At 43.4% G+C, this 233,385-nt stretch overlaps 6 protein-coding genes across 13 annotated transcripts; 1 reads left to right on the top strand and 5 right to left on the bottom strand.

Annotated features, from left to right (window-relative positions):
* Positions 1 to 5,244: 5,244 nt before the first annotated feature.
* abi3b (ABI family, member 3b) lies at positions 5,245 to 15,258 on the top strand. Its single transcript, XM_075457961.1, has 5 exons — positions 5,245 to 5,614; positions 5,740 to 5,907; positions 10,719 to 10,898; positions 11,064 to 11,134; positions 11,301 to 15,258. The coding sequence occupies exons 1-5, from the start codon at positions 5,471 to 5,473 to the stop codon at positions 11,800 to 11,802; spliced, it is 1,065 nt and encodes a 354-aa protein (XP_075314076.1). The 5' UTR covers positions 5,245 to 5,470; the 3' UTR covers positions 11,803 to 15,258.
* A 6,468-nt stretch (positions 15,259 to 21,726) lies between these two features.
* On the bottom strand, positions 21,727 to 60,571 carry mpp2b (MAGUK p55 scaffold protein 2b). Of its 3 annotated transcripts, XM_075457543.1 has the most exons (13): positions 60,223 to 60,571; positions 50,981 to 51,059; positions 40,856 to 40,956; positions 31,728 to 31,880; positions 31,452 to 31,607; positions 30,525 to 30,752; positions 28,647 to 28,778; positions 28,452 to 28,554; positions 27,403 to 27,471; positions 27,141 to 27,302; positions 26,695 to 26,897; positions 26,341 to 26,469; positions 21,729 to 23,345 (listed from the first exon to the last, which is right to left on the bottom strand). In XM_075457543.1, exons 2-13 carry the CDS (start codon positions 51,009 to 51,011, stop codon positions 23,169 to 23,171), a joined length of 1,644 nt encoding a protein of 547 aa, XP_075313658.1. In that variant the 5' UTR covers positions 51,012 to 51,059; positions 60,223 to 60,571; the 3' UTR covers positions 21,729 to 23,168. The 3 variants fall into 3 exon arrangements, with proteins under 3 accessions (XP_075313657.1, XP_075313659.1, XP_075313658.1); XM_075457542.1 differs by lacking the exons at positions 50,981 to 51,059; positions 60,223 to 60,571 and adding an exon at positions 48,507 to 48,847 and having other exon boundaries at positions 21,727 to 23,345; XM_075457544.1 differs by lacking the exons at positions 50,981 to 51,059; positions 60,223 to 60,571 and adding an exon at positions 41,054 to 42,372 and having other exon boundaries at positions 21,728 to 23,345.
* A 148-nt stretch (positions 60,572 to 60,719) lies between these two features.
* pyyb (peptide YYb) lies at positions 60,720 to 63,077 on the bottom strand. Its single transcript, XM_075457120.1, has 4 exons — positions 62,968 to 63,077; positions 62,509 to 62,696; positions 61,414 to 61,494; positions 60,720 to 61,023 (listed from the first exon to the last, which is right to left on the bottom strand). Exons 2-4 carry the CDS (start codon positions 62,694 to 62,696, stop codon positions 60,999 to 61,001), a joined length of 294 nt encoding a protein of 97 aa, XP_075313235.1. The 5' UTR covers positions 62,968 to 63,077; the 3' UTR covers positions 60,720 to 60,998.
* A 6,440-nt stretch (positions 63,078 to 69,517) lies between these two features.
* tut1 (terminal uridylyl transferase 1, U6 snRNA-specific) lies at positions 69,518 to 79,425 on the bottom strand. The gene is made up of 10 exons (XM_075457944.1): positions 79,223 to 79,425; positions 76,632 to 76,822; positions 76,252 to 76,458; positions 75,996 to 76,110; positions 75,752 to 75,879; positions 75,397 to 75,623; positions 75,146 to 75,255; positions 74,122 to 74,244; positions 71,532 to 71,624; positions 69,518 to 71,403 (listed from the first exon to the last, which is right to left on the bottom strand). Exons 1-10 carry the CDS (start codon positions 79,290 to 79,292, stop codon positions 70,280 to 70,282), a joined length of 2,388 nt encoding a protein of 795 aa, XP_075314059.1. The 5' UTR covers positions 79,293 to 79,425; the 3' UTR covers positions 69,518 to 70,279.
* Positions 79,426 to 80,922: 1,497 nt separating this feature from the next.
* mki67 (marker of proliferation Ki-67) lies at positions 80,923 to 91,757 on the bottom strand. 3 transcript variants are annotated; one of them, XM_075457483.1, is made up of 16 exons: positions 91,604 to 91,757; positions 90,941 to 91,042; positions 90,413 to 90,494; positions 90,187 to 90,302; positions 88,870 to 88,939; positions 88,469 to 88,544; positions 87,705 to 88,352; positions 87,363 to 87,586; positions 86,602 to 87,280; positions 86,363 to 86,478; positions 85,982 to 86,156; positions 85,731 to 85,877; positions 83,942 to 84,861; positions 83,792 to 83,837; positions 83,095 to 83,679; positions 80,923 to 82,886 (listed from the first exon to the last, which is right to left on the bottom strand). In XM_075457483.1, the coding sequence occupies exons 2-16, from the start codon at positions 91,027 to 91,029 to the stop codon at positions 81,205 to 81,207; spliced, it is 5,655 nt and encodes a 1,884-aa protein (XP_075313598.1). In that variant the 5' UTR covers positions 91,030 to 91,042; positions 91,604 to 91,757; the 3' UTR covers positions 80,923 to 81,204. The 3 variants fall into 3 exon arrangements, with proteins under 3 accessions (XP_075313598.1, XP_075313597.1, XP_075313599.1); XM_075457482.1 differs by having other exon boundaries at positions 91,610 to 91,757; XM_075457484.1 differs by having other exon boundaries at positions 80,923 to 82,883; positions 91,610 to 91,757.
* Positions 91,758 to 93,238: 1,481 nt separating this feature from the next.
* On the bottom strand, positions 93,239 to 224,663 carry raraa (retinoic acid receptor, alpha a). Of its 4 annotated transcripts, XM_075456817.1 has the most exons (11): positions 224,393 to 224,663; positions 221,017 to 221,159; positions 207,545 to 207,614; positions 162,634 to 163,495; positions 106,657 to 106,805; positions 101,778 to 101,919; positions 96,959 to 97,119; positions 96,663 to 96,839; positions 96,336 to 96,540; positions 96,015 to 96,173; positions 93,239 to 95,846 (listed from the first exon to the last, which is right to left on the bottom strand). In XM_075456817.1, exons 4-11 carry the CDS (start codon positions 162,785 to 162,787, stop codon positions 95,650 to 95,652), a joined length of 1,344 nt encoding a protein of 447 aa, XP_075312932.1. In that variant the 5' UTR covers positions 162,788 to 163,495; positions 207,545 to 207,614; positions 221,017 to 221,159; positions 224,393 to 224,663; the 3' UTR covers positions 93,239 to 95,649. The 4 variants fall into 4 exon arrangements, with proteins under 4 accessions (XP_075312932.1, XP_075312931.1, XP_075312933.1 ...); XM_075456816.1 differs by lacking the exon at positions 221,017 to 221,159; XM_075456818.1 differs by lacking the exons at positions 207,545 to 207,614; positions 221,017 to 221,159.
* Positions 224,664 to 233,385: the final 8,722 nt, after the last annotated feature.

The raw sequence follows: 233,385 nt of genomic DNA, 5'->3' as shown, positions 1-233,385 counted from the left end.
AAGATGTGTGCTGGGGGGGGGGGGGGGGCTCCACTTATCAGCTTTGCTGAGGAAGGCCTCCTATCTTTGCTAGTTCTATCTTCTGTATGAACCTCGATTTACTGAACACAGAAGTCTTATATGACGTTATGATTTTAACTACACTGTGCTCATCTGGCAAAGATAGGAGGCGAACTACAGGAATGTGTCATTACCGCGTGTGGCTAATGATTTTGTAGTAGAAAGCATAAATAGCAGAATTATCATTTTGGAATGATGTCAGCTGTGTGTCAGCTTTGTGATATGTTGTGTAGACTTGTCTCCTTGGTGCAAGAGCCTCATTGGGAAAATTTTCTCAACATATGGCGTTGTAATGAAACAGCTGTGACACAAGTGTATTTTTACAGGCTTTCACCAACGTCAAACTTCCACTCATGTCTTCAGACGTTCAGACGGACGAAAACCGAACTTCAGTCAAAAACCCACAACAAGCTTTTATTTGCAGCGAAGAGTAAACAAAGAAAGACATGAAATATTCTATTTAAACCCGACTTCCACTCGACTGTGATCCCATGTGGAAGTGTGCCTATTGAAAGCCCTGACAGTTGATGGGATGGATTTTGATGATATTTGAGGGACACTGAGTGATTTAATGTAACCAGAGAACGTGTCCATTCCAAAGAGACAGTGCAAAGCCAGACAGTGACTCGATGGGTCTGCAAACACAAACATTTTCAAATACCTGAGTCTATATTTCGCATGGACTGGATGATAGATTTGAATTATTTACACTTGCAAAATAGAGAGGAGAAAATAAGAGTACTCCTAAGCCTTCTTTTTTTTGGGTTTGAATTAGATGCAAAGATGGCGCAAACCTTCCTATCCTAAATGTGATCTGATATTTTTTTGAGATATCGACAGTATCAGGATTTATAACAGTTATCGATATTCATGGCCACTTCAGGGCCTCTATCAGGTAAGTTGTTAGATATGGTTAATTATGTCTAACAGATCCCTGTCAGGGTTATCAGCCTATCATGTCACATGTAAAAGGGTGACTTTGGTGGTGCAATAATCATTCCCTCTGGATAAGATAAAGGTGTGATCTTACAATGCTGACATTTCATTATTGAGTCAACACAAGATAAATAAACACAAGAGTGCTTGGTGTAGCTTGTAGCCCGTTACAACTGAAGCTGACATTTGTTGGTAACGTGAGTGAATCATCGCTTATGAAATGACCGATTAAGACCAAATACTTGGTCGGATCAGAAGTGAGATTCAGTCTGTTGTCCAGTCAAGGCAGAGTGAGCCATCATCACCTTACAGTGAGACAGCCGCACGTTTGAGGGTCACAATGAGTTCAGCTTTGAATCACTGGTAAATCACATCATACCCACCTGCAGATGTGCTGAGTTCTGCCTCAATCTGGCCTCCAGAGGCCAACGTGCTTATCTAGAACGCCATGTAGCAGATATTGGATGCCTCATAAATAACTAATGCGATCACAGTCACACTTGTCGTCAGTTGAAACGTGTCACAAGTCCCACGGCCAACGTGTGCACCATCAAGGAAGTAGCGGGCTATTTATAGACAAAATGCATCCTCACTGGGCAGATCGAAAGGCGGCTCCCTGTGATGGACCGAACAGGCAGAGGTGAGCGTCTACGTGTCTGTGCCGAGAGACTTTTTTACTGCCACACGTGCGGCCGATGATGCACAGCCACGATAGAGTGAGCACTTGAAGAGGACAGAGTCATAAAAACCACAATCTAATTAAAGTGTAAAAAAAAAAACAGAAGAAAAAGATAAAGGTCCACGAGCAAGAGTAAAGGTATTACAGGCCTGTACTCAGTGTTTTGAAACCTGTGTCTCACCAATGAAATAAGTTTCAGAAAAGGGCTGCAGGTGTTTAAAGAATAATTGGAAATGAACTCGGAGAGAAAAAAAAAAACTGTCCAGAATGAGACTTCACTCCTGCCTCATTTTGTGTGTGTGTGTGTGTGTGTGTGTGTGTGTACCCATGTCCTGTAATTGTAGTTTTCCCACAGTTATTAGTGATATAATTGAATTTGGCTTTTCCTTTAATGGAAGTCTGTGAAGTGTGGAGAGACCGTGATAGGCCAGACCGGCCAGTCTCTTCAAATCGGCATTTGTTGCTCACTGTAGGACATGGATGCTGCAGGGGCTGTAGAATGTATTGTAAGATGGAAGATGATGTGTTCCCTCTACTGAACAGAACTGCAGCTTCTTCATCCAAAAGTTCAAATGACTTAAACCACATCCCCACATCTACTGTCATTTCATTTCAATTAACCTTGATCCCAGCATAACAACTGTTTTCTTTAGACGAGGTTGATCCATCCATCCACCCAGTTTATCTTGTCTTGGTTGCAGGAGGCTGGAGCTCGATTTGGCAAAGAGAGAGCCAGTCAATTACGTGAGTAACATGGAGACAGACAAACGTGCAATCCCATAAAGGCCATAGAGGCTCCCACAGAAAACCCACATGGGCAGCAACAGCTGGTGTACACATGCCGATAAATGCAGCAATGGACCAGAAAAGGTAAGGGACGAGAAGGAGAGTGCTGGCAGGCTAACATGAATGCAAACAATGCAGTATTTGAAATACTTAATGGGGAAAGAAATGAACTTAACATGCTTGTTAGTCCACAAAGGAAATGTACAAAAATGTTTTTTTAATGGCAAACAGTAGGTAAACAGAACAGTTGTACATTTGGTGTTTATTTCTATCAGGAGTAGCATGCATGCTACTCACACGCAGTGCCTCACACAGCTTTATTCTCAAGTGATTCGTCATTGTCTTTGTTTTTGCTACACTACTTACAAATCTTGTTACTTACTTATTTGGGCCACTAACGTAGGTGAAAGTCTCTCCAGCTGATAACAGTAGAAGCTGATCTGGTTGTTGTCTCTCTCCGCAGGTCCCTGCACCGGGTGCTTGGCTCGCCTATGTTTACCTTATATGTTCCATGTGAGGGCCTGCGCTGGTGTGTTGACCGTGCATGCTCAATCCGTCCCTCACCTTTCTCTTCATTTCCACTTGAGTGAGTAGCTGGTGGGTTGAATGCCAGGGATTGGCGTTGCTGTAATTAGCAAGCAGGACTCTTATAAGGTAGAGGTTCCTGAAAGGTCTGTGCCTTACTAAAGGTGGCTTTTTTAGGTCATGCGGATTTTTGCCCCATAAAAAAAAGTCTGATATTTATGTGTGTTGTCAAGCTTGCTGACGGCACAGGCACTGGTACCATGCTGATGGATGTGAGACTTTTTAAATCTGCCTCACTGCCACCTTGCTTGTCTATGATGTGAAGGCCTCCACCACTGTCCCAGTAAGTTTTATTGGCTCTACGTGTTCTGTTTCTTTATGTATTTGAGGACCACTTTGCTGCAAGACAGCGGTGAGCTTTCTCATCCTCTCCTACAACGTGTTGCTAGTTTCAAGACAACAGCCCTAAATCACTGTCAAAACCCAGCTATTCCTGCTTCTTGAGTGGTGTCCATTTAACGCTCTTCTGCCTCTCTTTTAGTGATCAGTCCCGGATAAGAAGAGCCTAACAGGTACATTTGTGTCATTTCAAAAGAGAGACAGATTGAAAGAAAAAAGGCGGTTTCAGACCAGGCTGCTTGTATTGCCTGAAACTTGCTGCTTCATATTGTTGTGAATGATAGAAAACGCTCTACCCGCACTCTTTCACGCCCTCTTTTGAGTAACAGTTTAACTTGAAGTGACAACAAGAATTTCCAAATCAACCTGCTGGTTTCACACTTGAGATAGTCCAGCTGTGTAAACAAAGCCATAAATGAGAGTGTGCTGTTAATGCTGCCCTGAACGATAAGAATGTTGAACTCGGATTAAACGACAAATAATCTACCATTTCTGGAAATCCAGTGATAATCTGTCTTATCATGTGGCACCGGATGAACCAAGATTTGTTTATTACGGGACACCTTTCACTTCTGGACTCTTTCAAGCACGGAGCTTTCAGAGGGCATGCAGAAAGTCATGCATAAAAATGAAAATAACACGTTACAAAGGACAACATTGAGCACAACCCTCAATATAACTCAAGATTGGGCTGAACATGGAAAAAAAGAAACATCCAATAAACACATAAAGTCATCCCTTATCTCCTGTTGTGTTCTGTGGAAGAAGCACGCAAAGGCCCGCCATATCTAACCTGGTGATCTGTCTTGAGTTCGTTTCAAAGGAGGGTCGAAGGAACAACGATCAGATCCTTAAAAGAACATGTCGTCATGATTTTCTTGCTATCGTTTCGGGGCTCGTTAAAGAGTACTCTCTTTGTTTTTTCGCTTCAAGAAGAAAATGACAGAAAAGGCACTGTGGAGAGAGGAGGAGACCGGGAGATAACAGCAAAGAGTTTAGTCTTTATCTTTCTTGCACGTCTTTTCGCAAGAATTGGACAGATAAAAGTTCTTCCTAACGTGGCCACGAGCATTTGTCAGAAAGTTCAGGTCAGCTCGTTCAACAGTTCAGTCAATGCTGCAAATTGTGAGTTTTGTGAGCGTAAGAGCAGCAGAAAGGGTGACTTTACAATCCTCAGTTTGTCCTCTGGGGGCTGTGAATGTGAACCAAACTTCAAAGTCATTAAGATATTTCAACTATGTCCGCCCTGTTGTGGCACAAGGGAGAATCATGGGGGGCTTTGGTGACACCAAGAAGAAACTAGAACATGTCCATTGGGTACTCTTATTGCTCCCCACTTCCCTCCTCCTAGTTTCTGATATTCTCCTGTGGAGCTGAAGCTAATTCACCCAACAAGTCTTCTGATGAAACAACACATGGCAAACGTGTGCACTTTGGGACCCATCCACTCACTGGAAGCTTGAGAAGCACCGCAGTGACAGAGGGCCTGTGAGCTCCTGTTCAGACTCAAACCCACAGGGGGATGTTGTGGGAGGATGCAAGCTGTATACAGGATGTTCCGAACAATGCCATGCGTCTTAATGAGGCTTCGCATACCGTTACAGTGCAACAATGTTCCACAACATCACTGGAGCTGCTGCGATGACCTTTATTCTAAAACTCACCAGACCAAGATCTACCTCTCTCTGAATCGCACTGACCTCTAGTGGATTTTCACAGATAATGCAAATGGGCGTCATTTATGCCCCCGAGATGCAGATTATTGGTCACCTTACATATTGTTTTCAATACGGATGATAGCATCTCCGGGGGGGGGGGGGGGGGTGCATGCGTAAAACCGCATGTCACAGTGTGTGTGTGAGACAGATGTCCCACCTTGTGCAGCCCTGCCCCGAGAGCAGCTGCTCGAAAAGGGAAAAAAAGTGTGCCCTGCGGTATTTTCCGCGTTCCCCGCCGTCCCCACACCTCTCTGCCTCGACACACTCCTGCCCGAAAGAAGAAGAAAAACAAAACCTTTCCATCCTCGCCTAACAGCGTCTGTTCGCCCCCACCTCCCCCCTCTCTTTGGTTCCGTTTGCAGCGGTCATGGGAGAGATGAAGGAGGAAAACACTGTCACCGAGGTTATTACTCAGATATTACAAGAGGCGCCAGCTGCCAGGAGGAACCTCGTTGACAACCACAGCAACCTCCTCCAAGTGGCAGACTACTGCGAAAGCAACTTTATCCAGGTGAGTGCAGCTCACACAAACTGATGACAACTTCACGGTAGTTCAAGACCACTTTGAGCTCTGGGAAGAACTCAGAGCGTTGTTCCTGTACCTAATTATTAGTTATTTATTTAATGATGGCACAGGCAGAGGATTCAACCAAGGCTGTCGAGGAGGCCAAGGCTTTGGCTACCCAGGCCTTGGCCAGTGTGACCTACCAGATCAACAGCGTGGCCACCACCCTGTTGAAGCTGCTGGACTCACAGGCCGTGCAGGTCAAAGCCATGGAGTCCTCCGTCAACCTGCTGTCACTGGTGAGAAGAGCACCGAACGGGCCGAACGGATGAAGGGAACCCTTATGGAGGGGGATGAAAATGAAAAAGCATGCTCACCTGTGCTGGTGGCTTCAGGTTGCAGGATGGTCACTGTGACACCCGGGAAATTAATTAGACTATTGACTTCGTTTTCATTTTATCCCAGCGGTTTTAACCAAATTAGCTTTAAATCAATCAGATGAATTGGTTATTTATTACTAAATGACTAAATAATAACAACGGGGCAGTTATCAATAAACACACTGTTGCGGGTGTTTTAGACAAAATATGTTTTTTCGGCTGCTTAGACGGAAACCATGAAAGTCCCCTTCCAACCCTCTCTTTGAGGAACCCTGTTTTCAAAGACTGCGGTCACGCCATCTGCGCTTCATAGTATCATTATCCAGAGGCACGGTCGCGCGATCTACACTTGAAAATCGAGTGCGCGTCTACATTGCGTCTTACGGTAAAGCGTTAGAGCCCAATGCACGATGTATGTGGCCAGATTAAAATATTCATAAAAAAAAAAAAAAACAATTGTTTTCTGCAAACTCCACCAGATTCTTTTTCTATATGTCCCCAGCTACCTCTGTGGTGATTTTGAAGTCATTTCACTGCATCATTGTTTAATAATCTGATGCTGAAATCATACCCAATGCATGACGTATATGGCTATATTAAAATATTCATAAAAAATACAAAAACTAATTGTTTTTTGCAAACTCCACCAGATTCTTGTTCTATATGTCCCCAGCTACCTCTGTGGTGATTTTGAAGTTATTTCACAGCATCATTGTTTAATAATCTGATGCTGAAATCATCAGTGACATCCCCCCATCTCTTTATATCACTCTTCTTCTTTCCTTTTTCATAATGTGGTTTCATTTCACCATTTTTGCCTTTTACTTGCTTGATGTCCTTGTATGTGTGTGTGTGTGTGTGTGTGTGTGTGTGTGTGTGAGTGACCATATTCCTTATTGGACATCCAGCCCTACCTGCACCAGCCCAAATCAACTGGTCATCTCTACCTTGTCTGCACCTCTCATCAGTGCACTACAGTCAAACAGGAAAGAGACAGAACTTAAATTATCACCACAACACCTCACAGTGAGCAGTTTAAAAAATAAGCAAGCTAACTCAAAACTGTGTATGAAGGAGGCCCAAGCAGACGTTGTGGAGCTTTAGCACCATGGACTGGCAATTCCAGAGCTCAGAGCAACAGTGGATGTGACAAATATATATGCAGCATGTAATCTACAACACATCTCCAGATACTCCTATCCTGGCTTTTATGTTGCTTTACCGCTGCATATTACTAAATATTGAGATTTCAAACACAAGGTTCACGGCTACTTCTGACATAGCTTTTAATTTTGCTTTACTGCATGAATTTCCTATAAAGACATGTTGGAATTAAAAAATACACTGTTAAATAAACAAAACAAATAATTTGTCCTTTTTTTAAGCTTTTGCCCAGATGTTCCTGTGTAATACCATGTATTTTATCGAGATGTGGTTTTATGGGGTTAAATATACCATATCTCTCCATTATTTATCTGCACTCCTTAATTTTTTTACTTATTTCCCTTTTTTAAGTTTCACATCTCCATGTTAAACTTAATTTTCCAGCTTTTAGAAAAAGTTTGCATTCATATGACACAGCAAATAAACTATTTCTTGATAGCAATTTCATGTTGTACACAGCTAGATAGATCACCTATATCCTTAAACCTATAGCCACACTATATCGACAGTTCAGTGTAGGCATTAGGATGTAAAATAAATTGTAGTTTTAGTTGTGTAACGGCTTAACTGTAATGTCCTCGTTATGTGATCTTCACTCATATATAGTTCTGTTAAATAATTTGTAAATATGTTGAGTTTTAAATATGTTAAATCTGATTGCTACATCAGATTTATCAATTTTAAGTTTCTTTGGGAATCTGAGAAGACATTTTATTAAAATTCTCAACAAAATCTTCCATGCAAGTGGCCACTATGATAGTGTGTATTTTTTAAACTACTCACTGTGAGGTGTTCTGGTGATGATTTCAGTTTGGTTCTGTCTCTTCCCTGTTTGGCTGTAGTGGACTGATGAGAGGTAATAATAATAATAATAATAACTTGGACTTATATAGCGCCTTTCAAGGTACCCAAGGTCGCTTAACAAAAGAAAAGAAGGGGGGAAGGGTAGGGCCGGAGGGGTGGGTTTAAGAAGAGTAGGACATGGAGAAGAGATGTGTTTTTAGATTCGTTTTGAACTGTAGTAGAGAGGGGGCAGAACGGATGTGAAGTGGCAGATTGTTCCATAGGGTAGGGGCAGTTGAACAGAAGGCCCTATCTCCATATGTTTTTAGTCTGGTGCGAGGAACGGAAAGTAGGTCCTTGTCTGAGGAGCGCAGAAGCCGCGACTGGGAGGAGGGGTGGAGGAGATCAGAGATGTACTTAGGTGCAAGTGAGTGGAGAGATTTGTAGGTCAACAGAAGGATCTTATAGGTGATCCGTGCTTTGACTGGGAGCCAGTGAAGTTGCTTTAGGATGGGTGTGATGTGCTGCCTGGGCTTGGTGTGAGTTAGCACCCTGGCAGCTGAGTTTTGGACATACTGCAACCTGTCAAGGGCCTTACTGGGTAGCCCAGACAGGACACCATTGCAGTAGTCCAGGCGGGAGGAGATAAATGAGTGGATGAGGGTCTCTGTTACTGAGTCGGATAATGAGGGCCGGAGTCTTGAAATGTTTCTGCGGTGAAAAAAGGCAGATTTGTTGCAGACATGGTAGAGATGACAAGTTGATTTGGTCTGGTGCTGTCACGCCCATGGACTCGTGTTTTAGTTTTATGTTATTGTGTTTCGGTTCATGTCTTGGTTTTTAGTTTTGCCATTGCTTTTCGTCAGCTGAGTGAAGCTGACACCCCACCTACGTGAAAAATTCAAGCAAATAGATTGATCGGTTAGTGCTCCGTTTGTGCCGTTAAAATTTTCGTTTGTGCTGCTTTGGTTTCTGAGATATTAAAGATTATTTTTTAGGTCATCCAAAGGTCACCATCCCCCCATATTACTCCAAAACAAACCAGAGTGGTCTACTTTTTTAGTGCTCCGTTTTTGCAGGTTTGTGCCGTTAAAACTGGCGTTTGTGCTGCTTTCGTCTCCGAGTTACGTTTTACTTTCAGTTGATCACATGATTTCACTATATTGATCAGGAGGCAATGAATTTCATCTGCTGCAGGTTGTAGTCGTTCTGTTTTGTTCCAGTAAGTTCTTTTCGCCAATTTAGTCAGTGGGAAGTTGTCGGATATGTTGCTAACGCAGGAGAGAACAGAATTAACACATATTACCCTTGAGTGACATTCAGTTACGGTAATGCACAAATTTTCCTTGCCAACCATCAATAAACTAAATAAAAAAATACTGACTCCGTAAAATACATATAACTTCATTATCAGGCTAATGTCACTGTTATTTGCAGAAAGGGATTTTAAAAAACAAACTTATCTTCTGTTCTCTCCTGCCTTAGCAAAATCCGACAACTTCCCGCTGACTAAATTGGCGAAAGGAACTTACTGGAACAAAACAGAACGACTACAACCTGCAGCAGATGAAATTCATTGCCTCCTGATCAATATAGTGAAGTCATGTGATCAACTGAATATAAAACGTAACTCGGAGACGAAAGCAGCACAAACGCCAATTTTAACGGCACAAACCTGCACAAATGGAGCACTAAAAATGTAGACCACTCTGGTTTGTTTTGGAGTAATATGGGGGGATGATGACGTCATCGGCCGAAATTATAATTCATAATATCTCAGAGACGAAAGCAGCACAAACGAAAATTTAAACGGCACAAACCTGCACAAACGGAGCACTAAAAAAGTAGACCACTCTGGTTTGTTTTGGAGCAAGATGGGGGGATGGTGACGTCATCGGCCGAAATTATAATTCATAATATCTCAGAGACGAAAGCAGCACAAACGAAAATTTTAACGGCACAAACCTGCACAAACGGAGCACTAAAAAAGTAGACCACTCTGGTTTGTTTTGGAGTAATATGGGGGGATGGTGACCTTTGGATGACCTAAAAAATAATCTTTAATATCTCAGAAACCAAAGCAGCACAAACGAAAATTTTAACGGCACAAACCAGCACAAACGGAGCACTAACCGATCATTCTATTTGCTTGAATTTTTCACGTGGGTGGGGTGTCAGCTTCACTCAGCTCTTTTAGTCTCATGTCACATACCAGTTCATTAGTTGATTCACTGCACCTGTTTATTCCCCACCAGCTGCACCTTGTGCCCAATCACTCACACTCCCTATTTAGTTCTCAGTCCTTTGTGAGATTCTTGCCTTACCTACCTGACCTGCTTCCCGTTGTTACTCATGTTCCCTGGCATCTTCTAGTTAAGTATTTATTGCCATGCCAAGTTCCTTGTTTATTTTTTCCACACTAGTTTTTTGAATCCGGCTAAGACTAGCTTTTTGTTTGTACTTTGTTTTTGTTAATAAACCCAGTTTTCTATTTTGAAGTCCGCATCCGTGTCCTACCTTCACCTCCCCTACACCACCTTGACAGGTGCAGGTAGGGCTGGATGTCCAATAAGGAATATGGTCACACACACATACACATACAAGGACATCAAGCATTTTTATGAATATTTTAATATAGCCATATACATCATGCATTGGGTATGATTTCAGCATCAGATTATTAAACAATGATGCAGTGAAATAACTTGAAAATCAACACAGCATTATCCAAAAACACGGAGGTCTGGTGTATTGTTCACTATTGTATTGTTGCCGGAGTCCAGGCTACAGCTATCCAGATTGAGAAGGTGGCCAGGAGGCAAATCGGTCACTTCACGACTCCCAAAAGCAAGACTCGTTCCAATCCGATGGCCCCACTGGCGTTAGGCACGGAACCAGAGAGAAGCTACGAGAGGGCCCCGATATCATATTCCATCTTGGACTCCATTGGACACTGTTTTCAGGTAAATTGGTTTGTGAATTGAAAGTGAAGTTTTAAATTCCTCCTTCAGCTCAGGCTGGGAGGAGAATTGCGGTCCATCTTCTCTGTGGTCAGGTCACAGTGGCTTGCGTGGAGGTGAGCTGCACTCTTCTTCTTTTTTTCACTTCCAGTCATCTTCTCTCCGCAGGTCACTGAGCAGCCGCCCAGAGAGAGGGCAGAGACCGCACACAGCCCACAGAGCGCTGAAGTGTTCTCAGTGTATGTGCACATGCTCATCCTCTGTCGTTCTGAGACCACCGTTCTGTACAGATGTTATCATGATAAGACCTTGCATTTTCTGTGCAGTTTATGATTACACCTCAGATTTATTTTCCAACGTCAGCATGCCATGATCGCTGAAAGTCTCCTTTTGTTCTGCTTAAAGATCCAGTCTCGGCATCGCCGTACCTCCACCCTCAGTCCCCACCTTGCCCACCAAACCAACAGACAGCAGCCTGCTTCCCCCTCCTCCTCCTTCTGCCAATTTGCCAATTTGGACCCCAACCTCCATGGACACTAGTCTCCCCCCTCCGCCCTCCTTTCCCTCACCCTCAGATCTGCCTCCACCTCCCCCTCCACCGACCATCAGTCTGTCGAACAACAACTACCCGCCTCCACCTCCTCCTCCTGTAGGCGATGGTGCCACTCTTCCTCCTCCACCTCCCCCTCCACCGACCATCAGTCTGTCGAACAACAACTACCTGCCTCCACCTCCTCCTCCTGTAGGCGATGGTGCCACTCTTCCTCCTCCACCTCCTCTTGCATCAGGAGCCGCACCGCTTCCCCCTCCACCAGCTGTCCACACCGGCACCTCTTCTGCTGTGCCACCACCCCCTCCACCACCACCACCACCTCCACCACCACCACCTCCAGCCCCTCACTCCTAGGCGTTAACACGGATACTGGCAGATTGTGGTCAAGTATGCTGCGTTGTGCCATGAGATTAATGTGTAAAACGTGTGTAGCGTGAGTAATACTCCACCTCCTGGTCAGTCATGACCTCGGCGGACAGAATAAAGAACGTTCAGAGGAGTGTGTACCGGGCTTTAACTTTGAATTTTTTTGTGTGTGTGAAATGGCCGACATGAGCCTGAAAATTCCATTTTTCTGGGAGAGAAAGTCTCTCCCTCAGTGTGAGTTGTGCTGTTGTAGAGAGCTGCTGCAAAGATTCTTCCAACAAGTCTCAACAACGCCTCGGCTGCATTCTTTAAAGACAAGCTGAAACAGGGATTCATGTGTTCCCGTCATCTTTGTTTTTCCCCTGCAATGTGATTTCCCTTCTCGATTATGGCCTTTCTCATTACAATGTCTCTGTCACCTTAATGGCCAGTGAGACAGTTGAAGAATACACACCTGAAAGAATCAAACCCTTCCTCCTGTATAAATGCATCGTATTTCCTTTGTCGGGGGTCTTTCTTCATCATGAACGCTGACTGGTGAGGACCGACCCTTCTGCAGGAGAAAAGAAACACGTGGCCGGCCGGCAAAAGCGTCAGAGATCTCTATATTTCATTTCTCATCAGAGGTATTAGAAAGCAAGGGAAGATTTTTCCACAATAAGACCAGCATTAACAGGTGTCAGTTTTCCATGTGGCGAGAGCAGCTTCAGCCGCAGATATAACTGGCCTCAACCCCGGTGAGATCTGTGTCTTTAAGCAGGTCACTGAGGCTGTAAATTGCCTTTTGCAAGTCAACACATTACTTAACTTCCACTACACGGCTGATAGTTGAAGGTAAGGTTCATTTGTAGCATGGAAACAGCCAATTAGTCAGGAACAGCTCAGCCAATCTTGTTAACTCGTCTTCTGGAAAAGGGCTGTTTGATTTATTTTGAGGACAGCGAGCCTGATGAAACAAAACCTGTTACATGTATTAATCTAAATCGAACAGGAAGTGTTCTGCTGTGAACGCGCTTTTCTCTGTACTTTCCTTTAATTGATCCAAAACCTCACAGCTTTCCTTAAAAACTTCAACTTTTGAATTCACTGTTTTACGTCAGCACACAATGACATTTTCTTTTGTACTGTACTTCAGTACAAATCCTTCAAAACCGAAACTGCGGAAGACTCGATTGTTCCCTCCATTAATCTGACAGCTTTAGTTACTAGTTAACTGAGAGACAGAGCAAAAATGCGAGGAGCTCTTTGAAAAGATGATGTCTGAATAAGGATATCAAACAGCTTGCACAAACACGGCTGAAATGAAGTCGGTCAGTTACTCAACTGAAAGAAAGAAGGCTGTTGTTATGATAATCGTTAAGAGCACGTGGAATTTGTAGCTATGTTCAGAATTTTCAGAAACCAAACAATCAACTTAGAGAAAGTTAACATGATATTTTAGGCTCAAAATGAGCTCCACCTCAAACTGCTCACAGAAATGCAGGAGTAATTCTGATCTAGTGGTCCCAAAGAGGGTGTTTATTTTAAATAAAGTGATCACACATTACTTGAGTAACCGCTTCAGTTACATTTGATGGTGGTATGATCACCTTTACACGAGCAAGGGACTTGGATGCGTCCTCCGCCACCGACAGACAATGTGGCCGCTCTGTGTGACTGACAGAAAAAGAGCAACAAGCTGGGTGAAGCTCTCACAGACAGTTGCACATATGCCCCGAAGACGTTCTGTTAATGTTGGTGTGTTTTCAGGGTATGAATGAGGAGATAAGGAGATACCTTTGAACTTTACACATGCATTACAAAAGTGATTGATCATTAAATCGAATGACAACCATTGCAATAGCCTTACACTTACACCCAAGGATTTGAAATGAGATCAGTGGGGGTCATTTGATCTTTTTTTTTTTTTTTTAATGACCAAGACTCTTTTCCCCCAGTCTTTACTCAGGTGTGAAAATAAAGCTGCCATGGTCATTAGTTATCTCTCACTAGAATTAGTATTCCCTCTGTTCTGCATGTTAAGATTCATTTGAGTAGCCGTACGCCTCACTTCACGCATGCCACACATATGACTGAGCTGTCCTTCATTTCGGAGTTGCCCTGTTGTGTATATGTATCATTCTGGGGGCTTTTTGTTGCCTTCTTGCAAAAAAACTAAGCGAAGCAGAGGGCAGGCCCGGCACCTCTCCATCTGTATACATCATCCCCATCTATGAGCAGGAGCATGAGGAAGACATATATGAAGCAAATGAACCTTCTTACAGGCCACCTCCTCCATATATGGTACATCACACAGCCACTCTTAAACAATTCCGGATTCTAGTGTTTATTGAATCAAATCCAGTCCTATAAATGTTTAAACTAAATCATTTGGAAGCAAACGAAACAATCTTCTTTGTAAATGTCTCCTCTTTTCAAGCTCGAACCACCATCCTATCCCGACCCACCGCCATCACACACAGACCCTCCAGCTTACTCAGAGCAACCATGATCCTGCTCATATGTTGATGAAGATTCTCAGTCATCCAGGTCATGGTAATCAGAAGCGCTTGCATAAGGGCAACTGGACTTCTTCTTGGATCTTGAAGACGTTTCACCTCTCATCCGAAAGGCTTCTTCAGTTCTGTTGATCCTGCTCATCTTCCTCCTCCTCCACTTCAGCACCTTTCTGAACCGGACATGCTGTGCTTTCTTTTGCAAAGTCACGTAATCAAGTACGGCTAGGCTGGATTTTGAGCCCGGCGAACGATTTGTCAAGATGCATGTTTGTGTTTTATCCTAAAAACCTGAATCAATCAGAAATTTTAGATGATGAACATATGGAGGGAACTATTGTTTCAAGGTCAAATGTCGTCAAAAGAAATGACATGAACTGGTAGGTCACACCAAGAAAAAAATATCTCCTTTGATATTCTACCTGATCATTAATTAACAAACTGTGTATACCGCACACATATGAGATGATTCTACCCCTTTGTGGCTGATTCTAAATGTAACTGTATGCACAATACGTCTGTTTTAATAAATGTACGAATATCTTTTGATGTTTTAAGAACAATACACAACAACATGGAAATGTGTGTTTCAACATGAAGTCATTTACAACCACGAAGGATTCAGTTTAGGAATGACAACTTTTCAAATTTGCACTCAGCGCTTTGTTTTGTTGAATCCATACAGTGGTCTGGTTGGAAGGTTTCGATGGTCTGTGTCGCTGCTTCAGAGAGTTTTGAGACCCTCTTCAGTTTTCACTCTTGTGTGGTGGAAGTTTGAATGAACAAATGTAACATTTTCACAAACTAATTGACCCTCAAAGACTTTTGACTGGCACTGTATGCACCTGTGTACCTAAGATCCTGTAGTGTGGACAGATGTTTTCTTCATCTCCAATGAAACATTCGACACACACAGTGACCAAATTATTGAATGAGTCCTGCTTTCTAAAACAGCTGTATACTGTAAATAAAATCAGTATAACTGCCATCTTGATGTGAGGTATGCTATTTTTGATGTTTTGCTACAATAACTACTAAAGTAAAATTTATTTCTGAGTGATTTCACTGCACCTTAAGCTAAAGTCTGCCAAACACGGAACACAACTCTGCGTACCTGTGTCTTTAAGCATGTCACTGATGCTGTAAAATCTCTTCACACTGTGCGCCTCCCTCAGTGACACATTATCCTTTGACAGCGACCCACAGGTCAGGATTATTTCTGTATGTTCTGGACTGGAAATAAGGTAAGGCCTATTACATTTAGAGTCCAGTTATCATACAACCCTCTCAGATCAGTGTTACGTGTTAAAATCGAGAGAATTCTATTCATTTTTACTTGCAGTCATAATGAGCGGCAGATTTTATAGGATGAAGGTCCAATGCGAGGTGAGAAAAGTGAAAACACTTGTGTCTTGTCGTATACGACAGCACAGCTTTTTAAAATGGCGTTGAAATTGCTGAAATGCCTTGGGGTCACTCCTGGTCATAACCTTTTAATTGGACAGTTAGCAGTCAAAGTCTCATTTAACTGCTCCACTGGGCAAACATCAGCTGATGTATATAAAAGCCAGCGGGCTATGACGTCACGCAACACGAGCTAACAATTTCTTGTCAGCTGTATGTCCAGACTTTATTCCAAAAAATGACTGTGTTTTGCATATTTAGCACGTCAGATTTAAGGAACTTGCTCGTATTTTTACGCTGCATTTTCTTAAAATTCCAAAGATATATTACATTTATTTCATGTTCTAGTTTTGTTGTGGATTAAAGCAGCATAAACTAGTCCTCCGTTTGTCAATAAAATCCTTTTCCCCCCCACACACACAGTAATGCCAGCAGGTTGGCATAACTCCAGCTATGCCTGCAGCAGCAAATATCGTTCAATACTTGTAAGTTATCAAATCAAACCAAGAAAGAATCTCTCTTAAGTGGAAGTTGACTGTCTGTATTAAATAAGTTTCTAAATTTGTTCCTAGATTGCCAATCCTGGTGATATCCATCGCTGTCATAGTCCTCTGCTTCTACCATCATTTGAAAAAGAAAACTGAAGCGCATGATGTCACCATACCGATGCAAGTAAATACAATTTCTTTGCCTGAGGATCGGGCCGAAGTGGCCACGCATTATGACAGATTCCCTCCTCGCTACAGCACAGTGGAGCTCCCACCGCCCTACTCACTGGTGCGTGATCAATTTCCATTCTCAGTTGATCATTGTCATTGGAATCCCTTCACACACAGATGTGTACACGGATTAATATCTAAAAAAGGTGACATAGGGAACAACTTTTACATGTTCTATCATGGGTTTGGAAAAGTTCTTATCTTTTTCAAGATCAGGCAAACATAATTAAACATCAACACAAAACTGGCGCTGGATTACGTGCATTGATATGCAAGCAATGACAATTAAATGACAGGTGATTTCATTTACTGGATTAATGCTAGTTTGAATCCAAGCTTTTTTTAATACTATATCATATTGTATTCAATACGATTCATTTTATCATGATAGGTTTTTAAAATCATAATCTGCTGTCAGGTAACAGCTTAAATATAAATTTGGTGTAATAAAGCATACATTTTCCTCTTATATATATATACAGTGAAGATGAAGAGATTAAAATACTCAAGCAAATTACAAATACCTCAAAATTATACATAAGTAGCCATAATTTGAATGGATTTATCTAAAAAGGCTGATTATAAAGACAGTTATAGATAAGTGATAAAACTTATCTATGTCAAAGTTCAAGCAGCCTTCACACCAAGAAATGCAGTTTAATTTCTACCGATTTATAGTTTTATTGGTTAACCGTGCAATACTTCAATTAAAGCTTTTTCAGTTTTAGGAAAAATTCAATAATCCAGTAGAAAAAAAGTTTTACTATTTTGTAAATTGTCACCATATATATATATATATATATATATATATATTTTCATTGTGAAATGTTCGGCAAACAATTTATATAGTTGGAAACAAAAACTCAACAGAAGGATCTTGGCATCTGATTTAAAAATCCTGACTTTATTTCTAGTTGAATGGTACAAAACATGCCCGCATCTTCATCGATCACATGCCAAATTACATATTCTGTTTCATTTCAAGACTTTGCCCTCTCAAAAAAACTTTGAAAATGTGTTTTTTTGATAATTTTTAAAACATGACAACCTTGTTTTAGACTATGAAATATCGAATTGTATGGCAGACAGTTTTTTTTTTCTTCTCACAAATATAGTCTCTCGGGTACAGTGGGGCAGAATGCGAGGTTCATGAGAACTCAGAATGTGAATAAGTCTGTTATTGATATATGATATGATTGATTTATACAATGTATTCTTTTAAACTGATTTAGGTCTTCTAGAGAGAATTTCTTGTCATGTCATCATCTGTAACAAAGACGTTCTAAAATGTAAACTGTCTATATAAACAAGTCTCTGCAGATCAGGACATTCTCTTCACTTGGTTTCACCAGTTGAACACCAAAGTACTGCAGCCTGACAGCTAACGATTCGTCCGATACATGACATTTTTCCACAGCTATGGCATTTGTTGGATCATTTCCAATTTCATCACCATGTCAAGAAGAGAAAGCCAAGCAAGCATGGTAAGACACTTGTATACATAAAATACATTTTATTCTTCTCTGCACACTTACACGTGGTCATATTGGAATATTTTCATTGAAAAGCATGAAGGCTTAGTGGTTTCCTGAAGACAATAGCAAGATTTATTTTGTTTTCTTTATAGGTTTATGTAGTCGTAATCTAATTCCGATGTTACTTTGCTCTAAGATAAGAAAGCATCCTCATCTTTTTCTGAAAAATTTCTGCAGGATTATATCAGAGGCCTCAATGATATGAAAAGACAAATGGAGGCCAAAAATAAAGGAGATTGATGGAAAGTTGAGGACAACAACCAAAAACTCTCAAGGAGTTCTCAAGGAAAGGAGTTATTGGATAAATCAAACACTTCAACTTTTTGAAGAAAACAAAGACCTGGGAAAAAAAGCTGTTGGTCACTGAGCAGCGAAAAAATGATCTGAAGGCCGATTTCGACAAAGCCAGCAAGGAGCTCAAGATCAGAGATGAGAAGATCAGCTCTCTTATCCGCCGTTTGTCTGCTCTGGAGGAATAGAAAGCTAAGCAGGTCGGATCGCCTCAGCAGAGCATCCTTACGCAGAGTCAGCAGGCTGAGAGGCTGAGAACCACTGCTGAGTCCAACAAGCTCAAGACCATCGAGAACAGTTGGCAGAGGAAAGCTCCTCAGTGAACCAACAGATAGGCAGGGCCATCACGAAGAAAAGAAGGCGCAAGGATGCTCATCTTGACACCTTGTTTCAGGTCAATAAGATGGTGGCAGGTCTGAAAGAGAGCCAACTGGCCTGCAAATATCTGCAAAGAAAATTTCCACAAGAGACTAGCAGAGAGAGAGGAGCACTGTCAGAGAGAGCTCAAACAGAAAGAGAAGACCTTCCAGATGGAGCTCTCAGCTGCTGCCCATAGCGTCAGAGAGGAGCTTTCCGGGACCTCAGAAAGTTGGGAGAAGAGGGCCCAGCAGCTGGAGAAAGAAAAAGGAAAAGTAGAGGAAATGCTGCTGGTGAAGGAATAAGCAAGAGTGGAGCTCTTCATGAAAATTCACGACTCCACGAAACAGCAATGGCAGTTTGTCTGTTGTTCATGCAGGGTATACAATCTGCTTCTTTCCTCCTACTTTAACCCTCTACTGACCTCTTTCCTTCAGCCCCACCTCTTTCTTGAAACTCCGCACTTAGAACCTACCCTATCTCCCATTTCACACTTTTTCAAACCTTACCATACCGTACCTCTTACCCTTTCCCCCCCTAATGCCTCCCCTCTGAACCCCCGCCTTACAGCCTACCTTAACTCTTCCATCCTTTCCTTCAACCCCTTTTCACACCCAACTTTAACCCTCTTCCTACCTCTTACATTGAAACCTTTTCAACCACCTATCTGAAATCTTTTTGTTTTTCAAGAATAAAAGAGAGATTTGACAAACATTTCCTCTGTGTTTGAACAGTTTCACTACTTACTTCAAAATACCACGAATCAACACCAACACTCAGACTTTTCTTTACATTTAAAATTACAGTATCAAAAGTATTTAACAAGATCAGTGATAGGATATAAATGTATTATTAACTAGACAACTTTACTTATTGTTGGCAAGTTATGTTTACGGTCTATCCAAGCAATGAGATCATCATTAAAGTCTTGACAATGTTTTTTAACTTTCTCATATTTCAAAAAGTTTTATCTTTTAACTATATCGAATATGATTAGGAAGGCTAGAGAGCATATTTTGGGTAATTTGGAACAGTCTCTTAACGTCTATAAATGTGGAAAACAAGTATGTGGAATGCACTTTAATAGAGTTATTACAGTCTAGTTGACCACTCAAAGCACTTTTACGCTACGGGCCACATTTACCCATTCACACACACATTCACACAGCACATTTTAGTCTGTACAGTGTTACAGGCTACACAGTGATTTTTCTCTGTTGCACACATCCACACACCATTGGTAGGCAACATGGGGTTGGGGGGGCTTCCGGGGAAGCCGGCAATCAAACATCAACGTTCTAATTTACAGAGGCTTGAACAGGTTATTGGGATGCTCACAAGCTCTGCATTATGGATCTGCTGGACACATTCCTTCAACCATCGTAATGTGGCCCTAACCTAACCCTCAGATCCTCAGGCTTGACCAACTTTCCTCAACTTTGAGAATGATCATCCTGCCTCACAAATTGGATTTATGGCAGGTGCCAACGCGTTACACATATGATGAAAATTAAATTAAATTTAAAAATATTTTATTATTCCCAAAGGAAAATGATAAATTACTATAAAAAAGATAACAGTTAGTGTTTTGGGGTTAGTTACATGTTCAAATCATCAACAGTTGATATTTTTGTGCTCTCTGGTGGTTGTCTTTAATTGTCATTAATTTTACATTAGAGATTCTGTAGCTCAGAAGCTCAGCAGGTCAAGCACCAGCAGCTTCATATACAATTTGCTTATTGGTGAGAGCATGAACTTTGAACATGGTAAAGCTCTTTCTTGAACCCAAACAAGGTTAAAAGACACTATTAGTGCAGACCATTTACAAGATAGCTCTTTAGGTTTAGGTAAAGATTCAGGAGCTACTTCCACGTTCCAGTTTCGAAATTTGAATTTCTGAAGTTCTTCACCAATCAAATTGGCAATTAAAAACACAAAAAACATACAGTGCATACATTTGCAAAATATGGTAAAAAATCTCCACACTAGTTTCTCATAGGTTCCTTTAACACCTTTTATTTATTTATTTAGTCATTTATTTCTTAATAGGTTAGTATTTCCTGGGTCAGGCAACAGTCCTGCAGCTCCTGTTGCCAGGCTAGCTGTTTTCACTGTTTTTGCTAAGCTAGGCTAACTAGCAGTTGCTTCAGAATTACCCAGGTGAAATCCCTAGAAGCAGTTGTGGTACAGATGTTAACTTATAATGCTAAATATTGATTATAATAATAAAGAAGCTGTAAACATCTGTAAAATTGGTGGAGTTTGTACCAGAAAAATGCTCCACACATAGTGTTGTGTATACCCTTTCACCTAAAAGCTAATTAAATGGTATATTGAATGTACTCGTAGAGCCGTTTTCTAGTCTAGTTTACCCTAGTTGTAGTGCTTTTACACTACAAGTCACATTCACATATACAGCTCTTAATCAATAGCGTTACAGGCTACGTAGGGCTTTTCTCTATCACAGACTTTCATGCACTATTGGTTTAGTGTCATTATTGGCACATACAATGCTGAGAGTTTTTAGACATTGTACATTTTTCCACATTTTTTATGTTTCAATTTAAATTAAAACAGATTCTGTCATGTCTGGATGACCCAGACCATTACTGTGTACTATTTCCCTGCTCTGTCTTCACACAATTTAATTTTCCAAGAGATAATCCCAGAAAACTGAATCGATTCTACGTTGAGTTGGAAACATAACAAAATACGAAACTTGGACACTATGAGCACAGGATGAGTAGGTGCATTCAAACTTTTGAGTGGTCCTGTAAGAGTCTAAAAACTTATCTTCTTCACTGTAAGGCTAATAACACAGGACTCCAAGCTCAGCCTTATTGTATAATTTGAAATATCCTCGATAAAAACACTTTGGCAAATCGAAATTGAATGTGAAAACACTAATTAACTTTGAACTTTTTTTTTTTCCTTGCAGTTTGACCCCAGGCTGACAAATGTTTGGTCAGGTGGCCCGCCTCCTGCTTACGAGATGTATCCGATAGCGCTGCCTCTCGCACCTTTTTAGTATCCACATCCGCCACATCCGGTCGACCTCACCCATCACCACAGCCACCCAAACCCCAAGAGGCCACACAGAGCGTCCATCAACTAAACTCCCCTTTAAATGTCAACAAAGGCACCACGTAGTGTTTCCTGTGTATTTTAAAAAATATTGTTTTTATTATTTAATGATGTCGTGACTTTAACTTAAAAATGAACTTAATCGTAAAAAGTGAAACAATACTTTATACTATTTCAATTTTAATACATTTTCTATATGAAGACCAAATAAACAGTGTAGTTGTTCAACTGCATCTACACACCAGCAGAATCATCGAGTGTTTCTTTATGTTATACTATACACACTTTATTACAATACAGTACTTACAGGTGCAAAGGAAGATTTAGTAAATAATAAATAAGTTGCCAGAGTCATTTTTTCTTTTTCTTAGAAGGAACACGTGCAGTGATAGAAGTTTAATGTTCCATTATGAAAAAAAAAAGAAGTGTTTCCTTGGCTTTTTAACCATATTAAGGCAAAAGTAAGCATGAATTAGAAGCCACTGGTAATTTGGTCTACGGTTTGTACATTTAAGTAACAAAAACAAAAACAAAAGAAAGGACTTCCATCAAGTGTCCAACTTGGAATATTAACCCACTCTGGTCTAGGCTACTTGTTTAGGTGTTTTCTTGTTCTATTTTTAGGTTTGAATGTTCTCTGTGCTACAAATAAAACTCCCAACGGAATCGAGCAGGTAGTTGTGAGTCACTGTGACCCGTTGGCTGGATTCCCTCCCTGTCAAACAAGACAGAGCATTTCCAGGACGGGACAGAAAACACTCACTGTAATAAACACTAAAAATGAAGTAGAACAAACCCGAGACTGCAGGAATGTCCCAGCAGAGGCATCGTTCACTGCACTCTTTGTGTTCTCTGAACATATCCGTGCGCGTGTGTCAGTAAATGTATTGCATGTCTATTCAAAATGACCTATTGCTGTTTAATTTTCCAAATCAGAGGAGACACACAGGATTAAGCACATTTCTGAACACATACAATCATACCATGTGATCAAATGGCAAAATATAGAGTATTCAATACAAACATGACATTTGGTATCTTTCGTCAATCTGTCCTACTGATCCAATGTAAACATTACACTACATAAAGTATTTAAGATTTGCAAAGGCTAAAAATGTCCTTCCACAAAAACCTCCAACCGAGCACTGTTACTTAAGAAACATATCCATTAATCTATATCCAACGTTTATGATAACGCACACACACTCACTCCCACTATTGCACTACACTGCATGATCAGCTCTAAATCCTTCCCAACAAACATCAATAGAATTATTCCAGTCCTAACAAATAAAATACAACTCAACATAGGGCTCAACAGAGGAACACTAAGTTTGTACAAAAAATGCTCTACATGAGGCTGGTCATTTGCACTGGTTTACGATGTTCAGCTCCTCTCCGGAGCTACTGGTGATAAATCCTCCTCCGACCTGTGGCTGACGATTTGGCGGGGGAGCTCTCGGCGACTCTCAAAACACCCAGCTGACAGGCACCCACTGGTGCTCTGTCGACAGTTTCTCCAGCGCCACCCGTAGACTTCGGAACGCTGCTTCTAGACCGTCGTTCACGATGCAAAGGTCAAAGTAATGTCCGTATGCTCTCTTGATGCGCTCGCTCTCGTCCACCGTCCTCTTTAGTTCAGAGTCCTGTGAGGAGGAGCATGCCAGAGCATTTCGAGGAAATAGTTAGTTCAACAGAACAAAATAAGCAGGTTAAATAAATGAACGGAGCAGCACGAGAGTAAACTGCGAAGCCTGCAAAACTATTCAAATCCGTCAGCTAACAGGATCTAAATGTTAAGAATAGAACTTTCTTATTGAATTGAGCAAATGAATAGTTATATTTGTTCTTCAAATTACTACAGCTGTTTCCCAAAAAGCTGAGAGTTTAAACATTTATGGATGCAGTGATGAACTGTATCTGATTGAGTTGATTTTACTGGGGTGTTCCTGAGCCCAGGCAGTGATTTCCACCATATAATCGTGTTTGTTTTTAATGCAGTCCTGATGGAAGACCCGAGTATCGTGACCGTTCAACGTGGATTTTCAGCCTCGTCCTCGAAGGACAGAAACTTTTCTGGCTGGATTCTCTGAATCCGTAGATCAGTGGTACTCACCTTTTTTATTTATTTATTTTTATAATCGCACCCCCAGAAATAATCTGGGGACCCCCATGGAAGTCCCAACTAAATTTATCTGCATGCATCTTTTCACGGGGTGATGAACTAAACCCCTTTGTTTTTTTACTTCTAAAAGACGCACCTGTTATCAATCAACCCAATTAGTTGTTCTATGCTCCATTATGTGTTTTTTTTTGTAGCATTACTTTTACTTTTCCAGTTTTGGGTTGCTACTACCCCCAACTTTTTTGAGATAGAGTGCAGATATCAAATAAAAATAAATGAATTATTCTTTAAAAAACAGAACTTATCTTAGTTTCAGCATTTGATGTGTTGTCTTTGTAGTATATTTAATTAAGAATATTGTTAATAAAGCTTCTTTTTAAGTTAAACTATTCTGCCCTGATTGGTAAACTCAAAATAATGATTAACAAATGGAAACTTCTTCCTCTCTCGTTAATTGGTCGTGTCAATATTGTCAAGATGGTAGTTCTCCCAAAATTTATGTATCTTTTCCAAAACGTACCCATATATCTCACAGCCTCTTTCTTCAAGTTGATAGATTCCATCATTATTCCCTTTATTTGGGCTGATAAGCCTTCTCGTATCTCTAAGGCTCACCTACAAAAACCCACAACCGAGGGAGGTCTCAGCCTCCCTGTCTTCCGCCATTACTATTGGGCCTGTAAAGCCAGAGCATTGGTTTTTTGGAGTCACCCTGCTACTGCTGCCGAGCAGAGAGATTCCCTCTGCCCCAGTTGGCCTGTAATAAAGACTCGGGCAGCTTCAGTGCACGCAGGTGCCTCCCTAGCGGCCATCCTATTCTCAAAACTAAATCTCCCTTTTAGATGTTTTAAGGATGATTTTGTAATGCGTAATACATTGAAGATTCTGAGACAGATAAAGGGTGTGTTAAATCTCCCCGGACTGTCTACCTACGCCCCTATTTGTCAGAACCCTTGTTTTAAACCAGGCACAATGGATGCTGCTTTTGTACAGTGGTCCAACAAAGGCTTGACTGCCATCATTCATCTTTACATTAACGACCACTTTGCGTCTTTTGCACAGTTGCAGGCAAAATTCGGTCTCCCTTCCAGCCATTTTTTCAGATATTTGCTAGTCAGAAATTTTGTTAGGCAGTCGATCCCTCACTTTGAAACCTTGCCTGAGCGACACATCTTTTATGACCTAATGTCCAAACCTCCCACCTCCAAATGCTTGATCTCTCAATTTGTTAACCTTTTTAGTTTGGCAGCCCCTTCCCTCCATATTAAAGAAGCCTGGGTATCAGACACCGGTGTTGAGATTTCTGATGCGCTCTGGGCCCAGGGATTGAATAGGATCAAATCTTGCTCTATCAATGCCAGACTTCAAGTTATTCAGTTTAAAGTCATTCGCCGGTTACATTTCTCTAAGACCAGACTGAACAGGATGTTTCCCTCTGTTTCTGCTATCTGTGATAAATGCAAATTAGATGATGGGACTCTGGGTCACCTTTTCTGGTCTTGCCCTAAGCTTCGGAGTTTTTGGGATGACATTTTCCACTTGTACAGTGTTGTATACAGTAAACAGTTGATCCCTGACACTCTTCTGATAATACTGGGCTGTTCCAACTTCTCTCTCACTCTTCCCTCATCATTACAGCAAGCGGTCATGTTCGGCATGGTCGTAGCAAAACGAGTCATTCTTAGAGAATGGAAATCAGTTACTCCTCCCTGTTATAAAAAATGGTTGAATGATATGGTTTCTTGTATTTATCTGGAAGAAATTCGATATACTCTGTCAGACATTCATCACAAGTTCCTTGAAGTCTTGGGACCCTTTATTGAGTATATTAGAAACGACAGGCATCATGCTCCGGACTAGCTACACTGGACACTATTACTCTGTCTCGTTCTTTTCTGTACTATCTGCATTGTGCAGCTAATAATCTCCTCTACCTAGGACTTTACCTGGTCCTGGCTCTCTGGACTCTTTCTCGGACTTTAAAATCCATCCCTGTTCCTTTGATTTGTGATTTGCACTGATATCCACAACTGTAACCTTTGCATGTCTATATTCCTGTGGGCTGACAGTTTATTTTTGTTTTGGTTTTTTTGTTGTTGTTTGTTTGTTTTTTATTGTATTTTTTTTGTGTGTTTTATATGTGGTTTATACCTGAAAAACTTTCTAAATAAAGTGTTTAAAAAAAAAAAAAAAAGAATAGAGTTAATATAATTGCATTCTGCTCATTCTGTCATGGCACATCCTATTCAAAATAAAGAACTGACCCTTAAAGCCCCTGGAATTGTTTAATTAAGCTTTATCAAGTTTAGATATTATAAATACTGCAGGTATAAACAAGTTGATATGAGTTTAAATAACAGAAATCAGGTTGATCCGCGACATTAAGACCATGTGAAAGTGCTCAAGTGACCCAAACATACACTCAACTGTTGAGACATTTTCTTTAAAAAAATCTTCATGTCGTACAAGTACAGTTGCCCATATCCAACTGTGGATCACCTCCAACGCGCACTCACCGTTAACTGTTTTGTGACTACTCCCGACTCGATTGCTGACCTATTCATAGCTTTGAGGACTTCAAAGTCTGTGGCTTCAATGAACACAACATAGGGCAGGAATTCAGACGTCCGCAGGACTTTAAGAGCCTTCGGAGACAAACACACACAATGAAGATGTTCACTTCAAAACAAACAGCTGATGAAAAAAATTCACCTCACTCAGTTTAATGTGTGTACATAAGATAGGCTGAGTGTTTCCAGCTGATTTTGGATAAATCTCGAGGGTGTGCAATCGCCTGAAAATGAATGAGTAAAAACAAGCTGAAGATCGTGTGTATAGGCGGTAAATATACTAAGGTGCTCTTCCTCTACCTGTGGGTTGACATCCAAGATGCAGATCTTTCCTGTTTCTATCACCTCGTGTATGGAGTTTATCTTTGTGCCGTACAGGTTCCCGTCATACTCGCCATGCTCCAAGAAACGACCGTTTTTGATGTCGCACTCCATTTCGCTTCGGGTCATGAAAGAGTACAGCTGACCATCTCTCTCATCCACCTTTGGCTTCCTGGAGGTGACTGTGTGATAAAAGACGAATGCAAAACACAGAAACTGATCCCACAAAGGTCACACTAATATATACCGACGAATGAATCCTACTCGTTTGCAGTCGCTGAATCGCAGAAATATGGCAAAATGCAAGGGGAAACCTGACAAACTACAATGAGAAAATGATGAGAAATTAATAAGACTAATAAGAAAAATTAGAAACCGAGAACAAAAACGGTGAGACTAAAATGTCAGTGAATGGCTGCACTTACAGGGGATGGTGGTGCCGTAGCGCTGGGGATCCGACACCAGCAGCTTGTTCTTCAGACTACGGCGACCGACCCCCTGCGCTCCAATCAAAACCAGCGTCTTCCTCCTGAAGGGCGGGACCTTTGCAACCTCCTCGTAGATCCGCAGCTCATGACGATCAAACTCTTGGAAACAGCAATTAGACACATGGACGGTATGAGCGATGAGGTGCTTTGTCTTTGAGTCCAAAGCTTCTGCAAAATGTGATGACACGGGCAGTTTTACCTGCATTCTTGGTGGTCAAATACATCATCTTTTTTTTCTTCTTACCACCCATCCCTGCACACAGAGGACCTGAGACAGAGACCACACCACACACCAAACTCAATCAAACATCCATTCCTGGTGCTTATCCCCACCAGACACGTCAACAAAGTCCTCGTTAAAATGAAAAACTATCTAAGTGAGGGCTGTGTTAGGTCACAAATTCAAAATCCTAAGAGTAGAATATGAAAACTCTACCACTAGATGGCACCGCGCATTAATACTGATGAGTGTGTGCAACCGCTCTGCTGCCAGAGAACACCTGTGACCAGGCGATCTGTTGACCGTCTGTTCGGCATGGCAGATCATTTTGTGGTCATGGAAACGTGAGCTCAGTTGTATTAAAGCAAGGGCTGCAAACAGTTTTCATTTTGCTCTCAACAGCTAAAAGCACAAAATATAAATAATTTCATCACGTTTGGATACATCCGTGTATCAACCATCATCAGATCTCCCCATCTAAAAGTATTCAATTCAGGTGTTTTATTCTAAACAGGCTCTGAGTTTGAGGAAAATGTGCTGGGAAACAGATGTGTCCTTTCCCCCGCTCCAAGGGCAGTACAGTTGGGCTGTCATCTTCCTCTCCTCCACAATTGAAGGGCATGCGGCTCCCTATGACTCACCACCTGTTTGGTTGCTGCTGAGGCCTCTGCACCTAGCAGATATATCTCAACACATAAAGCCCCCTTTCCCTCCAGGTCTCATATGAGGCGAGATCATTATTGATCAGGTTTTTGTTAACAGGGTTATATCGCCCCTCCTGAATCAATGCTCCTTCTCAGGGAGGGTGCTTTGTGACTGTCACACCCTGCAGCTTAATAACAAACTGATTGGATCGGGCCGCCACAGTCTCTCTGATGCTCATTATGAGGTGAGAGGAAGAGGAGCGGCCGGCGGCAGATGAAAAACTTGCATGATACTGAGAGGGAACAGATGTTGTCTTTGTTGCCGGGCTGTTTGTGCAGCGAGGAGCCTGTGTTTAAATCTGCATAATGAGACACGAGGGGTACCTGTGGTAGCGAGCTCCAGATCTCTCTTCACAAACGCTTTCCTCTTCTCCTCAAGGAGCTGGCTTGGAATCAGGCCCGCACTGCCTCCTTCTATGTGACAGGCCTGAGACGTGAACACGAGAGAACGGGTTAAAGAGCCAGAGGGTAAAAGTCAGCAGCCAGCTTATGGAGCCGAATAGAACTGACAGAACTGACCTGCCACCAGTTGAGGTCCTCCTGGTTAAAGATCTGCAGAATGTCTCCGCTGCTGAAGCTGAGGCCTGCCTCCTTGCAGGGAATCAGGTTGTCGTGGGTTGGGTCGTAATCAAAGTGACACTTCACAAAAGCCTAAAATGGATAAAGATGTTTACGCATGTCAAAGAGACTGAAGAGACACATTTTAAAGGAAGCCGTTGTGTAAGCTGGTCGAATTGCACACTTTTAAGGTCTCTGGTGCGGCGCGTGTGAACTGGGGTGGATGGACCGGGTGAGTAAGTGTCCGGCAAGATGGAACAGCCTTTTGCACTTAGGGCCCGCTCCATCTCTCAGCTCACTTTCCCGACATTTCAAGGCTGTGGGATTCAGCTCATGAACCGAAGCATCTACCCTCCCCAACCCACCCCACACACACACACACACACACACACACACACACACACACACACTGACAGGACACAGACTCTGAGAGGTAGACCGACAGAAACAGAGAGGAGAAGGATAGACAGAGAGAGAGAGACTAGATCTGCAGCCATGGCAACCATCCCCTCCCCCTACACTTGACGTTGTATTTTTTTTTTTTGCCTCCTACTGAACTGATGCGAGGAGGGGAAAAAAAAATAAAAAGAAGCCCAACAGCCCTCACTGTACCGTGGGTCTCACTCCTCTCATTCGCTCGGATACACAGTCAGTCCTTGAGCCAAAGTGAGCTGTCAGCTAAGTTTAGTCATCATGTAATGGTTCATGATCAAGGGCAGTCTGGACATACAGGCAGCTGGGATGCATTTCGAGGGAACTTTTGGGAACGGCACTAATAACCAGTCACTATGCGGCTCTTTAATGTGTGAGCGCTGCCAGTCATGCTTTAAGATCTCTCGCTGACAGCTTCTACTAAATCTTTACATCCTCTTTTATGCACATGAAGTGCACACTGATAATCCAAGAGGTCTTAACACGTGTACACACTCTTCTTCAACAACGGGAGATATATTGTAGACATTTCCTCCAATGAATGTGCATTCTATCCCCTGGAAATCACAGATATCTGTAACATATACTTCACCAACTTTTTGGCTGAGAGACGCTGAATTCTCATTTAGTGGAAAACTAACTTTTCACAACTGAATTTCATTCAGCTTTTCCTCCACCCAGCAGCCAAATATGCTTCAAATTCATGTATCAAGTCCATTACAATAATCCTCACACACAACACCAATCTGCATAATTTCTACTGGAGCTGGTAAGGAATTCATTCAGCATGGCCTCTTCAACCTCCTCTGTTCCCCTTTCTCGACCAATCGGTCACATTGTTATTTGGAATTCATCCTCACTTTTGGCAACACATAGGCAGACAATAAAACTGTTTTTCTTTTCCCTTCGGTATAAACTGGGTAACATCTTCAGTTTGACCAGACTCCGTCTCTAACGTTAAAAACCCTCCTTTGAGTAATACGCAACAGATGAAAGACATGAACGCTGAGAGCATATGAAAAAGGACAAATCACATGATATAAGGTAGCATCTTTAGAGTCATGACCTTTCGGTCGGATATTTTTCTAAATGCCTCAATTATTGAGCCACATAAAAGCTACAAAGCTAAAAAAAAAAAAGCTACCATGCATTTGCATAACTGACAAAACTGCAATGCAGGGTTTTTTTTATCTCCAAATATCCAGTGTGATTTAAAAAGCCGCGCTATAGAATAAGATAAATGACTCTTGGCTCGGTGCACAAGCTTACAGAAAGTCGAGCGGATGCCAGGGAGGACAGTAAGTGTTTCTTACTGATGGAAATGTTAGTGTCCTTTTAAGCAAATTGTAACTTACTTTTTTACATACTATATCGGCCTTGATGTATTCCTTTTGGATATAGGCTGACCTGTCTCGGTGTGTGGGGCTCCTGGTAGCTTGGCAGGATCTTCAGCACCACGCTGCCGCTCGCGTCCTTCAGCATCTCCTGGAGCACTTTGGGGTCGTTGCCCACCTCCTTGCCATTCACCTCCTTGATGATGTCGCCCACGTGGAGCAGGCCCTGCTGGTCAATCATGCCTCCGTGAAGGATCCTGGCAATCACCAGCTCGCCACTCTCCACTCTAAAAGTCACTCCCTATAAATAGATGTACAGCTGCAGCATTATAATCACGAGGGACCCGGGAGAACAGTCTGGAATTGTCCTCCAGAGCACATTTTTGGCAAATCTGAGTGACAAAGTGAGGGCCAAAATGATGCATAATTCAAGTAAAAAAATGTTCACAGTGTTTCTTATATGCTTGGACGGGAATGTTAACGCTACCAACGCTGGGAGTATTAGTGGCAGTCTGCACTGGTGGACTGTACACTTCTCACGTCGGATATTTCCAGATGTTTTCTTTAGTCATGTAACCAAAAGTCAGTATTGTTGTATTCTGTGTTGCCTTCTCAGCTCCTCTGAAGCTCACTCACCTGTGATAACATTCGGAGCAGCAGACCTAAAGTGTGACATGACCTGCAGCATCAATGACTTCAGACGGTCTGTCGAAGTTTACGAGTGGAACGCCAAGTAAGAGAGCACCTTGCAAAGTTATCGCTGGATTTTTTTGCCATTAATCGTGAACAAGTCCGCCCAATTCAGATAAATCAAGCCACCAGAAATATAAATCTGCCTCTTTTTTCTGTTGTTAAACATTGTTCAAAGGGATCTCATTATACTGAGTGCATGAGCACACTGTATATCAGGCCACTTGCTGAGGAATTGTATCTGTTTATAAGAAGGGTTCAGGCTTGCTGCGATAAGTACAGCGTGCATTGCCTAACTGAGCGGACTTACCAGGTGCTCACCGGACACCTTACGGATGCCCACCATCCTGACTGCATCCGGAGGAACTGGCTGATTGTTGAGGGCTGCGTCCATGAAGGAGCAGGGGCTGGGAGGAGGAGTCTCGTAGTTTTTGGAGGCCACAGAATCATGCGTCTCCAGAAGGGACTGCGAGACGAGTGATAAGTAAAAAAAAAAAAAAAAACTGTTAATAACATAGCAATGATGCGGCTACAATCGCGCTATGTGTTCGGCAATAATCGGGTAGTTATGTTCTGCTCTCCAAACCTGAAAGTGAGGTTCCTTCAGGATGCGGATGAGCTCGTCGGCTGCCTGGCTTCTGTGTGTGAGCGGGTTGAGCTCCTTCAGGATATCCTGGACCAGCTCCACGTTGTTCTCACTGACAGCCTCCAGCTTGGGTTCCTCAAAGTGCTCATGAGCCTTGGAATTAATAATTAGAACAGGGATGTTACTTTGGGCTACTTCTCTCATCCTACGCACATTACCTGGTGGAAGACTTCACTCATATGCCGTGCTTTCCACCGACTGTGTAGAAATACAGCCTCCTCCTCAGTGAGCAGTTAATGCTGCTCGCTGAGTTATAAAGAAACCTATTCTGCCTTCTGCAGGGGTTTTTGTTTTTATCAACTGAAGCAGTACAAAGCACAGTTACCTGAAAGCACGACCCTGCTGAAAACATCACTCAACCAGTTTTCGTAAAAACCTACATTGGCGTGTGCAAAAACCAAGAGAAGAAAGCACAAGCGTGCTAAACCCTGCACCCCTGTAGGCTTTCCAGCATGTAAGATGAGACATGAATATTTCAGGGAACTTTCCTTTTTCATCTTCTCCTCCATTATCACCAAGTGCAGAGGAGGACATGGCTGGATCCCTGGTCCACGGTCAAAGATCCAAGGGAGACAGCCAGATCTTCTTTTTTTTTTTTTCTTTGGGGGGGGGGGGGGGTTCTACTTTACTTTAGAGTTCAAATACAGTGCCATGCAAAACTGTCTGTCAATAGTTTACAGAGAAAACTGAGAAAGAAAATGTTACAGTGCTCAAGACAAAGCATTCATTTGTGGCGAATATTATTATAATATTTTTGGTTTTGTACCCAAGAGATTAGATCTCCTGATATAACTTCGACCCTGGACTCGGTTCCTTTTTGATGATCATATTTCCTAAGATTAAAAAGACAAGTCAAGGCCTCTGCTTGACTGCAAGGGACATTCAGGGAGATGCAGCAGTGAGGAGTAGTGGCATACTGCTCTACTGTGCGGGCACACCTGGATCTAAATGACCTTCATGGAGGAGTCAGAAGAAAAAGACCTTTCGTTGCGTCCTCAAATTCAACATCAGGAGTACAACGTTTTGGGCGAGTGAGTTGTGGTATGTTTGGGGGAAAAAAGGCAGAATGCAGAATTCCAGGAAAAGGATTGACCCAACAGCTGTTAAAACACAAGGGTGGGTGAATCGTGCTTTGGGCCTTTGTCGCTGCTGCCAGTGTAATATGTGACATTTCACTGGGAGATGGGAGAATGTATTAAACTGAGAGTGGATTAAACGAATCTACGGCTAATTATGGAAGCAAACATTACACCGTCTGTAAGAAAAAGCAAACGATGGAAAGAGGATTGCTTCTATAGCAGAATAATGATCCTGAACACACCTAAAAATTCACTGTAGTCCACTTCAACAGGTGCATACTGAAGGCTTTGCCATAACCCCCACAGTCACCAGCCTAAATTTGATGTGCATAGACCTCAGATAAGCAGCGTATTGTCTGTTAACCCTTTAGCCATTCACATGAACAGATTTTTCTAACAGATTGTGTATCGTTTTTTTTTTTTTTCTTGTAAAATTCATCCTTGTGTCACCACAGATTCTTCCAGAGCAGCGCGGCGTATCGTACTTCACTGCCTAAGCCAGTCAGTGATTGCAGAACTTAACTGCGTAAGACACGAGGCACGAAACACTTTCTCATAATCAAACGCAAATACAACAATTTACGGCAACACTGTTGTGCAACTGTACGTCGAGCAATGTGTTTGAAGATTCTTATTGTCAGGCAGTTCTGCAGAGGGCTTGCCTGGTGGGACTAACTAATAATCTGGCAGACATATTGTTTGTTTGCTGAGGAACAGGGGAAGAATCCCTGCCGGGAGGCAGGATGCAATGTCCATGCGCACCAATAAATACACTGATTCTCACACACGCTTGCAGTCCCACACACAAACCATCCTGTGTAATTAAGTGCACCGAACTGCATGTAGTGGGTACTTTCATAGCTCAAATACGCCCGTCATGGAATCCATGCCCATGTGGACTAAAGCGCACAGTGAGCTGCCTCTTTTAGGGACACAGCAGCAGAACCCTGGCAGGATAATTTAACGTGGAGCAAACTGTGATCAGTCGCAGGCACGACGAGCCTTCCTCCTCTCCACTGAGATGGTTCAGGAATGATGGCTTATTAGCACAGCTGCTCTGAGCGCAGAAAAATCTCACGATGAGAAACAATGCTGCAATTATATTTAGCATCTCCATGTGACAATTCAGATGGATTTATATTCCGGTAAACTGTCCTTCTTTAGAGGTTAGTCACCATAACTAAGAAGCCTACCCACGATCAGTGTAGTCTCAAAAGATTATTATGAAAACAGCTGGAAAAGGCATCAGATTCCTTAAAGCTAGACTATTAAACTTCTGAAATAACAAAAAAAAAACATGAAAATTCGAATCCCTGAACGCACAAAATCCCTCCCTTCCTTTGTGGCACTTGTAAGATGATATTGTATCTACTCACTAAAACCTCTATCTGTGCCTCTCCTTACTGCTACTGTACAAACTGTAGATACTTAGCTTTGAGTGGGATGCACAGAATCCTTAGAATCCATCTGTGCTTTTTGTTTTTTTACTCAGGTACCATCCCACCTGTTTTCCATGCAACAGCTCTCACATAAACGCAGTACGTCAGCACTCTGAAAATAACTCAAATGTCCTTCTGACTTAATGCATTGTGTTAGTGTGCTCTACAGTGTGAACAAAAGCACGACCTCCCTGCTTTCAACAAAATATCAACAGCTAGTGAGAAATAAATCAAATCAAATCAAATCAAATTTATTTGTATAGCACATTTCATGTACAAACAGTTCAAAGTGCTTTACATAAATAAAAGCATTGCAGCAGGGAGTGCAAGAAGCATTAAAAATACATAAAATAATATAAAGAGAAACAAATAAAATCTAAGGCGAAAATAAGGCGATAAATCACAGAGTTTGACCACTTGCCACATATTAACCCAATTGTTTTGCATGAGCTATTTTCAACAGAACCGCCCCCGTCGGAAAATGGTTACTTTTAAAACCTTTCAGGGTTTGTGACTGCAGTCGAAAAGCAAGAGTCAGGTAAATAAGCTGCCATAAGTGCATCAGATTGCTTTGTTCGAAATAGAGCCAGTGATAACTGCTGATAATGAAGCACCCGGAAGCCCTTTTGCAACTCAGCCTGTTTGGTCGATATCTACTCATTTTCTGCCCACTAATTATTCTGTTTCATTAAAGAACTGTGGGCTGTGCTAATTACATTATTCTATATCAATCAACACAACTCACTGTCAATGCAGTGCCGTGCCACACCAGGACCTCTGATTTGTTTCTGTATCCCTGTGTAAGCACCTTCTGTGCGCCCCAGCGCATCGAGTAAAAGCGTGATAAGTGTTAATAGAACCACAACGGGGTGGAGGGAAACTATAATCTTGGAAAGCCTTTTCATATCCTTCAGCAAGGCCGCATCAGCAGATGAATGTTTTATGAGAATCCTCATCAATACACCGGTACCACCAAGTACTCTGCCAGACATACAATACAAACACTACTGCTGCGCTCCAACATGCGCCTCCTCGCACACATGCGCCAGCAGTTTCCTGCAGGCAACAAATTCAATCAGTCTTTCGTGAAAGATACCAAAAGCTAGGAGAGATGAAGGGAGACCAGAGGAGAAATGAAGATGTAGGGGAGCAGAAGAGGCTTTGTTTTCAGCGATATAGCTGGCTTTTGATGCAGTGCTGCCTTCAACTACCTGTCAAAAGTCCATCCCAAAGTTTCCTGAGCAGAACTGCCTCTGGACGGCCAAATTATATTGCTCAGTTTTTTTTTTTTTTTCCATTTGTCACTGTGCAAGTTTCTGGCAAATGCATCATGGGTAAAAACAACTTCCACCTCAGCAGAAGTCGGCTAACACCCTGTCTGAGGGAATAAATGTGCTTCCAATCTCACGACTTTTGACTCACGACATTTATTCCCCCCGTGCACTCTGGCAGCGCACGGCAGTCGACTTCTTCCTGCGCTTGACGTGGCCGTGAAAAAGTCCACGTTTGTTTAAAGGCCACGAGGGATTGAGCTGTTGGCAAGACGTGGAAGGGGAAGACTTTGACATCAAAGAGAGAAACAGAAGATGTAGCGGGAAGAAACTCAGACAAGGCTGTCTCCCTCTACTAAGCTCTGCGACTCCTCTCCCTTAAACTTCAAAGAGCTATAGTGTGTGACAGTGGCACCGCGACCACTGAGGAAAATATGAAGAAACTAGTTCAGACCGATTCACATGAAGGACTTCACATGAGGAAAACGGAGAAACACAGTGAAATGTATTCCTCTTCACAGAAAGTGTAGAAAACTATCTGATACACAAGATGCACAAGAAGAATCAGCTTCTTTTACAATCCCTCAACATTCTTACTTTGTTAGATGTAACCTCAAAATTGTCGAAATCGCTGTAAATCGCTGCCTTTTCAGATCCATTTCAGGTCAATTGAACCAAAAGCAAACGCTATGACAGTTAGCTGCCTGTTGCACCTCCTCAGGCTTTTATGACCACTTGAATTCTTTGGCGCGTGGACCAGATACCAACTTTCCGTGTGCAGTGTTGGGAGTAACGGCGTTTAAGTGTAACGGCGTTTAAGTATAACGGCGTTACTAACAGCGTTATTTTTCCAGTAACGGAGTAATCTAATTAATTACTTTTCCCATCGTTACAACGCCGTTATCGTTACTGAGAATATAAAGTGGCGTGTTACTACAATTTGGTTGTAGGCTTTGGGCTACACATCAGCTGCCTGCTGCCTGGAGAGGGCAGGGGTGGGGATGATGACACCGTTGCAAATGCGATGATGATTGGCTGGGTGGGCGGATGACCTGCTCACGCTGTCTCACTGCACGCGCTGACGACTACTACTAAACACACACAAGACAGCGGCGATGAGCCAGGGAAGTTCAAAGGTAGCGTTCTCTAACTGGAAGTACCGGCACTACTTCTCACTCGTGGAGATAAAAGGCAAGAATGTGTATGTAACATGCACGCTATGCCCAGGGAAAAAAACTTTATCCACGTCTGCCTCAAGTAACTCAAATCTAATGAAGCACCATACATTAACCCATGCGAATATGAAACCACTTGTTGGTTCTGCAGCTGCTAACCCAACCCCAGGCCCAAATGCAGCTAGTGTGAGCCCCAGCGAAGGAGACCGAGCCACTCGAAAGCAAACAACACTCGATTTTTCGGGTGAGAAACACGTGACCACCATCACCATTTTATATTCAATATTTATGTTTTTATTTCTATGCATCATATGGCAGGCTGCAATCTATTGAGTTCAAATAAATACCGAATGTTCTAAATGACTGTATATAGTGTTTTTATTCTTCAATCAGTTAATATAAACATATTTGATGTTAAAGATGTTATAGAACGTAACAGTGTTATAGAACATAAAAAATAACGCCACAGTTACTTTGCTGAATAACTAATTACTTTTAGAATGTGGTAACTGAGTTACTAACTCAATTACTTTTTGAGAGCAGTAACTACTAACTGTAACTAATTACTTTTTTAAACTAACTTGACCAACACTGCCCGTGTGGCAGTCGACAGATCAGCATTGAAGGATACAGCGCCGTCGTGGAGAATTTCTTCTTTTTTCTTTTTCAATTTTCAACACAACTTTGAACTCGGACTGAGATCGGGACCGTTTGGTGGATATGAGTTATGTCCTTCCTGAGGGAAAAGTATTGTCAGGTTTCATTGGACCTGCAACCAACAAACGTTCCGGCATCACCTCCTTTCCCAATGCAGATTGGTTATTTATCACCGAATATCACTTTCATTCAATCATCCGCAGGCTGTGACAGCTTCTCTTTGGTCACGAACATTGACTCCAGTTTCTGCCCCTTTTGCTTTGTAACTTTTTGAACTTTTGCTGTGCATTTTCCATTTCAAGGCATACTACTTTGAGCTTTCTGCCTGGACCTTTTTGATGTCTTACTTTGTCGACCCATTTGACCACAAGCCCCAGTGCTTGCTTACAATTTTAGACCCAGCTGACTGAGAACAACCAACACCTTTTGAGACATTCCAAGTTCTTCTCCAAGAAGTTTCGTAATCCGTTCCATTGCTTCCACGGACAGCTTTCTTTGTTGGGGCCACTTATCTTTGTCCGATAAATAACACAGACGGTTACCAACTAATGAGGGGCACCGTAGAGTCAAATTTATCCTGACAGCTGTTCAAAATGAGCACATAGAAGCTGTTATGGGCGCCCCATTATCATTAATGCCCGACAAAGGGAAAAGAAAGGAGAAATCAAGAAAAAAGTAGTCAACTATACTTCTCCTCTTTTATCAGTGTCCCACACTGTCTGTGTAAGAACTCGGGAGTTAAATAAGCAGTTTTTTATCACTTTAGGTGTGTTCTAAAGCCCGAGAATCTGTTTCCAAAAACCAATGAAGAGTCACATGACTTCTTCCATTTAAAACTTGACTCTAAATCGTTTATTGATCGTATATAATGAAATGTGCCATCCTAATACGTGTTTTTATACTTTAATCCTACTAAATTGTAGCATTTCTGGCACAGCTACTACAATGCAACATCGATGGATTCAAGTTTGAACGCATTAGAATAAAGAAAAATGTAAAGTTCACTGTCATCGGTAATCGAATGTGCTATGAAAACCTGGAGAAACCTTGAGAACTACCAGGTATATCTGTATTTTCGATAATGCCACCTCGTCCTCGGAGTAACTTCAGAGACGAACCCCCATCAGGACAAGCTTTGATTCGGTCTGGGCAGCTGCCCAAGAGAGATCTGCACAAATGGAGCATGAAATTGAAAAACGTATCTTATGTCTTCATTCTTATCGCCTGGCAAAGAGCAATTAATCTGTACCAAGCATATTTATTCAGCATGACGCCCTTTTAATAAAGTTGTGATGAGCTTTGAGGCGCAGGTGATTCTGTGTGTTTTTGTCCTCCAATATCGAGGTTCACTGTGGTCTCTTCTCACTTTGTGCCCTATCAATGTTGCTGCACTCGCCTTAAAAATATCACTGTCTGTCTTCACGAGTAATAAGCAGACGAGTAGTCACTTGAGTACTTCTTGTAACCTGTTATATGCGATCTAGTCTCTAGTTAGCTGTGCCAGCAGAGATACATTCCCGCTACAGCACTTTTGACAATTCTGCGGAAAAGAGTTAATCAGAATATCAATAAAATCTCTAATCATGCCTGAAGCAGAGAAACTGATCAGAGTGAGCAAGTGAGCCAGAATCAAGGTCAAAGCATTCTCACAGGTTTGTTGGATTAACAGGAGTACAAACGAATGGCGGCCAATCATTCCTTCATTTCTCATCGATGGTTGAGGTCTCTGCTCCAGCTGCACTCGTCAACTTGTTAAACAAGGGAAGGATTAATGTGCTGTTCTGTGTTTGTTCTGGTTAGTTATAGAAATGTCACTTGGCCTTATTAAAGTGACTGACAGCTAAAAATAAAAAAAAATCAATGGAAATATTAACAGTCCTTCACTGACATTTGCTATACTCTGATAACTGCTGAGCTCCATCCAGCCTGGGCGATCACAGAGAGACTGCTGGTACTAGGCAACAAGAGCAGTGAGTTGAGCCAGAAATGTGAAATATCTGATTCCAAGTTTGTTCAAAAGCACAAACAACATGAGCCGCCGTCCGTGCTGTGTCTGTCAAATTCATGTTAACTGTTCAGCTTTACCTCAGATGCCAATCCCATCTTTTCTGTAAAGGTGACCTTTATTGGTCATCCTTTTACCTCCTCTGTCTACACGAAGTTCAAGCTTCAGAAACACAAGTCCCTCGAGATCTTTATGTGTATTCAAATTCCGCTTCAAACTCCTGAAACTACTTTTTTTTCCTCCAGGAGAAAATCCTACTGCAAACAAGAGGGATTTTTCTGCGAGCATGACGTTGAGTGAAGAGACGCCTCTTTAATTACCATTTTCAACTAACGAGGACACAATGAAGGGAGCGCAGTGAAATGAAAATGTCACTGAACTTGATCTAAGCTGTGGCAAGATGAAATTTCAATTTCAAAAGGAATGATGGCTGTGGAAGGTTTTGATTTTGCAGCGTCAATTTACTAAAGATCTTCAAATCTCAGTGAAAACATAATTTGTTCTGAATTATGTCTCAATGTAAATACAGCAAGGGTATGCAAACAGTGATACAGACATACAATGTTAATGTAAAGGCAAAGCTGCCAAGTGCAATACTAGACTGCTACAAATCTGCATCCAATATTCTTCATTTTGCAACAGACACTGGAATTGGCGTGTGGCTTTGGTGTTACCGAGATGTGTCCACACACACTCCTTCACCCCTTCTCCTCCAGAGAAATCAATCCAACGATTATCTTCAGCTTAACCGAGGTCAGGTGACGGTGGAAATGGGTCCAGGAGGGACACCCAGACATCCCTCCCCCCAGTGACACCATCCAGCTCCTCCTGGGGGATGCTGAGACGTTCCCAGGCCAGAACGAATATATAATCCCTCCAGCAAGTTCTGGGTCTGTCCCGGGGACTCCTCCCTACTGGATGTGCCTGGAAAACGTCCAAAGGGAGGCGGCCAGGAGGCGTCCTCATTAGATACCCAAATCCACTACTCCAAGTTTCCTCCGGATGTGTAACTCACTTAATGTCAAGGCTGAGCCCAGCCACTCTCCAAAGGAAACTCATTTCACCTGCTTGTGTGCTGGGTGAGGGTTGAAATGAAAATGGACCGGTAATTCGAAACCCCAATGGAAATGGCACTTCTAGTCAAGTGAATTGGTCAAGCAGCATGAAAAATTCATCTCAGTTCCATTTGATTACATTTACTTAGCACCAAATCACAACAAAAGTCATCTCAGTGCACATGCAGTTGTTTTTAATGTTGTGGCAGCAAACCTATCAAATCATTTCTGATTTAAAGTTTGTATTAAAGCATTAAAGCAGAGATCCCTTCTCACTGGCTTACCCAATCATTTGTCCAGATCATGTCCTATTAAAAGCTCAATATGTCCTTTCTGTATTTTAGCATAAAGCTATCAGTGCAAGATACAGAATAAAACTGTTCTCACCACAGGGCTCTCCATGATGCCTTTAAGGAAGATGAGATCCAGGTCATTGGCAGTTGTGGAGCTTGTGCTGTCACTCAGTGTGTCCAGGGCCTGATGCATGGCTAACACAGAAAAAAGAAGAGGAAAAAGTTCATTTGTTTTACGAGAATCTCCGCCCTGTCCAACCGCCGCTCGTCGGAAATATAATGGGAAGCTTACCTGGAAGAGAGAATAGAATAAGTGAGCCCATTAACAGCAGTGGTACACGAGAGAAGAGGAGGGGGAGACAAGATGGGATCGGCCTCACATCGTTTCCAAAGCAATTTCACCCCTGTCAGTCACTCTGCTCATAAGTCTGTCAGACGCGACAGTATCTTTCTCCCACAACTCCCAACTTCCTCCCTCTCTCCTACGTACGTGTTCATACACACACACATGTAACTGCGCTCCAACATAACAACAACACAGCTGCTCAAGTTGCTGAGAACAAACATTTTGACATCTTCCATTCTGCACGTTTGCACCAAACCACAGCACACTGTTTGGGAGCTGGATGAACCCAGTTTTCAACATCTCATAAGTCAGCAGTCAAACTTCGACATGCAAGCACCTTCCCCTGGATGAAGCAAAATCAGACGAGGCTCTTTACTAAAAAGGACGAACAATCAATCAGCAGATTCGTCGTCGACAATTCGATGACCATCAGAGAGGGTTCCATGTGGCTCCGGAGCGTCTCACCAGACTCAGAATATGAATCATTAAGCTAGCAAACAGACTGACATCAGCTACCAGAAAGCATTAATCACAGCACAGAGTGTGAGAATAGAAAAGAGTGGGCACCTTCATTCACAGGGAACATTTATCTGCTCTAATTTATTTAACAAACATTGAGGTCTTTGTTATCTAAGCTAAATATAAGACACCGGTTCTTGATGTTCACAACAGAAGCAGACTTGTGGTTCTCAGCAGACGCTGCACGACCAACTACAAAGGTCTCGCCTCCTTAAAAGGGCATATAGAGCATGTTACAGGTCCGATTAAAGGACTGCTGATCTATCTTGTGTAAAAAAACTCCCAACTGTTTTCTGTGAATGAATTCGAACCACATTTTAAACATTTGGATCTAAATGTGGGCTGCACGGTGGTGTGGTGGTTGGCACCGTCGTCCCACAGCAAGAGGGCTCCTGGTTCAAATCCTGGCTGGAGCCTTTCTGTGTGGAGTGTGCATGTGTATGTGTATGTGTAGGTTCTCTCCAGGTACTCTGGCTTCCTCCCACTGTCCAAAAACATGCATGTTAGGTTAATTAGTGACTCTAAATTGTTCCTAGAAGTGAGTGTGAGCATGCATGGCTGTTTTTTGTCTGTATGTGGCCTTGTGATGGACTGAAGACCTGTCCCGACAGCTGGGACAGGATCCAGCCCCTCTCCTGAATTGGATTAAGCGATGGACAAGTCTTCCACAGTGAGGTCTCGCTTTACAACACCAGCTCTGTAGGCTGGATCAGCACAAACTCCAATATGGTGCTTGTCTCAGCTTTGCCTTCGTCCTTGTATAGTCGCACATGTAAGCCTCAGTCGGACCTAACAATTCTAAAAAAATAAAAATAAAAAAAAATAAGCTGGCTTTACAAATAGCATCAAGGATAGAACACACGACATCTGGAGTTAAGAGGTGGGGCCTGCGTTTAGACAGGAGGAACAGGACTTGAGAGTAATATCCCCTCCAGAGCTGAGAATGGCTAAGGTCGATCCATTATTCATAGAGATCATCAAAAATCAAACTTGACCTTCCTCTCGGGTCTCGCTGGCTTTCCTCTTTGTACGAGTATCCATAAATGGTGTATTAAAGGTTACTGCTTTCGTTTTGCATTTTAAAAAAAACACCAGGATTGGGCACGCAGGCCACAAGTTCACGGAAGGTCACGCCAACGATATAAATGTCCAACAAAGACACGTTTGTTTCCTGTTAAACTGCAGTTTTGTTTTGCAAATAATTTCCTCTTTAGTATTCAGGTGGAATATTTCATCTTGTGTTACCGCCGCTGTCACAGCCTTGCAAAGACCTGCATAAACTTCCCATAAGGCTGCACAGCAAGAGTCAAAACGCATTCTCTTTTTATCACTAACAGTCTTTATCTTTCCTTTGCTCATGCTTGACATCAGCACCAAAGTTGTGTCTGTATAATAATATACTCGAGCTTTTTCATCCACTTTGCCTTTACAGGTGAGACGAAAGTCATTTTTCGCTTTGCTGGATCCAAATTGCTTAGACCACGCGGCGCAACTTGAAACCATTTGAGAACTTTCATTCAGCAGGTATGGGGCTTAAAAGGGCACAAAAAGGGGCCCAAGGGTGTGGACGGACTTAACCTGCGAGTCAGGCGCTTTACACAACCTCCTCTTGCAGGGAAATGTTGGAAAATGTAAAATTGTTCATACTTGAGGAGAAACAGGATCATGAGATGAGATAGTCCTTGAAAATTTGACATCTACAAATGGAAAACAGTTGGTGATGATTCCATTTAGAGAAAACCTTTGGGTATTACACTCACTAAGTTGTCAGCAGTGGGTCATTCATCTAAAACCGATAATCATGGTTGCTTTGCCACAATAAAGGCTTCCCTGACAGCAGCTGCCATGTATTCACAAGGAGGCCAAATTAAAGGTACTCTTGTCTGTTAAAGTCTAATTTAAGTGCCTGCTCACCCTGAAGGAGGGTTACAATTAAACTCAATGTCACGGCAGTAGACGAACAATATGGGCTGTTATTGTTTGTGGTTAGAGCACGGCGGGGTACACAAACCTTTTAGCTGGGCACTTAGTGAAGGTTGCTCTGTTGCTAAGGAACAGCCGTTAGGTAAACAAAGAGAAGATGCACAGATGAGCTAAGGGGGTGGGGGGTGTGAAGGAAGAGATGTGGGAGCAGCGGTCGTGTTGTTTCTCCGTATCAAATCCTCAGGGAGTCTTAAACACGGATGAGTGCAGTGTGCAGCTGACTCCCTGTGCCTCCAGTTTCTGGCTTATCAGAGCTGTGTGGTCTGCTGAAATGATATGAGATCAACAAAAAGGTTGTTTTTTTTTGTAATGCAGACTGAGTTAATGTGCCATCGCAGAGGAATAAAAACCAAGGCCCAATTAGCGGGAAATAATGATATGAGTATTACAGTCTTTGAGAGCAGAAGAAGCAGATCCAATGGCAAGAACTAATTCACACCTGACATTAGAATGCATCTCCACGTGCGTTTCCAGCCACTACTTTTGACTGGATCTCACTTCCTCATTCTGTATGCAAACAGAATACACTGCCAGCTACACAGACCACAAGCAGGACATCAATAGTATGTCTACTAATGTTTCTGCAAAATCCTAACTCAAGTTATCAGTCACCTGAACAACAATATCATAAATGAAGACAGAAACATGCCAGAGAGTCACATCAATAGCTGCATTTTGATTATTTTGAGGATTTGGTTATTCTTGTGGTTTACGTTATGAAACATATGGAACATGAGAGAGATAAATAGGTAGATGGATTTAACACGAAACTAAGGCTTTTAAACTTTTCAGATTCTTATATGGAACAGCGTATGTGCTGAAATTCTAAGGAAACACACTGCTTTGCTGGTTATAAAACCAACATTATTGGCTGATACATCTCTGAGGTTATCGTTTCTCGTAATCCGCGACGGCACATTCGCTCCTCCCTCCAACCACCAAGGTCGGGTGCCGTAGCATGAGCTTAAAACGTTGGTGTTGATGAGAAACGTGCGGGGCTTGGTTTCCGAAGCAGATCACCAAAGACCACGTGTGAACAGGACCTGTGTGTCTGTAGCACTGGTGAGATAATGACACGCGATATAGAAAAGACATTACAACTGCAGCACATGCAAACATTCAGAAGCAAAGAACTCCACGTCGACAACACCCAAAATCAACAATCACTCATCGTACAGCTCCACTTTTAAATAAATATGATGAAAAACTACTTTTTTCAGGCACCGGTCAATTCTTAGATCTTTTTTTACATGTTCATTTATTGAGGTAGTAGCATATTTAAACAAGAATGTAAGAAATGTTGTAATACACAAATCCATGGAAGCAGTTAACTGGAAACTTGCTTGGTGTTTACTCCAAAAACAAATAGCTCCATCATTTCCTCTCATCCTCTGAACCAGAAATCTTCTCCAAACTTTCCTATTTTATTTCCATCTACAATATTAATGTTGTTTTTTTTTTGTTTGTTTTTTTTACAGAGGGCTTTTGTTCGTACATTATTCATACTCTGATTTTCAGAAACCTTTATTGCTAAAAACAGGGTGTAAATTGATTTTAGGTCTGGCTGTTGACAACACTTTCTGATTTATGAAATGATAAAAAGAGCTATCCCGACTCCTCTCTTAAAAAACCTTCAGATCTAATATGTCAACAAGATTAAAAAAAACAAGATTTAACAGCTTTAACCAATGTTAAGATGGAGGATTAATGCAACTTAAGGCTTCGGACACACTACTCCAGACATCTTTTAAACAGGCACATTTCCTTCATCCACAGAAACATCACTGTCCAGACGTGAAGTTAATAACAACAAAACCATAATCAATTGAAGCATTGCACGTGCAGCGGAAGTTTCATGGTGACACTGAGTATTGAAACGTTTATCACTGGATGAACAGAACTCGTTTGGCCAGTCTGATATTGCTGAGGCATCCAACGAAGCACAGAGGGTGACGACTACAAATACTTCCAGAGAATACCTTAAGATGAACTGTTTGTTCCACATTTCGCCTTCATCAGAACCAAGACTGGCTTCTGAAGAGTGTTTTTTCCCCACAAATAAAGCGCTGATATTTCTTGGAAACATTGTTAAACATCACTGCAGCCTTACCGTGTGTCATCATCGTCAGCAAGGAGGAAGCTGGGTTTGACCCTAAGAATGTTTGAGAATGCTACAGTCGACACAATGTAACACCCCTGCACCTCAGCAGACATTATCAAATACTTCAAGGTTGTTCTCAGATTTCATTCTGTTCCAAGCTCTCCATCTAAAGATAATTACTATCAATCCCTCAGGTAGCAAAGGATGAATGTTTAAGATAGTGGAGAAGAATGATGCTGAATTGTTTTATTCCTCCGTGGTGTGCACTGATGAATCATTTACCACTAAAGTATATGACTAATGTGTCCTCAGGCTAGGTGATGCACAATTCTTTCCACCCTCGGCACTTACGTAGGTAATAAGGCCTCTTCACAACCTTCGACAATGTCGAGCATTCGGAGGACAACAGATTAAACGAACGCTCTGCTCTCGTATGCTACGTTCTGAGATATTAAATCAACATCCTCCTGATGAAGTGTCACTGACAACACAAACTGGCTTACCACGACAAGTGTGTGTATGTAACGTGCTTTGGGAGTGGCCACTCTGTCTGTGTGTGTTTGTTTGGGTGCTACTTGTACAGGCGTGTCCTCTAAGTAGATCTCATCCGGTTGAGCGTGAAGATATTTAGAATTAGAATTTAGAATTATTTCAAAGGATCTGCTGCACAAATGCACTTTTAGACGGATGACTTTTCAAATATCAGCAGTAGGGTTGTACAAATGCATGCTGACATTAAATTAAGGGTGTTTTGTACAAATAATGCTGCAGTCAAACAATGTAATTGTGACCTCCTTTGTGTGAGTCCTGGATAGGAGACCTTCTGCTGGAATAATCTGAAATCGAAATGTACGGGAGAATTTTGCAGTTTTGTTTGACGCCTGCCTGCTCCTACCCGCAGCACAAAAGCCAAAGCCAAATGAGCATATTTGATGCTGAGTGCTGTGGCAAACTTTTAAACTGTGTTTGAAACTGTGTTGCGGCGGATTCAGACAGATGTTGACTTTCGAGACATTGCAATGAGTGGGAATAAACAAGAGGGTTAGTATCCAAAAGCACAGGATCAAATCGCCCTTTGAATTGAGCTGTAGATCAAAGAGGAGACTGCTAACATTTTGCACGCATGTTAGAAATGTAACAGCGGGGGGAGAGGGTTTTTAAGGCTTGCTTCGGGGCAAAATCAGCGAACTTTTCCGAGTGACGAGACCTGCCTCTTGATGAAGGTCACCACTGGAGATAACGCTTGTGACATTTGTTGACATTTTGCGATCGGACAGCAGCTCCCATTACACCTCACCCTCGTGGCCACAGAAAGCTCGCACAAGTTAAACTGGCACAGACAAGTTGATCCACTGAAGTCGCTTTCAAGAAACACGCCATTTGAACTTTAACTATACACATGTTCTCTGTGCGGCGGTTAATGAAAGAGCAAAGGGAGATCATTGGGGTGCGATATGAACGAAACGACTGCCGGTGTCGCCACATTATCAAATACCCCGAGCCAGAACAAAATGAAATGGTCCCATTCTCTTGAAACCCGGTGATTATCTTTGACAGTCTAATCCCACCAACACATTGTGCTCAATGATCCATCATCTGTGTTTGAACACAGCTTCATTAGTCCAAAAGGCGCAGAGTATATTCCTCTGACAGCGTGAGTGTTTCAGGGGCAGACAGGTAGTGCGTGGTGCAGTGTGTACGTGGAGAAGGGCTGAAAGTAAGAAAGCCGGAGTTATCTGAAGGTTGCGAGTCTGACACTTCCAAGCGTGCCGTCTCTAATCAGAACACTGTTGCAAATGAATGACCCGCTGCTTACAATGCAGTGGAGGTCTGCCTCTCTGTATCTCTGTCCAACACAAACACACACACACACACACACACACACACACACACACACACACACACACACATGCACCCTGCACTGATATACAGAGCGCTTTGACAGAAAATGTGATTGATTATGGCTGTCACTGCTCTCCTGTCAAGCTACATTACAGAGGGGAGCATATCTCAACACAGTATAGTATGTGGCACACGTCGGGCTTGGCAGTGATGCCTCTAACCTTGTCTTGATTAGCATGACTCCATAAAAATAGTTGTTTTTGAATCTCGTTCCCTCACCTGGCACGCAGGAGTATTTCACGACATGGGTTTACCAAGACAGGCTGCCCGTGCGTGGGTCAGAGCACTCGTGTGAAATATTGAGGTATGCAACTCCATCCATTATTAATGAAATCCATCAATTATGAATGTGATGTACGGTGGTTCCCATGCTGTGAGAGCAAACATTATGCTGGCATTATGATTCAGGACAACAACTACAGGCTTGCTCTACAAACAATCTACCTCTACTAATCACTTCTCGTGTCTTTTTTTTTTCATTCTTACTCGTCTAAAGAGCACTCTTGTCTTTACTGTTCCCTGTTTGACAATCAGGCTTTTTGGTAAATGAAAAAAAGACTTAAACGGCAGGCTTTCCCTTTTGATTTATTGTCTTCTACTGAATATTGTGAGCTTTCCTTATTTCTACGTGTCCTTTCTCCGCAGTCTACTGCCTCAGATTCCTGCACATGACACACGGCCCTGGGCGCTAATCTGTCTCTGCCCGTCTTCATCACACTAGTACATCAGGTGCAGGTGCAATGAAAATGTAAAACAACAAGCAGCAAATAGATGAGCGTAGCGCTCCCTCCTAAGGTTCGTTTTAGCAATGACTTCAGCATATTTTTCCCAGGTTTTATCGTCAGTTTTAAAAACCATCAAAAGATTCCGCCCACATCCAGCAGGTGTTCTTACCTTCTCCCCCCAGCTTGATACCCAGGCCCTCCAAGGAGTTGGCTGAGTCCCCCTCCTCCAGAGACAGCCTTCCAAACAGGCTGCCAGCCATGCTGAACAACACCTCACTGTGGGGCACACACTCAGTAACACACCCAGGACTGTGTCAGAGGCACTCTCAGAGATCACCTCTCCCTATCTGTCACCGGTTTCTTTTCCCCTCTTTTCTGCCAAAACGGCTCCTCGTCCCCTCCTCCCTCTCCACCTGCTCTTAACGTGAATGTGTAGAAGCGACGCCTGGCTGAGCGTCTCCTCCTCTGCATGAATGAAAGGAGACGAGCGAGGTGCATGAGTGAAGAAAGGAGGTGGGGGAAGGATGAAAGGGAGGGAAGTATGATGCCTTCTCTAAGAGGAGGGAGAAAAGGAGGCAGGGAGGTTTTTTTTTTTCTTTCCTTCCACTGGGGAAGAAGCAGCAGAGGGTTGGCTTACGGGAAGGAGGTGTGGTCAAAAAGGTGAGCAGACTTGTATTAGTCACTGCTTTCCTTTCTACTGACACCAAAAGCCCCATTCACACAGGATCAAAATACTGTAACACTCACTAAAATTTAGATTAGGGGGTATATAATAAGGTTGAGCAGGCCAACTTGTATTTGTAACAAAAAGGATGACTGTGAACTTTAGGAGGACCAAGAGAAAGCCAAACGTTGTCTCCATCCTGGGAGAGGAGCCGGAGGTGGTTGAGGAATATAGATACCTGACACTGACACTGTCTTTAAGAAGGGACCGAACAGACCACACTTCTTATGGAAGCTTAGGCCCCTCAATGTCTGCCCCCCAACATGTTGCATATTTTCTGTCCGTCTGTGGTGGAGAGTGCACTCAGCTTTGCAGGAGCAGTAGCCTCAGAGCCGGTGACCCTGTGACTTAATAAATTGATAAAAAAGGAGAAAAAAAAAAAAGGCTGTCTCTGTGCCAGGGGCTGCTATTGAACCCCTTGAACTAACCATCGGGCAGCTGCCTAAACCTGGCAACAGACATGCAGACCTAACGCACTGCTTTTCAGGTGGACTGTACAGCTCTTTAAAAAACAGAATGAGCACATTAGCAATAGGTAAACAGCTGTGAATAAGAAGGAAAACAGTGAGCTGTGCCTGTTCCAGTGCTGATCAGAGCACTGAGGACAAAACGTAGACGTCACTGAGTTTTTGTTTGTTCACTTTAAAATAGGCTCAGTGCTTATTGGGAAATCTATATTTGAGCTTTTCAATCATGGGCTGAAAGAACATGAAAAAAAAAAAAAAAACAGAAACACCCAATATCAGTGCTGGAAATACTGCTTTTAAAATCAAAGCATGAATTGACGTGGAGAAATTGTTAACTGCGTAGTAATAAAAATGCCAGTCATCCTGTCTGAGTAAGCCCTCCGCTTAGTGTACAGATCAAAACTGACTGAATGACAGCAGACTCCACGCGTGCTTTAACTCTCCATGGAAGTCCATCTCTCCGACTTCCTGGAAGCTGACCGCTGGAATCTATTATCCCACCATCAAATAGTTTAAGGCTTTCAGTTCTAGATTTAGCACTCTGTTTGAAAAAAATAATACAAAAATATGCCGAGACTGCTTTCCCAGAGATCCTGTACGAGCCGTCTCCATCCCTTATATCTCTGTCCTCGACACTGAGTGAAGAGGGAATACAGAGACGGATTGGCCGTGTGCCAGCTTTTAGTTTAATGTGGGCAATAGAAAAAAGTCTGGCATTAATGCAAGAGCTATAATTCAACTGATCTCAAAATATCACAGTTTCAGGCTGATAATAATTTGATAGGAAACCAAGAGAATTTGACTTGGATTCCAGAAGTTTCACATGAATGTTGACACAGGATGTTATGTTTATGTTGCTGTTTTAGGTTGTCTTAGACCAAAAATAGGCACATGTGGCCGTCATGGGACCAGTTTTATAAAGTCTCAAAAGCCATAGGAGCACAGAAAAGTATTTTTTTATTTATCTCCAAAAACTTCTGAAATATTTGATAGAAAATGAACCTTTTTAAAAGTAAGTGTCAAATCCAGTAAAAGTGACTCCAAATCAATTATTTTTCCAATATTTTAGGCATTGATGATCATTGCAGATTTATCATGTGTTTGGGCACGAGTTGAGACCTGCAAAGTATGGGACATTAAATCCTTTGAGGCATGGCGGATCTAAGACTGCAGTTTTAGTGCTCCATTAGCCACCTCATTAAGTCACATTAGAAGTCAGGAGATGAGATACATGTTGTCTGTGAGAGAATAACCACGAACAATTCAGTATCTCTGACCGCTGGGATAAGCTCCAGCCCCCCCGCGACCCGACCGACGGATTCAGAGGTATAGAAAATGGATGGATGGAATTCAGTATCTCCTCCCTCTCTCTCTCTCTCTCTCTCTCTCTCTCTCTCTCTCACACACACACACACACAGATACTCTTATCGTAGTGAGACTGAAACACTTACCTGAGTCAGAGCTGGATGTTGCCACAGGCATTTTAAAGATTAGCTCCTCCCAGTATCCTCCAAAAACTCGCTAGGTCAACTGCAAAGAAAAGAGGAAGTGCTGACTGTGAATATAAATGCAAGAATCCTTAAAAAAAAATCAAACTACTGAGGTAGAATTCAAGCTGAAACAAAGGAATGACTCGTGTTGTTAGGTTCAGATACTAAACAGAGGGGTCAGTGAAAATCCTAATCCAGCCTAATCAAAGAATACAAATCCCCTTTTTCTATCCCAAGTACAGGACTGGACTGAGCAACACAGAGCATTCCAATTATATCTAAACCACCTCCCACACATGACAACTAACTTTATTAATCTCTAGAAATAGCCCGTTGCTCTGGTAACATCCGGTTTTAGCCATCACGTCCGCTCGGAGTACAATTAGCAACAGAAAGACTGAGTGAGCAGGTGAAACTCTAATTGATCCGTTTAACATCAGACAGCAGGAAACAGTAACAAGCTTCACAGACGGTTGGAATGAGAGAGGAAGAAGCTGTTGTCCTGGGATAAAAAACTGAAATATGTCACAGTCAAAAGCTTTCAAATGGTGGAGCGTGAACACAAACGTAAACGCAGCAATCAGTGGACATGAGGTTTGTGGAGAAACAAAGCGCAAAGCGTCAGCATGATGTGAAAGGTGAGACCGTTGTGAGGCGGGAAGGCTGTGGCTGCGTGGAAACACAGGGTGAGGGGGTCAGAGAGGCTATACCGAGACAGAAAAACAATGGTGAGGAGAATAAGAACACAGCTGATGAGAGAGAAAGAGAGAAAGAGAGAGAGAGAGAGAGAGAGAGAGAGAGAGAGAGAGAGACCACCGTATCCAAGGAAGCTAATTCCCAGTTGCTATGACAATGGCTGCTGAGGGTGAAACCAATGCTATGGTGGTCAAAACTAAGCAAAATCACAGGGTCAATGTGTTCAATATCATACATTTCTGTCTCAGCCTGCCCATCTGCTGCTGTGCTCCAACATCAGAGAACTTAAACAATCCAGACAAAGTAATGGGATGAACAATTACTGCATGCTTTCTGTCTGGCTTCTGTTAATAAACAGAAAAAAGTCAACCGCACGTCTTGCTCCGGATTGAATCGCATTCATATTTTACAACGGCTGAGCAAATGACCTTTCAAAAATGCCTTCTGGGCGATGTTTTCCATTAAAACAGATCCCTCTCTGAGTTCTTTTCCCTCCTCTCAGCGATCAGTGAGTACAAATAAAAAGATGTCTTCAAGCTCGGCTGCATGTCATTTTATTCATTTGATCGCCTGCGCTGACACAAAACCATTTGTTCAGATCTGCGTGCCTGCAATTTTGTGCCTGAGCATTTTATTAAGATGAAGATTAAGATGATCCTTTTGGATACTGTTAACTCGTGCCGGGCCCGTTAAAGAAAAGCAACCGTGGCTGTCTTTCCTTTTGAATGGGACAAACCCGCATGACATTTGTGTTTTGAAAAGTGTTGCTGCTCATCAACGCTAAACGCATGAAGTGAGCCAGAGAGGAGCAGAGCTCCTGCTCACCGAGGCAGCTGCTAAATAATCTCCCCCACCCTCGACCTTGCTTCGACATAACCACCAAGAACAAAGTTGTGCATGCTGAGTCACTCTTTCAACAATAGTGCCCACACTTCTCTGTAGTGTTTCCCATAGGATGGGAATTTACTTGTGATGCATGGTGTGCCGTTCCTGCAAGCTACCGACGATGCCTCAACACCTCACATGCTAGCAATCTGGAGCTTGGGGAGCATAACAAGCAAAAAATAACAGCTGAATTTGGTACTGCATCCCCGCCCTGCTTGACGCAGATTGGATGGACAATATGTAAACATCCCTGTATGCAGCGATCCCCTCACTTATAAGTGAAAACAATGTGGAAGTCCACCTGTTGTTTGAATGCAGATGCATGTTAAAAGATTGATAAAAGGCTATCACTCAGACGGAGTCACTTGTTTCGAAACAACTCCCACTCAAATGTGATTGGCCAGGAAACGGATTTCTCTTGTATAAACATTACCAGATGCGCAGGCGGTTAGCAATGATGAGATTGTAAACACCTCTTTAATAAATGTAGATCGACTGTAAATTCTTGTTTCCTCAGAGAAATGACCAGATCCGGCCATCGGATAGACACCTCCAAGTGACTAACTGCATGGCAGATCCTTAGGTGCATATAATTCTGTTCTCTGTGTTTTTACATGACGCAAAGTACTCTTACACTGGATCAGAGTTTTGCTTTTACTTTTAAGACGCAAAGTGTGCGCTGCATAAGTTTAGTTGCCTTTGGGACTCACTGGACCTCAGTCAATCTGGCCTTTTTCTGCCCTGAATCCACACTTTTCCTCTGATGTTGCATTGTGGGACTTTTATGTTGCACAACAGTGTTTTGAAACAGTTGCATGTAGCACACCAGGATGTCAGAGCGAATTTTTCATACTTAATCCACATTCTGTGTTTAAGTATGTGCCTTTAAATCAAGTGCGTTAATTTCACCCCATTTTACGACTTTTGTTGCATTGCATGATAGGTGGGGACAGCTGAAAGAGCTTTCACTGGTTCGTCATTGGAGCGCATTCCTCTAAGTAAATCGAAACGACCCCGGGCTTTAGTAAAACTAATGATCAACGTGGATTGGGTATTTAATACCGCAAACCGGTCCCCCTGTATTATCTGGGACTTTCCGCATTCACTCTATGAAACAAAAGAGCTTGTTAAAAGAATGCCGCGGCCAAACGGCAGCTAAGAAGTCAAAGCTGATTGCAGTGGAGCTTGGCTGAGCGATACAGCTGGGCTGACAGGGAGGGGAGTGAGTGCAAGGAACAGGATATTCTCAGCTTTTTAACCTTTTCACTCTCCTTTTATGACACTGATGTGTCATGACTGTGATAAAAATGGACAAGAGATAATGTTGGTGCAGTCGTAACTGGTGGTGGTATTTTGTTGGCGATCGGGGACATTTTCTGAGACCTTCATCGTTCAACCAGTGGACCAATTAGGTGTTCTAGAAATGTTCAAGAGGTTAAGGTTCAAGTTTAACTGTAGTTGTGCAACTTGTTGGTCAGTCTGTGCAGCAATGTAGTATCTCTTGTATCTAAACTGTCTATAAGTAATTTCCCCTCTGTCTCCATTAGGGAGCTAACACATGCACATGCATTCACACAAACCTCCATCCTCCTCATCAGATAGCAGGAAGAGAGCAGCTCAATAGCACAGCTGCCATGACATCACATTTGCAGACCTGCTATCATCTCTACACTGTCTATTAAACCGAGAGGGCAGCTGTGTTTTAAGTTCCTCTGTGCCATCTGTGTGCTAACCAGTCTATAATTCTATCCCTAGTCATTTTAAATGCACTCTACCGAATATTTCCAGTGCAACAACGTACTCAATTTTAATTCCTGCATCACCCAAATCTTATATTGCCAGTAATGAATGAAAAGGTCAAAGCTTTGGAGCTTTAAGAATAACCTTGAAATTCAGGGGAATAACTGTGTTACAGCCAGCGTTAAAGGGCTGCTAAATTATTCCATCATATAATTCTCCGTCAGCACGGATCTCGACAAATGAGATATGGGAATATCTATATCCTCAATGACAGCGCTTGCAGACATGAGAAACATACTAGTGCAAATAAAGCCTGCACCCAGCACATTTGTGTCCTGGAGCAACGACACAAGCAGTGGCTCAGGTGTTTGTGTGCCAAGTGTAAAACGCCTTGAGCTGTTCACACACTGAGGCCGCATTAAAGCCTGTAAACATGCTCATGCACACCAGCAAACGCGCAAGCAACCAAACAAGTCTTAATCCACACATGCATGGTGGCGTCAGGTCTAAAAATAACCCCGCGCTCCCACAGGTTCAGCTCCTGTCATTACTTTACAAGGGAAAACTGTCGTATCCAAGACAACCACGAGGAGCTCTTGGCCTTTTTCCCCGGCGCTTTGCCATGGCAACAAGGGAAAATGCGTAAAATAATAATAAGTTAGAGCTGAAACTGGGTCTGTTAAATGGTCTGAGCTACGAGTCGGTCTTTATCTGAGGAAACGTTTTCCATCAGCATCATATTCTACATCAACCGGATGAGAGGGGCACAGCTTAATCCAAATATGGTTTTTTTTATGCCGTGGCTAATTACAAAACACATGAAAATGAATGAGATTAAGATCTAAATTCAAATGTAAGGGTTCAGTCAACTCAAAAACACTCGCTCTCACTAGCAGTATGAAAATAAACTGCACTGTGGTTTCATGTCAGTAATTTCCCTGAAAGCTTTGGTGGCAAAACAAAGCAAACAAAGGTACTGACGTGTTATCATTTCCCTCCAAAAATCACATTTGCACTTTTCTAAGAAAACACAGCGCAAATTCTGCTCAGGGTTCATAAAACTGTGCAGGATTTTGGGGATCTGCCATCAAATGTCACGACAGAAAACATCAGTTTGTTCATTCACCTCCGCTGTCACTAAATACTAAACTGTCGCTTGACAAAAGAAACAGAAGCAACCCATTTCCTTTTTTTCCATCTAAGTCTCTACAAATGTCTGCACAGATCAGAGTGCAGAGACATTCCGAGGGAGAGGACGCGTTCAAAGAGCAGTTTAAAGTTTAAAGAATGCGGCGCGCTTGAATGACTTCGAAATGAAGGGGCTCTGCTTCACATGCATATTAATGCGCTGCGTGTTCGACCGGAGAAGAACACTAAAGAAACTTTACCTAAAAGGGGCTTTAACAAGCTAATGGTAAATGATTAACCATCAGCGAATAGCTTTTGAACACACGTTTTACTTCAGCCATGAGAAACTCAGACGATTCTGAAACGGGTGGAAATAAGGAGTCCCGTGTGTGTCATATCATTGAGAATATGTTTTCATCGTGCTGCCTTATTAAAAAAATCAAATCTACTAGTTCAAAAACAGCACGACAACAATTTGCCATCATCGCTGAATGTCAATTGAAAACGGGAATATTAATGTATCTCAATCACCTTGGCGACGCAGGTCATCCTTTTCTCTCTGCGGATACAGACTGTAATTAGAATTAAATGTCATGTCGCCTTCACCGAGAGGTGAAGGGACTGAGGCAATGAGCCGTGAGCTCATTGCCTCAGTGCTAATGCTGCCCCTTGCTCTAAGGGGCAGCATTAGGCGATCATCACCCTGCCTGCAGTTCCTTCAAGCATCTCCGTTCCTTTGTTTCTGATGACGCTGCTTTGACAGAATGAGGAATATAAATCTAAGAGTTTCAACATCACTCAGATCTCTCGAGAAAAATTTTAAAAAAGTTTTATGGTGTAAATATGACAAAGTAAAGGGGCACTTTCACATGACATGTTTAAGCAAAGCAGAATACATGAGGCCCGGGTTTGTACTTTTACTCATGAATACAAGTACGACTCCCAGTAAGTTCAAGTACAGCTGAGGTCGATGGAAATTAAAAGTCAGGCTTTCATCCAGTGGCAGATATGAATGTTTGTGCCAACCTTCATCCCAAACCCTTCGCGATGGACGAATCGCACACATCAGCCTCACCGTGGTGCCACGAAAACAAGTCAGGGGATCTGTAAAATCAAAATCAGGCATTTCCACCCGTGAGAGAATCCCCCTCCAACCCAGAATCTCCCGCTCTGAAGTGCACGTGCAACCAGAGGCGACGGGAAACGCCCGGGCTGAACTGTATGTTTATTCTCCATAGAATCTCCCGTGTTGTAAAGACAATTCAGGAAGGTTCCCATTTCATAAGGAACAATGTTTACCTTTTATAAGTGCCACATGAAAAGTCAGGTAACGACTAGAGACATAAAAGTTATTCTCTGTGGAACAAGGTGGCGTATTCCGGATTTAATCGTAATCCATCCAATTCTTGTCCAAATATCCCAGTCTGGAGGAGCAAACAGCGCTTTCTGAGGAACAATGTCAGTTGTTAGGCCAAATATAACAATAAAAAATTTGTGGATGAGTCCTGTCACTGAATCCATCCCATTAGCCGGCTCCAGTCGATTAGAAGTCCTGCTGGATGTGGTAATTAATCACTCAGCGCCTCAAAGCAGTGAAACTGAACAGTGGGGTTACATGTCACTGTAAAAATCGGATTAAGGGCCAAATTATAAGACTGAGTTATTAAAATCATGCATACACCTTAGTCTGACAAGAAATTGAATCGAATCGGATTAAGACCCTGGGATAACTCGGTTGAAAGTCACACTAAACGTGCTCGTAGACGGGTGAAGCACGTGGTGAATTGGACTTTGCGTTCTGCGCATGCTTATGATTTTTTCCCGGGGTCGTAAACCGGAAGTCAAAGGAGACAATATTACTGTTGTTGTCGCCGCCATCAGAAAGAAACAAACAACGCGATGGAGAATGTGCAATAAGCATGCTCACCACAAACGAAATGTAGAGAGACGTAGCTTCATCTTGCTCTTCGTTCGTCATTTCTTTCTCAAATGCCTGAGTTTGTTGTTGTTGTTGGTGATGAAGAGGTCAACCAGAAGTGGATCTATTAGCAATAGTAGAAATGGGTACAGCGCCACCTGTCGCACCGGGGTATGACATGCTTTGTGCCAATGATTCGATTCATTCACCGCCATATATCCAAGGATAATTACCCTTGCTAAGGAGCATAACCCAACCATAGCTATAATCAAATTAATCTCATCATGTAGACCCAGTGTCATGGTCAGGCATCAGGGAGAGTTTTCTTATTAAGAGAATTCTGAGTGTGACATCAAATAACTTCTAACAAGATCTGCTCAGGAGTCACAGGCTCAGGCTCTCGCTCTTTGAGTCTTTCTGCATGGGTGACCACTATCAAAAGGATTGTAATAAATTCAAAGTGCATTACTTTTTGGTTGAGGCCTGCTTTTTGTCAGCCTGACCTTCTGCTCGAACTCTTCTCTCGTTTGATCCCATTTAATGTGCCGTAGAAAACGCATTTCAGATCTTCAAGAGAGAGTCTCGAGTGAAGAGCATCATTTCAAAGCCTTGGCTCTTAAATTGTCAAAGAAGAACATTGACAGAAATGTTTCCGTCGAGGTAAAACCAAAGCAGCCAACCAAAACCGTCAAAAAGCGCTGAAATGGAGGGTAAAGCTCTCACATCCAAAAGAGAAACTGAGAAGAAGGAAAATGTTTCTTTAATCCCTCAGAGAGGCCGTTTGAATGAGAACTATTTGACTGTAGTTTCACATTTAAATAAATAAGTGGGAGTTTTGATTTTTGGTAAAACGATAACAAACTGTGGAGTTTTTAGACAAACTAATACGTTTTTAGAAGGCGGACGGTGTCAAAGGACTCTTTCAAAATAACAATATTCTTCTATGATCACATCAGTTAATCAGTGTCGGCGAGTGTGACAGAGAGAGTTAAGCTGGGCCAAAAACAATCTCCACAAATATCACATTCTTTGAATAAATTGATCAGATATTTGAGTTTGTTTGGTAACGTTGTTAGTTTTCTGCAACATGAAAATCAGATATCCAAATAACTCTCTGGATAATTGGTGAGATTTTTGAAGAAGATTGCAAAAAAAAAAAGTGAGGCTGGTGAAATTTTTAAAAACCTATCAGGAAGCTCTTCATACGCTTGATCCCGGAATCTAACATTTCTTTATGCTCGGGAACTGGGCCCATGGGCTTATGTCACGTGGATTTAATGCACTTCTCACTTTGACTCATGGCTGACGCTGACGTGTACAAGGTGCAGACGTGATGAAACCTGGTGAAAAGACTCAGAATCATCCCCAGTCAGCGTAAAACAATTACAGGATCTGTCGCCGACTCAAGAAGAAAAGAGGACAGAAAAAAACAAGAAACACGAAGCGGCTACACAGCTTCCCCGCTTCCCCACTTAGACATGGACTATTTCAGAAATTCAGAAATAGGTAACAGCCTAAGGTTTTGTATTGTGAAAGACATACATACATATTTTCCCCTCCACTTAAGTCATATACGTGAAGCAGATCCCTATTACCTACTGATAATTCAGCAACTTTGCTCTTGCTGCCTTTTTCTTTCCTCATCTCCACGAGCTATAATGTTCACTGTGTAATAGTTAAACATGAGGGAGACAACACCGTGGGCATATGAACACAAAGGATAAGAAAATAGCTCATACTCTTGTCTAAACTATTATGAATTCAACCAATTCTATCAGAACAGACATAGTAAAACAAGCATCGACATCCAGTCATATCAATGTTAACAGCAATCCAAAGGAACATGGTATATTATGAAGTGTATGACAGTAGAGAGATGTCCTGTGGTTGAAGTGAGCTAAGCATTACTTATGAACCAGTGGTATCGGGTCAACCTGCATCATTCTGACAAATCTATCAAACTATATACCTTAAAAGGGATGAAAAGCGCAGTTTTAATCATTATTCTCATTTTGAAGAGTGCATTTGAGTTGACCTGTTTTTGTTTGGACATTAGTAAGCCTGTAAATTGGCCACAAAAGATGGAGAATATTCAGGAAAATTTGAAGAAACCCCGATGTCTTCTTTTGTTTTCTCTTCTTTGCTTTTTCCCCTCAACAACATAAGGAGCTCTGATATTCTCCATTAATTAAAAATGACCAAAAAAACAAAACAATATCCGTCCACCTACCCAAGCACATTAGCACCGCTGATCCAGACGCATTCAAAACATCTGTGCACATCTTCCAGCGTGTGGGCATGCGCAAAGGCAACGCACAGGTGCATCTCGTGCACTCTTTTTTTATCCACATTTCACCATGAAAATGCAACCCAGGCGACATTAACTTTACGTCGGGTTGTCGACGCCGCAGTTGTGTTTACCTGTCACGACTGTTGCGCAGGTGCTAATGGCCCGCGGCCAGTATAGGCTAGCTTAATAAAAAAATAACAAAAAGCGCACGAGCTTGTGGTACAGGGAGTTCTCGCGTGCAGAATTACTGTAGGCTAACCTCGAGATACGAGGCTCTGATAATGAGTGTTTTCTAATGTAATTTAGGGTGGCAATATAGTTCCGTGTCTACGTTGCCTCTGTTAGACACGGAGCAACTGACTGAAACGGTAAACATATTTCGTTGGAGCAATAACTGGCTGTATGTGACAGTAGACACCTGGTGAGTAAAGGTGGAACGAAGCTGTGTCAAGGCTCGGCTTTATGACTGCATGCGTGCCATCAACTAACATGAATCAAACGCCCCCCATTCGCAATTGAGGAACAGCGAAATGTCGCGGCGCTCACCTGCCTGGTCACCTTTTCACCAGAACCAGATGCTTCTTCTCTCCTGGACGCAGTCCGAGGTGTCCACAGCGGTCGCCTCTCAGTTGCTTATTTCTGTGCACTCTCAGCCAACAGCAGCCCACACAAACAGCTATCTTTACCTCACCCAAAACGGCTCGCACGCGCTACTGCAAATTCCATTGATCAAAAAAGCCAGTTGGCTGGCTGCTGTGTGCACGCAGTGGTCCTCTTTCCCAAAAGACGTCCAAGAAGGGTCTGTGATGTCAAGCGCGTCTTTTTTTTTTTTTTTTTTTTTTTCCGTCTTCTGCCTTTGTGCGAAGTTGAAGCCTGTCTGCTGGCGGCGATGTGAACCCATAGAGGAGCAGCGAGGAGCGAGCCTAACTTGCACATGGGCGCAGTCTGGCAACACAGTGACATCTAGTGGCAGGACGCGTAGCTGCAGTTACTACAAATAAAATCTAATCAAATAAAAACACCAAAAACCGTGGATGTGTCTATCAGGTTTTTTTATTCCACTCAGATCTTTGTTGTAAAGAGATTGTTTTTGATACAAATTATTTACATTTTTTCCGGGGGGGGGGGGTTACATACAGTTACAGACAAAGAGCAGACAAACAGAAAAGGGGAGGAAGAGATTTGCATGCACATTAGGCTAATTAAATGTAGAGAGTAAGTTCAATATGCAGTGCAGGTTGTCTCTTGAGAATGGTGTTGATTGGTGATGAATTTTAGGACGGACATGTTGGAAAGGGTGGCGGGGTTAACACTGGGCTTGTTTACCACGGATCGACATAGTCAGAGCTGCAAGAAGAAGATAAAGAAAACGGGTGTAATTAACAGAAACGTAGCCTTGCATGCAAATATGTGGCGGATAAAAGGTCTGACAAATCAGCAGCTCAGGAGTTAAAACAACAGTGGTTTATTAGTTTTAGGTTCCCACTCACACCCATCCTATTCCCATCTAACTGGTTAACTGACGGGACTTTGCATTTAATAATGGATCAGTGGCCTGTGGTAACAGCAGTCTGTTTGCACACATTATGCGATCCTTCGAGGACATTTTCATCTTTAAAAAGTGTCATCGGTTTTCAGCTTGAAGAATACCGTCAGTGTTCATTTTTACAAAACATACATAGATATCAATGTCAGCCCACGGCCAGAACACAGGATATGTAGCTTAAGTTTTCTCACCGTGGCTCAGCGTCTTGGCTTGAATCTGCCCCGAACAGCAGCCAAGCCATCGCCTGCTCCGGGGATGATCTCTTCCCATACCTGCAGAAAATCAAACACCTGCATGTAATGACTGCCATCAAACATCGGTGAGAGTGTCCCTCCTCCGCTTCATCGAGTGCTCTGGTGTGACCCCATCAAACCCGCCATGAATTTCAACTGTGGGGAGTCTTTTCTTCGGGGGTCATCAAGCTGTCAACAAGGCAGGTTAACCTCAAACACCCCACTGAGTCTTTGTGCTTTTTTCCAAAACCCAAATCAAATGCGCAATTATTGGGGGGGGGGGGCCTTCAGGTTCACTGCCCGGTGGCCAGCACAGTAATCGCACCGGCCTGCTCTAAATTTGCTTTTTGAAAGGTTTACCTTTTTTTTTTTTTTTTTTTTCCTGAAGAATAAACCCTGCTGTGGGGCACGAGGGGCTGCGCTGGGAAGCACGCCGTCATTCGCGGGCAATGACAGATCCGGACAGTTTAATTAAAAATAGGTGAGTTCACATTGAGACTGACTCAACCACAGCTTGAGGGAGCTACCACCGTGTGAGTTTTACATATTCTTTTATTTCTTGTCTTTTCACCCAGCAAGAGGCAAAAAGAAATGTTTAATATGTCATAAAAGCAGGCTTCTGGTCCTAACAAGCACCAGAAATGTCTTCATTCAGGGTGTTCAACAGCCCTTATGAAGTTATGTGAAGTCATACCGCAACAGGAGGGTACTATACTCCATATGTCTATCTCTGCAAACTTGTCCTTGAGCCTCAGGCGTTAATCCCTCACATCAAGGGAGACGGACACCTCTCCGAGTTCAGAGCATGAAAATACACCAAGTTACTGCAAGTGTTTGTGTGCATTTATTGTCCTGTATTTCTCAGTTTTTCAAGGTGGCAAACTATTAGGGAAATGAATTAATCTTACAAATCTGACATAGTTCCAGGGTTGCTGGGAAAATAAATTGGGGGATCTATTCCAGACTTAATTGCAACATTGTTCTTGTCTCCACTTTCCAAATAAGATAAACAGGTTAAAATCAGAATGGATTATGGGAATCTTCCCGACTCACCTCTGTCTGGTTATGAGGTTGACATAATGCCTGACAGCTGCGTGGTATTTGGCCCAGTCCTCCGGTGAGGCGTTGCTCCCGGGGCTCTCCGGCTTGGGAGGATAGGCGTCCGCGAAAGTGCTCAAACACACCAGAAGGCAAAAAACGAGCGCCGCGAACATCACACATGATCTCAGCATTTTGGCCATCTGAGGAGAGAGGAGTAACACCACGGCTTGATTTCACACTGTGGGTTAACTTTCTTTTTTTTTTTTTTTAAATAAATAAGAAAAAAAAAAAATCAAAATACATCTTATTTTTTCCATTTGTAAGACAGTCTTCACATAAACGTCTTAGTGCACTATATGTGCAACAGATGAAGACACAACACATGAAGCTCAACATAACATTTTCCAACAGGTAAAAATATAAAGGAAACATCGACTTTCAACGGAGTAAAACAAAGTAAAGAGGACTTACAGTTTGAGTTGTTTCCCGATGCTTTCACCTCACTGGTGTCCTGCTACACTCCGCTCAGTTCACAGGATTATATAGTGTGGGATGGATACCTGATGCGCACTGAGTAACACTTAACCACACCCCTCTCTGTAGGAGCAGCGAGTAAACGGGCACTTACGTCTCCACACGTGCCCGTGGACACACTCAGACCTTCAACTTGAGTGATGTGGGTTGACGCTTTGACAGTTTTAACTGAGTTCTAAAGTTGATTTGGAATTTTTTTTTTTAAACAGATACAGATAAAAACAGATAAAACAGATATGGGCTCACTCAAATCAACATGATTTTGCTGTGTGTTGTGTACCTTTAATTAGACTTTAAAAAGGGGGGAAAACTGCGTTTCAGCACTACGGACAGCGCCCCGACAGTGAGCACGGAGCCGTCATTCAGCTCCTCCTGGGATCAGAGTTCCCCTGCAGTTTCACAGCAGCTGGTCACGGCTCGGTGTCTCCATAACATGGCAATCATCTATTACACGTAGACCTTTCACTCAGCAGGCTTCCAAGAGATCAGAGACGATACTATAAACAGGCCCTCATCTGAAATAGTGATCTTCAAAGCACTGTAAGAAACAACACAAAGAAATGAAATCTCAAGAGTGAAGAAAACACATTTAACAGCAGTCCGTTTTTGTTGTTTGTTTTATCTGTTACAAGGCATTTTATTATTTCGTTCTGCATTATGTCCAGAATGTTGAATCATGGAGCATATTACCATCACTTGAATATATCTACCACACGCTTAACACGCTTGAATGACTCGATCATTACTTTGGTTTATCAAAGATTAGTGGAAGTGAAGCTACATAAACCATCTCTAAAATTTGGTTCAATGAACACTTTCAACATTATGCTTTAATACTTTAAACTCCATGCACACATAACTTAAGTTGAAAAAACAAACTTTATCATTTTGCAGCCTAAAGATTAAACTAGATTCAATTAAGTGAATTGATTGATTAGTATGGAATGTGAGTGTGCGTGTATGTGCGTGTATGTGTGTGCGGTCATGTGGGGGTCGAGAGATTGATGACACTTGTTTGATATGAGCAGTCTAACAAAGACATTCTGTACCCAAATACCTCTCAGGTTTGAGGTGGACAGACTCACTTTAATGTAATTGGTCAGTTTTACGACCGTCGCAGTGGCTTCTGTTTATCTGGGCTCTTCACGGTCTGCTGTTCAGTTCATGACGCCTGAAAGCATCGCTTATCCAACAAGTGCAAGTGCAATCTCTTCTTTAGTGCGTGTGTGCAAACAGGACAGAGATATGCTGCTGACTTAATGTAGAAATGTAAAACTTCAATGGTCTTTTATTTTCCGTGTAGTTTCTATCATTTAACTGTTTTTTTTTCATTTATTTTTTATTTAATCCCCTTCATTTATTATTAAAAAGACCACGTGTAACCTGCCTCGCAGATCCCTCCAGGCCGGATGGATGGACATGAAAAAGCCTATCAGCATCATCTGTCTCGTCCCAGCGTGTTCATTGTAGCTTTAAACGATACCTGGTCCACCGCTGGCCCTGTGATAGACTGGCGACCTGTCTGTGGTGTAGAAACAAACCACAAGAATACAGGAATAATGTTCTTTTAACAGACAAGACCAAAGTGGAGATGTTGGGTCATAATACACAGCTGCACATTTAGTGAAAACCAAATTCAGCATATGAGGACAAACTAACTGTCAGGCACGGTGGTGGAGGCCTGATGATTTGGGCTTGTTTTGCAGCCACATTAACTGGACATCTTGGAGTATTCAACCGAATATTCAGTAGTCAACCGTGAACTCCTCTGTATACCAAAATATTCTACAGCTACAGCTTGGCTGAAATTGAGTCATGCAACAGGACAATGATCCCAAACGCAGCAGCAAGCCTACACCAGAAAAGTTAAAAAAGAAAAGGATCAAGGTGTTGCAATGGTCCAGTCCAAGTCCAGATCTGAACCTGATAGAACTGCTGTGGCGGGACCTTGAGAGGACTTTGGATGCACGGATGCCTACAAACCTCAGTGAACTAAGTCAGTGTTGTAAAGAAAAGTTGTCCAAAATGATGTAAGAGAGTAATGATATCATACAGAAAAGATTTCTTCAAGTTACTGCTGGTAAAAGGTAAAACTCCCTCTTTCACACACTGCTTGTGCTTTTTTTGTTTAATATTTGTTAGAATATACTGTGACACAGTGAGATATGGTATGTGCTGATGCTCATCTGGGGTTGTAGTGATGAAATGCAAAGTCTTGATGATTTTTAGAGTTGAAGGAGACTTTACTTTCTGTCTCACATGAGTGCAACTTGGTTTTAAGCTGTTTTGAATGTCTTCTTTAACTCGTTCAACCATTATTTCATTACATTTAGCTATCATGCTCTTCACATTTCCTCAGTAGCTGATAATCCAACTATTCAAACTGTCTGCTACAATTTTAGCCAAAAGTTCAACAGCTAACTGTATTGTTAGCACGGACCATGAATTGTTAGTCAACTATTCTAACTGTTTGCCAACTTAAAGGTACTTAAAGCCACCACAGAATAGATTTCTTTCAATCATTTATGCATTTATTTTAGTGCTCTTTCTACACTGTTCATGAATCAGTTTTGCTTAGCTGTGAACTTCTCTGCCTCCCAACTATTTAACATTATTATAATTTCTGCCTTTTACCTGATTAGTTGTGGGAATGTGTTTGCCTTCCACATGCACCCTGGTTATAAACAAGTTTATAGCTATGACTTCAAAGAAGATTCACGTTTGTAATTTACTAATATCAGTATTATTCATCACATTAGTGCTCATTCACCAAGGGGGGTTACAGGTGTACAGGTAGAGTTTACTACAGTCTATTTTATTGTGCTGTGGAGGTCGTACAACTGTGCAGTATGAGTGGAGTGCGTTGCGTTTACGCCTTACTGAACGAGCATCATCTCACTGACGCTTTTTATGACGATATAGTATATGTTCATTGGGCAAATCCTATCTTTTGGCTTTGTTTGGAGCAAATTTGAAGAGAAATGTGACAGAAATGTGCAATCAAGCTTTCTCTACAAAGTCAAAGTTTGCCACAGTGCTACGGGGACACTCAATAATATTGCCAACAGCCAGACCACCCTTTGAAAATGAAGACTATGGGATATTTTAGGGTTTACAGCATTAATCAGAGAAGCTGTCATGGTGGCAAAGAGCACGTCAGAGCACGGGCAAGTGTTGCCCCGCCAAACTCCCAAGGGAAGTCATGACAAGTCCTTTCACACGCTTTTTATAGAGTCGTAAAAAACAATGGTTTTGTCTTTGTCTGTCCCTAAGCCCTTGTCAAAAACACACCTTGATTTGAGCATAAATCCCCGCTGACAGTCTCTACGGAGCCGAGGACAAAAAAACAAGCAATTAAAGTGAATAGGAGAACGCCTTAAAGGCTGCAAGTGGATTGTGGTATTATAAATTGATTGGACTGACCATTTGTGAGTAATTGTTGTGTCATAATTCATACTGAAACATGGAGACACTTTTGTGTTTACGCCAAGTGATGTTCAAATGGCTGCAAAAGAGTGAAAATTGAATCTAAATTGGAAAATTGTGGCTTATAACAATAAGTAGGGGTTAGTTGGCGAAAAGCCACCAAATAATGGCTACATTGCCTCCCGTTCGAGGAAACCAGTATTTGTGCTCTTTGTGGTAATCACCCACAGATAACGGCGGCTATCCTGAACATTTAGTTAATTCTACTACAGCAATCAACCTCTCCGCACTCTTTCTGCAGCCAATAAAAGTCAATGGCAAGAAACAACAATATGCGCAAGACAAACTCATTAGCTCGCTCCAGCGTTTATAGGTAAACAGTGAAAACCTAACAGATAAGAGAAAGGGCAGGCGGGTTTAAGTTGTCACAGTCCAATAAACTCCAGCTAATGCACTCCTGAAGAGCCGTTTGGGCTACCACATGCAGGACAGAGTTCGACCTGCCATCAAGGCCACGATGATAAGACCAGTGGGAGGCCAGCGATTATCAGAACTTTTCCATCCTGTTCAGTTTTAGCAACTTTTCCTGGTGCCACCGATGTCTGTGACAGTGTTAGGTAACACGCAGAGGACTCACATAACAATATTACCAGATATAAGAGCCTCAACAAATCCTGATGTTAAAAAAAATCCACTTTCTGTCGGCATCTACCTGCGCCTCGTAAATGTAGCAAGCTTTAAAAGCTTTTCTTCAGGACTTCTGTTCTCACTTTAGATGAGAATCCATTTCCACTGGCATCACGCACGCTGTCGAATCCAAATAGAGAAAAGATTATGCACACACACATGCACAGACGTCCATTCGAGTGAAGGAGCAATCTCCCAGGAGAATGTCTGACTCCTTCCTGCCATCACAGACAGAAAGGGGGAAATGATTATGCACTTTTTATTCTGCCTTATCTCCAGTGGGGGAGCCACTAATATGAACAGAGTGCTTTTCATGCTGCCAGGTCTGTTTGCACAGAGCAGGACACAGAATGGGGGGTTGATTACGACCCACCACCACAGTGGGATAATTCATGAGCATATAAATGGCTTGAAAGGAGGCCATCGAGTGATGGTCAGATGACGAGTGACTTAACATGACCGTATGCACATATATCTTTCATGCTACAGACTTTCTCTTTCCAAGTGGCGGTTACACTAAAAACAGACACACCACAAGCGCTTAAGCCAGTTCTTATTGGCTTTGGAGAACTGCCAGCAGAAGCATCTTTTTTTTTCTTGTTCCTTTGGAAAGAAGAGCTGACCAATTACAGCAATATCTCACAAACTGATGTGTTTACGAGCGAGCTGGCAGTGGCCACCTCGGCTAACTCGGACGGATGACGTCACAGGGATGGAACGGCTCGGGAGAGGTGGATGATTTCATTCAGAGGATGTTCTCAAACATGCCACAAACTTCAGGGAAATCTGCATTCTCCCCTTAAAAGGTGTAATGCTCGGTGTCAGATTGCGCAGAGATGCTGCGCAGTATCCCGTTACAAAACATAGTGAGATCACACCAGATGTGACTCAGGGCAGATCGTAAACAGATCTTTTTCCCAGAAGCAGTGTAGATTTTAGGTCTCTCAGGGGGGGCTTAATTGGTCCGACAGTGGAGACCAAAATAAGCAGTCTAAATGAAGAATCGGCCACAATTCTCATTGTAATTTCTGCGATTGAGCAAGACATAATTGGTCGATCGTAAAAAACTAATGAAAAAAAACCTCCCATTGTTATTAATGAGCGCACGTTGCTGTCCCTTCTAATGAGCACTTTTCAACAGATTGCTTTACTTGGAGAGATGAAACTTGCGCCAAACACTTCGAGTGACCAGTTAAAGGTTTGTTTTCTTGCTCTTTTGGCCGACAGCAAACACAGCTCCACTTTTGACATCAATCACTTTCATTCCCAGGCTTAGAGGTGTGTGCGAGCGCTCGTATATCAGGCGCATGTCCGAAGACCAAGCGGATGGCGATATTGGAGTAAACTGGGAGTGTCAGTGAAAGATGGAGGCTGATGTTCAAGCGATGCGCCGTCGAAACCTCCGGGAAAAAAAAAACCAAAAAAAAAACGCAGCGAGTGATGAAAAACAGTCAGGGTTTCGGCAAAAATAGTCACAACACTAAAACTATTGTCGTTATTCTGTCAAAAAAAAATAGAAACATTTTTAGAATGTTTTCTATACATCTTTTTTATAGAAAAATTGTTTTTCCCCCAAAAAGTTGGGAAATACTAATGAAATGCAACAAAAACTCAAACCTGCAATTTTTTGGAAGCTTCATTTAAAAGACGAGTTCAAATTAAATGATGCGTCCACTGACCAACTTCACTGCACTAAGAGCCCGGCATCATCCTTTTAAAGGAAAGCCTGGCTCGCAGGAAAAGACCTCACATATATGCGAGTCACCTGCTCGCTGATCAAACCCACACCGATCACAGAACACGGATCCACCGTCTTTGCGTTAACACGCGATGAACGTGTGCCCAGAAAGATGCGCGGTGCTTCTGTGCAGAGTTCACACATGGCTTCCTCTTTGCTCAACGCAGCTTCAGGTTACATTTGCTGTTTGTGTTTTTTTTGTTTTTTCCAAGGTAGCTCCAGTTTCTAACAGTGCCGCCTGAGGTATTATGGTGGTGACGGTCACGCGTGTCCAGCGGGGGTTTCAGTGCTTGGCCTTTACAAAGTGAGATTTTCCCAGATTCCCTTCATCTATTCCGTGTGGAAAAAAAATCTGATATTTTGGTACTGAATCATCAACAAGTCCTTGCTTGGGAAAGACTTTGCCGCTGATGGATGCTCCTTTTATATCCAACCTCGACACCCTCACCAAATTAATCTGCTGCTGAATTCTCCATCTTTACTTATAAATCTTGCAAACCAGTGTTTCTTTGCCTCTCTTTTTCAGAATGTTATAGATTATAGATTTGTTTATCGTTTCTAAATGCAACGAAACATTAAGACACTGAAAATCATTTGCGTTGAACACAGACACCGTCATCAAGTTCTGGGGTAACAAACTGTTTCATCTTTAATTACACGACAACAAACACCCCGTCAGTAACGTGAAGCAGTGCCATATCAACATCTAGGAGGCCTCTCAAATCTCCTTGTCATCTCTTTCTCCTTAACAAGCGAGACGAATGGTGTTAATCAGCACACAGGAGCTCTGTGCATCACTCAGGTCCCACTTGTCCTGCTGTAATAAAGCAGCTGCCTGCCGGAGTAATTACAATCATCCGTCTCAGTCATACCAGCAGACACCCGACTTACTAAAGGCTTTTGGGAAAGCCTCCAAACAAGTTAAATTAAAGCACCAACCCATTTTTTTTATTTTGTGCAACATTAATAATAACGGACCTTTTAATAAAACCATTTCTTTCAAGAGGATGCTTGAATGAATGACATGTAAATATAGCCCCGACTCAGCGAAACTGCTCCACGAAGAAACACAAAGGCCTGCAGAAAACAGCAGATCATTTTTTATCATTTTTAAACAGAAATATAACAGAAAACAAGCCAGGTCGCAAACATAAAAGAAGGCTTAATCAGAACATGATAACACTGTAAAACGTGTTAGTAAAACTACACAGTATGAGTCTTTGAAAGAACAAGAAGGAGGGAAAAGTAAAAAAGAAAGAAAGGAAACTCAACATTCTGACAAAGCCAATATCTATAATAAACTCATGGGTGCTTGAATATAGAACAACAGCTCAATCTGTGCTCATTTACGGCAGGTTTGAAAAAGATGGGGACAGATATCTACAGTCGGTGTTAAGTTTAAGCACTGCCCGCTTCCTTCTCCAGCATCGTCTCTACCATCTTGGGTAAGAATGCCTCCAGAAAGTGAAAGAAGTCATGAAAAACTCCTGCCGTGTTACTGCTTGGCTCCAACTTGAGCACAGCCTTTGTGCTTTCCGTCCCACCCACCATCTGGGGCTGAACTTTAAACTCCAAAGGCTCCTTAAGTTCCGGCTCTTTTTCAAAGATTGAGGCGGTGACCTGGGACTCCAGCTCCACACAGCTGCCCTCTGGCCTCGAGTCTGCGTCTTTAACCAGCTCCCTCCTCACTTTTCTCCTGCCGGCCCACACCATGTGCTTCTGCACACAGATCCACGGGGGGAGTTCAGGCTTCCGCCTTTTTGGCAATCTGGGCTTTTTGTCTGGAGGCGACGCGGAAGCATCGCTGCCTGAGGACAGTGACCTCTTGGCGCCGACAACAACTGCGCCCAGTGGGCTGCTCTCCTTCTGAGATTCAACACTGTCATTCATCGATGAGTCCAGGGAAGCAGATGTGGTTTCCATTTCCTCAGCGGTAACATCTGAATCCTCACCAAACACGGCATCTGCGGAGGCAGCGAGGTGACACTTGAGAACCGTTTTCAACACTCCCTCCACGGCGGAACAAACTTTCTGGAACCACAGCAGCCGGAAGCCGTCTCCCGCCGTGTGCAGCTCGTCGCGCAGCACATCTGGCAGCGATGCCGACTTGAAGGGGATGCTGATGGTTAGATGCTCCGTTTTGGCGTGTGAGACCTCCCCATGTGGGGTAAACAAGCGCACCAGCCCCCATGACTTCCCTTTAGCGGACTTGCGCTGGTACTGCAGGCTGCGGCAGTACTTTTCGGCGTCCTGGCACTCCTTCTGGAAGCTGCGGTGAGAGCGCTCGTTCAGGTTTCCTGCCACGTTATGGGAGAGCTCAAAGGGGTCCAAGAGATTCAGGGGGCCCAGTTTGGGACCGTGGTGATGAGCCTTGGTGGGCTGTTCTTCCTGCATCACCTCATCCTCTTTATTGGGGCCGAGGAAATTTATGATTGGCAGTGCCCGACCCTCCCTAAGAGATATGACACTGCTGGCAAAATCGAAATTTGCATAAAAGGAGAAGAAGCCAGCGAGCAGCGAGCCTGGACAGAGAAAGCAGAAGACACAACATGCGGGTTTAAGAATAAGACATAGGCACAGCGTTTAGCTGTGTTTAACGAGGGGAATCGTAGTCAACACTTTCCCCCCTCCTTTTCTTTAAAACACTTACAGATGTCCTGTGTGTTCTTGCTCGGAGGCACAGCTATAGGCTGACTGGGAAAGGTGCAGTTCCAGCCTTCAATCACACACTCTTCCTCCTCACCTGACAAGAGATTAATAAAGAAATCACTGAGGGAAACAAACAATATGAAGCTGAACTTATGACATAAATGCAAATCCTTTCAATCTGGCTGCAAAAAGCCTTACAAACTAAAAAGGTAACACGTGGAACACTGAGCTACCAAGAGAAACCAGAAACCAGGCGTCCTGTTCCAGTGGGAAGTCGGATATTAAATGCTTTTGCCTGCATTGCCAATAAGAAATGTACACTCTCCCTGTTTAAAGTGTAGAGGTCTGCAATGAAAATACAATCACTAGGTCATATCAGATTGTTTTTTTTCTCTTTTATATCTTTTGTAAACTTGAAACCGACACACAGAAGGTGACAACTAATCAGAAAGTGTTAAAAAAAATAAAATCAAACACAGGCTGGATAATTCCTGCAGTAATACTTTCCTGAGGCACTTTTGGATTCTATAACGGGCCTTTTTCAGAGCATTGGTTCTCTCTCCCCTGATCTCATTTCCCAAACTGCAACCCCAACTATTTAATCAATTTGTTATAAAAGAGATATTTCATTTTAATTTGGGGCGCGGTGTAAGATAAATGTGCCACATCCCTTCATACGTCACAGGAAAAGAATACACCATCATATCCTGGTTTACAGCTCCTCAACAATACAATCCCCCCTCAGGGTGCATGTTTGGAATTAATTAACCTTACTGTACTTCTCGTTAAACCTAATTGACTTGGATCGTTAGCACCCTCCTCTTGATCGAAACCTCCCAATAATGTGATAACTTTCCCGCTCTTCCATCATTTTTACCCCCATCGATTGTTTCCAATTTGCCGTCAGCTGCTTTGGCGGACGGCACTCACACAAATAAAGCAGAAAATATCCGACTCGACTGACTCGATCTATATAGGCTTCATTTTTCAAAACACAAAAAGGCTCCATTCGCAGACGGGTTTGGAGACTTTATACGTCACCTTAGTTTGACGCACCGACCCTTCCTGTTATTTCCCCCTTTTGCTCGTTAAAACTACTGAAAGGGATATTTAGCTTTTCTCTTAAGTGCGGTTGTGTTAGGAACTTTTGAGTGTCTTAAATGCAGTAGACCGCAGTTGGAGTGCTCTCAGTTTAGAGAATCAGAAATTTTCTAAGCTCTTAGGACGGTATGGCTCTCGCTCAAAATGCTATGAGACGTTTTTAGGGTCGGCTTGCTTTATATGCATTCTGAATAGCTTTTAGCTTCAGCATGCCTCCGATTCTCAAAACAGCAATCATTCTAACTGCCGTCTTACTCCAGGGACGTGGCGGCTCCTCGTAAATCTGTTTGTAAAGTGAAACAAAGAAGAGTTGCTCTTCAAAGGAATGCAGAAGGGAGGCGCGTGTTAAAGAATCTGAGACTTCTTTTGTACGTCGAGTGGTCTAGATGGGTTAAAGAGGTTTTATTAATCTGCTTAAGTCAGATTAAATGTCATACTGTCAATATCCTGCTCAATGCATCATCGCTTTTTAGGTTTGGGGCAAAAAAAAGAAAAAAGTTGAATTCTTTGAAAACGTTTCCTCGACTGCTCGCCAATATTTCTTCAACCAAATCTCACAAATGTTAAGGTCCTGCAGGCTGGGACGAGTCATTCCTGAGCCGAGCGTTTGCCACTTTCTACACGTACAGTGCACAGTGAAAATGAGTACACCCCTGTTGAAAAGTAACATTTTGAACAATATTTTAATACACACACAAGTTATTCAAATTTGTTCATCTTGGTGTCATCAGATCACAGGACATGGTTCCAGCAATCCATATCCTTAGTTTGTTTGTCTCTGATGAGACAATGATAAACAAATTTGCTTTCGATGGTGTCAAGCCTGTGTGGTGGTAAAAAGTGATTTGTACAAAGAAAAGTGCCCCATGCTTAAAGTCAAGCATAGTAGTGGGAGTGACATGGTTTGGGGCTGTATGGATGCCATCAACAGTAGGAAGCTGAATTTCACCAAAAGAAACATGCTTGTCAACATGTACTGTGACTACTGAAGCAGATCATGATACTCTCCATAGGATTTCAGTCAAATCTCACACACGTCTCTTTTAGCCTGGTGCAGACTCAAAATGTAAAATTTCAATGTAAGGCAAGAATGAAACGCACAACGATGACCTCCCTTTTAATGCCTTTTCATTTCATGACATTTCGGGCCAACACGGCCCATTCTCAGGGAGTTTAACATAGGGGTGTACTCACTTTTGCACCAGCATAATTTCACAAAAAATGGACAAATATGTCATTTAAGTTATATTATTGACCTTTCTTTTCTGTTGTAAGCTGAACAGATGTTGTATTAAACTTACTCTATGCACGTTTTGGGAATAACTTGTGTGTGTATTAAAATATTGTTCAAAATGTTACTTTTCAACAGGGGTGTACTCATTTTCACTGTGCACTGTAAAAACCAGAAAAACTCGTAATTATGGGTTAGAAAAGGTCAAACGCACTCATCACGGTGCAGAGACACAAACTGGGACAAATGCAGCACTTACATGCCATGGCTCTAAGCTGGTCCACGGTGGGGAAAACAGGAGGATCGCAGTTTTGAAGGTAGAAGATGATCAGCAGTGTGAGAGCGTAGTTGTTGAGGAGCGGACCGGCACCGCTGGGATTACCTACGTGGGGGTGGGGGGGGGGGGGGGTGGGGGGGGGTGTCACAGGTTGATGACAGGAACAAGCTGTAATCAGAAAACGGCCACGCAGTTGTATTTGCAGATAACAGGTCGGTAATGGCGCAGAGGGAAGCTGAAGTCTGGCAACAGATGCACTGCACTGATGTTACAGGTGGCAAAACTTTTTTTTTTTTTTGTGTGTGTGTGTGTGTGTGTGTGTGTGTGTGTGTGTGTGTGTGTGTGTGCCAACGTGTCACCGGAGTCCTCTCAATGAATCCATGGACATGATGTAAACCCAAGAACACCCTTTGGCACCGACACGTTTATTGTGCTCTGTTTGATTTTGAAGATAGCAAACTTATTTCTGACGTACAACCATTTTCTGTTATTACTGGCGTCACTGATCAAAGCAATTGCTTCCGAGATCCTAGTTTGGATGAAAACGGCACCTTAACACGGCATTTATTCCGTCGTGCTTTCCTAACTCTGCCTTGATGAAAGGTGCAGTGGCAGCATCGAGACTATAGTTCAAAGGGAACAAGCGACACATGGCCCAGGAGTCGAGGTAATTGCTGTGCTCTTAACTGAAGAACACCCTTAATAAGGATTTCATGTGATATCAGGAATCACTGCCCATACACACAAAGGGCTGCAATTGTGATGTATTTATTTGGACCAAAGCTTTCAAAGCAAGGCACCAAAAAAAAAAAAAAAAAAGAATACAGTGATGTGTGTTCAGACAGTTTGATCAGAGGAAGTGAGCGTGGTTCTACTGACATCTGCTGACCAAAGGATGAAATTACTACCTAAATGCACAGATAACCATGACACACAAACTCTATGTTTAAAAATGCATCTAAATGCTTCAAAATAAATAAATAATTAACTAATTACTGCACCGTACCAGCAAGCTGCTTCTGTTTGGCCCAGTGGCGGATGGTGTACACCAGAGGTCTCAGCCTGTCTTCCATGCCTGAACACAGCTGGAGGAAGCGGGTGTTCCTCACTCCCAGTCTGTCGAGGGATACAGATCCAAGAAAAGCGTTCACTCACTGTGTTCACCGAACATATCTGAAGCATTTCTCACCAAGTCTGAAGACGTCTGATGCATTATCATAAGGCAGATGTCCCCCAAAAAGAAATCAATCTACTGACCTGTTGTTGATGGTGATGTCCCCCTGCAGGTTGAGCTGTCGGTGATGGAACTTGACGACAGGGAGACGGGCGGTGCTGACCACTTGGACCTTGTGCACGCCGGAAACGCAGCGTTTCAGGATGGTTGCCACAAGCTCCAGCACCTCCGCTGGAGATGCTTTGGAGAGGTCGATATCTGACAGGATGGAGTCCTCAGAACGGCCATCGTCTGACATTCCTTCGCTTGCCTGAAAAAGAGCGAGGGGACCAAATTCACTACAGAGCGAGCATCTGTTGAGGTCGCGTTGAGTGAGGTTTTAGCATGAAACGTGTGGATTGTAAATCCCTGGCAAATAACCTTTTACAAATGGCAGACCTGGTCTGTGGTGGTCTTGGCACAGGCTTGGAACACCTTGGTGTTTTCAAGGTCCAAGAACAGGTCCAAGTCACAGGAGTGGATGCCAAAAGTGTTGACGGATGAACCGAAGGGCAGAACCTGGCTGTCTGCGACGCATGGAAATGTGAGTCAAAAGTGAGGCAACTTTTTGCATTATTGTATTATTGTGTCTATCATCATGTGAGACACACTGTATTTCTAGTAGATATTACAAAGGGGTCACCTGGGAAAAATTCCACAAAAACCTCTTGAAGGAGCTGAACCAGCAAGCCTCGGGCCTTCTTTTCGTTTTCTCCAAGCTGAAATCGCTCAACTGTGTACTGCATCTGTGCCTCCACCTGCAGGAGAATTGTATCAGTATGTGTATGAGAGAGCAGACGAGATATATATATATATATATATATATATATATATATAAAAATAATTAAATAAATAAAAAACTTTTTTTTTTTTAAAAAAGCTGCTAAACCAATGCTTACAGATGCCAACTGACACAGCTCAGGTTTAAGGCGATCAAACACTCGTTGGAGGTTGTGGGGGTCGTTCTTATTCTTGGAAATCAACTTGAACTCCTTCTTCTCCCGCTGTTTGACACGCAGCTTTAGGCCTTTTATCTGGTGCTCTGAACAGGACAGAGTTCGCTGTACGCCTTCAGTCTCACCGAACTGCACGATGGCATACAACCCCTGTGAGAGCAAGCAGACATCATCAGCGGGTCGTCAGTAACTTTTCCCAAAGCTTAGACAGAGCACACTGTCAGCCATCTCAAAATGGATGCTACTTTGTTAGCAATAACACGGTAAGGCAGGGCATAGCGTTGAATAATAAAGATGCATCTCGTTGTATGCAGCCGTCTGACCTTGTCTTTATCCATGATAACATCTGCGACAGTCCCAAACTTATGGAAGTACTCAGTTATGTCAGTCTGAGAGATGTCAGGCTTAACGCCACTGACAAACACACTGTGCTCCTCTTGGGTCTTCCTGGTGGCTCGCACAGTGCTCAGCGTCTGATGCTTCCGCCCCTTCACGTGCTGATCCAAGCTCGGACCTGCAAGTCATTAAAAACAAAACAAAACGAAAACTAAAGTGCAGCAGCGATGAATGCGTTTCATCTGGCAACAACATATTAAACTCTTACTGATGCTGCGAGGAGCTTCTCTTTCTTTAAACAACCATGTTGGAAGACACACCCTGAGGTCATAAGATGAGATCGTAGGAGACAGGTCTTTATTAGTACCACAAGAGGATACATGCCAAATGTGAAAGCAGAGAACTGGAAAGACAGTCATTGAAAAAGCATAAACAGAGCTTAAAGGGATAGTTCGGGATATTTGACATGAGTCTGTATGGCATCACCATAACCAGTGTCGTGCATTCAAACTGACTTACCCCCGACAGTGTCCTGTGAGCCGAGTTCTTGTCCAGTGTTGGTCAAGGCGAAAGTAGTCCGGCTTGTTTGCTGGGGTCAAGAAATTAGCGCGTTTTTCTTCCCAAAACAGTACGTGTGCTAAAGAGTGATTTATTTCATCACAAAAACCGGAGCCGGCAAAAGTCACTCCTCGTTATCACTTGGGCCCTATACTGTCTCTCATTGTGTATCAGTGCGCACGTCATTCTGACCGCGAGCTGTGCGCACGAGTCTTTCTGTTCTTTGGCAGTGCTCAACACTTACTCTGCAGACAACTGGCCATCGGGTCCAGCTGGTCTGGGACGCCTCTTCCAGTTGATCTTGGGAACATGGAAAAAAGTTCTCAGACGCCTGCATTCAGGAGTGCAGGGAAGTCACCGTTATTTGTGATGCAGGCAGCAGCTGTCCCGCGGCCGCCGACATCCTCATCTATGGAAATGTTTTGTATCTGGGGCATAACTAAATCCCACTCGTGTCAGCAGTAACATTCCACCTCTGTCTGCATTACTTCGCACTTCAAACAAGTGCACCAGGATTTGTCGGCCACCCTGGGTATCGCAGCTCCAGCAGTGGCTCCAGCTTCTGTTTCCATCACTTCTCTGTCCACCCTCTCTCTTTCTGCCCGATCTAAGTCCATTTGGCGAACTTCCTCCTCAGTATAAACGGGTTCATAAAGATACCCCCTTGGCTCTGAACGGAAGTCAATATATTCCTCGTCGCTCTCGTTGTCAGACATCTTCCCGAGCAGTAAACAAAGTGAACTCGTGCGCACAGCTCGCGGTCAGAATGACGTGCGCACTGATACACAATGAGAGACAGTATAGGGCCCAAGTGATAACGAGGAGTGACTTTTGCCGGCTTCGGTTTTTGTGATGAAATAAATCACTCTTTAGCACACGTACTGTTTTGGGAAGAAAAACGCGCTAATTTCTTGACCCCAGCAAACAAGCCGGACTACTTTCGCCTTGACCAACACTGGACAAGAACTCGGCTCACAGGACACTGTCGGGGGTAAGTCAGTTTGAATGCACGACACTGGTTATGGTGATGCCATACAGATTCATGTCAAATATCCCGAACTATTCCTTTAAGAAAAATAACCGAAGCAAAAAAAAAAAAAAAAAAAAAAAAAAAAAAGTTGTAGAAACGGCGTCACTCGGTTTCAGATGGGTCAAATTGCTGGTCTGCATCAAGCAAACAAACAAACAAAAAAAAAAAACGAAGAGGAGCATGTTGAGACTAACAGAACTGTCAAACACAATGTAAAACCCCGGAAGGGTGGTGGTGAACTATCATCAAAATGTAAAAAGATCTCGCTCGCGTAAACATTTGGTAAAAGATAAAATTGAGGAAAAAGTCACAGCAGAACTCACAGAAATGTTTAAAAGGGAAAGTCAGAGCATGTTAGCGCACGCAAAGCAAAGATAATTCAAGATATTGGGACAAAGCACCCGTGTAGCCTTGAGGAAAACTTCTTAGTGTGCTACCCAATGTTGCTGGGGGTATGATCTGGGCTTACTTCAGTCAGTCAGCTCTACATTCAGCTAATTATGAGCCCCAAAATGATGTTAGTTGACACATCTTTATTTTAACATAAGGACTGATGGTCTCAGAGTCCAGACTTGAATCCCACTGAGAATCTCTGACACAGGCTGGAGAAGACCACACTCAATGGTCTGACAGTTCCAGGTTCTTGGTCAGAAAGTAACCCAGCGCATGGGTGCAAATTAATGTTGGTGCATTGCATAAGGTCATCCAAACAACGGCACGGCAAATGCATGCAGTGATCAAAACAACAAATGGCTTCTCTTTTTAGTCCAGGTAGTGTATAATGCGCTCAACTCTTCATCAGATTATACATGTGTATACGAGTATGGGTGAAGTAATGGAAGTAACACACAATATAAATAATTTATTTAACATGTTGTATGATTTCAGGGAACTAGAATTTCTCTTGGGAAACGAAGTTAGCAACCTGCCTTGAGCAAGTTTCTAACATCCACCATTCGTGTAAACTTGCGCGTGGCTGCGTTAGCTTACCGTTGGGTAAGTTGACGTTGCACAGGGTGCAGTGAAACCCCCTCGGTGTCGTTTTTATGTCTGATGACATGACGGTAAAATACAATATAAAACAAAACTATGATAATATGGGAGTGAAACCAAAGTTAAGTGTGAGGAAGGACGTCCTCCACGCGCCTCTCAAATCTCCCTCCAACGTTCGATCTGCGTTTTGTGTCCCGTCCGTCTCCGAACTCTGTCCGTGTTGTTCACGTGTCGCTCTCAAGAAGGTTCCCCGTGGTAGGTCAGACATGAACGTAGCTCTGTTTATTGAGGATATGTCGTTATATATATGAAGGTAATATTGGTCCCAACCGTTTTTCATACACGTGTTAAACATAAATCCCCATTTATGTTTAACCATGCTGTTTGTCGTTTATATGATAATTGAAATTTTAGCCTGAATGGGTGTTACAGTACTTCTTAAACAGGGACAATAACTTGTTAAACCTAGTCCTAGCTATTCAGATTTTATAAAAGTAAAGAAACAGTTTGGATTTTTCCTGCAGTAACAATCTCCTGCAAAGACATTTCAAATATATGAAACAGACAAAAGGGAACTTGTGTGAGCAATAGTGGCTATTTCAATTCATAGCATGAAAGGAATGTCAAGGTATATTCTTCAAGTCAAGTTTTTTTTTAGGGTGTAATCTAAGACCATGTGGAGAACTGCTACTTTGAGAGGTTCTTCATATGCAGCTATTGCTTCAGACTTTTTCCACTCCGGAGATTAACAATATTCGATAGGTTTTCATCAATGAACAAACAGGTGAATTCTCTTTGTTTTAAGGACCTTTGTGAAAGTGATGACGTTTCATGCAGAAAAGTGGCAAAACCGAAGGCTACAGGAAAAGTGCTCACCCATGACTGAACAAACTGCTCAACGGTGGCACCAAGAGAAGACATTAGGATACCCTTAGGACGGTCAATCTGTCAAAAATAATCATCAATTTTATAAGGAACACTTAAAAAAAAAAAAAAAAGATCAGGAAGATGTTAAAACTAAATATGCCGTACTAAAAAGCTAAATTTGTTATGTATATATTATGGAAACCAAAAAGCAGCTGTTTCAGTGACAAGTCTTTTATAGAATTTACCGTTTGATCATTGCGATTAGCTGTTCTGGAACAGATAGCCGAGTTTGATGAACATACCCCTAGTTTACTATATTCTACTTAAGAGTTCTAGTTTTTTTCCCCCCAGTGCTGAAGCTTAATATATTTCTGTCTTGAACTCTTTAGAACAGGCACATCCCTCTTTCAAAAAGTGCACAACTGTCTGTGGAGAACTCCACCTCGACAGCAGCTAAGAAAACTCCAGCTGAAACACCAAAATATGACCAGAAGAGCAGCAGGTTGTCACAGTCTGCACCAGAGGAGGAACAACCAAAGAAGTCTAAACAGCTGCAAGGATGCTAGTCAGGAGAGCATTTTGGTGGACCATTAAAGAATCAGAGAGGAGGTTTTCTCTAACACGTCGGTGCTGATCATCAATCTACAAAAATGTAACGTGAAATTACTAACCAATGACTTAGCTTTACTTTGAGATGCAAAAAGACCTGAATTAGTATAAAATGCCTCGAAGCCATCTGGTCAGTCATAAAAAGCCACCTTTTGTGCAGCCGTATCCAAGAAAAGCTGCCACAAGTGCTGATAAAGAAAACAATCGCACCCGTCTTTCCATTGTAGTACAAAAAAATTTAATAAACACTTTTTTCCCCCCACAACTATAAAATATTTGAAGATTTGATGAAGAATAACATACAACTTGTCAAAAAACAAAAACAAATTAAAGGCTTAAACAATAATCCCTGCTGTACTGGAGCAAAAAGCAGTGCTTCATTTTCAGTCGATAAAACTACTCACTACAATGCCTTAAAATCTAAAAAACAAAACAAAACAATGACAAGTACAAAAAGCCCGAGGAAAAACAGTAATTTTGATGAAGACTATATACAGACGCATCTACTTCTTAGCTGATCTTCCTCGCCGGGTTTTGGGCTGCGGCTCAGCTTCCACCTCTTTAGGGCCTCCCTTGCTCGTCACATCAGCAACTTTGGCTCCACGCCTGCCTCTCTTCACGGGCTGAGCTTCCGCAACTTCAGCTGAGAGATCATCCTCTTCAGTTTGGTTGGCATCCTTTGACATGGTTTTGCTTTCGGTGTCAACTTGGCTTGCAGCTTTCGACTTCCTACCCCGAGCGGCCTTAACCGGCGTTGCTTTTGGAACGTCGAAGACTTCCAGGTCCAGTTTCCACTTGACGGATCTTTTGGACACCTTCGGATCGTCGACAGAAGCTTTGCTTGAGTCTTCGGCCTGGTTGGCGGTGTCCTGGGCCTCGTCTGCTGAGGGCTTTGCAGCACCTCGTCTCCCCCTTTTTGCTGGCTCGACCGGTCCCGGGGTAGACTCTGACGCCAGCACTGCGGATTCTTCGCTGCTCTCCTCGAGAGGAGGAGCTGCACCTCGACGCGACCTCTTCGCTGGAATAGCTTGTGAAACCTCAGCTTTTGCTTTGGTTTTGACCCCCTTTGCCCTGCTGGATTTTAGGACTTGGATGCATGGCTCTGCGTTTTTCTCCTCTCCGAGCTGTTGCTCGAGCTCAGGATTTTCAGCATCGGCAGCTTCCTCAGTGACCGTGGTTTCTCTCCTCCCTCGTTTGGGTTGGTCTGTTGAGCCAACCTCTTTGAGCTCGGTGGACTCCACCGGACTTACACTCTCGGCGTCTGGTTTTGCTTTTCGCCCTCCTCTCCTGGGCTTTGTAGCCACACTAGCCTGTTCAGTTGTTTTTACATTAGCAAGTGGAGTTTCTGCCTTCTCTGGAGCAGCCATTTCTATGGTTTGGACGTCTTCTTTTGGTTCTACAGGGTCCCGCTCAGTCTTTCTTGTTCTCCTTAATTTTTGAGCAGGCTCTTGGGAGTTAGGAGCCTCCAGTGAAGGGGTTTTATCCTCCTCCTGTTTGGCATTTCTTCCCCTCTTTGCCCTGACTGGAGGCTGAGACGGCTGCTTGGTCTCCACGTTGACAACTGTGTCTTCCGCCACTTCATCTGGTTCGACAGCATCGGGTTTAGCCTTTCTGCCTCTCTTGGGTTTTCCGGCAGCGGGGGGAACGGGCTGTTCCTGTTCAACATTCTCTGTCTCGGAGGGTGTTGGTTTAGTCTTTCTCCCTCTGAGTGGCTTCGGGACGACTTCTTCTTCTGGGGTTACAGAGTCGTTGTTCTCTTGAATGGTGTCCATCAGAGGAGCCGGGGAACTGGCAACCTCGGTGGAAATCTCCGTTATCATTTGGGTTTCAACAGCTGAGTGATCGGACTTTGCATTTCTGGTTCTTGTCATCTGTTTAACAGCAGGGGGTGCTGCAGCTTCCATTTTCCTCCCTCTTCTTGCTCTGACTGGAGCAGGAACAACCGGCTCATTTGCACATGCTGCAGCCTCGTGTTGGTCCTCGTCTTCTTTAGGTTCCACCAGCTTTGCTCTTCGGCCTCGTGCAGGTTTCTTCTGAACCACGGCCGTCTCTGTGACTTTGCAAGCTGTTGTCTCCGTGTCGGGTAAATTCTCAGTTTCAGTTGCCTGGACAACAGTTGCCACGGCCTCGGATTGATTTTCATCAACTCCACCTGGCGGCTCACTGCCGGCTTTGCTTGCATCTGCTTTTAAAAACAATGAGAGCGAGGGAGAGAGTGAGTCACATTTACCCAACTCGAGCCTCCCATGTCTTACTTTTGATTAATGTCACGTACACAATAATGAACACTTTGAGGAATGCAAGACATTTACTGAAACCCCGCCGACTTCTGCATGTGGGGTCAAAATAGTTTTAATCACCCTTTGTTCAAACCAATATGAAAGATGACTTACCTTTTTGGATGTCGGCTGGTGGAACATCTTCAGTCTGCTGCTGTTCGGGGAGTTTAGCTTTTCTTCCTCTCCTGGGCTTCAGCTCGGCCTTCTCCGGTGGTGCGGGGGCCTCGTTAGCTTTGTGCTCGACGTCAGCCGACTGGCTCTGTTCGCTCTCGGGTTCTGGAGTCATTTCAGCCTCGGTGGCGACCTCTTGAACTTTTTTGGCATTTCTTCCTCTTTTAGGCTTAAGAGCAACTTCAGAAGGCTGCGGGGCCCCTTCTTCCACTGTGGGCTCAACGTCCTGGTTTTCAGGGGTGTCTGGATTTCCACCTCTTGTTCTGTGTCTGACAGCAGGTGGCGCCGCAGCCTCGGTTTTCTTTGCTCTTCTTCCTCTGACTGGAGCAGCGATGACTTCAGAAGGTTCCGGTGCCTCCGTTTTGTCCACAGCTTCGGTGGCTTTTGCCCTTCTTCCTCGAACAGATTTCTTCTGGGGGCTACCATCGGTGGCAGATGCCTCCACTGAGGGGGAAATCTCACCCCCCGCATCCACTTCGGGTTCCTGCTGCTGTATGGCTGAGACCGTCTCGGCACCTTCATTTGCGTCTGGTTTTACAATTAGGAGGGAGAAAAGAAGAAGAAGAAGAAAAAAATACACAAGTTTTTACCAAGTTAATTATTTCACTCATCAATTAATCTTATTTTCATCAAATCCAACCTTTTGTTTCTTGGACACCACATTCCATCATCATTAGATCTTCATTCTGTAAAAGAGAGAAAACAAAGAAAACAATCATTTGAGAGAAAAATAAATACTTCACCTCACTGAAGTATTTGAATATATAGATGCAAGCGTTTCAATTGTTACCTTGCTTGGCTCCAGTTGACCTGATGGGTCGGTTGGTGGCTCCTCCATGAGCTCTTGAAGTCCCTCAAAGTCTTCCACTGGAGGACAGCCCATCGGCCGGGGCGATTTCATCAGCCTCTTGAGCCCGAAGTTCTCCTCGACAGGCTCACTCTTCTGTTTGGGAGTTTTGGCGAGCCTCTTCGCGCCGACCACATCTTCAACCGGAGAACTCTTATCCTCGGGCGTCTTCATCTTTCCCACGACGCCGGCGAGACACACCGCCTGGGACTCCTTTGCGAGTGGCGTTTTCACATCTGTTATTTCAGACTGGCTGTCGGACTTCGGCACTGGTGTTGGTGTCTGAAGAAGCTCCTGAACACCATCCAAACTCACGTCACCGACCTCTTTGGGTTTCGGGGTCTTCAGAAGTTTTCCTCGAAGGTCCTCAAGGTGTTCAACCTTCTGTTTTGGGGTCTTAAAGAGTCTTTTGACTCCAGTTAGACACTCTTGTTGCTCAGACTTCTGTTTAGGGGTTTTCAGGAGTTTTCCTCTGATGTCCTCTAAAGGTTCAGCTTTCTGTCTTGGAGTCTTCATGATCCTCTTGACTCCCGTGAGACATTCTGGTTGTTCTGCTTTCTGCTTAGGAGTTTTCAGGATCTTCCCTCTGAGGTCCTCTAAAGGTTCAGCTTTCTGTCTTGGGCTCCTCTTGACTCCGGGGAGACACTCTGGTGGGTCTGGCTTCTGTTCGGGAGTAGATACAGAAGTCGTCTTCAAATCTGTGCGCTGCTGTCCAGGAGACTCTGACTGAACTTCCAAGGCGGGAGTGTCATCAGTGAAGCTAGATTCTTGATCTCCATCAAGGAGGCGTTGGACCGCCTCACTGTTGTATTTTCTACTCTTCACTGTGGATGCAACGCTCAGCGGAGACACCATCATCTCACCTGTAAGATAAGGCAAGTTTATTTGTATAGCACAATTCAACAACAAGGTGGTTCAAAGTGCTTTACAGATACATTAAAACGGTAGAAATAAAAAGCACGATTTAAATTCTAAACAAAAAAGAAAGAAATAGATGAAATCAGTAGTTAAAATGTGAGTAAGTTTTGAAACTCAAGCTTCAGATTTGGAGCTCTATTCAAATGAAGCTGAAAATAGGTGTGTCTTCAACCTGGATTTAAATACACCGAGTGTTTCTGCTGATCTGAGGCTTTCTGGGAGTTTGCTCCAGACATGTGGAGCATAGAAGCTGAATGCAGCTGACTCTGGGAACTGATAAAAGACCAAATCCAGATGACCTGAGGGGTCTGGAAGGTTCATACTGGGTCAGGAGGTCACTGATGTATTTTGTGTCCTAGACCATTCAGAGCTTTATAGAGCAGCATCAGAACTTTAAAGTCTATCCTCTGATGGACAGGCAGCCAGTGTAAAGACCTCAGAGCTGGACTGATGTGGTCTTGGTGACGACTCGAGCAGCAGAGTTCTGAATAAGCTGCAGTTGTCTAACTGACTTTTTAGGTAGACCTGTAAAGATGCTGTTACAGTAATCAAGCCTACTAAAGATGAAGGCATGGACTAGTTTTTCCAGGTCCTGCTGACACATCAGATCCTTTAACCTTGATATATTCTTAAGGTGATAGTAGGCTGACTTTGTTACTGCCTTAATGTGTTTTTTTTTTTAAATTTAGGTCTGAGTCCATCACTTATAAGTAGAAGAAAGAAGAAGCATGTAGATATATTTTCACCTAAGTCGTAGCAAGCTTATTCTGACAAATATTTCAAATTCTTGTCCACCCTTAATAACACAGGTTACCTGGCTCCTCTGGTGTGTTCAGCACCGACGGTTCAATCACGCACGAGCCCTGACCGCCCGCTGGCGTCTGTGTGGCACTGCCCTCACTGATGAAAGATCTCCCCCTCCTCCTCTCATTTGCAGGAGTTTTAAACATCTCAGAAATACCTGGAAAAAAAACAAACCAAAAACATAAGAAGCTACAAACTTAAGGCCGGAACGGGAGCGGAGCAACTGTCCCCGTTTGTTACGACGGATCAGAGGCAACTTACCAGTCAAATCCTCGTCCATTTTCATGTTCTGTGGGAAGAGTGCAGTATTGGTGACCACTCGTGGCGCCGCTCCGATTGGGTTCGCAACTCTTTTGTGAGCTCTGCCCACAACGATGGTGACGGGTGAATCTGCATGTCCGGTGCTCACGATACCCTTGAGTTTCCTGGCAGGAGTCTGACACGTTGAGAAAGAGAATTATTTTCAGTTTACAAATACGCAACCTTATTAGGGTCATGAGCACAGATCTCTTGTGGTGCCATGTATATCCAAACACTTCCTACAAGTATTGACTAATGATCACTGAGAGTTTAGTAAAAAAAAAAAAAAAAAAAAAAGGTCCCCAAACAAGTGAAGTTTAACCCAACGCTAGAAAAACTGACCTGTGGTTTGGACACGGCCTTCTTCGTTGTCTTTTGGGCGACCGTTTTCTTTGTGGGAGCCACGACTGGAGCCTTCGTTTGTCCAAATTTAACAATGTCTGCCCAGGAATTCAAGACTGGAAGGAGAGTTTTAAGAATCATGAACACACAAACAATGATTTACTGACATCGGAAACTTTTTTTTTTTTTACATTTTCAATTCGTAATACAATACGCTTTCAAGGCATCTTTTAAAATACCTCTCATGGACGCCCGTGAAATACCACTCCTTCTCTGCAGTAGCTTCACTGCACTCTTGGCGACACTTGGAGTCTTCCGCGAGGCGCTCTTCATGCTCTTCCTCTTCAGAGGTACTTTTGGGGTGACGGCGAGCAGAGGCTCCTGGTCAGCGATGGCACCGGCTTCTGCGGCCGGAGAGGGGGTGCTGATGCGGGACACAGAGAAGCGACCTTGCACCGTTGGGGTTTGGACTCCTGAATCCTCGGGGGTTTTAGCTGGTGTCACACCAATCGGGGAGGCATTTTTCACAGAGGCGGGACTTGAAGATCCCAGAGAGGACCTTCTTTTGTCAATGCGAGCAACTTTGGAAGCTGTGTGATCGGGAGTTTTAGGCTGTTTATCGACCTTAGGAGTTTCCACTTTGCTTGTAGAGGGAGATCTTCCCTTCGCGGGTGATGGACTCCTGGATTTTGGTGAATTCTCTGTAGGAGTTGCTGCCTTGGGAGAAGCAGACCCAGATTTGGGCGATTTACTTGCAGGAGATGCCGTCTTGGGCGACCTCTTCCCAGGGGATGCAGCTTTGGGAGAAGGAGACTTAGATTTGGGTAATTTGTTGCCAGTTGGAGTCTTGGGAGAAGCACTCCTGGCCCTGGGTGTCTTCTTAGGTGATGGAGTCTTTCTTTTTGCAGGACTTTGCTCCTATGAAAAGACAAAAGACACTTTTAATAAGAGGCCATGACATATGGCAATTAGACACGCAAGTGCAAGCAATCATTCTTACTTTGACCAAGCCAATCACAGAAGCTCGTCTAAGGAGAGATTGCCTGGATTTAAAGAGCGACAAGCTTCTCCGCGGAGCGGCTCCCTTGCGCAGCGGAGAGTCAGGAGGCAGCCGTTTGTCAAATAACTCCGGGCTCAGTTGACCTCCGAAGGAAACGCGCTTCCTTTTCATTGGCTGTGTTGGCACGTCTGCTCCAAGTTCTCCGCTCTTGCGCTTTTTGGACTCTGAGAAGGAAAAGTGAACTTATAAACATTTACTTAACAGTCATGTTTGAGTAATGGAATTCAAATTAACACACAAAAAAGAATACGAAAAAAAGAATAAACAATATTGTATTAAAACCTTTTTCTGCTTTCCCCGAGTTTCTTGGCGATGACCTCCGAGGAGTCTCTATGTTGGGAGACGTCTTGGCTTCCTCCCCTTGTTCCTCTGCCGCTGCAGGCTTAGCTGGTGGGGCTTCCTTGCTCCTTCTTCTCTGAGGCGACTTGGGTTTCTGAGCGGCGATTTGCCCAATGACCTCACACGCACCAAACTTTTGGGGAGTCGCGCCGTTTCTTCTCCGTGGTGAAGTTGCTTCAGACTTGTTCGCACGTCCAGCTTCTTCCGCTCTGGATCCGTCAGCAGAGGGAACCTTGAAGAGCTGCCCCTGCTTCTTAACAGACGGCGGGGTGCCGCTGACTTTACCCTCGGGACCAGCAACGACGGCGGCTTCGTCCTTTTTGGGAGCGACGGGTTTTTCATCGTTCTTCTTCCTGACAGAAGCAGGTTTGGGAGTGCAAAACCTCGAAGAAGGCGTCTGAACCATACTGACAGATAACTTGCGGGGGGTCTTGACATCCAGAGATTTCTTGATCATTTGATACAGATCGCCAAAGGGAGAGTTGGTCTTGCTTTGCAGCTGGCCACCATCATCCTTGGACTCCAACTCCAAAGTTTTCTCAAGGGATCGTTGGATGTTGTCATGGTTTGCTCCATCTTTGAGATGAGGGTCTAAAAAAAAACATTAAACATAAATATTGATTTGAAGAATGCACATATCTACAATATACTAATGCCATTCATTGTATACTGAGCTGTCTGCAGCAGACACACAACTTCTATCTCACCTGTGGATACTTCAGAGAGCCTCTTTTCTCCTTTCTCAGCAATACGGGTGTCACTCACGTGCTGATCCTGACGAACCTAGACATGAGATTATTCCATCAGCACATTTGTAGAGTCATCTCATTCATAATTAGTGCAAACTAATTCAAGGACTGGGGATAGAATAGAATAGAAAAATACTTTATTCATTGGGGAAATTCAAATTGGTCAAGTAGCTAAAAAAATTAGTAATATTTACAATGATTATATATTAATAACAATAATAATAATAATACCAATTCTAATAAAAATACAACTACCAACTCATAATAATAAATAACTAAATAAATATAGTTTATTTAGGATAGCAGAGGTAGTGATAAATAATAATAATAATAATAATAATAATAAGAGCAATTATTACTTTGAGGGTTTCAGCTTTGCCCCCAATAGATGATCTCTTCTTTGGTGTTGGTGCTGGTGGGTACTCAAACCTAAAAAAAATAAAAATAATTACAACTAATCATGAGATCTTGCTGGGATCCACCACGAAGAAAAAAAGACAGTGACCCCAATGCAATTCAGTGCAAACAGCTGTCTTTTTCCCCTGTGAGACTGGAAAAAATAAATAAATAAATAAATAAATGTTGTTCCCAGCAGTAACCGATACCGAAAAACGGCAGAATTAAATGTCCCAAAGCTGGACAAAGACTGGATCGTTCCTTAAAAATGTGCACATCTGGCATTAAAGTGATACTCCGGAGTAGATTCAACCTGGGGTCATTTGAACCGTGACATCCAGCCAAGTAGCCCACCCGCAGTTTTTTCGATATTGGCTGAACATCAGCTGAGTTACTGAGTTATCCCGAATAGCTTCGTACAAGGGTTAATGGATCCTGGCAGCATCTCCAAAATTACCACACTAAAATCACACGCCATGACACCAAACTTCTACAGTAGTACAAATATGGTCTGTACTCACAAAGCGATGCATTTGGAAGTTTGAAAATAGTCCAGGAGTTTATTATTATCAACACAAGCCTGATAGCTTTTCTGCTGCTAAAGCTGTGTCGACGTCACTTCTGGGAGCTGGGAGCTTCAAAGTAAGATGAGGGTTGATCTACTACTGTAGACAACAAAGTATATGCTATATTCTACATGTTTTTTAATGAATTTTTTATGTTGTAGAGTTGTGAAATTATTTTATCAATGGAGAAATTGAGCAGCCTTGCTTTGTTGTAGTAGTAGTAGATCAACCCTCATCTTACTTTGAAGCTCCCAGATCAAGGAAGTGACGTCGACGCAGCTTTAGCTGCAGAGAAGCTATCAGGCTTGTGTTGATAATAATAAACTCCTGGACTATTTTCAAATTTCCAAATGCATCGTTTGGTGAGTACAGACCATCTTTGTACTACTGTAGAAGTTTGGTGTCATGGCATGTGATTTTAGTGTGGTAATTTTGGAGATACGGACCAGGATCCATTAACCCTTGTACTAAGCTATTCGGGATAACTCAGTAACTCAGCTGATGTTCAGCCAATATCGAAAAAACTGCGGGTGGGCTACTTGGCTGGATGTCACGGTTCAAATGACCCTAGGGTGAATCTACTCCGGAGTATCACTTTAAGGTCTGGGAAAGGGGAAAATATCAAACCCTGAATAACAGCTGGGAATCATTTTTAATCATTTTGACATCGAGACAAGGAGAAAAGGTGCCAAGATGTTTCTTTTTCACGCTCACCTGAAAGAACGATCAATAATAGTTATCACATCTCCATGTTTCAAGCGCTCAGCCTGCTGCAGGTCCTTTCCATTGACTCGCGTTGGATTGGACGAGCTGAGATTGGTCAAAATGACCTGGGAGACACAGAATCACCTCGGAGTCAAAGTAGCTCAAAGCACAATATCACTGCGAGTTACACCGACTTCTGTCGGTTCACATGTACATGTTAAGTATGCTCCGTTACCTCTTTATTTTCATTCAAGTCAATCCTGCAGTGTTCTTTGGAGACATGAGGAAGCTGAATACGAATGTCACAGTCAGGCCTCCTGTGGGATCAAAGGGGAGCGCAGCTAAGGCAGTGGACATGTGGCAACATAATATGGCATGCAGCAGTGATTAAACAAAAGTTTGTGAAGCTTTACAAGTTGCAAAATTCAAGAGGGGGTGTGAATTGGAGGGTTAAAATGTGTAATACGAGTCTGTTATATTCGGACTTTATGTTAGAACAAGAGCACACATGTAAACTGAGGTCATCGACTCAAGGTCCTCCTCCATACTAAGAGCTTTAACACCACCTCTCAGGGCCAACATATAAACGAAAGACTGACATGTGTCGTCTGTTATTTATCTGAAATGTGCAGCACAGTTGCTGCGTTTGGGAATAAACAAGAGCCATATTTAGAAGATAAAAGAGGATTTTACCCAATTCTCCAAAGACATGACATACTTAAAAAGCCCAGAAAGCTGTTTTTTTTTTTGTTACAGTTCTCACCTTCCAAATACACATGTCGCAGTAAGAGGAAACTCAGTCCCGTCTCCTCCGCTCCTCTTAATCACGACTATTTTTCCATGCAGCGGCATTTTCCAACGTTACCTGAAAACACGACCAAGCAAAAGTTGGTCAAAACTCTCTCTTGAAAACTGAGAGGCAAACACACTCGATCGGTAAAAAGTATAGCATTTGTAATTTGTGAGGAATTTTAATTCACACATACACACACACACCAAAGACAAACTGAGACAGACAGAAAATAGATTAAAAATATATATATATATTAAAATATTCTGTACAGAACTTGTTAAGAATAAGTGACATTTGCATTCTCTGTAGTCAAGCTTAACGTAAAACTACGTTTCAATGCTGCAAACCAATAATAATAAATCGAGATTTAAACACTTATGACAAATCTGCGAAATCCCACGTGCAACGTCGCCTCCAAAGTAACATGATCATCTTGCCAAAAAAAATAGCATACAAATGAGCATCGTCGTTAACTGACAACGTATAAACCAATAATATTTTCTTTTCGGCAACACACAGAGCTCTGTAAGTAATTTAGCGACAGCATTATATCGTCAACGTAAATGCTTGACGCTGCGTCGCCAGGATAACGAGACAACGAAAAACGTAACGTTTAATTAGAATGATCAGTACCTTTACCTTAAAAATCCGTTCAAAGATATGTCAACTTCTGGCAATCCATAAACATCAACTGGGATGTTACAAAGTGGTATTTAACTACAATATCATATCAGACTTAAAAAACTGTAGCTACAGGCCGAACTAGCGACAAGGATCTAACGTAAACTACCGTGGACCGCGGTTCCTCGGAGCCAGTAGTCTCTTCCAGCAAGGTGTTGCGGTATTACTCCGCCAAACCATACACGTGCAGTAACTCCACAAAAATAATTGGTTTTACGAATGTTTTGGTGTGTGATATATGTATTGTATTGTGTCATAGTATTTCAAAGTTCGGTTTGACCGTCTGAATAAAATGTCTCTGGCTTTTCCATGAAAGGGACTATATTGTTTACAAAGTTGGCGGAGCAATCTCCTTTCAGTGAAGAAATCGTAATTTGAAAATGTTTGAAATTCCGCGCGAAGGCTTGTGATTGGCTGAACGTCACCCACTCGCTAAGAGGGCGGGGCACAGCACGGAAGCGGTAAAGCCAGAGTTTACAGCTCATTCAGATGCTTCACTTCAAGCTCGTGGATTTAAAATCGTATCTACATAAATATTATACGTTTATAGATGTAGACACAAACATGTTGTAGGGTTAACGTCAGAAGAGGCTCAAGGGATAGTGATAATATATGGATAACCGTCACCCCTAAATGGAATATTTGTATCCTTATTCTTAATTGATTTTAGGTGTTTTCTGTAATAACGACCCATCTTTTTAGAAATGTAAATTGACCCCTGATCACAGTTGATTACAAATAAGTACCTTAAAGCAAAATAATATTTTGTGAGGTGATTGCATCGTGTGAAGCGTTAAAAGGCAAGAGCACGATTGAATATCGAGCTTACAGCCCAACATGAGGTAACACTCTTTGATATTAATGTTACCTTCACCTTGACCTCAATTTTTCATATAAGAATTGCATATTCTGGTCATCAACAGATGGTGCGCCATGTAAATATAGTCAGAATAATATTTAATGCAAGCCTTTCTGCTAGGTTGAGAGTTGCTGTTGAATGCATCAAAAATGAAACCACACAACTTTTTTTTTTTTTTTTTTTTTTAAACCAAATCTATTAACCTCCAAACAGTAACCACAAGTCAAACTTGCTTCAGCCAGAGAAATTTTCTGAAACCGTCATACAAGAGTAAGCAAGCCATGTTAAGGTAAACAGCCATGCCTTTTTGAAGCATCACTTGCTGAACCACTGGTCAAACCAGCTTAGGTGAGGCTTAAGAGTAATGCCTTTTGAGAGGAGTGTATTTTATCACTATGAATACAGTTTTAAAGACTGGACACATACCATGTATAAATTAGAAGATTTCATCTTAATCTGGCCTTAATAATAATTAAATTATTATTATTGTTTAATAATAATTAATTTTTTTAAGGGCACAACATTCTAAGAAGCATATCCAGAAGGTGACTTAAAATGAAGAATTCTTAGCGATATATTATCAGTGTCTTCAAAGCCATGTTGGTACTACACAAGAACAGCGAGGGTTCTCCGAGGCTTCCTGGAACTGGCAAAAAAAAAAAAAAAAATGTAATCGCCTGGCAACTGCAAAAGCATCTAGAACAAACATGACACAGGAACACCATTCACATCCACACACACTTCATTATTAAATGTTGGTTTTATTTTTTCATCTTTTTTATTTGTTTTTTCTTTTCTTTTTTTTTTTCAAAGTTCTTTATAATCTTGACAAAATTGCAACATATTCCATACTTTTCATCTTTGACGGTGTGTCTCTTTGCTATTCCAGATTAGCTGTGGCGGGGAACATTGTGCACTGTTCTGGACAGGTTAAAACCTAAAAAGGATGAAAGCAGCCTTTTACCGTACAAATAAAAAAGTACACATGATTCAGAGAGACTCCACACACTGGCATCCTATGTCGCAACGCTTGAGCGCTCAGGGTCCGAGTCTCTCTGCACAAGTCCTGGTCTGCCAGACCTAACAAAAAGTGGGTGATTGGAGAAAAATTCAGGGGCTCAGTAGCAGAAGTGTGTACACATGTGCATTTGTGATTGGAGGCTTAGGGGTTGCATCACAGAACATAAACATAACAGGCCAAGCACACAAAAATGATTTCTTCCTGAGACATTGGTGCATTTACAGTAATGATGGTCCAGATGACGTGTATTAATGGTGTAGAAATGGTGAAGGCGTTTTGGTGTAAAGTGAGTCACAGGGCGCAGGGTTGCTCTGGATCCGGCGTAAAGTCACATGTTTGTTCCTACCACAGGCTGCCAGGGGGAGATTTGTGAGAGCTTTCATCACATTTGGGACCCTAACGTACCTGTCTTAACCCTGACAGAGCAGCGGGACCACTACAATCTAGTCTTCTCCCATCCCATTACAGTTTGATCCATTCAGAGAGTACCAAGAATGACAAGTGTTTAATACAGAGTTTATACACCGTTCCTTACGTTAGAACTCTCCGTGAAGCTGAGCTCACCAGGCTGCAGATGGCATCCAACTCACCATTTTCGGGTTATTTTTATTTTTCTGCTACATGTCCAAAAAAAGCTACGCCCCCGACAGGAGTCCTACCTTGTTTATCTACTGCACATGGAAAAACAAACAAAAAAAACAACAACTTTAAAATGAAAGGGGGGCAGAGATTTCAATTGTTTGTGAAAGCCACATTCTGAACAGCCAGTGATTGGTGAAAGGTCGGTCCGCTATTTAAGCTGGACACACGAAACATGAAAGAACTTCCTTCAGTAAAATGTGCTCAAAAATGTATTTTTCTTGATTCACAAACCTATAAACAAAAACACGTAAAAGGTATTAAAAAAAAAGAAAAAAAAAAAAACAACAATCAGGTGAAGCCTAAAACTCTTCATAGTTTTAAAGAAATGAATACAGCTTATATACACAAACTCAAAGGCTACTTAAAATACACCTTAATAATGAATCTTCATTAATTTGATTTCTTGAAAGGACCTGTGACCATATCATACAACAAAGTTCATACAATCAGTTTTTCATTCTCTTGGAAGAAAAAGAAAAAGGAAAAAGAAAAGAAAAGAAAAAAGGCAAACAAATCCAACCTGGAATAGTAGGTGATATTCATTGTTTTCTGTGCACGTTTGTGTGTTTGTGTTTGCATGTATAGACTTTTGAGAGAAATTTCAACATCTTTTGCGTTTTGTTAATTATAATAATATACAAACGTGAAACTTAAACGTCCCTCTCTTTACTTTTGATAGGTATGAAAAGATTCAAACGGTGAGGGAATACAACAATCTCTAATCTCAGCTCAGTGAACATGTCCTCATTTCAACCTGCATTGTGTTCAGGACATGCCAATCACAATAGTTCCTTAGTTTTTCTATATATATTCATATATCTTTTGTACGAAATCTGTTTTTTCTTCTTTTTTTTTTTTTTTTAAATTGAAAAAAGAGGAAAAGACCCAAAGTCTTTGAGGAGTGGGGTCTTAGCAAGTCCCAAAAGTTGCAGTCTGCCTCAGAATACAACAACAACAACAACAACAACAACAACAACAACAACAACAAAAAAAAGTGTCTGGTGTTCATCAAGTCAGTCTATATTTATTGTCCTCGTCCATTTATTTGTCCCATTGTGCCACACTCGTTCTTGGTTTCATTCAAAACTGGTCTCTGCCGCACCCAGATCTGTTTCCATCAGTCTTTTTTGAGAAAGGTGGAGAGGGGAGGAGCAGCAGTGGAGAGGAAAGTGGGGGGAGGTGGAGGAAGAGTCATCAGCAGTGTTTACGGTGTTGTATCTCAGAGGCATCCCCTTTCCCCGGCCTGCTCCGGCCTCACCTCCCCTCACGTCTGGACAGTCTTCCTTGGTGAGTGCTAGCGGGTCAGGTGGTGGGGACTTGTGTTGTAGGGGAGGAGGAGGTTGGCTCTGCCAGCCTGTGTTCAGCAGTTAGGGTCAAGGCCCTCCTCCTTTGCCCCCCCTCTTCAGAACAACAAAGGAGGAGACAGAGACCAACATGAAGATGGAAAACAAAAAAACCTTAAAACACGGGCCGCTACTACGGCGATTGCGTGGCTGGGCTGCTTTGGGCAGAGCTGGGGGAGAGACTGGGACTGCAGCTGCCTGGAGGGGCACCGCTGGGCCGACTGCCCGTGGCCCCGCTTTCCAGACCCTCCGAGTTCTCCAGCATCTCCTGGATGAGGGGCGGCATGGAGCCAGGGATCTCCATCTTCAGCGTGATGACACGCTCAGCTCCTGCAGGGAGTATTGGAAAGACAATACGATGTTAGCTACCAAAGGTATGGAGTCAATTCGTTGTTGAATTCTATTTCATTATGATATGAACTAAAGAAAAACAAGGAAGACTGTAAACTAAATGTCAATCATCAACTGTTCACATATCAGCACTGGCAGACAACTGACCTTTAGCACTGATGCTTCTGAGGTCAGTAATCTTCATCAGCATCTTGGGGAACATATGCGGTTTGTGGGGCCTCCTCTTCCTTACATAAATCTTCAGTGCCTCCAAAAGGGGCTCCTGTAGGATGTCCACCTTGTCTGCCTCCTCTAGGTCCTGTCGATCTGTGGAAAAACCCACAAAGTACAGAAAACCAATCAGTACCTTTAAACCGTCTTTGTTTCCAGGCCAGAGAAGGAAGGGGCTTAATAAGCCTAAGGCTTTGGAACCCCTTCCAACTCGTTTGCTGGACAATAGAAAGAATATTTTGAAAAGGTGTGTCATACCTCCACACAGCAAACAGATGGCGCTAAGCAGCCCTGTCTCTGCATCATCCATCTCCAGAGGAAGGAGCTGGTTGGCGAAAGCAAAAACCAGGTCAGTGAGGGGACCAAAGCCAGCATTGTGCATCTGGGTTCGGTTTAGCGTGAGTCCATCTGAGAACGTCATGGTGTCTTGCTCTGGTGTGTAGCGTGTGCAGATCCGCAGTATCTGTGGAAAGCCAAAAACAGTATTCAACGAGTTAGTTTGTTAAAAACGCTAATCTAGGATTTTGTATCGATGTGCGATTTTTGTTTTTTTTTTGTGAAGAAAAGCTGGGCCGCTGTTCGTACCAGAATGTCCAGACAGGCGGCTTTGAGCAGAGTGATCTGGTCGGCGATGGTAAGCGTTGTGAAGCCGGGCAGCTGCTTGGCGAACTCCACGGTCTTTATGATGCACTTGGTGGATAGCTCGCTGAATTTGTCCCACAGGTCTATGTCCAAGGACACACGTCGTTCTGAGCTGTTAGTCTGTAAAAAATTCAAACGTTTACAAAAATCAACTTTGTTATAGATGGAGGCGTCGGCGACAACTTAGAAAATGTGAGAGAACATAGGGACACGCGGGTGGCCGGTCTCATGCCACTGACCGTAGTGTATTTGCCCAGCTGGCAGAGGGAGGGGAAAGTCTCCTTGTGCGCCTTGCGAACCCTGTCGATCATCTGCTCTGTGTCAGGACTCAGCACGTAGCTCTCTGTACACTCCTGTTTCTTCTCATCCTTCTTCTTCTTGTTCCGATCGTTCCTCACCGCTACACAGAGCAAAGAAACACAAGAATTAGCTCTCGACAAAACTCCCACCTCAGCCGATATTCATTTATTTTAAGAAGAGTGGGTCACTTCATAACTAACGATCAAACAAAAACCAAAATATCTTCATCTATTGCAAATTGCTGTATAGCGCGGAGTCTATGCGGCTCTTAAAACACGTGAAGACGGCGCACAGTCTGCATGTTCTACGTTACATGCTGCCAACAAAACAGAGATGAAGATTTAAGGCAAAGTCATCTTGAGGAAGGGCTACTCTGTGTGCAGCCTGCAGCAACCCCAGTTTTTGTTATCAGACACTCAAAGATAAATTTTGTGAGACAGCTCCATCCAAGAAGGGTTATGGTAATGGGGAGCGTGAGGGAGGAAAGATTCTTTTTAAAAAGAAATTTGAAAAAAAAAAAAAGAGCTTGACATAATCCACTGCCATTTCCCTCTGGGCGATCCGGCTGAGAGTAGTGTGCTCACCCCAAATGATAAAAAACACTAGGTGGTGGTGGGGGTTGTTTAGCATTGGAATCCCATTACAAGCTCGATGCATTTCTCCCAGCCCGTCCACGCTGACTGTGACAAGGTTGTGTATGTGCGTGTTGAGGCTGGGGGTGGATTGGGTGAGATGGGGTTCTAGTTGATAAATAGCGCTGGGGGATGGAGCCATCCATAAGGCTGACAAATTGCCACAACTTTCATTAGGGGTCCCTGCTAATCTAATAACATAATATGACAAATATCCCACCTCTAATGGTTTTAAAAGGGCTCGACTGTGGAGCCCATAACCGAAAAAAGCCTCCAGCTTTCTCTCTTTCACTCTCGCATCCCTCCCTCGTTTGGTTATACAAGATGTTCACACTCTCCTTGGCATCCTCTCAGTTTGTTTCATTCTCCAGTGATGCACACGGTCTATTCTTTTCAAAACGGCATGTTTGGGCTTTAAATCATCCGTCGGTGCTGCACTCATCTCTATCAGCTCGTCCATCTTTATCTACACTCGAGGGGAACCTGCATTTTCCCCTCGCAGCTGACCCAAGATCAGAGTTTCCTTGTCTTAATCCAGACCTTCGCCGCTGAGGGTGAGAGCGCACGGGCTGATGGGAGATCAGCATCTCTGACAGAGAGGCCTGGACTGGGGCCAAGGAGGGAAAGCACTACTCTGTGCTGCTGCTCATTCATCAGCCCACAGACAGGCCTCCCTGCCAGGGAGAACATTAAGGGAAGGAGGAAGGCGGGGGCTGGAAGTCTGATCCTGCATTATGTTACTGCTAAGCACTGCTCGCCACAACAAGAAATAAAGGAGAGCCTGCTGCGATCATGGTAATGCATTACTTTGCAGTGCTTATCGACTCTTATGAGGCAGGCTAGTGTTGTCATCAAAACACTTTTTTAATGGACAGTCACGACACCGCGCGTCAAAATGCTTTTCACTTCCATTTACGCGAATGATGTAATTATGACTCGCTTAGTGAAAGAATGGCCTGTTTAACGACACTCTGCTTTGAAGCCCGGTTATGTAAAGCTGTAGTAAGCTGCTCAACACATCAGGCCAGCCCTGTTTGTGGGTCTGATTGGGAATCAGTGTTCTGTTTGCCACGAGGGGAGGGGCAGAGGGCTGCTTAACAGTCCATGTGCAATTAATTCACGAATAAAAGTGGGGCATCCCTAGTGCCCAGACATTACCCGCACTGACAAATTGGCAGCACAATCATAAGCCGCACAACACAATTTAATGAAGTCATTAAAGAACTATTAGGCACGACTGGCGATCTGTCATGGCGAATTGCCACATGCAATAACTTGAGGGGGGGAGTGCAAATGTAAGAAATACCGCCTTGATTTCTTATGGTACGCAAATGTGCATTTGATGGTTTTTTGTTTTTGTGTGTCAGCTTCAATAAATGAACTTTTAAAAAAACGTGTTGTGAATGCAAATGAGGGAAGCTGCGTTCTGGATTGTTTGTAGTTACTTGCTCATTGCATAAAAAACGATTGATAAGAACCAGTGTGTGATGTGTGCAAAATATCGTGACGGAACACATGCATGCATCACTCAATCATTCATTTTCAAAGACTATTTGAGCACCGCGCCATGTATGCAATTGTGTGAGTGCGTGTTTGCAGCTGCGTGCGAGACAGAGAGAGGTGGGTAGACGGGGATAATTCGCGTGAGGAAAATTAAAGCGCTGGCAGCTCGTCCATCACACAGATTACATTCAATGGAAAGATAAAAATGTCAATGTTCCCCCCTGCTCCTCGCAGCGCAGAGCCACTGTCGACAGTGATGAAACCCCCCCACCCCCCGACGCCTCAGCACCTCTCATTTCTCCAACCCCCCCCCCCCCCCCCAACTCTAGGTTTTCATTCGCGCTCACTCAGAGTTCAATACTCTTCCTGCTCGCAGCCTTCATCTTTCGCTATATACTGCCTCCTTTGCTGATGTTATCCTCACTCTGCCCTGTTCTTTATCATTCTTCATCTTATTTTACTTTTATTACTTTTTAACACCTTCCCCGCGGAAAATGTGGACGATAACTTTGTGAATTTAACAAAAAAAAAATAAAAAAAATAAATGGGGAGTGATATTCTGAGGGGTGGAGGATTGTCTGAACACTAACAAAACAGTAAAGTGGATTTGCATACACATATGTACACACACATAGAAAAATAAAGAGATCATAAGATCCCTTAAAAACGTAGCAGCCCCTCAGCTGCGAGTCACTGGATTTGGCTAACATTAAAGAAATAAATGTAATTTTTTAAACTGCATATAAATGAATCAATAGGTCCTGTAGCATTATCCATAAAAACATTTGATCATATTTCGTCTGCATTTTGGCTTATACTACACACTGTCAGGTTAATGGTAAAACAGGGTTATAGGCGTTTCCTTTGTAACCCTCCACTTGCTCCCAACACTCCCCCTCCCTCCGATGCTGCCATGCTTGGCGTTGCCACCTGGCAGAAGGCCTGGCACTGCCGTCTGGAGCTGTCTGCCAGCAAACACAAGGTCACCCAGACGTCCCGGCGCTGGCGGGGGGTCCACTTTCTGTAAGCATGTGTGCTTGACAGAGAGTTTAAGGTGTTCTAAGTGGTGCTGTCTGAGTGTGTTTCTGTTAAGGCATTTTTATTCATACCGCTCTGTGTTGTCACCTTGTACGCGCATAATTTGGACGCAAGCGAGTTATTATGCACTCTGATGAGCGTGTGCCGTCTCGTGTCAGTGTCGGAGGCAAAGAGAGCCCCTGCTGGCCCCAGATGGCGTGCCTCTCCCTCAACCCCGGCTCAGACCAGTTTCACTGGCCAAAGTCACTGTTGCGACTACGAGATGTGCAATCTGCGCACTCTACACGGCCTGAAAAATAAAGCATGGCTAATATTTCAAAAGCAGACCTGCAAACATTAGCAGAAATCTATAAATCTACCATAAAATCTGAAGGCAGGAGTTCATTCAGAAAACCATCTCTCCGGCTTGTTCTTGTGCAGTTCTACATTTTAACCACTAGGTGGCTCTCCAATTCCACCATAGCCTACTCCCTCATACAGTGTGTCTCAGTGTGTAAAAGAACTGGCTGCTGTGATCCTTCTAAACATGATTAATGGCCCCATTCAAAGGTAAGGAGCTCAGAGGATAACTTCTTTTACTATAAGCCACAGTGCTGCGGCACGGGGAGCGCTTCCTGCACTTGCTGTAGCAGAAAGATGAGGTAAATAGCTCTGGGAAGACGGGCGGCACAGAGAGATGGAGGCTGTATGCACGTGATGGGAAGCGAGGCAGCACGCCTTCTGTTTGGATCCGATATGACCATTTACATAGCATTTCTCCATAGCTATTAGAACAAATGTGTCCAATAAACACACTCTGATAACGTGTAAAAAGGTGGTGCACGTGGCTGTGTGAGTAACTGTGTGTCATGTGACAAAGTTGAGGTAAAACCCCTGCTGGCCTTTTAGCTCTCTGTGGTCACACCTCTACCAATTACTTTATCAAGTCTGACTGCCTGTGTGAGCGTGTATATGTGTGTGTATGTTCGCACAGCCCCCAGGGTGCAATGATGAGAGCAGACGCCTGCTCTTTCAGTCTCGGCAGGTGAGAACATATTCATCACAGAAGCCTGCCAAGCCTGGCGACACCCTGACTGTTCTTCCCGGTCTCCATCACGGCTGCCTTTTTCTCATTTTTTCCAAGCTCGAGTCTCGAAACAAAATAAACGTAAACAAAAAGCGTAGCCATCTCACAGATATCGGGGGAATCTCACAAACCATATTCCAAAATATCAATAAAAGAATCGTCCAAAGGGTGAAAGCAAATAGAATTGTCTCATGGAAGTCCCCCAAAAAAATAAAATAAATCATAATAACACCACACAGATTGGACTGGAATAAACCAAGCGTAGCCCAGGATTAATGATAAATGAAGCATGAACATTCACACTTGAAGCCAAAGCTGATACGTGTGGGTCCCAATACTGAATGCTTAAAAGCTGCTCGTTGAGGGGAAAAATGTCAACAAATGCTGAGACTTAAGGCCTCCTGCAACGGTAACGCGCCAAGCCCCTTTAGCATTAAAGAACCACAATGAGATCTCGTACTTGGCTCGGGAGGCCCTGTGCTGGCAAGACATTCTGGGAAACAGGAATTTTAGACTTACATTCTTTAGACATCCCAACTTCCAGGCACTTCTGTAACCGACAGTACTGGCAGCGATTGCGGGTGACTTTGTTGATGATGCAGTTCTTCTCCCGGTGACAAGTGTACACCATGTTCTTCTGGATGCTTCTCCGAAAGAAGCCCTGCGCGACAGAAAGACACAGAGACGAGGCGGTGAATAGGGAGTTTGTGGAAGGATGGGCAGAAAAGATACCATCTTTGCAAATAAAGAACTGGGCGTTTCCTGCCAGTATCGCACACACTCCCGTGGTGACACTTTTCATCCATTTCCCAACAAAAACAGATACACTTGCACTGTTCAAACAAGTAACATTAAAAAGAGGCGATGCATTACGGCCCTATACCATACAGATGCAATTTAAAGGCATCGAACCATCAAGCACTTAAGTCTGTAAAGGGCTTAATCTGTGACATATGGTGGTGTTGCATTTACCTCAGAAGCCGATGCAGCGAATGGCATCTCACCCAAGCCGACCTCGATCCAATTCAAATCAGAAAATCAGTGGGATTTGCTCACTGTCCAGAACAGCTACTGTATGGTAACAGAGCATGAAGCTGTATTTTGGATTGGGATTCTTAAATTGGTTTCGGTGTAGTTCTTCAGTCTTACTGACAGAAATGGCACAGGACTGCCCAGCTGCCTGGTAATGTACATTTGAGGCACACAAAGGGGCTACCAGGTGTCAGAGAACTGTGACCTAGTTTAGCCATCCTAAAATGAGTAATTATAAAGCCAGGCCAAGTGCATATAATCAGAGACCGCCATAAAAAGCCATACATCACAATTTATAGCCCATTGTGCAACTTATAAAAAGTTACTCTGTCTGATGAGTTAAAAAAAAAAAAAAAAAGCACAACAAGCAGGGCTCTGGACAAATGTGATACGTGTCAGTGTCAGGGTTGATCTAATGTAGTGGGTCATGTTTTTGGTGGGCAGGAGCGTGTTTGGGACCAGTTAAGGAGGGAGGGATCCAATGCAGAGGGATTAGCTTTGCTAGCCAACAGATGGCTGGTGGACATAAGCCCACAATTTGTCCTTCCCAGATCACCAGCCTCCTCTCACATCTCCCGTCCGTCACCACAGAGTGGAACTGAGTCAGACTTCTGATGAACTACAAAGAGGAAGCGTGCACGGTTTGTCATGCGTTTCATCTGTTTGAGCAAGGCACCACCACCGTGGGTGTCAATTGTCTCACGCCAGTGTGTCAGACAGTTCCACAAAAAAAAAAAAAAAACTAAATAAACAAATCGTGCACTCACAATTTTCATTAAATATAGCTTTCCTTGAAACATTTCAAGCACAGACACAAATGGTTAACCACCTCTGGCAGACAGAGTAACACTCGCCGGAAACGCTAAAGACCTCAGCAAACAACAAAGTGAAGACAACAAGGCTTGTAGTTTTAATGTTATTTCTGGCTGATGCAGAGGGATTAGTCTGTGGTCTTTGTGAGCGCGTGTATCATCTCCTCTTTGATCCGACAGTGCCCTGACCCTGACCTGCGTGTCACAAGGGGATTCATCCACTGCCTCCCGACACCATGAGGCGCAGGTGCCCCCTCGCCGCATCTCCTGATTGGGTGTTGCTGCCAGTTCGTGGGCCAGTCAGTTCTCCCCGCCCTCCCCCCCCTCCCTTTTTCTTTTTGGAGTCATTGCTTCCTGCGGCCCTTAAGCCTCTTTTTGTATCAGCTCTTAATCCAACCGGCGACAAGAGCCCTCAGCGGGTCTGTCAGCCACCCTGCGGTGCTTGGAGGAGGAGAAGAGAGCTGCAAGGAAAGGGAGGAGAGACAGAGGCACGGATGGCAGCGACACTTTTGTGATTACGTAGGCTGCGTGCTCCTCATCCCAGTGCCATCTACCTGTGCATTATGAGCCTGGCGTGTTTATGAATGCCATCCACTTTGCATGTGTGTGTGAGGAAATGCGTTATTAAGAGGGAAGTGGGGGAGTGTAGGGTTGTCGGGTTCACACGGAAGCACAGGAGTCCTGTCTTACACGACTTTCACGCTGTTCAAAGATTAAGAGTGCATTCCAAGCCTCCTACTGCGACCATGCATTTGTTAATATTTATGTGCTTGCGACACCGTCTCTGTTACTAAGCAGCGAAAGCAACATATCACACCTTAGTAGAGACATGTTTGGTATGAGAGCATTTGAGAAACATAACAAACGGGGGACATTTGTGCATGAACACCAGTTTTTTTTTGTGTGGGGGGGGGTTCTTGAAATTGGTCACATTTCTCACATCAGGAAGACATATCATCTTCTCCGCTCCGTCATGCCTCCAGGAATAAAAACATAAACACGAGGGGCTTGGACATGCATATTTAATGCTTAAGTGTTAATATCTGCGGGCGAAAAGAAGTGCATTCCTAGTAAGTATGTGCAGGCAGTAGAACTTTAAAAACAAATGAATGAGCCGTCTCCAAGTAGCAGAGATCATCATGAGCCCCCCGTTTCCTCGGTTTGCTGCAGCCCCCAGGAAAAGTCTTTGTAGTTTGGCATGCTGCAGCAAAGCCCACGCTGCTAACCCTCAACTTACCCCAGTCTCAGATGAGATACCATATACATTCGCATGCCTGTAGTCTTGAATTATTGAGTATGCAAAGCCAAGTCATCTCCTCTGAAGTCAGAGAGACAGTGAAAGCACTCCGAATTTTTCAAATTCACACTGCAGATACTGAGTGGGCAGGCAGCTGGCTCACGGGTGGGGGACAAGCTGATGTTAGCTGTTGAACTATGAAGATTGTAGTTGTTGAACTAAAATATTTGCAGTGTCTCTGAAACTGAGATCATTTCTGTGCTGTAAGAGTCTGCCCTCTTTCTGTTTTCTAAATACTCAATCTAGCCGACATATCAAACTAATATCAAGATGTGAGCAAACCTGCTCCACCCAACTCATTTTCAACTCAAAATCCCATTAACAGCAATTACTTCGCCTTAATACTCATTACACTACTTATGTGTGCCTATAAGAGTGCCCATAAGTGCCTCAGAGGAACAGAATCCATGTTAAGTAAAAGAAGATTAAACATTGAGTTGCTCCAAACCTTTTGAAATCAAAATAAGTGTTTGATAACTGCTAACAAGTGAGGAAAAATAGAACGCAACGCAATTACAATCACGATGCAAACAATTTGCACATAGCTGGGCAGTTGCTAATTCTATCAACCGTTGGCCTTAAGCCTAAATTACAGCACATAACCACATTAAAATCCTAATTTGATCAGTTAAAACAAACTGGGCACCCCTTTTCTGGACCCACAAGACATCCCATGACCAAAACATTTGCATCATTGTTCTGAAACATTAAACTAAACACCAGTTTTCAAACGCCGAAAACTCGATTACGCAACTGCATTGATACAATTAAATCCTATCTCGACAAGGTCAAACATTACACAACGTAGTCGCACACCAACGCTCAGCTTCTCTCAGTGTCATAAATGTGTGATGTATGCACACATATACATCCACCTCGCCCTTCTCTCACAATCTCTTTCTGCTGTTTGTATTAGGGCAGCAACTCAATTATTTTCACCATCAGTGAAGTGCATCAGTCGCTGTTTGGTTTTGGTGGAGCAGCAGAGCGAGTAGCACTTTAGTTGCCCATGCAAAGCAGCTCTGGAGGTCAGCTTTTATTTACTTTGTTAACTTTTTATATGTTCCATTTGGGAAGTAGGTTAAGTTTCATGAATCCCTCAGAGGGTTCTTGTTAAAGGGTTACATGTGTGTATGCATGTGTGAGTTCGACTTGGTGCTTTCCCTGTGCTCCCCTCACTAGGCATTCTTCCCTAACTTTCCCCTTCCTCACCCCCATGCTCTTTAGCGCTGACCGTCTTTCTTTCAGTGTCAATGAGTTCAGCTGTGGCCCCAGCACCCCGTCCACCTAATCTTCTGCCCCTCCAACCATTCCCACTTCTCCCCTGTTCCGCCGCTCGCTCACACACCATCTTCGCTCCTTGCAATCTTTCTCATCCTTGAATCTTTTTGTAGGCATTTTCTACAGTCCCTTAGGTTACCATTATTTATTTTTGAGCGAATGTGCCTCTTGCCTACTTTACGATGCCTTCATTTCTCTGCTAATTTCATGATCGCCAACATATAAACATAAACTAACAGTAAAGAAGGACTTTTATTTATTTATTTTTTTTAAACTGATCTTCTGGAGGTATGAGCTTAGGACCTGGTGGCAACATTTCATTTGATATAACAGACGTGTCCTACTCATCTCTAGCCTCGTTTGAGCTTACACAATTCTGGCTCTTCGCATTAGAAGCAGTAAGATAAAGAGGTCTGTGTGTTCATACTAACAGGAGAGCATGCACACACACACACAGCAACAATCAACTGATAACAGAGCAGATGGGGGCTATGAGGCCTCCTAAGCACCTGTGTAACAACGCGGTACTGATAATAGACAACCTATGCGGACACGTCAGCAAAGCTGATTAGGGGGGTAACAACATTCAAAAAGCAGAAAACCTGCAAAGATGACAAAATTTCGCATACGCTGCACGATAAGAGGCACGTCCATCATATGAGTGATATTGTTTCACAATGTATGAGTGTTGAAAGAGGTCACTGCAAGCCGTCTAAGACACATTGGCAGTTACACAACAAAGCATGTGATAATGCTGGTCATGCCGGATCAAATTCCAGCATTAAACCATGAAAAAAATCACAAGGATGTGAAACGCTCAGCATGACCCGGTTTATATTTTCATCATCTGGGCTTAGGCTCTAAAGATGTGTGTATTTTTATTTATTTTTTCCTCCAGTGCAAATCACACAAAGGTTAGAAGATTGATGAAAATCTTGCTTGCTTGGCAGATTCAGAGGAAGGCCGGGAGTCTCACCTTGCAGCCTTCGCAGGCGCTGACACCATAGTGGTACCCTGAGGACTTGTCCTGGCACACAAAGCAGGGCTTGTAGACGCGGGGTGGCGGGGGAGGCGAGGGCGGGCTTGGCACTATCTCCTCTGAGCTGGTACTCTGGGTCTCTATCGCTGCAGAGAGGAAACAGCAACAAATGCGGGTTAGTGAGAACTATCGGATGGAGCACTGACAGACGTTCAGCATTGAACCAATAGCAATGGACCAAATATACATGAGCGCACACGTGCACTCTGATCTTAAGCCACGCACAGCAGACAGAAAGGCATTCAAATGCATCCAATAACACCAGAAAAGAAACCCCTAATTATGTGTTGGGGAAAAAGAAAAACGGCTTGAAATGTGAGGACAACTTCCTGATGCCAAAACATGTCTTCAAACAACACACACAGAGTTCATAACCGCACTAATAAATCCAGCCGTTCAGTATTATTATTTGTAGATGAACTAATGTGTTCCTGAGTATGGGTCAGGGGGCTGCGTAGGCATGAAAACTTTTCTCCTGATACCAGAGTTCTGCCTTATTCTTTAAACCTGGGTCGATCGTGTAAGGACTTCAAAAATACTCCAGAAGACAAGTTCTCACATCACATTTACCATAAACCTAACATCACATCAGCAAGCAGGAGGTGAAATAAACTTCACCTTCACCCAGTAAAAGGTTAGAATGACCAAGCAAACAACATATGTGCATGGATTATGGGGAAGCAAACTGCCTTAACGTAATAGGTCTTAGACTTTGACCTCAGTATCATGTAGGTTACAAAACTCAGCTCTTAAATCAATTATAAAAACACAGCACAGACCTTCACCCCTTGGCTGGATAAGTTTCTAATCCCTATTGGCAAATGTTGATTATGAGCTTGCAGGAATCTGGAGACTTCTTAAATGACCCTATCAAAATTTCATGGGTGGTTTAAAAATATCTCCAATTTATCTGCACGGTAAAGTTTAGATTTTGTACGTGTATAATCCTAGCATTCATACAAAAATAAAGAACAGCACTATATTCTAATGAGAGAATTAAAAGTAAGGGAACAAAGCAAGTGGCTACTGAGAATCATGCTGGAGACCGACTTAAAGAGGCAGGTCTCTGGTGGGATAACCCGGGTGAGAGTCGGATGCAAAAACAAATAGGAATGAAAGATGAATAATAACTAGATTGATGTCAAATGAGCAAAACTTGGCTGGTCTCCACAGACACTGAAGACTTTCTCATTTCTGAAATTCCATTAGAGGTACGTGAGGCAAAAAGAGATGGTTGTACACTAGATGACTAGCAACTTTAAGTTCTTCAACTAAAGTTGGGTTTTGCTGGCGGGTAAGCTGAAGAAATGCACAGAAAACCTGCCAAATAAACCATGATTTGTAGATTTGTCCTGGCCCACCTATTGGGGAGTTCGATGCAAAGCCTGTGGGCAACTGGAGAGAGCCAAACCAGCGGTGCAAAACTTCTACAGATAACAATCAACACCGATACATACAGAAATTATCCTCACAGCCAGGTACATCTGTGTTTCACCACACATAGGTCTTTGAATATGGTGTGAGATTCCTGTGATGGCAGCTTTTATTATTTGTGTGGATGGGGAAGGAGCAAGCACAGCTTTCGATGCTCCAGATAAGAAACAAAAGACAGTTGCTGTTTTAATGAAGAATCATGGCGTAAGAAGAAGGAAATGATCAACAGTGACAACAGATATCACAAGGATACGCCGGTGTTGCCGTAATCAATCTCAATCCCAAAGGGAGAGAACACAACGTTCAACGGGTTGAAAATATGACACAAACTGTCAAAAAGCCTTTTGTTTGGATCATATCCTGGTAGCTGGTCTTATTAGCAAAGACTGGTCAGTATATAAGATCCCTGAGACGCTTCTTTTCACATCTGAACAAAATTATTCAGATACGACAGTAAGCTCCTTGTTTTTGTTTTTTTTAACTCAAAGAATTTTTTTCCATGTGGTTAAACAGTCCTTGGATGACCGTGGCTCACACTTAGTCTTGTATGGTTTACGTGAACCCAGAGGCTGACTTATATATTTAAATATATGTCATCTATATGACCTATACTATCTTTTTTATAGTGAATGCGTGCAAGTCTCTGCTTGCTGGTCTCCTTTTACTTGTAGCAGATGAACAAAGGCACAGATGAAGATTACATTCAGAAAGACCAAAACAAAAAAACCAACCCGATCCTCACGTTAAGACAAGGATTCCTGGAAAAAGAAAAAAAAAAGAAAGAAAAAAAGGACACAATAACCGTTGACCATGACTACGGTTATTGTGTCCCTTTATTTTCAAAAGGTCTACGGTCCGTCATGTCCGAGAGGGTTTCAGGTGTCTGGGACAGTTAAGCTAAACAGCAACAAAGCTCGTATTGCAACATGTAACGGTGACACGCCATCGGGCCAAGACACGTCCCCTACGAAACCCAGACTTCTTGTGCCACTTTCACACCTGCAACAAGCTTATGAGTTCACCATTTAAAGTGGTCAGTATGATTTCATGGGGGAAAGGTGTAGTTATGAGGGTGGCACATAAGCTTGCAATAAGTGGTGGGGGAAAGGACGAAGATGAAGAATAAAAAAAAAAACGCTAATGAGACAAAGGGAGGGGGAGGCAGGGCTAAGAAGGCAAAGATGTTGATTTGAAGTTCCACAAACCTGCCTGAATTTTCACTTCAAGCCTTCAAAACAAACCTCTTTATCAGTTCAAGAGGAGATTTTAGAAGAATGTGTGGATAAATGTTCATACCCGTGACATGTGCAACTTTTTAGTCGGCGAAACGAGAGGTGGCTTTATGCAAAGGAGGTAAGGGTTCACTCCAAGTAAATATGAGAAAAAGGACAGATTGTGGGACAGGAGAGAAGCATTGTTGCTTATTGCCATTATACTGGTGTCGTTATGAGCCATTGTTGCCCGTGCCACAGGGCGATGCAGTCACGACACTCATGTCTAGCAAATTAAGCTTAAACAGAGCAGTCCTTACATAACATGGCATATTTTCTCATTAGCAAAAAAAACACTCAGTTCTCTGCCCTCTTCTGCCTCTCTTGATGTGGACTGATTACGGCGCTGGTTGCGTTATTAGGATAACCACAGACCTTTTCAGCCATGCAAACTGCTGTATTGAAAAAGAGGAAGAAAAAAAAAGACAGAGAAAGGGGAATGAAAGACAGATGTTTTCCACACACACGCAAAAATGGCATCTATACCAAAATCTGAACAAACTATAGGCTTTCACACGGCCATTAAAAATGCTACATCAGTTGAGCACAAACAAGCGGATGCGCGCGCACACACACACACACACACACACACACACACACACACACACACACACACAGAATGTACACTCTTAATGAGAGCACCCATGGAAATCTAGGACACAAGGACAAGAGTCTGTGAGGGGGCTGGCGACCTGTAATTAAATACAATGGCTGGCTTCTGGAGCCTTGTCAAGTTGAGGCATGGAGAAAAACAATGGCAGGCCTGTGGACAGAAAGACACACAGGCAGAGACGCTCGGCAGAGAGGACAGAGCTACTTAGCAGCCCTCACCCAGGCATTATTCAACACTAGCCTGCGTCCAAGCTCTGATCAACACCAACCATCATACAAGCCTGCCTATTGTGTGATTCACAAAAAAAAAAAAATTAATAGAAGAAAAAAAAAAAAAATGCACAAACACTGGAAAGACTGACTCACTCTTGCAACATTTCAGCACTGGATATGTGCCTGGCAAGGTTTCCAGACCAGAGCCCCTAAAGAGCCGGCAAAGTCACCGCAGTAACCAATACTTCATGTACAGTTAGAATATCATTCCTTTATCCAATACTGAGCCGCAATGAATGGAGAATAACATTCAGGCATGCAGACTCAGGAACCAGCAGCGCTGAAAAATGTTTAAACTGGGAGACAGAAAAAACAAAATACTGCGAGGAGATGCTGATAAGACACCTATTGTGGTTTGGTGGGGAGGTGGAACACAAACCATTAATCAGACATTAGGATGAATTAAAGTGTGCAGTCTGGTATGCCGTTAGACCAGTCCAAGCAGCAGGGAATAAACAGCTCAGAAAATCAGGCGTAACCAGCAAAAACAAATCTGACACTTCACTGTGTTTAAATGGCAAAGGTCAACTGAGCTGAAGCTTTGACTGATCTCTGATTATATCTGAGAAGTATGAACACCTGTGTTTGGCTAAAACAGCACCACTAAAATTCTTTAAATATCACATACTTTTGTGGCTATTAATCATACTTTCAAGCTATCTGAACATTTGTTGGCCAGAAATGAAGAATGCACTCATCTCGGAAAAAACAATTCTAAAAGAATACAAGTCAAAGTCCCCAGACACAATTTATTTAGATCTCTACCTTGATTCCCAGACAAGCATTAAAAACAATGTCCACTTATGCTTGTAAGCTGCCCCCACATGCCCTAATAGCTTAATGTTCTGAGGTGTTCTCAAACTCAGAGCCAACGTATTGGGGATTTAATTAAGTTCAAGTGCGAGTGGTCTGTAATGCCACTCTTCAAATTCACTTTGCATACATCATGAGCCTCAAGTGCACTTAGAGCGAAGCTGAGCCATCGCAGCCACTTCCTCCATGAGCATTTACCGCAGGACCAGACTTAAATGGACAAATATGCACAAGACTGAAATGAAATCTATTCCGATGATGAACTGCCTTCAGCTGTAACACTGACATGAGATAGCCTGGCAAACATCAGCACTTCAAAGGCAACCGGACCACAAACACACACACACACACACACAAGCCCACTGGCTATTATCAAGCCTCCAGACGTTGGGCTGTCTCAGACCAGAGCAACTGAGCAGTTCTTGAGGTTCAGCCCTAGGTTAGTCCTCTGAGATTTGATTACCTTCATCCCCACTGGTTACTGGGCTCGGCTGTGAAGCATATTAATGAGATTTCACCATCATTAGAGGGAAGCTAACTACATTAGCAGGCTGGCAGGCTGGACTGTGGTAAAAAGAACTGGAGAAAATGGAGGCCAAATGGATGGGGTGGGGGGGGGTCGTCTTCCACTTTGTTGAATCCTACTCAGCCGCGGACCATTGTGCTCTCAGGGTTCCATTGGGTTAACTGGACACACACATGCTCACCATTTGTTAAGTACATGAAGGAACACAGAGAGATCCATTGGTCTCTCCATGCACCGAATGTGAAGAAGAAGAGACATCAGACAGAGGAGACCACCAAGTCACAGCGTGCTCCATTAAGGCTAGCTTTTAGGTCTGCCAAAAATAATGAAGTGGGAACTCTAATGAAGAAACCCCGGGGATAGAAAACCCCCTTGCACAACTATCATGAATGTCCATAAAAATGATCTGCAGCAACTTAAAAGCTTTAATGTGAAATTAATCAAACGAACAAGTGAGCAGAGCGTTGCTCGTGTTTTGTGCTTGACTGAAGGTAAATACCCAGAGTTTATTTTTGGTTTCCATGCAGGAATGTGGATAAGCATTAGGGAAAATAATACACACATGTGTATGTGGAATGCTTTGTCAGCACTCTTCAATTACTGAGAGGGGAAATGGCACTATTTCCTTGCTTACAGGGAAATCCTGTCATTCTCTAACAAAGAGTCATAACAGCTCTCCACTGAAAATGGATTGGGTTCCATTCTCTGCCTTCACACTGATTACTGACAGCAAAGCCACGCATGCCATCTGAATATGAGCCGGGGTGAGGGCGGGCGCGCGCGATCACATGCTAGCAGGCACGCAGACTGACAGCTGTAAGGAGAGTACCAGTGGGTCGTGTTTGTGTTCAAACACGGAGTGTGAACAGTTATTAGACGCGAGAGAGGGAGGAATTAATGGCAGGGCGGGCAGGCATAAGTGAAAACACACACACACACATAAGTAGAGAAAGGAGAGCCAGTGGAGGTTAACATGGGGCAGGAGAGCAGACAGCATGCCTCATGCCTCTTATATTCACTGAAACCAAATCCTCCTCTCTTGCCTCTTTCAACCTTCATCTCCCCTTTTCACACCTGTGCCCCTTACTGAGTCCAGCGCCCCCTCCCCTTCCTACTTTTATCGAGGGAACAGTTTTGCTTTGCTGCACGCCATTGAATTGATAACTACAATCTGGAGATGATTTATGTATAAATATCTGAAACGGAGTTCAGATGCATTTTTCATTTTCTGATCTGTTGCCACGATGCTCTTGGAGTGCAGCAGGGAAGAGCTTGGATCCAATTTGAGTTTAGTCCGATGCCAGTAGGATTTCCCGCAGTAAACAACACATCCCTTTCATCTGGGACAGTTTGCTGTGGTCCACGTTTCAGAGAAATGTCAGGCTGTTGTTTTGCAAACACTGTGGATATTAAAACATAGCAGACAGTGCAGAAATTGATGTGACAGCTTGAGTTTTAATCGTGTACCGTATTTTGTAGCCCACACCGACTCCGAGATCTACATTTTGATGGATAGCTCTCCAAATTGAGGCCAAGTAACTACCTCATCTGGAGTGTTACAGCAAGAAAAACACACATTTGCGAGTGATAGATGAGGGCCCGAGCAGAGGCCGAAGGGCAAGGCGGTGCAGAGCAAGGAGTCGTTCCTGCCTGTTGCGACGATCCGTCCTCAGCACCAGGAAATGGAGGTGTTTATCTTGGACCAGTGGTGGGGAAAACACCAGGTTGTACTTAGCATTAGTAATTTATGGCATCTTTACATCTGGCTGACATGGGGGACGTTTGCATGCGTATATGACATGTCTGCATTTTTTTCTGCCACGAAGGAACACAAACACAAATGTACAAACTCGTGTAAACCTGGTGGAGTGTGTGCTTTTTCATACGTTTTGTATGTGTGCGAGCGCCTGTGCGTGTGAACATCAGCATGTTCTTGTCCAGGCTAGGCCTGTTTTTTTATTTCTTGAAAAATCAGCACAGCGGCCCCCGCCGTGTTCCTGAGTCCTTCTCCAAGGGGCCCAAGACAACCTCTCCCTCTGTGCTGCCAGGCCTCTGAAATAACAACACACCAGGTTTTGCTATCAGTGCTTGCCGGCAAATGGAGACAGAACCGAGAACATGTGTGGACATACTGGAGGGTGTGGAGGGAGGGGGAGGGGCAGCGAGTGATTGAGCAGATGGCAAAGGTGACTAGACTTTGAGGAAAGACTTCGTGTTAACCGTAGTAGCTGCTGTGTGCTGCTGCTGCCACACGTCAGACTTGGAACAATTAATTATGAGACTCCTGACAAACTACAGGACGGCTACAACACAAATGCATTTCAGAAGTCCAGTCGACACCAAGAGCATTCACAGAAATCCATCTTGCTGGAGAGAACCACTAGATCCCTGGCACCAACGCTTTCCTGCAACCACGAGTAAGAAAGTGCACCTCTACCCAGCAGCTGTCAATGCATGCTGAGTGACACTCGGACTATACGAGTTGGCACATGCCCCAGGGTGACCTGAGATATCTGGCATGAGTTGATGGGGTGGGACATAATGGTGGGCAAAGAGGGCAAAAGTCAGCTCTTATCGGCCAGAGAATGCCAGGATGAGTTCAGGCACGAAAGTGTGTTTGAACAGCCTGTAACACTCCATGAATGCATGATACTCGGTGTAAGACTGTGCATGAGAATGAAAAAATATCAGCCAGGAGGGCTTAAGCATTCTGAGCAAAGGCTGGGGAGTCAGCGGGGCATGGGTCTGTGATTAGCAAGGCTTTTCGACAGTTATTCCTCATAAAAGGTACAGGGAATGTTAGCTGGCAGCGGATCGGCTACCGGACACAAAGTTATTTACAGTAGCCGATCAGTTGTATACAAGCTCAGTATCCTGATCGACCTTCATTAGACGGCACGAAGGACAGGTTCTGACAGAGAGAAAGAAAGTGCATCTGAGGAGAAAGAGGAGACGAGCAACAGGACAAGGAGAGGATCCGAGACACACAACACAAACACGACAAAGGAAGCCAACATAAAAGCTGTGCACGCTGGCACGTTTGCTCCGGTGTAACTAAAGAGTAACCTCCCTTTGTCAACGATTAAATAATACAGCCTTCCTAGAGCGTCTTCCAGCTGTGATATTTAATGACGCATAATTCAAAATCAAGGTCATCGGTGAGGCATAACAGGAACACACGCACAAGTAAAAGCACAGACTTTTACCAATTGTTCATTTAAGCTTCTGCTCTAACTGTGAAAATAGCTTTCTAATACATTAAGCCTCAACCGCGCAGTAAGATTGTGCCCGAGTGGGTGACTGTGTGCGTGCTTTCCTTCATGCATACCAGTACAGCCAAAGCAGTGCTAAACTTGGGCCAATCAAAACCAGAGTCTCACTGTGTGGCCAATCAAGAAGTCTTGAAGGTTAACGTTTACTCATCTGGATGACTCAGATTCCAAGGAAACTTAGAATCACCGCAACAACCAAATGAGCTTTAAATTACGACATTAAATCAAAACCTGTAATATGGATTTTGCAGGGGGGGTTTAGAAGTAATGATGAAGAAAACGGGTGCTGGGGAAGAGATGAGAACTAGAGAAGAGAGGCTGAGAGAACAGTAGGTCTCTTAGAAAAAAAAATGTTGTTGTAAGATTTGGAACAGATTATTTGAATTAGTGATGAGATCATAAACACATTTCTGCTCTCCGGCATTAAAAAACAAAACAACAATCACTTGGAAAGGAGGGCTGGAAAGTCCGCCTCACACACAAGTGTGTCTGCCTGCATTGAAATTACACTTATACACATTAACCAGACCCCATTCATCTTTATTGGGCCGAGTGCCACACACAGTGCCTCTCGGTGTTTGAAGGCCAAAGGACTGTCATGAATGCTTATGCTCGAGTGTTAGCTCTTCACTCACTCTAACAGAGAGGTTATCTGCCCATTGACACTCACTAATCCAATGTGACTGGCAGCATTCAAGGCTCTCCGGACTTAAGCGCATATTCAACGATGGAGGAAGAAGGGTCATAAATATGGAGGGGGCAAAGGGCTATTTGCATTAGAGGGTTAAAGTGTACTTGCAAGGGCAAGGAGGAGGTGGAAAAAAAGAAAGAAAGAAAGAAAGAAAGAAAAAAGGAGGGTACAAGGGATAAAGAGAGAGGGAAGAAAGAGAAGAGACTCATGAGGACCTGGGGAGAAAAGAGAGGCTCACCGGGGACAGGCTTTGTCATGTTAAACCGCCTTTCTCAACGCATGTTCTCCCTTCCTCCTCCCCCTCTACCCCCTCTCAGCGGATAACACAATAGTCAATCAAGGGGGAATAGATTACGAGGGTTTGATCTTCTCAACTTCAGAGTAGGAGCGTGACAGTGGAAGTGGGGGTGAGGTCGGGAGTGCAGCATGTGCGTGACTCGGCTGGATGAGGCCGTGTGCTCAGTGATGCCAAATAATGTGGCCTCTCACTGGGTTGCTTCCCTTAAAAATCCTCAAACTCTGGGTTCGTCACTTCATGCGCTTGTCAACGTGAGTTAGAGCCAACAGTTAAACTTGCTTGTAATTTAACTCGGCCTTCAAGCCTCAGTAGGTTAATGTGCATTCCGCGGCCGCACATGAGAAACATAATGACAACAGTTCCCTTCATAAATTAGGGTAAACTGAAAGGGTAGAGCTGCGGATGTAGAAAGGAGGTATTTGCAAAGGTGTGGACAAGAAGATGAAGCAGGTGTGCCGTTTTTGTGTCACTGCTCTGGTAAAGAGCCCGGTGATGCCGTGGGCATGGGGGGGGGTTACCATTTCAGCACAGGGGTTAAAATGGTCTAAACACCTCTGGGAAATGGCCGAATTATTTAAAATGGCAAGACGCAGAGAAAAAAAAGCATCGTGGGCATCGGAAATGCAAAAACTACTGGCCTCTGATCAGCTTTCACACGAACGCAGAACTGATTTTACTGATGAATAGATTAGTTGGAGTTTGACCAACTAGTTTTTTTAGGAATAAATTAAGGTGAGTAATTCTACAAAAAGAAGATAATGCACGCTATAAATACCTTATCCTTAGCACTACAAAGCCAGCCCCTCCTCTCATGCTCATCCTTCCTAACGATGAGTGATGACACAAATTGGATTCAAATGTCTGATTTGTGGTATCGGGGGGCTCCTTAGTGGAAGATTTGGGCTGAGCGAGGGATGAACGAGTGGGCGGAAAGCGGCAGAATCGTTCGTCTTTTGTGTCAGTGCTAATGCAAAAATATAAAGAATAAAAAAAAATAAAAAAAATAGAGGTGCTTGTCAATAGGGAGCATAAGTTTGCTGTGTGTTAAGGACAAATGGCTGATGAGAGCAGTCAGTCATCAGGTGAGAGCGGTGGGATGTTACTAGAATTTAATGAAGGACATGTTTAGCTTCCTCGGGTAAGTGTTGTGCTTTTACCCTCTCTCTGTGTGTGTGTGTGTGTGTGTGTGTGTGTGTGTGTGTGTGTGTGTGTGCGCTCTGTCTGTGCCTCTGCAGACACTAATTTCCTGCATGGATCCCTGACCTTTCACTGTAGCCTGGGGGGAGCCATTTGATCACAACGCATACACAAAACACACTATTTCCTGCGATATGGCTGCTCACCAGTCAGACCAGACTGGTCTTAGTGAGAGGATGTTGAGATTTCAAAAAAAAAAAAAAAAAAAAAAAAAAAAAAAAAAAGAGAGAGAAGGGGGCTTTTAGCATTTAAAAATAAATAAATAAATAAATAAAATAATTAATTCATGTGATATTCAAAATATATTTGTCAGTTTTATTGTGGACATGGTCGCCTGGAAATAAAAACGCTGTCATTTATCAAATTTTTTTCCCTTCATAATGTTGACTAGCCAGTTCCTTAAAATTACTGTTCCAGTTTTCATGAATTTGTATGTTTAATGCAACAATACTAAGCTTTAAATAAGCTTACGCATTTGATATAAAGTTTGCGCTCTAAAGGAGTTGACAAATTCCATACAAATGCACCATTTGGTATGCTGAAACATACGCTCTGCTGTCATTCACTAAAAAAAACGGTGAATTATAGAGCATTTCAAATGCAGTAGGCCTTTAAAAGTGAACAAATGAACCAAAATATGGATCTTAGAGTAAATTCAAGCATGCCTTCCCTTTCTATTGGTTCAGGAGCGAGCCTTCAGGTGAGCTTGGTGTGAATGCTTCCACCTCTCCCTTCTGCTCTTTCCTTCCGGGCTCCAGTAAACCTTTAGCCAGCTGGCTGCTTCTGGCTGCTATCTCTATCTGGCCTGTGTCCTGGGCCTCATTATGACCCTCGAGGTGAAGGGGTCCTTAGTTTCTGCAACCCAGTTATTGCGCTGCAACAGGAACGCACACAGCTCTGAGTTAACTGTCCATTAAACTAAGTGAGGCCAATCAATTATTCAGCCCTTTCCGATATATAATTCAGTGGATATGGGGAACTGTCATGAAAGGCGGCAAACAGAGGCGAGGAAAGAGTATAGTTCTTTCATGTCAAAGTTGATTGTAATATTACAAATCTCGAGGGAAAAGTTATCCAATCGATGAGTGGAACATTGAGAGCAAACAAAAGCAATAATGCAAATCAGAAATAAGAATCAGCAGCAGGGGGGAAAAAAATGGAGGAAATAATGAAGACATGAAGAGTTACAGGAAGTGGATTACTAGAGGAATTATTGGATGTGCCAAGAGTGTAAATCAAAAGGAGCACAGAGAGAAATTGAGGAACAAATGAAACAATAGTACAAAGAAGATAGGGAGGGCGGACAGAGAGAAACTGTGTTTACTTTAATACGTCTTGATTCCTAAATCGACTGAAAAAAAAAAAAAAAAAGAAAACTGAGCTGAAAAGAGAGAAGGCGCAGGGAGAAAATTAGGCCAGAGCATTAAAAGTGAGAGGCGTGTAGGCGTGCGTCCTCTGGGAGCCACCGATGTTAATACAGTTATTAAGCCTCTCCACTGAAGACTGCTCCACCTCACCAACCCCCAGCATCAAGGAATTCTCTCTGCCTGCCAGGCAGCGGGCAAGCTTGCATCTTCCACAATGAGATCAAACAGTCCAAAGTAGGCCAGCTCAGGGGAAGGCGGTGATGGAGCTTCCCGCTGCGCAGTGAGGGCAGGTGAGGTTGGTTATGTCAAGCCCATGGAGAATCCCAGCAGGCTTTACGGAAGGGGAGCTTAGACTTCAACCTTGCAATAGCTCCTCCTTCCCTTCTTCTCCCTTTAAAGTCAGCTGACCAGGATTCCCATGCAGCTCTTCCCAGTGCAGGGGATTACTGACATGAAAGGCTTTAGCTAGCATATGTGCAAGAGCAGAGTTTTTTTTTTTTTTTCCCTCTCACTAGCCTCAGGATGTATGTCGCTTTGGAGGTTCATTAGAGGTGGGCAGTGTAAGGAGGACAAGCCTGGGTGGCAAGGACAGGGAACCACACCGAATGCCAGACTTTCATGGGCAGCCAGCAATGCCCGCAAAAGGGAACGAAGCTGGTCAGCAAAGCATAAGAGAGACGTGTGTGGGTGTCTAATCGCTGCATTAGATCTGATCTATAATTCACAATGGAGAGCAAAAGTTGGTGTTGCCATTCTTGCCTGAAGCCAGAAGGAGCAAATCTGGAAAGTTGTTCAGACTACACATGAAAAAAAAAAAAAAACATTAGTTGGCCCTTTTTTCTGGGATTGTAATCTATAGCCCTGAACATGTTATTATCTTTAAAGCTAAAATAGCGCAAGTTAGAAAAATGGAGCGTGATGAAACACAAAAACGTTCAAAATAAGAAACGGGCAACATGAAGAGCGACACTGTGATGTGTCAAACAGGATGGAGATATAGGTCATTGTGTACTAGACTCAATTTACCGTCACTGGCCTGTTGGCAGCTACTGGATGCAGGCCAAGTCCCCATCAGTCGCACTAGGACACAAATAATATCAGTCATTGAGCTGAGGCTCTCACTCCGTCTCTGTTGTATCCCTTTTCTTATTTCCTCATTCTTTTCCCTCCCCATCCGCTCTCAGCTGCTTTTTTGTTCAAAAGGAGAAAAGGGCAAAAATCCAGAGGCCAAAAATGACATTAAACCCCCTGAAAGCCTCCACAGAGATTACTGTTTGAAAATGCCAGCCCTCCCGGAGCCCTCCCTTCCCTTTCCCGTGGCCTGAGATCTCTCTACTTCGCTTTCTCTCTCCTAACCTCCCTCTCATTTTCTTTCAGCTGAGAGGTGCTGACAGCCCAGACACAATAATCCAGCTCCATTGTGGAACCGCTACAGTGGCAGCAGTGCTGTGCAAAGGTTTCCCACGTATGGGGCGAGGGCAAAGCTGGGTGTCCCGGCGCGGCGGTGCCGCTGAATGCCACAAGCAAAGGAGATAGTAGCGCCACGCTGTGCCACTTGACAAGTCTGGTTCAAACTGTTGTCACATTTTCCATTAGTCAGCTCCATGGTTGGAGAAGAGACTGTGAGGAGAGGAAAGCCTATTTATCACAGAGCTAATACACTTCTGATCGGCTTCCTCTGAGCCACAAATATGTCCTGATATCCTGATATTAGAAAACCAAGGACTGTTAACTTTTAAAACTACACGAAAGCACAAGAAAAGTGGCCACTTATTGAATGACATTTTTTGAGGTTAAAAATAAAATGCTAATCATGCACGTTTGCATTACCAAGAGAGGAGCAAATAATCCAGGTGATCATCAGATGGTGAAAATATGGGCTAGGCTGTAATAAACACTGTACAAGGCAACGCGATATCCAAATCCAAAGAAAACCTTACAGAAGGACTGAATACCACTTACTGCGTTTGCCATATTCAAAGAAAAAGGAAAAACCGTTAGATAGTGCTGGCCATGTTTCTTCCCCTGAAGTGGAAACAGTTGAGAATTGATGTGATCAGCCATGAGAGTTAAACTGTTTCTTCCTCAGAACTTATTTGGAAAAAACTGTTTCCATCCCACATTTGACAAATCAACCCTTAAATGGATAAACACAAAATACTCTCTTACCTTTCTCTCATCTTTTCATACAAATATATATAAAAAAAACTTTTCAGCTTACTGTTAAAAATCTAATGGCACAACAGAATGAGCTCCCAGTGCTCCGCTGCATCCGACCACCCTCTTCCCAAACTGAAGGAACATCCAGGCCGACAGGGCTTTTGAAAAAGATGACTCGGAATAAGAGATAGACAAGAGACGTCTCTGCATCTAGTTTTGTCCAAACGGGAAGGCTAATGCCATGCTGAGGGCTTTATCTTGGTTTCTTTCCCAGTGCTCTGTCTCTGGGTATGAATATCAGAAAAAGCAGGAGGTCACCGACTGAGCCCTGCACTGGGGCAAAGCAGCGAAGAGGTTTGTGACAAATTTATTTCTCCCTGAACAATGAGAGCTCTTGAACATCTGACAGGATAGCTTAATTAGTCTGATATCCTCTAAGTGACTATATCTCCCTCTCAGGGAGAGTACTTCACTAACAATGCTCCCTACAAGACGCCACAAGTCACAAACAGGGCTGTACAACATGTCTTTATGAAAAGAAAGGCCTGCTTGATATAAGCGCATCTCTTTTTAAACGCAAAGCTTTTCCATTCATACAAAAATAGGACAGTTGTTTCAGTCTTTTCCCAGTCGCATCTTTTAACCCTTTGAAGCTCCTCGACCCGCAAACATCTCACAAGCGGGCAACAAGCGGCCTGTAACCTGAGCCTGTCGGCTTCCTGCAGTCGAACACGCTGTCCTATCCGTCACCATCTACCACTACACTCTTCCTTCTCACCTCCACCACACTGTTGGCACTCTATTTCATTCCGGTCCCAGGTGGGTCTTTGAGAGTCAAATGTCAGAGGCCAGGCTGCAACCAAACACATAATGAATATGAAATGATTCAGAGGGACTGTGGGAAAGAGACAAGAGTGGTTGTGCGGACTGTCCTGGTTGCTCCGTCACCAAGTGGGACCAGACTGAGTCTAGCTGAGCAGGGCTGGGACTGGATGATATGAACAGACGATACACAATATGGGTATCCAATGTTACTTGAGGAACACGCTTCCATAAATCAAGACATACAAAAAGTCTAGCCTTCTTCTCTTTGTATGTGCCCTTGGGGTCTGCTAAAAAAAAACACACCCACACACCCATCAGGTATTATAGTAGCTCAGAAAAATAGGCTTCAGTTATCAACCACGATGAGATCATCCGACACATCGCGGATCTTTTCTATCTTTGGAGATGGGCTGCTAGCTTATTAAAAGCACAGTTCTAGCTGAGGGGGCCCTTTGCTTTTGTGCGCGGAAAAATAAATAGGGTTAAGTCTGAGTGATTCAGACCTCTTTTCAGAACGTGTTTCATGCATTGAACACAAACATGAGCTGAGCATTCTCCCCTGCTCCTCCATTAACAAAACTGACTGAGACGGCAGCAACACAGTGCTATTTTTTGCCCCGGCAGCACTGCCAGGCTCTTGTATTTTTAGCACACTAACCTCTACCCTATTTTCTTGGCTGTCCCACTCTCAAAATAGGAGGGCATTCCACTGTGATGCGTGTTGTGTGTGTGTGTGTGTGTGTGTGTGTGAGAACTACTTGAGGTGTGCACAGTTGTCATCCATGTGACGTTAACACAGATCCCCAGAGGGGGACTCAGGAATAAGTGTGTTGGTGGAAACAACAGTCCTGTGCTTTGGCCTAGAGCGAGTGGCCTGAGAAGATGGTTAACTGCACAGGGGAGGCAGAGGCAGCCTGAGGGTTTCCGCAACTGATGAAACAAGGCAACACACGATGTAATCACTCTACACACAGCAGATGCTGGGGAAAAAAAGGTGGATGGAGGGCAAAAAGAAAATCTTGTAAAATATGAGGGAAAATTAGGGCAGGGGAACATTAAAGATTAATCGTGACACCGACCGCCTGGCTCAGGCTTGCCACGCGAAGAAATGCCACCGCGGAGACGGAAACAGAGGTAGATAAAGTGTGTGGGAGAAAAGAGACACTCCGAGACTGAAAATGCCTCGCAGATGAATTCTGGGGTGATGAATGTCCGTGGTTCAATACCCAGATGAATTTAAGGGTGTTCCATTATGGGAGGCTGGGGATAAAACATGGAGATGGGCTGCAGAGATAGGAATGGGAGAGTGTGTCGGTGAACTAGCCATGCAGAGCCCATTGCGAACAAGCCATCTGTAGAAATAAGTAAAGAAGTGATTACAACAGGCCCAGCTCAATTTCTGACAGTTGATGCTTGACTGCCCCTGTAGAGCTGAATTGATTTAAATGAAGAAGCTATGAATATTTTATAGGGCCGACCCTCCTCTCCCTCCCCTCCTGCCTTTCACCTGAACAGTTTTGATCTTCTCCCCACCCATGTGTCTGTGCTTGTATATGTATGTATATGTGTGTGTTTGCCGCCGCAGGACAGACGGGGGGTAATTATTGATAGTGAGATAACGACCCTATTGTCACAATGTCTGCAATCAGCTGCCTTCTTTAAGCCCTGATGAATCAATGACACTGCCTGGATCTTTTCTGTCTGCCCTGCTTTGTTCATCAAAGTGAGCTTTGCAGAGTACACCAACCCTTGTTTGGGGATTTAGCGTCAAGCCAAACGGGTGTACAGTACACCGACTGATGCCTCTGGCTAATTCTCTCTACAAACAAGCTGGGGCCCATCGGTGATTCTGAGCGGACTGTTCGTGTGTGGACAAAAGGAAAAAAAACAACAAAAAAAAAATGTGTGGAGCAAAAAGAAATTACACTGAACTTTTAATGTATGCAAAATGAGACCACACTCCAGCATACGGCACGCTAAACCCTAAGAGCACATCAAAGTTACCAGTGAGCTGCAGCATTTGTTTGTGCGTGTCGAAAAGCCAGTTGCTCTGCCAATGTTCAGCGCGACGGACCACACCCATTCATTATACCTTAAAAAGTGACTGAAACAACAGGCCCTAAAACAGAAAACATGTATCTGTTGCTCTTGTTAACCTTACAGCTGGATGAACATCCCGCTCTGGGGGCATCTCAATTTAGTAAACGACGAATTGCATTAAAAAGGGAAGCAACAGCTTTGAAGGTTGGTGGCAAGGTGCCGTTTTGGGAGCGAGTGATGGCAGGTTGTGAAATGCTGCCCTGCGGCCGTTCCCAGGAGAGTGGCAGCGGCACCGTTGAACTCATTTCACCCCTCTGCCATTGCAAACATACCTTGATGACAAAATGTGTTATTGATGTTCACCTGAAGGTGAAAGCAGGCGTGTTCCTTTGGACAAACTGATCTCTCCCTCTCTTTTACACACACACACACACACACACACCACGGCGTTCCAGGCTTTCAGGCCACTAAATCACTGTCGCCATTGGCTGTGAGGTTTTCAGGCAGACGTGGCACAGTGAGCATTCTGCCTGATCCTTCCCTCCCCCGAGAGAACATGAGACCTTGCCTCAGTGCTGTCCATCTATCCAGTCAGTCCCATCAAGCTGGGATCAACGAAGCCCCAAAAAGAGAACTTACATAGTCAGTTCATGAGGTGCATGTATGTAGAAGAGCATGCAGGAGATGTTGAAAGGGCTCGACAAATTGAAAACTGACATTCACGATTATTTAAGGTCTGGCTTTTGCATTACTGCATCATGTCAAAGTCACAAGCTGTACTCTATATTAAAGCTGTAAGTAGCTTTGCCGGGAAATCCCAGGTGGATTGTTGAATATAATAAATTTAGTACTTCATGTTCTGCCATAGCTGATGACTCTTATCCAGCCGTTTACGAAAGCAAACCCCCCCCCCGCCCGTCAGAAACTGACAGTATCCTGGCCAACTCTGTTTAGGGACAGAACTCTGTTTATATTATGTTGTTCTCATTTTCCCAGTTCTCAGCACACGCTTGCCAAATAAAATCGGCATTGAAGAGCCCAGAGGAAGTGACAGTTATAGTTTTTACCCTGCTAATGCCAAAACATCACCTACAGTTTTGTCTGTCTTCACGCTGCCTGACAGAACAAACCGTCAGGGACACTTCTGTTGATCTGTCTGATCCTGCACCTTCTGAGAAAGCCAAAAAAAAAAAGACCAAAGGAGTTACTGCTTTACCAGAATCCAGAAAGACTCTCTTTCATGAAATAATTCCAACCAACAACACTGAAAATGTATCCTGCTCTTACAGTCCATTGCACCAAGAAACAATAAAGCGCCATCTGTTTTTTCATGGGCCTCATCTCCTGCAAGGCAAGAGGACTTCCGTGCTTAAATACCACATGAGTCAGATTAAGCTGCCCGTCACTTGCCTCTCAGACAGACATCGCTCATGTAGCCCATTTTGCATCCCTTTACTTCAGAAGGCAAACTAGCTAAAGCTCCTCTTCCCTTGTGCTTTCTCTCCACTGTATGGAAATCCCTGGTGATCGCTTTCCTTTATACTGTGGACAGCCAGCGAAGAAAGATAAAAAGAAAAAGAACAAAAAGCCTATGGACTGCTGGGCATTTGAGCCCCTGATGCAATCCCTCTTTGCTTCTACCCCCTCTTCTTTTTTTCCTTTTTTTTTTTTTAGTGTGAGACAGTCATGTGAACAAGGTCATGCACATTCTTTCATGCATGAGCCCCGAACTGTTGTAGGGATTCTGACAGGCGCTCTGTGAAAAATCAAGGGCATTTAATCTGCGAGGCTCGGGACTTTTCACCACAGACACTCATAATCAGTGCTCTGAATATAACCAAATTACAAGCAGTTTGCTCACACTGCCTGCGACTGCAAACCAGTGCTGACAGACGCTGGAGGAGAACAGTCAAACAGCTGAAGAGGAGGCATCTTTAAAGAACTAATAACATCAGGGATGAGGCATCCCTGAGATCTGGATTCACGCCCAGCTCCCTTAATGGGTCCAGAAGGCCATTTTAGGCCAGATTCACTTCAGCGAAGATGTCACTGGGTGCACTTTTAGAGCCAGAGAGCTCCTCGGTAAAGCCTATAATGAATAGTTAGATCCAATGTGGAGAGGCTGAAAAAACAGAGGCCCAAAAAAAGAAAAAGCACTGAAGGGGTATGAAAAAAAAAAAAAGTCTACCAGCAATTCATTCGAAATACACGTGCAGAGGAACATACCATGAGACTGCAGTCTGGGATTTTTGTATATTTTTTTAGGTGAAAAAAAACAAAAAAAAACAGCAGAGGAACATATGAAGCCTGATGTTTTTTTTAGATTGTAGTGTGCTTTTTTAACCTGGTTGGTTTGGATCCCTGCTTAAGAACGGGAGCTAGAATGAAGAAATCTCACTCAGTTTAGTTTCTACCCCTATGATCCAATAAGCTTACGAGCCACGTGAAGACACTAACGGATGATGTGCCTCTCTACAGTCCCCCATCAACATCCCCCGGATGTGCATTAAATTTTTTATTACATTCAGGCAGTAAGGCAAAGAGCAGCTATGCAACCCCCACCTTAAACACACACACACACACACACCTCCTGCAATTCCCCCTTTGAGCAAAACAATGTGGAGTTGAGGGATCAGAGGTCTTTTCCTGGGCCAAACCCCCACAGTCTCCCTCAGACAAGCTCACATGGTTTGAATCAATGCTGCCACTAGAACTGCTTAGTTGACCAGCTCAATACGTACCATCAAGCTTGCTGAATATCTGCTTTAAAAAGAATATTTGTCTCTTTGCGTCAGGAGGAAATCTCTAATCTCATCTCACTTGGAGAAGCAAGCTTTGACAGAGAGGGATGGAGACGAGACTACAAACGCAAACAAAACTGTTTTGGGTGCTTTTGTGATCGCTGCCAAACGTCAGAAAAATCCCGTCTAAATTTCCCTTTGTTTCTATAGTCTTGAGACGAGGAGGAAATTGGCCCTTAAGAGCCTGTGGAGATTCCTGCCTGTTTTTTTACGCTCCCACTGCAGTGAAAGACAACAGAACCATCTCCTCTATAGAGGCCTGCCTCAGCTTCGTGCGGTGCAGCCCCTTGGAGGTAAAGAATGGGGCAGGCCTCCGTGATACTCTGTTGTTGCAATAAAACTCTCTCTTATTGCAGCAGATGCATCAGTAAAAAGATCCCCCTTACCCCCACCCACCCCCACCCTGTGGTTGCTAACCATACAAAAATCAAACACGCACGCAAAGAGAAGAAAAATCACTGATCTGAACTCAGTCTCCCTGATATTATGAAAGCATTGTAAAAAAAAAAAATTGAGATGTTATTTATAGACCTGGCTTACCATCCTTACTTCTGGGCACGTGAGCTGACAAAACACTCGTTTCACGTTGCGTTTTACAGGGATTTGCATTCTAACGTAAGACCTGCCCTGGACTGTGTGTGTGTGTGTGTGTGTACCTTAAACATTATTCATGGGCGCAAACTGCGCTTTAATTGTCTCACCTGCACTGCAAACCACAAATCACTGGTTGAAAATAAGTGCAAAGATGGTGTCAGGCCTGAAACATCAAATAAAAAAGGTGTCCAAGTTGAGTCTGGGCTGCTGCTGCTGCTGCCGCTGCTGCTGCTCAGGAGCTCTGGCCTACGGCTGCAGCTATTCAGATTAGCAAAGGAGCAAAGGATAACTGGCAGGGACGTTTGAGCTGATTAACGCTGGCATGGCTTGCAAAACATTGTATCAGAAGTGCACATTTCAGGAATGCCAAAGCTGTAGATGGAGTGGCTTGGATCCCAGCGCATCGGTCTAGCTGGGGATGAGAAAATATACAGAACTCGGGCGCGTTCTGAGACATAAGCAGATGTGGGAGGACGAAACTGGGTCAAATGTACAGATTGCAGGAAGGAGCCTCGCTGATGGTGACAACATGCAAAGCTGCTCGGCACATATTATGATGTTCACGTAGTTTTTTTTTTTTTTTTTTTTGGGGGGGGGGGGTGACAATTTAAGCTGCAGCTGTAAAGTGACTGAAATCAGAGATACCACATCCAAAGATACGAACATGCCGAATTTAAATTCCCCAAATAGTGGGATGAAGTTGGAGAGGCACCTACAGTGATTGGAGCCGTTCCAGTGCTGGTTTCTGATGGACGTGCTGTACGGATGGGGCGCTCCGGGCACCAGTCCTTTTTCTGGGATCAAGCATCCTCTGCTCTGGTTGTAGTAATCCATCATTAAAAAGGGGTTCGGGCTGGGATTCAGTCCCACAACGTCCACACTCTCGTACATCATACGCAGCAGGGAGACGACGGGCAAAGATTATCAAAAAAAAAAAAAAAAAAAGTGTCGTAGCGCACGCAGGTTTCTGCTCGCCGCCAGCAGAGGTAGAATCTGAGGGGGCCAAACGGAGGGGAAACGGCATCAAAATCGAGGGGAAAGTGATAAATCCAAACACGGCGGGGACATCTGAACATTTGGCATATTTTCACTGACTGAAAACAAAAACAGAGCAGCGTGCGCGGAACAGCCTAATCGGCTTCGCTCAATTTGAAAACATTATCTAAAAGAACAGTCTGCATTGTGTCCAGCGCAGCAATACGACGCACAATAAATAAAGCGAACAGAGGAAAACTTCAGCTGAATATGTCGCTACTGTCGGCCTTGCTAAAAACACGGAGCAACATATGAGGCTGGATCTTAGACGACAAAGAAGAGGCTAAAAACCAATTAAAATCCAGTGGACCCGGAATGCTCTCCTTATCTCCTTAGTCCGTGGCGGCAGCGCGCGGACGCTGTGGATGTGGATGCAGGCGTCAGGATCACAGAGGAGATTCCGCGGAGTTGTAGTTTGTCCTTTGGGTTACGGTCGCTTGTCCCGTTCGCGCCCGCTGTGGGTGGACTCCTGTCAGCTCCGCGGATGAACCGGTGTCCCTCTGTGCGCTGCACCAACCAGTCGCTTCAGACCCCGAGCTCCGACATCCAGCTCCGTGCAAAACATGCGGCACCGCCTTGTTAGAATTTCGAGAGAGACGCCTAAATCATTCCCACAGCGATCCGAGCGGCTATCATATCCTGCAGAAATGTGACATGGCACAGCAGCTGAGGGGTTTGGCTCCACCTCCACTGGGCTCTTCCCTCCCTCCCCCCCTCTCTCTGCCTCCCCTCCTCTCTCTGCCTCCCCTCAGAGCCTTTCATGCGTTGCTCCTCCTCCGTTTAACCCCTTCAGGGACGTCACCATGGATCTCCCTCTCTCTGCACACAGGCTCTGCATGAGGCGATGAGGGGAGAGCCCGCCACCCTCTCTCAAACCGAGCAGCAGGGGCTTTAAATAGGAATGTATTTGAGGCCACGATGTCGTTATATAAGCCCAGTAATTAGTCTTTCATATTTTTACACGCAGTTCATGGACATAATGAGAGCTGCCACAGAATGCATCTTTCTTGCTCTTTCTCCTGGAAGTTCCTCCTCAGTTCTCACTCTCTATGTGGGCTCCTCCTTCCAACTAATTTGACCCCCATCAGTCTCTACCCTCCGATTTTTTTTTTTTTTTTTTTTCCTCCCCAAGCCCCTGTCTCCCTAATTTGCCTAATGCTATGCTGCTGAACTTTTCTTGAACCCAGGGAAGAAGGCAGCCTCACCTCCTGGTGACCCACTGGCTGACTCGGATTCGCCTCTCTGGCTTGTTCTCATCCCACATTATTCAAGGTTTCCCACCTTGTACACCAAGAGTAACACCATTACAGTTTTCCTCGAGTGCTGCCCAGAGAGGCGCCTCGGTTCACACAGCCCACATCACAAAAAAAAAAAAAAAAAAGTGGCAAAGTCACCCAGTCATAGTAAGTCCCACTTTTCTCACAGCTCACTTACAGCTGGAGTAAAGTCCAGGAAGTTGCTTTGCCTCAGAGTCGCGTCAGGTCTCCCGTGAAATGTTACTCTGCTATTACTCTGCAACATTCCATGCAGTATCGTCGCTTCCTTGTCATGCAAACATGCAGCTGTGTCAGGCCCGAGGTTCAACTCAATGCCAAAAGCACTGCGGCAGAACTATAAAAGCATGAAGTTTGACTTTAAAAGTCACGTGAAGCAAATACCTCCCAATGCTGCATTAGGATGGAAACAATACAAGCAATTCACCACCTCACGAACAAAGGTCGTCACACACTCCCCACCAGTCCCATGGGACTGTTATGTGATCAAGGCTGTAATCACCTGTGTATATTTCTTTCTTTCACTTCGAAGCCGTCAACACAACTTTGATACAATCAAAGGCTACATGATAGTATCAAACACGTCTCATCACTGATTAGAACACCCCGACAAAGTTGGGAGCATGCAAGTGTCTGAGCTCCTAGCAGCTGCTCGGCTGAAGTGAGGTTTTTAAAAAACTCACCAAAAAAGTTAATCAAGTCATGTTTCCATTACCCGGTGTGGAGGAAATAAACTAGGATACGCAGAGATATCAGAAGGTGGTGTATAGGCTACACGCGTGATAGTAACTAACACTCGTGGGAGAAAGTTTAGCCCAAGTTTGAAGAAGAGGACATAAACAAAAGCAGGTGCCTTGGATATATCAGAGAGAGAAAAAAAAAATGGAGAGACGTGTTGGGGAAGTTTTTTTTTTTTTTTTTTGGATTGATGGAAATCAGCTGTGCTTCCAGACAGGCAATATTTTGGCATCTCAGTGTGGATCGGTTTTTTTTTTAAAATTGCCTGGGCGGACAGAAAGTGTTTAAAAAATATCTGCACTGATGTGAACACGGCCAAAAGCCGGCCCGATTTGTCTTGTAAATTACGCCGCTGAGGAGGGATGATTCCTCACCTCCCCCGTTGTCTCTTACACCTGAGCAACAGGCCACAGCTGGGTCTGACCAGTGCAGTTTTTGAAAAGGATTATCAGCATGGAGACTGGCGGGGGGCTTTGCCTGCTCCGCCCCCGCTGACTGTGACACTTATTTAATGCAGACCCCAGTGTGTTTACCCTCCCTGATAAGAGCCAATGCGCAGGCCTCGGCCATGGTGACCCCTTGCCTGCATTGATAGCCACACATTCCTTGACAGGATTAGCCCTATGAGTAATGGCTGTCAGAAAATGCTAATTTTCCAGGCTTTGTTTTCTTCTCCAAGGGGAGAGCATTCATCCTCGAGTGATACCCCGTGATTGCATAGGACAAGCATAACAGACTGCTGATGATTACTTAATAGGGGAGGGAGGAGTAAGAAATAAGACTGAAACGAAGATATCTTTTCCCACAACTTTTCCACTTTATTATTAGACAAAGAAGTAACTTTGCTATTCTGAAAGAAAAAAAAAAAAAAACAACTTCCAAGAGATTATGGATGAATAAATGGCCACAGACATCGTTATGGCTGCTGTTGTTGGCCTTTACGCGTTCACACTGAACAAGCAGAGTCCGTGTATCCTCTTCCCAATGTGTGCTTTGCCGGAACAGCAGAGACATGACAACAGTGTCATCTTGCCAGCTCTCCCTTACACACGTTAATAGCTCCTGTGCCGGCACAGAAGCATAATAACGTTGTCATTCCCTCTCTGTGCCTTATAAACACAACACCGAGGTGCAGCAGCCCCACCTTGGACGGTGCTGTGTGAAATTGGCTTCACACTCAGAAATACGGCCAATTCGGGACAGCCAATTACCGTAAAAGGAAGGTCTTTGCATTGTGTAGGGAAATAGGGCAACAGGCAGAAGATGTGTACTGCACAAAGTGTATAAGCATGCATTCATGTAAGCTCTGGGGCTCACGTATGACAACCACTGCCAAAAATACAGGGAAAGTAGGAGATGTCAGTGCTGTCTTCATCACTCCGTAAACACTGTGTGAAAAAAAAGAGAGAGAGAGAGAGAGAGAGAGAGAGAGAGAGAAGAAGAGTGGGAGCACAAGAGCCACAAGAGGTTCTGACCACATTAACACACCAGCCCAGGTGGCCGTACGTGTTCTAGCGTCAACAAGCGCCACACTCCTGAGAACATGAAAAAGTACTTTAGTGCCGCAAAGCCAGGGAGAACGAGATCGTGTCCCAGCCTCTTAAGTTGTCGCTGCGAGCCGAGACTCGGATGTGGGGCTCGAGCTTCAAAGCGTGGTTGCATAAAAACCAGACAGACTGTTGGCGAGGCCTGATCCAAGCGACATTCAGGTGAGGAGGAGTCACAGAAATCTATGCTTATCAAACGACAAATAGTTTAAGGGAACAGCACAAGAGCTAATCGCAACGTCCATGATTCGAAGCAACGTTGTAAATGAGAGTCCAGCAAAGAGATGTGGGAGGGAGGGGGGATTTTAGGAGGCGATTCAAAGAGTTTTATGGGCAAGGGCGGAGAGGAGATTGCTGGCTAGACCTTGAGGGTGTCAAACTACTTTTACTGCCCCCACTCTCATTCTCTCTCAATCCAATCAGGGGTGTTTGGAAGCAGTAAAAAGTGCTTCCACTGCCATTCCTTCCCCAAGGAGATGAGCCGACAGGTTAGAACAAACAATAGGTTGTTTTGTCATTTAGATTATTGTGCATGATAAACGGAGGAGGGAGAGCACCTTTTCTGCAGAGGCACAAAGTGGAGTCAGCAGTGACAGAGCAGGCCGTTCAACTAATCAGTGAGAATTTGTGTTGAATGTTCAGCAGATTCTGGAGATGATCCACCAGCATCTGCAATAAGCGTCCTTTGACCCTTGTGTTCCCGCACTCTGGAGAACCTTTTCTTTCCCTCTGTGGCTCTGAACACTTCCTGCACAGTCCGTTCCTTTATTGGAGCGGACATTCAAATCAAAACACAATCAGATTGTCTTAAAGTCATGGAAAAATCTGCTGAGCTCTGGCTGCCTGGAGACACTTAACAGGTTAGAGGAAGAAAAAAAAGAGAGAAAAAAAAAAATCAGATCAAACCTGACGTATCTCCAGGACAACACTTGGCTTGGGTAAAAGCCATCTCCTGACAAGATAAGGCCAGACATGTTCAAGTTAGAATGGCCAGGGCCTAATTTTAGAGTTCCTGTCTGCTTTTGTGGCTCCCACACAAACACGCTCTCAAAGCTACACCTCCCCCCGAGCACTCCTGCACATGTGCCAGCAGATGGCTAATGCCCAGACGATAAAAGAAGTTGGGACAAGCCTCAGCAAAGCTTTCTATCTTTCTTAAATCTTCCTGGCGACCTAATAAAGCGGAACAGCAGGGAGAGACAGAAGAGGAGACATTCAGAAGGGAGGCGCTGCAAGGAGCTGAAATGTGTCCTGATTTGAGAGGCAACAAGACATGCGAGGATAATGATTGTGTCAGTCCAGGGATCTGTGAAGCTGCGGGACAACATTGTGCACGTCGGCAGCATTATCCTACGAGTGCAATGATCAGCATTCTAATCCCCCCCCCACCCACCCTCCCTCTTCACTCCTACTGCTTGCACAGGCCGAGTAGCTGACTTGCTTGTGCCAGGATCACATCTCCCCTGATGGCATGCCTGTGTGCCACACAGTGCATGTTTGCTTTCAAGTCTCCCTGAAACTCTGCAACCTGTGTGTTACCGCTCCGTTCCTCTCTCTGTCCTTAGCGCTTTCTGTGCGTGTGTTTGTTTGCACAGCTGGTTTTGCGCAGCCCGTTACAGGCAGCACCCGCCAAACCCAACAGCTGTGCTCCCCGACAGCGAGCCAATCTGTAATGAGGGCCCGACCCCTTCGATGTGAGAACAAGCTCCAGTTATCGATGAGCACTGGATCACTTCCACCTCCTTTCTGTCAGTCTCCTGGATGCACGCACACACATACAAGTCCTGAGCCAAAGTTAAACTGTTCTATAGATCTCAGAACTGGTGCTTTGCTGTCCACAGTGTGTGTGTGTGTGCGCGTCTTCTTTAAATAGACCCTTAGTGGCTGCATGGATCTTTGTGAAAGTACCCCCCGATCATTATCCCTTTACTGTCCTTCCGACAGCAGATTCCAGCATTTATGGTACAGGCCTATATCTGCCCATAAAGCCTTTTATTGTTTAGCCGAGCTCTATGGTGGCCGTAACCTGGTTTTCCCATTTTTTATGGGGACCTTCACTATATCACTGGGGGGAGGACAAAGCTGCCCACCTTCAGTGTTTACCAAAGTATGGCTTACTCATAAATCCATCATGGCTGGCGGCATTCTGGAAATACCTCAGCAGAGGAGGAGAGGAGGAGAGGAGGAGACGGGGGAGGGGGGAGGGGGGAGGAGACGCAGGTCATACTATAGCATGTGAAATGTTCAGTCTTAAGTTAGAGAGCCCATCTACTCTACTATCATTAGGCTTATGTTCCTTTGCAGCAAGTCCATCACCCAGCAAATAAAGAGGAAATTGCAATGGATGTTACCCCAGAGGAAGGATTTCTCCATATCAGTCATCCCAGACTTGGAGTGGTCCCCATTTGCTGTCAGAAACAGGGAGACACTTAGTGCATACAGTTGGACGCAGATTTAATACCATTAAGGAAGAAAAGAGGGACAGGGAGCAAAATGCAGAAACAAGGAGAAGCCAAAGAAGCTTTTGGATCAGAGTTCTGGGGGACTGATACAGGGTATCCACCCTTAAGGGAGCTCGCCTAAACACGTTATACCTTTGAGTCCGTTCTCTTTGCATTTACATCACCAACAGGAACCCTGAAAAGATGTAAAGCTGGTTTGTTCCAAGAGAATATCGGATCGCATTTCCTTCATCTCATAAAGGCTTAATAAAGCCACTTTGCTTCACTTTTAATGGAGTGTCCAACAGGGAAAAGTTGAAAAGTAGTAGAATAAAATAGAGTAAAATTCAGCGAGCAAGTGGAGTTAAAAAATAAAATAAAAATCTGTATGTATATTAATGATCTCAACTCATGTCATCTAAAAAAAAAAAAAAAAAAAGTATAGCTCCTCGGATTTATAAGTATTTACTTCTGTGATTCCACATTTTTGTCCAACTCAACTGAACAGAATGACATTCCAAAATGTGATCCGTTAGCATTTCAGTAGTAAAAAGATCTATTTTCTTTTCTATTATCCATTGGACAGGAAATCATAGCAGTTTTTTGGGGTTTTTTTGGAAAACATAAATTTAAACAAACCTGAAACTAAAGTTTAATTCGTGGAAAATGCACAAAGATTCAGCGAAAAATATTTCGGAAAGCCAGTTAGCAGGAGGTTGAAAAAACTAAATAAAAGAAGCACTTTTTGCTTTTCAGAGCACAATTTCAGCGACATCTTGCTTCATTTCCACATCTGACAATCAGTGCCAAGTATTGGGAATGCCACTGAAGAAAAAGACATTAGGTAACTACTCAACTGAGTAAAGAGTTAGAAACAGACACGGAGAATAGTGAGAGGAGGTTGATGAAGCAGATGATCTCCAGCAATGTCGCACAGAGGGACACAATGAGAGCACAGAAAAACAAAAAAGACTTCCATTCATAACAGCTTTTTATGCTTTTGGATTTTGCCTCTTTTACCCAGTTGGATGCATTTCGTCTCCCGTCAGAGATTTGAACATTTCCCTCCGTCCCTTTCACTGCTTTTGCTCTCTTTAGAATTTGAAGTGCTACTGAGAGCCAATTTGCCGTTTTCCATTCAGAAGTGTGATGCTGGAGGGGATCAGGAGGTGGAAGGGGGAGGCTTAGCGGTTCGCTTTAAGTGGATTGCCCTCTGCCTTGTTGTTCCCAACCCAAAGAATTATAACACTTTTGGGAGTGACCTCCACTTGAGTGGTGCCCCTAACACCAGCACCAGGCAGGGCACACCGATTGTTGTGCTTGTTGCACAAAGAATGGATATGTCCCACAGACACACACACACATACACGTTGGATAACCGCAGGCTGAATATGTACTCAACAATCTCCGACACTGTGGTGTGTGTGTGTGTGCACACGTGTGGGTGGAGTGGGGCAGGGGTATGTGTAATACAGCCCTAATCTTGCCTTGTTCTGTCATAAAACCGACTGCTCTCTCCTGGGCACTTTGCCCGCTGCATCCTGATTTTTATGTTTTAAGCGCACATACTTCTGTGGATGCACACAATCCCCCAAAGTAATGCGAAAGGTTCAAAAGTGCCGAGCTGGTTCGGATGTTAATGAAACTTGTGAAATCCTCTGCTTAGTCGGCAACTTGGGAACTGGGGACAACAGAGGCTCTTGGGCGAGGAACCGACTGCTGCAGCTCAAAGCATGACAAATGTCTCTGCCATCGTCACCACTGTGGCCCCTGTTGCCCTGCCTTCAACAGAGAGGTGGTGGTGGGGGTCGGCCTCATTCTTACTTGGGATGGGAGGCAGGAGGAGGGTCCATCACACAACCCTGCCCAGCTCTGAAAAGCGTATGTCTATATATTCATGCGCACGGAAGAGAGGTGTTCATTGAATGAAAGGAAGTCCCAGAGGTGCGTGCAGTACATCTGAAAGCTGGGGACAACCCCGACAGTCAGTACTGTCCCACCAAAGCACATTTCCTTTGTGTTGTGGTTGCTCCTGCAGTCCACGAGTTTACACAGCTAAGCCACAGGCAGCAGAAAAGAGGCGTGTGAGGCTCAGACAACAAACCCAGGGAACTGCTGTTGAAATTGATGTGAATGTCAAACTTTCTGCTCTCGGGGGCCTGGCCAGTTGAATTTAGGTGGTAATGAAAAAACTAACTCTGAGGAAAATAGGGAAGTAATGAAAACATGACCAACATCACATGGTTTTTCATATGCCAAAAACATGCATCTGTGTCTCTCAGCACAGAGAGGCTGTTGTGCTGTTGCTTAACAATGTTACACATATCATTGCAATCTCGGTGACATGACTCTCGCAGACTGGAACTTTTCCAATGAAACAGATCTGCACAAACGAGCAGAGGTGTTGAAGAGGCGCAAAAGTGTGGGATCCTTCATTTAGTTAAATTTAATCATACTTTCCTCTCTGCCTCGTTTTGAAACGCTCAAATTATGCAACTTTGCAGATTTTTCTTTTTTAGAAAAAAGAAAAGCATGGTTTGGGCTGTGGACTGGTCGTATCCATTGGCCGTAACTATGACTACCCAAGCCATCTGTGATGGGAACCCGCAGAGAGGAGGGAGGGGTGGTGTCTCAAAAGTAAGTAAACAGGCTGATACAAAAAGAGAAAGATCATTATCTGGCCACATCTTGCTATTCTCTGCATGATACCAGGGCAGGAGGGGGGGGTGATACATGAAAAAAGAAGCCTGATAATATTTAACCAGTGGAGATCTATCATCAATCTGGACTGTCTTTCCCCCTACATCATCAGTCCTCAGCCAGAGTTCTGGCCTATTGTCATTCAGACCGTGGCTCCCTTTCAGTCCTTATTCAATATTTTTGAGCCATTGTTCCACCTTGCATGCCCCCTCTGAACTACATTACTTTTCCCACTCTGTGGTGAAAGGAAAGGGGGCAACAGCCAGAAAAAAAATAATACGTTAGTGTCAGGAGTAACAAAAACATCAGCTGGCCATGTCAAAAGTCTGGCTTTCGCATGCATTCTCAATCAGAAACTCCAGGCAAAAGCATGCCCGCTGTCTCAGTATCTAACCTTATACTTGCATGCACACTCTTTTTGTCTGCTCCCGTCTCCACACACACACACACACACACACACACACACACACACACACACACACACACACACGGTGACCCTGTGGGCTTTCCTGGGCTCTTTGAATGAAAAAGAGAAGTCATTTATCCGACTCATCTTAGCTGCACCTCGCAGCACCTTTTAAAAACACTCTTTATTCCTCGCTAAGTCTAAAGCCGCACCATACTGACAGCATGATGGAGAGCCCCATTCTGCCTCCCTTTCTTCTCCTTCCTTTCTTTCTCTGCTGTCTCAGGAGCTTCTTCTGTCTTTCCATCCTAGCTGCCAACAGTTCTTGCAAAAAAAAAAAGAAAAAAAAAAGTGAAGGCTCAGCCTCGGTGATGTGGTAAGAAAGTGTAGACCTACGTGTGAGCTTACTTAAAAGAATGCTTAGTAGTTATTTGGCCTAATCCATTTATATCAGTGTTTTCAAAAATGTGTAAAAAGGTGCAAAGGGGAGTGTGAGAATGATCACATACCTCGACAGGAGCCGAGATTTTAGATCATCTCCGTGTTTGCTGTGAATAAACAAGGGATGCATATTTGAGTTAGCAACCCAGCTAACTGTCAAGGTGTGAAGACTCTTTTCTACCAGAGGCGTGTATGGCTCTGGGTCTGTGTGTTTGGACACTGGAGAAGTTTCTATGCAACCAAGCAGACATCAACACTAACCCCTCTAACCTACATGGCGAAAAACGCGCCTCTTTCCATCTCCCCGTCCCGGTGGATGGGTCATCCATCAACCTTTCCTCCCTCTTTCTCTCCTTACTGCATCCTCATCCGTCCACAACGTTAGCCCCACCGATGCAGCTGTTACTACAGATAAGGGTGGCCATGGTGGAAAGCTTGATACAGAACTGTTCTCATCGTTAAAGAGTAAGAATAGAAGAGAGCAACAGCAGCAACAAGAGCAACAAAATAAGGTCTGTGGAGTAAAACTTTTCTAAGTGATAAAAGAAACCTTGTGATCGAACAGCTTAAGTTCTTTTAATTTCATGAACATTATCGTATATTTTTCCATGGTCAATTTCATACAAATACAGCCGTGTGTCTTTCTGAGCGATACGTTCTTATGTTACAGCCGTTAAGGCGCTTTAGTTGAGCAGAAGTGCTGCAGGGGTTCAATGGCTCTGAGGTGCAAGAAGCTGCTGCAGAGCCTTTTGACTGTGTGAGAGCTGGATCCACTTCAACAAAACATCTGCGATGGGAAGTGGTGATCCATGCCCCCTCCTCCTTCCCAACACCATCACTCTTCTGCCTTTCACAGCTAAACCGGGTTTACTTTTCAGCCAAAAGGGGAGTGGGTAGATCTGACCTCATGTATTACCAAATCTGAAGCACTTTGACACAGACTTTTGCAACAAGTGCTGAGAAATGTAACAACCTTGACACAATAGTGATGACAGGGACAATACAGTAAGTGATGTTAAAAACGCGGTAACAACTAAACGTTTCTACACTTCCCTCCTTTGCTGCAACTTCCTCATGTTGCAAAATAGATGGTATCCATATGTCGGATAACTGAACGCAGTTTTCTGCGTGCTTGCGCCTGTGTGGCAAGCGCTACCCAGCAGCAGCTCCGTCACTGCGTAATCTGGGTTTCCAAAGTTCTCACACACATCCATGAGCTCATAACAGAAATGCAGCTGAAAATGATAAACACGAATTAATAAAATACTGTGTATGTAAGGCTCAGACTTCACATATGCGTGTTGTATTCAAGAGTGAGGTGTGCGTGTGCGCTTTTCCAAAAGGGTAGACGGCAAACCATGAAGTGAAGAAACTGTGTGTGAATAATTCACAAAGGACGGAAAGTGACAGTTAACGGGAGTGTGACATAGGACACTAATGCTTTATCCATCCATCCCGTCTCCCTCTCCCCCCTTCGCTCCACTCCGAGGAGTTCATATAAAGGATAATGGATCTGTTGACATTCATCTGTCCCAAATAAAAATTCACATTAAATATCCCTCTCGGTGTAGGGGAGCATGCAAATAACTACACAGCAGCCAAATGAGGGCACGCACACTCTCAAGTATATGTCAGAATTTGAGCCCAATGACTCACATCTATTCATTATTCAACAAACCAACAGCTATGGCGGGAATTCAAATATTTAACTGTGTGTATATGCTCTTAAATTAACTGCTAAAAATGTTTAGTGGATTTACATCAGTGTCTTCCAATACTTCACAGTAACTGTACATTGCAGGTAAATATTTATCCCATACATGTAAATCAGTAGGTCAAGCAGTCAGTTCACCTATAACAGTGGACGACCATCACATTTGCATAAAACCTTATTTCCTGCCCAGCGGCCTGAACTGACAACTGGCTGTCTGCTGCAGTCTGGAGTTGTGGGTTTGTCCAGAGAATTCGTGATGCAAGTTCACGTGAAGCTACGTAAATCAGCCTGGCGGAAGCGAGTAATGTCTCGGCACGAAAAGCAGTCTGGATTACTGGCTGCTACCCAAAGTAGTGGCTGCTGTATTCTGCTACATATTCTGATGCATTACCCCCAAACTTGTCGAGGTTTTCCAGGTTTTAATTTGGTTTGTTTGGTTCTTGTGACGAGTGAAAGAAATTAGGGAATAAATAACATGCGAACCATCTAGTTACCATCTGAATATGAACAGTAACATACTGCTAGATATTCAAAATGATGCTAAATCTACAGTTATCCTACTTTCATGGACTGTAATCGAATATACGCCGCGTTAAACAAATGACAGAAAATGCACTGCAAAATAATTACATTTCTGCTGCCGGTATTTTTCAGCCGATAAAGCCGGTCGGCCAGCAAACCTGCACACACTCCTCTTCTTTTCTACTTTCTCTCATGCAAATGCTGACGCTTGTACACTCATGCTACATACAATCCCCCGAGGGCATGGAGCAGAGACAGTAGCTAAGCTCCCGGCTAAGCTTGGAGTGATAATCACAGTTTGTGTCAGAAAGGCTTCTGCTGAATAACACTGGCCATTACTGCGACATCACCAAAAGGCCGTCCATATGCATGTCACCGCCATAGTTGAGACCCCGCAGATGATGAGTCATAACGGTCTAAAGCAGATGCCAGCTATATCAGGCTCATTCAACTGCCTGCCTCGACAGATGTGTGCAAACAATGAATGAAAGCCAAAGAATACCTCCCCATTAATGTTTTCCAAATGACTGTTGCCACAATCAGCTACGAGCAAACGCATCCTAACATAGTGCACATGAGGTAAATCCCACCATCAGCAGCATGCAGGTGCACGATCATTCCAGCAAAGAGATAACAATGGGCCCCATCCACTCGCTATCTCTCTGCCTCCCCCCTACCCCTTTGTGCCAAAAACCCAGTCATCTGGCAAAAGAGCTGAGTGGGACACATCAGCAAGGGTATACTTTTTTTTCTGTCCCAAAGCGAAACCACACAATATGGGGGACCTGCAGGCAACAGTAAAGGAACTGAAGCTGAAGGCCTGTGGGTCATATGCTAGCTTTAATATCTATTTTAAAGCTGCAGATGTTTTTATCTTTTATTTTGTCAGTCTTGATTTGCTTTAATGCAGTTGTTCTTTTTTTTTTTTTACCCATCTATTCTTTTCCAATGCAAGGAACATCACTCATAAGTATAAATCTCCATTCACGAGGGCAGGAATTTTGACGGTGTGTGGCATTTTAAACTGAGTGACATACAATCGCTTTAATGATGCTGCTCTGAACTTTTTGCCCACATGTTCTGCACCCAGCAGGAAACAAAACGCATAGTTCTGAAACCTCATCATCCACCAGCGTTCGGGTCAAAGGTCAAATGAGTGCAGCTGAAAGAAAAGAATAGCACAAGTACGAGAAGATTTAAGTTACGTAAATTTGGAGTGGAATGTTTTTCTGTTTTTCATGCCTGATGGACATGGCAGACAACGTGATGCATCTTAACAGAAATGGAACAGGAGAAAAACACTAAGATGACCGTTGCCGTCATGGTAACAAGTGCAATTATTGAGCTCCCTGACCAGAAGAAAAATAAAGTACAACAACAACATCATCCATTTTCAAGGAGAATGCACTTATTTTCAAAGATGGAACAAGGTGGAGGTTTTCGGCTTAATAGGATATAATAAAAGAGCATGCTTAAAAACACACAAGTACAGCTAATCTTTTTTCCCTTTCGAAAATAATTTTTCTGTATTGTTCCAGTATTTTTTGAGAGAGAGAGAGAGAGAGAGAGAGAGAGAGAGAGAGAGAGAGAGAGAGAGAGAGAGAGAGAGAGAGAGAGAGAGAGATCTGCAGCAGACAGTGGAATAAAGTCTGCAAATGAAGTCATTCTTTGCCAAGGTGGTGTAATTCTTAAGGTATATGGCAAGTTTATGTTACACCAAAGTACAAACTCCTGTGTTCCCCATCCTGTGATCTGTCCTTTCCGTGTCCTACCACGTCACCCTGGTCTCGACACACCTTCTTGTGAGACAGTTCTGCTCGTCTTGGCACCTCACTTTCCTCCCCCTCCCCTCTTTTCTTGCTCCCCATCTCCCTCTATGCATATCTGATTCCAGACTCATTTTTCCCCTCCAATTGTTTTCACCCTCCCTCATACAATTGCCTCTCAACATCTCCTTAGCTGCCGGCGGAAATGTACAACTCCATATAATCAACTTAACTGCTTTGCCGTCTGCCACTATCCAGAGCAGCCATGAGGTTGAGTGGTCACACGACTGTACTTCCTCGGCTTATTGTGAAGTCGTCAGAGGCCAAGGCAGTGACAGAAGAGCCAGCTGCTGCTTGTATGCCGCTCTCACGAACTAACTAACCAACTATCTCTCAGCAAGTACGCGCATAAGATTGTATTGGTAAGCGATAATATTCTGTAGATTTGATCACTTTTAAGTATTTCCACCAAGCAACAACAGCTCCGACATCTTGTAATAACTGAAATGTTAAATCCCCTTGTTAACATGAGTATTAGCGTATTAGGCCTTGAACAGAGGGCGCAGGCCTTTCTCCACTTTATTCATCACACTATTTTATATATAAATCAGCCACGGCCGACAGGATCAACGGAATCATTTCAACATTTCGAACCGTCATTTGGAAAGTGCATTTCTAATATGTTTTTGGTTTGCGTCCTTGTTATTTTTAGACTACACCAATAGGTGAAAATAAAGATTTTAAAACAACGGAAAGAATTTTTAGCTGAAATCCTGAAGCTAAACGCACTGCCAAACACATCCGGGATCCTCAACGAACGCCACTGGTCACAGCTCCTGCTGCCGCAGAGAAGACAGCGTGGAGGTTGAAATGAGGCACGTTACTGTCAGCAGGAATCAACTTTCATCCAAAGCATTCAGGAAGCCCTCTGAGGAATGCAGAGGTGCACCAACAGGTGGCGGGGACAAAGCCCTTGAAGTGCCAGTAAGGCTGGAGGCCATGGTTATTACGGGCATGAAGTGCGACGTCAGGAAAGCGCCGCAATCCCTGCTAAGTCTGCTCAACTTGCTGCGGTCGCTTCCTTGAAGACGGGCGAGAAAAATACACTGCTACTCTGCCAGAACACCAGCAAAGGGTTGGTGATGAGGGAAACAACCAGAAAATGCTTCTAGTTTTCCGCAGAAATGTTCAGATTTTCTCTTTTGCTGCTGCGGCAGTCTTTCTTAACAAGTTCGGTGCCATCAGCTTCGGCGATGAAGAACGCCTGTTCACAGCTTGTCCATTTTTCCAATAGCGCCAGTCTTACCAGGTTAAAAAAAAAAATTGCATACAAGGGCGAAAACGCTGGTCATTTACTAAGCTTGAGAAGGAAGCGAGTGATAATGAGCAGGGAGGAGTTGTCGGCGAGGTTCGTGCACAGAGCTCATCTATTTGAATACTGAATACAGGTTTATCTGTAAGCATGTTTTCCTCTCCTCACACAAACTACATATTTTTCAGTCCACTTTCATTGCCTCTTCTGTGTAAAGGCTCCATAATCAGAGCGTGGCTTTTTTTTTTCCCGTCTGTCCGTCCCACTTCTCTCTCCCCTCTGAAGTTATAGTAAATAACTCTCCTCCCGCCTGTCTCTGTGTCTCTCTTGGGGGAAGCTCAGTGCCAGTCTGGAGTTTTATTTGCGTAATTTACATTCTCTCTGACAGCCTTCTGTGCCCCCCCACCACCACCACCCTTGGCTTTTACTGCAGGCAGACCTCGTAAAACAGCCGCTCTTTGTGATGAGAAAGGGAGGGAAGTGGAGTGAGACTGGCTGAACTACAATCCAGAGAAAGCCGATTGTAAAAAAGAAAACAACACGTGGTCACTTGGTGTCACTTAGCTTCCTGGCTGGCTATGTGTTGCTATATGCGTGTGTGCATGTACACAGTTTTCCCTCAGTCTGTCTGGGGGCTCGAGAAACAGGCTCAGTTGTAGCGTCGGTTTCCTGATCCAATAAGCTTATATTTCCAGGAATCAGGTGTTAATCCAGTCGTCATGTGCTTGTTGTGTACTTAACAACTTTGCCCTCTGAGTCAAAGGTTAAGTGGGAATTCCATTACTAGCTGGCATGGACTTCTAAACTCACCTGAGGAGGTGCGAGCGTGTTTGGGTTTCTCGACCCCTAGCAGCAACCGGTCTGCGCACTAAAGATTCAAAATATTAGCACCACAACAGCATTTTGGTCGTTGAATATGGATAATTCCTCTACCGCGCAAAAATATCCAAATACAGTCAACACCAGTAAATTCACTATTCATGGAGCAAAGGTAAACTTTAAAAAAAAGAAAGAGTAAGACGCATGGAAGACTGAGACAAACAGAGCGGAGGAGATCAGAGAGACGCTTTCAGTGAGAGAAAATACACACAAAAGGGCCCATAAAAAAAAAAAAAAAAAAAAAAAAGGAGAAACAAGGCCCCACTGTGAATAAAACAGCAAAGATGCCTACTCGCCAGGAACAAAAAATATGCTTCATGGAAAACAGGGTCACAAATGAATAAATCATTCAGACAGAGCAGTGACCCAATCTCCTTCCATTATTCAGACGTATCCCAGCCTCACTTGTTGTTGTTGTATTAACAAGTGAGGTGCTAATCTGTCTTGTGTGCACGGTGCGGGTTTGGTGTGCAGAGTCATGGCGACCGGTGCACGGTTACACGAGCGTTCACTACAACACACGCAAGACTTTGAGAGTGGAGAAAACAACAGTTTTGAGGTGGAGCCACGGAGAACAATGACCCCCAGTGGCTGCAGTGATGCTTTTAGAGTAGACTGGAGTAGAGGTGTGTGTGTGTGTGTGTGTGTGTGTGTGTGTGTGTGTGTGTGTGTGTGTGTGTGTGTGTGTGTGTGTGTGTGTGTGCGTGTGTGTGTGTGTGTGTGCGTGCGTGTGTGTTTCTGTGCGTGTGTGTATAACAGAGCTGAGGAGGAACTTATTAGCAATGTTTGGCCAGTCAGCCTCTCACATTTCACAGCAGCAGAATGGTAAACAAGCCCACTTGAACACAAGCTCAGTCAACAATATCACATTAATGCGCACGCGCACACACACACACACACACACACACACACACACACACACACACACACACACCATAACCGACCTCTGCCCAAGTGTGATAGCACTTCAAATGGGAACACACATTATTAAAACCGCAAACACATTCTTACACACCAGCATTGCCCTTAACTCTGCGCTGTTTTTTGTTGTCCTTTTTCAGAATTATGGGAGCCCCAGCAACAATTCTGTGATAGCGATTGAGAGTGTGTGTGTGTGTGTGTGAGTATGGAGGCGGGGGGGCCCTCGGCTGACAGTAGTGAGTGTACAGTTGTTTCAGCAAGAGAATCAAAGAAGACAGGCTAACGGCCCAGCGAAGACATAATTAGCGAACACGAGCGTGCATCATGTGTCATCCATGAATGCCATCTGCTTCAATTTAAGACTGTTATGAACAGAGGAACAGCACACAGTAGCAGGGAGAGGGGGTTGGAGGGTGGGGTGTGTGTGTGTGGGGGGGGAACAAAGAGGCACTTTTAGCAATTTCTAAAAGTTTTTGTGGGAAACCTAAACCAATTTTCAGAAGGCCACAACATTTCATTGCTCCTTATACACTAGGACAATGAGTTCAGTTAATCATTTCGCACAGGTTTGCAGTCAAATCAGGTCGAACTCTTTAATAAAAAGGTCTGTTAGTCGTTTACAGATATGACTTGTTACAATCATGGGAAATTCCTATAAGATAAGTTCCAAGACTCTCAAGTTACATCCGTAAGTAGGACTCTTCTATCCATCCAAAATAATTAGGATCCAACGCATCGTATAAGAGCAACGGCCTCATGCCTTTAACAATTTAAAACATTAAAACAAACTGTGTAAGCCAGTTCATCACAAAAAAATAAAAATCACTATCAGCTGCATAATATTTAAACTTTAGGGCTCGTTTTTTTTTGGTTTACACAACCCCAAAACAACATGGCCTTACAAGCATAAAATCTTAATCAATGTTAACGTGAAGAATAAGTCCGCCCTCTGCCGTGGCTTTAGCTGCACCACCAGCTCCATCACCGAAGGAGACCTGACGTGTCATTTTAATCAACTTGCCCTGCCGGCATTAATTATTCACCCCGCTGGTGAAATGGGACGGCCTGTGGGTAGAAGGAGGAGGAGGAGGAGGAGGGGGGGGGGGGGTCCCTCTTATTAAGGGCTTTGCAGAGAAAAGACACAAGAAAAGAAAAAAGACAGAAAAAAAGGGCGATGAAAAGGGATGTTACCTCCTGCCCTAGTTCTTCTTAGATTTTTGTGTGTGCGCTTGTGTATGGTCTGCAGCATGTGTGGATGTCCGCGAGTTTGAGAAATCCCCAGTAAATAGACTAGAAAAGTTAAACATGCACGGCTTGTGTGCAAATGTGTGCACGTGTATGGTCAGTGTGAGGCCTCAGGGTGCTGACAGAGGCCGCAGGAAGGGTGTAAGTGTGGGAGCTTGTGTGTGCGTGAGTCAAAGGCCAAATCCAGTCATGATGCTGCGTGATCCAGTTCCTGATGGTCAGACAGGAAGTCCTGCTTCCCACAGAGAGGGAAACCAAGGAGCAGGGGAGGTGTGATGGGTGGGTATGTGGCCTGACACAAAGGTACACCGACACTCCTGCAGCACATGGCGTGACCCTCAAGGCTGTGATGGGATGCGTCCTGGTTAGACGAGGCGTGACACCATTTTAAGGTGCGGCATGTGGAAAAAAAAAAAAAAAAAAGTCTAAAGTGGGTGAGACCGCATGTGTGTGTTTTTTCTTTCTTTGCCCACAACACGAGCACGCTGCGAGTGACTGCCTGCGCCTAAGTAACTCGGAGAGCGATTCTCACAGCAGCGACAGAAGGGGGAACAGAGCGCCCCTGCTGACAATCTCAGTGGGCCGATACTGAAAGCTTGTTTGGGGGCATTAAATCTTAATACACATGAACACTGGGGAGGAGATGGAGAAAATGAGAGGAAGAAAATGAGATCCCGAGGAGAGGGTGGAGGAAACATGCTAAAAAAAAAAAAAGAAAAAAAAAAGGAGTGGTTGTGTTTGAAAAAGATTTAGAAAAGAGGGGGAAAGGAGAAGGTGAGCAATGAGAAGCTGCAAAGGAGCAACACAGAGGGGAACTCCTCAGGGGCAGGAAGGAAGGATATTGCAAGAGAAAGGCAAAGTCTTTCCCTTCCAATCCACAGGAGAATAGCCTAAGATGCCAGAAAAATGTTGCACAGCACTAAATCAAACCAGTTAAATCATCATGTGTTAATGACTCAGTTAACCCGCTTTCCCTCCTCCCTCCCTCTTCCTTTTCCCGTCACTAAAGCCTACACAGAGGCTCGGTCACCCCTCATCCATCCCCTCAGCAGACGGAGGCAGAAGATGGCGAGAGAGAGGGTGGAGGAAAGCAGATGATAAAAGGCAGGGAATTCTCCCTTTTAGAAACAGATTCTGCAACAAAAAGATATTAGTTTGTCAACAGTGTCGGTGCCGTGCCTTGGTATCATTGTGGCTGTGGCTCACCTGCCGCCGCTTAAAATGACAGCTGCAGATTTATGCATTGTTCAGTTTAACTACATGCAGGAGGTTGCATGGATCGTTCCAACATTCTGCGCTCGCTAACGAGAGTGGCGATCTGCGTCGTTTGTTGTTGGGGCGGCTCTGCCACAGAGCACATTGAAAATGGGTAAGAATATTGGAGTTGTCAGAAAATGGCACTTCTTGGTACTTAAGACACGCAGCAAGATGTACGGGACGGTTGATGCGGATGCAGTTCATCTTGGACACGTTCATACCCACATGCATCCGTGGTCGATACATGTGGTGTTTTGCCAAATCATAGTTACATTCAGTCGCTCTTATGGACATAAGCATTTGCAGCATTAACAACATTTACAGCGTTAACGCCACCAAAGTGGAAACCATGGTAGAACCAATAACTTGATATCATATTTGCTCCCTACAGTCAACCCTCTTGGACTGCACTTAAATACAAAACAGCATTTTTCTAACAGCCAACCTCCAAGTCTGAGAGCACAAGATTTTCCCTTGATTTCATAGCCCAGCCAAGATTTTCTTAATGAGTTTCTGGACTCAATTAGGAATTCTGAGTCTTATTCAATACAGCATGTTTATTTTGTAAAATGTGGTTCCATTTAAAGTGAAACAGATGATGAGAAGCAGGGTACGCTTTGAGGTGGTGCTCTCCTGTGAGTGATGAGTTCCTAAAACTCTTTCTTATGCCACAGCCATAGTTTAACCTCGAGGGTACAACTTTGCCTAATATATGAACACCGATTTCACATATGTGCGATTCACAGGGGAAGAGAAGTTAGTTTTAGATGCTGGACTTGAAGCTCGATGAGCCGTGGTGCCAAGCTACTTCTCATGTGGCATTTCTCCAATACTGGTGCAGTACAGAACGGTTGGGCTCATCCCTGCTTCCTTTTCTCTTGTGGACAGTATATCCTAACTGTGGGCGGGGTCCACGGTTTTTCATTGCAGCATGTAGTGAAGCCGTCTTCAACACATTACATCGACTTAGCATCGACAAAGAGACTTCCAAAGTGAGGAGTGTGCATGTGCGACAGCCTTTGAGCTCCGAAGGGTTTGAATATCTTTATGGTCACTCCCATAATGAGCACTTCAGAGCTCAACTCCAGCCAGCGGAGGTCAATAAACACATATTCATTATTTGATTTCTGTACACCCAATATCGTGGTGTCACATCCAAGCTATTTACAAATGGGATTTTGTTGAAATGAATCAAAAGGTTGCTTCGACTTCCAAGACCGAATGGAAAACAATGACGATCCAACATGGAATGTCGTTTAAAAAGAAATTTGGATGGACCATAAGACCAAATGGATGCTAATCCAAAGTAAAGACGTTCATGATTCCACTACCTGTTAGCGCTTTGTTACATTTAGCTGTTGATCAATCAAGGCAGCTTACATCATGATTATTCCACTGGCTTCATCTTCAGCAAAACCATGGACGAGCCATCAGTTTCCAGTGTGTGCGTCTGTGTGTAATTGTTCAAGATGTTAACTGTGCAATAAACTAAACTAAGTAAAGTGCAGTAAATTAATGGTTTCTCAGAAATGGTTTAGTGCAGTTTTTAGCGGTTTTCCAAATGAAAGATCAGTTGTCTCCGTTGCTTTACCCTGATTTTTCCTCCACCATCCCATCCTCCACCCGCCTTTTTACTCTGCCTCTCTCGGCTGAGTGATAAACGCTGTCTGTTGGCCATAAATCCAGAGGGAGTCCTGACAGGCGTCCCAATAAAGTGCTCTATTTTCTCCCTGTTTGGTGGGTTTGTCAGGGGCCCAGAGGAAGTGAGATAACATTAGCAGGAGGAGGAGGAGGTGGAAGAGGAGATGGCGGAGACGCAATTTCATCAGCGGTCTACACACAGGCACAAACGCATCAACGCACAGATGCACTCAAACACAAACAATGGGAATATCCGCATGGAAGATGAAATACACTCAGCAACACGGAGACATATTTGCCATAAGTGATTCATGAGCTCAGTGGTCAAGTTGCTCACACCGCGAGATGGTTGGTGAAAATGTCAGCCTGTAATCTGTGAAAAACAGACTTTTTTCCTTTTGCTTTGCTGCTTTTCACCCGAACACAACCAAGCCAAGACAACATTCACAGAAACAGAAACTTCGACTGCCGTGCAAAGAAAACATCACCTCCCCGCGGGTTATTCTGCAGCAAAACACACAAGCATCCATCAATGGAAACTGTCACAACACGCTAACTAGCCGCATCATCAAAGAGAAGAAGGACTTTTTTTGAAAATATCACAATTACAACTTCAAGGCATGTAGAACTTTGTGTGGCATCTTGAATGTACCCCAGGCCTGCGTATTCATGTTGCCAGATCAAACATATTTTTCTTTAACTGTGCTTCCTAATAAGAGGCACACACCAGCGTAGCGCCCCTTGTACTGGGCTGTTTGTGTTGCCATGACTGCCATGAAAGCCACACTTCACTCAGCTACATAGACAGCAAAGAAAAACCAAACAAGTTTGCTAATTAAATCCCATCCTCTGATAGCATTGCAATCTGCGGTTGCATGGGAGGATGACAAGATGCGCAATATTTTGTTTTCATTAACTGTCACAAGAGATCTCACATCAAATTCCTCCCTTGGACTTAGAAAGGTCAGCCTGCAGACCGAATGCACAGCAAATCAGAGCTGCTGCACGAGTGCATTTAGGTTCAGACAAACAAGTGTACAGGTGCATATTCATGCTATGTAACACAAAGAACTCAATCAACCCACACATTGTTATGAATCACTTCATTGTTATGCAACGATGCGGGGAAAAGGGAGAGCGGAGAAAAATCAGAGTAAAAAAAAATGTGAGAAAAAAAGAGTTTCAGGTGAGTTCGTCACATGCAGTCGAATGAGGGTGCAAAAGCTAATAAGCTGGAAGTTTACCACGGCCCGGGGCTGACAGATGGCCAGCTTGACATTTTTGGATGATTTCAGCATGTGAACATTACTTTAGTTTGAGATCTTTTACGGTTTTCCCAATTCGTCCCCCCCCCCCCCCAACCAATTTACATTCAACAAGTGCGTGGTTTTAATTAGGACCGAGGCAGCTGGGAAATGTCAGTTCTGTGCGGTATGATCATTTTCATCCGATTTTATAAGCTGAATAACAACATAAAGTAGCTAAATTTGATTGGATTGAATGTTCGAAATAGTTAAAATATCTTCTGCCACATGACTGGAGTGAAGCTGATAGTTATCCCTAATATTCAAGTTATCTTTATCTATTTATTTTTATTTTTCAAGTGCTTCTTCTTTGTACTCTCCATTCATTTCCTTATGCACGCTATCCAACTTTTCACACACACAAGTCCATTGCTCTCACACGCCGCCCAGTTTCTCTCAAACACACTCACCACCCTTTTTTTTTTCCACCTTTTCTTTTCTTCTTAACTGTTCTTCACTGACTGATGCCTGTGAGGGGCTATTTTCTGGCACTGTAGGCCAAGCCTCCACGTGTGCTACACTAAACACAACAGTAAAAAAAAACAAAAAAAAAACAGACAAGTTGGTCTGCATGTCTTTATACGGTTGGTCAGTAACGAAGAACTGATATCTGCATGGAAAGCGAAGGACACGGAGAAAGACGCAAAAACAGACCGAGAAAGGAGAGCCTGGAAGACAAGTGAAAGCAAGAAAAGCTTCTCTTTCTCAGACTGAGCCCCTTCTTCTCTTAAGAGGATTCCCACCTGGTAGCAATTTGGGCTGTGCCTGGTGAAGCAGTGCTCTGGAAAGGAAAAATAATGTCTGTTGGGTTTGTGGTTTCATTTTTCAATCAAATAAATCACGGCATTGCAGAAAATAATTTTTGTCTTTTAATGGCCTCCCCAGCGTTTGAAGTTCCCTCAGGGACAGCGAGCTTTGAAGTCTGTGAGGGGAGGAGCAAATTTCCCTCAGTGTGTGTATGCGTGTGTCTAAGCATGTGTGAGTGTGTGCGTCTCTGTGCGTGTGCGTGTGTGTGTGTGTGTGTGACACAAAAAAAAAGAGGTTTTCATTTCGTTGCCTTATAAACGTCCTGAAGCGACACACCTGAGGTTGTGTTGACCAAAGGCTTCCAATGAAGAAGTCAGAATGCTGGAGACCCATTCAAATTTCTGCAACGGCAAACTCTTGAGGAAGATGTCAAAATGTGACAGCTTCATGAACCTGTAAAGCAAATGAGTCTTGGAGAACATTGCAATGCCTTTCTCCCCCTCCCCCCCGAAAAGTGTGACACATTGAAAACGAGCTTTTCGAATGCGAAAACACCCGACGAGCCGTTCCCGTCGCCAGGAGTAGCTACAACTTAACAGTCCAGTCTAACAATACCTCCCAGGGCAAAAGTCTGTGACGGCAACATGAAGGTATGACACGCTGCATCCTGCAGGCACGGTTGGACCACACTTTCTTCCTGATTGAAAATTAGCATGCGACCCGGAGTGCCGAGTTCCCATCAATGTGGAGCAGAGGTGGAGCCGATAAAAAAAACAAAAAAAACAAGACTACCGCAGAGTCGTCTGACACAGTGCTGAGCGGGGATTAATCGCTGTCCCATTGCACTCAAACGCCAGATGTTAGCAGATGTCAGGGAGGTTTTTGAGCAGGGTAAAAATGGCCTCGAACTCTGATGGGGCTTCTACGTGCAACTTTCTCATTTCGCAATGATGATTTAATTAAAAGGAGTCGTCGGACGGTTTTGGAACAACGCAGATGAACCATTACCTGCTTATCAGCTGTTGCGAAATAACTAATAACATATATACACACATGTAAATGTAAATGTAAATGTATTTTATTCATACAGCCCTTTACAAACAATCGTTACGATGTACCAAAGTGCTTTACAGCAGGTAATAAATAAAGAGAAGAATAAGTAAAAACAAATAAAAACAATAAAAGAACAGTGAAAGCAATAAAATACAACAAAATCAAATAAGATAAAAGTGTTATCATACTACTGGGTATTAAAAGCAATCCTAAATAAGTAGGTTTTTAATGTAGATTTGAAGATCACATCAACCACAACAATGAGATGACACATTCACAATCTTGTTAGACGAGTCCCTTTTCCAACAAACACTTCTTCTTAAAAATGATCTGTTTTGTAAAGTTTTTTTTACACTTATTTGCAGGATTTTTTTAACCTTTTTTTGAGAAAAGGGTTGATGCATGGAGGGGAGATCAAAATGCCATCCTGTTGTACATCTGATTAAGAATGAGCCATTTCTTATTTGACCAATCCAATTAAAAGCATAATGACCGCGTACCCGGCTGAAAAGACTTCCTGAATACTGGAGTCTGTCCATAACTGACACATTTAAGCTCTCCATGTCAATTCAAGATAAAAAAAAAAGGTCTACTCTGCAAAAGCAATGTGACCAACAGGAACAAGCGTTTTGTAGGTAGGTGTCTAATCTATACACAGAGAGAAATATACGGATGAGAATGCACGTGCACAAATCGCACGTGCAAGCACCATAAGGGAACACTACGTCAGCCTCTGGGCTTACAGCACCGGCAGCCACACCAAACGTGTCGACAGACAGACGACTACCTTTACAATAAAGACGGAAAATGTTCCTGTCAAAACGCTCTCCGCTGGAGCTCCTCCACAACTTTCCATGTGAACCCTCGCTCCAAATGATCTGGTTTAGTCATGAGGGCTATTTTTCAAAGGTCTGAAAGACGTGGTCTTTGATGACATATCTGCCTGAGCTAATGCTCCTCCGAAACACACTTATACACTTAGTGTCTGTGCGCTGCTCGCAAAGTGTTTGTTCAGCCAAACCCACGGGGACAAAGAAAGACAAACTCACACACGGCTCATTCAAAGAGGTGTGGACATTTCCTGGATTTAATCAAATGCTAAAACACACTTGCTTGTCTTGCACACACCCATGAGAACCACTGTTACTTCGATATTCAAAGCAGCATGACTTTCCAGGTCAAACAGCTCACTCAGTGTATACACACACACACACACACACACTGATTAACAGCCTATTTTGAAAGTCACACAGTCGCTATGAAGAGGTCGCTGTGGTCAGAGAAAGAAGAGGAGGAATCTAATTCTTGGGGGGGATGAAGGAGTGAATGACAAACGACAACAATCCTGTAAAAAAGTTTATAATGATGACAAGGAGCAAACCAGAAAGGGAGCCTGAGGGGGGAGAAATGGAGAATCTGGCCAAGTGCTTACAGGAAATAGCTGTGTTTGAGGGGTAAATATTGAATCAGCGAAATCCAATCTCTGGCATCACCTGACCTCCCTCCGTTTCCCTCTTTCTCTGCGTACAGTAAACAGAAACATCTTACCTACATACGTGCTGGGGGTGTCAACAAAAATTTGGACTAGCTGACATAACTGAAACTGTCTCTGCATCCCCCAAAGAAGGCATCAGAAAAACAGCACCAGATGGGTTGGCGTGGCTTAATCCACACCCACCTGCATCTTGGTGTGGGGTATTTTGGCGAGTCGGGGGGGTCACTTGTGGAAAGTGCAAATCTGTTCCTTATTCTTACTTGATTCTTGTTGCCGGTTATGTCTGGGCCTGCTGTGATTTAAGATGCCTGCAGGGGCCATTAAACATCCCTCACCCCCCCGAGCTGCTTTCTCTGCACCTAACCTGCTCTTCAGCCCCGTGTCCTGCTTTCAAAGAAGGAGTCATTAGAGGGATCAGAAAGAGGAGAGGTCCTGGGTTTGACCTGTGGTATGTTGTGTCGTTCGGCCTCTTTATCAGTGATCAGAACCAAAAAGTGAACAAAGTGTTTATAACAAATCGCTACAGAGTGCACGTTGCACAGCGGAGCTCTGGGCTTGTGTTTCTTGGTTTGTGTCACCTCTTCTGCAAAGCTGCTGCATTCGGATGACCTCAATTTCAACAATTGTAACAATAATGATAACATTAATGGTAAATATAAGGGTGCTAGCTGCACATGTTTGTTTTACATAATTTGTTCAATAGTTTCCACAGAGGCGGGTCAGATTTTTTTTCCCCGAACCAAAGGAAAGCAGTAGACTGATTCGTATGATAAACCATAATGATAGTTTGTCTTAAGCTCTGTGAACACAAAACAGGCGGCAGATCAAAACACTTGCTTCCGATGTATGATTTTGTGGTGCTGGTGCTTTGTCGAAATGTGCACCGCGCAAGCTTCTACAAGCAAATGAACACCAAATCGGTAAAACCACTGGCCTCATCGGGTGTTTTACGAGAAGTCTGTCGGAGTGAGAAGACAAAGAAATTGTTCTGCTTTAGTTGAAGCAAATATGATCCAAGACCTGAGGTTTCATCTTGGCAGTAAGTAATCAGTCAGTGTCAGTGCTGTGGAATTCCTTCACAGCTCCAACAGATCAAACTACTTTCCCCAATCAAGAGCGGCTTTACAGTGAGGCCAACATGGGGAAAAAGGAAAGCCTGCGTTTAGAAACCTCCTTGATTGAGAGGCCTCCACTCTGCAGTGCAGGTTAAGCTGCGACCCAAAGTTGCATCGTGCATCACTGCCCGTTTGTTTTTTGGGAAAGCGCTCCGACAGATAAGGTTATAGTGGTGACAGGTATGCAAGATACAAGTGCAAACATGGCTGCTGTTACAAACAGGTTCCTGGGACACTTTTTGTGGCTGGCAAGACTGCATGAGCAGCTGTTTGTTGCATTAGATAAAACCAGGGGGGACTAATCAAGGCGTAATATACACTAGTCGTATAGGAGGTCATTTTGAATGGGAGCAAATCTGTGTCACTAATCACATCCTCTCTGTCTGCCCAGTCCGAGTATACTTACAAAATGTCTCCCTGGAGCAGAGAGAGTTTGGACCGCAACAATAAAAGGATCTCATGACTCAGTGTGAGTGAAACAGTGCAACTTTCAGCTGCCTCTTTACGCTAATAACAGGCCAACAGCCCAACAGCTGGTTTTTCTTTTTTCCCCCGATGAAAGAAAAGGAGAGGCTACAGAGTGAAAGAGAGATAAGAGAGGTGAAGGAGACAAAATATGAAAGCAAAACAGTGAAAAGTAAAATAGTATGAGAGAGGAAATGGAGCCAAAGCACTTGAAGACCTGTGTATGACACATTCATGAGACAGCTGGCACCCTGCCTCTCACTGTGAAGATACTCCGGTCTGCAGTGCAGTTCCACACATGTCACTGATAAGCATGGGAATTAAACAGACTTACAATGAATAATAACCAGATAAAAATGTAACTTTAAGCATATTTTGCTCCCCTTTTCTTTTCCCCCAGCTGCTAAACGACAATTGAACATCTGACACTGAATTTATTTACATTCTTAAAAGCAATGCCAGGGTACAGAAGCAGGACAGGGTCCAACCAGCGTGTTCAATATGGTCAATGGGAGGCTTGTTAAAATGTGTAATATGAAGGTTGGACCCTTCTTGTTTAAACTTGTATCAGCGACTGCCTCAATATAATGCAAAGTGTCCGGTAAGAACATCGCAAACAGGTAATCTTCAAATTGCGTGCTTTATAGAGGAAAGTATAGAAAAAGTATGGAAAAAACAAATAAATAAATAAAAAATAAATCAAGAAAAGCTTGCTCAATATTACACTTATGAAAAGCAGAAGCACTACTCCCACACCGAGAATAAAATACAGACAGCACTGCGTACATGGTTTAATTCAGAGGAGGCAAACGAAAGACAAACCTCACCTTTAATTACGTTTCATTAAAGCAGCTTTTCATTTTGCTGGCTACCTGTGGACCTCATAAGTACATCCCACATCTGTTTTTCATACAGCACAAGCACACATGACACATAATTGCAGATGGAATTTATTTATGTAAGGGAGGTTTGTTGATTTTAATATTGCATGTGCTGCTCAGTGGTTTTAATCCCGTCTGGGCCACACATGTTTGTGTTTCTTTCCCCTCCACATCAGGAAAAATTAGCCCCAAATATGTACTGTAGATCCAAATCTAGGGGCCGCATGGACATATGGACTTCGTGGCGACATTTATTGATGTTCTTAATTCTTTTTAATATGATCATTTAAGGCGAAGTATTCTTAAATATACACATGCAGTAATCATACAAAGTGAATCCCTCTAATAAGAAGGAAGCAGAAGTGGCCGAATCTCACACAAGACAATAAAGTTTCAACAACTTTTCATTAGGGTAAAGCGTAAACAAATCACAGCTTTTCTAACTGTTTGTCATGTAGACCAATAAACCTCCGACGTGTTCACTTGCGACAATGAGTGAAAAAAAATGGGGACCTTTACCTTCCTATTAAAGGGTTTCCTCCTGATACACGGCAGAGGAAACACTGCAGGGCTTTAACTGGGTTCAGATGGTCAGCGTTTGGTGAGAATAAAACTATCAAGGCTGATAAATAAAAAATAAAATTAAAAAAAAAAAAAAGAAGGTACAAGATTAAAAGACTAATTTTTCATAAAGAACACAAGAGGGAAAAAAAAAGCCTGGAGTACACCAGGAGGACACAGAGGATCAGCAGCAACAGCATTAAGCACGGCTGTCTACATACCTCTGGAATGCTAATGATTCATTTAACACAACACTGTTCATTTTGCCTTAGTGAGCCTATGGTACACTTAGCCTTATAATGTGCTCATGTTGTCAAAGGGCATTATCTTTCCACTCTGAAGAAGTTATGTGCTAATGCTAGTAGACAGGCTTGAGGTTAAGTATGGCCAGAGGCCCCTTAGAGAGGTGCCAAGAGAGACCTGGTGGCCCCATAAGCTCTGGCCCAACAGAGCTCTCTTAGCTCCTTTGCGCAACACAGCTATCCATTGTGCTAGGCTGAAAAAGCGCATTAGCTGCTGAGAAAAGGGCTTTCCCTCTGAAACCCCCTTGGACAACAAGCAAAGCTCTGCTTGATAATTCAATCACTCTTCGAACTGTGCAGGGCAGAACCGCACAAGCTCTCACAACCCTTCCTTAGCACTCTCCTTTTCCTCCCTTCCTCCTCTCCTCCATTAGGTAACTGCCCTATATTTTACAGATGCCGTCATTCCTGCCGCTTATCAAAGGACAATAGAGGAACGATGCCTGTGAGAGAGTCGTTGACATTTGAATGTATGCGGCATTGTGAATTATGGCTTTATGCAGCGGATATTGCAAAAAGGGCATAAAAAGATAGGGATGAACGCAAGTGTGTGCGCGGTGTGAGGCAGAGGAGGAAAGCAAAGGGGATCAGTGCAAGAGAAACTTAAAGGAATGAAAAGAGAAGGAGAAAAAAACAGAGTTGTTATCGCTTTACCCTTGTCTTGACTTCCTTGAGGGGCCTTTGAAGAGCGCAGGAATAAAGCTACTTGCGCTGGCACATCAGAGGGAGATTTAGATTATGCCAGTGTTTACCCAACGGAGGGCTGCGTGGCTGCTGGCGACAGTCTGCTGGTTTTTGAAGTCGTTATGGCCAAACTACCGCTTAAAGCACTGGCTGCTCAAAATATAACACAATTGCTGCAGAGAAGGGGGATCTCTCTGCTTGTGTGTAAGCCTATGAGTGTGTGTCTGCACGCGCATCTATGTGTGTGTGTGTGTGTGTGTGTGTGGATGTGCCAATTGATGCTAGTGTTTATGAGAGATACTGTGTGTCCTTGTATTCCTGATAGAGTGTGTGACGCTTTCTGCATGTACAAGTGTGTGTGTGTGTGTGTGTGTGTGTGTGTGTGCTCTGAAAATGGAGCCATCCATCGGATTATGGGTAGACAGCTCTTTGAAAGGAGGGCCTGTATTTGCATAAGCGGCCGTGGAAAGGGAAAAACCTGCAGTAAGGAAGACAGTACGAGAAAGCAAGCCACAGCAGAAGGAAGAGATGGGCAGAGAAAAATAAAAAAGAAGGGGAGACTGGGGGAGTGGACCACACTCTCCAACCCACTCGGGTATAAATCCTGTGGCTGGGATGGAGTGTTGTGGGCAGGAATTTGGCCCAGGGTCTCCTCAAAGCAAATTAAAAATAATAGGCTGCAAATAAATTGGTGGCACGTTAATAATAGCTCTGTGGAGTCCCACAATAGAGAAAGAGAAGCTTGGAGGAAAGAGGGATAAAAGAGAGTGAAAGAAAGATGTGAAGATTGAGGAGCTGGGGGTGAGCAGCTACAACGAAACAGGAGATGAGCACAGAAAGGTGCGATGGTGACGGGGAAGAAGAAGAAGGGAAAGGTTGTTAGAAAAGAAGGCCAAAGGGTAAATGGAGAAGGTGGTGAGTTTTCATGTTGGAGCCCCCGTTAGCAAAGCTTGCCGGTGCTTTGGCACACGATGGCCGCACACGAGTGCTGCCAGAGCTGGTCTTGTCTGTGTGTGTGCCTGCTCCCACTTGTCACATCTGCACAGAAGGCTCGCAGCGCTGCCTGCCCTCCACTCTGTGCCTCCAATATCCACTTTCCAGCCAACTTTTCTCAAAGCCTGCAGTCACTTCATGTTTGTACATTTTTCCTTAGGAAATGCAGATAGCACCTTTCACTACCACCGCCTTTGTTCCAACAGCCATACGCACCTTGATCCTCAATAAAATCACTGAAGGCCAATTTCAAAGCAGTAAATTCCCAAGCACAAATGCACACAAGCTGCCAATCAGATCCAAGGTCCAAAAGGACTCCCAACCACTAACTTAAGAGGTGATTTCATAACTTTCACATTTGCCGATATGTAACATGTGAATGAAGGGTACAACCTTTTTTCCACACCAAATGTCCTCCACACGCAACCAGCTGACTAAATGCTAATGCTAAAAATCTAACAACCTGTAATGTCAATGATCTCAGAATAGCATCAGAGAAACTTTTTTTTTTTTTAAATGTTAAGAATAGGAAAGACCTTGAGCTCATTTTTCTGACTCCAAGTACTAAGCAGTTAATTAAAAAGCTCATTAAGCTGACGCTGAATGTGTGCTATGCTGCCATGCTAGATATGTTTTACACGCCATGTTTAATAAGGCTGCGTCCTCGCAGAGCATCAGCATCCCTCCGATGACTTTCCAATAATGACAACCAGCTTCCCAGAGGATCTCCCTCAGTGAGCGTCTGCATCTTTCTGAAGTAGTTAAATGGCTGGCACCGGATAACCTGATAGCCGAGGTGCTTCAGTCAATAGAATGCATGCGTACGCTGCACTCATGCACACTTGGGATTGATGCCAAAGTGTAGCACAACACAAGGGCTTCTCACTGTCATTATGTTTATCCCCCACCACACATGCCTCATGAATGAGACAGTGCGTGTGTTTCTGCCACCCATGGAGTGCACTGACATGCCCCCTTCAATGTTACAGACCACCGAGGCAGAGAGGAACCACCTGTTTGTCCAGAAACCCACCCACGCACGCACGCAACACACACACACACACACACGCATCAGCATTTCCATAACCATATTTACTCACGGTTAGTACATTCCGCCACAGGCTGTTTAATGGGACGGATAACACATATACACAAACACAACCTTCCTTGAGGTCTGAAAATGCCATATTTCTTCTTGTGGCTCAAACGTGCATTCATAAATGCCATTTCACCCCTTAATAAGTCAAAGGAGATGGTGCTTGTGTAATAGCTGCCCTAGGAAACAGTCTTGCAGCGAGCAATTACTGTGGCTGCTGAAACAAGAGCGCTCTGTGGGGAAAAGCCAATTAGTCCGCTGTGGCAGCAGGTAGCAAGCTGGCTCCATTCATTATGATGCCTCATAAGACTCTGATAATATATTAGCAAAGTGTTGGACCTGGTGACAGACAGAATATATTTTACAATGATAAAAACAATCAATATTACTCGGGTATTACTGACAGATAATTCCACAGTCCCACACGTGTCTGTTTGATGGATTCAAGCAAAAACACTCCTGAAAATAGTGCTTTGTTTATGTTTTAGCGTGCGGGTAATGAGCACTTGTGGATATTTGGCAGCATGAACATTGGTGGGTGTGCGAGTGTGATCAATCCACAGGATAATACTAAGTTAACTATTAAAGCTGCGGGCAATAAATGCAATATCAATATCTGCAACTGATCTGCTCCAGTGAGTTACCTCGACATGATGATTTTCAGATAATGTGATTTGAAGATGTAACCCAGGAGGCTGGAGTTGAAAACGGGGAGAAAGCATTGTGTTATAGGTCTAGATTAACCCTTCTGCTCTGCTCGGTGCAAATAATTGGTCCATTGCGGTTTGCTAAAGGAGGCTGAGGTAGAGGAGCTGGGCAGCTCGGAGAGAGGGGTGGAGGAGGAGTGCGGGCAGACGAAAGGGAGGGTCGACAGGGCGGGGTTTTGATGGCTATCTAAATTCAGAGTTTGAACAAAATGACAAGACTTAACTTCATGATTGCTTACTTAACTTCAGAGGCTGTGTCAGATTCAACCTAAATCAATTGGCAGGTTTGTAGTTACTTAGGTTTAGAGCTACTTAGAATCACTTTATTGTACAAGGTACTAGTCATTTTGGCACCAAAACTGAATCAATATCAACAGAAAAGTCGCAGGTTTCTTTGCAAATTCTGAAAATCAGCTGCTCAAAAAGTCAAATAAGAATCTATCTTGAATTTCATTTTACTCTGTGCCGTTTCGAGGCCTTCACTCAACGCAGTGTCATGCACAGTTGAGATGAGCTACGATTACCGCTCGACTTGGCCATTTATTTGGACCATCATACTTTGCAGGAGTAAACACATCCATGGGAGCGGAGCCGCGTTTACATGTGCTTTGAAAGTCCGGTTTTGGGTGGACTAACACGATATCTATTTTTGTCTGCCGTCATGTAAACCTGCAGACTGATCTGTCATCTGAACCTGGCAGAAACTGGCCTGGAGAGACGTCTCCGGAAGGAAAGTGGGATACTTTACATATTAAGAAGGGAAAAAAGGGGAATGCATAAATGCATGCGTAAATCCTACACTAGAGTCTCTCCCATGTTTGAAATCCATCAAGAACAGTGCTCTGGTCTCTTGCCTCCAATCTGACATTTTGTAAATCCGTCCAAGTTCAAGCTCCAAACAAAGTCTTCCTCCTATTCCCTCAGTACTCCCACGTTCCTGACTGAATGGAAGCCTGGCCGATTTGTGTGCATGTGTGTGTGTGTGTAATTGGTAGAAAAAACAGGCAGGAGGAAGGAGGAGAGAGAAATGGTGTGTCAGAGAAGACAACAGGAAGTGGAAAAGTAAGAGATGAAGGCGGTTTGGTGGGAAGGAGCATGTGTTTCTATGGCTTGTGTGTGACAGCATGTGTGAATTGTGCCTGCAGTTATCTGCACGTGAGGAGGAGCTGGAGTGAGAGAAAGTGAGCCAGCATGAAGGGCAAAGATTGTGTTTATGTCGTGCGTGTGCACAAGTGTGAGTGTGCACCCGTGCATGTCAGGAAACTGCGGTGTCCCTGGCTCTCCAGTGTTTACAGACAGGAAATGTTTGTCCAGGCAAAAGGGAAGAAATCTTGACCCCCTACAAGGCAAACACTGGTGGATACACACAGAGAGGCACACACAGATGTATATGGAAACGCACACGCTTGCAACAGTGTGAACAATGTTTAAAAAGAGGAATCTGACGGGAGTTGCAGTCTTTGCGAGTGCGGTGGGGTATTTGGTATTGGGGAAGTAGGAGTGACTGGGTTGGGCACCAACTGTTCCTCACTTCCCTCTGCCCCGACGGCCAATGTAAACTCCAGCAGATAGAAAGTCAATACGGTGACCCCCCCTGAACCCGCGAGAGCGAGGCCGCAGTCTGCTAGGTTTGTTCGCACTAATGCACACACACTTACTGTGTGTCTGCACCTCCATCTGCCTTTCCCTCAGTTCATCCGCCTGCTGCTGCCACTGCTGTCGGGAAATTTGACTAAACCACAGCAGAGCACGACAGAGTTAAAATGACCTCATGAAATATTGCATATGAACATGATGAAAGAAGCCACGTACTTTTGCTTGGGAGGAGGCGGGTTTCCATTTAAGACCCTATGATTTTGTTACTTTTACTTAAAAAAGTGAAAGTGCTTCAACTTTCCCTACTAGTTCTGAGCCTTTTTTGGAGATTGTACAAAGGGAGCTGTTGCGTGACTGTTTGCTGCACAGATATTTGCGAGATTTATTTCAGGAACACTTGCCACATTTGCGTTCCCCAAATAAACAATGCGTCTTTCTGACTGTCCTGCCTCATTTCCTTCTGATCGGTACTGATATTTCTGTACGTCTGTGTGTTGATGTGGGTGCATTTGTAAATTAAGGACAGTGCTGGAGGCAATGTGGTTGTGGGGTGTTGTGTGTGTGTGTGTGTGTCGCTGCCTCTCACTGTTTACCAGCACACACACATCTTGCAAACAGGAATGATCTAAACAGGATGAGATGAAAGTTTTCTTTCACCAGCAGCACTCGTTGGCATAAATATATGAACACACACACATTCCCTCAGAGCAGGAAAAGTGGGTGCCAAAGCCGCATAGATGAACCAGGACACAGACAAAGAAAAGGAAATCTTCTCACCACTTGCCGCCTGCCCCTAAAGCTCGTGCACAGCTTAGTTCCACAACTGAAGCGCAAACTACCAGAGTAGTAAAAGGGTTAAAAAAAAAAAAAAAAAAAAAAGGAACAATCGGAAGTTTACTTACTGGCTGGGGAGGGGGTGCTGTACCCACTGATGGGTAGTCCAGGCAGGGCTGGAGGCGACAGGCTCCCCAGCATGTGGGGAAAGAAGTAGGAGTAGGTGGACATGGGGAAGCCGTTTAGGTGGCCGCCCGGCACCGGGTTGCCCTTCCCAGCCATGAAGGCTCAGTCCACCTAGGGTCCCAAACAGAGCTCACAGGAAAAGAAAACCCTTAACAAGATGTAGCAGAGCCAAAGGGGAGTCAGTAGGGATTCCTGTAATGAATTAATCCCCCATAGGGATGCTGCATCAGTAGGTATTCCAAAAAAATTAAAAGCCTCTTGGGAATTTTTGTTAGGAAAAAAAAAAAAAAAAAAGAATCTCCTTTAAGGTTAAAAATGTTGCCCGGAAAACAGCTGCTGTAGATGTCAGCAACACAAAAATCCTGTTGGTTTAGTAAGTATGTCTTGAGGGTTGAGTTGCTAAGGACAAAAGATTTTTAAAAAAAAGAGACACAGGGTAGAAGTATAAAAGGGAACTGCAGGGTCTCTTTATCCCTCCTTTATCTGGTTTTGTTAAACAAGCTAAAAGGATTTATTTGCAAGAGGCGTTGGAAGGTCAAGAAAGTAGCGTAGCCATTCCTTATCTTCAAGATGAAGGGGGGGGGGGGGGGGGGGGGTAGAGGCAGGTGGCAAGTTGAGTCACGAAGAGGTGACTTTGATGGCAGCAGTCAGGAGTAGCGCTGGTGGTGATAGGGGGTGCTAGTGGTTGGGATGCTTTCACAGGCATGCAGATTCACTCATTCACTGTAGAGCACTCCAGGGGAATGTGCAGATCACATGATGCCACCAGAGACGGCCCCCTCTTTGTTGTTGCAAAGCCTTAGCCTAGAAAAGAGAAATAAAACAGAGAGAGGGGGGGATCATATAGTGCGTCAGTGACAGGTAAGAGATCATTCCCTTTGTACTTAAGAGCAAAAAGCGCTCCTTTCTTTTGACACTAATTAGTGGTAATGTCTCATCTTAAATCTTATGAATACACCCCACCCGCCTTAATAATCTAATTGAGTGTTAAAGTTGCAAGGAGAGCCCTGAGTGTGCGATGTCTCCTCACAGCTTCGTGTGTTAATACACTTGCTCATTAACAGTGACAAGACTACAAATACAGTGGGAGGCAAACCGAAACATAAATGAAAAGCGCAACACAAAGGAAAACTTTGCTCATTACACCAATTGCAGAGGGCAGAGGTGAGACCCAAGGTGCCATTCTGGTGAACCACTAGAGATTTCTGCTGCAGAGTTTACTTCCAAATTAAAGGCAAGAGATGAACAAACGGACTTGTAATCCCCACAGAAAGCGGGCGCTGACATGAGAGAACTGACAACTATTCACCGCGGGAACGTGTTTACCATAAAACAGCACATTAGCACCAGAATATAAACAGGAGTAAGACTAAAAATATTTCTTCAAAATAGCTTGTCATAACATGAGCACATGTTTTTTTTTTGCTTTTTATCATTGTAATGACCTTTTTATGAGCAGTAGATGCAATGCGCCACAGTAAGAGTACGAGGCACTAAAACATGTGCAGAGACATCACAGAAAAAAGCAAGGAGGGGGGGGTGTGGGTGTGGGTGTGGGGCGTCTTTGCATGAGCAGGGTTGTTCAGGAATGTGGCACTCTGGCACGAATGACACCAGGACATCATGGTTGAACTCCTGTAAAGTAGGAGGGGTCAAGTCAGACACATTCGTGTGCCTGTTCCCACTTGTATGATGCGTATGATGCATATAAAGCAACAGGGTATGACAGGTGAGAGGGGCGCATTGGTGGGAAGCAGGCGCGTGCAGACGGGCGACAAACGTCGGGAAGACCCAACACCACAGAAACACTAGAAGTGACTCTGTGGTGCTCATTTTGTGTCTCTACTGTCGGTATATATGAGAATGCTCCACTGTTCAGGTTCAGGCTCATGTGGGATTACAGAAAGTAAAAGTACTGGCTGCAAAACTATCCACTCCTCAGTATGTTTCTTCACACGTGTAGAAGTCTGAGAAGTAAGATGGAGCACATTTTATGGGATAAGCCTTCTATTAGCATCCATATTTAAATTTTCTCATTGCTAAAGTGCTCTCAGCTCACCCTGTCACACTGAGCTGGTGTGCGCGGTGGTCAGGGAGCATGGGCCGATGGGTGGTAATGTATTACTTTGAAAGCTTTTATAGAGTTTTTTTTAAAGCCCACGGGAGTTGGGTATAGTTTTATTTGCTTTTAAAGCCCCCCCTCTTTCCTTCCCAGCCACCTATAACATACTATAAATGGGCTTCAAGATATTATTTCTGGTTCTATAATACAGACACAACCATTACCGTTGTAGAACATAGACTCGATATACTCCACGTTGCATTTTACATCATTGCACAAAAATGCATCAAAGTTGTCAAAAATGCATGCTGAAATGACTTCAAGTCTGATATATTTTCTTGAAACAGGACGCAGTCACAGGCTCTGTGTGCTGAGTCTTTGAATGTTGGGCTACAACTCACTGGGACAAAGGGACACCAACACTCTGGAAAAGGGCCACTTTCCCCCACCATTATGTGTGGGCTGCTTTGAATTATAGGTGGCATCTCACACCATTGTTGCGGCGCACCCACATCTTATTCTTTTTTTGGTGGAACAGCAAATAGACCAGGATAAACAAAGCGGCTGCAGCACTGCCAGCTTTAGTTCTATTTGTATCGAGTGACAGGCTTGAGGAACCTAAAGGCAGTCAAAGATTTTACTTACCCGACTGTTGATTTACAGTGAGGTAAGGTTGTTTAGGCATTCCATAGGAAAGCGGAATGTTTACCACTGTGTAGCATCCGCTCGTCTTTTTACATCGGGGAACTGAGGAGACCAGTTTGTGGACTTTCTGGAGATAAAATGTTGTCTTATTCTTATATGACATAGACTTCTAGCTGTTCAACAGAAACACGCCTGTTTTTATTGCAGATCACAGGTCCCTCGCACACAGAAATGTCTCCAGATTCCTGGAATACTATGATACTATAATAATATTATTTACTGTAGAAAATGGAATATTCTAAAGTCTTCTCAATTTTACATTGGTATGTTATTCTGTTATTGCGGCATTTTTTGCTTCTGAGAGACACTGCCTCGCTAAGGTGCTCTCTAGCTGTTGCCAGTCAACCTAATTAGCTGCAACATGTCGCCCCGTTTGTTTAGCGCCATGTACTTTTTCCATGTCTTTTGTTGGCCCCATCTCCACCTTTCTGAGACGTGTTGCTGCCATCAAACTGAATAATATATATGTCCCACTTTCAATATTTGATACATTTCATATGTTCTTTGTGAATAACACATTTATGAGAATTATTTAGAACTAGGGCTGCTGACATAATATACTCCAAAATTCTTGCTGTAAGGAAAAAAAACATCCGAGCACCTGAATATATCAATGTGTGTTTTAGTTCAAAAGTGGTCTCATTGATCTATTTTCTACCCCAAACTCAAAGCATTAATGAATCCCCCAAAAAACAAATACTCGTGTAAATGTTTTTAGCAGCATTTTTAGCGTTTTGTGAAGGATGTCCTTGTGTCTGAAGCTGAAAACTGGAAAACACTGCTTGATATTTTTCGATAACATCTAAAGCTGAAGCATCCCTGTGACACACACCAATCCTCAACAATGCAGAATGTAGCTGTGTCAGCCCTCTACCAGCAATGAGAACGAAACACACACACACACACACACACACACACACACACACACACACACACACACACACACACAAAAAATCAGAAGCAAAAACATCAAACACACACCATGATGTGAGGACTCATGGAGGATCTGCATAATCCGCGGTAAAAAACGGCACACGACACCAAAACTGGGTAAAGCTTGTGAGGAGCACTCCACATCCTCATACCTGTCACTGTGCACACAAACAGCTGTGTACTCTGATCCCACCCTGGATAGAGTGGGCTGAAGTCCATGCGCTTGACTATAAACACGCGACATGATGAAACAACAGTCACACATATACACAAAGTATGCACACACTGATGTCTCACACCGATTCCCCTGTCACTGTGCTCTCGAATCTCCTCAGCAGGTGCCTCCCTGCGTTTGTTTGCTAGCTAGACTCTATGGTTGACACAGAGGGGGTCATTAAAATGAGGAGGACACATGCATTGGGCTGCACAGATGCTAGGCTCTGTCTAACTATGCATTTGCTTCAGTACCAACACTGAAGAAGAGAATATATAAAAATCAAATATGGATGAGAAAAAGCACGTGAAACGTTTTATAGGCAGCCTATATGTACACATCAAAAATTTACTAGCAGCTATATACATAGGTAACATCTGAAAGACTACAGAAAAAAAAACAAGACAAGGATAGAAACCAGAGGTCTCAGATTAAGCAGTGATAAATGTTGCAGAAATGCAGAAAGCCTAAAGTCGCATCATGAATGCAAATCTGCAAATCTGAACGATTTACAAAGAATTCCTGACCCGTGCTGGTTTCATTTCAGCACACACAAAGGCTCACATGCAAGGTGATGTATGGAGGGCAGCTCCTGAGGGAATGTACGCAATACAGTTCAAGGAAAAAAAAAAAAAAAAAAACGATCCGAGTCACTTGGACTTAACTCTCTTTGACACGTAACATGCAGAGAGAAGGAAAGGTTAGAGGTTATGGGATATGAGAGACCGAGATTGGTTGTGACAGCAAACAACTAAATCATTAATCAGAAAAGGCAGCAAATGGCAGCGTGAGGTCATGCCACACGGGCACAAGACACGCAAAACACGGCCGGGGGGGGGGGGGCACCACATGAAGCACAGAGGCACTCTGGTGCCCGTAAATGCACAGATGTGCGCCTGTGAATGCGCACGCAGGGTCTGTACATGCTTACACGTACAAAGTTCAGAGAGGTCAGGTAGAGAAAGTCAAACACCCGTTGTTGTCGAGATCTAGAACACAATGCGACATTGACATCCTAATTAACACTCACACAGGTACCGACGAAAGCACACATCAGCATCGATATTCTATAACTTACTACCCACATGCATATGCTAGGGCTACAGATCTGGGTCAAGAGCAGCAAGTGGCAGCTGCACTACATGTTAATGTGTTGCTAATGCTATTGAGCCGAGTAGAATTAACCTAGTGCTGTGATGATATTACATAGAGCATGATTGCATAGGATGGCTCTACGTAACATGAGCCTGCCGGCTATTTCAGCCCTATTATTCAAGGAATGTTATTGCTTTGAAACTGTATTACACAGTTCTACATGTAAGCCCACACACCACAGTGAAATGATCATGATGGGAATTCTCAACGCTATATAGTTCAGTTTACCACAGCCTAAGGCAACCGATATTGAAGCACAATAAACACAGTATTAGGTCCATTGCTATTATGTTGTTATAAGATACTTGCTTTTTATGTAATCACTTTCCTGGAATATGCTTAATGTGATGCACGAGGTGCTTAACTGACAGAAACGCTGTAATTTACTTACACTTGTAACTTTCTATGGTGTTTTCACCACAGCTACATTGCATTTCACCAACCAAAACTCTGACACATAACTTAGAATCGATCAGCAATGGCTTCAACATAAAAACTGCATCTCCACAGAGCTGGCTAGGAGATGGCAGCTCAGAGCTGTACGAGTCGGTACGTTCAAACGTCACACGACTGACGCAAACCCGTACGGCTGTGCAGTGGCACACATGATGGAAGTCGCTCAAGCCCAATACGTTCAGATTTGAATGAAGACAGCAACATGGGCGGATGCATACTCGCAAGAAGTGAGACAGGATATTGTGGCGGAAAATATGCGCGTGTGCTCCCATGAGTGTGTACATACGACACGGTTCACTGTGAATGTGTATATTGTTGCGTATGCAGTGGTCTAATCCACATGTATAGGACATCAACAAGTGTCTGAGTAGGTGGGTGGTGTGTGGAGTCGCACTTTACGTGCGTGTGAGTACCCACTGATGTGTGCTAGTGTTATGCCCTAAATCACACATGCATGTCATCTCAGGGAGCGTCTTCCAGTACACCGCGTTTACTGTACATTATGAGATCTGATGAGTTAAGCTTTGCATAAAGTATAGTTTGTGAGGTGTGGGGGGTAAGAGGACCCTTTGACAGGTCAGTGGTTCAGAACTTCAGAAAACACATGCTATACTATCGTAAAGCCCATGTTGTGCACGTTTAAAAAGTTTGTGATGTTCTTTCAGTGGAATTTACTATATTGTACTTTGTATATAGCTATATAAACATAGCTTTGGTGGTATATACAACACCATTAATTATTTTTTTATACAGCGTTTTGCTGTAGCCCCTCTTGTCCCGCTCTGCTTTAAACACCTATTTAGCCCTTATATTTCTTACTGAAACCTCATGTCCGCCCTGATGGGTCAAATGACCTAGCATGATACAGGGTACTTAACTTTGGTTATGTATGGCTGCACCAATCTAAAGCCCTCAAAGAGTTGCCAAGCATACCCCCAATGTTTAGGTTGCACAATACCACACAAGGCAAAATTGTAATTGTCTCTCAGTTTCACTATTTTGACATGTCTTGGGTGTGTGGGTATACAATCAAAGCTAATGGTAATGTTATCTGGGCAACATGCTAATATTAAGGGTACTTCTATAGCTGTGGGGAAGGGACCACCAGGTCCTCAATTTTTCAGATGCTGGGCATGAATGAATGCTCTGGTTTTCAGTCTCGCAGCCATTGGCTGCTATTTCCTTGTGGCTCAGACATCTTAAAGTCAACTGAACTGGCTAGCACAAGGAAATAAAGGGCAGACAGTGAGGTAGCTGCTTATTGGAGCTAGCTTTAGTTGAGGGGGCGGCAAACGAGCTACCAGGCAGTCATAAAACAAATGTGTTACGGAGTGACGTAGGCAAATAACGTAAGAAAAGTCCAGACTACAAACAAACAGAAAATGGCTGAGTTTGGTATGGACTTGGATGGTTTACCAACTGATGAGCTAAAGCTAAAAGCTATTCAGAGAGGGGCCAAGAGGAAAACTAAATTTTTCACCATCTAAAACAACTCCGCACTAAAATATTTCATAGCAGTTCAAGCAAGAGCTATTCTGTGGATTTCCACACCACATCACTCCTGCTTTGGACAGTACATGGGCTCGATTGGGGTAACGTGGTCCCTACTGTGACGGGATGTTGCAAACCAGACTGTTTTTTAATGCACCGCAGACCACGTTGCTGTAAGATGTTCAGCAGTTGAAAAGACATGTACGAGTTCTAAAGTGTAATATTTCACAATATAGCCTTTGTCCGAACAGCTACTCTTCTTTTTTTTTTTTTTTTTTTTTAGGGCTTAAGTTGTTTTAGATGTGGAAAAATTCCTTTCTTCTGCTGGTCGATTCTGTGCAGCTTTCAGCTTTAATTAGCTCATAAGAAAAGTTTCCAATTCTTCAAACTGAGTAGGCAAGACACTGACTGCTCCTAAGTATTTCATACAACCCCACTTAAAAAAAAAATGAAAAGAAAAGAAAAAAACCCACAAATATGAACCATCTCTTTAATGATATATCAAAGATGTTGTTTGTCTGGTTGTATCAGTGAGCTGCGTATTTCAAGTTACTATCATTTCTTGGGGCAGAACACCATCCAGAACATTTGCATAATGTAATATGATTCTTCAGATCATTCACCAGCCCTTTAAAATATAAACTTGCCGTAGTGCGCAACTAACGACTCAAGTTGAAGTTTACATCCAATAATTGTAGTGCAACACCTTGAAGAATTTGAATACGTTTTAGCATCTGACCAAATGTGACTGTCTGTTCCTCGGTGTTGATTGGTGTTGAAAGGGACCAGAGAAGTGATTTTTTGCAAATTATGAGGTCACAGTGAAGTTGACAGTTGACCTTTTGCCACGTTTAAATGTCATCGTTCCGTCATTTTATCCAATTTGGCATTTTGCGTGAGATTTTGTCAGAATTACTAAATTAACTGAGTTATGGCCAATCTATTATGAGGTCACAGCGAGCACGATCCGACCATAAAACTGATCAGTTCATCCACGTGCTGCAGTTAAAAGTTTCTAAAAAAAATCTGAAGAGATTCCCTCGAGCGTTCAAGAGCTATCGCATTCACAAAAAGGACAGGTGGCTGAATAGAAATCCAGCCAAACACGATGATAAATAATAAATTAAATATAATGCATCCAGCTACAGCTCCCGCAGGCATTTAGGGACACAAAGGCATAACTGGTACAAGAGTCAAATCACACACGGTCATTTACCTCAACAATGTAAAAAAAAAAAAAAAAAGTTAATGCAGACAGTGAATGCAAATTGTAGGCTTTTGCATGCAGAAATAGTGACACACTGATCGGGGTTGCTCAAGTTCAGCAAGAGAAGAATTCTTAAGCTCTGACCAAACCGCCTCCCAAAATCACGGCAATCTTTCCGACTGTCACGCACCGAAGGTCTTAGAAAAGGATTTGCCAAAAATGGACACTTCCAAAAAAAATGTTCTCCAAAAAATTCTATGAAAGTGCAGAACACCTTTATTCAATTTCTACAGCAAAGACGTATGTGTTGCTTGTGTAGGCTTTTGACCAATTACTTCATCAATATTCTATCGTAATGCAAAATGCGCTGCTGCAAACTATTCGACCCAGTAATACGTCTACCTCACTGCTCCTTCCACCCACCAAAGGGTCAGAATCCCATCAAGCTGATGCGCTGCGGGTGAGAGAACAAGAGGTGGGAGGTTCTTCTTCATGTCAGAGAGTGTGGCTCAAGTAGACTAAAGGGTGCTAAGTGCACATCCATGGCAGTGAGAATCCTCGACCGTTTTGCCAAGGCCCCCTGCAGGGTGAATCCACTTGTCAGGGAGGCTGGCTGGGTGACATTTCTGCTCACCCAAGAAAGGTCAGCCTTTAATTATCTCAAATGCCAACAAGCACCACACCTGCAAAAAAATAAAGCCAGGGATGAGCTGTGTGTGTATGAGTGTGTCAGAGTTAGAGGGTAGCCTGCTATCCTCACACAAAATGAGCACGGCTGTGGCTGTCAGTGCAGAACTGGACCATCTGCCCACCAGCATGCATGCATGCATACAGACCTACAAACACACAAAACTAAACCTTGACAGTGGCACACCTCCACGCACACACCTGCACTCTTGAATTGTGTCAGCCAAAGTCAGTGAAACCTACAACTAAAGTTGCCCACCAACTATTAAATAAAGAGTACCTCAGGAAGACAGTCAAATCCCTTGAACACCAGCGACCTCCAGGAGCATCAGTGTAAAAATAGGCTGTTCCCACTATAATTAGACAGATTATAGAGATATAGACAGAACGGTAATGCTGGCCAGCGCTTGTGCTAAATATAGATAAGCTGCATGATGTGATACAAAGCTAGGGTTGGATTCTAAACACCAATATCAAAACTTGGAGAAAAAAACAAACAAAAAAAACCCCATTATTTAGGGAAAGAAGTGGGGACTACATGTGAAAATAATGACTTTAGTGAGTTAAATTATCTCTGGTAAGAGTGCAGTTGGTGACAAACCAACTGGTAAATCTGGCCAATCACGACAGGCAGTGTTCCTCTCACTGTAGCTATTCAGCGTGGTTAATATTTGTAGGGGGCTGTGGTAACAAAGCTACCATACCCAGATAAACACAGTCCTGTACAGTTAACACTGCCTCACTCACACACACACACACACACACACACACACACACACACACACACACACACACACACACACACACACACACACACACACACACACACACACATAAGACAACAAATCTGACCAGAGAATCCCTCTCGTGCTCAAAGGGGGTCAGAGAGACAAAGGGCCATAGATCATCCATGTGGACGGCGTGCAGCGAGCTCCTTGTATCTGTTTTTTTTTTTTTTTCCCTTTTCCAGCATTTTTCTCCCGCTTGGAGAAAACATGAAGGGCCAGTCCCTATTGTTTACACAGCTGGCTCAGTGGAAAGGATTGCTTAATATGAAATATGAAGAGAGCGGAGAAGTGAAAGGGAGAGGGCTGGGGAGAAAAGAGGGAACGGAGCCAATGAGAGGGGTGTGGTGGGCTATCAGAGAAAGGGAGTAAAAGGCTAAATGTGCTCGAGATTGGGAAGTAATTCAGATAAAGAGGGACAGGAGGTGGAAAAAAGAAGAGTGTGGCAATGTTGAATCGGAGGAGAAGAGACTATGTCGGCTAAAAGAGGAGCAAAGACTAAGGACAACATGGAGCAGAAAGCCTTGAGGTTTCAGTGGTGAGGGAGTCATGCCTCCTGTGGTCTGGGTCTGCAGCGCATGTTATTCTTTCCCAATAATCACACATTGCCTCTACTCGTTCCGTCCTGTCTCACAACCATCTGGCACTTTCCTGGTAATCTCTTCTTGTAGCTCCATCAGCCACCTCTTACTTTTCTTTATTGCAAAACCTGAGGGTAAGACATGTCTTCAGTCTGTTATTTAAATCAGATCATTGTACTGCAAGTTTGTTGTAGTTTGTTTGATATTTACAGTATCAAAAAGACTTATGTCCTCTTGGGAGAAAAAAAAAAGTCCATTCTGCCCACGGCATCCGTTTCCAGCAACAATCCCCAGGTGCTTCCAGGCCAGCGGGGAGTTATAATTAGTCCTGGGTCGCTCAATTAGCTGTGCCCACTAAACCTCTACAGGGAGGGGCACATTATCATTATCTGGTTCCCGAACCGTCTCAGCCAGTCTTCCTTGGTTGGTTCACGGCCCTGTCTTAGCACAGGGACCACAATCCATATTCTATAGACAAGAAGAATACGAAAACCGCTCTCCTGCTCTAAATAGGGAAACGGGTTCTTCTCTCGTTAGGTCAGCCTTGGACTAAAGTTCACCAGAGAGGGCCTGCTGGCTCCAGCTTTCCTTTTACCCTGAACAAGATAAAGTGTTTATAGAAGATAGATGCATCACTAAAAACGAGCAGTTAATAACATCTGAGGAGTACAAACAAAGATTTTTTCCTAAATACTAAACTCTTCAAAGAGCAATGCTTCACAAGTTGCTAAATATAATGGAAGCCACTGTAAACCCTCAACTCGACATGGCGATTAAACATCAAAGTGTGTTCAGCCAGAGGCTTCTTCAGCATAGATACAATTAAGAACAGTGCAGGCTATCCCTGCCCACAGCTATAGCCCTATACAATGACCGCATGTGATGGCAAATCGTTAGTAACTATTGGGTTATATGCAGCTGTTCGTGTATGGTTCAAACCAAACAACATGCTCAAGTGCAGCATTAAAGGGAGAAGATTTTAGTTTGATGAAATGCCTGTAATATTGTCATTATTTTCAGTTTTACAATGCTCCAACGTGACTCATCTACTCGACAATGATGGAGCTTCAGCTAACGACTGGAAGGTTTGGTTATACAAGGTTGGATTAAACGGCCATTGTTGTGTCGAGGATATTTTGTACTTATAAAAAGAACACTTTCAAAACAACCATGAATGATGTCTACATCAGTCATGATCAAAATTAATTGGGCTCCATTTAGTATAAAAGACTGGAGGACAGAGCAGAAGAGGTTCTTTGGAAAAATTGTAAGGCTGGATGGTACCACTCATTTGCTGGCTGGAAACAACATGGGCCAAGTGTGTTCTGAACCAAGTGCAAGCACATGCATTAGCATGTGCGGGTTAAAAAATGAGTTTACTCCATCAGTCCATCTCAAACCCAGTTCCTTTTACGGAAAGAGGTCCAACACCAATGACGTCCATATTTCTGAGAATCATTCGTCCATGTGCACACAGAACATCTACAGGCATAACACTTAAGCTGTCATTCCTCGTATGTATGAACATATAGTAGATGTCTGCACACACCTTTGCATCACTCAGTGCACAAGGGAACAGAACACAGTTGCCTCAAGAGGATGTTGCATTTTTCCTGCAGCTGGCACACACATTCTGCAGTGCAAGTATTTTGTGTGTCTGCCTGTCCTTATGGTTGTGTCGCCTTCGTGTCCATATCCAGGATATCAGGACGACAATGTTGTACAAAACACTTAAGCACATTTCAACACAGAAGATAATAATGACACGAGAGCAAATGACGCACTAAAGTGTAGGGCCCCTTCCTGTTTATAGCAACACTTACCCGCCGGACGATCAAACGGGAGTTCCTAAGACTGGGTGCGCCCTCTTAAAACGGGTCAGTCTGTGGCTTCTGCAATCAGCCCCGATGACAATACCAGTGTTTTTATTCATACAAACAAATTATATTGGCATAATAATAAGTCTGATGGTGTGATTTCAAACTCAAGCAGAAATAATTGTCCAATGTGAAAAAGGAACTGCATCCTCTTTCTGTTTTAAGGTTTTGAAATGTAATTAAAAAATAAATAAATAAATAAAAAAATCAAATAAACCTGGTCCTCTGCAGTTTTTAAAGGTGAGGTGAATACGACCGACACAAGAATTCCCATTGCGTCATTACTCATTTGGTGGTTTGCTGGTCTGGATATTTCAAGTGTGTGTTGCCAAGGAGGAAAGACGTCATCAATAATCTTATGGAAGCAATTGTTAGCGCCCATCAATCTGAGAAAGTCTATAAGAACGTTTCCTAAACTATTTGGAGTCCGCCAGGGTAGAACGAGAAAGGTGTGGACATCTCTGCGAGTTCATCTTAGACTCTACAGTTAGCATGTTAAATGTTAAAGCTCATGACAGCACGGTTAGAATAAGATTGAACGAGTACGACATGTTTTGGAAGGGTTGCAGGAGAAAAGCCTCTTCTCTCTAAAAAAGAACATGGCAGCACAGCATGGGTTTGCAGAGCTGCATCTGAACAAACAACAGGACCTCTTGAACAAAGTTATTTGGACAGACGAGACCAAAGCCGACACATCCAATCCCAATAACGGCGCCAGGGGTGATGGGGTGAGCTTATTTTGCTGCGCAGATGACCTGCATTTCACTAAATATAAAATGAAAAAGGACCTCTTTTTTTTTTTAATACATCTTGATACATACAACATTAGAATATCAATGAAAAGACTTTTTCCTCACATGACTTTAAGTAATAATTATGACCACAGGAGAATTTTTGTGCTACAACTATTCTACGCAGTACTATCCTATACAGTGTAATATCCTTATGAAGGTTCAAGGGCCCGTGTGTCCTGCAGCCACGACTGTGGTAGTTTGAATATGTAGGTGTCATGTGCAAAGTAAATACAGCACGTGTGTTTGTGGGTTTGGGAAGCAAAAAGCCAGCTCCATTCACCCGTATAAATGTCGCCACATTTCCAGAGGGCATGTTAGAGTCTCGTTTAAATAGGGCTAAATTAAATTACTTAAATGATTTACTATTGTGTCTGTCTGTGTGTGTGTGTGTGTGTGTGTGTGTGTGTATGTACGTAAACATATTTAAAGGACTTTAACCGCTTTTCTTGACAGTGGTACAGTAATAAAAAGGGGCTGCAGTCCATGAAGGTAAAACAGTAATAAAACGGCACAACAGAAGAAAAAATAGGCCAAGGACAGATACTTTTATGACGCACACAATCTTGTAGTTAGTCTTGGCCTCGCAAGCAAGATGTTAAGATGATGTGGGAAAAAAAGAACAAATACAATACCCCAATGTAGGCAGTAAATAGAAGGGCTAAGGAACATGCTTCTGCCGTCTCATTAAGAGCTGTAACAATCCTAACTAAAGAACCTCACGTAACGCAAGAGGGTGCACAGGGGTGGACTGAAACATTTGTGCAGACATGTCAATAAGCAATGAAATTTCCATGCCAGCACACACATGCTGCGGTGTACACAAGTCTCATACACCCAAAGCTGCAACTCACTGTGGCCACGGCACCCATGAATTACCCATGAGGAAACTGCACTCTATACCTCCTTGCTGCAAGTTATTCTTTCCCTGAAGAGAAAAAGCATATTTCTATAACTCACCACTGTTACAGCCAAGCAAGCAGGGCATCAGAAGCAGTATGTGGGTCAGAGTGAGATCACTTAGAGCACTGCCAGTATGCATGTGTGTATTCATGTGTGTTAATGCTTATATAAAAACAGTGGGCGGGGTTATGTGGGTCAAGCCAGACAGATGAATACTACCAAGTTGAGGTCAACGGCTGTGACCTTTTTAGGACATACGCATTAGCTAGCCAGCGTGTGCGTGTGTGTGTATGTGTGTGTGTGTGTGTGGGTGTGTGTGTGTGTGTAACTGAGACCGCGCAGGCCAGAGGTTGTTCTAGAAATACCAAAGCTACAAGATTACGAACATAAAAATCGGGCGAACGCGCACACAATAAATTGCACACGTAAATCCATCGACCATCTGGAAGCATGTGAAACTAAGCATAAATGTAAAAATAACAGCTGGATTCTGGTTAGTAGTATACATCCTGCTCAGGGTTAACAACAAGAGTGACCTTATACTTTTCAGTCTGTGTGCGTGCATCTTTAACCAAGCAAGCAAGATACAAAAAGAATTTGAGAGATATAAAATGAGAGACTGCGATGAAAAGGAAATCAATGCTGTTAGTAATCCATGTCCTCAGTTTTCTCTTCTTTTTTATCCCTCAGAAAGCCTGCGAATGTGAACTCGAGTGCCCTGCACAAGCAACATTTTTAAGTGCGTTAGCTTTGAGTCAATCCAATTTGCACTTTCGCTCCGCCACAATTCAGTGGGATTTCTACTCCATTACGTTTATTTGACAGCTCTAGTTACAAGTTACAATTATGCGATATCAACGGTGCAATTGAAAATCAGACAACAGATATCATCACAGACTTCTGTAGTACAGTAAATTATTTAATTATGACCAAAACCTTTTGGCTTCTGTCAAACAAAACGCAGGTGAACTCCCTCTCCCCCACCTTCTCACTTGGTTTCATTGCTCTATAAACCGATATCTGCAGGTGAATATCCAGAATCTGCATCCAAGGAACAAGATCTTGGTAGGAGGAGATTTACATCTTATAAGCCAAAGTCATATTGACCAATTGTGTCTGATCAGGCTTTGGCTGCGTGCAAGTAAAAGGTCATGATCTAATGATGCAGAAGACACTGGCTGAAATGTAATCTGCCATCACAAGACGGCAAGAAGTCAAACAAGATTTAGCCTTTTTAAAAATGAATTTCAATCAAACACTGATTGCAGCACGGAACAAAACATCTCGGCTGAATACTGATGCTTCAGTAAAAAAAATAATAACTGAATGCTGCGATATATAACAAAATGTGAGCAAATACACTAAACCTGCAGTTTTACTTGAATACTTTAACTCCATTCTGCTGCTACTTTTACTTAAGAAGGTTTTTCATGCAGGAGCTTTACTTGTAACACAGTATTTTTGTATGACCGTATTGGCGCTTTTACTTAAGGGGGATCTCAATACTTCTCTCATTACCATTTCAGCTATATACACGCACACACACACTCAAGATACAAATATCAGGCATATTACTGCCTCTCCTCACTTGCCCGCTGTTCAGGAGTCATAAAATCCCATTTAAAAATGCATGGGCTCCATAAGCTGCCAGGCCCATCTATTAACCGTGTTACAGTGTAGCTGGCTACAGCCGACGATGGCAGCCTGGGAATGCTGCTTTCCATTAGGGAGGGAGAAAGAGGAGGAGATGGAGGAGGAGGAAGGATGAGGAATGAGGGGAGAAACACAATTTACTCATTTTTCTCATTCCCATGGCACTGCGATGTGAGGGTTGGATGTTTGGGCATGTGGATGAGTGGGAGGTGGCGACTTCAGCCCAAAAGTCTGCGCAAGCATAAATACAAAACCGCGCTGTTGATCATGTGTAGATATGCGTGTACACGTGTGGTTCACACACCTGAGCCACGAGACCGTGGCTGAGGCAAAAAGTAATTGATTCAAGGGTTCCTGGGAGATTTTTCCCAGTGTCCTTAGGCGGTCCACCTGATGACTATTGATCGGTTAATTGATAGATTGACATCCAGTCGACAGTGAGCCGGCAACGCCATTACTCTTTGTGTGAACACCACTGCCAGCCTTCCCTTATGCAAGTATTTGTGAAACAGCCAAAGAATACAGCACAGGACTGAGCTCCGCATTAACAGCAAATGACGACCCTCATCTGAATGAAGCTTACAAATTCTATTCAGAGTAGGCTACTTCTTTGTAAATTTGCTCTGGTCTCTGAGCAGTTTTAGCCCAATTTTCCCTACAAAAGCTCTGTGCTAACTCACACCAAGGTCTGTTAACAAAATGGATTCTCACCAAAGAAAAAATAAATAAATAAATCGATAAATAAGTAAATGAACAGGAGCAAAACGTAAAACAAGACTAAACTATGAAAACAGAGAACCTTTTCTGAGTCTTGTCATTTAAATGCGCAACCCTACTCATCGAAGTGTCCTTGAGCATGATGCTAAACGTCAACCCACACTTGATAAGAGCATCTGTTTAATGACTTCGAATTAAAATGTAAATGAGGTTTAAACGGTTTAGGTGAGACTTCAACTTGCCCATGTGTGTGTGTGCGTCTTTTGGTGGAATTTTTTTTCACCTTCAAAAGCCCCACCTGTGTAACTCCAACACAGACATTCAAAATTAATGAGCTTGCACCTTGAGCAGTAGTGACACAGACATAAACAGAGCTTCTGTCCTTTTAATGGACCGTACAGACAATGCCGGTGGTATTTCAATTAACAGACAACAGAATGACATGAAATAATGACATATATGAAGTGACCTGCGAGAATGAGGCAGTAACCGCAGCACCTATCCCTTTAATGGACCATCTTGGTTGGGCGTAGACAATAGGAGTTAATAGGAAATGGGGAATTATGATATAGGCTCCGTCTCCAGGGGTGAGTGACACCTGGGAATAAAGCTGTTACATCTTAATGCACTGTTGCCACCGGGATGAATAAGGTCTGCATATTGGAGGTGGTAACCATCTGAAAGCTGCTAATAGCATCCCCTGTCAGTCTCACATTAACCTTGAGAGCAGCCAGGGGACTGCGTTAGCACCTCTGACCTTCTTTCACACTAACACACGCACACAATCCCATCACGCTTGCATGTATGACTGATGGTTAACTCCGTGTGTATGCGCATGCACAAATGTCTATTCCTCTTCCCGTGTCTTATGAGCGCCATCAGTGGGATTAAATCAGTCCATCACCGGCCGTTCTAACACCATATAAGCTGTCAGGGCCGATGTGAAAACACCTAAATCTTTCTGTTGCCCCTGGTTAGGGTCCATGTAGACTGATAATAACACCTTCAAAGCTAATTTTGTCTACACAGACAGCTCACAAGTCACAATAGAGCATCCATCTGCCTATTTTATTCAAAACACTGATTATCCAAATATACCAAGAAAGAGCAACATTCCACTACTCAAAGATTGAATTAAATCTTTTTTTGGTGTACAATCTGCTCAAATGCGAAATAAATGGAATCAGCTTTAACCATTGCAATTTGGAAACACAAAGCAAGCAGCATAGCTTTAACGAAAGCTGTTTATCTTTTGTTTTAAGGATTTAGTGTAACTCCAAGTATTCTAAGTATATCCTTACATTCATTTATTCGCTACAGCACACCACAAAAAACAGTTTTCAAACCTGTAACCAAGTACTGAAATCTCAGGTACTGCTACAAGTGTGAGTCAATGTAAATGATAGCGCTATTTATTTTTAGTTTACCCTCACTTACAGAGGGAGACGGAGCATAGATGACAAAGGGAGGCGGATCTATAAGACACAGAATGAGCAGAAAAACAAAGAAAAAAAGAAATTCTTCTGGATTAATGCCTGAGAACAAGAGAAGGAAAGAAAAACTTGACTAAACTTCCAAAAGAAAAAGTAAAAAAAAGGAAGGTCAACACTAATCGCAATGCAATGAAATCAAGGAGGCCGGCCAACGCATTGCGTGTCCATGAAGAACGATGAACATCAGTAGAAGCATCCAGTGTAACAACTGCTGGTGGCAGCTAACCCAAATTAATATGCAAAAACCATTTAAGACCAGCTTAACACTGGAAACCATCTGATTGCAGTGACAACGCCCCTTGTTGAATTGGGCCTTCATTTCTGTGTCATAACAGACTAATCTAATCATCAATATCTTTTAAATGCAGACCAGCTGATTATGGGACCAATTCTGCACCACTTAGAAATTATTTTACGTCACGCAACGCACTTTGTACAGTTCTTGCTGAAATGAGATCTACCAAAAAACAGCAGACGTTTTGTTCAAACTAAAAAAGACTTCATCGTTTCAGCCAGTGATAACCAGAAGGAATTTCATACTGGCAAACTCAACCAACATGACTTCACGTTATTCTTTATTGAACAGCCAAGATTTTGATGCAAAGAGGCAGCCTGGCACGGTAAAAACAAGGGTCTGCTTGAAAAATGTTTTGTGTGCTTTGCTTGGAAAAGGGCACGGCAGATGAATGATGAACAGTGTTGTCATCCGATAACCCCCCCCCAAAAAAAAAAAAAACTGAATCTCTGCTGAATAATCTGTGATGAACGAGTTCGTTTTTTTTTTTTTTTTTTTTTACGTAACCAGGCCTCAGCAGTTCTTTGTTAAACTGTGGTTAGATTAAGGAACAAACATAATTTAATAAACAGAGACCGTGGTGTGAGTAAAAGTTAAGACTTGGTTGTGGTTAAAATGATTAATTCAATAGGATTAGTAGACAGTCATCATAAAAATGATGGTCTCGGTTGATACTTCTTTTTAAAAAAGGTACCCAATGACATTTTATCTGTACAAAAGTGCATTTTTTTTAGGATTTAAACTTATATTCCTACTTTATTCTTTCAATAATCCTTAGGGTCCAACCTAATTGTAAATCCATCTTCAGCTTTTCCATACGACTGTCTTCACCCAGACTGGGCTTGTGACGGTGCAAAAAGCTTTTAAAAGCTACCATTGGTGCTTATGTAAAGCCAGAAACGCTGTGTGCACCTCTTCCCATCTCTGCATGCAGTCCACTTCAAGTGCTACTGTGCCACTGTGACTGGACTGGAGGAATATTTATAGAAAGCCGCTGACAATATCCCGTCCCCAAACGGGTGTAATCGTATTATGCTGGAGGTGCTAAAAGCCTTAAGTTGGGAAAGCACGTCACTGAGGCAAACGGGCTGAGACACCATTCCCTGTGAGCCTTGAGAGCAAGAAGCTTAGAGACACAGTATAAGGGGGAGATAAAGAGAGACATATATACAACCTCAGCATGTGAGGGGAAAAGATGGAGAGAAATATAACAAGGTGGGGTTCGGGAGTTGACAAGAAAGAATGAGATGCAAATTATGTTGTTGGCTGGGAGTATTAGGTGTGCTCTTGGAGGGTGTGGTGATAGCACAGGTTGGAGGCCGGATCGTTGTGACAGTGTTGGTATCGGCAGCTCTGAAGGCTCAAGCCGGCCTTGGCGATGATAGATGAAAGACTGAACTTTAATCAGAATGGCGCCTGGAGCATTTTCAGGGAGGTAAACAGGTTAATCAGTCAAGCCCTCCTTCCATCCTCCCTCTCTCATTCTCCCCTACTCTTTCCTCTGCACATGACCACTTCTGACACTGGCACGCCATTCGTCTATTTCCCATCAGCACCTCTCCCATCTCCTTTCCTCCCCCACCATACGCCCCTCATTCCCCTTCCTTACATCCACTGAAACCAGTCAAGGGAGTCGAAACCCGCCCTTCCCCTGCAGCTCATACTATCAGGCATATCCCACAATCATATGAAGGGGAACTTCAAAGCGTTCTGTTAGCCTGTTTAATATCTCAAAGCATCATCCGCCATAAAACTATGAGGTGGGAGGAAAGCATTCAGAAAACAGAGGCTATTCATATGCTCTTGGTTTACTGCATTACTGCTCTTCCACTAGCCTGTATCATGGGAGGTAGACAGCCTGTGATCACTCTGTAAAAAAAAAAAAAAAAAAAAACTTAAACAAACATGCTTAAATCAAAATCCAGTGAGGCAAAGACGAGAGAGAAAACAGCAGGAGCGGCTGAGCATTGTTCACAGTTTCTGCTGTCAAAAGGGTTTATTCATTAAAATGGCCTCGTCTTCCTGTCTCGGAAAGTGAGAAAAAAAAAAGCAAAAAAAACAGCTAGGCATACTACCCTGCATAAAAAAAAAAAAACTTGCGCAACATGCTGAACAGTGCCAAAATCACCGCTGGACATTTTAAACACACTGCATCTGTAAAAAGGAAACCAGCAGCTGAGAATTCCCACAAGTTTACAATTCGCGCCACATCCAGTGTTTCCTTCGTCCTTCTCATACACACACACACACACAAAAAAAAAAAAACTCTCCCTCTGTCTCCTCCCAAAGTGAAATTTAACAAACCACTTTGGTAAGTCGAGTGTGAGCCTTACAAAGCTGTAACAGCTCCTGTGGAGGCAGGCCGCATCTAATCTGAAACTTCCCATACCAGCTCCTCGACCGCACTGTTTTAAAACAGTTTACTGGGACTTGGGAGGCAAGTTTATATTGTGTTGTCTGGGATTCCAACCACAGACTTTGGTTAGGAATCAACAAGGGCCGCCTCTCGCCAAGATAAACTTCTCAGACAGTTTCTGGTTATTTACACGCTTAGTTGCAGATTGGGTTTGGAATAAATGTTGCCCTTGCTCACATTTGTCCAGGATATTGCAAAAGGTTGCTTGTTGTGCAACATGAGGAAACACACTTAACAGGAGGCCTTCAAGGGGGACAAAGGAAGGAATGCTTATTTGGGGGACCGTGTACATGCTTTATGTTGGGAACTCTCCAAGTGTGATGGTGTTATTACCTCCGACCCGCCTACGCTTTTGTAACAAAGACTTCAAGAGGTTCCCATTTAAGTTGAGAATTCATCTTGCAGTTAGAACAATGTAAGTGAGGGCTTCAGAGGGGAGAAATGAAGCAATTAATGATAGATCACTGAATAACTCAAAGTGGCACCGAGAGAGGAGACGCATAACATCACCAGCATCGCCTTTGGGAATAATTACAGCAAGTAGAGAGCTGTGTGGGAGTTAAGCGAAAGAAAAACTGAAGAGTGCCCAGAGATATTCGTTAGGTTGTTGAGATAATGAAACCGGAGTTGGCCAACACTGTCCATACAGAGAAATGGCTGAGTGTAAAGATGAGCCGTAATGCACACATTCATCAACATAAACTTATAGAGCATATTGTAAACACATCACAGCTAAGCTCCTGGAGGGAGGGGGGCAGGAGTCCCATGTGACTTTGCAAGATATCTTCCATTCTCAGGGGACTTCATAACATGTGAAAGATGAAATACTACACAGAGAGGTACACAGGTCTTCCATTACCGGTGAATTAGCGTTGCCCACCCCCATACCACTCCGCTTACTGCTTGTTTTTTCCCACCAAGGCCACTCTGTACTTCCCTGCATTGAGTACGCATGGGGTTTTTTTGTTTTTTTTTTTTGTTTTTTTCCTCTGCTTGTGTGTGTGCGTCTCACTCTTAAGGGAGTGGTGGTCAAAGGAAGCTGGAGATTTAGTACGGACACTGATTTGCTCATGCACAACTTATAAGACCTCAGTTTCCCGAGCCACATGCGAGCTTACATACACCCATACGGGCGGAAAAAACTAAGTTGCTTTTATGTTGACATACTTAGTGCAGAGCACTCAGACAGCAGAGAGTCGAATAACAATAATGCTTTCTTATTCCATTTTTATGTTTATGAAGTTGCTTCTGTCTGAGAGCACTGCTCTCCCTGATACCGAAGCTATTACTCTTATTTATTCAAAGCAGACTGCCGGAACATAAACAGAATGAAGAAAAGGAATTATTCCTTACAAACTAATTCAAACTTTATAGTAAAGGCAATTCGGGATTCGCAGCGCTATGAAACACTGAGAAAAATATAAAACCATAAATGATTTGCAGGTCGGACAAGGTGCTGGGTGAAGACATAAGTTTGCCAAACCCTGTAAAGCGTCTGGCTATCTCAGATGGCTAATGGAGCTTGGCAGAAGAAGTCTGAGAGGAGCAGTCAGCTGAGCCTGATTTAGAGGGATGGATATTAAAAAAAAAAAAAAAAAAGGAAAATATGGAGGTAAATGTCCCTGTAAGTCTAAATGCATTTCTCCGAACAACACAGGAGCAGCACAGATAACATGTCTTAGCCCATCTGCAAAGCATTAGCACACAAAAGAAACCACCTACGGGCAAAACCAAGACAGGAGAGGGGAAGCAAATGGTATCAGCGATGGCGAATAACAGTAAATAGCAAACTAAGTGGTGGTATGAGTACCTGAGAAAAACTAGTAAATGAGAAAAGTGAAAGAGAAAAAAGAGGAGGAGGGACAAATCGACTTTGGTAAAGAGGCAGAGCAAGGGGTAGGCATGAAGAAGACAAAGAGGAAAGAGGGCATGAACAATGACGGTGAAATGAGGGACAGCTTGAAAGAGAGAAAGTGAAGCAGATAAGGAATAAAAAGAGGGGAGGAAAGAGAGGACATCACAGAGAGAGAGAGAAAAGACGCACCTTGTCAAAAAGATTGAGAGTGCCGAGAACAAAATGAACAGGCAGGGAGAAGCAGAGAGAGAGAAGTGTAGAATGAATGAAGATGGAAAGTGAGAGAAGATGTGAGGATGCCTTATTTTCCTCCATCTCAATTTGCACAAAACTTTCATTACCACCAATTTGGGCTGGGTGCCGTAGGCTGGACCATTAGGCGAGCCCAGCATCAATCAGCCTAATCTCCCTCCCAGGCCGTTAAATTACAGCGCCCAGTTGCTTATTAAAATTTGTCGCCCGTCTCCCAACAACGGGCACTGCTGGAGATTATATGGGGGCCCCCAGACAAATCTGTTCCAGAGAAGAGGAGAAGGGAGAAAGGGGTAGGAAGGAGGGAGAAATGAAGGAAGTAAAGTGATGGCAGGAGGCGGGGAAAAAAAAAAAAAAAAAGAGAGAAAAGCACTTGCTACGACAGAGTGGATCAGAGTGAGGGACAATCATCTGGTTTGATTTATACACTTCAGTTGATCTCTTGTGCACACTCGCACTCATACATCCCAATACATGCCATACACACACACACACACACATATATGCCCACATCCTCCAAAATGAAGGCGGTTTTCCATTCCTGTCAGCACTCAAACACACACACACACAACAAATGCAGTGATATAAGAATGCAGGATTTGCAACTCCTCCCACTGAACACTCAATCAAACCGGCGGCCGGATAAGTCACATGATGAATGGTGTAATTGAAGGCAGCGGAGGGGTAATGCTACATCGCCCTGGGTTTGGGACTTAGATGGTAGTGGGTTATTGACGAGTAGGTGATTAGCCTGTAGGATTTATTGTTATTGCCCATCTTATTAAAAAATACTAAGCCTGTCTGGCTCACCTACTGTATCACACCTCCAGCTCCAGAGGAGAGCTCTTCACATTAGGACGGATGAGCAGACAGCAGGGCTGCGCCTTTATGGATCCGTGTGGGGAAGCTTTGAAGTCTGCACAAAAAAATGTGGCTGAGCTAAACTTGAAGGTTGTGGGGTGGAAAACAGGATGTCAAAAATGCTCCGCGTAACCACGGAAACGGCTCACACGTTGAATCGCACCCGGAGTCCTGGGTGTGAAGGACGTGTGACGCTCCTTGTTGCTAACTTTAAGCATCAAAAGAAATCCAGACGAGTATACAAAGCAACGGAGTGAGTGCTCACCTGTGTGTTAGTAGATAAAAGAGAAATTTAAAGTAATTCTGCTTCAGGATGTTTTGCACTCGACAGATAGCTCGTCTTTTACTATTCAAAGACTAGCAAAAGAACCTGATAAGGGACCAAATAGTTTGAAGACTGCACCGAAACCTCTTGCTCCTGGACAATAAACTTTGGCCGTTTGTTCAGAGAGCATGTGCACTTCATCTTACTAACCAAGCCATCTGATGAGCCGGATTTGCCATGTTTTCCTTTACCGTTTATGTGGTCCATTTCCTGGGCTGTGAATCTTATACAACTACACAATCTGACTCAGATTCTATGGGCCTGGTTTAAATTCAAACTGATTCTCAATTTAAAAACACCAGAGTACTCATTTAAGAGTCAATTGAGTCGAAGCCTTCCTTGTCAGCCATGCTTAGGTATTAGGGCTGGGCGAGTTAACTCGTTATTATTGCGTTAACTCGTTAATTATTTAACGCCGATAAATATTTTATTGCACATTAACGCAGGTTTTATTATTTATTTTATTATTGTAAAAGTCTGTTGCTCACAGGCTTTCATTTTGTAAAAGTCTGTTGCTGTCTGCTGCGGAACTGGAAAAGAAAGTAATTGGCGGATCCACCAAACATGGAGAAGGGTACGGAACTTTTACTCGGGCCATTTTGATTTTAAACTTCTTCCAGGCGGCGGAGTCGACAGAACCAAAGTCATCTGTAAACACTGCCAAGTTGAATTGTCCTCTCAGCGTAGTAGTTCCAGTCTAAAATATCACTTAAAGGCAAAATACACAACTGATAGCAGCAAGTCATTCAAGGAAACAGACAGTGGAGCAAGGCTTCTACATAAAAACTACATAAAATTGCTGATGTTAAAAGTGTGTTTGCACAACAAATGTTATGGCACTTTCATTCATATGGCAGCACATTTAAAATAAAACTAAATAATAAAAGCTATACACTACCTTTGAATTCATTTTTGGATTTTACGTACAAATACGATTAATCAATCAATTAATTAATTAATCAATTAATCGATCAGGGAAATCATGTGATTAATTAGATTAAAAATTTTAATCGTTGCCCAGCCCTATTAGGTATGCTTATAAAGGGTTTGGTAAAGTTGTAGCAAACTGGCCGTATTTGCTGCTGAAGTGCTTCCCACAGAACCAGATAATAAGTGGAGCCGTTTGGTGGAGCCGTTTAAAAGCAAAACTTTTTCTCTTGTGCACATTCGCGTTCGAGTCTGCTGCCATGCTGCTCCTGTCCTCTCTCCCACTCTCTGGGCAGACTGCAGTGAAATCAACCACGATATCTACTTGGTCAAATTTGCTGTGCTTTAAGTTGCAGCTCAACAGTATTCCGATCCAGGGCAAAGCAGGACCGAGACTACCTTTCAGTGGAGCCATAGTTTGCTATAAACGTAGCAAGACTTTTCCTTCTTGGCCGTTGTATATTGAAACAAAGTCCTCAAAGGGTCTGAAACCTCACTAAATAAAGCAGTTAAAGTGTAGAAACTGCTGCAGGCACAATAAATGGACAGTGAGTAGCTGCTGTAATGTTCTCAGCACCTATTCTTCTAAAGGAAAAAAAAAAAACTTAAATTCATACTACATTCACCAATTCACCTACATACTATTTGTCAAAATGAACGATTAATCATAAAAATCAAGTCCTCACAATGGTTGTAATCGTCTTAATTCACCTTTAAGCTACAATAAATGGGATTTCCACACAGTTAAGTTGAGCTACGGTTACAGCTCGACCAGGACACTCATCTGGACCACAGTCCACAATTTTTATAATCATGACAGCCCTATATACAAAATAGCTTTAAACCTCCACTACGTTCCGCACAAGGAATCGCAGTGTTTCTATTATTGGCCCATTCAAGCACACACACACACACACACACACACACACACACACACCATTTCTCTGAGCCATGGCTGCCCCAACAAAGGTCCTTTAAACGGCTAAAATAAGAGAAACGCAGGCATTTAGCTTCATAACTAATCCCGAGACAATAAGCAAAAACCTGTTTTCGTCGCACACCCACAACAGCTTAAATGACAACATACATGCTGCACGTGTAAGAACGCACACTGTCCTCATAAATATCATTATCAGCACAGATATACAATGCAGCGAAATCCCACACAAATCCTCGAATTCAGTCACCACAGAGACACAAACTGCATGCGCTGCACACACCCAGCAACCAAACCGGTGAAAGTACAGCAACAGCAAACAATGTGGTTGTACACAGAGCCTGTCCACTGTCAGCACATACTGACACTGTAACCATCACAGGGAAAACCACACATGTACACACCGAGCCAACTGTGGTCTCGGACAAAGCCCGTTCACCTGCCAAAAAAACAAGTGAAGAACAAGCAGCTGCTTTGTCTGAAAGTTAAATTACCATTTTATCTCAAGTATTCAAAGATGCATGGGCTGGCGGAGGCAAGGACGCTTCAAAAAATGATTCTGAATTTTTGATGTCATGTTGTTGAGGGCTTTGTTTTTATGTATAAACCTCAGCGTGTGACATTTACCACTGTCGCAGAGTGGGTACGTGATGCATAAAATGAGTTCAGTTCAAGATGTACTGTGTGTGTGTGTGTGTGTGTGTGTGTGTGTGTGTGTGTGTGTGTGTGCTGTTCGGACAACTGGGCTTCCGGCTGGTGGACTACCCGCATCGATTGTCCGAACAGACCCTTCTGCGGGTGCGCAGACAGAAAAATAGAGAGAAGCGAGGAGGAGAGTGGAAATGAATGACGTAAAAACACAGCAGAGATAAAGAAAGGCAAGAAAGGGGAGAGGAACAGAGAGGGGGGAAAAAATAAAGGAAAAAAGAACATTAGCTTAAATGAAAGTTTATTAGCTGTATCAGTCAGTGTAGTCGGATGGGGTTGGGAATTTCGCCCGAGGCCCTCCATCCTTCCTCTCCATCTTTTTCTACCCTTCACCCCTCCTTCTGCCGATGTGTGTGTGTGCATGTGTTTCAATAAGGAGGGGTTTGGAGGGGGAGGCGGGCATGACGGGAAAACATTAGGTTGCTGGCGACTAGCCTGCACACCAGCCAGTAATTGGCTTGGGTAATGGTCATGTCCAGACAAATAGCGCAGGCCCTAACCGTGTTAAGAGCAGCCCACTGCTCGGCCTGTGTTCACAGCACAAGGGGCTGCAGTGCTCAGACATAGAAGGGCTGCAGCGGGTGTACTGTACGCGTTTGTGTACAAGACCAATACATTTTAACGAGACACAACTGTTTTTTGTTGGGTAATTCATGGCTTGCTTGCATCAAGTGTGGGGCCGACTGTGCCGTGAATAGGAAGCCAAAATTCTTGTGCACTTAAACGGAGAAACAAACGTAACTTCTAGACAAACGACAGACCAGATAAACGAGGAAAGAATGACAGACAGAACGACAGCCAGGAAGAAAGAGCAAGAGGATAAGGTCCATTTTTCATCATTCCCTCCCTCTGCTCTACATCGCTTCTGTCCGACGGCAAGCTGAGCCTCTAATGTCCATTGTGTCTGGATGGGCTGTAAATGCACACAAGTCTGTTGGTGTATGTATGCGTGCATGTGGTTGTCAGTGTGTCTCTTGAGGTTATTTTTGTGAAAATGAGACATAAATGCACCTGCAGTAGCTACACAAGCTAAATAACATCAGTGCAGTATATGGATAAAGATGAGAGTGTGTGTGTGTGTGTGTGTGTGTGTGTGTTATGGCAGCCCCTCAGCCATCCAGCTATCATCTCCTGCCAGACAGGCCCCACCAAGCCATCCCAGCTGGATAATGAGATCCATTATGATTTACGTGCCAAGAGGACAGCCAGACTGAACAAAGACATGTACACACACACACACACACACACACACACACATTTTGGTGTAGATGTCAGTGTGTGTATGAATGTGGGCTCTATATCTTGCACTGTATGTGCTGATGTGTGCTGCCACTGTTTCATATTTCAGTTTCTTTTCTTTTCTGTGTGTGTGTGTGTGTGTGTGTGTGTGTGTGTTAATTGTTAGTTGCCTGTGGGGTATCCTGCAGTGGATCCTCTTTCAGACTGAAACTCGAGAGCTCAGAACATCTCTTTCTCGCCATCCTTCTTTCTCACTCACTCACACTTTCCTTCCTCCTCTCCATCTCACCTGACAAAGTAAACTTACAGAAAGCTCCGAGCAGAGCACACACAAATGCACACATACGATTTCAGGGGCTCGCAGGCAGAAAGCAAAAAGATTTCAACTGCATTGGAAAAAGAAGAGACCAAACATCCACACCCTGGTTGATCAGTACCTCTGCGGCACACTGTAGTTCGCCCGAAATAACACAAACACATTTTGGAAAAGGAGCAGGCCATTGCTTATTTTAGCTTTTTTCTTTAGTAATGGGTGTTCAGCTAAAAGGAGGACAAGATCGGGCAGGATGGCTCCTCTGGGCAGAAAAGCAGCGTTTGCAGCATGCCAGGTAAAATTCTATAACCTCTCATTTTTCTAAACCAATCTTTCCTTGCTTTAAGGTTGCCGTTTGTGATCGAGACACAGCGGTTTGAACCATATTAGTGGCAGCTGGCAAACGTTTTGAGTACAGCACTCAGAGAAAAACTCAGACAAGCACAGATGCGTACATCAAAACTTCTTTTTTCTTTTTTTAAAGATACAAAAACTCAAGTTCTCTCCTCTCCAACTGGAAACTGTCCAAATGCAGCATCTTTAATAGTTGTTGTGGGTATGTATCTTAAGCGTGCACTTTCAAAACGGCAATGAAGAAAGCAAAAGATATAAAACGCAACTTGAAAATAAACAAATGTATAAGTACAAATACATATTAAAATGCAATACACATTTAAATTATTCCAAAGATATCTAATCGTCTCCATTATCTTTTCTCTAAAACGCCGTGTCGCTCACACGCAGAGCAGCCTCGCCTACTCCAACTCAAAGCAAAGGCACAGAAAACAATGACGAGATTCTCTGTTGTTCCCGCTTTATGAAGCATTCGAGTGACGGCGGCTTAATTAGAGGCCTCAATGCCAAGATCCAGACTGGGGAGAGATGACCAGATGAAGACAGATTAAAAGATGAATGAGGGAACTGGGCAGCAGGAGGCAGAAGAGCAGAACAGGCCATTAAAAAAAAGAAAGAAAAAAAGAAAGAGGGCTGGATGGACAGTACACAGATCTCTTAAAGGATATTGGAAATGACATGAAAGAATAAACGAAAAGGAGAGCAGAGTAAAAACTCCGACTGTGGTGGTGCAAGAGCAGTTCCCCCAAAATAACAACAAGCACGAACCCAACTAACACAACTATAACTATCATCATGTCTTAATGTCCACAGTGTTGTCCTGCCTTTGTTTACACACACACACACACACACACACACACACACAAACGCACACATAATCCTCAGTGGAATGTACTGCATTTCGATCATCAAATGGGATTAGAGTTACAGTCCGCGAGCCAACATTCACTCGGCTGCGATAAGGCGCGCACACACACACACACACACACACACCTGAGAGGGATCTGACCTGCCGTGTTAAATTAAAAGGTCAAACGAATTAAACAAACATCAAAGTGAACGAGCTCAGATGAAAAGTGCCGTAACTCGGAGGCCAGAGGGTTGTTTCTCAGAAAAAGAGGAGCATCATACACAATTATCTATTTCCATTACTTTCTGTCTTTTTTTTTTTTTTTTTTTTTAGGAATCTTTTTTTTCTGAAAACTTCATTTCAGTTCATTACAGCTCGGGCCTCATTTCAACTGTTTTTCCTGTAATTGCTATGGAGGAGACGGACTCCTCTTACAGTAAATATTCACAAATGCCGCTTTTTGGCTGTTGACCTCCCTGAGCTCCAGTCCTTGACGTAAAAAGAGAAAGTTTGGGATCTACTAGCCAGGGCCAGCTTACGTAGTTTCATACATTCCAGATGGTATCGTGATGGCTGTTTTTATTCAATGTCACAGTGAAATGCTGTAACCAAGCACATTGAATGCCACCTGATGGGGTTTTATCCAAACCGTGTGTTGGCGTGTGTGTGTGTGTGTGTGTGTGTGTGTGTGTGTGTGTGTATGTGCGTAGTTTGGTTTGCCATGCTGCAAGTGAACCTCTTAAAAGATATCATCACCATTCTCTATATATTTCCAGACAAATTTTTGAGGTTGCAATAAAATTCCCATCAGTGCAGACAAAGTGTTTATGTTCTCCATGGTTAGCCACCCTTAACAATTCTGACTTCTAAGTTGCTGTGCGTGTAGCTCCTTGGGAGCCGAACCCACAACCCCACTGTTGTGGCGTGTCCCACGCTCCGACAATCAGCACCAGCGTCTAAATTTAAAACACATGCTGCAACCAAAATAATTCCCTCTAATTGGGGACTAACAAACAACACTATGCCTCAGCTCTTGCTCTGACAAGAGCGAAACGTCAATATTTCTCCAGCGAACGCAACTCGTGCGAGCTCCCCCTCCCTTGCACCTCAATCCTACTTAACAAAACAGCTCTTCGCTCATAGCGGTGCCAACCCTAATCACTTCCCTCAGCACCAGGTGGTTCTCATCCACTGAGGCCCAAGCTCCTCCACTCGGCAGGACGCCTCGCCAGAGGAAATTGGCTCGTCTACACGCATTTATTGCTCATGAGGTCTATGGAACCGAATAGTCGTGCGGCAGAGCCTTCACTGCTGCCGCTGGACTTTGTTCAGACCGTTTGAACGACCTGGTTCGCTGTGAGGAAACAGCTGCCGCGGCGCACTCTGCGTCGTCCAAAGAAACAATTAGAAACACCCTTTTCCTATTACTTCCCACCATTAACCGCCATTGTGTGGAATTAGAGGCAGTCTATGGAGCAAGTGGATTCTAATGCATGCCTTCTTTTCAGGAGCTGCAGCTGCTGCAGTGGTTTTTACTCTCCTAATAAAGAGGATGAAAGAGAAGTGTTAATCAAGCTCAGCATCTCCTCCGTGGTAATAAGGAGCAGAAAAAAAATCCCTTGTGGTGTTTGTGTGCATTGGAGAAAACGCAACTTTCTACGTGTCTGTTGTGCAAAGTTTGCTGGTTGGAATTTATTTTTCAAAAAGAAATGTCATAAGTCTATTTAATGGGCTATTTGTGGCTAAAAGTACTTTTCTCTTTTAGTATCTTGATGCTGACTTTGCTTACATGAACGTTTATGCACTGAGCTGCTGCCGCTAGAAATAATAATAATGCAAAGATTAGCATACATTCACTGCTTGTCATACATGTCCATAGCGTAACACGGAGTCTCTGCACCCGTTTGTGCCAATACGAAAGACATGGAAAATTCACATGAATAAAAAAATCCTATCTTTACATGGGCCAATAGGAATGGATGCTCCGGTGGAGACCAATTGTCCCCAGCCGGCAGCCTCCCACCCCTCCCAGACTCCCTTGTCTTAGACCACAGTGCCAACCAGTTTGATTGGATTCAAGTGTCAAGAGGGATAGGACAATAGAGTCATCTCTCGAATGATGGCCCATTAAAATGGCCTAAACTGTGTGCCTCCCTCCTAAACTAACTAATCACCAACCAGATTAATCATCTCACAGACTAGAACATAATTTAGTGGGCTGAGGTTTCATCGTCCTCTCCCACTTTGTGTGTGCACGGGCATCCAGGAGTGTCTGTAATGTGTGATCAGCGTGTGTGAATGCCGCTCGTGTGCTGTACCAGAAGGAGCTGGTCCAGCGCCCCAGGCCGGTGCCCCATTAAAAGGGAAGAATCAGAGGAGCAGTGCATATGCGTGAGTTAGGAGGGGTGGGTTCCTCGTTTAGATAGCAGGAGTGGTCGGCCATGTTCCGCCTGCAGCCAGCAGACTGGCAGACAGAGGAACGAAGACCAGGATGTATCCCATCTGGCCCCTAATTCACCTGATATCCTTTGGGCGTCATAGGTGGCCACAAAAGTGGAGACACCTCCTCTGCCCTCCCATACGTCTTTCTTCTCTCCGACGTCACTTCATCTTTGGACAGAATTCTTTAGAATTTTGCTCCAACTCTTCCTCGTCTGTCCTAATCCGTCATTCATGATAGTTTTCACCCCATAATCATAAGCTGTCAATTACAATGTTGGTGGGAGTCTTATAAAGGACAGAGGAGAGTTCAAATGTAGGACTGTGCTTTAATATCCCCCCCCCCCCCCCCCCGCTCCTCTTATCCAACCTGTCTATCCACCACTTATAATGGAGCCCTTACATCAGGCTCTGACTTCAAACCTATGCTGGCAATTTATAGACGGGAGCCTTGGCGATGTGCATTAGGGACCCCTGACGTATGGGAAGACATTATGGATTGGACTATAAATAGCTGCTGTGCGTCCTGTAAAAGCTTTTCATTACATCGAGACATTGTTCGGTCAATACAAGGCCCTGCCAAATCTAATCACGACAAGGACCAGACCTAAAATAAATGTATATGTATTTTTAAGATAATTGGGGAAGTACAAGCAGCTGCAATTTTGACCAAAGAGGTTTCAAGAGGACTCTTGGCAAAAGAAATTTTCAGTACAGGGAAAAAAAGCTAACAGGGAAGCGGTGAAGAGGATAGACAGAAATGGAGGACTGAGGAGGAGCTGTAGCTGAGAGGGTTAGAAATACTTGATCTAGATAAGGTACATACACAAATGCAGAGGAATACTATCCTCCTCCTGGTGCCTTGACTTTAGACTCACAAATATACGGTAGATGCACAAATTTTGTTGAAACTGGGGTCCAGCTGAGGCTCCACGGTTGCCGTCGGTCTGAGCCAGGCCCACAGCAGACCTTTATATGAGGTGCAGCTGTAGGTGGAGGGAGGAGAAAAAGTGGAAAGAAATGGGGAGTGAAAGGAGGAGGGAGAGAATAGGAGTTCTGGGTGTCATTTCTCTCTCTGTCAGCTTTCTGCCTCCCCCCATCCTCCCTCCCTCTACCATCACCCCCTGAGATGTGGATGCTTCGCAGGGACAATTACCGACTGACACTTCATCATGGGCCCTGTGACAGCCGCTGACGGCCCTCGTCCAAACAAATGATGCTGAGGTCGAGGTTGCGGGCCTGCCTCTGAGTCTGCCTAACCCTGCTGCACGGCCCTGCACTGCATTAGTAAGCCACACACACACGGAAACAGAGCCACATTAAAAGAGATTCTCCTAAACCAACCACTTCCTTCCCTTAAGAAAAACACATTTATCAGCAGCGGGGGATGGTGGGGTTAGGAGGTGTGTGTTGAGGGGGGGGTCTAGGATAGAGGGATGGGAGTAGGTGGGGGCGCTACAGTACTGTCAAACCCCATCCCCCTTGGGTAAAGAGGGAGCTCTTCATCTTTGTGAGGCAACTGGGACTCACACTTAAACGTATAGGCAACACAAAAATAATCCCTAACCTGCCACACACACATCTAATCAGATAATGGGGTTAAACAGCAACTTTAACAGGCCACAGAGGCAAAAGAAATTGAGCAATCAGCACAGTGACATCAGCATGTATCAATGTACGTCTTTGTGTGGAACAGGTACCACAACAAGTAAAGAACTATCAACTCTCTCCCTTTGGTTGAAAGAAAAGAACGCAGAGAACCTGCTGGTAGTGGTCCCTCAGCTTCGTGTGTCTGAACCTGCAGATCAGTAAATGCTGCCTGCGATCGAGTCCCGAGGAGGCAGGAGAACAACAACTGGGACTGACATCAATTACTTGACTAACACTTGGCAAAAAGGCTTGCTGGTGTCTGAAAACACTGACCAGTGTGAGGAAGGAGAACCTGAGACAAAGACAGCATACACAATGAAACATTTATCAAAAGGAAGAGTACAGCATCTTCTGCACAGACTGTTAAAGCAGGTGGCACTGCTGTTGCAGGATCCGGATATGCCACTGCTGGCTGGGCTGTGAACACCCTACCACAAGCTGCTCTCTCTTGCTATTATACTTTATTAGTTACCCTGTGCATTTCTGTTTATTTTTAAATTCTTGTCTTTCATACTCTTTGTACTTTCCCCATTGCTGGCAGCTCTTGATAAATGCGCTTGGGATCTCTTGCGACATTCAAACAGGCATTGTTTGGAATAGCTCCCCGTTTCCTAAGCGTTTTCTTTAAAAAAAAAAAAGAGAGAAAAAAAAACAACTTGGCACATTTGTCACAGTCCTCTTAAAACTTTCTTTTTTTCCCCTCATTCTCTGAAGATAATGTGAATATGAAATGAAAACTTTCAACCTTGATTGCAAATTATTGACTTCCTTATATGTTCATAAATGTTCTTAACAACAAGCAACATGGAATGCCCATGTCTGAAATGCAGACCCCTGCAAAAGCCACTGTCAAAGACAAGTAAAAGAAGAGCTGGCAGGGAAAGGGAGGGGTGGAAATGAAGGACAGAGGGGGAAAAAATACAGACTGAGAGCCATATGTCATGTTAGAAAGCCCTTGAGAACGCTTTCAATCTTTCCGTCAATATTCGGCGTGCAGGCCTGTATATTCCGTCATTAAAAAAGGGGATGCTTCACTCTTTATTTATCATGAGGACACATGGCTGACAGCTTCCTGTAAACAAGTCATATATTTATATATGTGCGTGCGTACGGTTACTGTGGCTATCAAAACACGCACTCCCGAATGCAGAGTCTCCCTCCGTTCTTTATCTATCAAAATGGATTGCTGTTGTTTAATAATGAGGGTAACAAGTGATGGAGGAGGCTGGAGTGTTTTCTGATAATGGCTGTTAGGGCTCATCACAGTACACAGGAGAAAAAGGGCTTTCTTCATACTGACACGAGGTTAGAAAGCTCGCTTCAGGTGAGCATGAACAAATATGTTTTCCATACTTAATCACCATTCAGATAAATATTCAAGCAGATAATGAATCATTCACACGATGTGACCTTGTAAATGACGTTTGAACAGATCGGCTTTTCTCCTCAACTCTCCTACTAATTATTCCACTTTTGCACAGCTCTGACAGTCTGACAAATCTTGTTTGACTCTCAAAAGCAGACCAAATGACTAAAAGATAGTTGCCAACTGAATTTTTCCCAAAGTGAAAAGGAGCATAACATCTGCAGTATTCCGTTTTCCGTGTCTACTCATTAGCGCTGCGGCCAGTATAAACAACAAGGGCCACTCTGTCATCTCACAGAAAACCTAAAGCTAAACAACTGTTGGCTACCAGCAGGATCCGTCAGTCACAAAATACCAATGAAACTCCAAACTTGTTACAGGAAATTATATAAAAAGAGGGTTTCTGTGCACATCGTGCTGGACAAGTATTGGCAGGTGAGTGAGCCTGCATGGTACATGTGGATCCAGGCTGACTGACCCACAGAGAAAGACAAATGACTATAGCAGGGGGCTGAGCTTGACATTTAGGTTTCATGTGGTAATGGACGATGACCCGCTGAGGTCAGGCCTGCCAGCAAGGCAGCGGAGATTCCTGTGCAAGGCCCCATCCCTGTAACAGGACACTAGCAAAACAGTTGTGGACACACACAGACAAACACACACAAGTGTGTGTATATATATATATATATATATATATATATATATATATATATATAAAAATATAAAAATCACTCATTCACTCAGTAGATAGGAGGACATCCCAGAGGCAGGACCACATAGGTGGGGTGCCTCTATAAAGAAGAGACAGATGTGTTTGGTATGTGGCTTCAGGAGCAGCGTGCGCTGGAAAAACTGCAGAGCAGCTATGTGTGCATACCTTACTGTTGCGTAGAATTTCTGTTCTCTTTATCGGCATTGAGGTTCATTGGCTATTCCAACCATACCAACAACTGATTCTCTGTTGTACTCGTAACAACGAGCAGTGGTTGCTGCCGATGGTAAGAGAGCAGCCTTTGTGCTCACCCATTACTTGGCAACAGGAGGCTACTTTATATACTATTTGTGACAGCTTTCTGGTAATAATGGAGCCCAGGTCCTTGCTAGTGCAAGTGGCATGCTCAGTCAAGTAAGACTTTGGCTAAGGAAACACAGATACACGCTAGGCAGTCTCCTTCTCGCCTAATGAGACCACAGGGAGAATGGAGCACAGGAGGCAAGGAGAGGATGAAGACTGGAGAGAGGATAGAAAGGATGGGAACTAAAGTAGAAGCAAGGGAGCAAGGAGTGGAACAACAACACAAGAGGGGAGTATGAAAAAGACAAATACGCAGAGAGAGTAAGAGATAAACATCAACTGGGTGGACTTTCGGGGTTTTGGAAAGAAGGTGTGGAAGGGAGGAAAGAAGTGATGACCTGGATTGCTGCCAAAGAAGCAAGATAAAGATGGGTGGAAGGGTGGGGAAAGAGAGATGGATGGTGGAGGTACAACCCTTGGGTTAGCAGTGGGTGGTTATGCAATGTACACAATACAGGGATGCATGGGGGATCAAAGACACGGGGTGCATGCATAACCAAATCTGACTCCAGAGTGCAGCAGAGACGATAAGCAGGAGAGCGAAATAAGACAAAAATTACACAAGAACAGGCCCCCGCACGGGGTGGAGGGAGAGATAAAGAGTACTCGGTACACACTGTCTTAGTGCAGTGAGACTGCAGGTAAAAAAAAATAAAGAAATCTGACAACAAAGATGAGAACACACACATGCCACAGCTACCTCTGCCTCTGGCTCCATAGTATCATCTGCTCATCCAGGCAGGTGCACAGTGTATGGTATAGGTTGGAGTGTAAGTGAGTAAATAACTTGCAGTCCAGAACAGGATAAGACTTGAATGTCCAGTGATAAGAAATACGGACAGACAGGCACAGCTGAGCCTTTGGTTGTGCTTCCAGAGAAAGTGGGGTATGAATTATTAACAAGCGCTCAGTCTAATAAAGTGAAGATGAGCCACTTGGCTCCATGGCAGTCAGAGCTCGTTTGGCCTACACTGCTCAGGCCCCACAGCAGGCGACAGAGTCTCCACCTGCCATGTCACCTACACCAGTGCCATGAACAGAGCTCCGTGTGTTCATTTATTCATTCTTTTAGGTCTGCTGCACATCTCTGCTCACTCTTTCTACTTTAGCGATATCGAAAGTGGAAAAATAAAAAAATGAAGCTGGCGTTTATTTCAACACTTTAAAAAGAGCCCCAGCTGACTTTTCCACCAATTTTTTATTGTTAAGTGTAGTTGGAGTTGAAGTGTCACACACACACACACACACACACACACACACACACACACACACACACACACACACACGCGTTTTCCTTTCACCTGATCTTAATACCAGGAGGGAAACATTAGCGAGTCGTCTGATTCAATCCACAGTTCAAAAGAAAAGTTAGAAAGGGAAAGTTTTTGAGTGCTCCTCCATTCCTGGACTGCTACAGTCCAGCTGGAATCTTCTGGAAAAAGAACCCGTCTACCTACACTGCAGTTTGCAGTCGGTGTTTGTTGTGAACAGTCCCTGGTGCATGTTCTCGTCAGCCGTCTGTAACCAAGCCAGTTTATGCATTTATTGTTTTAGCCTTCTCACTAGCATACTAATACATCCCACAAACAATGCGATAATGTTTCAACTCTACTCTAAATGCCTTCATCTGCTTACAGGGTTGAACTCGGAGTCAATGATGCTTCTTGAGAACAATTTTTATCTGATCAGACTGCCACCACTTCTGGCAGTCCATGTGACACTGCTAATACCTCAGAGACCCTGAGGAAGGCTTCAGCATCATTCTATGTGAACTGGGAAAGGCAGCAAGCTTGCAGGCACATATTGTCACTGGGTGAGGTGCAATGGATGACTGTAAGAGGCCCATCAAGAGAGTTCTATCCTTCCCCTGGGTGCACATTATTTTAAAAAGAGTTGTTTTGTTGCTGTCGGTCAGTGACTTTGCTGACCAGCTACTCTCCCTCTGGATCTCTCTGACCGACTCTGAACTAGCTTACACTCGTGCCCTGTTAACTTTTTTTCCCCCCGCATGCTTCAGGTTAGGCAGTGATGATTATAATTTTACAAAAGAGTCAGCAGAGAAATATGAGCGAGGTAAGGCCAATTATTAAGTTTAACAGACAAGGATTCCTTATGCAGGGAATAAAATCGGTGTCCAAGCGGCTAAGCTGGTCACACTTCTTGTTTCCCTGAACCTCTACAATGGAGGTGGAGAGCGGTGTTGGTATTACCGACAGAGCATGACCACAAAAGCCCATATATGTCAGGCCAAAAAAAAAAAAAAAAAAAAAACAGAAGCAAAGAGGCATTAAGGACAGTTCATCATGTTATATCTCTCCTCATACTGTGTTTGTACTGGCGCACAGTGTACTGTACACAAAGATATAAATTGAAAGGAGGTAGAACGGTCCAGTGAGTCACTGGCCTATAGTATAAGCAAATACATAACTGTTATTAGCCAATATACCTTCTGGGTAATAATTCCAGAGAGGACAAGTTTACCTTAGGCAGCAAACGCACCCAATTAGACCATGTCAAAGCTGCACAAACATAGAAGTGTGTAGCAATAAAGTTGGTCATGAGTGTCAAGCCCTGCCATTACAAAGACAACTAACAATGCAGTCACAGGAATAATATGCTCGATTATCATTCAATAAGGCTATTCCCCTCTATAGGACTGTCAGGCGCACAGAGTTCAATCCTGAGGAGCCTGCGGGCAAGCAACAATAATCAAGTGCTAGGATGTCTCATCACTACATGAAAATGACTAAAAATGTGCAATTTCACACTGGGAGAGATAACACTCAGCCTGAGCAGCAGGAAAATTCCACGCTAAAGTGAAAACACAGAGGTTAGCTTCATGCAACTAAATCGTAGCTGCTCACAAACAGTGAGACGGGCAACAATCTGAACAAGCCAACTCATCCTTGCTCCTTTTTCCTTCCGCTTCCTAATTCAAAGCACAGGAGGGACCCAAATTGTTGCAGATATAAAATCAGCCACTACCGTCGCGGACTTCCTCTCTTTCTCCTCAGGAGTTTCCAGTGGAAGTCAGAAGCACACGTGTTTTGGTTTACCTAGAGTGGAGCCTGATCTGAGCCCGCGCTGAGAACAGACTGCGGGCTTTGTCTGTGACACCATTAATCAAGTGTCCTTGAACAAAAACAGAAAACCAGATGAGAGACAAAGGGAAGAGACATGGGGGGTGGGCTCTTATTTAGGTAGAAAAAAAGGCAGAGAGGGTTAAAAAAAAAAAAAAAAAGAAGCAAGAGAGGAGCAAAAGGGAGAAGGGGGAGCTTGACCCAGATTTGAGCTTTCAATAAATCAAGCAGCAACAATAACAAGCAAAGTTTTCATGTGGCTTGACTGATTAATCAGTAGTCTTTTTTTTTCTCCTTCTTTTTAAGTGGAAAGCGCAACAGTTTTCTTTTTTTTTTTACGTCTTGTGTCTCTTGAGACAGCCGTTGCTGTGCGAGTCTCTTTATGTCGGGGGTTTATGTCTTCATGCTGCAAGGTTTAAGATAAGGAGGCCCGAATCATTCACGATTTAATGAGACTAAGGCCTTCACTTCATGATGCAGTGAGGCGATTTCACTGAAGGTCTACAGATACATTAACAGAGTACAGGAAGGTCAACAGAAAGGTATGGTTGCACACATTCCCACACACAAAGATGTATGAACGCGCTGGCGTACAGAGACAGCGTCCCCCTCTTTAAAAAACTTAAGCAGGCGCTGTTTTACAGACATGCACACAAAAACACACACACTCTTCACACAGCGCACCATGGTGACAGGATGTGTAGCAGCCCTCTGAGACTCTTTGCGAGGTGCCGATCGATGGGCATTGAGTGTGGACAAGGAGGCCTCAGGATCGATAGGGGGCCATTACAGAAATGCGCCTACTGGGACATGGGAGAAGGAGTGGGGGTAAAGATACATCTGGGGCCCTTGATGTATCTTCTTTACCTCACTGGTGAGAGGTTTTACTCTACATGAGTACTGGAACACACATGTTTAAAGCAGAAAGGTGGAGGAGTGTGTGCATTAGGGAGAGCCTGATGCACTGGGTTGAATATAAAGCATCACATAATGTACATCCACCTACTCACGAATGCGCACAAAAACACACACACACACACACACACACACACACACACACACAGACAAAATGGTACCACAGGAGAAATGTGCTCATTTTGTTTCCTTTTCTCAGTCTCCTATTTTGAATCTCCTCAGCTTAGACCATAATAGGGACAGATACTTTTTGGCCCTATTCATTTAAGGGGCTCTCCATCCTGAGACTTCCTGTCATCCCCTCCTCATCTTCATCCTCATCTGCTTTTATTTTATGTAAAGCACTTTGAATTGTTTGTACATGAAATGTGCTATATAAATAAATTTGATTTGATTTGATTTGATCTTCACTCTCCACCGCTCTGCTCTAAGTAACACAACCCTCCCCCTCGCCCAAAATTTCCCACTTTTTACATGTCCTTGAAGTATCTGCAATTATTTTTCATCAGGGTTTGTTCATGGTCCTGTACATTTAAATATCTAAAATCACTTTTGGAAAGGGACTCAGTTGATGATCATTACCGGTCAAAGGTCTGGACTCATATAGTTGTATCCACATTCTTGTGGACTGTAAGGGTAGTGAAATTCAAGAAAATAATAAAGCATGTGTACTGTATGTATACTACTTGGGTTATAGAAGTATTTTAAGATCACTTTGAGCAGGAAACCATTTAAGAGGATCTGCACTACCAAAATAGTTGTAGCAATACCAGAAAAAACATTCTCCAGTACATAGACATGGAAAATCCACCCCTGTCAAAAGCACTGTACTTTGTAACTATGCTACGCTAATACAGGTGCTAATCATATGAAAATACACTCAGATGAGCGAGTCAAGCAGGAGACATAAACCACTGAGGCATTTAATCCTCAGAGTTAGAACTGAAGATGGAGAAGGATCTCCTCCTCCACAAACTCTCTCTTCCCCACCTCCACAGCTCCGCCCAAAAGGATGGTTGAAAATAGAGCATTTGGATCTGGTTATGGAGAAGGAGGACTATTAAAAGTCAGTCAAATGCCTTTACCAGTGCTCATGAAATTACACTTAGGTGCCATGTTGGCTCCTGAAAGTGCCGTCCAAAAAAAACCCTTCAGTGGCTGATCAAAAAGAATATGCAAAGAGTCACACGTCCATACAGACTTCATTTCTGGGCTCAGCATGCGGCCCCTGTTGGTTTGGATGGCCACAGCAGGCTTTAACAACTGCTGCCTGGTCAGCCTATTAGTAGTGGGCTCTCTGTTTCAGCAATCTGGGTTCTCTTTGCCTTTGGACAGGGACCAGGTCAGGCTGCACAATACACCACTGTGTTTGGAGATGGCGGGAGAAGAAGAAAAAGAAAAATGCAGGCATGAGAGCCTCTGTGCGCACACAAACTACAATACAAATAAGACAAGTGCGCAAGAATATATGCTTTTGATTGTGCAAATGTTGCACGTGTGTGCATATGTGTGTGTTGTGGCTGCTGGGCCCACCGTGCCCTCTCTCTTTCATTGTACACTGCAACAATTCAGCTCCCTTCCACCTCTCCAAAACTCCATCATTACATCATCATTGCTGCAGCTTTTTTGCTATCTCAGCACGGCCAACCACTTTGGAACCTCCGGCATCAGTTTCTCTCCCGCAGGACAGTGCGCACAGTGTTTTTGTATTGCTCAGAGAGGTCAGTGCACCAGGACCAACACTCATCACTGTCAGTCTAAAACAATAACAGTGAAAAGCAAACGTGTTGGCCTCCGCGAGTATGATGACAACAAGGAAAACAGACTGCAGACACAAGAGTGGGCCTGGGCTGCTTCAAAGAGGGCCAGCAGCACCTGTCCCTTTAAGATCTTTTTCTCACAGTCTGTGGGTTCTGAGCTGAGCAGGCAAGCCTGAGTAGGGCTGCGCTTCACTGTGCATGTATGGTAACAAGGGGGGAACCGCGCCGCTCCGCCTGCCAGCCCACCACAGGGAATTTGTTTATGTTTCCTTGCTGCCAAGTTCCTGTCAGGAGGCGCCCCAAAGAGGAACTGCAGACTACTCAGTACTGTGAGCTACACCCTCTTGCCTAGTATGACTGGGGTTTTCTGCATACGGTATCGGGTGGTGCTTTGTAGCCACACTTGAATTCAGGGAGGTCTCCACATCAATTTTGGCGCTCATACACGTCAGACGTCTAACACTCCAAAATGTGTCGTTCCAGAGGCAAATTTGAGAGCAACCATTTTCAGAAAGCAAGTTCTAACAGAAAGCTTAATTTATGATCCTTCACAGATTAACACCAATTTCCTCAAAACATACTACGCAAAACAGCACAAAGGCGCAGTTTCAATAAAGCAACACTTTACAAGGGGAACTTTGTTGTGCGGTGGATTATGGGCATTGTAAAAACTGAGCAGCATCACATTAAACACACAGTAAACAGGACTGGTAAACTCATGGGCATCATTTCAAGCACTTGCAGGAAAAGACTTCAATTTAAATCAAAGAGCAGAGCTCTTCTGAGCTACAATTACACACACACACACACCCGCACACATGCAGGCATTTCCCTAAACTATAACAAAAATATGTCAAATTGCGGCCAGAGAATCACTAACTGCATTCTTTTGCACATTAATACAATGTTTCATGAGTCATCCACTGCATACGAGCATCCTTTTCGTCATTGTTAATAATCCTATTAATCTCTCAGCAGCTGTGGACACCAGAAAATGCGTTACTGGAAAAAAGGCAAAGAGACACTCAGAGTTATGTCTGGGACATGAGCCGTGTGTCTTCGTCTCATGCATGTGCGATGTCCCGTAAGTGTCTGTGGCAGGAGATGGAGCGATGCGTGTGACTGCAGGAAGGAAGGGTCAGGCGAGAACACACAAAGCAGCGTGGGACCATGGACTGTGAGACAAAGGAAGACAGAAAAGAGGAAGAACGAATGATGGATGCGTGTATGAAAAGATGCAGGTTGGTATTAGGGTGACGGTGAAACCAAAAAGAGGAAGCAGTTTATGTCAGCTTGAATGGCCGTCCAACCATCTCGGTTGACGTACTGTCAGCGCAGATGCTGGCAGTCACTGTACAGCCAGACACTTCCCATTTACACACACAATATGGTAAACTAAACAGTTTTGCAACTGTTCACTCTTAAACTGATTCAGCATCAGCACTCGCAGCACACTTCTGCTATTCTGCTAAAAGTGAGGAAGTACGATGCCACACAACGTCTTGCTATTCAAATTTCTTACAATAAATGAGCTCGGTAGCAAAAAAAAAACACCAACTGAGCTAGAAGCCATTTACTCAACCGTGACTCTCTAAAGTCAGGGGTTTGTGTACAGCTGGCAGATAAAAGTGGAAAAGCTCCAGCATGCCACAGTTGAATGTCTGACAATGAAAGAGTTCAAAATGCCACTGGAGTGTCAAAGAACTTGGCACATCCACAAAAAGAAGGCAATTATACTAAAACATGAGAAAATCAAAAAAAATCTTGTGCGGGTCTTTCTTGCTGTGATCATAGATGATAATTACAAACAAAGCAAAATTACACAGGAACAACTGGGCATAAACAATACATTTCAACTTCCACTAATTTCCCATGTGTGGAGGAGAGTCAGAAAAAAAGGGAAACATCGAAAAACAACACAGAAGTCCCACTCTAGACCGAGCAAGAGGCAGCGGGCTCAGCAGTCATCACGACCTACCGCACCGTGTGAATCATTAAGTGCATGTGTTCCACATCAACTGCTGGGGCTGCCTCCCAACCCACTTATGAGACTGGATCTGAATTATGACGGGAGGGGAGTTAAATACCATTTTACGTGGAGATGAAAACCCCAAACCTGCTCGCTCAGAGAGAGAAAGACGCAGAGAGGGAGAGTAATGCATGTAGCCTGTGCCAGTTCACAAAATAAAGCAGCAACGATGAAATGAAGCAGCTAATGGAATAATTGCATGATTTCCAAAAAGCGCAACGTTTCATCCTGAACGGACGACGTGAGTAATGAAAAGAATAGAAATGGAAAACCCAAACTGAATTTAAAACTGACCTACTTTAATACCGACATTTTTTCCACCTTTCTTTCCTAGCTTACAGCAGTGAGTTTGAGTCTACAGAAGCCAAGACAACTGACTTAAAAAAAAAAAAAATTTTTAAAAGTCTAAGAATAAGAAAAGACAAAAGAAGAAGACTAAGAAACTCAAATTTGTAAGCAGATAAGGCCAAAATGCCTGCTTTCAGTCAGCCAATCTTGAGAAACAGTTGCCAGCAGGGGAATGTCTGACAGACCACTTGACATCCCCACTTACAAGACATGAACATCTTCTGTGGGTTTGATGTCGGCATCCAATGAAGCAAGTGATTTGTGGAGGGAGTGTGTATTCTTCGGGGTTATGGATGGCATATACTGTACATCCAGGTACTCATTCCACTCTGTTTACAAATGCTTAGAGAGTCTTGTATTGGGGCAGATGTTCGTCTGACGGAAGAGATCACCGTTCCACGGTGCCAGAAAGAGACATTAAAAGCTAGACAGGATAGGACAGGACAAGACAAGATATGAGGGGACAGAACAGAGTAGGAAAACACAAGTTTCTACATGCAGCTGAACAAACTTGGTGCTTCAACCGACTGAGGGGAATTTGCCAACTGTTTGCCGTCAGTCTTTGTTGCATCAAGATTCTAGTAAAATTACATGAACCCAAAATAAAAGGAAAGAAACTAAATAGGATGTGGAATAGGTATGCACATTAGTAATATGTGTACCATAATGCTTTCAGCGATGGCACCCATAATGACCGGTGCTGTATCTCTGCTGCCACATGGTCTTACAGCTGATACGCAGAAGATGAATCAGAGCCCAAAAAAAATCCCATGCCAGTTTCTAATGCTGAGCAGCAGCTTTTGTTTTGCATTCGTCCCGTTAACATAACAGACCAAATCTCTCTGCTGCCGGCTTCATCTGAGATGCAACAGACCCAGGATAAGACTTGATAATACGAGCAGCGTTTAGAGCACAAGACTGTATGTCCCTGTGTGAGTGTGATTCCACAGGTCTGACAAGCACTGACCTTTTTAAACCAGAAGACATGGCACAGGAAAACAATGACAACAGACTCAATCATGAGCTACACACTTAGCCTTGTGACCATGGTACAATTGTGGCATGTGACAGAGGATGGAACAATACCAAAAGACACGTGGTGAAAGTCCAATTATCCCGGGCCAAAAGCAACGACAAATTCAGGCTTACCCCAAAAACGTCAATCTCTCTGTCCTTGGCCAAGAAAATCTCCCACTGAATCGATTGCAGCTCCTAAGCTCTGAGGAGGGAGAAAGAAACAGAGAGAAAGATATTTGAAACCAACGGCTTTGTGGTCCTTATCCACGTGCTGCAGACTCAGTGACTCCCAAGCCTCTCTGGCACAGACCTGCGTCGCTACATGAAAACTCTTACACTCTTTTTCCCCACTCATACTCTCTGTAATCTCCCCACCCTTTTCCGATAGATTGGACTTTCTCACTTGCTGCATTTGTGCTTCAAACATCATGTGAAAAGCGGAGTGAAACAGTGCTTTTGTGGTGTGTGAATTACCTAGGGCCTAGGCAAGCACAGTAGTGCTTATGGGCACAACTCAATTACAGCAATGTGAATCAGGTGGCGGTCTAGAAATCCCCTCAGCCTGATGCACAAATAGGGACACAGAGGCGCCTTCATTGGCAAGACAGAAAAATCTGAAGTGGCGTGTCATCTCTTCATAGCACAGCTAGGCCGACGCTGTAAGGATGAATGGCTGCCACTGACAGTCATCTAACAACACGAGCTCGAAGCAAGTGTGGGAAGAATGCCAAATTTATTTCATTTATCCATGTTGCTACACTATAGGAAATGTTTACCAACAGCTCTAGTGGCAGATCCAGATTGAAAGAGTCACATGGCACTTAGGACATCTGATAAATGGGAGCTTTGTGCTGTAGAAAGTTTGGAAAGTGTTATGCGGATGGCTTTAACCAAAAACAACTGCTTACAGCATGGTGGCTTGCACGCGTTTAAAGGCACCGTGTTTGATTTCACTGATTCAACAGAAAAAAGCCAAACTGCATAGTCACAGCCAATCCTGTTTAAATAGAAAATTGCTTTGCGTTAAAAGCACTCAAAAGCATCGAGCTATCCCGTCTTTCGGTTTGTAGGCTTGTGGAACAGGACAAGGTTTTCCAAAGCCAGTCGTCTAGCGCAACCAATGACATTTAAGACTGTGGTCTATTTGGGTTTATTTTACTGTTACGATGAGAAACCACGTTTCTTTAACTCCGTTACAGAAAAAGAGCAAGTTGTGGCCAGACAGAACTTTCCTAATGGCCTCATTGATGGTTGCTCTTTAGAAAAGGCAAAGCGGAAGAAGACACCGCTACAAAAAAATACCCTCCCTCCAGGCATAAGTTACCTTGGTGCCATTTTACAAGCAGCAAATGAATTTCACACTAATTTGTTATCACAAGTTCCTGAGGACAGCGAAACAAAAGAGGCATCAATATAGGGTTTTGGCATAAATAGTGTATTTATCTGTGCTACAAATGGTTTCATTTACGTACCGCACAATTCCAACTGGTTGCTAAATCCTGATTTGATGAAGAAAAACTTTCAAAATTAGCATAAAGTGTTTGCGAGATAGACAAAAATAATCTTTCGCCGAGTGCTAGAAAGTACTGTTCACATGCAGGGATTATATGCTCACCTTCCTGCTACATATGTTTAATTAGCCTGTAGAACAAAGTGGCTGGAGCTAGAAAACTCAATTAAAATTCTACTTGGCACTAATTCACAAGTGAAAGTCTTCTAAGGGTACTTGACATCTAGAAAAAAAAACAAGAATAGACTACCAAGAGGCAAAGTCAGCCTCAGTGTAACGATTTCTGTGCAGATTTGAATATTACAAAAATACTGCACCGTCTCATGCAACCAGACAGTGCACACTTGTTCTACTAAAGCCACACATTAGCCCTGAAACTAACATTACCTTGAATTGTGAGGTGGCAAGTCCTTCTCATATACAACACTGCATTCATCCGAAGTAGCCCACAACCAAAACAATACCTATAGATATACATAGACTTGGCATGAGCTTTGCGTGTGAAGACTCAGTCAAACTGATATTAGACATAGCATTTGGTTGCAAGCTAAATGCCTAATTTATGGACATGGTAATGAAGTACCATTTATAACCCCAACAGAAAACCCTTTCATGTGTAAAACATCGACTCTTTGAGTGTGTTTATCCCTCCATTATCTAGCCCACCAAACAATAAGCCAGTCAGGTAATTTGCACATAGGCCTTGACTTGGCACTTCCTGTTTTATTACTCACTCTTTCTTCCTGCTTGTGAGTCAGAATGGCATTTGAATTAAATCCTTGTACATGCATGTGCATCTGTACAAAGTGTGTGTACATTTATGTGCACTTGTGTCAGAGCCTGGAGAATATTCTTATGTGAGCGGACAGGAGTAGCCTCAGGTAGTCATGTCTATATTTTTGCCTGTGGGTAAGAGCAACTTACTGCTGACATTCACCTTTAACATACATACACAAACAAGACGATGGAGCCCTTGCTGTTGGACCCATGCCAGACATGTCTGCCTTATTTTCAAGTGGAAACCACTTTGCTCCACATAGATGGAGGCCTTGATGGCTGAGGAACTCGGCCTAAACCATAATACAGTATAGTCGCCCCGTTGCCGCAATGCACAGCCTAGCATCAGCCTGGGACTTTGAGTTCCTCTACTGTTGATAGTTTAAAAGGTTTTATGGGAAGCAAACCCAACTCTCAAGTAAAATCATTCATCAGCTCAGGGATATACTTAATCAGAGTGGCACCATCACCTCTCCACAGACAAAATATATAAAAATCTGATTTTGGGTATAACCAGCAGTCTGCAAAGAAGTGCTTACTTAGGAATGGCAGCCCTGCAGGGAGAGTCATGAGCTCATATTTAAACAGACACAATGTGTTGTTTTAACTCGCTTGGTTGTATAAAATTCCATCTGTTGCATGCACGCACACACGCATTAAGAAAAGATGAACTCTTCTTAAGGCTCTGACTCTCAGCGGTGGAAAGCCCCTTCAGTGACACACAGATCACATAACCTCTCATGACACTGGAGGACAGAACTCCCAGTGGAAAGATGCAGATTCACACACGCTGAGTGCCGGCCAAGGTTCCAGACTGCCATTGTTCTTCAAAGTCATCCAAAAGAAAACAATGAGGAGGGTCACGCGAGGCCCCCTGTGGAATGGTAAATAACCAGAGAGTGAGATGGAGACTCAGAGACGGAGAAACACAGGAAGTTACTGAAAGATCGAGAAAGAATAATGTACTGTGGCAGCGCTATATAGAACACCAAGTGAAAAATACGATCACCGGGGGACAGGTGAATTCCAGGTGAGTCCCATTATTCAGCAACACTTTGACACTGCTCCAAAATGTAGAAAGAAAAACTGATATACATAAATCAAATGTAAATGACCTGATCCCCAGTGAGAGAAAACTGCAGTATAATTCCTCCAACAGTAATAATATGTGGTGGAAACGCATTCAATCCACTTAGAGTTTTCTAACAATTTTTTATGTTCTGTAGTAAAATAACAGCTGATTACATCTCACACATGGCAGGAGTGTTGCTCCTGCCAAAAGCCACGCATGAGCTGAACGAAATCCAAATAGCATAAGAGGCTTAGACTGGGGAGATGTGTTCATCATTCATTAGTGCTGAGTGACCCTTATGATAAAACCATCTTTGTTGTCATTATTAATGTGACATAAAATGCTAGCCTGTTAATTCGGACTCAGGATGTTGACAATAGGCGGTCTACAAAGGGCTTGAAAGCCACAGTCCTCGCCATTTGCCTTTCAAATGCTAACGAGGGAACCGTTTTGGGTTTACTGGCCTGGTAGGAAATGATTTAGGGCGACAGTGCTCTGAGCCTTTATGTTTTGGTTGGCTGAGGGGGCTCATACATCACCCTGATCATTAATCAATTAGCGTCTCCTAGCCACCTGTCGGACACATCAGCACACAAAACATTCTTGCCCTCGGGCAGTTGCTAGATGATGATCATCAGTTGCACTGCTATTAACTTCCAGCCCCTAAACACACCCCGCTTTCTACCTTTTATAGTAAAACCCTGATGAATTACATAATCACACCCAAACACCGTCCTCACCATCAAGGGCTCCCCTCCAAGAGATGCATATCTGAGTAGAAGCTGCCATAGAGGGTCTTTCTTTAATGGGTCTCCCCCTCCCAACTCAATCGAGCAGCAAGTTTCTTTGAACGTGCATTTGCCCTCCGCCATCACAAACAGAAAAGAACAGGCAGAGAAGTATTGATGCCAGCCTTGAGGTAGAATCAATACACTGACGGCTATTCAAAAGTGCTGAATGCTCACCAACGCTGCCTCCTCCATTGTTTTAAATGCACCTGCCTCCAGCAGGGTATTGATAGTTGTTCGGTATTGATGACGTGTCACAGGCGGCAAATACGCATGAGATGGAAAGGTCCAAATTAACAGGGTCGCTGTGACATTATTACAAAAGTGTGATTTTGTTTTGCCAGTTGAACTCACAGCTGACTCACAGCACTGAAACAACCAGATGCTAGATAACTGAAAAACCAACAACGACAAAAACACACACACAAAGTGTCACTTTCACTTCCACAGGATTTGAGTTTCTGTATTAGAAAACTGATTGAGGGAAAGAAGGGGAAAAAGTTTTGATACATTTTTTTTTATGGTTGGGGTTGTCTCACAACTCCATCAGGCTCTGTGATCTCATGAAGCCGCTTTAGACTTTGTGCGGCAGGAGTAATGGCGACTGAAACATTCCTCAAAGATTTCTGTTTAACAACTGCCCTCTAGCCAACAACCACCAATTTTTTCCCCCTGGAGATCTGTATGTAAATTCTAACTTTTGTGTGAAACACCCCCACCCGCAACTCAGCAATCTCTTCTTCACAGCCATGCTTGCTTGACAATGGAAAACTCTCGCCACCCCCCCCATCCAACTTCTCGAAAACCTCTTCACATTTTTCACACTTTTTTCTTTGTTATTTGGAACTAATTCTTAAAAGCAGCTGAAGAGATAAGTGGCACTAAAATTAGAGGCTAATCCTCCAACCCTTAGTGTGGGGACATGGAGAAAGTAGATTTGTCAAGCCCTGATTTAGCAGTATTCTTTCATTATAAAAGTAGCACTCTTCACGCAGCTTAGCAGTACGAAATGGCTCAATCAGTCTCATGTGGACCATTTAAGGGGGAAGCAAGGGCCTATCTGTGAACCCAAAAAACTTGGCATCCCGCTGGTGTCATTCTAACGTTGCCTCAATTGTTGCTACCTGAGCTGCACTCATCAACTCTGAAGGGCTACCCCTTGAAAATGACATTTGCCATGTACTTCTAAAGGCTCCAAACACAAAAGCCGTTTCTCTAAAGGGTTGTAGAAAATCTGGGCCACTGTGTTGGATGTGTAAAGTGTGTCGCACTAGGGTGGGCACTGGAGACTGGAGTGTTTTTCTTTTTTGGGGGGGTGGGGGGGCTTTTTCCCCTTCTTTTTCTTTTTTTGCCTGTTCAATCCAGCCAGCTCAGGCAAGGAGCCAGCTACCAACAGTATCAGGTGGATTTTCAAAAGAACAAAAGCTCCTCTTTGATTCCTTACACTGCCAGTGGAAAACAAAACGAACAGAGACCCTGTCACACGTGCATGTGCAAAGTGTGTGTGCATAAAAGCCCCCAGTCCTTAAAAATGTTACTAAATTAGTTTTTTTCCACACTTGCTTTCTATTTACTCTTCTCCTCCAAAAGCTCCTGGCTTAAACCTGGCATTGATACAGGAGGCTGAGAACATAGGAAGGAGAGCATATCAGCTTGGGCTAACTATATCTAATTGGAATTGGGAATGAGGCCACAGGCCAAAAAATAGACATATCTGGAAAGATAAGTCTGGAAGAGGAAAACATCTCACACTGGAGTGCAACCAAGGAAAGAAACATAGCTATGCTGCCTGGTATCTATCTGTGGTCAAGCAAAGCTAGAGAGAAAAAAAATATTCCCTGAGCAGAGCAAAGGCTATCCACAGGGTATGGAGTCAGAGGGGAGGAGGTGGGTGATGGTTGACGGGGCAAAAGCTTGACCTTTGGGGGTCAGTAGGTGACAAGTAACATTTATCATACCTACGCAAGCTGCTAAATGAGAAAGGCAGCTTCTCTCTGAAGAAATTCAGCCACATTTCGCTGTCCGGGTCCAAAGAAGCACACAGATGCTCTGTGTTTGTGACAGAGACGAGTACTGGAATGCTTAAGTGGAAAAACATGTCATGTTGGCACACAGTAGCAGCAGCGAAACTTTACATCATTCTGACAATTTAATGAGCACACGTTGGATCAAATCAGATGTTTAAATATCTGCCAATGCCAATAAAAATGGCTGGATTCAACGCTTCGGATGGGAAGCTCAAAAATAAGTTCAATTTGATCCGGCAACAATGGCTGGGAGATGAAAGAGTTGCGATTGGGCAAGAGGGGTTATCCAAGCTCTGATGGCAGCCACACAAGGTATCTGAACGCCGGGAATCTGCAGAGCCGTAGCTCAGCCACACTGTCACATTGTGGATAGGACAAAGCAGCATCTGAAGACCAGAAAAAAAAAAAACACTTACACAGTGAACTGTCCGACAGTAGCTCTTTGAAGAAGCACGGCTAGCATAGTATTGTTTTGGCGCACTGGACAAGTGGGAGACACCATGAGTGGGTATCCTGGGTCAGAGGCCAGCCGAGATGAAACACACTGTTGTGCATAAAGACAATTACAACATACTCATGCAACAAATATCCATCAAGTGTGGATGACGGTTAATTTCATAAATCAAACAAAGCCTTTTTGTTTACCATTTTATAACTTGTGCATGGGCAGATGGTCTACAATGAGAACTCCACAAACCACACACACTACAGATGGCAACACCTCCGACGCGCAGAAAAACAAATCGACAACAACTAAGAACGGCTTACACAAACTTCAGTGTCAACGAAGGCTGTTAAAGATCTAAAGCATTCCACTGGTTCAAATGAATAAAACCATACATTTGACAAGGATGTGTTAGCATCATCCAGTTTATGTTAGTTTGTGGAAAAAGTAAATCGTCACAGTAATGAAAAACCTGAGGGTATATCAGATGTTGTCCACTGCTTTGTAATCTGAAAATATGATGCAATAAAGACCTCATAAAGTCTATGGAAAGGCTAACAGAAACAATTGCTGTTACATTTGATTTACGACTATTAAAATACTCATCATAACAATAGATCTTTAAAATGTGTATGTGCGTAACGATTACACTCTCCCTTCCACAGGATGACACCTGTTTTCACTTTCTCGGTGCATGAACAGATGACCTGTAAAAAACACAGCTGGGATAAGACAATATTATATATGTTCAGTCATCACCACTGTAATCCAGTTGATTAAACTTCCAAACACTGAGCTAAAGATAATCATTTACTTCGGGAAACCCATTACTGTTGGGAGAGAGAGCTAAGTCAAAAGGCACAGAGGCATCCTATTTACCAGTGCATGGGTGTGACAATGGGCAGAACTCCAAATGCTCTGCACATAGTTCTCTCTTTATTCTCCTATTTTAGCTTCCACCACTGCCGTCCACACCTGAACGGCAGCAGTCACTTCTGTGCTGTCAGGGACGTTCAGATAGTGAGCGGCTTACCATAGGAGACGGAAGGAGAGCCGCTGAAGCCATCCTCAATTTCAGAAAACTTTAACTTCTTTCTAAATGTCCCAGTAGGGTTTGCCAGGAAGCCATCACAGGCAATATTATGACCATAGATGTGGCAGAACTAAGGCTCTGTTTACATTAATTCATTTCACCATTTCTTCGTGTCGGCGTCTTGCAAACTATTTACAGTTACACACAAACGGGGATCGGTTGATTCGCTAGTCACATGACTAATCAGCCATCACATCACATGATCGCCCTTGCTTTATTATTTATTATTTATACTTTATTATTTATTCTTCGGCGACAACAACTTGGTCCACGAAATTGTCCCACCATGCGCTGCTTCTTCCCGGTCTAACCCAAAAGCGGCGCTCCGTACGGCTTGCGTTGCTGCAGTGGCTGGGTTCTCATCATAAAAGCTTGTTGAATCTGGCGCCTCCTTGCCACCTATTGTTGTGCACAGCGTACTACCAGCAGTGGGACATGGAGCAGGCTCCCATGCTGATCGTGGTTGTCCATGATTTCCATATTCTTCTCAATGACACGAATAGAAAGGAAGTGTGTAACTGAAGTGAAGCATGCCTGTTTGTTTATAGTTTCCCAGCACTCAAGTCACATGACCAACGATACCAGCCTAGCGAATCAGGGAGGAGTACGTCCGCAGTATAGAGCTCAGCACTGCGGATCCCCGTTTCTCACCGTTTACAACTGCTAAAATCAGCATCGTATGCGAATGCTTACGTGGGCTCCAGCGTCTTTGAATCCTTCCACCTATGAAGTCGTATTCCAGTATTTTAATGTAAATGGACAGTGCATCCGCGATAGAAACGATATAGAAACAGATTAGTATAAACGGACCCTAAGTGAGATGCAGCTATTTGGTCTTTTTTATGTAAAACACAATCTGATCATTAAGGCCATAAGAAAATGTTTTTCTACATGCCTTCTAAGAGTAGAGATTTCTTTAACATTCATGCTCTTGACGTTGAACAATGTAATCGTTGAGCAATTTCATGCTTTCACACTACGACGCAGCGGCTTATTTAGCCGCCTTGGCTCGCCTTTATTCACTCCTGATAAAACAGTGTCAGTATGGCACATTCCACCCTGCTGACTCTCACTTTTAAGCCTGGTTTATAGTCAGTAACGCAAGACGCAACGCAAGCCCTTGCGCGGTTGCAAGCCCCCCCTTGCGTGCTTGCATGTGTCACCTCAATTTTCTAAACTTCATGCAAGACGCAAGCAGAGCTATAGAGTAGCCACTCTGGACGCGAGCACAAGCCACTATCTACATCACATCCGGCGGCGTGTTCATCTTCCGGTTTCATCCCCTAATAAAAGAGCGCTGTTTTCAAACGCCAAGGTAGAAAGCAAAGAAGAAGAAGAAGAAGCATGAATCCCATAGACATAATATATATAATATATTATGTCTATGATGAATCCACTCAAAGAGAGACTTGCTGAAGAGGTCCTGGCGGTGAATTTCCTTTCATCGTAGTAGGCTTGTCATTGAAAAAAACCCGCTGCTCCACCTACTGTCCTGGCGGTGAATCGCCACGCAGCACACGCAAGCGCTGGCAAAGCTAAATGAAGCATGAACGTCTCAAGCCATTAACACAAGCGCAAGACGCAAGCGCAAGGGCAGTTAAAAGAAGTATAACTCAGCCTTGACACGGACGTACATTCGGCTCTGCGACTAACTCCGCCGCAGGCTCAAAGGTACAACAGCAACCCTCCCACCTCCTCCCATAAAACCAGAAAAATCTCTATACCTTACACATAGAGCAGCAAGGCACAACACAACAAGCGTACGACTGACTTACCTTGAACAGGCCTTAGGACTATAGTTTGCGGTTGTAGGAGGCTTAAACCCGTGTAGGTATGTCCCAGGGGGATGTGTAAGTTGGGGATTGAGGCCAACAGCGCATTTCTTTTATGGATTAGGTAAAGCTCTATCTCTTTGTGATCCTCTCCAATCATTTGTTAATCATAATCCACTCTATTCACTGGAAAGCATACCTCAACATTCAAGGGTTAGGTGATTTGACAACTTTAAGGGCTATAGGAGATTGACTAACTTTACAGATGTTTTGGGTTGTTTTTTTTGCTTAGGGATGTATTGTGTCTTTTAGTTTACCTTCTGTTCTATTTCCTACCACTGAGAACTCAACTTGATAAATAATTAACTTGGTAATAATTAACTACACTATACACACATTTACATTCAACTCAGTTCTATTCATGTAGCGCTAATCCCAACAAATGTCATCTCAAGGCACTTCAAAGACAGTTCAATTCGAGCCAATTACAATCCAATTCAATCGATTGGAATACAATCATAATACATGCACAAGATGAACTGCCTTTTTTTTCCACTTTCAACTTTAAATATGTTTTCCATGTTCTATTGTTAATAAAATGCTGGTTTATGAGATTTGAAAAACATTGCATTCTGCTTTTTTTTTAATCTTACAGTGTCCCACTTCTATGGGTCATGTCACAGAAAAGCAGTGACTGTATTATGGTATACAAAATGTTAACATTTAGTTGGATACTCAGCATTAAATGGCATCTGGAACGATGAATAAAGGGGGGCTGGCCTATGTATGACTTGGCCATTAGTACAAAGTTGAATAGGCAGTGACTAAGAAAACTACACATTGCTGATGTGTATAAATGAGGGGTTCGGCAGAAATCGCCTTAAACACAGCGCAGAATGGTGCAGAGAAATAACCTGGAACACAGTCAACACATTTCACACATGCAAGGCCTGGAAACAACACACTAGGGCTTTCCACCGTCATTTAGATGAAAATGGACCTCCTCGAGAGGAAATAAAGACATTTTTAACCCCCTTCTCGCTACAAGTCGGCCTCCAATAATATGCCCAGTCAATGGACTGTGGGTCCATTCAACTGCAGGCGGCCCACAGCACAGCCATAAATAATGCAGGGCAGCTCACATGAAACCCTAATCACCATTGTGCTGTCACCCAACAGAGAAGATCGCTTGTTTAATTTACTGCGCAGCATCCGTTTCAGTTCTGCCCAATTTAGTTTCACCATTTCAATGGGCAAGCACTTCAGGTATTTATCAATATGCTTTTCACCCATTGCAATGAATCAAAAGAGAATGCAATGTTCATGTATCCAAGTCTGTGAGAGTGTGCCAGCGCCTTTTTATGTACACGTGCGTTGCGGGTGATGATGTGTATGTGTGCCAAAAAGAACAAACGAGAAAACTGCAGCCTGTGAAACAACAATGGTTGGCTGAGAAGAAGCCATCAACGCTCAATAACCAGAGCTCATTATTGGCCATATACAACGTACTTCATTACATTACTACTCCATTAGCATGCAGGCATTTGCATATTCCAGTCACTCCTTTACTGAGGCTGTTGATCATGAATGGCAGCCATATGCCGTCTGGTGCGACAATATTACAGAATTATTACTGCAACACAAAAAGGTAAGAAAAATGGAAATTATGTTGACACAAAATTAAGTACGAAACCAATCAAACAGTTCGCCGTTATTGATAGTGTTTCACAGTCTCGCTGAGAGAATGCAGATCATTTACGACCGCAGTTTATGCTGCCTCGCCGACAAAAATCTGCAAGGCTGAGTTTTCTGGGCAGGGTGCATTTCTGACATACCTTCCTCGCATGCTCTGTACATGTAGTTTATATATGGATAAAATAGCTTTTACATGTACAAAACTCTGAAGATTAATTACTACACTGGTGTAATAATTTCTTGCGTCCCTCTTTTTGAGCAAGTCTAACTTCGTGTCCACTTCTCCAGCTGCAAACATAGAAATCCAGTCCTCTAACAGGCTCTGCACTACAGTGTTTCAGCATGACAATGATTTGGTGCGATGGCTCTTCAGGGTGACGGGCTGCCCTGTGATGACAGTCCGTGGAGACGGAATAAGCAGCTGCAGCTCACAAGCTCCACTGACTTGGTTGGCACAAGCCAAGGCAGCAGAGCTGGAGGAGAACGATGCTCTGTGCTGAGCCACTTCCAGCGAGCTGGTAGCTTGTGCTAGCAGGATCAAGGGCGCTATCATCTTGATTCAGTTCCTTTATCTCCACTCTGGTGCCCTCTTCACACTGATAAATTTGAACCCAGCAACTTGAGCTAATGCCCAAGCAGCTGCAATCAGAGCAGCTGGCTAATACAGTGTCAAATGCCACGTACGCCCACACAGGAGGGACAAAACAGAGGATTTGTTCCACTGAAATCAGGGCTAAGATGCTTTCGTTAGTGTGGTGATTTGAAATTGGACCGGGCCGTTGCTAAGCAGACTCACATGTTTCACTCCCAATAACTTAGTGAAGACACACACTTGGCTCAGAGAAGTACTGGTATTATCAAGGAGTGCTTAAGGACAGATTGGCTTGTCAGACATTTGTGTAAGTGACACCTGCTATTTGCTCACTGTCTGACTCATGGCAGCAGAGGGTTAACTTGTCAGCTCGGCGGTAGAGTGCGGCTCTAAAAGGAATATTAACAGCATGTCCCTCGGTGCAGACTGAGCAGGAGCAACAGGAATAAGGAGGATGAAGAGAAAAAAGGAGAGACGCAGAAAGGGAAAGGAGCAAAGGGGTGGGTGTACAAATCCAATTTCCAGTGACAGTGTGCGCAGGATCAGTGTTTCGGTGAAAGAGCGTATCATCTGTCAAAGTTAATGGCAGTGTCACCGGAAAATGAAATAAAGACCATTCATTAAGAAGGTGGGGGTAGGGGTGTGCCACTGGCTCTCCAGGAACATAAATATGTTCACAACCTATTATTTGTGCATTTACAAGGTGGCAGTGCAGCCACAATCAAGAGGTAGTCTTTAAGCTACAGTGATCATATCCGAGCAGATGTTTGAAGAGGAATCTGTGGGTTCGAGAACAGAGCTACCACTGAAGATGAAGAAGTCGTCCCGGCTGTCTAGCAGGACGGCTGGCAGGCTAGCCAACAGGCCCAGCCAGCCTGTCTCTCTCTCTCAGAGCTGTGGATGTACTCAGTGGAAGCAATTGATACCATTGTTTTATGGAGAGGAGGGCTGAGGGGGATTAAGAACCAACAATAGGGCTCATTCACTGGAAATGTCAGCCGTCACGCCAGGGGACTGTCCGACTGGGCAGAGACACTTTTGTAAAAAGCCAAGGTACAAAACATGTGGAAAATAGTATGAAATTCTGTGACAACTCAGGCAGTGAGAAACTGACATGGGCCAGAACATTTGCATGCAAATAGTTGGAACTGCAAACCTCAAACATGGGACAGCAAGCTGTGGGAAACCTAACAACATGGATCATGTGAGATCATGTCAAACGTAACAAAAAGAAAAAACAGACATTCAGTTCATTATTGCTCTGTGGTACATTTAAAGACCAGTTTGCTAAAACTAAGGCAATAGGAAAAATTGCGAAGATATGATCATGATTTCAAGGTCCAAAATGTTCTGCAGCCTTGAACACACTCCAGATCAATAACCAGTATAATGGTTTATATGGGTCTTTAGCTCAGCCTCATTAGGAAAAAAAAGGAGACAAATGTGGCCTGATTCTTCAGGCAAATTAACATAGTGAAGAACCTAAAATATCCCAACCAATGATCCATTCTGGGACATTTTATTATGGGAGTGTACAATAGAGAGGCAAAAATTCCTTTCTCTGAGTGCTTTGATAACCCCATTGCCCTTAGACCTCTTTGAAAATCTCACTATGAACATATGAGGAGCAAGTTGAAATAAGGTACCCTGCCGCTTTAAGGCTGGGATGAAACCAAGTTTTCTACCACTCTGACCTAATTGCTCTCTCACTCCACTTACGCGAACACTGGGAGCTGTACACTCTGACACGTAAAGATTATTTAATACCATCAAAGCCATAAAAACGAGGAACAAAAGCAGGCGCTATGAAAGGGAGAGAAAGTTAACCCTCACGTGTCGGGCAGCGCAGCGCCAGTTTGGCATGTGGAAAGCAACAGAGAGGGAATCAGTATGCCAAAGCGGGCTCGTCTAACTGCTCCTGGCCAACTTCGAGGGGAGCTCCCACATTCCTACATCACAGCAGCTCCACACCCCCTCTGAAAAAAAAAAATAAATAAATAAATTTAAAAAAAAAAATCCCACTCGGCTTTGGCTACACTCTCCTGATATCGGCTCCCACCCCTTTTCTCTCCCACTTTTCCCACACTCGCCCCAGTCCCTAAGGCAAAGACTACGTCATTGGGCACCACAGCACTGTAATATCCCAATTTATTTCTACTTATTCTGGCAGGCTCTGGGCCTCTTTAATTTGGGTCAAGGCTGGTTTTATTAGTGTAAAACTACACTAAGCGGTTCCACTGGGTTCCATGTGTAAAAGTAACTGTTTCTCGTTTGAATAGGTCTCTTGCTGGCTATTCCTCACTATTTTTTCCTATTTACAGCGAGTGAAACTCACAACTCTGCTTTGTGGTTTTCACTTTAAGCACTTCCGAATAAAAAAACAAAAACAAAAAAAAAACAGAGATGCCAGCAGTCAAAGTGTGACAGCGTGTGGGTGGGACTGGGTAGAGGTGTTTACCGTTAAGTAAGAAATGGGCGGCATGTTCGGGGGGGGGTGCTGCCATTGTGAGGCGCACGCCTCATCTGTCAGCGCCTGATGAGTTTGTGCCGCACGGCCAAAGCCTTCTGTGTCAGCCTGGCTTGTAAACGACAGGGTGGCACACCACACCACCTGACACAATGAGAACTTTTTTTTCAGAGAAAACTAGCTCCAAATTTAGCGGAGGGCACATCTCGTTTTTTGAAAGGCTTCCTGCGCGCTTCTAACTTGCCAAATTTACTGAAACCTACAACATCTGCTGAGCCAAACGGATGGCATCATCGTAAAGAAAGAGGAAGAATCAGACTGAAATATGAAATAAGGTCACTCAAAATGTCACTATGCCAGCAAAGATAATTCTGGTATTACACCGTCACTAGACACAGTAGTCGCACATCCTTTGGATGAATGTAAGGACTATATATTAGGAAGGACAGACTGAATAGCCCCGTACCCTACTTGTGATTATCTCCAAATATGAACAAATCTAAAACGACTCATCACTTCTCATCAATTGTTCCACAGGTGATGAGTAAAACTGTCACGTGTCAGGAATAAAACTCAAGAGAGCTTGAGCAGGAGCTAATGACTCACTACAACTGTGCAAAGACAACAGAAAGCCTCTCCAGTGTTTTTCACACTTTACTCTGACAATCCGAAAAGGAGAGAGGGGCACATTGAGGGGGTGGCAGGGTGTCATTGCGAGTGTGCCGCAGCCTCCGCTTTGATGATAGTTTCAGTATACCAAACGAAACCGTGGCACGGTAGGCCTTCAACTGGCACTGTTCTCATAAACGAGGAGCGACTTCCCGTAGACGCCTGTCAGACTTTTGACATTACTGCAGAAAGCTATTTGACCAAAACACCTTCGTCTTGCAAAATGGCAGAAAACAGACTTGTCCAAAATAAAAATACAAAAAGAAAAGATGCAGTTTGATAGGCTACTTCAATTTAAATTTGTTTTTTTTGGGAAAAGGGAAGCATCAGAAACTGTCATTTCGCCAAACCTTATCGCCGCGCTCGATCAAAACCTTATCTTCAGAGTTTCAACATCAGACTTTGCAGATAGCCTCAGAGCTTATCTGAAGATGTGTTTTCAAAGTACGGCGATGGACGCCGCATGACACAAGGTATCATAACAGCTGGACAGCAGATTACAACATCTATTTTCATAAACATATAAGTTTTATGTTATGGCCAAAATCTTTATCTTATGGGACAATTTTCTGGGCGAGTCCTTTATTTGGCCCAACAAAAACTTTCCAATTATGAGGAGGCCACAACATTTAACTGCGAATCACACCCGGAGAGGAGGTGACAGGGTGGGAAAACCCTCAGCCACACCAGATTTCCCACTGAGTGACTCTTTCTCTAATGCGTCTTGCTCTGAATGTCACAGGTTGTCAGATAAAAGGTCGGGCATCTTTTACCTCACGCCTCACCAACACCCCCCCCCCCCCCCCCCCCCCCCCCCCCAAAAAAAAAACAACTCACTTTTTCTCTGCTATGCAGTGAGCAAAGGGAAATTAGGAGGAGTCATAAAATCCGTAGTATCAAAACAATAAAAAGTAAAACTACTGCGCCAAAGCAAAAGGAGACATCTATGGTGGAAAATGCTCGTTACAGCTTTAAATGGAGGGTAATGAGCACTGTAATCTGTGGTTTTACGAGACACAACACTTTACAAGATAACACTGCAGGTTTCCACGCTGCAGGGTATGTAACTCAAATGTTGTAACAGTCCTGACATTTAATTAGAGGAGATGCAGACACCTCAAATCGCCACATTATCCTGACAGGGCATAATCAGGGGTGTTAACAAATTGGGGGAGATATCTGCCAATGTACCCCGAGACCTCGAGGCTTTATTTTTGTCTCTCTTTATTTGTGTGTGACAGAAGACATAGTGTTTGTCTCGGGTCGTCAAATTGTCGGCTCGTGAAAAAGAAGGCAAGAGGTGGCTGCTACCACCACCACCACCTCCACCCTCATCCGAGCTAATCCGTCCACTTACAGCACACCGAGGATTGCTGTATGATCGGTATTCATTATGCGCTCGAGCAAAGTTTCCTTCACATGCAAAGAACATTGGCCGAACATTTGAAACGTAAAAAAATAATAATAATAATACTAAAATGCACACAACTAGGTAGGACAGTGGCTCCTCTCGGAGTGGGCACAGACGTGCCCGGACACACGCACTACGTGGATGTAACTGCTCATATCAGCACTTTTCTGACTTGCCCAGTCGGGTGGTTAGTGAGGTGGCTCTGCTAATTGACACGAGGGAACTGTCAGCGCTAAAATACAGCTGTGTGTCCCGGCGTCCTCACAACACACAAGCCAAGAAGCGCTAGCTTCACATGCTAGCAGTCCGAACAGCTACACACACGGCGAATCCACGGGCTATAATGCCCCTTGGAAAAAAAAAAAAAAAAAAAAAAAAAAACACAATTATACTTTCTTTCAGCGAGTGCAGCCGGATGTTAAAGAGGGCACGGATTACCGGCTTGTCAGCAGTTTCGTCCTCTAGTTATCGAGTGCGTTTCTGACAATGAACAACATAACAACAACAAAAAGACCTGTCACACCCGTGCTCATTATGACCGTTGCCAAAACCTTCTAGGTGAAACGGGAACTATTTAATAAAGCACCGGGCTCACCCTCTACAGAGCCTGAGACATGCTGTCAAATGTTGACAAGCTGTCAATGACAAGTGTATGGTAATACCTGGGACCTGTTGACTCCTCCTCCCGCTTCTCTCGGACTGCTGGTGGAAGTTCACTCGCGCAGCTGTATTTCTCCACGACGCTGGGTCTTTTCAAAGTTTTCTGCCCACTCTCAGTTCTCCATACGGTGGCCCTCACGTGTGTGGGTGAAAATTACCCGCCGAGTAAACCCTAGAAGTGGCGGCGAGACGCGTTCAGAGAGCAGGCAAGTTTTGCAGGGCTTTCGCAAAGGCAACCATTGCAATCACGTTCTCTGGCTGTGAAATCCAACCAGCGCTGGCTCCGCCCCTTTCCTTTTATGGAGGCAGGTCCTGAAAAGTAGACGTCCTACACTCTCCAGATGTGCTCCCTGCTCTGCTGAGTTAAAGCAAGGCTGAGAGAGGAGTAGACCCTTTGTAATGTTGCATTTTTAATGTTTTAGATGCTTCCCTGACATGCACAAAGCTCCCATTTGCATTTGCACTCAGGCTGCCATGGGAACACTTTAAAGGGATAGTTCGCCTCTTTTGACATGAAGCTGTATGACATCCCATTCTAGCAATATCGTGCATGAACATGGACTTACCCCCTACTGCGTCCTGTGAGCCGAGTTTCGGCCTCGTTTTGGTGTTGACAAGGTAGTCCGGCTAGTTTAATTGGGGCCATAAAAATAAAGCGTTTTGCTTCTCAAAACAATATGCGTTCAAAATAGTAATACATTTGCATCACAAAATCGTTCTCCAGGAAAAGTCAGACCTCACAATCGCTTGGCGCTATTTTCTCTCCCTTCGTATCACTGCGTGCTGCCGTACAGCCGCGCCTGTCTCAAGGTGTAGGTCGTGCAGACTGAAGTGCAGACCGAGCAGTAAACACCGTGAAACAGGCTCACAGGACGCAGTAGGGGGTAAGGCAATGTTCATGCACGATATTGCTAGTATGGGATGTCATACTGCTTCATGTCAAAAGAGGCGAACTATCCCTTTAAGGTGTTGCAAAAGAATACACAGCCTTCAATGTGAGATTATAGTCAGAGGTATCTCCAGTCAATCTGTGATTATGCAACTTGTCGTATTTTTTAAATAATGCAAGCAAACCCAAGGTTGCAACACACAGTTCGACAAGCCAAAGGAAAATAATACAACTTACCCAAGATTTTGAGGCTTTGACAAAATACTATTGTCATGTTGCAAGAAGAAGGCTAAAAAAAAATTCAAATTAAAAAAATCTAAATACTAAAAACAAAAAGAGCCAGAATACCTTTAATGTACAGCTGATTTAATAAATCTATTCTCATGAGAGCATGTATGCCTAGTGACGGCTTCATCCTAAAACCATGTTTGATATCAATAATTTCAAGTCATTTAACTTCATGTCATCAGAGTAAGAGAGCAGAGGAATTGTAGAGTTTTCTGAATTTGTTCAAATATGTAGGCTATATTGGACATTAAATTTTAAGCAATCTGGCCCCTCCTCCATTGCGTGACTATGCCTCCCTGTCCTGCTGTGAACACCATTAAATCTTCTAGAATATCTTTCATCTGAGCCCCTCGGGCAGCCAGCTTCTCCTGTTAAAATAAACCACTCAGAGGAACGCTCTACCTGCTAATGTTAAGAGATGCAGTGCTGTGAGCAGCGTTAAAACCAGATCACGCAGTTGTCTAAAAGCAACCCAACTATGTGCTCATTTTAGTTTTATTTCTCACACTTTGGCTTTTTGAAGGGACGGCAGATTACTCTGAGCTCTCATCTAGCTTATACCCTTTTAAATGACATTTCTCTCAAATTATGCTTATTTAAGAATGATGAAATTATGGCTCTTTCATGCCCTCAAAGTATTGTTGTGACAAAAAGTTGTGACATGACTTGATGAAAACTAAAAATGAAAAAGAGACCTAATCTATTCCACTTGCTCTCCCACTTTCTTTTTTCTGGTCGCTTGAAAAGCTCTTCTCCTCCTTCATTTGGAACAACAGGCGTCCCAGGCTCACTCAATTAATATTCCTTTGAATTTGTATATATATATTCAGCCAACAAAAACAAATTAATCAAATAGACCAAAAACCCCTTCCTCAAAAATACAGTAATGATTTGGCACAGTGCTTTGGAATACTTGGGATAACTTCCAAGTTATCACAGTTTTCTCCTATCTTTGGTAATGATGAGTTTCAGCCTGGAAGAGCAGACAGTGGGTTTAAAATTTGGGCATCTCGAGGTGTAGCTAAAATAGCTGACCTCTTTAAAGACAATCATACCTTCATGTCTTTCGAAGAACTTAAGGCCACGTATGGAATACCCTCAAAATACTTCTTTAAATATCTTCAGTTGAGAAGTTTTGTACTGGCCAGGCAATGTAATAGGTTGAAACTTTCCTGACTATCTACTCTTGAAGACTTTTCGAGGAGATTTTCAGACTCCAAGGGGCAGGTGCCCTTTCTTTATAATTTGTTTGTAAGTAAATCCAAATAGTCATCACTTAACATATTACAATCATGGAGATCCGATGTGCAAGAAACTAAATGGGGAGGAAGAATGGGCCAGAGCTTGTTTAACAGCTCAAACTCAAACTATGCATACAAACTCTAAATTACTACAATACAAATGGATAAGCAGACAGTATATAACCCCAAGTAAGCTGCACCTTTTTAACCCAAATATCCCAGATACTTGCATTAAATGTAAGCAACAAAAAGGTTCTTTATTCCATTGCATGCGGGAATGCCCTCTGATACTCTCTTTTTGGGAAAAAAGTGTTGAACCTGGCCAGTCGAATCATTGAAAAAGAAGTACCTCTCAAACCAAAGTTATGTTTACTAAATATTCACCCGGACAACTTTGTGACCTCCAAAAATGAAAAATCCTTACTCAGTATTTGTTTTCTGGAAGCTAAAAGATGTATAGCCTGCTCATGGAAAAGGGATAAACCTTGTACTACTTCGCAATGGTTAACAGGGATGACTTTTTACTTAGCTTTAGAAAAGATAAGCTACACCGCGAAAAATAAGCTTGACAAGTTTTGGAGAATCTGGAAGGTTTTCTGTCATTTCCTTGAGAAAAATTATATTGGAGTAGATGGCTGGAATGTAGAGCTGAAATGAAGATTTATCCATCTTTTCATATTATCTTGATTTAGTATACACATTTAGACCTTTACATACATGTATATGTATATGTGTGTGTATATATAGATATACGCATTTATTTATTTACATATGTTTCATTTATTTATCTCTCTACCACCATGATTCTTACACATGCAATGATATTTTGTTTTGTGGTTAAAAATGTCCCCTTTTTTTTCCTTCTTCTTCCAGTTATTTATTTATTAATTTTATTTTAATAATTATTATTGCTATTATTATCGTAGTTTTTTTCTTGTATGTGCCTTCTTGTTCTATGTTGCTCACCGTTTGTAAATTAACAAAATGTGCAATAAACATATGTTTAGAAAAAGAAAAAAAAATGAAAAAGAGCTTTGGGCTGTTTTTCAGTTCACAAAAGAAATAGAAATTATAATATAAGACGAATACAACATGATTTATGAACGTGTTTGTTTTGTGTGTTCCTGTATATACTTAATATTGCTGAATATAACAGTTTGGGGATGCATTAAGGGATGAATAACAAGGAGAGAGAGATTTCATTTTCATTTTTAATTCTGAAACTCTCAGTAATATCTAATCTAATTTGTTTGATTTTATCCATTATCATTTTATCAATTCACTCATTTATTAATCTGTTTATTTATTGGCAATTTGATAATCAAGTTAAAGTAACAATCAAGAGACAAGTAAGCAGGTGCAATTGAAGAGTAACAAGAAAACCATTTTATTCACTAAAGTCTTACACATATTACCACGGTGTTGTAAAAAGTATTCAAACTTTAAAGAAAACTGCACCGCCCCAAAAAATTGAATCTTAATTCTGAAAGAGTTGTTGACGTTTTAACTTTATTGTCAACATTCTGACTTTTCTATTATCGTTATTATTATTTTGACTCCTGACATTTTCAAGTAACAGACAGTATCTTCGGCATTTGTCTTCTTTTGTCTTTACATTTGACTTTTTGACTTCATTCTCGAAATATGAAATCAAAATAAATGTTTATATAGTTGTGACGGCTAATGTTTTTTCTTACATCTATTCTCAAAGACAAAAAGAATCTCCCCCTCTCATTTTTGACCGTAGACGTGCTTCTAAAACATATGGACATGAGCAGATCAGTGACTCATTTACATCTTCTTCCATTGAGAACTATGATTTTGAGACAACAACTGGAGCTCTTTTGTGCTGGATCTTTGTCTTTTTTTTGCCACATTTGATCAAGTCATTTGGTTTTTAATGACATTTACTATAAAATGACTCTTAATTGTTCTTAGCACTAACGTGTGCATGCATGTGTTTATACATCAGAGACGGAAGTTGTGTCTCTGTAGGAAGTTCACTCTGTCTCTTCTCTGTCTCACATATGACTGCAATATTTAATGACTTTTCACCCCGAAAAACAAAGTTGAACGTTGAAGTGAATCACCTTCAACCGATGGCTGCAAGACAGCTAGGGACATATTTCGCCTGCATGGTACCTTCTTATTCTTTCCAGGGAGAGTAAAGTGCTACAGAGACATTGTGAGCTTCAGTATCCTTATTTCTCCTGCTGCCTTCAAGGCTTTCTTAAACAAAAGCCACGAGTGACACTAAACTGTGTCAGTTGTCACACATCACTACACAAGTGAGGAATGCAGCACTGAGGGGGCTGGTTGTGACATGGGACACAGAGGCATGTGAGCAACCATGGACTGAGGGAGTCGTAAAATGCTAAAAGAATGCACTGGTGGAAGTAGCTGCTGTCATAACAGAATGGTTGAAGAGATGGAGCTGTCTCATTTCACTGCCTTCTGACAGGTGTAACTGGGACTTGGCATGCATGTATCTAGCATGTGTTCATGTAGACTGGATGGACTCAACCTCCTTGAATCAACTTTAGTTTTGAGAATTGTATTATGAACCACTGTGTTTCCTCTGGGTCGGATAGTGAGGCCTCTTGGGTCTCCTTAGCCCTGCTACATCCTCTGCATGTAGCTAGGTTAACGCTGGAAGTGACTGGAGCTGAATCTTAATGGCTCTGCAATTTACTATAACTAACTGCGGCTCTGCAGCTCAGATATGGACTGCATTGCAACATGTACTGCAAAGCAATAAGGCCATAGAATGCATGTTCCATATAATGCCTTCCTAAGTTTCAGACAGAGGCTTGTGGAGCACACGTATTAACTTTGAGTCTGGCTACTGCACAGATACAGGAAGTTAGAATATGGATACTTGTCGAAGATCCAAGATTTCTGATGCTGCACTATTTTCAAAGTGTTGTAAAGAGCAGTAGACAAGCCTGATAAAGTCTGAAAGGATTAAGCCCATTATGCATACAGCATGTTTATCCTTTTGGTTAGCAGAACATTTGCTACAGACTGGTGGTGTTAACTGGGAAAGCTGGTTTAGAGAAACCAGGAGTCCCAAGATCTTGAACAATACAGGGAAATAAAGAATATCCCCGAAATTGTAAAGAAAGAAAGAATTATTGAGCGAGCAACAGCAAGAAACCAGTTAGCTTGACATACGGACTTAAAAAAGATGCCGAAAAGCTAGTTTGGGTGAATTCAGCTATACCAAAATCTACCTACCCGTAGCCTGGAGAGCGAAATAACTGATAATCTAATCAGCATGTTATGTTAGCTTGTTTAACCCTTAAGAAAAAAGGGTAAAGCTGGATGTGTTGTTATTTGTCTGATTATTTCTGTGTCGTGGGCATTTTCTATAGCCATTGCTGGTGGTTGCAAGTAGGCTAGCTAGCCCACCTGCTTTCTTACTGAAAAAAAAATCCGGCTTTCTATTACCTATCATGTACATCTACAACAGCATGATTTGCCACTGCAGTTAAAATAAAGAAGAAAGACAATTTGTGATCTAACTATCAGCAAGACATACAGACTTACAGGTGTATTTATCAAAGCTGTTAAACAATCCCTTTGGTAACTTGAAATTTACATATTTCAAACACCCTCCCTGATGCTCCAAAAGAGCCTCACAGAGCTTTTTTAATCCTGCCATTCCCACTTATGATACTAAAAGATAGATGGTTTATTTACATGAGTACTTAATCAGGTTGTTCCCATGTTTCTCATTACAAGGAAGCCAGTGAGCCCTTTAGTAGATGCTCAGTTTCCACCTCTAAAAGTTAGGTGCCTGTTTACTGTCCAGTATGAAAGTCAGTGCTATTTCCATGGCAAGGTAATATTAGCCAGCCTGATCAATGCTTTCACCCCTCAGCACGAGGCCACATACCACATGTCATGTCCTGGTTAACAGAGAAAGGGACAGGGTGTCAGAGACCTCCACAACCGTCTAGGGTGTTACTCACACGTGAGAGAAACATTTCCAGCCCACCAAATGTCCGTGGGTAGTTACAGTGTCTAACATACCGGGGCTATATGAGAGCCAAACGTCAAAATGAGCAGTTGCCGGCCAGCCTTTATTGAGTATACATTTGGAGATGATCTGATAAGTGGTGTAAGGACATAGTCACAAAGGTGCCAAGACTTGGTGGTCATCATTCATTGAGTCCCTCTATTATGAATTCATCCAGCCTGCTGTTAGCTTTTTAAAAACCAAATACCTATGTGCAACTCCCAGAAGCTAGCCATTTATCACTTTGTGACTCTCATTTATTAGCTTGTCATGCATAGTAGAGTAATGGTGAAACTGTCGAGCAGCCACCATAAAATGCACTTCAGGGCAAGGCTTAAAAAAACTTGATTTGGCTTAATGAAAGCAGCTCTCTGGATATATCACACTAAGATTAAGATATTACTTGAATGCCCGAGAGCAGCTACTTTACCAGAAGCTGAATGTGTCACTCGTCTCTCACTCGCGTGCCTGGACGGGTGCGCTGAAAGGCTACATGGTTTTCTCTTTGGTTCACTTTATGGTGCTATCCTGTGAAGAATAAAGAAAAAATGCGCAGGGGGAAGAATAAGAGTGCAGCCGAGATGCTATCAGCCTCATGGAAACAGTTAGTCAAGCCTCAAAGCCTCTTTTGAACTTGGAAATGGCTGAAAAGACACAGCTTTGACTCTGAGCATGTTCAAATAACTTGCCACCAACATGCAGGAGGACTCAGGGACAGGCTTCTCTTCACACACTTTTACTGTCACTACCAGACACAGCAAACCCACCCACATCGCTACCTAGAGTCACCTGCAAAATTAAACTCCATGATTCAGATTAGTTTTCTGTTTCTCATTTTTTCCCCTCATGGCAAAAAAAAAAAAAAGCAACATTTTTTTTTTTCAAACCTCTGACAGGCGAGCCTTTCGCAGGATTTAGTCCATCTGAAAACATGTGGTAAGCCTTGTGGAATTTTTCAAATGATTCCCAGATGTGGGCTTGCAGACAGGTTTAACCCATTCCTTTCCTACTCAGCAGCAGGGATGAAATGTAAAGGAGACCTTTCTGGGAGAAAGTCTGAGCGATATCACAAAACTTTTATCCCTTTCTGTCAATTTCTGTTTCTTTCAAAGCATTAGGGCTCACTGAACTGTGGCTTAATGTAATTTGCCATGAAGCTAAAAATGGAAGTTCTCTTATGCTGCATTACCCAAGAATAAAGAATGCAAGAGAGCCGATTTTTTCCAGATGACTCAGCAATCACAGGGACCTGACAAAAAAACAAAGGAGAACACCTTGTAAGCTACAATTCAAACTCTCAACACAGTTTACTCCTGGATGCTTGACTAAACAGCCTTTAACAACCTGTAGAAAAGCAGATCATTTCGAGCTCTTCGTCCTAAGTGGGTTTCTGTCATTTTCTATAGTCTGCATAGCTTTGCCATAAAATAAACACATGACTTGCACTGATTTAATGCTTAACTTGCACTTTATTGACATTGTTTACATGGCAGGATTGAGCCTGAACTCAAAACAGGGCTTCTTATGAGGTCTTGTGATGTCTTATGAGGGACATTGTTGTTGTAGTAACACTCCCAAAAATGGTGGTTTTGATGGGAGGGAGGTAGAAGAGCCAGACTACTAAACGGGGTGGAGAGAAAGAGCAGCTTGATATCCTATGAGCAACAAACTCAAGTGACCCCATTCCCTGTTCTCTCGCTCTATCTCCAGCTCTGATGTTCCCTCCCTCCACCCTTTTCTCTCATTCTCGCCCTCCCTCTTTCCCTCTGTACTCCCCCCACTTACCAGGCGAGCCAACTGTGATGCAGTTGTCCAACACGCCCGTCAGCCTGCCAGCCAGCCAGCCAGCATGCTGGATTCCCATTATTCACAATCATAACAGACAGAAAGGGTACATGCAGACAACTGATGGAATTGCACTAAAATTGAGGGCAGAAAAAGAGTGGCAGGCGGTCACTCGCTGTTGGTTGGCGAGCGAGCAAGGAAGGAGAGTGGAGCAGTCAGAGGAATAGAGATAGAGACGCTATTAGCAGGATACCATTGACCATATGAGAGCAGAGCAGGCTGGGAAAGACAGTTGCTGGTTCGGGCTTCCACATGTGAATGCATCACAGAGCCACCTCCCCCTCCTCTGCCTCACTCCCACAAACCTCCCCAAGGAAAGACCAATGTTATAAAAGAATCACACACAATTGCCAACTCCAAATTTTGCTCTTTTATTTTTGTTGGAAAGTCACATATGCTTTTTGGCCATACTGTGTTGCAAGCAGCTTGATGTTCTGTTACTCAGCCCAGGGAGGACAGAAGAGGCCGGACATTCTATTCAGAGGGGATTCGGCTAATTATGTGATAGTATTATGTTTGTGGACCTTTTATTTCTATCTCTTCCCATCGAATGTTAGTTGTTTTTTTTCTATTTTATGATGCATGGACATGGACTGTGGATTCAAAAATGTTCAAATGTGTCACAATGGGAAAACATTGTGCAAAGGGACAATTTGAGAGGGAAAAAAAAGATCTTGCAGAACTATTTATAATTTTCCAAACCCTAAGCGT

This window comes from Odontesthes bonariensis, chromosome 23 (assembly GCF_027942865.1).
Source record: "Odontesthes bonariensis isolate fOdoBon6 chromosome 23, fOdoBon6.hap1, whole genome shotgun sequence".
Lineage (NCBI taxonomy): Eukaryota > Metazoa > Chordata > Actinopteri > Atheriniformes > Atherinopsidae > Odontesthes > Odontesthes bonariensis.
This window is presented reverse-complemented; position numbering and strand designations above follow the sequence as displayed.

Bases quoted from the DNA above. Each gene is read 5' to 3' on its own strand.
- abi3b (XM_075457961.1), top strand. From the start codon at position 5,471: ATGGGAGAGATGAAGGAGGAAAACACTGTCACCGAGGTTATTACTCAG. The intron at 5,908-10,718 runs GTGAGAAGAGCA...GCCGGAGTCCAG, and splicing joins CCGTCAACCTGCTGTCACTG to GCTACAGCTATCCAGATTGA. The intron at 10,899-11,063 runs GTAAATTGGTTT...TTCTCTCCGCAG, and splicing joins CCATTGGACACTGTTTTCAG to GTCACTGAGCAGCCGCCCAG.
- mpp2b (XM_075457542.1), bottom strand. From the start codon at position 48,597: ATGGCTGGCAGCCTGTTTGGAAGGCTGTCTCTGGAGGAGGGGGACTCA. The intron at 31,881-40,855 runs GTGAGAACAGTT...ATTAATTCCAAG, and splicing joins GCATCATGGAGAGCCCTGTG to GCTCATGAGCACTTTGAGGA. The intron at 31,608-31,727 runs GTTTGGAGAGCA...CTCGTCTCGCAG, and splicing joins TGAAGGAACCTCACTTTCAG to TCCCTTCTGGAGACGCATGA.
- pyyb (XM_075457120.1), bottom strand. From the start codon at position 62,696: ATGGCCAAAATGCTGAGATCATGTGTGATGTTCGCGGCGCTCGTTTTT. The intron at 61,495-62,508 runs GTGAGTCGGGAA...GATTTTCTGCAG, and splicing joins AACCTCATAACCAGACAGAG to GTATGGGAAGAGATCATCCC. The intron at 61,024-61,413 runs GTGAGAAAACTT...TTCTTCTTGCAG, and splicing joins AGCCAAGACGCTGAGCCACG to CTCTGACTATGTCGATCCGT.
- tut1 (XM_075457944.1), bottom strand. From the start codon at position 79,292: ATGTCATCAGACATAAAAACGACACCGAGGGGGTTTCACTGCACCCTG. The intron at 76,823-79,222 runs GTAAGCTAACGC...AATGACTTGCAG, and splicing joins CAACGTCAACTTACCCAACG to GTCCGAGCTTGGATCAGCAC. The intron at 75,256-75,396 runs GTCAGTAGATTG...ATCCCTCGACAG, and splicing joins GACATCACCATCAACAACAG to ACTGGGAGTGAGGAACACCC.
- mki67 (XM_075457483.1), bottom strand. From the start codon at position 91,029: ATGCCGCTGCATGGAAAAATAGTCGTGATTAAGAGGAGCGGAGGAGAC. The intron at 88,940-90,186 runs GTGAGCGTGAAA...TATTTTTTTTAG, and splicing joins ATTATTGATCGTTCTTTCAG to GTTTGAGTACCCACCAGCAC. The intron at 83,680-83,791 runs GTTGGATTTGAT...TTGTAAAACCAG, and splicing joins TGGTGTCCAAGAAACAAAAG to ACGCAAATGAAGGTGCCGAG.
- raraa (XM_075456815.1), bottom strand. From the start codon at position 127,787: ATGATGTACGAGAGTGTGGACGTTGTGGGACTGAATCCCAGCCCGAAC. The intron at 106,806-127,609 runs GTAGGTGCCTCT...TCCTCTCTGCAG, and splicing joins CTGGAACGGCTCCAATCACT to CGATAGAGACCCAGAGTACC. The intron at 101,920-106,656 runs GTGAGACTCCCG...TCTGTCGCGCAG, and splicing joins GCGCCTGCGAAGGCTGCAAG to GGCTTCTTTCGGAGAAGCAT.